The sequence below is a fragment of the Oncorhynchus nerka genome, linkage group LG28, assembly GCF_034236695.1.
Source record: "Oncorhynchus nerka isolate Pitt River linkage group LG28, Oner_Uvic_2.0, whole genome shotgun sequence".
Taxonomy (NCBI): Eukaryota; Metazoa; Chordata; class Actinopteri; order Salmoniformes; family Salmonidae; genus Oncorhynchus; species Oncorhynchus nerka.
Genome location: NC_088423.1, coordinates 39,929,445 through 40,217,802, shown reverse-complemented (window position 1 = coordinate 40,217,802; position 288,358 = coordinate 39,929,445). Strand labels below are relative to the sequence as shown.

At 40.9% G+C, this 288,358-nt stretch overlaps 2 protein-coding genes and 2 long non-coding RNA genes across 8 annotated transcripts; 3 read left to right on the top strand and 1 right to left on the bottom strand.

Moving 5' to 3' along the window:
- The first annotated feature begins 66,496 nt into the window (after positions 1 to 66,496).
- LOC115113224 (protocadherin-15-like) lies at positions 66,497 to 252,715 on the top strand. The gene is made up of 26 exons (XM_065012551.1): positions 66,497 to 66,611; positions 67,379 to 67,528; positions 68,802 to 68,995; positions 76,153 to 76,285; positions 81,022 to 81,101; positions 94,092 to 94,185; positions 129,518 to 129,646; positions 136,229 to 136,534; positions 136,939 to 137,169; positions 141,848 to 141,963; positions 149,866 to 149,875; positions 154,815 to 154,955; positions 158,811 to 158,923; positions 185,950 to 186,059; positions 214,142 to 214,282; positions 216,306 to 216,433; positions 222,295 to 222,510; positions 223,455 to 223,543; positions 225,484 to 225,660; positions 228,265 to 228,483; positions 229,973 to 230,089; positions 245,906 to 245,924; positions 248,451 to 248,489; positions 248,640 to 248,713; positions 250,348 to 250,456; positions 251,125 to 252,715. The coding sequence occupies exons 1-26, from the start codon at positions 66,552 to 66,554 to the stop codon at positions 251,581 to 251,583; spliced, it is 3,654 nt and encodes a 1,217-aa protein (XP_064868623.1). The 5' UTR covers positions 66,497 to 66,551; the 3' UTR covers positions 251,584 to 252,715.
- On the top strand, positions 70,784 to 74,668 carry LOC135565564 (uncharacterized). Of its 5 annotated transcripts, XR_010461686.1 has the most exons (5): positions 70,803 to 71,577; positions 72,267 to 72,402; positions 72,547 to 72,587; positions 72,739 to 72,921; positions 73,283 to 74,668. It is a non-coding gene; the product is annotated as an uncharacterized LOC135565564 (long non-coding RNA). The 5 variants fall into 5 exon arrangements; XR_010461685.1 differs by having other exon boundaries at positions 70,784 to 71,333; positions 71,465 to 71,577; positions 72,267 to 72,921; XR_010461684.1 differs by having other exon boundaries at positions 70,802 to 71,577; positions 72,547 to 72,921.
- LOC135565563 (piggyBac transposable element-derived protein 4-like) lies at positions 72,404 to 73,468 on the bottom strand. Its single transcript, XM_065012796.1, has 2 exons — positions 73,087 to 73,468; positions 72,404 to 72,938 (listed from the first exon to the last, which is right to left on the bottom strand). Exons 1-2 carry the CDS (start codon positions 73,466 to 73,468, stop codon positions 72,619 to 72,621), a joined length of 702 nt encoding a protein of 233 aa, XP_064868868.1. The 3' UTR covers positions 72,404 to 72,618.
- Positions 187,014 to 187,500, top strand: LOC135565526 (uncharacterized). The gene is made up of 2 exons (XR_010461640.1): positions 187,014 to 187,072; positions 187,106 to 187,500. It is a non-coding gene; the product is annotated as an uncharacterized LOC135565526 (long non-coding RNA).
- Positions 252,716 to 288,358: the final 35,643 nt, after the last annotated feature.

The window sequence follows — 288,358 nt, the reverse complement described above, 5'->3', positions numbered from 1 at the left end:
GACCAGGCATCCTCAACTGACGGGATGAGGTCAATGTCCTTCCAGGATACCCGGGCCAGGTCGATTAGAAAGGCCTGCTCACAGAAGTGTTTTAGGGAGCGTTTGACAGTGATGAGGGGTGGTCGTTTGACTGCGGCACCGTAGCGGATACAGGCAATGAGGCAGTGATCGCTGAGATCCTGGTTGAAGACAGCGGAGGTATATTTGGAGGGCCAGTTGGTCAGGATGACGTCTATGAGGGTGCCCTTGCTTACAGAGTTAGGGTTGTACCTGGTGGGTTCCTTGATGATTTGTGTGAGATTGAGGGCATCTAGCTTAGATTGTAGGACTGCCGGGGTGTTAAGCATATCCCAGTTTAGGTCACCTAACAGAACAAACTCTGAAGCTAGATGGGGGGGCGATCAATTCACAGATGGTGTCCAGGGCACAGCTGGGAGCTGAGGGGGGTCGGTAGCAGGCGGCAACAGTGAGAGACTTATTTCTGGAGAGAGTAATTTTCAGAATTAGTAGTTCGAACTGTTTGGGTATGGACCTGGAAAGTATGACATTACTTTGCAGGCTATCTCTGCAGTAGACTGCAACTCCTCCCCCTTTGGCAGTTCTATCTTGACGGAAGATGTTATAGTTGGGTATGGAAATCTCTGAATTTTTGGTGGCCTTCCTGAGCCAGGATTCAGACACGGCAAGGACATCAGGGTTAGCAGAGTGTGCTAAAGCAGTGAGTAAAACAAACTTAGGGAGGAGGCTTCTGATGTTGACATGCATGAAACCAAGGCTTTTTCGATCACAGAAGTCAACAAATGAGGGTGCCTGGGGACATGCAGGGCCTGGGTTTACCTCCACATCACCTGCGGAACAGAGAAGGAGTAGTATGAGGGTGCGGCTGAAGGCTATCAAAACTGGTCGCCTAGAGCGTTGGGGACAGAGAATAAGAGGAGCAGGTTTCTGGGCATGGTAGAATATATTCAGGGCATAGTGCGCAGACAGGGGTATGGTGGGGTGCGGGTACAGTGGAGGTAAGCCCAGGCACTGGGTGATGATGAGAGAGGTTGTATCTCTGGACATACTGGTTGTAATGGGTGAGGTCACCGCATATGTGGGAGGTGGGACAAAGGAGGTATCAGGGGTATGAGGAGTGGGACTAGGGGCTCCATAGTAAACTAAAACAATGATAACTAACCTGAGCAACAGTATACAAGGCATATTGACATTTGAGAGAGACATACAGCGAGGCATACAGTAATCACAGGTGTTGAATTGGGAAAGCTAGCTAAAACAGTTGGTGAGACAACAGCTAATCAGCTAGCACAACAACAGCAGGTAAAAATGGCGTTGACTAGGCAACGGGGCTGACAGATAAAACAAACAAGCAGAATGGAGTACCGTGATTAACCTCTTGCCTCTAGTTGGGACGCTTGCGTCCCAACTAGAGCTCTGGAAATGCAAATGTGCTACGCTAAATGCTAATAGTATTAGTTAAAACTCAAAAGTTCATTAAAATACACATGCAGGGTATCAAATTAAAGCTACACTCGTTGTGAATCCAGGCAACAAGTCCGATTTTTAAAATGCTTTTCGGCGACAGCATGAGAAGCTATTATCTGATAGCATGCACCAATACACTACAACAGAAAAGCACAGCAGGGGACGTAAACAAAATAATTAGCATTTCGGCATTACATAAACCGCACAATAAAATAGAAAACAGTCATTACCTTTCACCATCTTCTTTGTTGGCACTCCTAGATGTCCCATAAACACTATTGGGTCTTTATTTCGATTAAATCGGGCCATATAAAGCCAAGATATCGTTATATGTAGACTGTGTGATAAACGAAAAAAACAGCGATTTCACAACGTAACGTCATTTTTTAAAATTCAAAAAGTAGACGATAAACTTTCACAAAACACTTCGAAATACGTTTGTAATGCTACTTTAGGTATTAGTAAACGTTAATAAGCGATAAAAATCATCCGTAGGCGATGTAAATATCAGCTGTCGTCTTGGAAAAAATTTCAGGAGAGAGCTCTTCCGGAATGATCTGGGCGGAGACCGGAGGTAAGTCGTGCCCCTCTTTCGGTTCAACCAAGAATCAAAGAGGATTCAATTCACAAGACTCTAGACAACATGGGGATGCTGTGGGAGTTGAATGCTCGGTCTTATCTAATTCGGCTCACTGTTAACAATTGCTTGAAGTGGCGCAAGGATATTTATTTCCATTTTCTGTGATCAGGTTTTCCTGCGCTTTCCGATGTAACGTACGTTATGTAATAGCCACAGTCGTGATTTAACCAGTTTTAAAAACGTCCGAGGGTTTCCTATCCACACATTCTAACCATATGAACGTACTATATTCCCGGCATGAGTAGCAGGGCGCTGAAATGTTGCGCGATTTTTAACAAAATGTTCAAAAAAGTAGAGGGTAGGAGCAACAGGTTAATGGACAGTCCAGCGTGCATCAGCTTTGTAGCCAAGTGATCAGTGTCCAGGGGGCAGCGGTGGATGGGGCGGGGGAGCTGGACGAGTGTTATCAAGGTTAAAAACTAACAATGACTAAATAGCTTGTAGCTAGTTAGCTGGTTAGCTTCTGGAGGTTCTTGAGTGTGTTCTTAAAAATAAAAAATAATAGCGATTCCGTATCACATTGGGTGAGGCAGGTTTCCGGAAGGTATAAACAAATTTTAAAGAAAATCGGGAAGAGATAGAAAGTACATATGGGCCACTGAGTGTTTGGGACGCGGCGATGCAGACGGTTAGCAGGCCTGTTAGCCTGTGCTAACAAGCTAAGAGTTAGCAGGCCGGGGTAAACAAGGTAGTAGTTAGCGGACCTGGGCTAAACCAGCTAGCAGTTAGCAGGCCGAATTAGCAGGCAAGGAGATAGCGAGGGCTAGAGAGTTAGCCTTTGGGGGACGTCGCGATGGGGTGAGTCTGTTTATTCCTCTTCATGCGGTGACATCGATGGACCGGTCGTGGGTCCGGGTATTGTAGCCCAGGAGTATGCTACGGTGGCAGCACAAGGGCTCTGGCCGGGCTAGCTTCAAGCTACGTGGGTGGAAACGCTAGCCAGGAGTAATCAACCAGGGTTGCGGTTTAGCTCGATAGCTAGTTGTGAGGAACCAGCTCAAAATGTTTGTTTTTTTAAATAGGTCCGTTATGCTCTGGTTAGAGTCGCGTTGTTCGAACTGGTGAGAACTTTCCGAGCTAAAGGTTAGCTGATGACCGGTTAGCTGAAGACCGCTAGCAATGTTTTGCTGACTGAATAGCTGGTAGTTAGTTGGCTAGCTTCAGTTGAGGGGTTCCAGATCCGAAGTAAATATAAATACTTTAGGAAAAATAGCTACGTTGGGTGAGGCGGGTTGCAAGAGAGTGTTTAGAAGAAGTTGAGGTTTAGCAAAATGTTTTAAAAGATATGCGAAGAAAAAAACGAAAACAAACGATATATACGATATATATACAAGGGACACGACACGACAACACGTCCTACTGCTACGCCATCTTGGATACCTGTCAGGAGGAATGGGCTAAAATTCACCCAATTTATTATGAGAAGCTTGTGGAAGGCTACTCGAAACGTTAAACAATTTAAAGGCAATGCTACCAAATACTAATTGAGTGTATGTAAACTTCTGACCCAGTAGGAATCTGATAAAAGAAATAAAAGCTGAAATAAATCACTCTTTACTATTATTCTGACATTTCACATTCTTAAAATAAAGTGGTGATCCTAACTGACCTAAGACAGGGAATTTTTACTAGGATTAAATGTCAGGAATTGTGAAATGTAATGTTTAAATGTATTTGGCTAAGGTGTATGTAAACTTCGACTTCAACTGTATACATACAAGTGTATATATATATACACACACACACACACACACACACATATATAAAACACATACACCTCAAATATACATTAGTACACAGAAACAGCAAATCTTCCATATAGTGAATCTCATAGGACTAATAGTACTGTAGAGCTTGTTTTACTTACACACAATATAGCTGGCACCCCAACCCAAAACACCCCACTTTAGGATCTTAGTGAAACATTCATTATTGGAAAATGAACAAGACTTTACTAGAAAATGAAGTATTTAAGAAGGAAGTAGCAGGAATTATTGATAAATATTGGAATTGTGCCCGTGTTATGAATACGTTTGGAAGTTACTGGGTGCTAATTAAATTTGATATAAGGCCTTTGGTTATTTCAATGGAGAAAGAAATTGCTCGTGCCAAGAGAGAAACAATATGACATCATAAAGGGAATAATGGATTATACTAAAAAAACTGAACTAACTAATCAGGAATTACTGGAGCTATCATCATTGCAAATGCAGTTAGACTGTATCTACGAGGGAAAGGCCCGGGGAGTGTTTGTAAGATCAAGACGAAAATGGATGGAAGAGGGAGAGAAAAATACAAAATATTTATTTAATTTAGAAAAAAGGGCAGGCGAAAAGACTTCCATTTGTAAGTAATGATTAATAATATTCCCAATGAAAATCCAAAAGAAATCTCTCAGTATGTTGCCCAGTTTTATCTGAATCTGTATACATCAGCCCAGTTAACTTCCAATATGGATATTTTCTTAGACAATGTAGCAAACATTGCTAAGATAGATAATGACTTTAGGGATTTTTGTGATGATGAGTTATCTGAAATTGAGAAGACTATATTAATATTAAAATCTTTAATGACAATAGGTTCACTGGAAATGATGGTTTAATAAGCAAGTTTTATAAAGCATTCAATGATAAATTGATTCCTTTCATTGTTCCAAGAATCAATAGTAAAAGGGGAGTTACCGGCTTCCTTAAAGCAAGGTGTAATTACTTTGATTCCCAAACCTAATAAGGATAGTCTTTATATGGACAACTTGAGAACCATTAGCCTGTTGAATAATGATGGGAAACTATTTGCCCTTGTATTTGCTAAGAGGTTGTAACAAGGCTTGCATCATATAATTGATAAAGAACGACCTGGTTTTATGCAGGGTCACATTGCTAATAACATAAAGTTGATCTTAGATATGATTGACTATAATGACTTCATCCTTGATGATAGTTTTCTTATGTTTGTTGATTTGTATAATGCTTTTGACACTGTAGAACATGTTTATGTTCAAAGCAATACCTTTTTGGGGGTTTGGTGACTTTCCCAATTAGTCCATTTTTATTGGTTACTCAAATTATGCCTCTTCATATCAAAAAAGGGAATTTAAGGTGTTTCAGCACTTGGCAATGAATTTAAACTATGTCAACTGGCTGATACCACCATATTTTTGAGAGACGGTAATGAGGTTTCTAAAACAGTTTCTTGTATTGAAGACTTTTCCTTAGTTTTGGGATTGAAAATTAATATCAATAAATCAGTCTTATTTCCACTCAAGGATTGTGTTTCACAGGAAGTATATGCTATCCCAATTAAAGATAAGGTTACTCTTCTTGGAATTGTTATATGCAAGGATGAAAAACAAAGGAGTGAATTAAACTTTAACCCCATTATTGAGAAAACAAAGAAGATATTTAGTTATTCATTATACGGTCCAGTTTTATTGTCAAAAGCTGACGGGTTATCCAGATCGGTTTATGTCTCGTTATCACTTGGATTATCCCCTAAAATTGTAAAGGACTTAGTGAGGCTTGTATCCATCTATGGAAAGATATTCTCACTAATACCCAAGAACATGGAGGTCTTGAGGTTTCAGATTTCAATATTCTAAATAATACTATATAGCTAATATTACAGTTTCTCAATTGCTAAAACACCATTTCTGAAACCTTGCTCCATTTCCTGTAAACACAAAACCTCATCTTCAAGCACTATTTACATAACCTCTGACTCCTCTCGCAAAAGGAAACATTTGCCTGAAAACTGTTGTACCTGTGTTCAAAATCAAACACTGCTCTCAAATCATAAACAAAGTGATCAAAATGATATACACTCTCAAGCAGTCAGTAAACAATACACACCGAAAAATAGAAAACACATTGTTCAAAACATACAATTCTCAGGGAGAAGTACATTTTTAATCTAAAAAAATATTCATATTTTTCCGTCATTGTCTTTTGATGAACGAAAACATGTTCTATCATAGTAGCTCAAAATTGATCAGTTTTTTGTTTTTTGTTCTTCCTCCTCCTTTTACCCCTATGTTTACAGTACTGTACCCTGCATCTCACAAACTTGTCCTTTGTCTCTGTGATACTGTAATTCTTATTCTTTGTTGATGTGAACCTGCAACCAGTCAATCTATTGAGCAGTCAGTGCTGTTAATAAATGGAAAGCACAATGTTCAGGGCCATACAATTTGTCCATTGTACAGTATACAGCCTACAATGCATTGTACTACAGTAAAAGGGACAAAAATCAAAGGAGTAAACATGTGATCAATGTGCCTCTTCTTGTCTTTGGGCTGGGTCAGGCCAGAGTATTTCGTCGACATCACAAGCAATATTGTCCCTCCTGAGGCAACGGGGAAAGAAGCCTCTTGTATGCCGTATCCAGCCCTGACATGATTCATCACCTATATAACCACAGGCTAAATCCATGGCTTGCAGCAGATTTACTCTGGTGTAGGGTTGTCTATCATACACTTTCCATCTCCAAGAGGAGAAAAACTCCTCAATCAGATTCAGGAAAGGTGAGTATGGAGGGAGGTACAAGTTCATAAACTGCCCATTGATGTTAAACCATTCCCTTACCTGAGCAGCTCGGTGGAAACAGACATTGTCCCACACTATCACATAGGTGGGAATGGGATTCTCATTTAGCTCTTAAACCTGCTGCTCTTGAACCTGCTGCTCAAATAAAATATCTCTTAGATTGGCAATAATCTTAGAAGGTGCTGGGTGTTATATGGCCCAAGTGTAACATGGGGATGTATAACACCATGGTTGCTGATAGCAGCACAGATTGTGACATTTCCACCTCGTTGACCAGGGACTTCAACAATGGCCCGATGTCCAATCATGTTTCGGCCTCTCCTTCTCCTCTTTGTTAGATTGAAGCCTGCTTCATCGACAAAGATGAACTCATTGGGTATGTCCAAGGATTCCAAATATTGTCTGTGTAGAATTACAATATACTGTATGTAGGATTTTGTAAGTCGTACAGAGACAGTGCTATACTGTAGAGTACAATTAGGCTTCTGATTCACATACATTGTATGTACTGAAGAGTAATCTCATTCACATAGTATGTGTTAGTACTGTAGACAATCTGGATAACAGTAAATGTTTCTGAATGTACACTTGCACATACTGAGCTCGCAGTGCTTTCACCCTTGGTGAGTTGCGCTCAAAAGGTACTCTGTCTACTTGTTTCATTCGCATCCTGTTACGATGGAGGACATCGTCAATTGTGGAAATGCTCACACTGTCGATTCCCTGGAAGTGTGTGTTGTCTTGTATCACTCATTCCTGGATTTCTCTGAGTCATTTTGCATTATCTTGAAGGACCATGCCAACTAACGGCCTCTTGCTCCCGAGTGAATATAGCTGTCCTTCCACCTTCATGTGGTAGCCTTGCAATTCTACAAAAAGTAGTTGTTCAGTTACAAAACATATTCATGCAGTACAATACATACCGTGATTAACTTTACAAATGTCTATTGAAACACCTGCATATAGTGTAGTACAGTAAATGTGCAATTACAAAAATACAGTAGTATACTGTACCTGTTCTCTTCTCTGAATGTCCTGACTATGGTGGACACAGAAAATCAGCTCAAATTGGGTTGCACTCTTAAGTCCTGCTTCCCTCATTGTCAGTCCATGGACAAGAACATGGTCTATAACTGTTGCTCAAATTTTATCAGATATTTCCACTCTGTCTTCCTCTTTCTTGCCCTACTCCTCCTCGTCACTCACCTCACATACGCACTTCTCCTCTCACATTGTTTCTTCTATCCTTTCTCAGACTTTCTCCTTCCCACCTTCAACAACCTGTTTGCTCTCTGAACTGGCTTATATTGGTTGTGTCGCATCATTTCAAACAGGTTAAATCAATTTTGAGTGGTTGTGTTCAATCAATGACATGTGTTCTCTATTTGTATTTGATTGTTGCCACTTGTGTTTACCAGTATGGATGACATGTGCATTAGAGTGCAGCATGTGTTTTGAGAATGAGAATGTGTTTAGAGTTTTGCTGAACAATCTAAGTGAGATCTGAAAATGTTGTTTTACCATGTGAAATGGTTTAAGGTATTTACAACAGACTGCATAATTAGCTAAATAAGTCCAGGCAACTGAGAAATTTTTTCAGCTAATGGGTTTTAGTGTTTTAGCAATTGAGAAAAACCGTAAAATAAATTGGATTCTGAAGTATATTAAAAACCAGAACATTATTTTGAATGTCTTCCCTAAATATTTATTTGACTCTGTTGGTGGTTTAGAATTTTTTGCTTTGATGTAATTTTGATGTTGATAAAATCCCAGTAATTTTGGCCAAATTCCATAAGCAGGACATTTTAGCTTGGATGTTAGAGTACAAACACAATCTTTCCCCTCACAGACACTTTCTATGGAACAACAAAGATATACAATTTAAAAATAAGTCTATTTTTTTCATAACTGGTTTGAGAATGCAATTATTTTGCTTGGTCAGTTACTGAATGAGGATGGATATCTACTCATATGGGGAATGTATTGATATGTTTAAAATTCCAATAACCCCGAAAGAATATGCAATTGTTTTTGATGCAATTCCAAGGAGGGTTGTATCTCTTTTAAATTCCTCTGTGGTTGATGTAAGGAACATAGATTTACATTTAAATATATGAATTGGTAATAGTAACATCAAAGATAAATGTAGTAATAAACAGATTAGGAATATTGTTTTTGATTTTACAATTCCCTCAGCAAGATTCTTTTGGTCAAATATCTATGGTGATATACAATGGGGGAAAGCATGGAAAATTCATTGTTACATAGAATTTATCCTGTGAAACATGTTTTGGAAAGATTCAAGCTGAATATTGACTATAAATGTGATTTCTGTGGAATGGAGAATGAGACCATTTTGCGTTTTGCCAGTATTTATAGTAGAATTTTTTGGGATTGACATACAGAATTTTGTTACAAAAGAAATGGGACCGGTTGTACTATTTTATGGTTCTGACATAAATTAAATATACTACATCTTTATCTAACTGCTAATAATACTAGCTCCATTTCATATTCGCAAATGGTCTAATTCAAAATATAAATTTTTTCACTTTATAAATGAATTTAAACAATATGGCACGACTTTAACTAAAATGAAAAAGAAAAAGGCAATTAAAACTTGTGTTTATTAATGAATATGATTTGTTTGTTTAGGATTACGGGCACAGTTGAACAACCCCCCCCTTTCCCGGCACTCCAATCTCCAATCTTCTGGCATTTCTTCATTTTCTTCAGATAGCTTCACAGTTCAAAGTGGATGGCCCATGACAATGTCCCAATTTCAATGTCTCACCTGAACCCCACCACAACTCCTATGTCTTGTCCATTTGCCAACCAGTATATCAGCAAAGTGGATGGCCCATGACAATGTCAATGACAAGCAATATGAGAAAGGTTTTGGAACTGATCTCTCTCCATGCTCACTCCAAGTGGGCTTCTGTTGCACTCCTGAGGTAAAAGCATGAGAGAAGGCAGTTGATATCTTTAAGTGGATGCTGTACACCGGTTGCTGGCTCGGACTCAGGTCTCTCACCATAATAGAGGTGGTGCAGGACAGGGCCTTAGTGAACGTCATTTCTTCAGTCAGTTAGAGGATTTTTGAGGTCCACACCATTTGTTAAAATTATCCCTCTCATTCATTTAGAATGACCATCACCACCATAATCTTGTGAAAGAACAGATCAGAACAACAATTTCGTTGTATGTCTGATTCAGGAAAACCAGACAAGTGTTCACTATATGACAAATTATTACTTCAGACCAATATTCTTAATACAAATAAATATGATCCCCAATCAGAGACAACGATAAACAGCTGCCTCTGATTGGGAACCACCATAGAGATACAAATTCAACTAGATGACCAACCCAAGTCACTATCATGCCCCAACCAACACAGAGAATAAACAGCTTACTATGGACGCTTTTTTCGTAACGTTTAAAAAAAATCTGACACAGCAGTTGCATTAAGAACCAGTGTATCTTTAATTATATGTAAAACATGTATCTTTCGTCGAAGTTTATGATGAGTTTTTCTGTTATCTGCTCTCTGTAATTACTCTGGATATTTTGGAGGGATTTCTGAACATGACGCCAATGTAAACTGAGATTTGTGGATATAAATTTGCATATTATCGAACAAAACATAAATGTATTGTGTAACATGATGTCATATGAGTGTCATCTGATGAAGATTATCAACATTTAGTGATTCATTTCATCTCTAATTCTGCTTTTGTGACTATCTTTGGCTGGGAAAATGGCTGTGTGTTTTTTTGGATTTGGTGGTGATCTAACATATGTTGTGTTTTTGATGTAAAACATTTAAAAAATCGGACATGATGGGTAGATTAACAAGATGTTTATCTTTCATTTGCTGTATTGGACTTAATGTGTGAAAGTTAAAAAAATTGAATTTTCTCACCAAAACAAAACAACAAAGCACAAACGAACCGTGACGCTACTGGTGTGTACTCAGGCAACTAAATGTAGACGAGATCCCACGAATAACCATGTGGAAATGCCTACCTAAATAAACCCCAATCAGAGACAACGATAAACAGCTGCCTGTGATTGGGAACCAAATCAGGACACCATAGACATACATATTCACCTAGATGACCCACCCAAGTCACTATCACGCCCCAACCAACACAGAGAATAAACAGCTTACTATGGTCAGGGCGTGACAAATGTGGTGATGTTTGGCATGAGTTTTTAAAATATTTTTATGCCAATATCACATTCACTACATATTGTATCATCACAAAACCCCAAATTCTACACCCTTTAGTGATTGTTTAAATGCGGTATGATACAAAGATTGACTATTTATAAAATAATTTGTGCTCTCGCCCATATATACTGCCAATTTTAAAATGTTACCTAATATCCACTGTCCTTGATTCTTACAAGGATTATTCAACCCCAAAATCTGCTAAGGAGCAGGGTTGATGCAAGCTCTCTGACCTCACAAAATATAATACTTTTCTTGCCTCACACCCAAGCTAACTGGCTAAAGTTGGCTAGCTTGCTAGCTAACGCTACTCCAGACACGAACAAGAGAATACAACTTCACTCTCCATTCTACTCACCTAGCAGAGCTGGTTTGGCTTTTTACATGTTTTTTCAAAACGTTGGTGACTAAACTGTGCATCTGGCATTAATTTCAATTACATTATTTCCTTAATGATTACTGACACTGGCCATATTCAACTGGCGTTGAGCGTTCATAAATTCATCAGTTATTCTGCGCTCTGGTACATTCAAACCAGTGCTCTGAAATCTGAACAAAATAACTGAGCGAATTTACCATGTACCCCATTTAACAATGTCCAAACTCAAATTACTTCACAAATAGTACGGTTAGTGCGATTACGCTGATAGAACGCTAACATCAATTCACTGGTGTATTGAGCTAATGATGATTTTTTTCTGACATTGTGCCAAGTCACAATTGTATCCCTGAATTCTCTATTAGATTGGAATTTCCTGTCAGCAGGGACATGCTGCCGAATTTCATCCATGATTAGATTTTATTTCCCCACACAAATTGGTAGAATGCTCGTGCGCTTATATTAGTGTCTTTATGCCTTTGCTATTGTTTACATCTGTCAGGAGAATTCTATACTCCTGTTCATTTACCAATTAAATTATGTTACCCTCAGTCTGTTATATCAGGATTTGTAAGATACTGATCGAAACGAAAACCGACAGAGGCCCAGTCTACCAAAGTTAAATGTTTATTCACGGGAACGTTCTGACGTGTACAGTACAGGACCTTCAATTTATAGCGACACACATACTTCCACACCAACCATCAAATCCGCCCGCCAATAGAGCCTAGGGGAGTACGTGAGAATAGTGTCTTCCTACCCTCCCCTAAGATAGGGAGAGACCTGGGACTGGGAAGTTCTCAGTGTCCCAGCCAAGGTCTCTTCGGATCTGGCTCAGACAGATAGTCTGTTCTCAAAACACTAGACACATTGTTCCCAAAACGTTGATTCTGACTAAAACCACACACAGTATTATAATATAATCATCGAATGAGTCTAACACTTACACAAATGTATTATAATAATCTAATGATTCAAATACATTTCATACAATCACATGGTATGAGACTTATGGTTTCAGGACTGTAACATTCTAATAATTTATTAAAACACATTTCCTTATCAACCTCTTCTGTGTATTTATTTCCACTCCTCTCTCCTCGCAGTTTTAATATGTGCCAATCTTTTTCTGAGACTATCTCCGAGATCCTGTAAACAGCCATATAATGCTTTAACCTTATCTCTAACAAATGAGCCATAAAGAGACCACTCTGAACCTACATACTGTACGTCTACGTATGGGTTATTTAAGTTGCATCTCAACATATTTCCAGTGTTTCTTTGTCAAATCTCTAGTAATCGATTATACACACATGGTTATTTCTCATTCATGATTTTTTTCAAATCTTCACAGAATCAATAAATAACGTAGGGAACCTTAAGTACTCAAATTAATGAACCACTCCATATGCTTTTAACAACAACTCTTGATGCGTACACTCCCAGCGGAACACAAAAACGTTATTTTCCCGGACGCTGCCCCATGGGAATTATGTTCCACACGTATCCTCAACAATTCCTTAGACATCCAGAAATGATAGACTTGCCGCTATTGTTCTAAAATAACATTGCACTTTCAATACCACCTCTGATATTCTATGATGGGCAGTGATGGACGGAACCCAAAGATAACTCTACATATGGAAACTTATACCAATTTAAATCAGCTTATTATTCACATTTGTACATCTTATTATCCAAACTTCAGATAACCCTTATTTCCAAACTCACAAAACTCTCATTCACATTTACACAGTACTGTTCCCAAAACATACTTCATCAATTAGTTGTTTTCTACAATATTTTTTATAACCTGAAGGAATATTTTCTAACTTCTATCTTGGGGTTAGGTCCTGAGATTTACAATACTAACCCATGGTACTGGTTCTCATAACCTTAAAATGGCAGTAAATTCACAGGTGCACCTTCATATTTTATTATCTTATACTATTCATTCTAATGCATTCTCTAATATTTCTATAGCACTTTTGAGTCCACACAGATCTCTAACCGACACAGGGTTTTTAACCTCTTACCTCTACCTGGGACGCTTGCGTCCCAACTAGAGCTCTGGAAATGCAAATGCGCTACGCTAAATGCTAATAGTATTAGTTAAAACTCAAAAGTTCATTAAAATACACATGCAGGGTATCAAATTAAAGCTACACTCGTTGTGAATCCAGGCAACAAGTCAGATTTTTAAAATGCTTTTCGGCGACAGCATGAGAAGCTATTATCTGATAGCATGCACCAATACACTACAACAGAAAAGCACAGCAGGGGACGTAAACAAAATAATTAGCATTTCGGCGTTACACAAACCGCACAATAAAATAGAAAACAGTCATTACCTTTCACCATCTTCTTTGTTGGCACTCCTAGATGTCCCATAAACACTATTGGGTCTTTATTTCGATTAAATCGGGCCATATAAAGCCAAGATATCGTTATATGTAGACTGTGTGATAAACGAAAAAAACAGCGATTTCACAACGTAACGTCATTTTTTAAAATTCAAAAAGTAGACGATAAACTTTCACAAAACACTTCGAAATACGTTTGTAATGCTACTTTGGGTATTAGTAAACGTTAATAAGCGATAAAAATCATCCGTAGGCGATGTATATATCATTAGCTGTCGTCTTGGAAAAAATTTCGGGAGAGAGCTCTTCCGGAATGATCTGGGCGGAGACCGGAGGTAAGCGGTGCCCCTCTTTCGGTTCAACCAAGAATCAAAGATGATTAAATTCACAAGATACTCGACTACATGGGGATGCTGTGGGAGTTGAATGCTCGGTCTTATCTAATTCGGCTCACTGTTAACAATTGCTGGAAGTGGCGCAAGGATATTTATTTCCATTTTCTGTGATCAGGTTTTCCTGCGCTTTCCGATGTAACGCACGTTATGTAATAGCCACAGTCGTGATTTAACCAGTTTTAAAAACGTCCGAGGGTTTCCTATACACACATTCTAACCATATGAACGTACTATATTCCTGGCATGAGTAGCAGGGCGCTGAAATGTTGCGCGATTTTTAACAAAATGTTCAAAAAAGTAGAGGGTAGGAGCAACAGGTTAAACCACAGAGGGTTTTTGCTTTAACTTTTTATGGCTGCAGGGGCAGTATTGAGTAGCTTGGATGACTAATGTGCCCAGAGTAAATGCCCTGCTCCTCAGTCCCAGTTGCTAATATATGCATATAATTAGTACATTTGGATAGAAAACACTCTGAAGTTTCTAAATCTGTTTGAATGATGTCTGTGAAAATGGCAGGGAAAAACCTGAGAAAAAATTCAAACAGGAAGTGGGAAATCTGAGATTTGTAGTTTTTGAACTCATCCCTATCGAATACACAGTGGGATATGGTTCAAGTTGCAGTTCCTAGGGCTTCTAGATGTCACCCATCTTTAGAAACTTGAATGAGGCTTCTACTGTCATGTGGGGCGGGATGAGAGCTCTTTGAGTTAGTGGTCTGGCAGAGAGCCAGGTCCTGGTCATGCGCATTTCACATGAGAGCGACCTGCGTTCCATGGCTTTTCTACAGACAATGGAATTCTCCGGTTGGAACGTTATTGAAGATTTATGACAAAAACATCCGAAAGATTGATTCTATACTTAGTTTGAAATGTTTCTACGACCTGCAATATAACTTTTTGAACTTTTCGTCCAACGTTCGGCTGGACCTGTACGAGCGTTTGGATATGTGTACTAAATGCCCAAACAAAAGTAGCTACTTGGACATAAATAATGGACATTATCGAACAAATCAAACATTTATTGTGGAACTAGGATTCCTGGGAGTGCATTCTGATGAAGATTATCAAAGATAAGGGAATATTTATAATGTTATTTCTGATTTCTGTTGACTCAAACAGAAAAAAAGAATCTGAGTGCCGTTCTCAGATTATTGCATGATTAGCCTTTTCCGTAAAGATTTTAAAAAATCTGACACAGCAGTTTGCATTAAGGAGAGGTATAGCTATAATTTCATGTGTAACACTTGTATTTTCATCAACATTTATGATGAGTATTTCTGTAAAATTGATGTGGCTATGCAAAATCACTGGATGTTTTTGGAACTACTGAACGTAACATGCCAATGTAAACTCAGATTTTTTTATATAAATATGAACTTTATCAAACAAAACATACATGTATTGTGTAACATGAAGTCCTAAGAGTATCATCTGATGAAGATCACCAAAGTTTAGTGATGAATTTTATCTATATTTGTGCTTTGTGTGACTCCTCTCTTTGTTTGGAAAAATGTATGTCTAAGTGTTTTTCTGTATTTTTCTGTGGCTTGGTGGTGACCTAAAATAATCGTTTGTGTTGCTTTCGCTGTAAAGCCTACAGTGCCTTGCGAAAGTATTCGGCCCCCTTGAACTTTGCGACCTTTTGCCACATTTCAGGCTTCAAACATAAAGATATAAAACTGTATTTTTTTGTGAAGAATCAACAACAAGTGGGACACAATCATGAAGTGGAACGACATTTATTGGATATTTCAAACTTTTTTAACAAATCAAAAAGTGAAAATTTGGGCGTGCAAAATTATTCAGCCCCTTTACTTTCAGTGCAGCAAACTCTCTCCAGAAGTTCAGTGAGGATCTCTGAATGATCCAATGTTGACCTAAATGACTAATGATGATAAATACAATCCACCTGTGTGTAATCAAGTCTCCGTATAAATGCACCTGCACTGTGATAGTCTCAGAGTTCCGTTAAAAGCGCAGAGAGCATCATGAAGAACAAGGAACACACCAGGCAGGTCCGAGATACTGTTGTGAAGAAGTTTAAAGCGGGATTTGGATACAAAAAGATTTCCCAAGCTTTAAACATCCCAAGGAGCACTGTGCAAGCGATAATATTGAAATGGAAGGAGTATCAGACCACTGCAAATCTACCAAGACCTGGCCGTCCCTCTAAACTTTCAGCTCATACAAGGAGAAGACTGATCAGAGATGCAGCCAAGAGGCCCATGATCACTCTGGATGAACTGCAGAGATCTACAGCTGAGGTGGGAGACTCTGTCCATAGGACAACAATCAGTCGTATATTGCACAAATCTGGCCTTTATGGAAGAGTGGCAAGAAGAAAGCCATTTCTTAAAGATATCCATAAAAAGTGTTGTTTAAAGTTTGCCACAAGCCACCTGGGAGACACACCAAACATGTGGAAGAAGGTGCTCTGGTCAGATGAAACCAAAATTGAACTTTTTGGCAACAATGCAAAACGTTATGTTTGGTGTAAAAGCAACACAGCTCATCACCCTGAACCAACTATCCCCACTGTCAAACATGGTGGTGGCAGCATCATGGTTTGGGCCTGCTTTTCTTCAACAGGGACAGTGAATATGGTTAAAATTGATGGGAAGATGGATGGAGCCAAATACAGGACCATTCTGGAAGAACCTGATGGAGTCTGCAAAAGACCTGAGACTGGGACGGAGATTTGTCTTCCAACAAGACAATGATCCAAAACATAAAGCAAAATCTACAATGGAATGGTTCAAAAATAAACATATCCAGGTGTTAGAATGGCCAAGTCAAAGTCTAGACCTGAATCCAATCGAGAATCTGTGGAAAGAACTGAAAACTGCTGTTCACAAATGCTCTCCATCCAACCTCACTGAGCTCGAGCTCTTTTGCAAGGAGGAATGGGGAAAAAATGTCAGTCTCTCGATGTGCAAAACTGATAGAGACATACCCCAAGCGACTTACAGCTGTAATCGCAGCAAAAGATGGCGCTACAAAGTATTAACTTAAGGGGGCTGAATAATTTTGCACGCCCAATTTTTCAGTTTTTGATTTGTTAAAAAAGTTTGAAATATCCAATAAATGTCGTTCCACTTCATGATTGTATCCCACTTGTTGTTGATTCTTCACAAAAAAATACAGTTTTATATCTTTGTTTGAAGCCTGAAATGTGGCAAAAGGTCGCAAAGTTCAAGGGGGCCGAATACTTTCGCAAGGCACTGTATTTGAAATTGGACACTGTGGTGGGATTAACAACAATATTACATTTAAAACGGTATAAGATACATGTATGTTTGAGGTATTTTAATTATGAGATTTCTGTTGTTTTGAATTTGGCACCCTGAACTTTCACTGGATGTTGTCATATCAATCCCGTTAACGGGATTCCAGCCCTAAGAAGTTTTAAAGTCTTAACTAAGGTCCCATCTGGGTCACCAAATATTGTGGTGGAATATTCTATTCAAATGAGAGAGACTGTCATTTTTTCAAACAATCATATTTATTCAATGTCGATTAATTATAATCAATGTCGATTATTATTGCAATAATGAAACCGCCGACCCAACAGTTGACTTTTGGGTCAAGAGCCTACCCTTTACAGACCATGCTGTTCCTTATATACCTGATACCAAGATTGCTCAGTCATAGCTGGTTCAACCCCTCCCTATAGATTGGGGGCACCGTAAGCCACTTTGGGTTCATCCTGTGGTCAGCTGCCTCTGGTATTGTTTCCAAGATGCCAGGATAATTAGGAATACTGAGGCCTTTGTTCTGTTTCTCCAGGCTCTCCATCTCGGTGACACCCACCACATCTGATCTATGAAATGCCAGCTGTAGGTTTTTTATCACCAAGCCCTCACTTAATCAGTTGCCAGCCCATCTCCATAAAGACTCCTCTCAGTTAACTCAGAAAAGAGAGAGAGTCCTAAGAACCTTACTCTATTAAATAAAACAACCATTTGGTTCATAAATATAACATTATCTTGTAATCCTGCTACCACAGTAGGCTATAGCCTATGCATGGGTGAAGAAGCATGGGGCAGTTATCTTTCCAAGGAAATGTATTTTTAAATAGGCCTATGATTAGGCTATAGTTTACTACATTGCCTAGAAATAGGACTAAATATTGATCACTCATATTTCTCCGTCTAAATATATTCCCACTCCTAAACGGTAGGCTATAAAAAAGTGCAAGTCTCTCCACCTCTGCTCTCTTCAAACTACATCTAGCATATTGGCTGATATAGCTCAGTAATGCCATGTGAGAATCTCTGGTAATTTAACCTATTTCATAAGATATTTTTGCGTATTTTATTTTGCCTATAGGGCGTAAAATTGCTGGGATCATGGCTGGCAAGTGAGAGGCTGTTGGGTTTGGGTAGCGGGTGGGAGTCTGACAGAAAGCCAGCTGGTGTGGGCAGGAGCAGGATGAAGATATTGGTCCTGCGCAGACCTCTACTGTGCACCATGACAGTGAAGCCTGTAACATTAGAGCTGTTTAATACGGTGTCAGTGAGAACAGTAGAGAATCAGCTAGGGAAACTGACTGATCAATAGGGTTACATTGCCATACTGACTAATAAAACGCACATTGCACTGAAAAAACAATATTAAATTGTTTAGCCGAAGGTTTCATCGTTTGACTCAGGTCTAGTGTGATTGAGGCTCATATTAATATATGTAGACTTAGAAATAAGATAAATGAAATCAATAACTTTCTAAAAATCAGATAACATTTATATATTAGCCATTTCTGAGACTAACCTATATAATTAATGTGATGATACAGCAGTAACAATACAATGATGTAACATCTATAGAAGAGACAGGAATGCTTATGGGGGAGGTGTTGCTTTATCTACTGAGATCCATATCCCTGCAATGCTTAGAGAAGATCTTATATCAAGTGTCATTGAAGTGTTGTGGTTGCAGGTCCACCTGGCACATCTAAAGACTTTTCTTTTGGGGTGTTTCTATCGGCCACCAAGTGTTAACAGTCAGTGTCTAAATAATATGTGTGAAATACTATCGTGAATGTGATGTAAACAGAGAAGTCTACTTACTTGGTGACCTGAGAATTTACTGTTTTTCATCAAGCTGTCCACTCAAGAAGAAGCTTTTCTCTGTAACCAGTGCCTTTAATCTGGTCCAGGTTATTAATCAACCTACCAGGGTGTTTACAAACACTACAGGAACAAGAATTTTTACTAATACTGTAGAACTTTGTTCTGAAGCTGTATCCATACCCATTGGAGGCAGTGATCACGATTTAGCTGGGCCTAAAATAGTGATTAAGACCCGGGTGGCGCAGTGGTCTAAGGCACTGCATTGCAGTGCTAGCTGTGCCACCAGAGATTCTGGGTTTGAGTCTAGGCTCTGTCGCAGCCGGCTGCGACCGGGAGTCTCATGGGGCGGCTCACAATTGGCCCAGTGTCTTCCTGGTTAGAGAGGGTTTGGCTGGCAGGGATATTCTTGTATCATCGCTCACTAGCGACTCCTGTGGTGGGCCTGGCGCAGTGCATGCTGACCAGGTCGCCAGTTGTACGGTGTTTCCTCCGACACATTGGTGCGGCTGGCTTCCGGGTTGGATGGGCATTGTGTCTAGAAGTAGTGCGGCTTGGTTGGGTTGTGTTTCGGAGGACGCATGGCTCTCGACCCTCGCCTCTCCCGAGTCCGTACGGGAGTTGCAGCGATGAGACAAGACTGTAACTACTACCAATTGGATAATTTTGATAATACAAAGGATTTTGACGGTGCACTTGATGAATTCATGAAATTGCTGCTTACAATTATTGATAAACATGCACCTATTAAGAAACTGACTGTTAGAACTGTTGAGGCTCCATGGATTGGTGAATAATTGAACAACTGTATGGTTGAAAGAGATGTGGCGAAAGGAGTGGCTAATAAGTCTATCTGCACATCTGACTGGCTGATTTACTGAATATTTTGAAATGATGTGAGTACTCAACAAAAAGAAGAAACTGTATTATGAAGCCAAGCTCAATCATATAAAGAAAGATTGAACAAAAAAAACATCGGAGTACTTTAAGTGGAATTATGGGCAGAAATACTCAACTCCATATTTCACATCAGATGGCGTATTCATCACAAAACAAGTTGATGTTGTCAATTATTTGAATGATTACTTCATTGACAAAATGGGAAAACTTAGGCAGGAAATGCCAACAACGAACAGTGAGTCATCATAATCATGCATAAAAATACAAATATGAAAGAAAAACGTAAGTTTGAATTTTGTCAAGTTGGTGTGGGAGAGGTGGGACATTTTTTGCTATCGATCAGTAATGACAAACCTCCTGTCATTGACAATTTAGATGGAAAGCTACTGAGGATGGTATTTGACTCTATAGCCACTTCTATCTGTCATATCTTTAATCTGAGCCTAGAGGAAAGTCCTTGTCCTCTGTCCTGGAGAGAAGCCAAAGTCCTTCCATTATCCAAGAGTGGTAAAGCGGCCTTTACTGGTTTCTAACAGCATACTTATCAGCTTGCTGCCAGTGCTTAGCAAACTGTTTGGATATTTTGTTGTTGACCAAATACAATGCTCTTTCTCCGTAAACAAATGAACAACAGACTTTCAGCATCCTTATATAGAATGGCACTCAACATGACACAAATGACTGATGATTGGTTGAAAGAAATTGATAATAAGAAGATTGTGGAAGCTGTACTGTTAGATTTCATTGCAGCCTTTGGTATTGTTGTTGATTAGACATATGCCTTATTATGTCTTATGGCTTTTCAACCTCTGCCATATCATGGATTCAGAGTAATCTATATAATATAATTCAGACAGTATTCTTTAACGGAAGCTCCTCTAATGTCAAACATGTAAATTGTGGTGTACCACAGGGCAGCTCTCTAGGCCATTGACTCTTTTATATTTTTACCAATGACCTGCGACTGGCATAAACATTGGGATAGGCGTGCCGCTAGCGGGACACCTCAACAACATCCGGTGAAATTGCAGGGCGCCAAATTCAAATTAAATTGCTATAACTATTTAACTTTCATAAAATCACAAGTGCAATACATCAAAATAAAGCTTAACTTGTTGATAATCAAGCCACCGTATCAGATTTCAAAAAGGCTTTACAGCGAAAGCAAACCATGCAATTATCTGAGGACAGCGCCCTGCATACCAACACATAAAAAAAAACATATTTCAACCAGGCAGGTGTGACACGAAAGTCAGAAATAGTGATATACAAAATGCCTTACCTTTGATGATCTTCTTCTGTTGGCACTCCAAAGGTCCCAGTTACATCACAAATTATCCTTTTGTTTGATAATGTCCTTCTTTATATCCATAAAAACTCAGTTTATCTCACGCGCTTCAGTCAATAATCCACTCAGTTTCCCTCAAAATGCATACAAAATTAATCCCAAACGTTACTAATATTTTTTCCAAACAAGTCAAACAACGTTTATAATCAAACCTTAGGTATCCTAATACACAACTAAACAATACAATTTAAGACGGAGAATAGTATGTTCATTACCGGAGATAAATAAGAAAGAACGTGCTTTCCTCCATGCACTTGGAAACACTACAGCCAAAATGGGAGCCACCTAGAAAAACTACAATTTCTGGGTAATTTTTCCAAAAGACCGGCCTGAAACTCTTTCTAAAGACTGTTGACATCTAGTGGAAGCCCTAGGAACTGCAACCTGGGAGGACTCGGGCTATTATAATACTAGCCATTGAAAACAGTGGTAAGCTGAATTGTTTTTGTTTTTTAATGGTTTGTCCTCTGGGTTTCGCCTGCCATATCAGTTCTGTTATACTCACAGACGTAATGTTAACTGTTTCAGAAACTTTAGTGTCTTTAGTGTTTTCTATCTAAATCTACCAATTAAATGCATATCCTAGCTTCTGGGCCTGAGAAACAGGCAGTTTACTTTGGGCACGCTTTTCATCCAGATGTGAAAATACTGCCCCCTATCCCAATGAGGTTTTAATATTAGCCCTCTGATTACAATGAAGAGAAAGACATACGTCTCTGTTTTGACCATGACAGTTTACAATCTAAGGTAACACCAAGTAATTTAGTCTGCTCAAATTGTTCAACAGCCACACCATTCATTACCAGATTCAGCTGAGGTCTAGAATTTAGGGAATGATTTGTTCCAAATTAGTTTTAGAGATGTTCAGGACCAGTTTATTACTGGCCACCCATTCCAAAACAGACTGCAACTCTGTTAAGAGACTTCATGAGCTGTGGTTTTTGACGTGTATATGGCTGAATCATCAGCATACATGGACACAAACTCTTTCTTTAATAGTATGCATGTCAGTCTCTCTTGGCTAACAGTTGAGGAAAGACTGACTTCGTCACTTCTTGTTTTTATAAGAAACATTATTCCAAATTGTTTGCATCATTAACTTACACACAGCACTGACACACACACTTACCCTACCAGACATGCCACCAGGGGTCTTTTCGCAGTCCCCAGGTCCAGAACAAATTCAAGGAAACATACAGTATTATACAGAGCCATGAGTGCATGGAACTCCTTTCTATCTTATATAGCATAAGTGAACAGCAAACCTGGTTTAAAAAAAACTAATAAAGCAAAACCTCACGGCACAACTCCTCTCCCCCATGTGACCTACATGTTGTGTATGTACTGACATGTATGTGTAATTGATAGATGCACACATATACACACACACACTACATGTTCATAAATGTATAATTGTCTGTAATGTCTTTTTCGTTATGTGTCAGACCGCATTAAGACTAGCTGTCGCCATTGGCTTAATAGATCAAATTAAATTAAATTCAGAGCCAGTGCTCCCAGTGGCCGGTAATTTTAATGCAGGAAAACTGGAATCCGTCTTACCTACTTTCTACCAGCATGTCACATGTAAAACCACAGGAGAAAACTCCTTATAACATTTACCCCACACAGAAATTCAAACAAAGCTCTCCCTCGCTGTCCATTTGACAAATCTGACCATAACTCTATCCTCCTGATTCCTGCTTACCAGTAAAAACTCAAACGGAAGTGTCCTTATTTAGTGGATGCTAAACTACAGGATTGTTTGACTAACGCAGATTGGAATATGTTCCGGGATTCATCCGATGGCATTGAGGAGTTTCATTAAGTGCATCGACGATGTCATCCCCACAGTGACCGTACGTACATATTCCTACCAGACACCATGGATCGCAGGCAACATCCGCACTGAGCTAAAGGCTAGAGATGCCACTTTCAAGGAGTGGGACATTAATCCGCAAGTTAAAAATAATTCTCTCTACGCCCTTCGACGAACCATCTAACAGGCAAAGCATCAATGCAGGACTAAGATCAAATTGTACTTCACTGGCTCTGAGCAGGGACTGCAAACTATCATGGATTATAAAGAGAAATCGAACCTCGAGCTGTCCAGTGACGTGAGCCTACAAGATGAGCTAAATGTCTTCTAGGCTCGCTTTAAGGAAAACAACATTAAACCATGCATGAGAGCACCAGCTGTTCCTGATGACTGTGATCACATTCTCCGTAGCCGATGTGAGTAAGACCTTTAAAGAGGTTAATATTCACAAGGCAGCAGGGACAGACAAATTACCAGGACGCGTGCTCAACCTCTCCCTGAACCAGTCTGTAATACCTACATATTTCAAGCAGACCACCATAGTCCCTGTGCCCAAAAACGCCAAGGCAACCTATCTAAATGACTATGCTGTAGCACTCATATCTGTAGCCATTCATAGCTAAACATTTCTAGATATGACTCCCAGACTCTGGTGTTTGTGTTCACTCAATATATAAACCACAATGTCTGATGAGATTAGCGAAAGTATAGTCAGGTTAGCAGGTTAGTTTATACCAAACAATCAGTCTGTTTGTGTGGGGAGAAATGGAGGGAAATATCCTGATGTGGCAATAGCTCGTAGGCACATCGTCACAGCAAAGAATAGTGGCGAAGCTCATGGGCTAATAGTGAAGCATAACAGTGTGGATTTATAAAAAAATATATTGGTCTGTCAATATGCACTTATATCTCTTGAGCAATTGGGATCCAATGGCACTTCCTGTCTCTTGCTACAACTTTGTTAACTAAAACAAATTGCATCATCATGTGAAGAAAGCAAGGAAGGAAGAGTTTGTGCAGATGAAAATAATATAGTGGAGATGAGAAGTATAACTTCTTTGTCATGGGTTCAGATAGTGGTAATAAGCCCAAATAGAAGTGACAAGGTATGTTGCAAAGGAATTGTTAAGAAGCTCATTGCCATCCATGGAGCAGCTGTACCAAGGCAGAGGCTGAAACAAGTCCAGCTTCAGCAGCCTTGATCTCTCCAGTCAAGGCTTAGGTATAGAAAATAATCACAAAATCCTCCCTGTTACTCACAACGAAACGGAATGGAGAGCGAGAGAGAGAGAGAGAGAGAGAGAACGGAGTGGGAGCATGGAGAGAATGAGAGATGGTGAAAGTGATAGAGATGGAGGGAGAGAGAGAGCAAGAGAATGAGAGATAAAGAGAGAACAGAGAGAACTTGTTTTATCTACATTCTCCATGAGATTGTATGTGTCTGCAGCAACATTTAACAGGCTTGCAATGTTGAGAGCACGTCTTAAATCTCGTTGTCACAAGCTGTCAGGACTGAGAGTGTGAGTGGGCTTTACATACAACACAAAGCTAATCAGAAGGCTTTCATTCTCCATGCAGAATTAGCTTCCGGGATACTCACAAGTTCCTTGAATATAGAAACTGTAGTGCTCATAAATGACCACTTTCAGAGATGTGAACATGTTTCGTGGAAAGTCGCTAATTAGACGCTAGGGGTGAAAGGAGATGTGGTGCAGAGGGAGATGCAGCTAAACTGGACACTATAAAATAATCTCATTCAGAAAATGTATGTAACAAGGGGATTATGCTGTCTACTAGAAATATAGCTGGTCTTTGAATGAATCTTTTAATGCAATGAAGTTTAGTTTTTGTACTGACCCTTTCATCTTGGGCCTTGTGTTTACTGAAAGTTTGCCGAAACAATAGAAATGTCTGGTTCTGGTATGGTCTGTTGCTCAATTCACCTGCTTTGCATTGACCCATTTAATTTGGAGGATTTTCACTTGTTTCCTGCTCTACACACAGTAGGCTACTAAACAGCAGTTCCCTGATCTTTTCTTCTCATTTGGCTCTGTAGTTATAGTTTACTTTTGGTGTTAATGTATAAACAGACAGATGACATCCCATTCTCAGTTGGAGGCAGTTACTTCGCACTCATGTAGGGTGCAGTGGGCATTGCTAGGCGGGTCACTTAGCAGCTGGTGTGTGCATGCATTTGTTTGTGTGGAGGACAGAGGAGCCTCTTAAAGAAGTTGTTACAGGTCTGTGAGAGCCAGAAATCTTGCTTGTAGGTGACCAAATACTTATTTTCCACCATAATTTGCAAATAAATTCATAAAAAATCCTACAATGTGATTTCTGGATTTTTTCCCCCTCATTTTGTCTGTCATAGTTGGAGTGGGAGAACTTGCACAATTGGTGGCTGACTAAATACTTTTTTGCCCCACAGTACATAACAAATGCTTGAGGTTACGCATGTTTTTGATGTAACTTTTGAACGGCTTAATACCAATCTCTGTTATGTGTGAACTGTATGAGGGTTTTTGTGTTTGCGTGTTTAAATGTGCCTTTGTCTACAATACATAACCTATTCTATATCGGTGCAGCTTTGCTCACTCTCCCCATTTACACCTGGTTGATGGGTGCTAAAGGGAATTCACCAGACAGACAGAGGAGCCAAACCCAAGCCACATTTTATCGGACACAGAGTTTGATCCACCGTGTCTGTGATAGAGTAAAATCTTACTTCAGACAACGTCTTATACAAGACGACTGGTCTTAAAGTCAAAGTATTAGATTGTTTCTTACAGCATGGTCTTTTTTAAGTGGATTGAGGACACGCATTACTTTTCTATTCAGGTTATTGCTGCTTGTTGCATGTGTCACGAACCGGCTCAAAGCCCGTAACAAAGGGAGACAACGTGGAGATAAGGAGTAACAAAATATATATTTATTAACTAAAACAACTAAGGAAAATATACAATGGTGTGTGTAATCAGTAATCAGTAGTGTAAGTGAGTGTTTTGCATGCATGAATGTGAGAATGCAGGGTGTTGAAAGGTGCCAACGCAAACAAAAAGGCCACCAAGAACCACAACACAATCTACAAAGGTGTCTGCATGGAGAGAGTCTCCTCCATGAATGGGGAAGTGGTGTATTTATCCTGGGAGACACCGGGCCCAGGTGTTTCCCATGTAGCTGACGACCCTCCCAACTCCGCCCACCAGCATCCTAATAAGGAAATAACAGAGAGAATACGGCAGACAGAGTGGGAAGGTCGTCACATTCCCCCCCATAAAACCGGGGACCAACAAGGACCCCGGAACAAAATACCAGCCTTTAAATTCCAAATTGACACAGCTTCTGCGCCACAAATTGATGAGGGTTTACGTGTTCACACTTACAATTTGCCCCAGGCAACCTCCTCCCCAGACCTCAGCGACCTTCGCACAGGAAGCAATATTTAAGAGGAAAGAAGAAAACAAGACCAGGAGGGAGCAGACAGGACAGAGAGAACATGACAATACGAAACAATGGTCAGTCACGTAAACATTTAGGAACAGGGCGCACGAGAGAGCATATCAGCAATCACGTTTTCAGTCCCCCGGATGTGCCTCACATCGAGATGGAATGATTGTAAAAATAAACACCATCGCATTATCCTCTGGTTTGGACACATCATGGACCTCAAAAAAGTGAGGGGGTTATGGTCGGTGTAGACCACAATAGGTACTACCCCCGACCCGACATACACTTCGAAGTGTTGTAGCGCCCAAATGAGTGCCAGCGCTTCCTTTTCAATAACCGAATAGTTCAACTGATAATCGTTAAACTTTTTGGAAAAGAAACAGGCCTCTCAATCCCAGACACATTTGCTTGCAGCAAAACTGCACCTGCCCCCACATGACTAACATCCACCTGCAAGGTAAATGACAAATCAATGCGAGGAGCAGCCAGCACTGGAGTTGAGGTAAGCAACCTCTTTGCATCTTCAAAAGCGTGTTGACAACGAGTAGACCAAACGTAAACAGCCTTTGCTTTCAGGATATCTGTCAAGGGAGCGACCACAGTAGAGAAGTTATTACAAAAACTACGGTAATAACCAATCATGCCCAAGAAACGCATCAGTTCCTTTTTAGTAGTTGGTGGTGGAAAAGCATCAATAGCCACCACTTTAGCCCGAACAGGACGCACTTTACCCTGCCCAACCACTTTTCCAAGGTATGTAACGGTCGCCTGAGCAAACTCACATTTTGGGTTGAAAAGGAGAACCAACAATTGGCAGCAGAGCAAGAACCTGGTCACCTGGACTAAAGTGACGAGGCTCAGTTCGGCAATCAAATATGCCCTTCATCCTCTCCTGTGAAGATGATAACTTCTCTTTAGCCATTTCACCAGTGGCGTACAGCCGTTGCCGGAAATCACACACATACGATAACAGGGACTGAGGAGGCCCGGGAGACTTCCAGTCATCCTGGAGAACAGATAAAAGTCCACGCACCCTATGTCCAAACACAAGGTCATTTGGACTGAAACCTGTGCTCTCCTGTGAAACTTCCCTAGCGGCTAACAGTAACCAAGGCAACCCCTCCTCCCAATCCTTATCCATCTCAGTACAATAAGCTCTCAACAAAGACTTAAGTGTTTGATGGAAACGTTCCAGTGCTCCTTGACTTTGCGCGTGATAGGCGCTAGACAAATTGTGTTTAATATGGAGCTGTTGAAGAACCTGACCAAACAGATTAGAGGTAAAATTAGATCCTTGATCACTCTGAATGACCTTAGGGATTCCAAACAATGAGAGAAACTGAGTCAAAGCTTTTAACACATTTAGTCGTGATAGATCGGAGAGGATAGGCAGCAGGAAACCTAGTGGTCTGACACATCACAGTGAACAGGTAACTGCTACCCTTTTTAGAACGAGGCAGAGGACCCACACAGTCAATAATCAGATACTCAAAAGGTTGGCTGAGTACAGGAATAGGAAACAATGGTACTGGTTTAATAGCTTGATTAGGCTTACCAGTTAATTGACAGGTGTGACAAGTTTTGATAAAATCAGAAACATCCCTCTTTAATCTAGGCCAAAAGAAATGTCTTAATATGCGATTGTAGGTTTTCCTCACCCCCATATGTCCAGCAACGTCGCTGTGAGAAGTTTCCAACACCAACTCACGAAGCTTAACTGGTACAACAACCTGACTAATTGCCTCCCCCAGAAAAACACTATCATGAGACACCCACTTTCACATCAGGACATCCTCTTGGAGAAAATAGACCTGGGCGACATCTCCCAACTGTTCTATAGGCACAATTTGATCACGCAACTCTTCCAACGTGGGGCCATCCCGTTGCGCATTGATTAGATCTGAGCGGGTTACAGATAACGGGATAACAGGGAAAACAGTGACACTTTGTATTATTATCATTAGTCGGCACAGTGACCAGTTCGCCACGGCTCATAGAACGTGTCACTGCACACGCAGAGAACACCTCTGGGAAACTCTGTACACTCATCAGGAATCCCAACAAATGACGGCTTAGTGGAAACCACTAGAGATGGAAACACGACAGGCCATACACGCTCACCAGCCAAGTTATTCCCAAGGATAACATCGATACCCTCAATAGGCAACGAAGGACGCACACCCACTACAACTTCACCCTTCACCAGCCCACAATCCAAAATCAGTTTATGCAATGGAACTGACAGAGTGTTCAAACCTATTCCCCTAATTAGAACACTATTCCCCGAATCAGTCTCAGCAGAAAAGGGTAACACAGACTCCAACACAAATGATTGAGGCACCTGTGTCTCTCAGGATCTTCACTGGCACTAGGTCTTTACTTCCTAACATAGACACAAAACCTTCCGTAATGAAAGGTAAATAGTCTGGATCAATATGGACTTTCACATTCTCCTGGGCCTGAGGAAATGAGTCATGAATGAACTGATGTGGAACAGGTGCAGCTAACGCAGTAGGCTTATATTTAGCGTAAGCACCCTTTGACCTGAGAAGTGGATATTCGTTTTTCCAATGACCTGAACCTTGAAAGTAGTGACACTCCTGCCCAAAGTCAGCTTTACCATGGGAGTCAGGCTCAACCCTATTTGAATAGAACTCTGCCCGAGAACCAAAGTATCTCGGTGAGCGAAGCCCAAATCTATCCGAACGCCCCCACTCTTTCCGAATACGGGGCTCTGCAAAGACACTTTTGTGAGTCAACACATACTCGTCCGCCAAAACCGCAGCTTCAGCAACATTCTTTACTTTCTGTTCATTAATATACGTGGCAATACGATCAGGAATTGTGTCCTTAAATTGCTCTAACATAATCAGATCACACAGCCCTTGGAACGTCACAACTGCAGAGGAGGAACACCAGCGATTAAACTGTAAAGATAACTGTCGCGCAAACTCAACATGAGTCTGCTCATCATCCCTTTTTAAAGTTCTAAATCGTTGGCGGTAAGCCTCAGGGACCAATTCATAAATCTGTAACACAGCTGTTTTAACTTTATCATAACTGGCACTGTAGTGTACACTAAGAGCTGAATATGCTTCCTGCGCTTTACCAGTCAGCACACACTGCAACATTAAAGTGCGGTCAGAATCAGGCCAACTCCTAGCGTCAGCAACCCGCTCAAACAACGAAAAGAATGTCTCGGGGTCCCTTTCATTAAACCGAGGCAATAACCGTAAGTTCCCAACAATATCAAATGTCTCTGGGGCACGACCAAAAGCGGAACTACCCCTAGGTAAATCTGGGTCACCTTCCCAAAACAAACTCTCCCCTGAGATCTTTCCTTCCCTAACCAACTCTATACGTTCTTGTTGCAACTTGATTTTAGCACGCTCCATATCTTGTTTAAATGCCAATTCCTTTTCATATTTTACACGATCATGCTCTAGCTTCTCACGATCATGCTGCCGATCATGCTCTCTTCTCACGATCATGCTCCAGCTGTAACAAAAGCAGTTCTTTCTGCTGTTCAAAAAGAAGGCTACTAGGACTAACCGATGGAATGGCCATTGTAACGTTATGGGAAGACGACAAATCCTCAGCAGAGGCTGGCCCAGTGGTAACTTCAAGAATACCACTCTCCATCAGATTGGCCTTCAATATCAACCTAATAGAATTCTTTAGACGTTTATCACTAATCTCAACCTTGTAGTGTTCCGCGACCTTTAACAGCAGTTCTTTAGTACCTAAATCTAACAATTCCTCTGATGGAGAGCGAATGAACTTATCTACATAAGACGCCATAATCACAAAAAAAAAATTCTCGCTCTTCCCTTCTGCTGAGCACACCAGACCACAACCCGAGAATTGACAATCACCCTGAGCACCACAGAAGAGAGATGAGATACGGAGCTTCCCCAAAACCTACAATAACTCAACCCTAGTCTTCGTGCAGATTTGCGGTGGGAATTTACACACTGTAGCCCGCTGGCAAGGAAAAACTCCCCAGCATGCTGGCAAATTCCACCAAGCCACAGATGTGCCCCCGAGACAACTGCTCAGTCCACAGACACCACACAAAAATAACAAACATTAACCATGCCCAACATATTCCAAAAAATGAAACACGTCGCTAAACCTATCAGGGGAAAAAGGCTATAGCTCCGGGTAGCAAGTTCCACTACCCTACCCAAGTCTCCCACCGAGGTACCCAGCTGATTACTCACCTCAGACTGAAGTCCCAACAGAAAGTAGAACAAGAGTTCAGGCTAGGCAGGGCCTGGAAACTAACCATTATACTCTCTCCAACACAGCACACAAACCAAACAACAAAGGCAACCAATACTGGGCCTATCAAACTCAAACAAAACACGTACCTTCACGGTCTCCCAAACCAATATTTCAAAGATCCCGGATGAGCCCCCACTTGTCACGAACCGGCTCAAAGCCCGTAACAAAGGGAGACAACGTGGAGATAAGGAGTAACAAAATATATATTTATTAACTAAAACAACTAAGGAAAATATACAATGGTGTGTGTAATCAGTAATCAGTAATCAGTAATCAGTAGTGTAAGTGAGTGTTTTGCATGCATGAATGTGAGAATGCAGGGTGTTGAAAGGTGCCAACGCAAACAAAAAGGCCACCAAGAACCACAACACAATCTACAAAGGTGTCTGCATGGAGAGAGTCTCCTCCATGAATGGGGAAGTGGTGTATTTATCCTGGGAGACACCGGGCCCAGGTGTTTCCCATGTAGCTGACGACCCTCCCAACTCCGGCCCACCAGCATCCTAATAAGGAAATAACAGAGAGAATACGGCAGACAGAGTGGGAGGGTCGTCACACATGGAACATATCATGTTTATTGGATTATTTTAAAGATCAAACCAAATTAAACCTGGTCTCGGTTGGACTTCAGTACAGAACAAGTTAAGTGCTTATTGATTAGTACTTTTTTTGCTAATCTTTAGATTTTTTCCCCACTAACTTCAAAGCCTTTTGTAAACCTCAGCGTCTATACTATAATTATCCAGGGATTGATTATATTGGTTCAAAGTCTAAGATATCGTGAGTCCAGACAGTCAGTTATGAGTCATCAAGGCTCACACCTTATGAAAGGTATTATCTTTAATATATCTTCAATATCTACCAAACTCACACAAAGGCACTGACTGTCCTTTGCGCCTGGCCTATCAATTAGAGAAAATGGTCTATATTAACTTTGAATTGCATACCTATTGTTTGAAACATAACCATATAATCTCTAGTGAAGTACATTTCCACCTACATACCTTCCTATAGCTTCTGAAATATACATCTATCTGATTTTCAGTGTCAGCCCTGTCTGGCAGCATGATTCTGGGATGCTGTAAAGTGTCTTTTGATATTTGGAATAAAAGTGGGCTGGTCACACAAGTCTGGAATAGATGACATGCTCAGGAGGTGAAGTGGTCAGTGGAGAATGACCCTGTCTTTGAGTAGAACCATACAGGGTTCTTCGGTTTGTCCCCACAGGGGAACCCTTTTTGATGCTGGGTAGAACCCTTTGCAAATGGTTCTATCTACAACATTCTATGTAGGGTTCTTCAATGAACCCTCTGTATATGGTTCTACCTAGAACCCTCTATGAAGGGTTCTACTGAGAACGCTTTTATCTTTGCAGGGTTCTTCCGAGAACCCTTTATGAACGGTTCCACCGGCCTGATTAGCCTTTAACATGTAATTATTTAAGACAAGAGATTACATACACTGAGTATACCAAACATTAGGAACAACTTCCTTATATTGAGTAGCACCCTCCGTCGACGGAGCATGGACTCTACAAGGTGTCGAAAGTGTTCACTAGGATGCTGGCCCATGTTGACTCCAATGCTTCCCACAGTTGTGTCAAGTTGGCTGGATGTCCTTTGGCTGGGGAACCATTCTTGATACGCACGAGAAACTGTTGAGCATGAAAAACCCAGCGGCGTTGCAGCTCTTGACACAAACAGGTGTGTCTGGCATCTACTACCAGACCCCTGTTAAAAGGCACTTTTGTCTTGCACATTCACCCTCTGAATGGAACACATACACAATCCATGTCTCAATTGTCTCAAGACTTAAAAATCCTTCTTTAACCTTCCCTTTATCTACACTGATTGAAGTGGATTTAACAAGTGACATCAATAAGGGATCATAGCTTTCACCTGGATTTCCCTGGTCAGTCTATGTCATGGAATGAGCAGGTGTTTTTTAAGCAATAAGGCACCGGGGGGTGTGGTATATGGCTAATATACCATGGCTAAGGGCTGTTCGTTGCACAACGCAATGTGGAGTGCCTTTATACAGCACATAGCCGTGATATATTGGCCATATACCACAAACCCCCAAGGTGCCTTATTGCTATTATATACTGGCTACCAACGTAATTTGAGCAGTAAAAATCATTATTTTGTCATACCCGTGGTATACGGTCTGATATTACATGGCTGTCAGCCAATCAGCATTCAGGGCTAAAACCACCCAGTTTATAATACGATTTTGTATACTCTGTGTATATCATAAGGCCTTTCTTTGAGGGCCTAGTTATACCCTAACACAGTGGTGTTGGGGATCTCCTGGTTTACTGGCCACACCAGGCCTGCAAATCACAAAATGTTGGCTTGCAAGATGATGTGTAATTCCTATTGGAATCCAGCCAGAGTTAGGATATCCAACAATTGGATTTGTTAATCACCCACAACCTGCATTCAGAATGAGTGCCAAGGTAGGGAAGTATGATTACTGAGACTACCTCAGTCATCTTAACTGGAACAACCATCTCAGTAACAGCTACAATAAATGCAATTACTAAGAGATTGGGTTAGTTTCGAAAACGGTATGTTATTTACCTTTGTGTAGCATAACTTTAATCAACCAATCAATGTACATTCAAAAACACAGATATTACAGTAAAACAAACCATTCTGAAAATCTCCCTGCAATAGAGCTTGCTGAGAAATATTATATATGGTTCTATGTAGAACCCTTCTTGCCTTCCAAATAATCCTGATTGCCTTCCAAAGAATCATCAAAAAACCCTTTCTTCAAAAAATGGTTCTTAGGATGTTGAAGGTTCTAGGTAGAACCCTTTGCTTTATAAATAACCATTGTCTTCCAAAAAGGGTTATTCTGGTCAAACCAGTTCTTGGTATAACCCATCCTTCCGCAAATAACCCCTCTGGAACCCTTTTTTCTAAGAGTGTGGAGAGAAACCAATAGGTGGAACGTTTCTGTGGGATTTGTTTTATCAAGGCCTCTCACCCCTTGCAGAAGTTTACTTTATCTTGTGTGAAAGTATCAACAGTACCTCTTTCCTTTGAGTTTTGTAAGTATTAGATTGAGAGAGTAAGTGACTAAGTGCTTTATGTTTGGGCTGGTGTTAAGCATAATGGGCAGTCTGTGTCATGGCTGGATAGGCTGCGTTTCCGCTGTCAAAATATGTGCCATAACTTGTTGAGGATAGGGGGCAGTATTTTCACTTTGGATGAATTGCGTGCCCATAGTGAACTGCATCCTACTCTGTCCTAGATTGCGAATATATGCATATTATTATTACTATTGGATAGAAAACACTCTCAAGTTTCTAAAACTGTTTGAATTATGTATGTGAGTATAACAGAACTCATAGGGCAGGCAATCTTCCAAACAAGAAGTGAAATTCTGAATGTGTAAAGTATTTAGATTAATTCTAAACAACTGGTTCCTCGTCTGGTTCTATTCTCTGCTCCTGGGTCCTACCTCACCTCGTCACAACTTCCATAGTCTGCTTTGTTTTAATATTATATGCACATGGGAAGCAATTACTGTGTCTGCCTATTTAAAACAAGTTGTTGTTTAGTTTTGTTTAGAATTTGATTAGAATTAATCGCTCTCTTTTTAGTGAATTTAGTCTTGCTTATTGACAACATTTGGCTCGTCCATGCTTGGCCATAATGCCATTTGCAGTAGGCCTATCCTCTATATAAGTGAGAATGCTATGCATATATTTCAACATTGAAGCCAAGCAATTACTTACAACAATGTGGACTGCAAACATGTTCAAGTTAACATATTTAGCAAAGATTGGATAGGTCCACATTTTGATTCTGTGAGCTGTTTAACAACCTATAACAGACTAACATCGGAATTGGAGTCGATTCCAAGGCAATACATAAAAGACCGTAAGTACACAACTTGAAGCAACCATATATTTAGCCATGGCGCATGTTCTGATTGGCCACAACTTGTTTATTCATCAAAACCAAGCCAACTGCGCCGATAATTGTGCTTGTGAAAATACCAAAAATATTTCTGACATACCCCGAACCTATAACACTACTGCCCTGCGCTTAGATTGACCATTGCGTTAGGTTCGTTAAAATAGAGCCCTAGAAGTGCATAAATCTTCCATTGATAGAAATGGTAAGGGCCATTGCCTGTCTTAGTCTCTCTAGACAATTGAAGCGTAATTAACTTTAGAAAGCAACAAGGCTCCCTCTCCCTCCCCAGTAATATTATTTGTAATATTATCAGCAGTGTATTTTATGACCTAAATATTACAAAAAGATTTCCCTCTGAAGTTACTGAAGTTTAAATATGTATGAAAATGCCTTGTTTTGAGATTAAAGCACATCATTATAGCGTGCTACACTGTAATTAAAACATCCATAAAGATACACACCATTCTATTTCATTTTATAGCTAAATGATCTACTTGCATCTATGTGCTAGTGTAGTGAGGCAAGTGTTAAACTCAGTACATTACATATGTAGTTTGCCAGCATATGGCTTGGTTCAGGGTTCTGTAACTACGTTAATTTTAACCTCATGTGGATACTGCACATGCCTTGCTACAGACGGCGAGCAGAATTACTTCTGATCATATTTATTTTGTCTTGCAAAAATGTTAGAAAAGGTGACTGCACATCAACAAGGTCAGAATGTGTTGTGGTGTAGTACTGATACCCTAACAAGCATGCCAATCAACCAAGGCACAATTGGTTGGATTCCTCTAGCCAAGGCCAAAATTCCGATGCTGTGTTTCTGTCTAGTCCTCGAGTGCTGCAGTGTCAGATTCGAATCATTCTAATCGTGATTAAAAGGCAAGGATGCAATTCATCTGAAACTTAAGAGTGGCTCTTGAGGAAAATATTTTGGTAATGCCTGGTGCTAGCCAAATGAGCCTTTCTCTGCAAAGGGATTTACATGTTTTAGAGAGTAAACCCTGATCATTATGCTGCTGTGTAACATGACTGTTGTTTGAGGCGTGGTGCTTGTAACACAATGGTTGAAGGTTTGATTTTTGCATGGGCTACAGACTGAGCATAAATGTGTTAAATAAATGTAAGTTGCAAAGTATAAAACAAATGTAAAATTACAATATATCATAATGTTCCTTCTGTGCAGGCACAGTTATAGTGAAACATATGCAGATCAATGGGAGAGCAGAGGACCCAGGCAGGACCATCTCTCTGACCCTGCTGGACAATTACGCCTACTGGGTCATCCTGGACCCCCTCAGACAGAGACTGTTCCTCAACAGCACCGGACGCGTCCTGGACAGAGATGTGAGTATGGACCCGGCCCCAGGTTGGGTTGGGATAATGTCATTTGTAGAGGGTCTCGCTAAGAAATGTTGGCAAACACAAGCCTACTAGACATACAGTACTATGAAAAGCATTTTCCCCCTTTATAATTTTCTCTACTTTTGCATGTTTTTAATACTGAATATTATCAGATATTCAAACAAAACCTAATATTAGATAAAGGGAACCTGTGTGAGAAAATAACACAACAATGACATACACGGCTGGCAAGGAAGCCCGAGAGTCAGCCCCAAAAATGTATTGAGGGGTGGCTCACAGGAAGTGTGGTGAAGCCAGGTAGGAGACCTGCGCCAACTTCCTGTGCTTCCCAGGGGGCTGGAGAGACCGGGCAGGCACCGTGTTATGCTGTGAAGCGCACGGTGTCCCCAGTGCGGGTGCATAGCCCGGTGCGGTACATTCCAGCTCCGCGTATCGGCCGGGCTAGAGTGGGCATCGAGCCAAGTGCCATGAAGCCGGCTCTACGCATCTGGTCTCCAGTGCGTCTCCTTGGGCTTACATGGCACCAGCCTTGCACACGGTGTCCCCGGTTCGCAGCAGCGCCGGACAGGCGGGAGACTCCGGCAGCAGCGCCGGACAGGCGGGAGACTCCGGCAGCAGCGCCGGACAGGCGGGAGACTCCGGCAGCTGCGCCGGACAGGCGGGAGACTCCGGCAGCTGCGCCGGACAGGCGGGAGACTCCGGCAGCGCTGAAGAGGAGGAAGGATTTGGCAGCGCTGAAGAGGCGGGAGCCTCTGTAAGGATGAGCCGGAGAGACAGCCTGGTGCGGGGGGCTGCCACCGGAGGGCTGGTGAGTGGAGGTGGTGACGGATAGACCGGACCGTGCAGGCGCACTGGAGCTCTTGAGCACCGAGCCTGCCCAACCTTACCCGGTTGAATGGTCCCGGTCGCCCTGCCAGTGCGGCGAGGTGGAATAGCCCGCACTGGGCTATGCAGGCGAACCGGGGACACCGTGTGCAAGGCTGGTGCCATGTCGGCCCAAGGAGACGCATTGGAGACCAGATGCGTAGAGCCGGCTTCATGGCACTTGGCTCGATGCCCACTCTAGCCCGGCCGATACGCGGAGCTGGAATGTACCGCACCGGGCTATGCACCCGCACTGGGGACACTGTGCGCTTCACAGCATAACACGGTGCCTGCCCGGTCTCTCCAGCCCCCCGGGAAGCACAGGAAGTTGGCGCAGGTCTCCTACCTGGCTTCACCACACTTCCTCTGAGCCCCCCCCCATTACATTTTTGGGGCTGACTCTCGGGCTTCCTTGCCAGCCGTGTTCCCTCATATCGCTGGCTCCGCTCTCCAGCTGCCTCTGCTCTCCTAGCTGCCTCCACCTGTTCCCATGGAAGGCAATCCTTTCCCGCCAGGATCTCCTCCCATGTGTAGCAACCCTTGCCGTCCAATACATCGTCCCATGTCCATTCCTCTTTGCGCCGCTGTTGACTGTTACCATGCCACTTGGTCCTGTTGTGGTGGGTGATTCTGTAACGGTTCTCTTTAGGTGAAGTAGAGTCAGACCAAAATGCGGCGTGGCTATTGCGATCCATGTTTAATGAAACAAAGTAAACACGAATCAAATACAAAAACAATAAACGTAACACGAAAACCGAAACAGCCTAATACTGGTGCAAAGTAACACAGAGACAGTAACAAGGACAATCACCCACAAAACCCAACACCAAACTACCTAAATATGGTTCCCAATCAGAGACAATGACGAACACCTGCCTCTGATTGAGAACCATATCAGGCCAAACATAGAACTAGACAAACTAGACATGTAACATAGAATGCCCACTCAGCTCACACCCTAACCAACCAAAACATACAAACATACAAAGCAAACTATGGTCAGGGTGTGACACATACTTATTTCATTTATTTCATAAACAAAGTTATGCTACACCGAATGTCCCTGTGTAAAAAAGTAATTACTCTCAATAACTGGTTGGGACACCTTTAGCTGTAATGACACCATCCCAAACACTTCCTGCAGTTGTTGATCAGTCTCACATCACTGTGGAGGAATTTTCGTCCACTCTTCCATGCAGAACTGCTTTAACTAAGTGACATTTATTTTCAAGCATCAACTGCTCATTTCAAGTCCTGCCACAACATCTCAATTGGGATTAGGTCTGGACTTGACAAGGCCATTCCAAAACATGTAGACTTGTTTGTGGGTTTTGGAGCAGTGTGCCAATGTATTTTTCTACAGTGATTACATAATCCAGAGTTTATTGATTGATGAATTGGTTGATTTACAGTTCCTCCTTTTCTCCCTTTCTCTCTCTCTTTCTTTCTTGCATTTAGCCCCCCTCATACATCTCTACCGTCGTGGTGAAAGTCCAGTGCACCAATGAGCTGGTTGGGACAGTGATTCTCCACGAGGTCCGCATTGTAATCAGGGACAAAAACGACAACACGCCTCGCTTTCAACAGCAGCGCTACTATGTAGCCGTCAACGAGGTGAGCGAAAGAGCGAGTTACTACAACAATTATTGCTTTTTTCTTTAGTGAGCATTTCTTTATCCCCAGGGTAAGTCACAAGCTGATTCCTCAAATGAGGTTTGAAAGTCATCATGACCCTTCCAGCAGTCAACAAAGCCCAGATGCCTTACAGAAAGGGACTCCTACTGTAGTAGATGCACACTTCATTCTTTGAAATACAAAGAATGGTCCAGGTTTGGTGATCATTTAAATGAAGGACCTACCTGATTAAAGAGTCAAAGCTTTTTTGATGTTGGCACAGTGAAATAGAGTGTAGACTACTCTGTAGCAACAGGGGGATTCTGTATTTCTATTTTGTTGATACGCCTTCAGCACGGAGACAGAGTAATACATGACAACAGCTATTATACGCATGTTAAGCAGAAGGTTCCCAGGATCATAGAACAATAGCTGATCCTCAGATCTTCAGAATATCTGTTCATTCTCTAGTGCATGAAATTGCTCAGTGGCACACTAGTTTGCATGTTCCCAGTGAATCATGGGGATCCTGTCTGTGTGCTCTGCGTGCTATAGATGTCATATTCCCTGTGTGCACCCGCAAGCTCAACAATGATGCTTTTGACTAACAGCATCAGCTCAGTATAGTATGTGTGTGTGCACGTGTGCTTGTACATACGCATGCATGTAAATGCGTGCGTGTGTGTGTGTTTTTCTATTTGATTTAAGACAAAGTGATAGCTGTGTGAGTCAATACTTTTGATACCATTACAGACAGAGCACAGTGGAATATCACATTTTATTTTTTGTTAGGCATCACTGTGTTTAGAAATTTAAAATGTGTCTTATCAAAATCAGTCAGTGTTATCCACACCTATATCTACACCTATACAAATTGACTTTTGGTTGCATTTTGCAGTACTATTTTTAGCATAAATTATTAGGATTATTTTGACCAAAAAGGTCTGCAGAACTGAACAAACAAGCAAATGATGTGGATACTTGCATACTCCTTTGAAGACGTGTGCAGATACTGTATAACTCATTCTGAAATTACCATGGTTCTCCTCCGTCATAGACCCCAGCTGTCAAAGGGAAATAGAAGTAATTTTATATTGTGTGTCACTGACAAAATCTCTAGTTATTTCTGTTTGTCTCTTTTCCAAAATGCCATCCCTGTACAACTACATTACATTAATGACAATAGACATTTGAGATGTCTTATTATTTCAGCTATCAAAACCAGATTTTGACATGACACCTATCAAGAGGCTCAGAGTCAGACATTGTGTTGTCTAGAGTAGACAACCATGACTGATGTCTACTTTGTTGACACTTCCTGTGTTTTATGTATTTCACAACGAGTGTGTGTTATTCCAGGAAACACTACTCCCTGAACAGCTATGAGTCAGACTCCGCTGCTGTCAAACCGCTCCTGAACTAAGCTGAACTCCCCTCGAGGCCCCTTTCTCTTCAGCATCTCTCTGAGTGGTTGTTATGGCTGTCAGTTGGGTGCAGAGACCCCCAGAGAAACACACATTCATGGCTGCTGATGACAATGTTTTCATTTCAAATCAGTTAATTAATTCACTCTTTCTATAGCATAACGACAAAGGTCTCAACTTCTTACACTTCTGGCAGTATTTGGCCATCTTCTATTGAAGACACACTGTGTCCTTGTGACCTTGGGAGGGGTCAGTCATTTATGTGAGATAGAGTTGTTGCAATGTCCTGACAGAGTGACATGCCTGATGACGGTTTGCTCCCTCTATCTCTGCCTCCAGCTCACTCCTGCCGGGACCATCATATTCACAGGCTTTGGTGAAGACAATGGGGCCACAGACATCGATGATGGGCCTAACGGACAGATAGAATATGGCATCCAGTACAACCCTAACGACCCAGTACGTGGATGTAATGCTTTCTTACTGAAGACTGACTTATTTAAGCTATAGGACTATGGAATAGTGGAACAATGTATGTTGTTAATGAAAACTATGAGTGAACACTCTCTCTCTCTCTCTATCAGGTGTCTAACGAAACTGTGGTTGTAGGGAATACTCTCTCTGGGTACATTGTTCTGGCTGAGAGACTAAACTACGAAGAGAGAACACGCTACCTGGTCATTGTTCAAGCCAACGTGAGACACTTTGCTATTTCCTTTGTTTGTTTGTGTGTAGATGCCAGAAGTGTGTAGGCGCATGGCTGTGTGTTTGTGTATATTGCATATGAATGAATAAAATTGATCCTCTTGAAATTGTTTTTTTTTGTAGAGATTTTACTTGGTATTGACAGGGTTAAACTTGATTGAATAATATTCTGAAAGAGTTTACGTTTTTTGCCCGGGCTAAGGTAATGGATTGCTGTTTTGCAAAACACTCTGTCAGGCTTTTAATGTAACGCTGTTAAATTAAGAGTTGTAATAGAAGAATGCACAAAATGTGGTGGTGCATGGACAGTTTTTCTCTTATGTAATTAACCTGTCAGAAGTGTACAGTTGAACAACTAGCCCATGTTAGCTAGGTAGGTAAGTTATGCCAACCAGCTATCTGAATCTTGTAATTAACATGGCCAGATTATGTGCCCATGTGGCCCTCTATAAACATACATAAAACATGGTGTTGCGAGGTGGGGGTTTGCTAATACACCAATGAATGACAATATCCATCCGAACCTTTGCCACCTAGGAATTTTGAGTGACTGGACCTTCTCAAATAGTAGTTTGGTTTATGGACTTCTTTTTGTCCAAATCGTTTAGATTGGGTAAATTAGTAATAGTTACTTAGATTGGTGGATGCTTCTTTAAGTTTGCCATCACCGGACAAACCAAAACCTTACTAGTTAGCTATCTGTTATTACTCAAAGGAAAATGTACGTAATTGGAAGAAGATGATTTCTCGTTGGCAATTATAGTACATCTTTTGCAAACTGTTTATCCATAAATTAAATCATCATCCTCTAGAAGCTTTGATTATTTGACTGTTTTGAATGAATTGCTTGACAGACAAATATGTCTAGTTATGGAATAAAAGTGCCATAATTATACTTGCTTGTGAGTTATTAGACTATTGTGATGGTTGTACATTGCTGGCCTTAATCTAATGTTTTAAACATGTATGGTTCTACAGAGTAAACAAAGATACACAGCAATGAGTAAACAGAGCATTTAATTAAAGTAGACAGTTAAATAATGGCATAAGAATACATACATTATGGCTGTATTATAAATAGACTGTACTGTATGTAAGTCAGAGGTGTGGACTCAAGTCACATGACTTGGACTTGAGTCACAAATATGATGATTTTAGAATCAAAAACACTGTGCTTGCAGTGTTTTTCCCACACTCTCCAGCTGGTGGTGGGAGATGGCTTGAAAGAAACAAAAATGATAACTCCTTCTATTTCAAAGTTATCAAAAATCAGCTCACTGCTGCATACAAGCACAACATTCAAATAGGTGTTTGAGGCTCAATTTGGGGAAAGAGGCATCCCTGCCACTGTCAACACAAGATGGAACTCAACACTGAGACAAGTGAAGGCAGTTATCATCTAAAGCTATGTCATGTTCTAGAAAAGGCACAAGGAGTTGTTGTTCACAGTATGGGAGTGCAACAAGTTGTAGGCACCATCTTCCCCCAGAAAGTGACAGGGTCACAATCACCAGCCTGCTCCTTCAAACCCACATTTTCTTGCAGCTCAATCAACTCCATTTGCAGTTATGCAAAATCTACCAATCTGAAGATCTGTTTTGCTTCTTTTGACAACTTTGTCATGTTTATGACCAAGAAGAGGTTCTGGATGAGCAGCAGCAGTTCTCTTCCAACAGTGAAGTTATCAAAGCGAGCCTTGAAGTTATCCATCAGCTTCTGGGTGAAATCATCATGGTTGGAGACATCTTTGTCTCTGTCTCTCCCTGTTTTTACACCAGAAGATTGGAGAAGTGGACAAGTTCTCCCTGGAGATCATTCTTGAAAACCTCACATTTCTTCTGTAAAGCCCGGACTGCTGTTATATCACACACTGTGTTGTCCCGTCTCTGCAGCTTAACATTCAGTTGATTAAGGTGTGATGCAATGTATGTCAAAATTACAACTGTTTCCATCTTCTACTCATCGTCCAAAAACTCAGAAAACTGAGTTGCCTAGTCACTATTTTGCTCTATTTTGCTTTGATTTCCTCCTGTATGGCCCTAAAGCATTCCAAAACCCTGCCTTTGTTGAGCCATCTGTTGTGCAGTAGTATGCCTCAGAATGCCTCGTAACAGGCTGTGTTGCTCTCAAAAAGTTAATCAGTTTCATCATTGTTTTCATGACCTCAGAATACTATTTTCCAAGACACAGGAGAGATATGATTTCAGTTCAGGGTGGTCCTCTTTCAAATGTGCAGCCAGTCCCCTCCCTCTTCCTATCATGGCTGGAGCTCCATCTGTGGTGATGGAGACCACTGACTTCAGATCTAACCCCCTTTTAGTCAGCATCCCTTTGATGGGATACGTCTAATCTAATTTACTATGCCTGGTGTCATAATGTCACGTCAAGCCTTGAGAGATAGAGAAATCATGAGCAGATGGGCTCCCACATTTTTTCAGCAAGTTTTTAAAAAAAATACATTGATTTAGAGTTAGATGAATTTGATGTTTCCACAAGGACATATAAAGGATACTACCCTCCACAACATAACCTTCACTCCAAATCAAAACTTCAAACCTACACCTTGATTTTGGACAAAATAACATGGAAGGATTCCTACTACCAAAGATTCTTATTTCCAAGGTCTATACAGCAAATGCTCTGGCAAACCAATGACCAGCAAACACCATTCAACCTGGAACTGAGTGAGTAATATTTAATCTGAAGCTTATTTTAAAGCCAAGAAGAAAGATAAATTACAATTCAATTAATTCAATAAGTAAATCTTCTCCCAAGTGGGTGTGACACCTACTCCCGTTGCCTGCAGCTTTGCTGCTTGGATTCCACCTGGCGATCTGTTCACCGTCTGCCCTGGCCTGTCTCCCCCTGTCTGGTACAGGTAACCCCTCCACACACCCCCCTCTCTCCTAAGCTTTCGCTCGCCTCCAGCACACACTCACTGTTGGGGCGAGTGACTCTGAACTTGCAATGGCGAGCCCCAAATCGTCATTTTTTTCTTGTGCTTTATGCTATTTGCCTCATGACTCCTGTGGGATTTGTTGACTATGAACTTGCTTGTTTACCTGACCGTGGGACAGACTATGTTTGTTCCCACACTCGAGAGTCTGACTCTCTATTGGTTCCACGGACACGTGTCCTCCAATCTTCATCTAACCACCTTTCGCCGGCTTTTGTATTCTTTTAACCTGATGGAATTGCTGTACAATATAAATTAACACTGCAGAGTTCTCCCTGTCGTCTGCTGTTCCCTGATTGTATTACTGCTGATGATATCTGGAAATGTGCATGTACACCCTGGCCCATCTATGGTTGCTAGCCCAAATTCTGACGTGTGCTATGCTATATGCTTCACTGACTTCTGCTCTCATAAAAACCTGGGTTTTCTGCACATTAACCTTTGTAGCGCAGGCATTCCACTAGTGACCCACCTCGACAACATCTGGTGAAATTGCAGAGCTCGAAATTCAACTGACAGAAATAGAAATATTTAACATGCATGACAAAACGTGTTATATATCAAAATAAAGATGAACTTCTTGTTAATCCAGCCGCTGTGTCAGATTTCAAAAATACTTTAAGGCGAAAACACACCATGAGATTATCTGAGAACAGTGTCCGCATACAAAAGCATTACAAACATATTTCTACCAGGCAGGTGCGCCACGAAAGTCAGAAGTAGTGATATAATAAATGCCTTAGCTTTGAAGATCTTTTTCTGTTTGCACTCAAAGGTCCCAGCTACATCACAAATGGTCCTTTTGTTCGATAATGTCCTTCTTTATATCCCCCAAAACTCAGTTTAGCTGGCGCTCTTTATTCAATAATCCACCGGTTTCCCTCCTTCAAAATGCATACAAAATGAATCCCAAACGTTACCGATAAACTTATCCAAACAAATCAAAAAACATTTATTATCAAACCTAAAGTACCCTAATACGTAAATAAATGATCAAATTTAAGATGGGGAATCGTTATTGTCTTTACCGGAGATAAACAACAAAGAACGCGTTCTCATCCACGCACAGCCAAAATGGGAGCCACTTAGAAAAACTACAATTTCTTGCTAATCTTTCCAAAAACAAGCCTGAAACTCTTTCTAAAGACTGTTGACATCTGGTGGAAGCCCTAGGAACTGCAATCTGGGAGGTTTTGGCCTCCTAATAAACATGAAAGCCATTGGAAACAGTGGTAGGCTGATTTTTTTTTTTATGGTTTGTCCTCAGGGTTTTGCCTGCCATATCAGTGCTGTTATACTCACAGACATGAAGTTTTAGAAACTTTAGAGTGTTTTCTATCCAAATATACCAATTATATGCATATCCTAGCTTCTGGGCCTGAGTAACAGGCAGTTTACTTTGGGCACGCTTTTCATCCGGACGTCAAAATAACTCAAATGTATAAATTGAAAGTGTGGATTCATAGTTCCAATCCAGATGTGTTGGTCATTACTGAGACATGAAGAAGGAGTTTTTTGAACACTGATGTTAACCTTTCTGGTTATAACCTTTTTCAACAAAGCAGATCTTCCAAAGGTGGTGGAGTGGCAATCTTTACCAAGGAACACCTTTAGTGCTTGGTTGTCTCCACCAAGTCTGTCCCCAAACAATCTGATTAGCTGGTTTTAAGCATTCAACTTTCAAAAAAATGTTTGTTCACTGTTGCTGGGTGTTATCCATCAGCTGGGTGTTATCCACCACCATTGACTGTTGCTATGTGTCCACCATCAGCACTGACCTGTACCCTAATTTCCCTAAACTCTCTCCTGCCCCTTACACTAAGTCTGAATGTGTCCTGCTTAGGTGACCTAAAATGGGAGATGCTTAAACCACCTGACCAAGTCCTAAAGCTATGGGGCTTATTACCAGTCCCACAAGGTATGACTCCAAACAACCTCTAAAGGCTACTCCTTGATGTTATCCTCGCAAATAATCCTGATAGGTATCAGTCTGGTGCTTTCTGTAATGACCTTAGTGATCACTGTTTTATAGCCTGTGTTCGTAATGGCTGCTCAGTGAAACAACCTGTCCAGATTTGTCAAAGATGCTTACTAAAAATATGAATGAGCAAGCCTTCCTTCATGACCTGGCCTCTGTAAATTGGACCTTCTTTTTTATATTTTCAGTGGTAATCTTAACAAACAAGAATTAAAACAGGTTCAGCCCCTGGTTCGACCATGACTCCACCTCAATAATTCCATTTGGCAAAAGGCACATGCATATAGACAAATGAGAAATTAGTGCACGCAGGCTATCCTGAAGGCCAAAGTTATTTACTCTAACCTGTTTGGGGTAGGGGGCAGCATTTTCACTTTTGGATGAATAGCGTGCCCAAACTGAACTGCTTCCTAATCTGTCCCTAATATATGCATATTATTATTATTAGTAGTAATATTGGATAGAAAAAAATCTGAAGTTTCTAAATCATGACTGTGAGTTTAACTGTCACGCCCTGGCCTTAGTATTTTGTGTTTTCTTTATTATTGTGGTTAGGCCAGGGTGTGACATGGGTGATTATGTGTTTGTCTTGTCTAGGGGTTTTGTAGATTGATGGGGTTGTGTGTAGTATAGTATTATAGGTAAGTCTATGGTTGCCTGGAGTGGTTTATCAATGTCTCTGATTGGGAACCATATTTAGGCAGCCATATTCTTTGAGTATTTCGTGGGTGATTGTTCCTGTCTCTATGTTTTTTCATTAACCTCTTGCTTCTACTCGGGACGCTTGCGTCCCAACTAGAGCTCTGGAAATGCAAATGCACTACGCTAAATGCTAATAGTATTAGTTAAAACTCAAATGTTCATTAAAATACACATGCAGGGTATCGAATTAAAGCTACACTCGTTGTGAATCCAGGCAACAAGTCAGATTTTTAAAATGCTTTTCGGCGAAAGCATGAGAAGCTATTATCTGATAGCATGTAACACCCCAAAAGACCCGCAGGGGACGTAAACAAAATAATTAGCATTTCGGCGTTACACAAACCGCACAATAAAATAGAAAACATTCATTACCTTTCACCATCTTCTTTGTTGGCACTCCTAGATGTCCCATAAACACTATTTGGGTCTTTATTTCGATTAAATCGGTCCATATAAAGCCTAGATATCGTTATATGTAGACTGTGTGATAAACGAAAAAAACATCGTTTCAAAACGTAACGTCATTTTTTTAAATTCAAAAAGTCGATGATAAACTTTCACAAAACACTTCGAAATACGTTTGTAATGCAACTTTAGGTATTAGTAAACGTTAATAAGCGATAAAATTCATCAGGAGGCGATGTAAAGATCATTAGCTGTCCGTCTGGAAAAATGTCCGGCTAGAAACTCAACGAAAATATCCGGTCCTAGACCTGAGGAAATACGGTGCCCTGCATGTGTTTGACCAAGAAAAAACTCGAAGGGAAATGACAAGACTCTAGACACCGTGTGGAAGCTGTAGGTACTGCAACCTCAGTCAATTAATTGTGGTTCACCTTTATCAATGGGTTCAAGTAGCGCATGGATATATTTTCCCATTTTCAGTGATCAGTTTTTCCTGTGCTTTTCGATGTAAATGCCGTTCTGGTAAAGCCACAGCAGTGATTTAACCAGTTTTATAAACGTCTGAGTGTTTTCTATCCACACAGACTAAGCAAATGCATATACTATATTCCTGGCATGAGTAGCAGGGCGCTGAAATGTTGCGCGATTTTTAACAGAATGTTCAAAAAAGTAGAGGGTAGAAGGAAGAGGTTAAAGATGTATAAAGATAACCACGCTGCATTTTGGTCCTCCTCTCTTTCACCAGAAGAAAACCATAACAATAACAGAATTTATTTAGCAGGCGAAACCCAGATGACAAACCATTCAGATTTTTTCTTTTAAGTCACTGTCTTTTCAATATCATTTCATGGGGAATCCAGAATTCTAATCGACTTTCGTGCAGTTCCTACCACTTCGACTGGATGTCACCAGTTTGTAGAAATTGGTTGAGGTTTTTCCTTTTTGTAATGAAGAAGTACCATAGCTCAGAACGAACGTCACTTCATGTGTACCTTTTGATAGAGGCGCGTAACCAGAAAAGTAGCTTCAGTTTGTTCTGCTCCTGTATTGAACACATATCATCCCGTCTTCAATTTGATTGATTATATACGTTTAGAAATACCTAAAGTTGTATTACAAAAGTAGTTTGAAGGTACAGGTAAACTTTGAGATATTTTGTAGCGAAGTTGCGTAAGTTGGAAGCGGTGTTTTTCTGGATCAAACGCGCCAAATAAATTGACACTGGATATATATCGACGGAATTAATCGAACAAAAGGACCATCTGTGATGTTTATGGGACATAGGAGTGCCAACAAAAGAAGCTCGTCAAAGGTAAGGCATGATTTATATTTTATTTCTGCTTTTTGTGTCGCGCCTGCAGAGTTTAAATATGCTCCTCTTTCATTGTTTACTGTTGTGCTATCATCAGATAAAAGCATCTTATGCTTTCGCCGAAAAGCCTTTTTGAAATCTGACATGTTGGTTGGATTCACAATGAGTGTAGCTTTAATTTCCTATCTTGCATGTGTAATTTAATGAAAGTTAGATTTTTATAGAAATGTATTTGAATTTGGCGCTCTGCATTTTCCCTGGCTATTGGCCATGTGGGACGCAAGCGTCCTGCCTACCCCAGAGAGGTTAAGGAGCAGTTCTAACCCCAAGAAGTTCTGAAAAACGGTTAAAGACCTGGAGAATAAACCCTCCTCCTCCTCACAGCTGCCCCTGTGCTTTAAAGTTGTTGATGCTGTTGTTACTGACAAGGAGCACATGGCTGAGCTCTGTAATCACCACTTCATTAACCTCTCTGGGATATGTGGGACGCTAGCTAACATGAAAACAGCCTAACCAGCTCTGCTGGCAACAATTTCATTACACTTTTTTGATGACATTTACTGACACTGACCATATTCAACGAGTTTTGTACACTTTAGCTTAAGACATGTAGCTAGCTAGCTAGGTTAACAATGACCCTAGCTAGGTAAACAACTATGAGCTTAGTGCCAAATCATGTCGTTACTACCCTGCATGAATCTGCTGGGAGCTAACCAACCATGTTCGCTAGCTAACATTAGGCTCTAACTAGCAACGCAAACGGCTCTGGGATACGAATAATAATGTCATACACGTAACATTAGCTAGGGAGCCAGCCAACTAATGTTAGCTAGCAAGCTTCCTTCATGACCTGTACACAGTACACTTTAGCTTAAGACATGTAGCTAGTTAGCTAGGTAAACAACGTGTAAGATGACACACGTCATGTAATAGCTAGTGTTAGCTAGCTAACATTATGCTTTAAATAGCAAAGCATATGGTTTTGGGATACGAATAATAATGTCATACACGTAACGTTTGCTAAGGAGCCAGCCAGATAACGTTAGCTACCTAGCTAACAGTACACATTAGCTTGAAATGAAACATGTAATTTCTGAAATTGTAGCTACAGCAGATAGACTATCTTACAAATATACATCATGATGCGTATCCCTGTCACAGATGTCATGGCAAGGTTGTCCTTAGTTTGAAGATGTAATCTGGTGACAGGTGTTTTCTCCATGATTTTTATCTTACTTTTTTCAGGTATTTCTTAAAATTGCATTGTTGGTTAAGGGCTTGTAAGTAAGCATTTCACTGTAAGGTCTACACCCTTTGTATTCGGCGCATGTGACAAATAACATTTGATTTGATTTAGACAGTATGATTACACAGGAGAAGAAGAAGAAAATGAAGAGAGGAAAGGGGGATTGAGATAGGGAGAAGAGAGAATGTCACAGAGACAGACAGACTAAAGAGGAACAGAGGAAAGGGATTGATTTGCTTTGTTTCCCCAGTAAATATGGATGACAGGGGCCTAAGCTGCTCCCAGAGATTTCATCTTACCTTTACCAATGTCAGAAGAGTTTAGAGGGAGAAGGACATGGCATGTTTTTTTTCTTATTTTTCTAAGGGGTGGATCAGCTTAGTATTGCGGAAAGAATGTTGCTTCCGTCAATGTAATTGTTCTGCATCATTTCCAATCCCACATATATTTTTGGGGGGTAAATATATATCCCATACACGCATGCATACATATACACACATACATATACCTATATAGACGTACATATTGTTTTAAAAATATACCTTTATTATTATTCCCCGCAAACCCTTCCGCCGATCCCCCAATTGGAGTAAACTAAAAAACACCCTAACCCTAAATCTTATACACATTTTACAGACACAGTCTACTTTACAATAGTTATCTCGTTTGTTCTTAGTCCTTCCTCTATTTCTGATGTCCATCCAGTTTGATTTCTATATGTAACTGCTATTTCACAAAAGTTCTGAACCTATTTACATTTTACAGATCCCGTATGTTTTACATTGTTTACAGTATCTTGTTATTAGTCCCACCCTTCAGCTCCATTCAACCCCTCCCATCTATCTCTCAACATCATCCATTTCGGGTTTCTATTTGCCATATATTTTTCAACTGTGCTGTGATGCTTCACAAAATAATTGAACCTTTCTATTCTCATAGCTTCTAGAGATTGTAAATTAAAAATAAACATTTTTGCGAAAATAATTATTATATTATTGATTGATTGACTATGGCTTTTCAAATCACCCAGTATTGCGATCTGTAGCATTAGTTCTAGGCAAATGTTGCAATTCTTCAGCCATTCCTGGACCTGTGACCAAAAATTAGCTACATATGGACAATACCAAAATAAATGCCTCCTCACAGCAGAATCTGCAGAGCTGGGAAGATTGTATCCCCCATATATATAACATTCTATTAGTTGCAAGAATTTTGTATAGTAATTTAAATTGAAAAATTTGAAGTTTTGAATCCGGCGTTGTTTTGCGTATCAATTCATAAACCATGTGCCATGGATTGGGTACATCGAAAATCTCTTCCCAACTATTTTGCAATTTATATGGCACAGCTGTCAGTATATTGGTCCTTAAATTAAATTGTTATATGTTTTTATTTATCACACTTTTCTTTAACCATTTATGTTCTTTAATACAGGGCCGACATACAAGTTCCTTACCTTTTTCCCCTTCTACTTGCCTCTTCCATTTTTGTGGTAATACTGCAATTACTTGGTTGTAATTTTGGGTAGAGCAGACTTTTCCACATGTCTGTGTTAGCTGCATGGCAGGACATGGCATTAATTGGACCTCTGCTGCTTATGTCAGGGTTCAATTATTGTGACAATGTGAAGTGCTGCTCAGAGAGTATTGGGAGAAGGAAATTGCAAGAACATATACTGCAATTACTTTTATAATTTCTCGTGTGCATGTGCGTTTGTGTACTGCCTGTATATTGTTGTCCTTGAAAAAGGTAACTGTACACAATGCTTTCTAGAATCTGATGCCTTGAGTAAGGGTATATGTCGAATATCTCTGAGTGTCTTAAGATGTTAAAGACTCATTTTAAATTTAGGAAAATAGAGGGGTTGTTACAATTGATATTTGAAGTAGAGGTAGAGTGATGATGAAATGTATTTATCAACTAAATGTTCAGTAAGTTTATGAAGTTGATCATGGAATTGAAAAGAGAAATAGGTCTCATGATTGATTGATTAATTTATATTGATTATATTTTAAAGTGTTGTTCATTCATGGCTTTGGTAAGTAACGATGTTGACTTCCATCCGATAGGACCGTGCTCTGTATAATGCCAACAGGCGGACTACTACGACCACGCTGACCATAGACGTTCTGGATGGAGATGACCTGGGGCCTATGTTCCTGCCCTGTGTCTTGGTCAATAACACCCAAGACTGCAACCCCCTCACCTACCGCATCACCATACCAGAGTTCACCCAACCGGTATGAACCACACTGTGAGGGGTGTACTGTAGGCTTTGTGCATGTGCAGGGGAACGGGAAGTGATTGAGTGCAAGTGTGTGTTTGTGTGCAACAGCAACCTCTCATCTCCTGTGTTTTACCGTAGGCAAACCCAGCAACAGACAGAGAGGATGAGCCACTAAAGTTTTACTTGGGAACTTACAGTGCCTTCAGGAAGTATTCATACCCCTTGATTTTAGAAGCTTGAATTTAAAATTAATATTTTAATATTAATATTTTAAATTCATATTTTGTGTCACTGGAATGCATACAATACCACATAATTTCAAAGTGGAATTACGTTTTTAGAAATGTTTACTAATTAATTAAAAATGAAAAGCTGAAATGTCTTCAGTCAATAAGTATTCAACCCCTTTGTCATGGCGAACCTAAATGAGTTCAATATTTGCCCATTATTCTTTTAAAGATTATTCAAGCTCTGTCAAGTTGGGGCCAAACTCCCTGCCACCTAGGACCTACAGTTGAAGTCAAATGTTTACGTACACTTAGGTTGGAGTCATTAAAACTTGTTTTCAACCACTCCACACATTTCTTGTTAATAAACTATAGTTTTGGCAAGTCAGTTAGGACATCTACTTTGTGCATGACACCAAGTAATTTTTCCAACAATTGTTTACAGACAGATTATTTCACTTATAATTCACTGTATCACAATTCCAGTGGGTCATAAATTTACATACACTATATTGACAGTGTCTTTAAACAGCTTGGAAAATTCAAGCAAATGATGACATGGCGTCAGAAGAATCTGATAGGCTAATTGACATAATTTGAGTCAATTGGAGGTGTACTTGTGGTTGTATTTCAAGGCATACCTTCAAACTCCGTGCCTCTTTGCTTAACATCATGGGAAAATCAAAAGAAATCAGCCAAGACATCAGAAAAATAATTGTAGACCTCCAAAAATCTGGTTCATCCTTGGGAGCAATTTAAATGCCTGAAGGTACAACTTTCATCTGTACAAACAATAGTACGCAAGTATAAACACCATGGGACCATGCAGCCGTCATACCGCTTAGGAAGGAGACGCATTCTGTCTCCTAGAGATGAATATACTTTAGTGCGAAAAATGCAAATAAATCGCAGAACAACTGCAAAGAACCTTGTGAAGATGCTGGAGGAAACAGGCCCAAAAGTATCTATATCCACAGTAAAACGAGTCATATATCGACAGAACCTGAAAGGCCGCCCAGCAAGGAAGAAGCCACTGCTCCAAAACTGCCATAAAAAAAGCAAGACTACGGTTTGCAACTGCACATGAGGACAAAGATCGTACTTTTTGGAGAAATGTCCTCTGGTCTGATGAAACAAAAATAGAACTGTTTCGCCATAATGACCATTGTTATGTTTGGAGGAAAAAGGCTGAAGAACAACATCCCAACCGTGAAGCACTCATCATGTTGTGGGGGTGCTTTATTGCAGGAGGGACTGGTGCACTTCACAGAATAGATGGCATCAAAAGTTGTGGCAAAATAAAGAAAAGAAAATCAAGGTATTGGAGTGGCCATCACAAAGCCATGACCTCAATCCTACAGAAGATTTGTGGGCAGAACTGAAAAACGTGTGCAAGCAAAGAGGCCTACAAACCTGACTCAGTTACACCAGCTCTGTCAGGAGGAATGGGACAAAATTCACCCAACTTATTTTGGGAAGCTTGTGGAATGCTACCCGAAACATTTGACCCAAGTTAAACAATTTAAAGGCTATGCTCCCAAATACTAATTGAGTAAATGTACATTTCTGACCCACTGGGAATGTGATGACAGAAATAAAAGCTGAAATAAATCATTCTCTCTACTATTTTTCTGACATTTCACCTTCTTAAAATAAAGTGGTGATCCTAACTGACCTAAGACAGGGATTTTTGGGGGGAATAAATGTCAGGAATTGTGAAAAACTGAGTTTAAATATATTTGGCTAAGGTGTATGTAAACTTCTGACTTCAACTGTATATACCAGGCGGTGTCAGAGAAAGGCCCTATAATTGTCAAATACTCCAGCGACCCAAGTCATAGACTGTAAGCTTTGTTAGCAAATGTCAAGCAGTACTGGAGAGCTACCCCCAAGCCATAAGCTTCTACCCCCATGCCATAAGAATGCTAAATAGCTATCCAAATAGCTACCCGGACTATCTGCGTTGACTCTATTTGCACTATTTTTGTCTCTATGCACACACACTGGACTCTACCCTCACACTCACACATACCTACACTAACACTCCAATACATACACACACACACACTCACATTAAACACCCACACACAGGCACACTGTCACCACACACACACTTACACACCACCACGCTCATCACATGCACTGTTGGTACTGTTTATTATCCATCCGTTTGCCTTGTCACTTTACCCCTACCTACAGTGCATTTGGAAAGTATTCAAACCCCTTGACTTTTTCCACATTTTGTTACGTTACAGCATTATTCTAAAATGTGATAAATAAAAACGTACACATCAATCTAAACACAATACCCCATAATGACAAAGCGACATGTTTTTAGACATTTTGGCAAATTTCACAACAATGTAAAACAAAAAATCTTATTTACATAATTATTCAGACCCTTTACTATGATACTCAAAGTTGAGCTCAGGTGCATCCTGTTTCCATTGATCATCCTTGAGATGTTTCTACAACTTTGATTGGAGGGGGGGGGGGGGGGCGCGCCAACCCAGACAGGATGATCACATCAGTGACTCAACATTTTTAAATCCTGTTTTTGCTTTGTCAATATCAGTTATTGTGTATAGATGAATGAGTGGAAGAAACAATTTAATCAATTTAAGAATAAGACTGTAACGTAACAGAATGTGGAAAAAGTCAAGGGGTCTGAATTCTTTCCAAATGCACTGTAAGTCTTTGTATTCAGAACATAAATTGAATTTCTTTGCCACATTTTTGCAGTTTTACTTTTTTTCCTTATTGCAAACAGGATGCCTTATTGCAAAGACAACATTTTTAGTCTGTCCACGCTTCCTTCTTTTCGCTCTCATTTAGGTTAGTATTGTAGAGTAACTGCAATGTTGTTGATCCATCTTCAGTTTTCTCCTATCACAGCAATTAAACTATGTAACTGTATTAAAGCCATAATTTGCCTCATGGTGAAATCCCTGAGCTTTGTCCTTCCTCTCGGGCAACTGAGTTAGGAAGGACACTTGCATATTTGTAGTGACTGGGTGTATTGATGCACCATCCAATTAATAATTTCCCCATGCTCAAAGGGCTGTCCCTTCTTTTCGAGGAATTGGAAAACCTCCCTGGTCTTTGTGGTTGAATCTGTGTTTGAAATGCACCGCTCAACTAAGGGGCCTTACAGATAATTGTATGTGTTGGCTACAGAGATGAGGTAGTGTAAAGATCATGCTAAACACTAATATTGCACACAGAGTGAATCCATGCAACTTGTTACGTGATTTAAGGAAACTGTTATTCCTAAACTTATTTATGTTTGCCATAACATAGGGGCTGAATACTTATTGTACGCAAGACATTTCAGCTGTTCATTTTGTATTCATTTGTAAAAAAAAAAATATAAACATAATTCCACTTTGACATTATGGGGTATTGTGTGTAGGCCAGTGACACAAAATTCAGGCTGTAACACAACAAAATGTGAAAAAAAGCATGGGGTGTGAATACTTTCTGAAGGCACTGTACATTTAATAAATGTTCCCTTGGTTGCAAAAGGCTTAACATTGTAATGGGCGATACAAACCACCAACACAGTTCATTGGTTTCTGACTCCCCCCTTTTTCCTCCCTACCTCATTTTCAGAGAGAACTGAACCCGCTGGAGGTGACCCCACCTATCCGAGCTGTGGACATGGACAGGAACATCCAGCCCCCCTCTAAAAGGCCAGAGATCCATTACTACATACTGGTTGGTAGGTTCCTCACTGAGCTTAGTCACACACATGGATGTTTGCATGATCAATCCCACTATCTCACTTCAATCCTTTATTGTCCAATTAATAATGTATTATCACTGGTCAACATTCACACCCGAAAGCACCAAAAAAGCAATGTTCATTCTTTGTTTTACCTCAGGTCAGCCCTCAACGTACCCAGAGTACTTCTCCCTGAACAGGACGACTGCAGCGCTCCTGCTCCTGAAACCAGTCAGCAGAGACCTGTACACCAAATTTATCATCATCATCAAGGTAAGCAAATCCACCTTCAAACTGAAATCAAGGTAATCATGTACTAAACATCAACCAGAGATTTTGGTTTTGTTTTGAGGGCTGGTCTAGTGGTAGTGCTGCTACCCCCAAACCACGGTATCACGTACCTGGAGGCAATCCGAATTAGAACCAGAGATGTCCTGTTATGATGCACAAAGCATACTACCATCCACCCACCAGAACCTCTCTCCATTTAAAATGGTAGCCCCTGAGCACTGAGCAGGCTGTCACGTGCACAGAGGAGAGGAATGTGTGATGTTTCAAAGTGTTTTGTGTGAGCATGGAGCAGGAGAGGGAGGAGGAGAGGTGGAGGGGGAGGTGGTTGGAGGGAGATGAACTGGTGCTGGTGGTATCAGCAGGTGAGGAAAGAGAGAGTTAGAGGTTGGTATCTAGAGGAGACTGCTCTGGGTTAGCTGTCAGATACCGCTTTATAATTATGCTTACTGCCATTGAAATATATTGAGAGCTTCGTCATCGAGATACCTGGAAGAGTGAAAAGACAGTTTGTACGTAGTAGTTGTAATTATTGTGACTTGTTATAGAATGTTCAGCACCAAGGACAATGTTGTCATTGATCCTGATGTCACATTGTAAAAAGCCATTTTCTCTCAGAGGGTGGCAAGGACAGATATGAAAAATATAGATGAGTCAGATAGATGGATTGGGTTGGAGGGATGATAGGCAGATAAAGACAGAGGAAGAGAGAATAAGGGGAGAAAAAATAGAACAAGAGATGGAGAAGTAAGTTAGTCAGAAAGATAGAGAGATGGAGTTTGTGAGAGTGGGTGGAAAGAATGAAGAATGAGTGATAAACAGTGACTGTAGGTGCAGAGGGTTTTAAACATTTATGTCCATATAATTGTCTTATATCGTCTGAAAGCTTAAATTCCTGTTCATATAACTGCACTGTCTTATTTACAGTAGCTATTAAAGCGAAAACATGCCATGCAATTATTTGAGGATGGTACACAAACTCCACTATGGCCAAGACCAAAGAGCTGTCAAAGGACACCAGAAACAAAATGGTAGACCTGTACCAGGCTGGGAAGACTGAATCTGCAATAGGTAAGCAGCTTGGTTTGAAGAAATCAACTGTCGGAGCAATTATTAGAAAATGGAAGACATACAAAACCACTGATAATCTCCCTTGATCTGGGGCTCCACGCAAGATATCACCCCGTGGGGTCAGAATGATCACAAGAACGGTGAGCAAAAATCCCAGAACCACACGGAGGGACAAAGCCTACCATCAGTAACACACTACGCTGCCAGGGACTCAAATCCTGCAGTGCCAGACGTATTCCCCCTGCTTAAGCCAGTACATGTCCAGGCCCGTCTGAAGTTTGCTAGAGAGCATTTGGATGATCCAGAAGAAGATTGGGAGAATGTCATATGGTCAGATGAAACCAAAATATAACTTTTTGGTAAAAACTCAACTTGTCGTGTTTGGAGGACAAAGAATGCTGAGTTGCATCCAAAGAACACCATACCTACTGTAAAGCATGGGGGTGGAAACATCATGCTTTGGGGCTGTTTTTCTGCAAAGGGACCAGGACGACTGATCCGTGTAAAGGAAAGAATGAATGGGGCCATCTATTTTGAGATTTTGAGTGAAAACCTCCTTCCATCAGCAAGGGCATTGAAGATGAAACGTAGCTGGGTCTTTCAGCATGACAATGATCCCAAACCCACCGCCCAGGCAACGAAGGAGTGGCTTCGTAAGAAGCATTTCAAGGTCCTGGAGTGGCCTGCCTATGTAACTCCCTTCACCTGCATTAATCTTAGGACACAGGATAGGTTTAGTATTTCAATGAGATACTTCATTTCAACCAGTTGAGAATGTGAAACGCTTTATTGAAAGTTCATTATCCAGGTGTTATAAATAAATAATGCATGCATTATAAATATTATAATTGTAATAGTTTATTAAATACAAGTTTAATATGTACTTCAATGCATAGATGGTGTGCATTATAAAAAAAAGAGGAACAAAGAGGAGGTGGGGAGAGCAGTGTAGAAGACAAAGGCAAATAGATAAGAACTGAGGAGCAGGGAAGACAGAATAATGAATTACAGTGCTACCCCAATATTCTCTCAGTTCATCACAATTACATAGTGTCTCTTGTGGTGTCTCCTAACCAGCCTTGGGCTCTTAAGAGCGGGTGAGGTGGCGATGACGGGACTGGCTTCCTCTCTCACATCAAAACATACCTGAAGACGAGAGAGTATGATTAAGCCTTGTTTTTAAAAAATTCTAACCCGGTCAGTGTTAAATCAGGAGGTGAAATGCAAAACTGACCTTGGATCATTAACTCTGGGACTACTACATCTCTGTCTGTATTTCAACGTAAAGCATCTCTTAAATAATACTTCCTGTTGACCCGACCAAGTGACCTCTCACCTATGATCATGCTGTGCCTTCTGTGTCAGCCAGTTCAGCTGATATAACTGTGCGTGTGTAGTCTCACCTGTTGTCCACACAAAGTAGTTAGAGTACTTTATGCTGAAAAATAGAGACATGAGGATAATGTCATTGCTAGACTTTTACCAGATCACAAATGAATACATAAATACCACTTGAAGCATGATGATGACTAGATCATTTATATCCGTTGTGTAGTGCTAAGGCAACAGCTGGTGAGGTGTCAGGTTCACCACTGTACTTAAAGGGTGATTAATTCCTCTGTGAAATGCTGTAGATCTGCCCGCAGACCAGGTAGGAACACATATCCCACACACAAGAAGTGGATAGAATTTGACAGGTCAAGGTAGCCGTCTTCCTCCAAACTGTGCAGCAAGTTGTAGTACTGGCAGCACTCCAAATATCTCTCTATAAGCGTTCCACTCTAACAGAGAGAATTAAAAGGTTTTGTTGGGGGGGGGGAACCTAATCTCTGTGGTCCTGTGGTCTTCCTCCATGTATAGTGAACACAGAGGTGGGTCCGAGGCTATATAAATGCAAGTTGTGTGTGCCTCTGTGATTGGTTACTGTCTGTTGGTGACACAGACATCTACTTATCTGAGTGTACCTGAAATATTTAAATATAGAGGGCTATGTGTCTCACCACTTGGTTATTGAAAGGCTAAACACCAGGGAAATCATGACTTGGCAGCAACAGGGGCTTGACAGTCCATTGAAAATGGCTGTGTTGATGTGGTGTAAATCTGAAAAGTAGCAGCTGACATCTTACTTAAAAAAAATTAATGTAAGTGAGACAGGTTCCATGTACAACAATACAGGCAGAGAGGAAGAGAGAAAATAACAAAGAACATTTTAATTACCTCTGGTTATGGATACTTTTGCCAGCAATAAAGTTTCCACGGCCTGTTCCTTGGATAGAGAAAATACAGCTGAAAAAAATTTACATTTTCAACCCCTTGATCTGCTCGCACTCTGAAAGTAAAGAAAATAGCTTATTTTTTGTAGATATGAAAACAATAACTGAGATATGACCGTTCAATCTAAAGCAGCAGTCATTTTCAGGATATGTCAACACAGCACAGAAAGCTGAACACCAGACTGGTATTGTGGTTGTTCATTCGGTGATTGGAAATATGCAATATGCATACCAAATAATACACTTACCTTCCTTGAAAATCCATCTATACTTCCAAGAGGACAATGTTTTGTCTTGAAGAAAAGCATTGGAATTAAAAGTGTAATCCTGCAGCAAAGCATTTTGGGGGATTTTAGGTCAAGTCCAATATTGACTGTGCACCCAAGAGGGAAAGAGGTTGGGACATCCTAGAAATGTTTTAGTGAAGTATAATATAGCGACTTACAGTCAAGCGTGAATATATTTTTACGTATGGGTAGTCCCGGGAATCGAACCCTATATCCTGGCTTTGCAACGTTCTACCAAAATGCATGACGGGGTTATAAAAGCTTTGTGAAGCCGCAATTTAATGTGATTTATAAGACCTTTATTATGCAGTGGTTACTCCACCCTCTATAAAGCAAGGTTTATGTCACATTTGACATTGGTGGTTATTTCACGCAGTTATGCCACATTTATGAACAATGTCATATGTTTATCGATGGTTTGTAACACATTTATGTAGTGTTTATGAAGCCTTTATAAGCTGCACATCATTTAAAAAACATTTTTGAACAGACAAACTCTCTGCACTCCCTCGTCTTTCTCAGTAACTTTCCACACAGTTTGTGTTCCCCTTAATAAATACATTCTTAAACAGTGCCAGTAATACAGTAAGTATATTTTCTAGTTAGAACAATCATGTTTCTCTTTGTTTACTGATCTGCAGCATGTGTTACAGAAAATAGTCAGAGTAGTGTGTTGCCAATGAGCTATGAAAATAAAAGAGAGCCGCACACTCTTGGAGCTCAGATGCAAAAAATGTAATACCAACGTTTCGACAGCCAAGCTGTCTTCATCAGGGCATAATCAGGGTATAATGGATTATACCCTGATGAAGACAGCTTGGCTGTCGAAACGTTGGTATTACATTTTTTGCATCTGAGCTCCAAGAGTGTGCGGCTCTCTTTTATTTTCAAGTTTCTACTCCGCTAGCCAGCACCTCGTCTTAATAGCTGTGCGTTTATTTTTCTTCTAGATCGCCAATGAGCTATGACCTGTTATGATTGTATGTGACATGTACAGTGTATTCAGAAAGTATTCCATTTATTGAACTTGAAAAACAGAGATGGCTCACTTACTGTACATAAGTATTCACACCCCTGAGTCAATACTTTGTTGAAGTACCTTTGCACGTGATTACAGCTTTGAGTTGTCTTGGATATGGCTGTAACAGCTTTGCATATCTGTATTTGGGTATTTTCTCCCATTTTTCCTTGTAGATTTTCTCAAGCTCTGTTAAGTCAGATGGGGAGTGATGGTAAACAGCAAATATCAAGTATTTCCACAGATTTTCAATGGGATCCAAGTCTGACCACTCTCCCATAAAGCCCAGATTGGTGAAGTGCTGTAGAGACTGTCGTCTTTCTGGCAGGTGCTCCCATTTTATAATTATTTTTTATTTTACCTTTAATTAAGTCAGTTAAGAACAAATTCTTATTTACAATGTTGGCCTAGGAACAGTGGGTTAACTGCCTTGTTCAGGGGCAGAATGACATATGTGGAGCTTTGCTGCTCAGGGATTTGATCCACCAACCTTTTGGTTACTGGCCCAACGCTCTAACCACTAGGCTATATGCCGCCCCGCATCTCAGCCAAGGAACTCTGTAGTTCTGTCAGAGTGGTCAATGGGTTCTTGGTCACCTCCCTGACCAACATCCTTCTTGCCCAGTTGCTCAGTTTGGCTGGATGGCCAGCTCTAGGCAGAGACTGGTTAGTTCCATATGTTTTCAATTTCCCAATGATGGAGACCACTGTGCTCTTGGAAACTTTCAACACTCTAGAAATGGTTTTATACCCTTTCCCAGATATATGCTTCATCACAATTCTATCTCAGAGATCTACGGACGTCATGGCATAGTTTCTGCTCTGACATGCACTGTCAACAGTGGACCTTACATAGACATGTGTGTTTCTTTCTAAATCATGTCCAGAAAAAAATAAATAAAATAGAATTCAATCAATTTTGAATTCACATTGTACAAAATGTGGAATAAGTCAAAGGGTATGAATACTTTCTGAAGGCACTGTATGTTGTACGTTGCATGTCAGTACATGTTACAGTGAGGTTCATAATACATATAAACTTGTCTCCATCCTTTAGGCTGAGCAGGACAATGGCCACCCCCTCCCAGCGTACGCTGACTTGATCATTGATATCCTGGATGAGAACAACCAGGCTCCATACTTCCAGTTCCAGTCCTACCAGGGATACGTCAGTGAGTCCTCCCCAGTGGGAACCACCATCTCTGCTAGCTCCAACCTCACTGCCCCCCTGGGCATCATTGCCCTGGACAACGACATTGAGGAGGTATGGGAATGTGCGTGTGAACAGACACAGACACAGAAGTGAACACACACACAAACAATCTTGTACGACCAACCTTGTGGGGACACACAATCCAATCCAATTCAAAGTCCAATTTTCCCTAACCCCTAAACCTAACCCTAACCTTAACCCTAAAACTAACTTTAGCTCCCAACCCTAACTCTAATTCTAACCGTAACACTAATTCTAACCTTAACCCTAAACCCCCTAGAAATAGCATTTGACCTGTGGGGACTAACAAAATGCCCCTAGTTAGTCCATTTTTTGTTACAGGCTTATTCTAAAATGGATTAAATACATTGTTTTCCTCAGCAAACTGCACGCAATACTCCCTAATGACAAAGCGAAAACAGTTTTTTTTTAGCATTTTAGCAAATTTATTAAAAAATAAATAAAAATGAAATACCTTACTTACATAAGTATTCAGACCCTTTGCTATGAGACTCAAAATTGAGATCAGGTGCATCTTGTTTCCATTGATCATCCTTCAAATTTCAACTTGATTGGACTCCATCTGTGGTAAATTCAATTGATAGGACATGATTTGGAAAGGCACAGACCTGTCTATATAAGGTCCCACAGTTGACAGTGCATGTCAGAGAAAAAACCAAGCCATGAGGTTGAAGAAATTGTCTGTAGAGCTACGAGACAGGACTGTGTCGGCATGTTTTGGAATATTTTTTTATTTTGTGTGGGCTTCCTTCTTTTCACTATGTCAATTAGGTTAGTATTGTAGAGCAACTACAATTGTCACGATTTCTTCCGAAGTCGATCCCTCTCTTTGTTCGGGGGGCGTTCGGCGGTTGACGTCACCGGTTTACTTGTACCGCCGATCCACTTTTCATTTTCAATTTGTTTTCTCTTTGTTTCACACACCTGTTTTCAATCCCACAATCACCTGTTCAATATTTAAACCTCTGTTCCCCCCCATGGTTTTTGTGAGTGATTGTTTATTTGTATTTTCGGTCTGTCATGGTGTACATGTATTTTTTACTTTGTATATTTTACCTTTTGAGTAAAGTACGTTTGATTAATCATATCTGCTGTCCTGCGCCTGACTCTCTACACCAGCTACACCTAGGGCCCATTACAATAATGTTGTTGATCCATCCTCAGTTTTCTCCCATCACAGCTATTAAACTCTGTAACTGTTTTAAGTTACCATTGGCCTCATGGTGAAACCCCTCAGTGGTTTCCTTCCTCTCCAGCAACTGAATTAGGAAGGACACCTGTATCTTTTTAGTGACTGGATGTATTGGTACATCATCCAATGTGTAATTAATAACTTCCTCATGCTCGAAGGGATATTCAATGTCTGTTTTAAAAAATGTTTTATCCATCTACCAAAAGGTGTCCTTCTTTGCAAGTCATTGGAAAACCTCCATGGTCTTTGTGGTTGAAATTCACTGCTCAACTGAGGGATCTTACAATTGTCTGTATGTGTTGGGTACTGCCTGCAGCACACCACCCTACATCCCACTGTTGGCTTGCCTTTGAAGCTAAGCAGGGTTGGCCCTGGTTGGTCAATGGATGGGAGAACATATGCTGCTGGAAGTGGTGTTGATGGTCCAGTAGGAGGGACTCTTTCCTCTGACAAAAAAACATCATCCCAATGCCCCAGGACAGTGATTGGGAACATTGCCCTGTGTAAATGTACTGGGCTTTCGATTGAATGTTAAATGGGTGTCCTGATTCTCTGTGGCCATTAATGATCCCAAGACAATTATCATAATAGTAGGGGTGTTGGCTAAATTCCCAATCTGACCCTCATACCATCATGGCAAACTAATCATCCCCAGGTTCTAATTGGCTCCTCTCCCCTGTCACTATTCCCCAGGTTGTTACTGTAAATGAAATGTGTTCTTAGTCAGCATACTTGGTCAAATAAGGGTGTGAATACTTTCTGATCAATTGATATGGCTGACGGACCAGATATGAGGATGTGTTTCCCTCAACATATTTCCCTCAACATTTCTATGGATGGATTTTGGCTTGGCATGCCTCATAATATGAAGCAAAACGTCCACATTTCAAACAATGAAGGAAAAGGAAAATACAAATGCTGATAGGCCTAACCATATTCTGGTAGATGGAAAGGCTTTCCCCCAAAAATTAATTTAACCTCAATTTATGTAACTTGCTACAAATGATATCATGATTATTTGCATCAATCCAGTGGCCATTACTTTTCATATGTACTACAGAAACACTGATAACAAAACAACAGTGTTAGGTAACTGCACACTTGAATTAAAAGGTAACTACACAAACAAAACGTCTTAGATTCTTCCCATTCCTCAAAGTGGTCTCCTGATTTAAGTATTGTTGTGGGCATAGAACTTCCAATCCTGTGAATTTCTGACTTAGTAGACAACCTCTGTTATCTTTTTAAATTGTAGGCCTACTAATTTATTAGCCTACTTGCACAGTACAGCTTGGGTCGGCCTGACTGTGAAATACGAATATGAGATTTATCATTTTACTGTTGGTCATTCAGAGTACATGTCACTGTTTATCATCATTTTTTGGCAACATTTTAGTATACCCACTTCTCCAGGCACCACTACTGTATTATCACCGTTGCTGCTTTGTCTATTTGTTGTACCTGGTTCAAACAGGTCATGTATTTGTTGTACCTGGTTCAAACAGGTCATGTATTTGTTGTACCTGGTACAAACAGGTCATGTATTTGTTGTACCTGGTTCAAACAGGTCATGTATTTGTTGTACCTGGTACAAACAGGTCATGTATTTGTTGTACCTGGTTCAAACAGGTCATGTATTTGTTGTACCTGGTTCAAACAGGTCATGTATTTGTTGTACCTGGTTCAAACAGGTCATGTATTTGTTGTACCTGGTTCAAACAGGTCATGTATTTGTTGTACCTGGTTCAAACAGGTCATGTATTTGTTGTACCTGGTTCAAACAGGTCATGTATTTGTTGTACCTGGTTCAAACAGGTCATGTATTTGTTGTACCTGGCCACCTGTAGGCGATATAGTGTTTTTGGTGCTGTGATGACTAAAAGTTTGCCTTTAGGTTTTACTCTACTGCACGGTGTGTGTTCAAACCTCTTTCAATTCTTTCAGATGCGTGACTTTGTTTCCCTCCAATGGTCCCTTTCTTCATAGACAAGTCTAATGCGTTTGAATTTTGCCATGTGTGCTTGTTTTTCTAGTCAAGTAAAAAAAAAAATGTTTAGTGGGTAAATACACAGATCACATAATACATTGAGTACATTATGTGTGTGTGTGTGTGTTTCTTCAGTTTTACTATCCCTGTGGGGAGCAGAAGTACTCACAAGGATACTAAAACAAGGACATTTTGGACAAGTGGGAACATTTCACAAGTCCCCACAAGGAAAAAGGCTATTTTAGGCTTAGGGGTTAGGTTTAGGGTTAGAATTCGGATTAGGGATTATGTTTAAGGTCAAGAGTTAGGGGGAGGTTCAGAGTTAGGGGTTCAGGTTTGGGTTAGGTTAAGGGTTAGGTTAGCAGTTAGGGGAAAATAGGATTTTGAATTGGAATCAATCGTTTGGTCCCCCACAAGGACAGTAAAACAAACGTGTGTGTGTATGTTGAGGTGGTGATTCTGAAACGCTCACAATTTCAAACAGGCGCTGACAGGAACGGGTTTTCTAAGCAACTCAACAGCATTTAAATGGACGAAAACAAACATTGAGACACACCAGGATACACACACCAGGATACAATTTGCTCAACTCTGTTTGTGTTTTTGTCACCAGGACATTTATCTTTGTGTTGATGTTGAAAAGAATGTATTCATAATTTCCTCAGATGACACCTAACACAATAAGCTCCCCCACAACCTGCCTGCCCCTCGCTCTCTCTCTCTCTCTTTCTCTCAGCAGGGTGAGATTAATAAAACACTGCACTTTGCAGCTCTAAAAACAGATCAATGGGCAAAGAAGCGTGGATGTTTATTTGACAGGCAGGCCCTTATTGACTGACATGAATCACCCTAACAACCCAAGCCTACTTCAAACTCCCTTGTACCAACAGAAAATGAAGTTGATTTGTTTGGGAAGTTATAAAACAGTATTGAAGTGTTTTTATTATCTAGCTATGGGTCCTCACTTGTAGGCCACATTACTCCCAAGGCCCACTCCCTTTTATATTCATATTTACAGATCACATACAAGATTGATATTAAGGCACATGAGCGTTCACATAAACAATTCTACACAACGTTATACTTTCAAATGGCTCTACTATATAGTACAGTATGCTGAGAAACGCCTTGGTTTTTTGTAATCTTTCACATACTGTATACTGTAGCTTGTGGCCAGAGCCACAATGAAACACTTACAATTGTAGTGCAGGGTATTGAGTCATAGGATTTCTTCATAGAATTTCCTCAAAGCCTTCCCCTTTTCTCAGTACTGTGTTCTCAGTACTACAGTATGTTGTCTTTGTCAGCAGGCTGACTTGTTTTGTCTCTAATAGTTTTTCCTCAGTGGCATGGCTGCAGACTTGAGTAAAGTCATGTCACCGTGGTAACATTCTTCTCTCCGATGGCTTTACTTTTTGTAGAGCAAAGACCCCCTGGTGACAGTGACTCTGGACGACTTGAGCACCACCTTTGACATAACCCCGACCGGCATCACCCGCCACCTCAGACTGCTCAAACCCGTGGACAGAGAGAAGCAGATGACCTACACCTTCACGGTAGATCTCGATCCAACCTCATCCACACATATTACCAAGTAACCTTTGGAACCCTTTGGAGATGAAATTAGGACTTTTGGATCTCGCAACCAGAGGTCCCAGTGTACACCCGTACGTGATGGTGTGTGCGTGTGCATGTGCGTGTGTGTGTACATGGACTTGTTGCGGTGATAATACACTGTAGTAATGATATGCAGATATTGCCTTTGAAGGGTTTCATCAATAGCATGTTTATTATGCCTCTGTTGAGGCTTTGATCGTTGCCCTACTGTCATTAGAAAGATCTGTACTTTTGAAAGGCAGCATGTCATTGAAGTTAAAACTGCCCTCATGTGTCTGATGATGTGTTTCACTCCATTGCCCTCCCCAAGAATCAACGTCCCTCAAAGGAATCTCCCTCCAGTGTAGCCCTTGCAGTCAATGATCAGAAGCGTCCCGTTTGGCATCATGGGTGGAATATTATTAATATTTTTTTTATAATAATTACAAAATATATATGAACAATGAAAAAAAGGTGTTTCTCTGTCAAACAGCTCTGTTATTTTTCAGTCTTCTGTGATGTATATAAAGTGTAATATTAGGATGCAAACTCAAAATTGAATACATTTCAACTCTATATCTGACATGGTACAGATGTGTGAGGTGTATTTGTTTAAGACCACCAAGAATTACTCTGTGTGGCCCTGATTTAACCTCCCACTTTAGCCTCCCACTTGGTGTTTCCTTTATTTTGGCAGTTACCTGTACATCTGATGTCATTATCAGACCTGGGTTCAAATAGTATTTTCTTTAAAGTACTTAAGTTGCACTTGATTGAGTTTAACTACCAGAGTAAATAGTAGCAAATAAAAACGTTTTTTTTACTGCTCTCTTTTATCCTGTGTATAGATGATGGCATCAGATGGGATACAGGAGAGCACCCGGGTGACCATCAACATCCTGGTGATTGATGCCAACGACAACACGCCCACCTTTGGCGAAGTCTCTGACACCGTCGAGGTGTTCACTGACATGCAGCCAGGAAAAACAGTACTGCAGGTAATTAGCACATCTCTGTCTATCTTCCTGTCTCTCGTTCTCTTTGTCATTCTCTCCTTTCTTTCTTTCTGTCTCCCTTATTTTTCTCTCTCTTTTGGTGTCTCTCTCTCTCCCTTCCCTCTCTCTCTTCCTCTCTCTGTATCTCTCATTATCTCTCCCTCCTCTTTCTCTCTCGGGCCCAGTTTCCGGAGAGCTAACGTTAAACTAATATAGAGCTAACGTTAAACTAAAGCCTGGCTAAGGGTGCTGTGAGTTGTAAATGGTGGGGTGTCCAAATTAATTAGCTGGAAGGGAAGGGTGGCTGTTTAATTTTTGATCTAACACTGCATGGTTCTAAGGTCTATATCTAATCTGTGTACAGATTCCATTCGGAAAGTATTCTGACCCCTTCCACATTTTGTTACGTTACAGCCTTATTCTAAAATGGATATAAAACAAAAGTTCTCAGAAATCTACACACAACACCCCGTAATGAATGAGTGAAAAAAGGATTTTATACATTTTTGCAAATGTATAAAAAATAAAATTAAAATAAAATAAAAACTGAAATACCTTGAAATACCTAATTTCCAAAGGCACTGTATTTAAATACATTTACATTTGTATCAACAAGCCCACACGAGCAGACTGAGCATTTCATTGACAAAAGGAAGCTCAGGAAAATAAATTATAAAAAATATATTCATATTTATTTTCATGAAATAAACACAGTAAAATATTGAATGGGGGCTTTAATAGATTAATCATTCTCACTAATACATTCATAAAGGTCACGACATTTGCATCAATATTTTAGGAGGGAGAAGTTGTTTACTGTAGCAGTTACAAAAGGTCAGTTGTTTCTGTAAACATTACACACAGCTTACAAGAGCACCGTCTGGTAAATGTCTCTCAAATCATATGACTGCCCATTACACAAAACGCAGGTCATGATTTGAAAAGGTAATATAATTTTACTGAAATAGATGTCTGTGTTTCCTCCACCATTAAAAAGACAGGTGGGACCCTCTCACAAATCATTATTGTTCCCCTACCTAGAAGCATGTTCAACTCAGTTCAGTAAATTTGAATAGTTGGTGGCTTTGAATGTTTTAGGGCCTTCCACACCCTGCCGAAATGCACTGAAACACTGAATTCTTCCTCTTTCAAAGACTCAATCTCTCTCTCTCTCTCTCTCTCTCTCTCTCTCTCTCTCTCTCTCTCTCTCTCTCTCTCTCTCTCTCTCTCTCTCTCTCTCTCTCTCTCTCTCTCTCTCTCTCTCTCTCTCTCTCAGCTAAAAGCATTGGATGCTGATGATGGGTTAAATGGTCTGGTGACCTATGAGATACTTGCCGGAGCACAAGGGGATTTCATCATCAATAACCGCACTGGACAAATCACCATAGCACCCAGGACAGCTCTTAGCATGGGTCATTCTTATGCCCTCACAGTGAAGGCTGCCGACAATGCACCAGATATCCAGAGAAGGTACAGTAATTTAATCCATTCATCTTTTCATCTATTTGTTCATTCAGCCTTTAATTTTCTCAATCACACCTTTAATTTATGAATGTGTTTATTAAAAGGACTGTATCCCTTGGATATCCTCATTAATATCCATGCATGTTTTAGGTTATGTTGGAGGTAAAATCTTGATTATGACCTCAGTTTCTTACTCAGTTTTTCATTTTTCATACTTATTCAGTTAAAGTTGCAATATGTAGCTTTTTGGGGGATCCAAACAAATTCACATATAAATCTAATTTATAGATCTGTCATTCTCATTAACCTCTTGCCTCTACTTGGGACGCTTGCATCCCAACTAGAGCTCTGGAAATGCAAATGCGCTACGCTAAATGCTAATAGTATTAGTTCAAACTCAAAAGTTCATTAAAATACACATGCAGGGTATCAAATTAAAGCTACACTCGTTGTGAATCCAGGCAACAAGTCAGATTTTTAAAATGCTTTTCGGCGACAGCATGAGAAGCTATTATCTGATAGCATGCACCAATACACTACAACAGAAAAGCACAGCAGGGGACGTAAACAAAATAATTAGCATTTCGGCGTTACACAAACCGCACAATAAAATAGAAAACAGTCATTACCTTTCACCATCTTCTTTGTTGGCACTCCTAGATGTCCCATAAGCACTATTGGGTCTTTATTTCGATTAAATCGGGCCATATAAAGCCAAGATATCGTTATATGTAGACTGTGATAAACGAAAAAAACAGCGATTTCACAACGTAACGTCATTTTTTTAAATTCAAAAAGTAGACGATAAACTTTCACAAAACACTTCGAAATACGTTTGTAATGCTACTTTAGGTATTAGTAAACGTTAATAAGCGATAAAAATCATCCGTAGGCGATGTATATATCATTAGCTGTCGTCTTGGAAAAAATTTCAGGAGAGAGCTCTTCCGGAATGATCTGGGCGGAGACCGGAGGTAAGTGGTGCCCCTCTTTCGGTTCAACCAAGAATCAAAGATGATTCAATTCACAAGACTCTAGACAACATGGGGATGCTGTGGGAGTTGAATGCTCGGTCTTATCTAATTCGGCTCACTGTTAACATATGCTGGAAGTGGCGCAAGGATATTTATTTCCATTTTCTGTGATCAGGTTTTCCTGCGCTTTCCGATGTAACGCACGTTATGTAATAGCCACAGTCGTGATTTAACCAGTTTTAAAAACGTCCGAGGGTTTCCTATCCACACATTCTAACCATATGAACGTACTATATTCCTGGCATGAGTAGCAGGGCGCTGAAATGTTGCGCGATTTTTAACAAAATGTTCAAAAAAGTAGAGGGTAGGAGCAACAGGTTAAACAAGTTTTTTTTTCAATTTCACTTCACCAATTTAAACTATTTTGTGTATGTCCATCTAAATTAAAATCAATTTAAATGACAGGTTGTAATGCAACAAAATAGGAAAAACCTCAAGAGGGATGAATACTTTTGCAAAGCACAAAGCAACTATTGTTAATAATGGTGTGAGTGGTTTGATGTAGTTCCTCTAATAGTTGCTTCATATTCCTCTTGGCAAGAAGCAAGTGAGCAGCAAATTATAGTCTGTATTAGGGCATAACCATTTTTGTGAGGTGTATGCATAGCCATGTTTGTGAGGTGTATACTTAAGGCTACTAATAATTACTCTGTGTGCCGCTGATTTAGCCCACTGCAGTAAAAGGTTAAAGAACTTATGAAAAACATTGTTTTTTTCTCCACCTAATCATTGCAAGGGTTGTTAAATGACAGAAGTGTATTTGTTTGAAATCTATCACCTGATAGATATAGTTTTATTAACCCTTTCATGCGTGAGTTCCAAATATCTCTAACGGTCGCCCCAGCGTGAGTTTTTTTATGCACGTGATGTTAGAATGTTCTCTCCATTCCAGAATGTGATTGATACGTAACAGTACATTTTATCCGCGCTGCCCTCAAACTAAAGCACGCAGCCTGTTTATATTTATAAGTTGTTTTAACTTCAATTTAAAATGATTTTCAAACAAGTTTTTATTTTCTAAAAACAGTTTGAATTTAGGTGTGTTCCGCCTCCTCATTCATTCACATAAAAATAGTCATTTTTACTTTTGCGGATAATTACATTTTTGGGACATTTCTGACAGGGACAAAATTCCCCAAGCACTTCCCAATTGTTTGTGCAGTTCACGTCTGCAGACATTTGCTCATCTCCCGTCAGAACAGGATCTGCACACGTGTTCACATTTTCTATTCCACATTTCTATTGTAGCGTACTGTATGTATAGAGCATAATATATTTGTGTATATTCTTTATCACCGCGGAAACGTGAGGTAACGTTACTCATTTTATAACCTTTATGATGTTATAGTCAATCGTGCTTATGTAGCCACATTCTTCTATTAGCTCTGTAAAACAATGCTAAATGCGTCAGAGAAGTATTATCTTGTGTTGCATTTTGAAGCTACCATGGCCTTATGACTCTCAAGTGGTGCAGCGGTCAAAGGCACAGCACATCAGTACTAGAGGTGTCACTACAGACTCCCTGGTTCAAATCCAGGCTGCGTTTCCATCAAAGTAAGTGCCTTATTACGTTATAATAGTTATAATAATAGTTTCCGTATGCCGTTTCTGCTGTAGCTGTAGATCATAATATATTCTTTATAACTGCGGACACGTGAGGTAACGTTACACATTTTATAACCTTTATGGTGTTATTGTCAATCATGCTTACCTAGCTACATTATTCTATTAGCTCTGTAAAACAATGCTAGTTGCGTCAGAAAACTATTAGCTTGTGTTGTATTTTGAAGCTACCCTGGCCTTATGACTCCCAAGTGGCGCAGCGGTCTGGCACTACAGACACCCTGGTTCAAATCCAGGCTGTATCACACCTGGCTGTGATTGGGAGTCCCATAGTGCAGCGCACAATTGGCCCAGCGTTGTCCGAGTTTGGCCGGTGTAGGCCATCATTGTAAATAATAATTTGTTCTTACATTACTTGCCTAGTTAAATAAATAAAAAATATGACCATGGTTTGTTTATTTGGTCTATTCAGCATAGCTCTGTTCTGCCCTGCCTTGCCCCCTTGTGGAGCTCAAAAGTTAGTTTCTTACTGTTATAACTCAAATCTGTGATTTTGTCAATGCAATAAACTATTTTTTTTATAGCAGTGTTTATTATGTTACTTCTTTGTAGTATTGTTTTATTGCTATATCCTTATATTGTATTCTAATGAATAATTCCTCTTTATTCTGTACTTTCAGAAACATTATTTGCCAATATCATAACTGAAGCTGGACATCTTTGGAGCATAAGAATGAGGACAGCTTTTGTATGCTAACGTACACTCCTTAACAGTTGTACTGGATGAAAACACAGCAAGAAAACGCATGCCAATATGTAATATTCATCTATTTTATTGCAGTACTGGTAGTTATTTCAACAACTTGTTTTACTAGAGGACAAAAAACTGAATATGCGTAACCCATATTTAATATCCATGCAGTGACTGAACAACAACTGCATTTCCACCCCATCTCTAAGGCATAGTATCATGGCTGGTCACCTGTCAAGTCACATGTCAGGTCAGTCAGTCACCTATTGCTGCAGATGTGCTCAATAATGCTTGAGTATGTGATACTCCTCAAAGCATGGTGAAATACATAGAGGTGTATCACAAGCTAGACACATGTATTTTGTCATCTTCCTCTGCTTACTTCTCCTGGCGCCAGACAGGCAGACTTTGCAATGCCTCCGTGTGCGACTACCTTGAGAAGCAGTTTGAGGGACTTTGCAGGGAAAATGTCGTGCAGTGAGGCGTAGGGGATTGTCTACAGCAGGACGACCCCCAGTGGATGGGCGCCGAGGGGTGTGGTGCTCCTCCAGCAGCTCTCTCATGAGGTTCTCTCTGTATTTTTGGTAGGTAATTACTTTACCTATGAGGGAGTGGGGAGGATGAGGAAAGTTAGAGGATGATGAGGCAGTGGGGAGGTGGGTGAGATATTGTCACTATAATTGCATAATGGATTTGTATGTGAACTGTACATCCAATTACAAAAATACCTTGTTCAGTAATCATCTCACCTGTTAGTTGGCGGTGAACTATGCTGCCGTTGAGGACAGCAGTGTCGATCAGATGGAAAAATATCTTCTTATACCACTTGTTCGTTTTCCGTGTGCATTCCACAAAGCTGTTTATCATGTCTGCCTTATCCACGGCCCCCATTTTGAGGTTATAATCAAGCACACAATCTGGTTTGATCTTTCTCTCTCCGGTCAGGTGGTCCACCTTCCCTGTGGCCGACATGGTTGCTGTATGGACAGTGGAGAGGACATGGACGTCTCGCTTGTCATGCCACTTTACTGCCAGCTGTTGACCGTTCTCTTGGAACTCCACCTCCCTCTCTGCATCTTCCTGCATCCGAATGCCGGCATCCCCTTCCTGTTCGACCTGACTGTGCCACATGCCCCTGTGCTGTTGGAGAGCAGATGCTGGAAGAGTGTGGGACTGCTGTACCAATTGTCCACGTACAAAGTGTGTCCCTTGCCGAGATGAGGAGCCAGCATGGTCATCACCACGGACCCTGACACCCCAAGCCCATCATAATGTTTGATGTCAGTGGTGGACCCTGTGTAAACTATAATATCCTGGACAAATCCTGTCTTCACGTCGCACATGACAAAGAACTTGACTCCAAACCTGTGCCTTTTGGAGGGAATATATTGACGGAACGCCAGCCTACCTTTCCATAACATCAGGGACTCATCAATGCATAGGTCCTTGTATGGCACAAAGACCGACCAAATGCTGATGTCAGGCTGATAAGAACATTTCTTATTTTGTATAACGGGTCACTTAGGATGGCAGTAGCATTGTTGACAAAATGCAGGCATCGCAGAAGAACTAGGAAGCGATCTTGGGAAAAGAGGGAGGCAAAGAAGGGAGTTGCAAACATAGGATCTGTGCTCCAGTATTCTCTTAGGGAGTTCTTCTTTACTATTCCCATGAGAAGGACTGTCACCAGGAAGGTATACATTTCACTAATTGTGGTTGTCACCCATTTAGCGAGTTTCCCCCTCACTCCTGGCTCTCTCTTCTCCTGTAGCTCTAAGGCATAGCGATTGGTCTCCTCAACTATCTCTCCCACCAGCTCCTCTGTGAGAAACAACTTGAAGCACTCTGCCTCAGTTGGAAATGGCAAGGGGCGTTGCACTCCAGACTGGGACTCGTCAAAGCAGACAGCAGGGCCAGGTGGGGTGAAATGACTGGTGGCCTTCCAGCTACCACAGAACTCCTGTACTTCATCCACTGTCGGCCTGCCTCCATCACCACCAGCATCTTCAAAGGGACCTGGTACTTCCTCAGTTGACAAGGGAAATTTAGATTCAGGGTTCTCAATGGCTACAAGGTTGAGGGGCAGCTCCTCACTGTCACTGTCAGAATCTGATTCCTGACTTTCATACTCAGACTCATTGTCAGAATTTAAAAAATCTCCAGAATTTCCACATTTGTGAGTTGTCTCCTTTTGAAAGACATTGTTAAATGCTACAGTTTAGCTCACTAGCTACATACATAAACAACAACACTGAATGGCGCAGAGTGGGAGGTTACGTGGTTGACTGCCGGCACGCGCCACTTGTATCAATAAATCACTATCAGAAAATGTTTTGTGTGGTAATTATTTGTGTATTTACGATTTTATTCACGTGTTTTCAATTCTAGGTGACAACTCATGCATTCCGATTCTTGCACAGATTGTAATGGGCACATATTGTGTGTAAAATACTTTTTGAAGGTTGTACTGATTATGATGAGCTAAGCTAATTCCAGCTGTGTAGCCATGTTTGTTGACATACAATGCATTCTGGGATTCACGTCTGTTTGACCAAAGATGTTACAACAAAATGAGGTGAGTAAGAGTTCACAAATTTTTGAGGACTTCCGGATTGTTAATGGTGGGATGTGAACGACGGTAGATGACACACCCCTTCAACATGCATACTACAAACAGACCAAACTCATCTCGTCTTCTCTTATTATCTTCGGTTTCTGTGAGGAAAAAATGCATGGCTGCACGCTGAAACTAATCGTCGGATTACTTTCGATTTCTATGAAGTGTTTTACCTAGTTATTTCGATCAATGGTGAGCTCACCCGTGATGTGATTAATTATATATAGTAATTGCTATTAGCTCATTCATATTGTAGTTTACGTCAGCCGAGAGTTAGAAAATATGACTGCTTGTGTTGGGTCAATCTTTCGTCAGCGCTAGGACAAATGTAGCCTACATTTTTCCGGTTAGGATGATTGTTTTATGCTATATTTACTTCTGTGAATATCTGAACAATGCATCCAAAAATAAACTGCTGACATTCTGGACATAACTTTGTAAGGACTGTGTTTGTGTAAATAGTTTCTGAAAAAAGTGTGGCCAGCTCAAACGCTGATTGTTGCGTCATTCCGAAACTGCCGTTCTAAAGGAACATTCTAAACGAGTGTTCTAAACACACGGGTGTGATCGTACGCTTCAGGGACCACTGTAGAACGATCACACCCGTGTGATGGTACGTGTGAAAGGGTTAATCAGTGTATTAATATGAGATCTGTATGTAAAATATTTAGATTTTAGTCATTTAACAGGTGTTCTTACCCAGAGAGACTTACATTTAGTCCATTCATCTTAAGATCGCAAGTTGTGACAACCACATATCACAGTCAAATATACAGGACACAAACATTCCATTCCAGCTAAACAATCGATATATTGCGTTTTGCAACAAAACTCGTTTTTTAAACCACATCTAAAAACAGTAATAATTTACACACATATGAAGGTACCATAAGCAATAATTTCTGTTGAAAAAACACAAATGTGATACATTGGTGGATATAATGTTTTGGAACGAAACTCTTCACATGCAGACTGCCATTTGACTTATCCACCTATCTTCTTTGAGCCTCTTTAAGCATGTTGTCCTTGTGGGAAGCCAGGAGACTCATGACAACTTCCAACACCCTGATGAACCACCACTGTACTATTACTGTATGTGAATGCAACTGTGCAAAGAATGTTGTATTGTTTGCATATCTATTGTATATTGTAAATATAACCTTTCCTTCCCCTCTCATATTGTTCTCAAACCATACAGGAGTTCTATCACCACTGTGTACATCAAGGTGCTGCCCCCCAACAATCAGAGCCCCCCACGCTTCCCCCTCTTCACCTATGACCTAGAGGTCAGCGAGGCCATGAGGATAGGAGCTATCCTGCTCAACCTACAGGTGAGAGACACACAACTAGGGCTGTGGCGGTCACAAAATTGTGTCAGAATAGCATACTCCATCCAGACCTTGCCTCGTAACTAGTGACGCACCGAGAACGTATTTAATTTACATATCAGACTAGGTGACCACACGCTGCAGCCAAGGTTCGAGTTAGTCACAACCCCTACACGCAACACGAGGTTGAAGTAGACAAAGGAACCTTTTAACACTCTATGCTACAGATGAGTAGCTGTGTCTAAGAGGGTGATTTCAAGCAGGACCACCCGGTTACCACTCTCCAAGGACTTGTGTGTCTACATAGGTTTCATTCCTATGCTGGAGCCCTAAGCTACACGGCTGACCGTACTCAGAAGACCCCCTTTCAGAACAAGGGTGAGGAAACAGACTAACAAGACTAACAACACTAAGAGAAAGGACACTGACATTGTGTGGACCAGAGTTATACACCCGGTAACTAAAGAAACCAAAGAAGTGCCATCAGAGGAGAAGGCGAACCCAGTCCTCAAAGAGACACCCCATCATAGACCTTCGACAAGTAATTAAATCATTATATTCTGACCCATAAGAATGGCAGTCCGGGGCAAGGTGTTAAGGCTAAACTAATTATAGTTTACAAATGTATCCAAGTGTGCTTTTCTCTCGTGCACTATGTCTTTCTCTACTTTTTAAATCCTCATTTTGTGTAACACGTGTCATATTGTGTTGGCCCGCTAGGGACCTGTTTCATTGTACTAACTTCTAATCAATAGCTTAGACTGTGTATTTGTGTATGTGTATCTTATATTATCATTTTAGCTTGTTCGTAAATAAATAATCAACTCAAGTGGTGAGGTACGGACTCATTCAGTGGGACTCGGATTTGTGCAGATTCCCGGATTATGCGACATTCAGGATGAGACTGTAGAGGAAATGGATTAATTAGGAACTGTTGTAAAATAAATATTCTGATATTCTTTGAGGTAAATTGGGAAATGGAAACTCAATAAAAACACATTTTCCCATGGTGCACCAGGTTGCTGAGTTAATAATTACCTGATTAATTGAATCATGTAATTATAAACAGTTAATCATTTGATGAAAAGCAGTCGTCACATTAATCAATACAACGTCATGAGCTCTGCTTAGTCTTTTTGCGCAGGCTTGTATATACTCCAATAGTCTCTCATTCGCAATTTGACAAGCACTTGATAATGCCTCAAATTTCACAACGACATCCCCATTGTGGCCTTAATGCACCATGAAACAAATCCATACCTTTTGATTCCTGAAGTGCTGTGTTGTGCTCTTCTCCCTGAGTGTGCTGTACAATCCGAAGCGACTTTACCTCACATGGCTCTCCGTCAGGTGATCGATCGGGTCTTTCTGACAGGCTACAAGTGAAAACAGATACATCGGGGACGCAACTGCGTGTGTCCTTATCCAATTCCGAGGTGCATATTGAAGATATTGGAAGAACTGTCCACATTTACTTTTTGTCAGCTAACAAGATGAGTAGGCCTAACAAACAGCAAAAGCATTAGCCTATGTCAATCTACTATCCCCCATAATACAAAATTCAACCTATTCTATTCTGTGCGAGAAATAAATATTCCAAACATAGTCTGGGACAGTTGTGGGATGCAATAGATCCCAAATTAATACAACCACTAGCATAAAAAAAATAAAAAAATAATGCAATGTGGCTGACTCAACAGATCAGAACATATAACTTACATATTTGATAAACTATTAGGCTATTTATTCACAGTATAAGCGCAGCGATGCACACATGATAGTAGGCTATAACGGTGAATGTTCCATTAGCGGGAAAACACCATGATCAAAAGTGACGACAAATGCAGTTATGCATGTATTGCTTTCATTATAAAGGTGCATTTTCATGGTGGAAATTACCTTCCTCAAACTTGAAACTGTTCTTGATTTAAAACTTGTTATGGAGCATGCGAATTTTCGCAGTCTTTAAAAAAAAATCGCGCAACAGTACGTTCATTTGGTTAGTGTGTGTGGCTAGGAAACAGTCAGACCTTTCCAAAACTGTTTAAATCACGCCTGTGCAATTTACAGAACGTGCGTTTCCGTCGAATAGTGCATGAAAATCTGTTCACTGAAAATGTAAAAATATATTATTCCGCGCCTGCAGGCAATTGTTTACAGAGAACAGAATTAAATAGCGCCGAGTTCTCATTGGCTACAGCTTCCCCATGCTGTCTAGAGTTACGTCATTAGTTTCGCAATTGATTCTTGGTCTAACCCAAACAAGGGAACTACTTTCCTACTGGCACCGCCCAGATTTTGGGGAGACCATTTCCAAACATATTTTTCTCCACGGACAAGCTAACGATTTCACACCGCCTCCTGAGGTATTTTATCGCTTATTAACGTGTACTAATACCTAAAGTTGCATTACAAAAGTATTTCGAAGTGTTTTGTGAAAGTTTATCGTCGACTTTTGGCATTTTAAAAAATGACGTTACGTTATGAAATACTAATTTTTTCCTCCAATTCCAAGGTATTCCTAGCTCGATATCTAGGCTATATATGGACCGATTTAATCGAAAAAAGACCCTAAATGATGTTTATGGGACATCTAGGAGTGCCAAGAATGAAGCTCGTCAAAGGTAAGGAATGTTTTATATTTTATTTCAGCCTTTTCGTTTGCGAGCGCTAACGAAAAATCTGTCGTTTTTGTGACGTTGCAGTATGTGAGGCTGCATGGTACAGATAATAGCGTCTCATGCTTTCCCCGAAAAGCATTTTACAAATCTGACTTGGTGGATAGATTCACAACGAGTGTAGCTTTAATTTGGTATATTGGATGTCAATTTTTATGAAATTTAGATTTTTATCATAAACTATGCGTGGTGCACTTGAAATTTCAGAAAATTCGATTCCCACTGGGGAAGCGCTTCCATAACAAGTTTTAATAATGTCTTTACATATACTAAATTATATATGTGTGACATTTGTTTTGAGTTAGAATGGACGATTATCATGCACCTGTATCGAAAAAGGGTCAGCGGGAGAAAATACATGTCATCTATGCACTTAAATCGCGAATGGGGGACGCTTTTCCCAGTTGTTTATTTTCATGCCAGCCAGGTAGGCTATACTACTGTTGTAACTATAAGCAATGTGCTTACTAGTAGGAAAGTTGCGAAATAAATATAGTAGGACTAGCCTATAGAAAGCTGATGGGCTCGTCTTTTATTAGCGGTCATCACTCTGTTTTCTCCCACAATTGCATAGCCTATAGAAATGCTCATGGGCTCTCTTGAAGGGCTTGATTAGATTTTAGAATACATTTGCATTGATGTCAGAGTGATTATAGGGACAATAGAGTGCTAAGTACCAGGCAGTTAGCAAGTTTGGTAAGCTACTAATGACCAGCAGCAGCATCAGAACTTGGATAAACCTAATTACCATCACTTAAGCTCTTGAAGCTAGGGGGCACTATTTTTTATGTTTGGAAAAATAATGTTTCCAATGTAAACGGCCTATTTCTCAGGACCAGGTGATAGAATATGCATATCATTGACAGATTAGGATAGAAAACACTCTAAAGTTTCCAAAACTGTCAAAATATTGTCTGTGAGTATAACAGAACTGATATTGCAAGCGGAACCCTGATGGAAAATCCAATCAGGAAGTGCCTCTTATTTTGAAACCCTTCTGTTCTTATGCATGCCTATCCTCCATTTAAAGGGATATCAACCAGATTTTTCTATGGATTCCCTAACGTCTTTAGACATAGTTTCAGGCTTTTATTTAGAAAAATTAGCGTGAAATATCACATTGCGTAAGTGGATCGTTGGAGGATCTCAGAGTGAGTTTTGCGCTACAGAGTAAAGCGGCCATTGTTCCACCCGGTGTTATTGAAAAACCTACAGACGCGGTTGATATATTATCTAATATATATTTTAAAAACAACCTGAGGAATGATTATAAAAAACGTTTGACAGGTTTCTGTGGACATTATAGAGACTATTTGGAATTTCCGTCTGCGTTGTCGTGACCGCTCTTTCCTGTGGATTTCTGAACATAACGTGGCAAACAAACGGAGGTATTTTGGGTATAAAAATAATCTTTATGTAACAAAAGGAACATTTGTTGTGTAACTGGGAGTCTCGTGAGTGAAAACATCCGAAGATCATCAAAGGTAAACGGGTAATTTGATTGCTTTTCTGATTTTCGTGACCAAGCTTCCTGATATTAAGTGTACATAGTGCTATGCTAGGCTATCAATAAACTTACACAAATGCTTGGATTGCTTTCGCCGTAAAGCATAATTTCAAAATCTGAGACGACAGGTGGTTTAACAGAAGGCTAAACTGTGTTTTGCAATATTGCACTTGTGATTTCATGAATATGAATATATTTTTATAATATTATTTGTCTGTGGCGCTATGTTATTCAGCGGTTGCTGACTAAAATGATCCCGCGACAGGGATGGGTAGCGTCAAGAAGTTAACAGTCATGTGGAATTTGACTGGTTTCATGACTTGTGACGGTAATACGTTCACCACAACAGCCCTACACACAACAGGGGTCAAAGGTCACACAACTAGATCGCTGGAGGTCAGGAGAGGGCAGTGTGATTACTCAAGCAAAGATGATGGAAGTGTTTGGGTCATGAGTTTAGCAAACAACAATTACTAAACCAGCCTGTATGGATTATCAGATTTGATTTAATAGATTAATTGATTTCTATCCTTTGTTCTTGTTGTTTTTCATAGGCCACAGACAGAGAAAATGACTCAATCACGTACCAGATTTTGAGTGGGGATATTCAGCAAGTCTTCAACCTCTCTAAAACGTAAGATGGATGGATGATAATGAGAATTATGAAAGTGGTTAGTATGAGTAACGACTGTGCACATTTTGTTAACCTCTCTTGGGTAGGGGGCAGTATTTTGAAGTTTGGATGACAAACGTGCCCAAAGTAAATTGCCTGTTACTCAGGCCCAGAAATTAAGATATGCATATGCATGGAACTATTAGATAGAAAACACTCTGAAGTTTCTAAAACTGTTACAATAATGTCTGTGGTTATAACATAACTGATTTGGCAGGCGAAAACCCAAGGAAAATCTATCCAGGAAGTGAAAGCCTATTGATTATGTTGTGGGTTAGGGCCCAACATTCCGCTGAAAAGTCAGCGCGGGAAATTCAAAAATATTTTTTAAAGATATGATAACTTTCACACATTAACAAGTACAATACAGCTAATGAAAGATAAAATCTTGTTAACCTATCTAGGGTAGTGGGGAGCATTCGGAATTTTGGATGAAAAGCATGCCCAAATTAAACGGCCTGCTACTCGGGCCCAGAAGATATGAAATGCATATAACACATAACTGGTAGATTTGGATAGAAAACACTCTTGCGACTCTAGGGGCAGTATTTTCATTTTTGGATAAAAAACGTTCCCGTTTTAAACAAGATATTTTGTCTCGAAAAGATGCTCAACTATGCATATAATTGACAGCTTTGGATAGAAAAGACTCTGACATTTCCAAAACTGCAAAGATATTGTCTGTGAGTGCAACAGAACTGATGTTACAGGCGAAACCCAGATAAAAATCCAATCAGGAAGTGCTGCATTTTTTGAAACCGCCTCATGCCAATGACTCCTTATATGGCTGTGAATGAGCTACGGATGAGCTTACGTTTTCTACATATTCCCCAAGGTGTCTAGAGCATTGTGATTTGTCTTTTTACACATTTATGTTGAAGAATAGCCGTAAGGGACCACATTTAGCAAGTGGTCACATGATGGCTCCCGCAGAAAATATTGCGTAAAGTACACAAGTAGCGATTTTTCCAATCGCTTCTTATGAGAAACCAATTGTCCCGACGGATATATTATCAAATAGATATGTGAAAAACACCTTGAGGATTGATTCTAAACAACGTTTGCCATGTTTCTGTTGATATTATGGAGCTAATTTGGAAAAAAGTTTGGCGTTGTAGGGACGGCATTTCTCAGCCAAACGTGAAGAACAAACGGAGCTATTTCGCCTACAAAAATAATATTTTTGGAAAAAAGGAACATTTGCTATCTAACTTTGCCCGAGATGGCATAGCAGTTCAGACGTCTTTTGTCCTCATCTTGTCGTGTCGTGTATATATATATATATTTACAACTTTTTTCACATACATTTTATTTTTATTTTCCATCAACTCATCTTCAATACACTCTCCTGCAACCTGCCTCACCAATTGATATGTATAAATACGTATTATTTACCTCAAATCTGCAATCCTCCAAGAAGCTAGCCAGAAGCTAGCCAGAAACTCCAAGAAGCTAGCCAGAAGCTAGCCAGGAGCTAATCAGAAGCTAGTTAGCTTCTTTACTGGCAACTCGTTAGTATTCAGCTAACCACGGTTTGTGGTCATCAGCTATCCTTTAACTCGAAAATCTATCGCCAGTTTTGTACGGCGCAGCGCGGCTCGGAACGGAACATACCGGACCGATTTTTCTCTCCATGTCCCTGGATTTCAACTGCTCTCTGGACATTCACTCCCGGATCTCACAGCTAGCTGGCTGCTATCCGTGTGTCTATCTGCTTTCGTCGATTCCGGAGCAAACATCAATTACTCGGAGCTAGCCAGCTCCGTCAATCACTCCTGAGCTCCGTCAATCACTCCTGGGCTGCAGTCACCTATCCGGACCCGTTTTACTGCCTACGCGGAGCCCCACCGGGCCTTCACAACTGGACTGCCGACGTTATCTACCCGAAGGAGATCCGGCTGGCTCCTCCGTCGCGACGTTACCTGAATGCCCATCTGCGGCCTGCTAACCGTTAGCTGTCTTACCGGCTGCTCTCAGAATAGACAATCGGACAATTTATTTATTTTTATTATTATTATGTTTCTTCTTGGGCCTCTATAACTATATCTATTGTTTTTATTTTTTGTTGTTGTGTGATTTGGACTAATCCCCTCTACTACACGGAACTCCACTAATCTACTGACGGAACGCAAGAGGTGGCTAACAACAGACCTCCATCCTATGCTAGCTTGCTACCGATGTCCTGGCTAGCTGTCTAAATCGCCGTGACCCCCAAACCAACCTCTCCACTCCCTGGACCCTTTTGATCACTCGACTAAGGATGCCTCTCCTTAATGTCAATATGTCTTGTCCATTGCTGTTCTGGTTAGTGTTTATTGGCTTATTTCACTGTAGAGCCTCTAGTCCTGCTCACTATACCTTATCCAACTTATTAGTTCCACCACCCACACATGCAATGACATCTCCTGGTTTCAATGATGTTTCTAGAGACAATATATCTCTCTTCATCACTCAATACCTAGGTTTACCTCCACTGTATTCACATCCTACCATACCTTTGTCTGTACATTATACCTTGATGCTATTTTATCGCCCCCAGAAACCTCCTTTTACTCTCTGTTCCAGACGTTCTAGACGACCAATTCTTATTGCTTTTAGCCGTACCCTTATTATTCTCCTCCTATGTTCCTCTGGCGATGTAGAGGTGAATCCAGGCCCTGCAGTGCCTAGCTCCACTCCTATTCCCCAGGCGCTCTCTTTTGATGACTTCTGTAACCGTAATAGCCTTGGTTTCATGCATGTTAACATTAGAAGCCTCCTCCCTAAGTTTGTTCTTTTCACTGCTTTAGCACACTCTGCCAACCCGGATGTTCTAGCTGTGTCTGAATCCTGGCTTAGGAAGACCACCAAAAATTCAGAAATTTTAATTCCAAACTACAACATTTTCAGACAAGATAGAACTGCCAAAGGGGGCGGTGTTTCAATCTACTGCAAAGATAGCCTGCAGAGTTCTGTCCTACTATCCAGGTCTGTACCCAAACAATTTGAACTTCTACTTTTAAAAATCCACCTCTCTAAAAACAAGTCTCTCACCGTTGCCGCCTGCTATAGACCACCCTCTGCCCCCAGCTGTGCTCTGGACACCATATGTGAACTGATTGCCCCCATCTATCTTCAGAGCTCGTGCTGCTAGGCGACCTAAACTGGAACATGCTTAACACCCCAGCCATCCTACAATCTAAACTTGATGCCCTCAATCTCACACAAATTATCAATGAACCTACCAGGTACCCCCAAAGCCTTAAACACGGGCACCCTCATAGATATCATCCTAACCAACTTCCCCTCTAAATACACCTCTGCTGTCTTCAACCAAGATCTCAGCGATCACTGCCTCATTGCCTGCATCCGTAATGGGTCAGCGGTCAAACGACCTCCACTCATCACTGTAAAACGCTCCCTGAAACACTTCAGCGAGCAGGCCTTTCTAATCGACCTGGCCGGGGTGTCCTGGAAGGATATTGATCTCATCCCGTCAGTAGAGGATGCCTGGATATTTTTAAAAATGCCTTCCTAACAATCTTAAATAAACATGCCCCATTCAAGAAAATTAGAACCAGGAACAGATATAGCCCTTGGTTCTCCCCAGACCTGACTGCCCTTAACCAACACAAAAACATCCTATGGCGTTCTGCATTAGCATCGAACAGCCCCCGTGATATGCAGCTGTTCAGGGAAGCTAGAAACCGTTATACACAGGCAGTTAGAAAAGCCAAGGCTAGCTTTTTCAAGCAGAAATTTGCTTCCTGCAACACTAACTCAAAAAAGTTCTGGGACACTGTAAAGTCCATGGAGAATAAGAACACCTCCTCCCAGCTGCCCACTGCACTGAAGATAGGAAACACTGTCACCACTGATAAATCCACCATAATTGAGAATTTCAACAAGCATTTTTCTACGGCTGGCCATGCTTTCCACCTGGCAACTCCTACCCCGGTCAACAGCACTGCACCCCCAATAGCAACTCGCCCAAGCCTTCCCCATTTCTCCTTCTCCCAAATCCATTCAGCTGAAGTTCTGAAAGAGCTGAAAAATCTGGACCCCTACAAATCAGCCGGGCTAGACAATCTGGACCCTTTCTTTCTAAAATTATCTGCCGAAATTGTTGCCACCCCTATTACTAGCCTGTTCAACCTCTCTTTCGTGTCATCTGAGATTCCCAAAGATTGGAAAGCAGCTGCGGTCATCCCCCTCTTCAAAGGGGGACACTCTTGACCCAAACTGTTACAGACCTATATCTATCCTACCATGCCTTTCTAAGGTCTTGAAAGCCAAGTCAACAAACAGATTACCGACCATTTCGAATCTCACCATACCTTCTCTGCTATGCAATCTGGTTTCAGAGCTGGTCATGGGTGCACCTCAGCCACGCTCAAGGTCCTAAACGATATCTTAACCGCCATCGATAAGAAACATTACTGTGCAGCCGTATTCATTGATCTGGCCAAGGCTTTCGACTCTGTCAACCACCACATCCTCATCGGCAGACTCGACAGCCTTGGTTTCTCAAATGATTGCCTCGCCTGGTTCACCAACTACTTCTCTGATAGAGTTCAGTGTGTCAAATCGGAGGGTCTGCTGTCCGGACCTCTGGCAGTCTCTATGGGGGTGCCACAGGGTTCAATTCTTGGACCGACTCTCTTCTCTGTATACATCAATGAGGTCGCTCTTGCTGCTGGTGAGTCTCTGATCCACCTCTACGCAGACGACACCATTCTGTATACTTCCGGCCCTTCTTTGGACACTGTGTTAACAACCCTCCAGGCAAGCTTCAATGCCATACAACTCTCCTTCCGTGGCCTCCAATTGCTCTTAAATACCAGTCTGAACGAGTGGATCCTAACGTGACGCATGAGTTTTTTCAGGCGCATGTGCATTTCTTGTTTACCTTTTATATTGACAACGTTATTGTCTGGTTGAAATATTATAGATCATTTAGGCTAAAAAACAACCTGAGGATTGAATATAAACACATTTGACATGTTTCTATGAACTTTACGGATACAATTTGGAGTTTTTGTCTGATTGTTTTGACTGAGTTTGAGCCTGTGGATTACTGAAGAAAACACGCTAACAAAACGGAGGTTTTGTAATATAAAGAGACTTCATCGAACAAAAGGAACATGTATTGAGTAAATGAATGTCTTCTGATTGCCACCAAGGGATTAATTGTATCTCTATTTCTGAGTTTTGTAACGCTTCTGCTTAGCTGGTTACTGTTTGTAATAATTTGTCGGCTAGGTATGTTCTGGGCTAGGTATGCTTTTGCCTAAAAGCATTTTTATAAATATGACACTGTGGTTGGTTTAACAAGAAGTTCATCTTTAAACCTATGTAAAATATGTTTTGTTTTCTGAATTTTTATAATGAGCATTTCTGTAATTGGATTTGGCGCTCTGCAACCTCACTGGATGTTGGCCAGATGGGACGCTAGCGTCCCACATAACCTAGAGAGGTTAACCTCTTCAACCTATGGGGGCGCTATGTCATTATTGGATAAAAAGACGTGCCCGTTTTAAGCGCAATATTTTGTCACGAAAAGATGCTTGACTTTGCATGGAATTGACAGCCTTGGAAAGACAAAACTCTGACGTCTCCAAAACTGCAAAGATATTATCTGTGAGTGCCCCAGAACTAATGCTACAGGTGAAACCAAGATGAAGTTTCATACAGGAAATGCCCCAGATTCTGAAGGTGCTGTGTTCCAATGTCTCCTTATATGGCTGTGAATGCGCCAGGAATGAGCCTGCGCTTTCTGTCTATTCCCAAGGTGTCTGCAGCATTGTGACGTGTTTGTAGGCATATCATTGGAAGATTGACCATAAGAGACTACATTTACCTGGTGTCCCGCCCGGTGTCCTGTGTGCATAATCTGTAGGTCCATGAGCGTTCCATTTCTTCAGAATAGAAAGTAAACTGCCACGATGGATTTTATCGTCGATAGATATGTGAAAAACACCTTGAGGATTGATTCTAAACATCAGTTTGCCATGTTTCTGTCGATATTATATAGTTAATTTGGAAAAAAGTTCACGTTTTAATGACTTAATATATATAAAAAAAAAATCCTTACCCAAACGTGATGAACAAAACGGAGCGATTAGTCGACACAAATAATATTTTTTGTAAAAACGGAACATTTGCTATCTAACAGAGTCTCCTCATTGAAAACATCTGAAGTTCTTCAAAGGTAAATTATTTTATTTGAATTCTTTTCTGGTTTTTGTGGAAAATGTTGCATGGTGAAAGAGAGGCATAATACTATGCTAGGCTATCAATACTGTTACACAAATGCTTGTTTAGCTATGGTTCAAAAGCATATTTTGAAAATCTGAGATGACAGTGTTGTTAACAAAAGGCTAAGCTTGAGAGCAAATAGATTAATTTCATTTCATTTGCGATTTTCATGAATAGTTAACGTTGTGTTATGCTAATGAGCTTGCGGATAGATTTACACAATCCTGGATACAGGTTTTTTTTCGTAGCTAAACGTGACGCAGAAAACGGAGCGATTTGTCCTAAACAAATAATCTTTCAGGAAAAACTGAACATTTGCTATCTGAGTCTCCTCATTGAAAACATCCGAAGTTCTTCAAAGGTAAATGATTTTATTTGAATGCTTTTCTGGTTTTTGTGAAAATGTTGCCTGCTGAATACTAACGCTAAATGCTACGTTAGCTATCAATACTGTTACACAAATGTTTGTTTTGCAATGGGTGAGAAGCATATTTTGAAAATCTGAGATGACAGTGTTGTTAACAAAAGGCTAAGCTTGAGAGCAAATAGATTAATTTCATTCCATTTGCGATTTTCATGAATAGTTAACGTTGCGTTATGGTAATGAGCTTGAGGCTGTATTTACGATCCCGGATCCGGGATGGCACGACGCCCATCGTGTCCAATTAAAAAAAATGCTTTACAGCGAAAGCACCAGATATGATTATGTTAGGTCATAGCCAAGTCAAAAAAACTGAAATTTTTCCAGCCAAAGATAGGAGTCACAAAAAGCAGAAATATAGATCAAATTAATCCCTACCCTTTGATTATCTTCATCAGATGACACTCATAGGACATCATGTTACACAATACATGTATGTTTTGTTCGATAATGTGCATATTTATATCCAGAAATCTTAGTTTACATTGGCACCTTATGTGCAGTAATGTTTTGATTCCAAAACATCCGGTGATTTTGCAGAAATACTCATAATAAACATTGATAAAAGATCATCTGGATTCCCGATGAAAACTCATTTAACCTCTTAAGTCGACCCTCTACTTTTTCGAACATTCTGTTAAAAATCGCGCAACATTTCAGCGCCCTGCTACTCATGCCAGGAATATAGTATATGCATATGATTAGTATGTGTGGATAGAAAACACTCAGACGTTTATAAAACTGGTTAAATCACGGCTGTGACTATAACAGAACGTGCGTTTCATCGAAAAGTGCAGGAAAATCTGATCACTGAAAATGGAAAAATATATCCATGCGCCACTTCAACCCATTGATAAAGGTGAACCACATTTAATGGGGCCGAGGTTGCAATACCTACAGCTTCCACACGATGTCAACAGTCTTGTCATTTGCCTACGTTTTGTTTCTTGGTCAAACGGACGCAAGGCAGCGCCTTTCTTCCGGTCTCCGACCGGATATTTTGGTTGAGATTTACCCGGACATTATTTCCAGACGTACAGCTATAGAATATACATCGCCTCGTGATCAATTTGATCGCTTATTAACGTTTACTAATACCTAAAGTTGCATTACAAAAGTATTTCGAAGTGTTTTGTGAAAGTTTATCGTCGACTTTTTTAATTAAAAAAAATGACGTTACATTATAAAACGTTATTTTTTTCCTTGATCACACAGTCTTCATAGATCGATATCTAGGCTATATATGGACCGATTTAATCAAAAAAAAGACCCAATAATGATGTTTATGGGACATCTAGGAGTGCCAACAAAGAAGATGGTCAAAAGATGGTCACCAAGAAGTTAATGTAACCGCTGTGTCAGACTTTTTTTAAACGTTACGGAAAAAGCATAATCTGAGAACGCCGCTCAGAACCCAAAAGAGCCAGAGGAATATCTGCCATTTTGGAGTCAAAAAAGTTAGAAACAACACCATAAATATTCACTTACCTTTGATGATCTTCATCAGAAGGCACTCCCAAGAATCCCAGGTCGACGATAAATGACAGATTTGTTCCATAAAGTCCGTAATTTATGTCCAAATAGCCACTTGTTGTTAGCGTGTTCAGCCCAGTAATCCATCTTCATGAGGCGCATGCACTTCATCCAGACAAAAACTTGAACATTTCCGTTACAGTCTTTTAAAAACATGTCAAACGATGTATGGAATCAATCTTTAGGATGTTTTTAACATAAAACATCAATAATGTTCCAATTGGAGAATTCCTTTGTCTTCAGAAAAGCACTGGAATGAGAGGTAACTCTGTTGGGAGCGCGCGTCATGAGACCAAGGCACTCTGCCAGACCACTGGCTCAAAGAGGTCTCATGAGTCCCTCCTTTATAGTAGAATCCTTATTCAAGTTTCTAAAGACAGTTGACATCTAGTGGAAGCTGTAGAAAGTGCAACTTTATCCATATCTCAATGTGTATTCTGTAGGCCAAGCTTTGAAAAACTACAAACTTCAGATGTCCCACTTCCTGGTTGGATTTTTCTCAGGTTTTTCGCCTGCCATATGAGTTATATTATACTCACAGACATCATTCAAACAGTTTTAGAAACTTGTCTATCTTTTCTATGTTTTCTATCTAATACTAATAATGATATGCATATATTAGCATCTGGGACAGAGTAGGAGGCAGTTCACTCTGGGCACGCTATTCATCCAAAAGCGAAAATGCTGTCCCCTATCCCAAGGAAGGTTAACTGAGAAAATGTATTTTCAATTCAAGAGAATAAAACATTTAATTAGGCAACCAATTCAGGAGTGGGTTGTAATAAATGATCAGACTCACAACCAGTCCAATAATGTTCATGAACAGAAACACATACCAGTCCAATAATGTCAATGAACAGTAACACATACCAGTCCAATAATGTCAATGAACAGTAACACATACCAGTATTTAAAATAGAAAAAACAACAATTATTAGGAATTATTAATCATCAATTATCATGTCAATAGTTTCACAACCGTGAGAAGTTATTTTTAAAGGTGTACACTTTAACCAATTCAATAAAATGTAACATGAATGTCAGAATTAATGAACACTAATAATTAACATAGTGAACAATAACTCATTAACCTGTTTATTTATTGTGGGTGTGGTAGCATGATTCTGATTGCATGACAATCGAGTGCAGGATACTCTCCCATTACGCTGCTCCAGAACTTTGGCAGTGTCATTTCCAGTCATTTTTCATTACTCAGTCCACGATCAAATGACAGCTACACCAGCAGAACCTCTTTGTTGCTTGGCAACGTGACACTTCCCATCTCCACTTGAAAGGGGTCCCATATTCAGTCGTCTTGTCTCCTGTTCTCCTCCGGGAAGTAGTTGTAAAACTTTCCCTGCAGCTTGACAAGATGCTGTTTAAGGTTTTTCGTCAGTGTATCAATGTGCGCTTTGTTGATTAGATTCTGAATCTCGAAATCAGCATTGGGTAACATGTCAATCCTCCTGTTAGAAATAATAAGAGCGAGCCAGCCAGCTAATGTTTTTTGAATAAAAAAAGTTTACATTCAAATGTCTCTACTGTGAAGTAGTGACCCGAGACATACACCTAGTTTCCTGAAACGAGTCACATTTCTGCGCAGGAACGTGCACAATTTAGAGGGAACATTGGTCTTAAGTACACCAGCTGATCCACCTCATTGTCCTGAGCAGATTTGTTTTTACTATTGCTGTTAAATCCTGCTGTAATAAATTATGTCCAGTTCAGTTTACTGCTATCTCTCTCTCTCTCGCTGTCTCTCTCCTCTTCACAGCGCTGCCTGCAAACAGTAAACTGCAACAAAACTCTGTAAATGAAGGATTCTGCCTCCTTATGATAGAAATGAGTCACCAAGGACTCTTGTAATTTTAAAGAGGATTTATCTTTTATGTTCTTTTCTGTAAATCCAAAACAGGTTAGGTGTTGGTTTTGTACAGTATTGTATTTTTTACCTTTGACATTCCCTTGATAAGTCATATCCAGGTGTTATAGGGATTTGTGTGTGTTTCTCAGTGTAGAGTCTAGACCAGGGGTGTCAAACTCATTTCGCATCGTGGGCCACATACGGCCTAGGGAGATGTCAAGTGGGCCGGACCATTAAAATTATACCATACTCTGCTACACTGCTCCACGAAATTGAAAATTTATGGAGTTGTATGAACAGTAGAATTCCATCACACAACTTTTGTTTTGAAGCTGCTGACTAACATTAAAGTGCACATTTTTTAAATCACCACAGTAAGGATTCATCTTCACAGAGCTGTATTCTTTCAATGCAAACAGTATCTAAGGCAGCATTTTAAAGGTGTTAGTCTAGTCTGGACTTGTATTTGTTCCTGAAACTTGGCATCTTTTGGCCTGTACAAGTGCATCAACACCAGGTGTCATGTCCTGACTAGCTGTCACTTTCAGAATGTCATTTAAGTGCTTGTTTGTGAGCCTTGAACGCATTTTTGTTTTATTGATATTCATCACTGAGAAAATTTGTTCACAAAGGTAGGTTGTCCCAAACATGCACAAAATTTTAGCAGCCAGGGCTGTTAATTTGGGGTACCCTGGTAGTAGATACTGATAAAATCTGTCCAGACCTACAGAGGCAAATTTGCCCTTCAAATCTGCATCACACTGCAAATCAATTATCTCTAGCTGAATTTCGACCGGCAGATCAGAAGCTTTAACTGTGAAAGGTGAGCGAAAAACTGAAAATTCTGTCTCAAGTTCACCAAATACCTGAAAACGTTTCTCAAACTCCCGCAGTAGTCCTGCAATTTTGTCTTTGTACCGTTTCATGTCCGCATCAGGTCTGGTCACACACACATCTCTCAGACAGGGGAAATGAGCAGGGTTGCCATTTGCCAGTTGCATCTCCCACAAAGTCAGCTTCAACTTAAATGCATGTATGTTGTCAGAAAACTGTGTGACAACTTTTTGCGGCCTTGCAACATTTTGTTCAGATTGTTCAAGTGTTCAGTAATATCAACCAAGAATGCAAGGTCCCGTAGCCATTCCTGAGATTGTAATTCCAACACCGGTTTTCCTTTTTCTCCATGAACTGTCCGATTTCCTCTCGTAGATCAAAGAAATGCCTCAGCACAGCGCCTCGGCTTAACCATCTCACTTCAGTGTGGTATGGCAGGCTGTGGGTAATGTTGCTGTCGCTGAGAAGTTTGTCAAACTGACGATGGTTCAGACCTCTGGACCAGATGAAATTTACAGTGCGAACAACCACCTCCATGACGTGGTCCATTTTCAGCGACTTGCAACACAATGCCTCCTGGTGCAAAATACAGTGAAATGTCCAGAAACGATCTCCTCCATTAAGGGCTTGTACTTTGTCTTTGAACTTTGTCGCGACACCTGCTTTCTTTCCGACCATGGATGGCGCGCCGTCTGTAGCCAGGCTGACAGCGCGGGACCAGTCCACTCCAACTCTGTCCAATGCAGCAACGACAGAGCCGAAAATGTCCTCGGCTGTTGTGGTGTCCATCATTGGCACCAACTCAAGAAACTCTTCAGTAACAGTCAATGTCTCATCAACTCCTCGAATAAATATGGCCAGTTGGGCCACGTCTGTGATGTCAGTGCTCTCGTCAATTGCCACGGAAAATGCAATAAATGACTTGACTCTCTGTTTCAATTGACTGTCTAAATCTGCCGATAGTTCGAAATCCTCTCTGCTATAGTATTCCTCGTCAGGCTAATATTGGCAAAAGCTTGTCGCTTCTCGGGACATACAAGTTCAGCCGCCTTCATCATGCATCGTTTAACAAAGTCACCGTCGGAATACGGCTTCGATGCTAATGCTATTTCGCTAGCAATTAGGTAGCTGGCTTTACCGCTGCTTCACTGACTTCTCGGCTCTGGATGAAAGTTGACTGCTGTTTCCTCAGACCCGCCAGCAATTCGTTAATCTTATCTCTTCTCAGTTGTCCTTGCAAGCCGTCATATTTTTCGCTGTGATGAGTCTCGTAGTGGCGTCGAATATTATATTCCTTCAATACCGAAACTTGTTGCAAACACACCAAGCACGAAGGTTTTCCGTGCATCTCTGTAAATAAATAGGACGTGGTCCATTTTTCTTTGAAAATTCTACACTCCTTATCTACTTTTCTCCGTTTGGATAATGACATTTTGGCTAATGAGGGTGTAGCGGAGAGGTAGAGACCAAGGTATTAACAACGTCGTAACAAGCAGCAGATGGCGCATTGATACCGTCTGCTGTTTTCAGTCTGTCTCAGTGATGCGGCTTGTCTTCTACTCTGATGGAAAGAGTGCGCCCCTTAGCGGATAATCCATGAATTGCAGCGAATTAAAAATATTAATTCCATGTCTTTTATGCATTTTTTCCACTTTCAAATTATCCTGCGGGCCTGATCGAACCTCCTTGGGGGCCGGTTCCGGCCCGCGGGCCGGATGTTTGACACCCCTGGTCTAGACTGTAAAGATACAGTTTTAGATCCAACACCCACCCCTTTACACATGTTCACTCCCCTTCGCTGACGTGAAAGTATTAGATAAGTCCCTGCAATATGATGGAAAGCTTAGCTCACTAGAGGAACTTGTGGACTTATACTATCATGTAGCTTATCCAGTCATCGCAGAGTCACTGGGGAGGGAACTAACGAGGACAGTGACAGGAAAGTGAGTTATCCGACTAGAATCCCCAAATTCTGTCTGGATGAAGATTAAGTCCTGATGGATGCAGTATGAATTTAGCTGTTTACTAATGCTGCAGTGTGTTGTTGTCTCTCCCTCTACAGGATAGGCCTCCTGCTTCTGGGAAAGCCTCTGGACAGGGAGACCACTGACCAGTATCGTCTCATTGTCACTGCCTCTGATGGCAACCTAGGAGGGGTGAGAAACTTTATTCAGAATGGAAATGGATTGATTGATGGATGGATGGATGGTTTTACTGATTGATATCAATGTGCAGGTCTGACTTTCTATGATTCATACAAAGGTCACAGTCAGGATACAGGGGCCGCTTGCACCAGTTGGGCTCCAGTTGGGCTCCGCTGTAAAATGCACTCTAAGCAGGACCTAAAAATGTGACCTGTTGTGCCACATGGGCGTAAGCCCTTCTATGAGCTATAAATGCTACGCTTAATAGGGAGCAGGCATACACTCTTAGAAAAAAAAGGTGATGTCTAGAACCTAAATGGGTACTTTGGCTGTCCCCATAGCAATCTATATTTTCAAAATCATGTGAGTCTCAAGTTCATATTTCACAACCTCTGCAGGCTTTATAAATTGCATGTGTGTGAGTCAATAGCAATAGCAAATAATCATCTATAAGTATATGCTAGGTAAAGCTCCGCCTTATCTCAGCTCACTGGTCACAATAACTACACCCACCCGTAGTACACGCTCCATCAGGTATATCTCACTGGTCATCCCCAAAGCCAACACCCACTTTGGCCGCCTTTCCTTCCAGTTCTCTGCTGCCAGTGACTGGAATGAATTGCAAAAATGAAGCTGGAGACTTACATTTCCATCACTAACTTTAAACATCAGCTATTTGAGCAGCTAATCGATCGCTGCAGCTGTACATAGTCAATCTGTAAATGGCTCACCCAATCTACCTACCTCATCCCCATATTGTATTTATTTACTTTGCTGCTCTTTTGCACACCAGTATCACTAGTTACACACCATCATCTGCTCATCATCATCTGCTCATCTATCACTCCAGTGTTAATCTGCTAAATTGTAATTACTTTGCTACTATGGCCTATTTATTGCCTTACGACCTCATGCCATTTACACACACTGTACATAGACTTTTTTCCCCCTATTGTGTTATTGACTGTATGCTTGTTTATTCCATGTGTAACTCTGTGTTGTTGTTTCTGTCGCACTGCTTTGCTTTATCTTGGCCTGGTCGCAGTTGTAAATGAGAACTTGTTCTCAACTAGCCTACCTGGTTAAATAAAGTTTCATAAAATACAAATAAATTGTAAAAATAGACTAGGCCTCCACTTGATTTAGGATACATTAGCAAAATAAAATGTTCAGAGCAATGATAGATGAGTCAGCAAATACTGTAGATGAGCTATCACTTCCACTTATTTGCCCAGACAGAGATCAATTGACCAAATATACAGACGGAAATTCAGTTAAACAAAACCAGATTGATTGACTACGCTATCAGACAAGTCATTGGATTTTGGTTGGGAGTAGGCTATGCCTACTACACGAGTGAACAGAAAAAATATCCACTTGTTATCATAACATGCTAGAAAAAAATTCTGATCAGTGCTAGATGCGCAAACTAGACTAAATATGGTGATGAGCACACCTCAACATAGCTAACCATTTCCCAGTAATTGTAACCAAATATCTAAAGATTCGGTGAATATGAAAATCTGACATAGATTTATCAAAACGTGTCTCCATGCTTGCCTCAAAGCAGAAAACAAAGAAATCAACAGAAGCGACCTTTCTAACTCAGTTGCCGGCGAGGAAGGAAACTATTCAGGGATTTCACCATGAGGCCAATGATGATATTAAAACAGTTACTGAATGTAATGCCTGTGATAGGAGAAAACTGAGGATGGATCAACAACATTGTAGTTACTTTACAATACTAACTTAAATGACAGAGTGAAAAGAAAGAAGCCTGTATAGAATAAAAATATTCCAGAACATGCATCCTGTTTGCAATAAGGCACTAAAGTAGTACTGCAAAAAATGTGTCAAAGAAATGCATTTTTTCTCCTGAATTCAAAGTGTTGTGTTTGGGGCAAATCCAAGAGTACTACTCTTCATATTTTCAAGCATGGTGGTGGCTGCATCATGTTATGGGTATGCTTGTCATCGGCAAGGACTATGGAGTTTTTTTGGGGGGGAGTAAAAATAAACGTAATAGAGCTAAGCACAGGCTAATCGTGGATGAAAACAGGGCTCAGTCTGCTTTCCAACCTACACTGTAAGACAAAAAATTCACCTTTCAGCAGGACAATTACCTAAAATACAAGGCCAAATACACACTGGAGTTGCTGACCAAGAAGGCAGTGAATGTTCCTGAGTGGCCAATTTAAATCGATTTGAAAATCTATGGCAATAACTGAGGATTTTTTTAAAGAATAATGAAATGAATGAAGATTTTTGAAATGAATAATGGGCAAATACAGGTGTGGAAAGCTCTTAGAGACTTACCCAGAAAGACTCACAGCTGTAACCGCTGCCAAAGGGGCTTCTACAAAGTATTGACTCAGTGCTGTGAATACTTGCATACCAGTCAAAAGTTTGGACACAGCTACTCTTTTCAAGGGGTTTTCTTTATTTTAACTTTTTTTCTATATTGTAGAATAATAGTGAAGACATCAAAACTATGAAATAACAAAAGTGATAAACACATCAAAATATATTTGAGATTCTTCAAAGTAGCCACCCGTTGCCTTGATAACAACTTGCACACTCTTGGAATTCTCTCCACCAGCTTCATGAGGTAGTCACCTGGAATGCTTTTCAATTAACAGGTATACCTTGTTGAAAGTTAATGTGGAATTTATGCGTTTGACCCAATCAGTTGTGTTGTGACAAGGTAAGGAGGGTATACAGTAGATAGCCCTATTTGGAAGAAGACCAAGTCCATATTATGGCAAAAACAGCTCAAATAAGAAAAGAGAAACGATAGTCCATCTTGCTTTAAGACATGAAGGTCAGTCAATCCGTAAAATGTCAAGAACTTTGAAAGTGCAGTCAAAAGAACCATCAAGCGCTATGTTGAAACGGTCTCTCATGAGGACCGCCACAGGACAGGAAAACCCAGAGTTACCTCTGCTGCAGAGGATAAGTTACCAGCCTCAGAAAGTGCAGCCCAAATAGATACTTCACAGACTTCAAGTAACAGACACATCTCAACATCAACTGTTCAGTGGAGACGTGAATCAGACCTTTATGGTTGAATTGTTGCAAATAAACCACTACTAAAGGACAGCAACAATAATAAGAGACTTACTTGGGTCAAGAAATACGAATAATGGACATTAGACCGGTGGAAATCTGTCCTTTGGTCTGATGAGTCCAAATTTTAGATTTTTGGTTCTATTTGGGCCATGTCTTTGTGAGACGCAGAGTAGTTGAACAGATGATCTCTGCATGTGCGGTGCATGAAACTTGGAGGCGGAGGTGTGATGGTGTGGGGGTGCTTTGCTGGTGACACTGCCTGTGATTTATTTAGAATTCAAGGCACCCTTAACCAGCATGGCTACCACAGCATTCTGCAGCGATACGCCATCCCATCTGGTTTGCACTTACTGGGACTATCATTTTGTTTTTCAACAGAACAATGACTCAACACACCTCCAGGCTGTGTAAGGGCAATTTGACAAATAATGAGTCATGGAGTCCTGGATTAGATGACCTGACCTCCACAATCACCCGACCTCAACCCAATTGAGATTGTTTGTGATGAGTCGGACTGCAGAGTGAAGGAAAATCAGCCAACTAGTGCTCAGCATATGTGGGAACACCTTCAAGACTGCTGGACAAGCATTTCAGGTGAAGCTGGTTGAGAGAATGCCAAGAGTGTGCAAAGGTGTCATCAAGGCAAATGGGAGACAAAGGACTGTGAGACATAGGTTTTCTCCTAGACACATGAAAAGTGGGATGAATACGGAGGGTACGGGGCAACAGAAGATGAACTGTAGAGGGGATAATGTTCTTTGCGGTACTCCAACCGGAGGGGCAGGTTACAGTATCCTGGCTTCGCCCCTCTCAGCACTCGCCTCTCCCAAGGTTTCGGGGTCGCCAGCAGCTGACCAGGCGTTCTCTGACCTTTTAAATGTTGATTCACCTCAGCCCCCATCTTAGTCCATCTTGACCCCTTCCGTCAGTTTGTGGTGGAGGTCGACACCTCAGATGTTGAAGTGGGGGACGTCCTGTCCCAGCGTTCTTCCCAGGACCAAATGCTCCACTCCTGCACTATCCTCTCCCATCGTCTTACCCCTGCTGAGATGTGGGAAATCGAGAACTCCTCACCGTCAAGGTGGTGTTGGAGTAGTGGAGGCACTGGTTGGAAGGGGCAGAACACCCATTCTTAGTGTGGACTGGCCATAAGAACCTGGAATATCTCCGCACCGCCAAGCGCCTCAACTCTAGGCAGGCTCGTTGGGCCCTGTAGTTCACCCGGTTCAATATCACTCTCTCCTACCGCCCGGGGTCCAAGAACATGAAGCCGTACGCAATCTCATAGTTGTATTGCCCTGCTGCTACTCTGTCTGACCCGAGACCATCCTCCCTACCTCCTGTCTAGTGGCTGCAGTCATCTGGGGTATTGAGAGCATGGTCCGTAAGGCTAACCGGATGTTTGTCCCGGACCCTGCCCATTCCCCAGTCCTGGAATAGACACATTCCTCCAAACTGACCTGTCATCCAGGCTCCAGTCGGACCCTAATGAATAAAGGGTCTGAAGACTTATGTAAATGTGATATTTCTTTTTTTTTTTTCTTTTTTTTTTTACATTTGCAAACATTTCTAAAAACCTGTTTTTACTTTGTCATTATCCAGGCTGAAATGTAAGTCAAGGGGTCTGAATATGTTCTTAATGCACTGAAAATGATTTAGTATATCTAAAGACAAGAATGGGTGACAATATATGCCTATCACTTGTAAATGATATATTATCACTTGTGAATGATGCCCAGCGAATCATAGTCGCACACGTCATGTTGCCTAGCCCATAGACCTATATGTTTTAATAAGTGGCCAAATAACTTCTTAAAATGAGGCACATTAATCCGCTTTGCAAGGGGTGTAGAGCCTAACTAGTATACATAAGCTGTACGTGAGTTTCAAGTTTAGGGAAGATAATTTTAACCATAAAAATGCACCTTATATTAACCGGTATCACAAGCATTACAAGCATAATCGCATTTGCGGTCACTTTTGAAAATGGTGTTTTCCAGGTAATGGAACATTTGCACTTATAACCCACTGCCATGTGTGCATTGCTGCACTTATAATGTGAAGAAATAGTCTAATAGTTTATCAACATTTTAAGCTATACGTTCTGATCTGTTGCGTCAGCCACATTGCGTAAAAACATGTTTTTTTATGTTAGTGGTTGTATTAATTTGAGATCTATCGCATCCCACAACCATCCCAGACTATGTTTTGAATATTTATTTCTCACAGAATAGAATAGGTCAACTTTTGTACTATGGAGGACAGTAGATTGACATAGGCTAGTGTTTTTGCTGTTCTTTAGGCCTTCTCATCTTGTTGGCTGACGAAAAGTAAATGTGGACAGTTCTTCCAATATCTTCAATATGCACCTCGGATTGGATGAGGAAGTGTGCAGTAGTGTCCCCAATGTGTCTGTCTTCACTTGTGGCCAGTGATAAAGACCTGATCACGTGATGGAGAGTCATGTGAGTGAGAGGTGCTTCAGAGCGTGCAGCACTCAGGGAGAAGAGCACAACGCAGCGGTCTGTGCCAAGGGCACAACTGCCACTGGCCGCAAAATGCATGGATTATTTAAGGGAACATTACAGCCACACAAAGGGGATGCCACCGGGAAATTCGAGACATTATCAAGTGCTTGTCAAATTGTGAATGAGAGTCTGATGAAGTGTGTACAGCCTGCGCAAAACAACCAACCAGAGCTCAAGCCTTTCAATTTACTTTTTTCAAATCATCATTAGAGTCGCATCATGCAGCCTTACAATGTATTAAAAATCAAAACATATAGCCAAACGTTTGTAGAACATCTAAAGTTACATTAATAATTTAATCTATTAAGAATCTTGACCAGAACCAAAACATTTAATCATATATTGCTCCAATGCTAGCCTCTCTACACTGGTTCCCTGTTAGGCTAGGGCTGATTTCAAGATTTTACTGCTAACCTATATAAAGCATTACATGGATTTGCTCCTACCTATCCCTCCGATTTGGTCCTGCCGTACATACCTACACATACTCTACGTTCCCAAGACACAGGCCTCCTTAGTGTCCTGAGAATTTCTAAGCAAACAGTTGGATGCAGGGCTTTCTCCTATAGAGCTCCATTTTTATGGATTGGTTGGCCTATCCATGTGAGAGACACAAACTTGGTCTCGACCATCTTTACTGACGACTCATCTCTTCAATAGGTCCTATGATTGAGTGTAGTCTGGCCCAGGGGACCGAAGGTGAACGGTAAGGCACTGGAGTGATGAACTGCCCTGCTGTCTCTGCCTGGCCGGCTCCTCTCTCTCCACTGGGATTCTCTGCCTCTGACCCTATTACGGTGTCACTGGCTTACTAGTGCTCTTCCATGACGTCCCTAGGAGGGGTGCGTCACGTCATACCAGGCTTTTTTCGCTACACTCGACTTGTTGAGACTGGCTGAGTCACTGCTGTGATCTTCCTGTCCGGTTTTGCACCCCCCTGGGCTCGTGCGGTGGAGGAGATCTTGTATGCTATGCTCAGCCTTGTCTCAGTGTAGTTATTTGGTGGTATGTTGATATCCCTCTAGTGGTGTGGGGGTTGTGCTTTGGCAAAGTGGGTGGGGTTATATCCTGCCTGGTTGGCCCTGTCCGGTGGAATCGTCAGACCCCCGAATGTGGCCTTAAGTGTCTATGCTTTAACACGCCATGTGCCGGGGGGCTAGGTTCAGTCTGTCGTATGTGGTGAAATTCTCCTGCCTTACCTGGTGTCCTGTGTGAACTTAAGTATGCTCCCTCTAATTCTCTCATCTCTCTCTGTCTCTCTTTCCCCTCCCGGAGAACCTGAACCCTAGGACCATGCCTCAGGATGATTCCTGGCTGATGATTCCTGGCTGTCACCATCCCCAATCCACCTTGTTGTGCTGCTGCTCCAGTTTCAACTGTTCTGCCTGCGGCTATGGAACCCTGACCTGTTCACCGAAAGTGAAACCTTGTCCCAGACCTGCTGTTTTTGACCCTCTCTCTCCCTCTCCCTCTCCCTCTCTCTATCCCCCTCTCTACCGCACCTGCTGTCTCGACCTCTGAATGCTCGGCTATAAAAAGCCAACTGACATTTACTCCTGAGGTGCTGACCTGTTGCACCCTCTACAACCACTATGATTATTATTTACCCTGGTGGTCATCTATGAATGTTTGAACATCAAGAAGAACGCCTTAATGGCAATGTACAAAGAGGACTGGCCACCCTACAGAGCCTGGTTCTTCTCTCGGTTTATTCCTAGGTTCCTGCCTTTCTAGGGAGTTTTTCCCTAGCCACCATGCTTCGACATCTGCATTTCTCGCTGTTTGGGGTTTTAGGCAGGGTATCTGTATAAGCACTTTGTGACATCTGCTGATGTCAAAAGGGCTTTATAAATACGTTTGATTGATTGACTGATTGATTGATGTACTTTTGTGCCAACAAAAATAAGGGGTTAAATATGTGTGCAAAACAACACAAATATTTCCTGAGCTTTTTAAACCTCCTACATATAGAACAGACACTTCAAACGTTTTTTTTTTACTGTCTTCTTTTTGCCAATTATGAATATTTTATTCAATGCAATTCTATGGGCTATAGTAGTAAAGGCCAAATTCAATATTTGATCAAATTATTGTTTTATATTGTTTTAATACCTAAAGATGTTCTAAAATTCCAACTCATATAGCTAAATGATCCATTGCATGGCCATCTTAAAACCATTCAAATAAGTTACAGTGCCTTCAGAAAGTATTCACACCCCTTGACTTTTTCCAACTTTCTGTTGTTACAAAGTGGCATTAAAATGGATTCAATTTAAAAAAAATGTTACCGTTCTACACTAAATACTTGATAATGTCAAAGTGGAAGAAAAATTCTAACATTTGTAACAATAAATATGAAAAATTAAACACTAATATATCCTGATTACATAAGTATTCAACCCTTTGAGTCAATACATGTTAGAATCACCTTTGGCAGCAATTAGAGTTGTCTGGGTACATGTCTGGGTAAATCTATAAAAGCTTTCCACACCTGGATTGTGCAAAATTCGCACATTCTTTTCAAAATTCTTCAAGCTCTGTCAAATTGGTTGTTGGTCATTGCTAGACAACTATTTTCAGGTCTTGCCATATATTTCCACACTGATTTAAGTCAAAACTGTAACTCGGCCACTCAGGAACATTCACTGTCTTATTGGTAAGCAACTCCAGTGTAGATTTGACATTGGGATTTAGGTTATTATACTACTGAAAGGTGAATTCATCTTCCAGTGTCTGGTGGAAATCAGACTGTATCAGGTTTTCTTCTAGGATTTTGCCTGTGCTGAGCTCCATTCCATTTCTTTTTTATCCTGAAAAACATTTACAAGTATACCCATTACATGATGCAGCCACTACGATGCATGCAAGTCTGGAAAGTGGTACTAAATGCATTTGACATATTTTTTTGCAGTACTACTTTAGTGCCTTGTTGCAAACAGGATGCATGTTTGGGAATATTTTGTATTATTTACAGGCTTCCTTCTTTTCACTCTGTCAATTAGGTTAATATTGTGGATTAACTGCAATGTTGTTGATCCCCATGCTCAGTTATTTCCTATCACGGCCATTAAACTGTTTTTGTAACTGTTTTAAAGTTACCATTGGTCTCATGGTGATATCCCTGAGTGGTTTCCTCCCTCTCCAGTAACTGAGTTAGGAAGGACGCCTGTATATTTCTAGTGACCGGGTGTATTGATACACAATCCAACTTCACCATGCTCGAAGGGATATTAAATGTCTGCGTTTTATTTTTTACCCATCTACCAAGGCATTGGAAAACCTCCCTGGTCTTTGTGGTTGAATATGTGTTTGAAATTCACTGCTCAGCTGAGGGACGTTACAGATGTGTTGGGTTCAGAGATCAGGTAGTCATTCAAAAATCATGTTAAGAAGTAGCATAGAGTTCATCCATGCAACTTTTTAAAAATGTTTATATTTTTTACCAGCTTTTTCAATATTGTCTCATCTCTGCAACAGGCTCGGCAGGCAAAGGCTGAGTCCTCCAAAACATGACCCGCCTAACCGCGCTTCTTAACACCTGCCCGCTTAACCCGGAAGCCAGCTGGACCAATGTGAAAACACTGTTCAACTGATGGCCGAGGTCAGCCTGCATGTATGCAACAAGGCACTCAAGTAATACTGCAAAAAGAAACACGGCAAAGGAATATACTTTTTGGACTAAATCCAACACAACACATCACTGAATAACTGCATCGCTAGTTTCAAGCATGGTGGTGGCTGCATCATAGTATGGGTATGCTTGACATCGGCAAAGACTGGGGAGTTTCTCAGGATAAAAATAAATGGGATTTAGCTAAGCACAGGCAAAATCCTAGAGGAAAACCTGCTTTAGTCTGATACACTGAGCGAGGAATTCACCTTTCTGCAGTAAAATAACATAAAGCCAAATCCTGTGTAGCCAAGTTACAGTGTTGACTTAAATCTGCTTAAAAAATAGAGGTGAGGAGGAGGATTATTTAAAATACTGTTTGAAGAGGTAGGGTTCAGATGTTTTCGGGAGATGGGCAGGGACTCTGCTGTCCTAGCTTCAGGGGGAAGCTGGTTCCACCATTGGGGTGTCAGGACAGAGAAGAGCTTGGACTGGGCTGAGTGGGAGCTGCCCTCCCGTAGCGGTGGGAGGGCCAAGAGAACTGAGGAGGCAGAACGGAGTGCTGGGTTATGGTGAAGGGTTTGAGCATAGCCTGAAGGTAGTGAGGGGCAGTTCCTCTTGCTGTTCCGTAGATAAGTACCATGTTGTAGTGGATGCGAGCTTCGACTTGAAGACAGTGGAGTGTGCAGCGAAGCAGGTGGCTTTAGCATTCTGGATAAGTTGCAAGGGTTTGATGTAACAAGCGGGGAGCCAGCCAACAGCGAGTTACTGTACTCCAGACTGGAGAGGAAAAGCGCCTGGATTAGGATCTGCGCCACTTCCTGTGTGAGGTAGGGTCGTACTCTACGGATGTTGTAGAGCATAAATCTGCAGGAGCGGGTCACTGCTTTGATGTTTGCAAAGAACGACAGGGTGTTGTCCAGGGTCAGTTCTGTCTCATGGAGCTTGAAGTGGTGGGCCGACGTCCAAGTCGAGATATCTGCCAGGCACTCAGAGCCACCTGCGTGTCAGAAGGGGGGAAGGAGAAAGTAGTTGAGCGTCATTCGCATAGACATGATAGGAGAGATCATGCAGGGGTATTACGGAGCCGAGTGACTTAGTGTATAAAGAGAAGAGATGGCCTAGAACCGAGCCCTGGGGGACACCAGTAGTGAGAGTACATGGTACAGACACAGATCCTCTCCACGTCACCTGGTAGGAGCGGCCTGCCTGGTGGGATGCAATCCAAGAGTGTGCATAGCCTGAGACGCCCATCCTTGGGAGGGTGGAGAGGAGGATCTGATGGTTCAGGGTGTCAAAGGCAGCAGATAGATCAAGGAGGAAGAGAACAGAGGATAGAGAGTCAGCTTTGGCAGTGTGGAGAGACTCTGTGACACAGAGAATAGCAGTCTCGGTTGAGTGACCCTTCTTGAAGCCCGTTTTTGTGAGAAGACTGATTTTCAGGATGTCTCATGGTCTGACAAACACCGCTCTAGCTCTACCACCTTTCACCGCAGATATATATATACCAAAGTGTGGGAACACGACTTAAAATTAATAATGGATTTGGTTAATTCAGCCACACCATTGCTGACAGGTGTATAAAGTTGAGCATACAACCAGCCATGTAATCTCCATAGACAAACATTGGCAGTATAATGGCCTTACTGAAGAGCTCAGTGATTTCAATGTGGCACCGTCATAGGATTCCACCTTTCCAACAAGCCAGTTTGTCAAATTTCTTCCCTGCTAGAGCTGCCCTGGTCAACTGTTCTTGCTTTTATTGTGAAGTGGAAACATCTAGGAGCAACAACGGCTTAGCTTTTGAAGTGATAGGCCACACAAGGTCACAGAAGGGGACCTCCGAGTGTTCAAGTATGTAGTGTGTAAAAATCATCTGTTCTCTGTTGCAACACTCACGACCGAGGTCCAAACTGCCTCTGGAAGCAACGTCAGCACAAGAACTGTTCGTCAGGAGCTTAATGAAATGGGTTTCCATGGCCGAGTAGCCACACACATTCCTGAAATCTGGACTCTGAAGCAGTGGAAATGCGTTGTCTGGGGGGATGAATCACGCTTCACCATCTGGCAGTCCGACGGACAAATCTGAGTTTGGCGGATGGCATGAGAACGCCACCTGCCCCAATTCATAGTGCCAACTGTAAAGTTTGGAGGAGGAATAATGGTCTGGGGCTTTTTCGTGGTTTGGGCTAGGCCCCTTAGTTCCAGTAAAAGGAAAGCTTAACGCTACAGCACACAATTACATTCTAGATGATTAGGTGTTTCCAACGTTGTGGCAACAGTTTGGGGAAGCCCCTGTCCTGTTTCAGCATGACAATGCCCCCTTGGAAAAAGCCAGGTCCATACAGAAATGGTTTGTTGAGATCGGTGTGGAAGAACTTGACTGGCCTTTACAGAGCCCTGACCTCAACCCCATTGAATACTTTTGGGATGAATTTGAACGCTGACTACGAACCAGGCCTAATCGCCCTTCATCAGTGCCTGACCTCACTAATCCTCTTGTGACTACATGGAAGCAAGTCCCCGCAGCAATGTTCCAACATCTAGTGGATAGACTTCACATTGGAGTGGAGGCTGTTATAGCAGCAAAAGGGGGACCAACTCCATATTAATGTCCATGGTTTTGGAATGAGATGTTCGATGAGCAGGTGTCCAAATACTTTTGGTCATGTAGCTTTTCTCTAGCTTAAACTGACAGATTTTGATGGGGATTTTTGTTATCGATTGACGCACAGGTGTGTTAATCGACTCTTGGGATTTCAACTTAAAAAAAAACAGAGGTTGTCTTGATTAGCACTCGCACCATCATGAACAACATCAGCAGCTGCAGGCCTCAATATTGATGGTGTCAAGGTCCTCCCCTTCTTTGAGGTTCACAACCTGGGTGTGATACAGTAAGTGACAGTCAGCTCTCGTTTGAGGCACACTTCAAGAGTATGACCAAAGTAAATTTTTTCCATCTACGGAACATTGCCAAGTTACGACCTATGCCAACAAAACCTGTGGCTAAGTGACTCATCTACACCTTTATTTCACCTTGTCTGAAATATTGTATTGCCCGTTTTGTTTGCGCATCTGCCAAGTGCCTATAGTATGTCCAGAACTGCGCTGCACGTGTCCTCACACACACTTCCCCCCCATGAGCACATCACTCCAGTGCTGTTCAACCTCCACTGGCTCCCCATATGCTGACACATTGACTACAAAATTCTGGTTCACACCTACCAAGCTATCCACAACTCTGGACACAAGTACCTGTCTGACTTCATTCTACCCTCCTGCTCCTCCAGGTCCATCTCCTTTCAGCAGCCCTGCATCAGACTAAAACCTATGGGTGACAGGGCATTCAGTTGCATGACTCTGCAGCTGTGGAATGCACTTGCAGACACTGTAAGGGCTCCAGAGTCTCTGTCCCCCTTTAAGGCACAGCTCAAGAACGTTCTGCCCAATCATTGGTAAAATATCTGATTGGTCAGAAGACCAATTACTGGCAGAACTGGGCTCCCCGTGTCTACGCAGCCTTTGTCTTTCAAAAAATAAATACAGAAATCAAATGTATTTATGAAGCCCATTTGACATCAGTAGATGTCACAAAGTGCTATGCAGAAACCCATCCTAAAACCCCAAACGGCAAGCAATGCAGATAAAGAAGCACGGCGGGTAGGAAAAACTCTCTAGAAAGGCAGGAACCTAGGAAGAAACACTGAGGGGTGGCCAGTCCTCCTCTGACTGTGCAGGGTGGAGATTATAAGAGTACATGGCCATTAAGGCCAGATTGTTCTTCAAGATGTTCAAACATTCATAGATGACCAGCAGGGGCAAATAATAGTTTCAGTGGTTGTAGAGGGTGCAACACGCAACACGTCAGTCCCTCAGGAGTTAATGTCAGTTGGCATTTCATAGCCGAGCATTCAGAGGTTGAGAGAGAAAGTTGAAATCAGCAGGTCCGGGACAAGGTAGCACGTCCGGTGAACAGGTCAGGGTTCCATAGCCGCAGGCAGAACAGTTGAAACTGGAGAAGCAGCACAACCAGGTGGACTGGGGACAGCCAGGAGTTATCAGGCCAGGTAGTCCTGACCTTATGAAATCATGAGTCTTCAGTAAAGACTTAAAGGTCGAGACCAAGTCTGTGTCTCTCACATGGATAGGCAGACCATTGCATAAAAATTGAGCTCTATAGGAGAAAGCCCTGCCTCCAGCTATATGCTTCAGAATTTTGGGGACAATACGTTTTGTGACGTTTTGTGTAGGTATGTACGGCTGGACCGAATCGGAGAGATAGGTGCTTTGTAGGTTAAAACCTCTTGCTTCTACTTGGGACGCTTGCGTCCAAACTAGAGCTCTGGAAATGCAAATGCGCTACGCTAAATGCTAATAGTATTAGTTAAAACTCAAAAGTTCATTAAAATACACATGCAGGGTATCGAATTAAAGCTACACTCGTTGTGAATCCAGGCAACAAGTCAGATTTTTAAAATGCTTTTCGGCGACAGCATGAGAAGCTATTATCTGATAGCATGCACCAATACACTACAACACAAAAGCACAGCAGGGGACGTAAACAAAATAATTAGCATTTCGGCGTTACACAAACCGCACAATAAAATAGAAAACAGTCATTACCTTTCACCATCTTCTTTGTTGGCACTCCTAGATGTCCCATAAACACTATTGGGTCTTTATTTCGATTAAATCGGGCCATATAAAGCCAAGATATCGTTATATGTAGACTGTGTGATAAACGAAAAAAACAGCGATTTCACAACGTAACGTCATTTTTTAAAATTCAAAAAGTAGACGATAAACTTTCACAAAACACTTCGAAATACGTTTGTAATGCTACTTTAGGTATTAGTAAACGTTAATAAGCGATAAAAATCATCCGTAGGCGATGTAAAAATCATTAGCTGTCGTCTTGGAAAAAATTTCACGATAGAGCTCTTCCAGAATGATCTGGGCGGAGACTGGAGGTAAGTGGTGCCCCTGTTTCGGTTCAACCAAGAATCAAAGATGATTCAATTCACAAGACTCTAGACAACATGGGGATGCTGTGGGAGTTGAATGCTCGGTCTTATCTAATTCGGCTCACTGTTAACAATTGCTGGAAGTGGTGCAAGGATATTTATTTCCATTTTCTGTGATCAGGTTTTCCTGCGCTTTCCGATGTAACGCACGTTATGTTATAGCCACAGTCGTGATTTAACCAGTTTTAAAAACGTCCGAGGGTTTCCTATCCACACATTCTAACCATATGAACGTACTATATTCCTGGCATGAGTAGCAGGGCTCTGAAATGTTGCGCGATTTTTAACAAAATGTTCAAAAAAGTAGAGGGTAGGAGCAACTGGTTAACAGTAAAACCTTGAAATCTGCCCTACCCTTAACAGGAAGTGAAGCCATTGAAGAGAAGCTAGCACTGGAGTAATATGATCACATTTTTGGTTCTAGTCAAGATTCTAGCAGCCGTGTATAGCACTAACGGAAGTTTATTTAGTGCTTTATCCGGGTAGCCGGAGAGTAGAGCATTGCAGTAGTCTAATCTAAAGTGAAAAAAGCATTGATTCGTTTTTCTGCATAATTTTTGGGACAAAAAGTTTTAGATTTTTGCAATGTTACTAAGATGGAAAAACGCTGTCCTTCAAATAGTCTTGATATGTTCGTCAAAAGAGAGATCAGGGTCCAGAGTAACGCCGAGGTCCTTCACAGTTTTATTTGAGACGACTGTACAACCATCAAGATTAATTCTCAGATCCAACAGCAGATCTCTTTGTTTCATGTGACCTAGAACAAGAATGTCTGTTTTGTCCGGGTTTAAAAGTAAAAGATTTGCCGCCATCCACTTCCTTACGTCTGAAACACAGCCTTCCATGGTAGGCAATATTCTAAATTGGTAGGCACAGGAAGTAGCAACGATTATTGAAATTATTCAATTACACCAAGGATACAACATGTTTGTGAGCAACCCGGTTTTGAGACTGTCTAGCAACGTGTGTGTGTGTGTGTGTGTGTGTGTGTGTGTGTGTGTGTGTGTAGTAGACAATTGAAAAGGCCATTAGTATAGAAATAGTGGTTGCATGTAAAAGCCATCATTTGTGTGTTTTCTATGATGTATGATGGCAAAGGAATACAGAGTGAGAAGGTGAGGCTGTAAAATGGACAGAGAGAAGGTCAAAGTGGGAGTGGCAGACAAATAAAGAGAGAGATAGAGAGAGGGATGCCCTGACCTCTCAGAAAAAGGTCACCAGCACTGGCCCTCTGTGTCCGAATGTTGAATGAAGGATTCTAGGGACCCTGAACTCCAATCCTCACCCTCTCCAGGGGCCCATAACCGCACCGAGGTATGTGTGTGTGTGTGTGTGTGTGTGTGCGCGCGTGTGTGTGTGTGTGTGTATCAGTGGTGTAAAGTACTTAAGTAAAAATACTTTAAAGTACTACTATTTGGGAGTATCTGTACTTTACTTTACTATTTATATTTTTGCATTGCATTTTACATTCCGACAGAAAATAATGTACTCTATCTTTTTTAAATAAATTTTCCCTGACACCCAAAATTACTCGTTACATTTTGACAGGAAAATTGTCCAATTCACAAACTAATCAAGAGAACATCCCTGGTCATCCCTACTGCATCTGATCTGGCAGACTCACTAAACACATTTTTTTTGTTTGTAAATTATGTCTGCAAAAAAAGTGCTGGTCTGGTTTTGTCATGCCCTGGTCGAAGTATTTTGTGTTTATCTTCATTTATTTTCAAAGGGTGTGGCATGGGTTTTTGTAAAATTGGGATTGTAGCTGTGTTCTGGTCTTTGTCACGTTCCCAATCAGAGGCAGGTGTTTATCGTTGTCTTGATTGGGTATTTAGGCAGCCATATAGGTTTAAGTGGGTGATTGTCCTTAGTGTCTTGATGTCCTTATTCTGTGTTGTTTTGTAGTTTGTTTGTATTTAGAGTGTTTGTATTTAGATTCGTGTTACGTTTGTTCATTAAACATGGATCGCAATCTACACACTGCATTTTCGTCCGACTCCTTCACCACATGAGAACCGTTACAGGTTTTCTTAATATAAGGAATTTGAAGTTATTTTTACCTTTGATTTTGATACTTAAGTATTCTTAAAAACACATACTTTTAGACTTTTTCTCAAGTATTATTTTACTGGGTGACTTTTACTTTTACTCAAGTAATTTTCTATTAAGGTATCTTTACTTTTACTCAAGCATGACAATTTGGTACTTTTTCCACCACTGGTGTGTGTGCGGGTGTGCGTGTGCATGTATAGGTGTGGACTTGCAAACATGTGAGCTTGTGTGTGTTTATTATGATGGAGTCCCCATGGGAGGAGGACAATTACTATCTGCACCTGCAGCCCATCAGGTGTAATAAAGTGAAATACAGTTGAGGAGATTATGGTGTTCAATATACATAGAGTGGGAGAGATTGTGTGCAATTGACTAGTGAGATAGAGAGAGGGTAGACAAAGAGGGCGCATCAGGAAAGAATGACAGAGCGAGAGAGAGAGAGAATGAGATAGATAGAGATGTGATTCGAGGTGCCCAAGGGTTCTGTAATTATAACAGATCTTCTGTAACCATGGGAACGTGACAGGGAGAGAGCAGAACCGCCCTCGTGATTCCCCTACATACACTACACGAGAGAAACACAAGAAGAGGTCTAATGAAGTGATATGAAGTTTTTTATTATTTTATTTTTTATTTCACCTTTATTTAACCAGGTAGGCAAGTTGAGAACAAGTTCTCATTTACAATTGCGACCTGGCCAAGATAAAGCAAAGCAGTTCGACCCATACAACGACACAGAGTTACACATGGAGTAAAACAAACATACAGTCAATAATACAGTAGAAACAAGTCTATATACGATGTGAGCAAATGAGGTGAGATAAGGGAGGTAAAGGCAAAAAAGGCCATGGTCGCAAAGTAAATACAATATAGCAAGTAAACCACTGGAATGGTAGATTAGCAGTGGAAGAATGTGCAAAGTAGAAATAAAAATAATGGGGTGCAAAGGAGCAAAATAAATAAATAAAATAAAACAAATACAGTAGGGAAAGAGGTAGTTGTTTGGGCTAAATTATAGGTGGGATATGTACAGGTGCAGTAATCTGTGAGCTGCTCTGACAGCTGGTGCTTAAAGCTAGTGAGGGAGATAAGTGTTTCCAGTTTCAGAGATTTTTGTAGTTCGTTCCAGTCATTGGCAGCAGAGAACTGGAAGGAGAGGCGGCCAAAGAAAGAATTGGTTTTGGGGGTGATTAGAGAGATATACCTGCTGGAGCACGTGCTACAGGTGGGTGATGCTATGGTGACCAGCGAGCTGAAATAAGGGGGGACTTTACCTAGCAGGGTCTTGTAGATGACATGGAGCCAGTGGGTTTGGCGACGAGTATGAAGCGAGGGCCAGCCAACGAGAGCGTACAGGTTGTAATGGTGTATAGTATATGGGGCTTTGGTGACAAAACGGATGGCACTGTGATAGACTTCATCCAATTTGTTGAGTAGGGTATTGGAGGTTATTTTGTAAATTGAGGCGGTTGAGGCGGAGATGATGGGGTTAGATATGTAGAGTGGGAGAGAATGACAAATGAGATACAGAGAGGGTAGACACAGAGGGCGCATCAGGAAAGAATGACAGAAAAAAAGGGATGTGATGTGAGGTGCCCAGGGGTTCTGTAATTATAACAGAACTTGTGGAACAATGGGTACCTGACAGGGTGAGAGCAGGACCCCCCTCGTGATTCCCTTACATACACTACATGACAAAAATTATATGGACACCTGCTCGTCGAACATCTCATTCCAAAATCATGGGCATTAATATGGAGTTGGTCCCACCTTTTCTGCTATAACAGCCTCCACTTTTCTGGGAAGGTTTTCCACTAGATGTTGAAACATTGCTGCGGGGACTCCATTCAGCCACGGGCATTAGTGAGGTTGGTCACTGATGTTGGCCGATTAGGCCTGGCTCACAGTCGGCGTTCCAATTCATCCCAAATGTGTTCGATTGGGTTGAGGTTAGGCCAGTCAAGTTCTTCCACAACAATCTTGACAAACCATTTATGTATGCATCTTGCTTTGTGTGTGGGGCATTGTCATGGTGAAACAGGAAAGGACTTTCCCCAAACTGTTGCCACAAAGTTGGAAGCACAGAATCATCTAGAATATAATTGTATGCTGTAGCGTTAAGATTTCCCTTTACTGGAACTAAGGGGCCTAGCCCAAACCTTGAAAAACAGCCCCAGACCATTATTCCTCCTCCACCAAACTTTACAGTTGCCACTATGCATTGGGACAGGTAGCGTTCTCCTGACATCTGCCAAATCCAGATTCGTCCGTCGGACTGCCAGATGGTGAAGCGTGATTCATCACTCTAGAGAACGCATTTCCACTGCTCCAGATTACAATAATGGCAAGCTTTACACCATTCCAGCCGACGCTTGGCATTGGGCATAGTGAGTTTAGGCTTGTGTGCCTAATCCACTCATTTGAAGGGGTGTCCATATACTTTTGTATATATAGTGTATCAAGCAGATGGTAATTGAAATGCTGAAAAAACAATAAAGGAAAGTAATGGTAATTGTTCTTAAATTGAAAAGGTCCCCTGTTAAAATAAGGGTCAATGTCCAATTAATGAAAAACGTTTCATTCGTTTTCGGAAATCTAATGAACCTCAAATGAACACCCTGCAGGCCATTCTAATATTTTGTTGTTACGTTGGTTAAAGAGCTAACCCATCACCCATAGAGACTAACTACTGTTGTTAGATAACCCAACTATTGGATAGCGCCAACCGACATGGCAGCATCGCAACTAGCGCTTAGAAAATGTTGCTTTATTTAGTTTTTTATGAACTATTTTTTTTACAATATTAGCTCAGGAAATGCTTTATGTCAGTCATTACATACAGCCGGGAAGAACTATTGGATATTTGAGCGGTGGTAACTCACCAGAACTACCAGCATTACGAACAGGAATACAACTTCCCTGGAGCAGATCCTTTTTTACTCTCCCCAGAGCAATTGAACTTATTCCAGAGGCCGATCCAAAACATCGTCGGCGGAGGAGAGGCACTCGGGGCCTGCTGGTTCGACTTATGAGGCGCGCACACCAACAACCTCTTCTGAGTAAATTACTCACTAATGTTCAGTGTTTGGATAATCTTTGGGATAGGCGTGCTGCTAGCGCCCCACCTCGACAACATCCGGTGAAATTGCAGAGCGCGAAATTCAAAATACAAAATTTGTCATAGTAAACATTCATGAAAATACAAGTGTCTTACATTGTTTAAAAGCTTAACTTCTTGTTAACTTCTTTGGCACTGTGGGGCAGTATTGAGTAGCTTGGATGAATAAAGCGCCCAGTGTAAACGGCCTGCTACTCAAAATATGCATATAATTAGTAGATTTGGATAGAAAACACTTTCTAAAACTGTTTGAATGATGTCTGTGAGTATAACAGAGCTCATATGGCAGGGAAAAACCTGAGAAAAAAATCCAACCAGGAAGTGGGAAATCTGAGGTTTGTAGTTTTTCAAGTCATTGCCTATCCAATTTACAGTGTCTATGAGGTCATATTGCACATCCTAAGGGTTCCACTAGATGTCAACAGTCATTAGAACCGTGTTTCAGGCTTCTACTGTGAAGGGGGAGAGAATAAGAGCTGTTTGAGTCAGGTGTCTGACAGAATGCCTTGAGCTCAGTCAGGCGTGTGCCAGTGAGAGTTAGATGCGTTCCTTTTCATTTCTAAAGACATAGGAATTGTCCGTTTGAAACATTATTGAAGATGTATGATAAAAACATCCTAAAGATTGATTCTATACATCGTTTGACATGTTTCTACGAACTGTAATGGAACTGTCGTCTGAACTAAGTGCCTGCGCCGTGTGAATTTGGATTTTTGAACTAAATGCACAAACAAAAATGATGTATTTGGACATAAATTATGAACTTTATTCAACAAAATACACATTTATTGTGTAACTGAGATTCATGGGAGTGCATTCCGATGAAGATCATCAAAGTTAAGTGAATATTTATAACGCTATTTCTGAGTTTTGTGACACCTCTCCTTCTTTGGAAAATGGCTGTATGTTTTACTTTGATTTAGCGCTGACCTAACATAATCGCAAGGTGTGCTTTCGCCGTAAAGCCTTTTTGAAATCAGACACTGTGGCTGGATTAACGAGAAGTTTATCTTTAAAATGGTGTATAATACTTGTATGTTTGAGGAATTTTATTTATGAGATTTCTGTTGTTTTGAATTTGACGCTAGCGTCCCACATATCCCAGAGAAGTTCATCCAATCCTTTGTCAGATTTCAAAAAGGCTTTACGGCGAAAACACATCATGTGATTATCTGAGGACACCGCCCCGCATACAAATGCATTACAAACATTTTTCAAACAAGCAGAGGCAACACAAAAGTGAGAAATAGAGATAAAATAAATCACTTACATTTGAAGGTCTTCCTCTGTTTGTTTGCAATCACAAGGGTCGCAGCTACATAACAAATGATAATTTTGCTCCGAAAAAGTCCTTCTTTATATCCTAAAAAAGTCTGTTTAGTTGTCGCACTTGACTCAGTAATCCACTGGTTTCCCTCGTTCATAATGCATACAAATTCATCACAAAGGTTACCAATAAACTTTGTCCAAACGAGTCAAACAATGTTTCTAATCAATCCTCAGGTACCCTAATATGTGAATAAACAATACAATTTAAAAAGGAGAATAGTATGTTCATTACCGGAGATAAATAACGAAGTGCACGCCCTCACCGACGCGCGCCACAATACTACAGCCAAAATGGGAGCCACCTGGAGAAATTACAAATTTTAGCTCATTTTTCCAAAAACAACTGCAATCTGGGAGGTATTCCATTGATATTCCCATAGACACCCATAGACAAAACAAATTCTGGATGGATTCTCCTCGGGTTTTCTCCTGCCATATGAGTTCTGTTATACTCACAGACATTATTTTAACAGTTTTTGAAACTTTATATGCATATTCTAGCTTCTGAGCCTGAGTAACAGGCAGTTTACTTTGGGCACCTCAGTGATCCAAACTTCCGAATACTACCCCCTATCCCGAAGAAGATAACAAAGTTTATAAGCTTAGCGCAAGGATTTCTTTCCAGGGAGAAATCGGGGCCTGTAACATACCAGCAGGATTCTCAGTACATCGCACAGAACGGAATAAATATCTCTCCAGCAAGCAGTGTGATTATCGACTCATGGTGCAATTCTAGGAACATACAGGAACTTAAGTCATGTTGTTCACCCGACCTATAATACCTCACAATTAAATGCCGACCATATTATCTCCCAAGAGAATTCTCCTCCGTCATCGCCAAGGCCGTTTACATCCCACCTCAAGCCGAAACCTCAACGGCCCTCAAAGAACTCCACTGGACTTTATGCAAACTGGAAACCACATATCCTGAGGCTGCATTTTGTTGTGTCACCGAAGCTACCAAGGCCTGTGGGCTCTCCTTCTTCGATGTGAGTTAAACAATTAAACATGGTAACCCTTGCAGGGCCGCCGGTCCAGATGGCATGTCTAGCCGTGTCCTCAGAGCATGTTGGCTGGTGTGTTTACTGGCATATTCAATCTCTCCCTATCCCAGTATGCTGTCTCCACATGCTTCAAGATGGCCACCATTGTTCTGGTACCCAAGAAGGCAAAGGTAACTGAACATAATGACTATCTCCCCATAGCATTCACTTCTGTCATCATGAAGTGCTTTGAGAGACTAGTCAAGGATCATATCACCTCTACCTTACTTGCCACCCTGGAGCCACTTCAATTTGCTTACCGCCCCAATAGATCCACAGACGATCCAAACGCCATCACTCTGCACACTGCCCAATCCCATCTGGACAAGAGGAATACCTATGTAAGAATGCTGATTATTGGCTATAGCTCAGCGTTCAACAACATAGTACCCTCCAAACTCCTCATTAACTTCTCTAGGGTAGGGGGCAGCATTCAGAATTTTGGATGAAAAGCGTGCCCAGATTAAACTGCCTGCTACTCAGGCCCAGAAGATAGGATATGCATATAATTGGTTTGATTTGGATAGAAAACACTAACGTTTCCGGAAATGTTAAAATAGTGTCTGAGTATAACAGAACTGATTTGGCAGGCGAAAACCTGAGAAAAATCTATCCAGGAAGTAGGATTTTTTTGTTTGAAGTTTTCTATTCATTGCCATTACAGTATCCATTGATTTTGGACTCAAATAGCATTTCCTATGCCTTCCACTTGATGTCAACAGTCTTTAGAGATTGTTTCAGGCTTGTATTCTGAAAAATGAGGGAGTAAGAGCAGTCTGAATGAATGGACCCTGCAGTGTCACATAGCTTTTTCGTGTGCACGACCGAGAGAGTGCCATTCTTGCCAAGGTTGTTTACCTTTTATATTGACAACGTTATTTTCCGATTTAAATATTATCGATTATTTAGGCTAAAAACAACCTGACGATTGAATATGAACATCGTTTGATATGTTTCTATGAACTTTACGGATACAATTTGGATTTCTTGCCTGCCTGTTGTGACTGCGTTTGAGCCTGTGTATTACTGAAGAAAACACGCAAACAAAACAAAAGGTTTTTTGATAAAAAGAGACACTTTATCAAACAAAACAAATGTTTATTGAGTAAATGAATGTCTTCTGAGTGCAACCATATGAAGATCATCAAAGGTAAGTGATTAATTTTATCTCTATTTCTGACTTGTGTAACTCTTCTACTTGGCTGGTTACTGTTTGTAATGATTTGTCTGCTGGGTGATTTTCTCAAATAATCGTAAGGTATGCTTTCGCCGTAAAGCCTTTTTTGAAATCTGACACCGTGGTTGGATTCACAAGAAGTTAGTCTTTAGACCTATGTAAAATACTTGTATGATTTTTGAATTTTTATAATGAGTATTTCTGTATTTGAATTTGGCGCTGTGCAACTTCACTGGATGTTGGCCTGGTGGGACGCTAGCATCCAACATACCCTAGTGGGGTTAACTTGTTATTGCTGCAATCCCATTAACAGGATAATTGTCATCAACAACCGCTGAATTGCATAGCGCTATTACTAAAAATATTTATATTCATGAAATCACAAGTGCAATATAGGAATACACAGCTTAGCCTTTTGTTAATCCACCTGTCGTGTCAGATTTTGAAAATGTGCTTTACAGCGAAAGCAATCTAAGCTACATTCAATGAATATTACTAAAAATATTTATATTCATGAAATCACAAGTGCAATATAGGAATACACAGCTTAGCCTTTTGTTAATCCACCTGTCGTGTCAGATTTTGAAAATGTGCTTTACAGCGAAAGCAATCTAAGCATTTGTGTAAGTTTATTGATCGCTCGACAAGCATTCAAATAAAATCATTTACCTTTGAAGAACTTCGGATGTTTTCAATGAGACTCTCAGTTAGATAGCAAATGTTCAGTTTTTCCAAAAAGTTTATTTGTGTAGGAGAAATCGCTCCATTTGTTCATCACATTTGGCTGAGAAAAACCCCCAAAAATTCAGTCATTAAAACGCAAACTTTTTTCCAAATTAACTCCATAATATCGACAGAAACATGGCAAACGTTGTTTAGAATCAATCCTCAAGGTGTTTTTCACATATCTATTCGATGATAAGTCACTCGTGGCAGTTTAGTTTCTCCAGATGCACTATTGTAAAGTGGCTGTTCCACTGGATGTCATAAGGTGAACGCACCAATTTGTAAGTCGCTCTGGATAAGAGCGTCTGCTAAATGACTTAAATGTAATGTAAATGTCTTAAATGTCCTCTCTTCAAAATGGAAACATGCACGCTCCTGGAGATTACGCAATAGTTTCGACGGAGGACACCGAGCGGACACCTGGTAAATGTAGTCTCTTATGGTCAATCTTCCAATGATATGCCTACAAATACGTCACAATGCTGCAGACACCTTGCGGAAACGACAGAAAGTGTAGGCCCATTCCTTGCGCATTCACAGCCATATAAGGAGACATTGGAACAAAGCACCTCCAAAATCTGGGGCATTTCCTGTTTGAAATTTCATCTTGGTTTCGCCTGTAGCATCAGTTCTGTGGCACTAACAGATAATATCTTTGCTGATTTGGAAACGTCAGAGTGTTTTCTTTCCAAAGCTGTCAATTATATGCATAGTCAAGGATCTTTTCGCGACAAAATATCTTGTTTAAAACGGGAACGTTTTTCATCCCCAAATTTTTATAGCGCCTCCTAATGCATAACTACACTTAGCATCAAGTAGCTTGGTCACGAAAATCAGAAAAGGAATCAAATTAATAATTTACCTTTGATGATCTTCAGATGTTTTCACTCACGAGACTCTGTTACACAATAAATGTTCCTTTTGTTGCATAAAGATGATATTTATATCCAAAATACCTCTGTTTGTTTGGCGCGTTATGTTCAGAAATCCACAGGTAAGAGCTGTCACGACAACGCAGACAAATTCCAAATAGTTTCCGTAATGTCCACAGAAACATGTCAAACATTTTTTATAATCAGTCCTCAGGTTGTTTTTAAAATATATAATCGATAATATATCAACCGCAAATGTCTTTATCAGTAGGAGAGGGAAAAGCAATGGCTACCCAAACTTTGTTGAGCGAGCAAAACTCATGCGACCACTTGACGCGATGTTATCGTTCTGGCTAATTTTTCAAAATAAAAGCCTGAAACTATGTCTGAAGACTGTTGACACCTTGAGGAAGCGATATGAAAAGGAATCTGGTTGATATCCCTTTAAATGGAGCAAAGTGAGGCTACAGAACATGGGGTTTTCAAAATAGAAACCACTTCCTGTTGATTTTCCTCAGGGTTTCGCCTGCAATATCAGTTAGGTTATACTCACAGACAATATTTTGACAGTTTTGGAAACTTTAGAGTGTTTTCTATCCAATACTAATAATAATATGCATATATTAGCAACTGAGACTGAGGAGCTGGCCATTTACAATGGGCACCTTTTCATCCAAGCTACTCAATACTGCCCCTGCAGCCATACGAAGTTATGCTCGTGGCCCTTTGTCTGAACCCCACCCTGTACAACTGGGTCCTGGACTTCCTGACAGGCCGTCCCCAGGTGGTGAAGGTAGGAAACATCACCTTCCCTCCGCTGATCCCCAACACTGGGATCACACAAGGGTGTGTGCTCAGCCCCCTCCTGTACTCCCTGTTAACTCATAACTAAGTGGCCAAGCACGCCTCCAACTTATTCATCAAATTTGCAGATGACACAACAGTAGTAGGTTTGATTACCAATGATGACGAGACAGCCCACAGGGAGGAGGTGGGGGCTCTGGAAGTGTGGTGCCTGGAAAACAGCCTCTCATTCAACATCAACAAAACAAAGGAGATTATCGTGGACCTCAGGAAACAGCAGAGAGTACACCCACCTATCTACATCGCTGGGACTGCAGTGGAGAAGGTGGAAAGCTTCAGGTTCCTTGGCATACACATCACTAACAAACTGAAATGGACCACCCACACAGACAGAGCCTCTTCAACCTCAGGAGGTGAAAGAAATTTGGCTTGTCACCTAAAACCCTCCCAATTTTTTACAGATACCCAATTGAAAGCATCCTGTCGGGCTGTATCCCTGCCTGGTACGGCAACTGCACCGCCCGCAACCACAAGGCTCTCCAGAGGGTGGTGCAGTCTGCCTAACGCATTACCGGGGGCAAACTATCCACCCTCCAGGACACCTACAGTACCCGATGTCACAGGAAGGCCAAAAAGATTATCAAGGACATCAGCCACCCGAGTCATTGCCTGTTCACCCCACTATCATGCAGAATGCGAGGTCAGTACAGGTGCATCAAAGCTGGGACCGAGAGACTGGAAAACAGTTTCTATCTCAAGGCCATCAGACTGTTAAACAGCCAACACTAGCACATTAGAGGCTGCTGCCTATAGGCATAGACTAGGAATCAATGCCACTTTAAGGAATGGAACACTACTCACTTTAACCTCTTGCTTCTACTCGGGACGCTTGCGTCCCAACTAGAGCTCTGGAAATGCAAATGCGCTACGCTAAATGCTAATATTATTAGTTAAAACTCAAAAGTTCATTAAAATACACATGCAGGGTATCGAATTAAAGCTACACTCGTTGTGAATCCAGGCAACAAGTCAGATTTTTAAAATGCTTTTCGGCGACAGCATGAGAAGCTATTATCTGATAGCATGTAACACCCCAAAAGACCCGCAGGGGACGTAAACAAAATAATTAGCATTTCGGCGTTACACAAACCGCACAATAAAATAGAAAACATTCATTACCTTTCACCATCTTCTTTGTTGGCACTCCTAGATGTCCCATAAACACTATTTGGGTCTTTATTTCGATTAAATCGGTCCATATAAAGCCTAGATATCGTTATATGTAGACTGTGTGATAAACGAAAAAAACATTGTTTCAAAACGTAACGTCATTTTTTAAAATTCAAAAAGTCGACGATAAACTTTCACAAAACACTTCGAAATACGTTTGTAATGCAACTTTAGGTATTAGTAAACGTTAATAAGCGATAAAATTCATCAGGAGGCGATGTAAAGATCATTAGCTGTCCGTCTGGAAAAATGTCCGGCTAGAAACTCAACGAAAATATCCGGTCCTAGACCTGAGGAGATACGGTGCCCTGCATGTGTTTGACCAAGAAAAAACTCGAAGTGAAATGACAAGACTCTAGACACCGTGTGGAAGCTGTAGGTACTGCAACCTCAGTCAATTAATTGTGGTTCACCTTTATCAATGGGTTCAAGTAGCGCATGGATATATTTTCCCATTTTCAGTGATCAGTTTTTCCTGTACTTTTCGATGTAAATGCCGTTCTGGTAAAGCCACAGCAGTGATTTAACCAGTTTTATAAACGTCTGAGTGTTTTCTATCCACACAGACTAAGCAAATGCATATACTATATTCCTGGCATGAGTAGCAGGGCGCTGAAATGTTGCGCGATTTTGAACAGAATGTTCAAAAAAGTAGAGGGTCGACTTAAGAGGTTAATAATGTTTACATATCTGACATTAGTCATCTCATATGTATAAACTGTATTCTATACTATTCTATGGTATCTTAGTCACTTAATAATGCTTACATATCTTGCATTACTCAACTCAAATGTATATACTGTTTTACTATACAATTCTACTGTATCTTTGTCTGTTCCGCTTTGACATTGCTCGTCCATATGTATATAGTCTTAATTCATTCCTACTGAGATTTGTGTGTATAGGGTATATGTTGTGAAATTTGTTAGATATTACTTGTTAGATATTACTGCACTGTTGGAGATAGAAGCACAAGCATTTTGCTACACCCCCAATAACTTCTGCTAATCATGTGTATGTGAACAATACACTTTGATTTGATTTGTTCTTAACCCTCATATAAGGTGACTGCCAGCCTATGCAAATCATCAGACCTCACCACGGCCACAAATTATTGGGCTCCAACCGTGTTTTCACTTCAAAGGCTGTAGTGTTGGTACCCTGGCCATGTCTTAGGGACTTGGGTTACAGAGAGGGGAGATCACAGACAACTATTTCCTCTGATAAATAAATAATAGGAGCTCATTAATCAGCATCAAACTGATGGCCACATCCAGAAATACGATGCTGTAGCAGGGAGATTCTGGTCTTTAATAGCGCCCGTCAACGCAAGACCCACACCCCATTAGCCTTCAGGAGCTTGGGTATGTGAAGTCCATCATAGAAGGTTTAGTCTGCTCTGTCATGAAATGTGAAGGAAGAGAGGAGGCCTTACATTGGATGTAGCTATTATTTTATAATCTGTTCTGTTTTTTCTCAGAGCTCAAACTCTCAGAAAGAGAGATGATGTGAGGATGTTGTAAACCTTTGACCTCTCTAAATAGATTTTTATTTTCATTTCATGTAATGGACATACACAAAATAGTTCAAATTGGTGAAGTGAAATGAAATAAATAACTTGTTTCAAAAAATTCAAAAAAGTTTAAAACAGAAAAGTGGTGTGTGCATATGTATTCACCAGCTTTGCTATGAAGCCCCTGAATAATATCTGGTGCAACCAATTACCTTCAGAAGTCACATAATTAGTTAAATTAAGTCCACCTGTGTGCAATCTAAGTGTTACATGATCTCAGTATATATACAGCTGTTCTGAAAGGCCCCAGAGTCTGCAACACCCCTAAACAAGCGGCACCACCAAGCAAGCGGCACCATGAAGACCAAGGAGCTCTCCCAACAGGTCAGGGACAAAGTTGTAGAGAAGTACAGATCAGGGTTGGGTAATAATTTTTTAAATTTTTACTTTGAACATCCCACAGAGCACCATTGCATCCATTATTAATAAATGGAAAGAATATGGCACCACAACAAACCTGCCAAGGGAGGGCCGCCCATCAAAACTCACAGACCAGGCAAGGAGGGCATTAACCTCTGTGAACCACCCATCCTGGATCCAGTATAATTGTCATCAGCAACGCTGAATAGCGTAGCGCCACAGTCAAATAATATTACTAGAAAATATTCATATTCATGAAATCACAAGTGCAATATTGCAAAACACAGCTTAGCCTTTTGTTAATCCACCTGTCGTCTCATATTTTGAAATTATGCTTTACAGCGAAAGCAATACAAGCGTTTGTAAGTTTATTGATCGCTCGACAAAACAATATGTACAATTAGCATCAGGTAACTTGGTCACGAAAATCAGAAAAGCAATCAAATTAATCGTTTACCTTTGATGATCTTCGGATATTTTCACTCACAAGACTCCCCGTTAGACAACTGTTCCTTTTGTTCCATAAAGATATTTTTTATATCCAAATACCTCCATTAGTTTGGTGCGTTATGCCCAGGAATCCACCGGAAAGAGCGGTCACGACAACGCAGACAAAAATTCAAAATTATATCCATAATGTCCACAGAAAAATGTCAAACGTTTTTTATAATCAATCCTTAGGGTGTTTTTCAAATATCTATTCGATAATATATCGACCGGGACAGTTGGCTTTTCACTAGGACCGGGAGTAACAATGGCCGCCTTTCTCTTTTGCGCACAACTCACTCTGAGAGCCCCCACCTATCCACTTACGCAATGTGGTCGTTCACGCTCATTCTTCAAAATAAAAGCCTGAAATTATGTCTAAAGGCTATTGACACCTTAGGGAAGCCATAGAAAAAGGAATATGGTTGATATCCCTTTAAATGGGCAATAGGGATGCATAACAACGGAGAGGTTTCAAAAACAGGGGCACTTCCTGATTGGATTTTCCTCAGGTTTTAGCCTGCAATATCAGTTCTGTTTAACTCACAGGCAACATTTTGACAGTTTTGGCAACTGTAGAGTGTTTTCTATCCTAATCTGTCAATTAAATGCATATTCTAGCATCTGGTCCTGAGAAATAGACCGTTTACTTTGGGAACGTTATTTTTCCAAACATAAAAATAGTGCCCCCTAGCTTCAAGAGGTTAAAGATTGCTGTACACCAGTGGAACCCATCCAACTTGAAAAAGCTGGAGCAGTTTTGCCTTGAGGAATGGGCAAGAATCCCAGTGGCTAGATGTGCCAAATTTATAGAGATATACCCCAAGAAACTTGCAGCTGTAATTACTTTAAAAGGTGGCTCTACAAAGTACTGATTTGGGGTAGTGAATAGTTATGCACACTCACGTTCTGTTTTGTCTTATTTCTTGTTTGCTTCACAAAAAAAATATTTTGCATCTTCAAAGTGGTAGGCATGTTGTGTAAATCAACTGATACAAACCCCCCCAAAAAAACATTTTTAATTCCAGGTTGTAAGGGAAGAAAATAGGAAAAAATACTTTCACAAGCCACTTTACCTCCTGGGAATTATTTGTCTTACATTTATTTTTTTTCCTCCCTTTTTCGCCAAAGGAGGCCATTTTGCACCATTGTGTAAGCACGGCATTACCTCAATGCCCTGTGGGATTATAGATATTGTGCATATTCAGCTATATTTTCCATTGTTTTATACGAGTGCCTTGGAGGTTTGTGTACTGGTGTTATTGTTTGAAGGTTAAAACCTCTATAGGATAGGGGACTGTTGCGTCCCACTTGGGCAAAAAAAACAGGGAAAATTTAGCGCACCAAATAAATGAAAAATGATATAAAAATCTAACTTTCATTAAATCACGGTGTCCTGCGTGGAAATTGGTGCGTAAAACTCAGCTACTAGTATTTTTCCATGCGATTCTGAGAACAAGGCAAGCTTCCAGGAACGGCATTTCAATGAAGAGATATATGACAAAACACCTTGAGGATTGATTCAAACAACGTTTGCCATGTTTCAGTCGATATTATGGAGTTAATTCGGAAAAAAGTTTGACGTGTAGGTGACTGAATTTTCGGTTTGTTTCGGTAGCCAAATGCATAGTAACAAAACGGAACGATGTGTCCTACACAAAGAATCTTTCAGGAAAAACTGGACATCTGCTATGTAACTGAGAGTCTCCTCATTGAAACATCTGAAGTTCTTCAAAGGTAAATTATTTTATTTGATTCCTTTGCTGGTTTTTGTGAATATGTTGCGTGCTAAATGCTAACGCTAAATGCTAAGCTAGCTATCAACACTCTTACACAAATGATTGATTTTCTCTTGTTCAAAAGCATATTTTGAAAATCTGAGATGACAGGATTGTTAAGAAAAGGATAAGCTTGAGAGCAGGCATATTTATTTCATTTCATTTGCGATTTTTAGAAATCGCTAACGTTGCGTTATGGTAATGAGCTTGAGGCTGTAGTCAGGAACCCGCATGCGGGGGGGGGGTGTAGTATGAAGTTAAAGGTCCAGCCAATTCTTTCTAAATATCAAACAATATAACTTGTAAGAAAGTGTTACATTTTAACACTTTGGGAGTTAACCTCTTCAGTCGACCCTCTACTTTTTTGAACATTTTGTTAAAAATCGCGCAACATTTCAGCGCCCTGCTACTCATGCCAGGAATATAGTACGTTCATATGGTTAGAATGTGTGTATAGGAAACCCTCGGACGTTTTTAAAACTGGTTAAATCACGACTGTGGCTATTACATAACGTGCGTTACATCGGAAAGCGCAGGAAAACCTGATCACAGAAAATGGAAATAAATATCCTTGCGCCACTTCCAGCAATTGTTAACAGTGAGCCGAATTAGATAAGACCGAGCATTCAACTCCCACAGCATCCCCATGTTGTCGAGTATCTTGTGAATTTAATCATCTTTGATTCTTGGTTGAACCGAAAGAGGGGCACCGCTTACCTCCGGTCTCCGCCCAGATCATTCCGGAAGAGCTCTCTCCTGAAATTTTTTCCAAGACGACAGCTAATGATATCTACATCGCCTACGGATGATTTTTATCGCTTATTAACGTTTACTAATACCTAAAGTAGCATTACAAACGTATTTCGAAGTGTTTTGTGAAAGTTTATCGTCTACTTTTTGAATTTAAAAAATGACGTTACGTTGTGAAATCGCTGTTTTTTTCGTTTATCACACAGTCTACATATAACGATATCTTGGCTTTATATGGCCCGATTTAATCGAAATAAAGACCCAATAGTGTTTATGGGACATCTAGGAGTGCCAACAAAGAAGATGGTGAAAGGTAATGACTGTTTTCTATTTTATTGTGCGGTTTGTGTAACGCCGAAATGCTAATTATTTTGTTTACGTCCCCTGCTGTGCTTTTCTGTTGTAGTGTATTGGTGCATGCTATCAGATAATAGCTTCTCATGCTGTCGCCGAAAAGCATTTTAAAAATCTGACTTGTTGCCTGGATTCACAACGAGTGTAGCTTTAATTTGATACCCTGCATGTGTATTTTAATGAACTTTTGAGTTTTAACTAATACTATTAGCATTTAGCGTAGTGCATTTGCATTTCCAGAGCTCTAGTTGGGACGCAAGCGTCCCAGGTAGAGGTAAGAGGTTAAAATTCCAAACCCAAATTTGCTTTGTGTACTGTATATCCACAAAGATAATTAATAATTAATTTAATTTGTAAAGCGCTTTTCTCAAACCCAAGGCATAGAAGAAAAAAAATGTATATATTTTTATGAAAATAATAAAAACAATAAAAAACAGACCATTGTAATCAGACAACAATCAAAGCTGTACACCGGTGTTGTCAAATCCGGTGGACAGGAGAACAGAATTAGAATAGGTCCTTGAAAGCTTTTCTGAACAGCTCAGTCTTTAGCTGTGCCTTAACTTCTTGATACTACCCATCCCGCATGTGGGAGCGTAACGTAGCCTCAAACTAATTAGCATAACGCAGCGGACATAAATCTTCCTAGAAAATGTTCCTATTCATGAAAATCACAAATTAAATATATTGAGACACCGTTTAGCCTTTTGTTAATCACACTGTCATCTCAGATTTTTAAAATATGCTTTACAGCCAACGCTAGACAAGCATTTGTGTAAGTTTATCATGGCAGCCTCAAGCAACATTTTCACGGAAATAAGAAAAGCAATCAAATTAAATAATTTATCTTTGAAGAACTTCAGATGTTTTCACTCAGGAGACTCCCAGTTAGATAGCAAATGTTCCTTCTTTCCAAAAATATTATTTTTGTAGGCGAAATAGCTCCGTTTGGCTGAGAAATCGACCGGAAAATGCAGTCACTACAACGCCAAACTTTTTTCCAAATTAGCTCCATAATATCGACAGAAACATGGCAAACATTGTTTAGAATCAATCCTCAAGGTGTTTTCCACATCTATTCGATAATATATCCGTCGGGACAATTGTTTTCTCATAAGAAGCGATTGGAAAAATGGCTACTTGTGTACTTTACACAAGATTTTCTGCCGGAGCCATGTGGTCCCTTACGGCTATTCTTCAACATAAATGCGTAAAAAGACATCACAATGCTGTAGACACCTTGGGGAATACGTAGAAAACATACGCTCATTCGTAGCTCATTCACAGCCATATAAGGAGTCATTGGCATGAGGCGGTTTCAAAAAATGCGGCACTTCCTAATTGGATTTTTATCTGGGTTTCGCCTGTAACATCAGTTCTGTTGCACTCACAGACAATATCTTTGCAGTTTTGGAAACGTCAGTGTTTCCTATCCAAAGCTGTCTATATATATATAGTATATGCATAGTCGAGCATCTTGTCGTGACAAAATATCCCGTTTAAAACGGGAACGTTTTTTATCCAAAAATGAAAATACTGCCCCCTAGTTATAAAAGGTTAAACTAGGCTAGTGGCTCTGCAGCCTTGCCAGTGAATGGAAGTGCATTCCACAGAGGAGCCACACAACTGAAAGCATTATCACCCATAGTTTTTAGTGTGCTATGTGGCTGCTGAAGGGAGATGGACCTGGAGGAGCGAAGGGTGCATGTGGTAGGATGAAGTCAGACAGATACTTGGGTCCAGAGTTGTACTCTAGATGGACTTTAGATGTGCTAACAGCCTTGGTTGTTAGCCACCATATTGTGTTCTCTGCATAATTGAAGTCTGTTTGAATTAGCTGTTTGATTTAGTGTCTCTGTATTGACTTCATTACATAGTTTCTTCGGATAGCCTTATGTATTCATTAGTAGAGTATATTTGTCTTTGCCTAGTCATCACAGATGCTGTTATAGAAGTCTGCTTCGGAGACTGATTTCCAAAACTTTCTGAAAATATTTTAGATTCTTTGCAGCTTTTGCTTTTGTTTGGCAAATTATTATTATTATATTATTATTATTATTCAATTATTTACATTGTATCATCGTACAGAAGGTAAATTCATTTAGTTTTGATTTCCCTCATAGCGCTTCAATACTCTGCAAAAACACACACTCATACAGTACAGTGTGTGACCGACCGGCTTGATTCGGTCTTATATAGCAATGGTGTTTTTTACATTGGATAAAAGTAGAGTCTCAGAGCTAGAAACTAGTATATCATACACTACAGTTGAGGAACAATGGGAAAGGAATTCTGCTTTGAAAGTTGATAAACTTGTAACTTCATTTTTGAGAAAAAATTTTTTGTACCTAATGGAGAGCTCTTCTTTGTGTACACCCATTAAGCATCGTTCACACCCTCTTAAGCTTTAGCCCCACCCACCTCTAAGGATTCACATGTGAGGCTATGTACTAAATAACCAAAGATTTCAAGTCTAAAGGCTGGATTATAGCACGGATGTGTTCGTAAATTTAATCTGCAGTGCCAGAGTGTCTGGGCATTCGTAAACTAAGAGCGATGCCAGATTGTCCGTTCGTAAATTCAGAGCGTTCATAGCGCACCCTGGACTCTCTGGCCGAGTAGTAAGGTTGATCCGAGCGTTCTGACCCAACAACAGTAGTCAAGCACCCAAGCTAACTGGCTAACGTTGACAACCGTGCTAGATACTTCCAGCAATGAAAGATACTTCCAAATGAGAGAGCAGCTCACTTTGACCATTTTACTCACCCTAGCAGAGCTAGTTAGGCTGTTTATCCAGAGTGTTGGTGACTGCAACTGTGCTGCTGGCACCAATTTCATTATGCTTTTTTGCCTAAATTTACTGACACCTGCCATACTCAACAGGTGTTAAGCGTTCGTAAATTCATCAGTTATTCTGCGTTCTGGCACACTCAGATGAGAATGCTCTGAAATCAAAGAAGATAACTAGAGGGAATTTATCAGCTACTAGAGGGAATTTATCAGCTACGTGATATCTTTCAAAAAACCTGCGCTAGAAAGGATTACCTACACATACTGACCAGCTCATGTTATGAACAGAAGTGTGCTACTGTACATGGCAGATCAATCCGAACTCATCTCTCGGCATGTCCAGCACACTGATTACCTCAGACAGTCATGGCTTGCGGGAAGGTTTCTTGCTTTTTCCATGGCTAAACCAACTTGGCTCTTGATTAACAATTTTATTAGTATTTACAGATGGCATACAAGTTTGCTATTAAGGCACATGAAAGTTCACATTCCAGAAGACATTTCTGCCCAAAAACTTATTTTGATTTAAAAAAGGTTTACATTCAATTGGAATTCCCGTGAAGTGTCGCGCGACATATGTCTCGTTTTCTGAAACGAGTCACGTATGTTTGTTTGCTTATGCACACACACACACACAACTTGTTTTTTCTCTCTGTTTTTGTTTCCAGACCGCCACCACCACAGTGAACATAGTGGTGACTGATGTCAACGATAACAACCCTAAGTTTGATCTGACCCTACCCAGAAACCTCACTGTCCAGGAGGAGGAGGCAAACATGTTTGTTGGTCAAGTCACGGTAAGCACATCTGATGGAATAAGGATGCACACAATATGAAAGTATGTTTTTTGAAATTCACCTGAATACCTTGAATGTGAATATGAAGAATAACAACCTTACTTTCTCCTGACATTTCCTAGCATTTCCCTTCTTTCTACCTTTCTACCTGGCACAGCTTTACTAAGCAGGCCTTCTTTACCATTTATCTAACCCAGCTACTCCCAAAGTCCCACAGGTGTCCACAGCAACGCATGTGGCGATAACTCCGACAGGCTCTAATTGACTGGAATAGAATTTCTTTTCTATTTGGTTGGGATCATTATTTTGGTTTGAGCTGCACCCTGATAAATGAGGAAACATGAAGTGTTAAAGGGCAATTCCACCACTTTTCAACCTCATTTTAATTATCTCCAGCACAGTATCAGTGTCTACATACCGTTTTCTGAAAATGGCGCATTTCTACGTTTCTACTTTGTTTCACTTTTAACTTTGTTTGGAACATGGGGTAAGTGTATTTTTCAAAAAACAGCAACAACAAATGCTGAAAAAAAAACAAATATACAGTTTTCCTAGGCATGACCATGTTGCATCAAGACCATGTTTAAAAAAGAAGAAATACAAACTTCCATGACATTTGCATCAATTAATGATCTGTGGAATGATTACAGTTCTGCAGAGGGATATGATGAGTAGGTCAAACTACCACTAAATTGTATATTCACCTACACTGTGCCATAGCAGATCAGTGAATGACAATTCACAGAAAATAAATATTTCTTTTTAAAGTGCTAGAAGGGAGATAAGGTTCATTTCTATGGGAACGGGAGCTCTTTGTGTTGCATCATGCTGACACACATTCTAATCTGTCTTTACAAATGTCACAGAAATGGATAGGGGAAGTAATACATGTATCAATAGCATACGAAACAAATGCATCGGTGCATTTTATACAAAAATAAATCTGTTTCTTCTCCATGGGCTATTTAAGTCTGACCCTTGAGTTCCACAGTTCTGCTGGTTGTTATCCTTCTGCTGTAATCAGGGACTGACTCAGACCTGAGACACCAACTTTACTTGACACCCAGCATCATAACTGCAGGTTGGCAGGTAGCCTAATGGTTAGAGCGTTGGGCCAGTAACCGAAAGGTTGCTAGATCGAATCACGAGCTAATAAGGTACAAATCTGTCGTTCTGCTCCTGAACAGGGCAGTTAATTAACCTACTACATGATTCCATAACAGATATGGAATCATGTAGCAACCAAAAATGTGTTAAACAGATCAAAATATGTTTTCTATTTCAGATTCTTCAAAGTAGCCACCCTTGATAACAGCTTTGCACACTCTTGGCATTCTCACAAGCAGATTCATGAGGTAGTCACCTGCAATATATTTCAATTAACTTGTAATTTGTGGAATTTATTTCCTTCTTAATGCGTTTGAGCCAATCAGTTGTGTTTTGACAAGGTAGGGGTGGTATACAGAAGATAGGGTGGCTATTTGGTTAAAGACGAAGTCCATATTATGGAAAGAACAGATCAAATAAGCAAGAGAAATGACAGTCCATCATTACTTTAAGGAGTCAGGACGATTGGAAAATAGCCTAGGCTCTATATTAGGCAATATAAGGCTACTATGTGAGCAAACGAAACAATGAGCTACCTCTTCCACTTGTCCAGCCAGAGATCAATTAACCAAATATACAGACAGAGTCAGTGAAACAAAATTACATTGACTGATAAAAAATTATAATCAGACAAGTCACAGGCTTTTGGTCTGGACTATGACAGGCAACTATGCGAGTTAAGAGCTAAATCCACGTGAATAACACGATACAAAATGTTATCAGATAATATATGAGCAAACTAGTATAAAGATGATCATTAGCACTCACCTCAATGTAGCTCACATTTCTCCAGCCTTACAGTGCCTTTCGAAAGTATTCGGCCCCCTTGAACTTTGCGACCTTTTGCCACATTTCAGGCTTCAAACATAAAGATATAAAACTGTATTTTTTTGTGAAGAATCAACAACAAGTGGGACACAATCATGAAGTGGAACGACATTTATTGGATATTTCAAACTTTTTTAACAAATCCAAAACTGAAAAATTGGGCGTGCAAAATTATTCAGCCCCCTTAAGTACAATGTTGTCGAATTTCATCCCACGCTTTCGTAAAGCCCAGCTCTGTGGAGTGTACATCTTAAACTGCTCCTGTGGACAGATACTCCAATCTCTGCTGTGGAGCTTTGCAGCTCCTTCAGGGTTATCTTTGGTCTCTTTGTTGCCTCTCTGATGGTGGGTGGCCCTCTCTTGGCAGGTTTGTTGTGGTGCCATATTCTTTATTTTTTTTTACAATGGATGCAATGGTGCTCCGTGGCATGTTCAAAGTTTCGGATATTTTGTTATTACCCAACCCTGATGTGTACTTCTCCACAACTTTGTCCCTGACCTGTTTGGAGAGCTCCTTGGTCTTCATGGTGTCACTTACTTGGTGGTTCCCCTTGCTTAGTGGTGTTGCAGAATCTTGGGCCTAACAGAACAGAACAGTATGTATACTGAGATCATGTGACACTTAGATTGCACACAGGTGGACTTTATTTAACAAATTGTGACTGCTGAAGGTAATTCATTGCACTCGATTTTATTTAGGGGCTTCGTAGCAAAGGGTGTGAATACATATGCATTCACCACTTTTCCATTTAAAAATACAATTTCTTTTAAATTTCACTTCACCAATTTTGACAATTTTGTGTATGTCCATTACATTAAATCCAAACAAAAATCAATTTAAATGACAGGTTGTAATGCAACAAAATAGGAAAAACGCTAAGGGGGATGAATACTTTTGCAAGGCACTGTATGTGTGTGCTTTGAATTTAGGGCAACTTTGTGTGAAGTAAGTACACTAGGCTAAAGGCTTCTATGCCACAACCTGTTTGGATCATGTGCTATTTATTCTTGGGGTAATCTGCTGCTGTGAATTTTGTGGAATTGCATTTGTGCGACATTGGGGGTTATTTTTCATTTTTCTCAGGTCTTGTCATTTTATTTTGTGAGGAAATGTATAGAGTGGTCCCAGTACCGGTGTTAATCGCTAATATACAGTACCATTTTATATGACAGACCCTTTTTTATGGAGGCCTGTGAAGAGCACTCATGTCTCAATAGATGGGCATATACTGTAAATGCAGTACTTGACCCTTAATCTGCATGCAGATGTTACCAATGCATGGGGTTTGCACTGCATATATCATCCATGTATTTTAATGCTAATCCTAAAGGATAAGTAAGGGATAATCAATGAGGGTCTATGGGTCTATTTCTAGGGAAATAATGTACGTCACAGAAGGTGTGTGTGCAACGACATGCAGCGGAGATGTACTCACCTTCAGCAGAGTTGCATTATTTCCAGAGAACAAATAGGCTGCATTTACGCAGACAGCCCAATTCTGATATTTCTTCACTAATTTGTCTTTTGTCCAATGAGATCATATCTTTTAACCATAATTGTGAAAAAATATCTGAATTGGACTGCATGTGTAATTGCAGTCCTAACTTTTAATAGACATGAGAGACAATGAATGCTTGGCACCCTTAAAGAGCATACAAAATGGCTGCTGACCAACGTGGTAGTGCTAAAGTGTGCTTGTTTGTTTGTTTTTCAATTAATTTACTATGTATTACAGGAATTTGGCCCGTTGAAAAGCCTGTGAGCTGTGGGGTGCATAATGATGTCAAACTTTGGTTAATTTGCAGATGTGACTCACCACTTGGATTCGGTCTTATGTAGCAACATTTTAACTTCTGTTTTTTACATTGGATAAAAGTAGAGGCTCAGAGCTACAAAATTATGTATCATACACTGCATTTGAGGAAACAATAGGAAAGTAATTCCGCTTTGAAGGTTGATAAACTTATAAACTCACTTGTAAAACTGTCTATCAATGTTTTGATACTACTGTTGGAGATCCCTTCTTTGTCAACACCCATTCAGCATAGTTCACACCCTCCTTTTTTTATGTTTGAGTTTTATTTAACTAGGCAAGTCAGTTAACTAATTATTATTTACAATGACAGCCTAGGAACAGTGGGTTAGCTGCCCTGCTCAGGGGCAGAATGACATATTTTTACCTTGTCAGCTCAGGGATTCGATCTAGCAACATTTCAGTTATTGGCCCAATGCTTTAACCACTAGGCTACCTGCCGTACCTTACACCTTACCCCCTACCCCCACCCATCTCTTTAAGGGTTGATCCGTGCGTTCTGTACTATCTTGCCAGCTACTTCCAGGCATCTAAGAGCGAGAGAACGGCCCACTGAACATGATTTGCCCTAGCAGAGCTGGTTAGGTTGGTTTTGGTGATTGCAACTGTGCTATCAGATTGTACGTTTGTAAATTCAGAGTGTTTTGCATTCAGAGCGCACACTGGACACTCTGGCCAATAAGTAGGGTTGTTCCGAAAGCTGTGACCTCACATCGACAGTCAAACACCCAAGCTAACTCATTAGCTACTTCCAGACACATAATGAGAGAACACCCCACTCTGACTATTTGACCCCTAACAGAGCTAGTTAGGATGTTTTCATGTTATCCAGAGCTTTGGTGACTAACTGTGCTGCTGGCAACAATTGAATTACGCTTTGTTGCCAACGTTTACTGGCACGGACATATTCAATGGGTGTTGAGCATTCAAATATTAATCAGTTATTCTGCGCTCTGGCACACTAAATATGAGTCTTTTGTTAAGAAACGGAGCAAGATATATAGCTAAGTAAACAATTAATCCCAACGCATGACTTAACATTAGTTAGTGAGCCAGCCAGCTAACGTTAGCTAGGTAGCACACTAACAGCACACTAACTTGAAATGAAAATAATTTGACAAAATTAGAGTGGAGTCTTTTGTTAGGACATGTAGCTAGCTAGCTAGCTAAACAATGGACCATAATCACAACTCATGACGTTAATACCCTGTATTGATCTACAGGTAGCTAACCAACCAGGTTCTATGTCTATAACTAGTCAAACAAATGTGTCTGAGATATGAAGAATAAGATCATACACATAATGTTAGCTAGCGACCCAGCCAGCTAAGGTTAGCTAGCTAACAGGAAGCTTCAAATGAAAACACTTTCTGTCAAAATGAGAAATGTGTCATATCTGAAAATGTAGCTAGCTAGACTATCTTACCAGTATACATCATGGTTGGACGCGTCTCCTGTCTGATGCCATGCACAATGTAATCAAGACTGTTGTTTTCATCATCTCCTTAGCTATTATACTCTAATTCCACTGATTTCAAAACTAGGTCCACCATAAAGTGGAGAGCATACACAAACATTAGCTAGCGAGCTAACGTTAGCTAGCTAACAGTACACTTTAACTTGAAATTAGGGTTGCAGTTTTACTACACAATAAAAAAAAATAAAGCCGCGTTGGACACGATTACCTAGACATACTGACCAGTTCCAATAGACAGACGTGTGCTATATGACAGACCAATCCAAACTCATCTCTCGGCATGTCCAGCCTACTCATTATCTCGGCCAATCATGGCTAGCGGGAAGGTTGCTCACTTTTTCTGTGGCTTAACCAACTAGGCTCGTATTTTACCAATTTTATTAGTATGATGAAAGTGGCACATGAAAGTTCAGAAGTTCGAGAAGGCATTTCTGCCCAAAAATTATTTTTTACTTTGAAACAGCTCTATTGTGAAGTTGTAACTTGCAACATACGCCTAGTTTCCTCAATCGGGTCACATACTGGCATGTTGTTCTTTCTTCTGTTTTCGGAAAGTTTAACACCAGGGCTCAATCTTTAGCCGTGCCTTTGAGCATTTATCTGGCTTTCTGTGTAAAACAAAATGGGGGTAAATCACCCTTACCCCATCTAAGCCTGCTCTCTCTTTCATTTTCATTTGTTTCTTTGATTCTCTCTGTGCTACTCCTTCCATCCCTAGCCGGGGTTAATAACTCAGCAGTCAGGCTTGAATTGAACAGTGGCAGGAGAAGTGTGACCAGATTTCAAAGTTTTCCCCCCTTCTCTCTCTCCTGCCCTCTCCCTCTTTCCCTGTTACCATGATTACAACAGAGAGGAATTTGTGTCTACTATTCACACACAAAAACCACAATGGCACACACACTCACACACAAGCTTGCACACACTCACACACTGGAATAACAATGACCTGACATATTCATTAGGGATTTAGAATTTGTTAAGTAACTAACTTTCTGTCTACCCTGAAGGATCCTCAAAATGTACCTCATATTTTCCCTATTCAATGAATTCCCTTTATAGGAAGAGGTTTATGGCCCTTTAAACTTATTGATGATTAGTCATGTCTGTGACAAAGACACTTATCTTAATGTGAACAGAAAATTTGACTGAAATTAACACTGGGCTTTAATTTATGAGAACCATGTCAGCTTAGTAATTTTTAAGTGTACATTATTAAAGTGTGTGTGCATGAGTAAGATTTAACACATTTTAACTGTGGCTTTATTCATGATTTAGCACAACCCCTTGTACCTTACTGCTTATGTATTTCAATATTTACCTTTCCCTTCACTCCACATATTTACGCTTCCCCTGCAGGTCACAGATCCAGATGCAGGGGCTAACGGTCTGGTGCGCTACAGGATAGTCAACCACCCAGGTTTCTTCACCATCAACGAGAACGGCAGCATATTCACCGCAGTGCCTCTGGATCGGGAGCTCAGGAGTCAGTATGACCTGATAGTGGAGGCCTCTGATGTGGCGGTGGACCCCCGCAGGACCACCTTCACCCTCTCTGTCCTTGTGATAGACATCGATGACAACAGCCCAGAGTTCTCCCAGAAGACCTATGTTGTCAACGTCCCAGAGAACAGCCCTGTGGACACTGTGCTGCTGCGTTTCAGTGTACGTCTGTCTGTCTGTGTGTGCGTGTGCAAGTGCGCATGTGTGCGGGTATGTGCTGCAGCTTCACTGAGCAATGAGCATGGTGGTTCTGAGACTTAGTGTAAGTGTGGGTGTGGGGGAGGGGAGGGGATTCTGTAGCTTCTCTCTCTTTCAGGCTTTGTGCAGTGCAGTAAGGGCTTCAAACAGCTTAACTATTAAATTCACCCTTTAACATCCTTTAACTTCAAAGCGACTCCAGCTATCAGCCGATTTGGCCTCCATTTCAACTGCCATTCTCTTCCAGGCTGGTAGCAAACATCTATAAAAATGTGAATTTCATTGCAATGGTTCTGACTGCAGCACCTCCACCCACCCATCCCTCTCTCTATCTCTCTCTCATCCCTCCCTCTCTCCCTCCATCCCAGGCGGTGGATGCAGACCTGTTCTCTAACGTAACGTACCGTATCAAGTCTGCGGAGGACATGAAGCTGTTCTCAGTGAACCCGATCTCAGGCGAGCTGTCAGTCCTGCAGACCCTGGACTTTGAGGACATGGCTAGTATGGGTATGGGGGCCAACTATACCTTCCAGGTGGAGGCCGTCGACCAGGCTGGGACCATGCCCCCCGGTGAGGCCACCGTCACAATTCGGATCACGGTACGATCACGTCGCTCTGTATTCACTGTGTTTGTCATGAGTGATAGTAAAAAATACTGTTGCTTCACACTCATTGTTTCCACTCATGAAGAATATGCAAGTTATGGCCCTCATCAAGGTAAAAGCACTTCTTGCTTTACGTGTACAATGTTATGTACCATCATGGTCCCTAAGGACAAGTATCGGTGGTGAAGGATGCACACTAACAACACTGTAGAAGTAATAGTCATAGTCTGCTGTCACTCTTTATTCACTGTGCTCTACATATAATTTGGAAGCTTTCCTCCTCTGGTTAGGATGAATAAAAAATATGTTTCCAACTACTTTACCCTCATGGCCCCCCAGCAAAAGTAGTGCTGGTATAAATCAACAAAGCGATACTGTTTCACTGCCAGGAGCAGTATTAACAGTTATAGACAATACATTATATTGTGCATTTGATAGGAGAAGCAATAGTTATTATTGTGGAAGCTAGAAGTGCTGATAGCAGTGATAGAAACAATCTATTTTAGAGGCAGTACGTTTATCTCAATATTTGAATATTGAGAAAGCAACTTCATTAGCAGTATCACTATCAAGAGAGTAGTACTTTAGCTCTACATGAATAGCAGTCATGGTATTATGTCATATGTTGTGAATTTCATTTAATGATCACCTCATTCTACCTGGCTAGCTAAGAGACCCTTGCATTGGAGTCCTGATTGTGTCTTTGTTATGGCTGATCCAAGGCTAAATGCATATTCGGAGCCACTGTGCCTTTCTACCCTAAGCCTTCACATCACAAAGATGTGCTTTGATTTGATTTATTAGGATCCCCATTAAACGATGCCAATGGTGACAGCTAGTCTTACAGTGGTCCGACATATAACGAAAACGATAGCATGTCTTTTGGTGTCAGTGCTGTGTGTAGAAACAAAACATTTGTAGAGGTCCTAAAGAGCTGCCCTGCGCTACACCACACTTTACATGTTTGACATTAGAGAAGCTTCCAACATATTGATGTTTCTTATAAAAACTGTTTACAATCAAGCTTAACACCAAGTAATTTAGTCTCCTCAACTTGTTCAACAGCCACACCCTTTATTCTCAGATTCAGCTGAGGTCTAGAACTTAGGGAATGATTGAAAACAAATACAATGTTTATTACTGGCCACCCATTCCAAAACTGACTGCAACCCTTTCTTAAGGGTTTCAGTTACTTTGTTAGCTGTGGTTGCTGTGACACGTAAATGGTTGAATCATCAGCATACATGGACACAAACAATTTGTTTAATGCCAGTGGCAGGTCATTGGTAAAACTAGACTAGAGGTTCAAGAGAGCTGCCCTGCGGTACACCACACTTTACATGTTTGATGGTAGAGAAGCTTCCATTAAAGAAAACCCTCTGAGTTATATTAGATAGATAGCTCGGAATCCACAATATGGCAGAGATTGAAAAGCCATAAAACAAAAATGTTCTCAACCTTAGGTTATGGTCAATTATATCAAAGGCTGCACTGAAATTTAACAGTACAGCTCCCACAATATTCTTATTATGCATTTATTTAAACCAGTCATTAGTTATTGTTAGTGCAGTACCTGCTGAGTTCCCTTCTCTATAGGCATGCTGAAATTGTTTTTTTAATGATTTACAGAGAAATAGCTTTGTATTTGGTCAAACACGCCAATGGCAACAACTAGTCTTCCTGGGGTCCGACATATAACAACAAATACATTATAAACAAAATACTTTACAATTTACATACAGTACATTTAAAAACATCAACATGTAGTGTGTGTGTATGTGCAGCTATCAGTTACATGTCAGTACATACAGTACACACAACAAATACATCATAGGTGAGAGATGCGTTTTACTATGAGGTGTGCTTTACTTATTTTTTTAAACCAACTTTGCTGTTCATTTGTGCTATATGAGATAGAAGGGAGTTACATGCACTCGTGGCTCTGTATAATACTGTATGTTCTGGACCTGGGGACTGTGAAAAGACCCCTGGTGCCATGTCTGGTGGGGTAACTGTGTGTGACAGTGCTGTGTGTAAGTTGACTATGCAAACCATTTGTAGAGGTCCTGGAGCGCTGCCCTGCACTACATCACACTTTACATGTTTGACATTAGAGAAGATTCCACTAAAGAAAACCCTCTGAGTTCTGGAAGCAGAATGACTTTGGCTACCCTCCAGGCCTGAGGACAAAGACTTTCCTCGAGGCTCAGATATGACAGATATGAGTGGCTATAGAGTCAGCTACCATCCTCAGTAGCTTTACATCTAAGTTGTCAATGCCAGGATTATTGATGGATAGCAAAAAAAATCTACCTCACCCACACTAGCTAACACAATTCAAACTTACAATGCTGTTCTTTATTAGTAGCATGAATACGATGGCTCACTGTTTTTTGTTAGCATGTTCTGCCTAAGTTTGCTCACTTTGACAATGAAGTAATCATTCAAACAATTGCCAACATCAAATGGTTTTGTGATGAACAAGCCATCTGATTTGATCTTGGCTTCATAAAACAGTTCCTTCTTATTTTTCTTGGGTTTAGTCACGTAATTTCTCAATTTGCAGTAAGTCAGCCAGTCAGATATGCAGCCAGGCTTATTAGCTACTCCATTTGACCTATCTCTTTCAACCAAACATTTGTTAAATTAATCATCAATCCGTAGATCCTTAAAACATCTTGTGACACTCAAACCCGGATCCGGGAGCGTAATCATAGCCTCAAACTAATTAGCATAACGCAGTGGACATAAATCTTCCTATTCATGAAAATCACAAATGAAATATATTGAGACACAGCTTAGCCTTTTGTTGATCACACTGTCATCTCAGATTTTCTAAATATGCTTTACAGCCAACGCTAGACAAGCATTTGTGTAAGTTTATAATGGCGTAATGCTATGCTAGGCTCTGCTGTTAGCAGGCAACATTTTCACGAAAATAAGAAAAGCAATCAAATTAAATAATTTATCTTTGAAGAACTTCGGCTGTTTTCAGTTTTGGAAAGCGTCAGAGTGTTTTCTTTCAAAGCTGTCAATTATATCAGAGACTCCAGTTAGATAGCAAATGTTCCTTTTTTCCAAAAATGTTAGTTTTGTAGGCGAAATAGCTCCCGTTTGTTCGTCACGTTTGGCTGAGAAATCGAACGGAAAATGCGGTCACTACAACGCCAAACTTTTTTCCAAATTAGCTCCATAATATCGACAGAAACATGGCAAACGTTGTTATTGCCCATTTGATAATGGGCCATTCTAAATTGAAACTAATTTCAAAAATTAGTAAAGACAAGATTAAATTGAGAATAGCCTGATGGGTGAAAATATGATCACTTGATGAGAGAACAGCATGTGGGGCGGCAGGGTAGCCTAGTGGTTAGAGCATTGGACTAGTAAACAAAAGGTTGCAAGTTCAAATCCCTGAGCAGATGAGGTACAAATCTATCAGTATGCCCCTGAACAGGCTGTTAACCCACTGTTCCTAGACCGTCATTGAAAATAAGAATTTGTTCTTAACTGACTTGCCTAGTTAAATAAAAATGTGCAGCAAGAACAGAGCACAAGCTTTTGTTGGTGACTTTCTCAAATCACAACTCAAGTTGCCAAATAAATCAAAATCTAGTACATACTGTAGGACTTGTTTCAAGTGATCACTTTTACACTCAACATAGCCACTCTCGCTCCGGGAATGGGAAAAATATCCATTGTATTTTATTCAGCTAAGTTTAATTATATTATTCTTACTATAAAATCATATAATATAAAATAATGGCGTGGTACTTAGAAGCATATCTTGTCTGCCAAATGAATAAGCCTACAGCATATGGCATGGAGCATAGCCAGAAAACATATAGTAGGACAACTCCTATTCTGTTCATCTGAAATAAAGGTTCTTCATCTCATAATGTTTATTTAGACCTGCCTAAAATTCATAATGGATTCATTGTGATGGTGTATATTCAAAACCCCCAAAGAGCAATGCGATGATGAAGCAAAAAAAAACAAAGAAAAACTTCCTAGAAAGGCAGGAACCTATGAAGAAACCTAGAGAGGAACCAAGCTCTGAGCGCTGGCCAGTTTTCTTCTGGTTGTGCCGGGTGGAGATTATAAGAGTACATGGTGAATTAGGCCAGATTACTCTTCAAGATGTTCAAGTTGATGTTCACTACAGTGTACTAATGAGTTCACTATCAGATATGAATACACTGTCCTAGAGCAACGTCTGGGGCCAGACACATTTCCTCAACAATTACATTATTTGAAATAAAGTATTGTGAGACATTTATTAAAGTCACATAATCATGCTTCCACTGAACTTTGTCAGATAGACATGCAGATCACAGTTCCAATTGCAGAGGATAAAACACATCTCCAGCAGATTCAGTTTGACCCTGACAAAGCCATGCATAATCCATCATTGAGCTTCAGCATCCCCCTCAGTATTTTTAGTCAGATTCATCTTTGCAAGACAGTGATGTTTGCTATCACTTGCAGACTGATTGATACATTGTGAGTCTGACAATGGATACAATGAAACTGAATCATGTGATTATTCATGCTCTGAACCAGACTTTCTTTCCTTTACCTCCAAAGCATTGGGGATAGAAAAAGTGAATATTATACATTTATAATAGCCTACAGTACTTTATGCATCTATTCCTTTTCTTTTTATTGACAGGATATGAATGATTTCCCGCCAGTGTTTAGCCAAGCTCTGTACAAGGGCCTGGTGGCCCCCAATGCAGAAAAGGGAACAGTCATCACCACTGTGTTCGCTGAGGACCAAGACCTCCTGTGAGTATCACTGACTGCTCAGTGACCAAGGATTCAGATTAAGATTCATATGTATTGGTCTTAAAGAGGATAATGATTTTCACAGCTCATGGCATCATAGCTGATGACACAAATGATTGTTTATTACACAGCGCAGTGAAATACAGCACTACCAGCAAGAACCGATGTTCACTTTGTAAAAATAGCTACCTGATTGTGTTGCATCTGTTCTGTTCCCTCTGTCACAGTTATCATAATGTGATGATTACTTCTGTTAAGTACCGTTCCAGTCTCACCCTTCTGTCTATTTGTATCTGTCTTCATTGGCTTCGACATGGCTGAGCAGTTCCACACAGCCTTTTTTATTTTTTATTTTTTTATTTCACCTTTATTTAACCAGGTAGGCTAGTTGAGAACAAGTTCTCATTTGCAACTGCGACCTGGCCAAGATAAAGCATAGCAGTGTGAACAGACAACACAGAGTTACACATGGAGTAAACAATTAACAAGTCAATAACACAGTAGAAAAAAAAGGGCAGTCTATATACAATGTGTGCAAAAGGCATGAGGAGGTAGGCGAATAATACAATTTTGCAGATTAACACTAGGGTGATAAATGATCAGATGGTCATGTACAGGTAGAGATATTGGTGTGCAAAAGAGCAGAAAAGTAAATAAATAAATAAAAAAAACAGTATAAAAACAGTGTGGGAATGAGGTAGGTGAAAATGGGTGGGCTATTTACCAATAGACTATGTACAGCTGCAGCGATCGGTTAGCTGCTCGGATAGCTGATGTTTGAAGTTGGTGAGGGAGATAAAAGTCTCCAACTTCAGCGATTTTTGCAGTTCGTTCCAGTCACAGGCAGCAGAGTACTGGAACGAAAGGCGGCCAAATGAGGTGTTGGCTTTAGGGATGATCAGTGAGATACACCTGCTGGAGCGTGTGCTACGGATGGGTGTTGCCATCGTGACCAGTGAACTGAGATAAGGCGGAGCTTTACCTAGCATGGACTTATAGATGACCTGTAGCCAGTGGGTCTGGCGACGAATATGTAGCGAGGGCCAGCCGACTAGAGCATACAAGTCGCAGTGGTGGGTGGTATAAGGTGCTTTGGTGACAAAACGGATGGCACTGTGATAGACTGCATCCAGTTTGCTGAGTAGAGTGTTGGAAGCCATTTTGTAGATGACATCGCCGAAATCGAGGATCGGTAGGATAGTCAGTTTTACTAGGGTAAGCTTGGCGGCGTGAGTGAAGGAGGCTTTGTTGCGGAATAGAAAGCCGACTCTTGATTTGATTTTCGATTGGAGATGTTTGATGTGAGTCTGGAAGGAGAGTTTGCAGTCTAGCCAGACACCTAGGTACTTATAGATGTCCACATATTCAAGGTCGGAACCATCCAGGGTGGTGATGCTAGTCGGGCATGCGGGTGCAGGCAGCGATCGGTTGAAAAGCATGCATTTGGTTTTACTCGCGTTTAAGAGCAGTTGGAGGCCACGGAAGGAGTGCTGTATGGCATTGAAGCTCGTTTGGAGGTTAGATAGCACAGTGTCCAATGACGGGCCGAAAGTATATAGAATGGTGTCGTCTGCGTAGAGGTGGATCAGGGAATCGCCCGCAGCAAGAGCAACATCATTGATATATACAGAGAAAAGAGTCGGCCCGAGAATTGAACCCTGTGGCACCCCCATAGAGACTGCCAGAGGACCGGACAGCATGCCCTCCGATTTGACACACTGAACTCTGCAAGTAATTGGTGAACCAGGCAAGGCAGTCATCCGAGAAACCGAGGCTATTGAGTCTGCCGATAAGAATATGGTGATTGACAGAGTCGAAAGCCTTGGCGAGGTCGATGAAGACGGCTGCACAGTACTGTCTTTTATCGATGGCGGTTATGATATCGTTTAGTACCTTGAGCGTGGCTGAGGTGCACCCGTGACCGGCTCGGAAACCAGATTGCACAGCGGAGAAGGTACGGTGGGATTCGAGATGGTCAGTGACCTGTTTGTTGACTTGGCTTTCGATACCTTATACCTTGCTCGTATAACCAATTTATTTGTGAATTAAATTACACCATATGGCACCAGAATTTTGACACCCTGTTTGTGCTTAGAAATGATTTCCCCTATCACAGGCGAGGCTGCACAGAGGCAGGGGAAATCGGTATAGGTTTTTGTGATTCAGCACACCACAGATTTTTACTGCTTCCCGTTTGCTCTATCAATAGGACAACAAGGACAATACAAAAAATAAAATACATTCGGAATCAAATAAATGCTAAAGAAAAAGGTAATTTTGTCCCTGGAAAAATTTTGTTCAGCGTCATCAATTCGATGCCAAATTAAGGTTTGTTTATTGGTAGTGTAATCCCCTAAATATTTATTTAATAACCCCATAGGTGAGTCAGCATTCTACCTTAAATGCTCTCTCACACCCTCTCTCTGTTCTTTTGAGACTGGAGTTGTTTTGCATTATATCGAATGCATAGCATTGTTACATGAACCTAAAGGTCCTGAGGTTCTCAAAGTGTTTAGTCCATGTTAGCTTGAATGGTTACTGTACATGTTTTCTGTGTAGAGCTAGTTAGCTTTGAGCTGGGCAAAAGTTGCAGGGTGGAGGATAGAAGTTGTATTGAGCCAATTGGAAGCTGGGGTGACCAAGGTAGTCTGAGGGGCCATGTGGGGAATTTAGCCAGGTCACCGGGTTAACACCCCTAATCTTACATTAAGTATCATGGGCTCTTTAGTGCCTACAAATAACAATACCTTTTGCAGCAAGTCAGCAGTGGGATGCAGTGTGGCATTGCTAGCCAGAAAATGTATTAGTAATATGTAATAAAAACAGAGACATTTGGGGCTTCTGTGTGCACATCTCTTCCTCACTTTCTTGCAAGTGAGTGTCTCTCCTTTTTCTCACTTGTTTCTGCCCCTTTCCCCATCTCTTTCTCTCTCTCCCTGGCAGTCTCCTGGCAAGGATTTTTATATAATTGAGTGATCTTTCATTTTTTTATAGTCTGCATCATTATATTGGACTCTTCTGTGAATTGTGTCCATCAAAAACAATACAGCTTTCCCTAACAATCCTCATCTGACACTTCTCGAATCTGGCAGCTCGTTATACCCTCCCAGGGGGTCTTTTGAAAAGGACATTGGAATGAAAGGAGATTGGAATGAAAGGATCTCCAGCTGGTTGTGTTCCCACCAGGGTAGGGGGCCTATGTTCTCTCATTACTCAAAACCTTTGCACTTCATTTATCTGAATACAGTTGCTTAAAGTGATGTTGTAGTCATTACACAAACTGATAGAGTCACTGTGACCGTGTAGGGGTCCACATTTGAGTTTTAGCAACTTCAAATTTTGGAAGAACTGTGCCTCAGGAGCTTCATGAAATGGGTTTCCATGGCCGAGCAGCTGCACACAAACCTAAGATCACCATGCACAATGCCAAGCGTCGGAGGTGTAAAACTCACCGCCATTGGACTCTGGAGCAGTGGAAATGCATTCTCTGGAGTGATGAATCACACTTCACAACCGGGCAGTCCGCCGGACTGTAAAGTTTGGTGGAGAAGGAATAATGATCTGGGGCTGTTTTTCATGGTTCGGGCTGGGCCTCTTAGTTCCAGTGAAGGCAAAGCTTAACGCTACAGCATACAATGACATTCATGACGATTCTGTGCTTCCAACTTTGAGGCAACAGTTTGGGGAAGGCCCTTTCCTGTTTCGGCATCACAATGTCCCCGTGCACAAAGTGAGGTCCATACAGATATGGTTTGTCGAGATCGGTTTTAGAAGAACTTGAATGGCCTTCACAGAGCCCTGACCTCAACCCCATCGAATACCTTTGGGCTGACTTGGAACACAGACTGCGATGCCAGGCCTAATCGCTCAACATGAGTGCCCGACCTCACTAATGCTCTTGTGGCTGACTGGAAGCAAGTCCCAGCAATTTTCCAACTACTAGTGGAAAGCCTTCCCAGAAGAGTGGAGGCTGTTATAACAGGAAAGGGGGGGCCTAACCTTTTCACACGTGCCAACAAACGGCTGTGATCATTCTGTAGTGGTCCCTGTTGCGTACAATCAAACCAGTGTGATTAGAATGCTTGATTAGAATGCTTATTAAGAACGTCCATTTTCGATTCACACAACAATCAGCATTTGAGCTGGCCACTTTTTTTTCACAGATATATTTTGCAAGTTCAGTTCTTACAAAGTTCTGTCCAGAATGTGACCAGTTTATTTGTTGGATGCAATGTTCAGACATTCACAGAAGTAGATACAGCATAACACAATCATCCAAACTGGAAAATGTAGGCTACATTTGTCTTAGTGGAAAGATTGACTTAACACAAGCTGTCATATTTGTATAACTTTCGACTGACAGAAACGTACTATTTAAAATTAATCACATCACCATTGATCAAAATTATTGAGTAAAACACTTTCTAGAAATCAAAAGTAACCCGAGGATGGGTAATTTGTGCACGCCCGGAATTTTTCTTCTTCTTCGCAACAACCAAAGATAAGAGCAGACAAGATTAGTTTGGTCTGTTAATAGTATGCATGTTGAAGGGGGTGTGTCGTCTACGATCATCCACTTCCCTTCATTCGCTTCTGAAAGTTTACCTGAAAGATGAGGGAACTATTATTTCACCTCATTATAACATCTTTGATCTGACAGACGTTTACGTGACACCCACAATGCATTGTATGATGTCAACAAACATGGCGCCACACATAGCTGGCAAATAGCTTAGCTCATTATAATCAGTACAGCCTTCAAAAAAGTATTTTACACACATCATAGGTGTCCGTTACAAAATACGCAATAATCGGAATGCATTATGTCACCAGTACTTGAAAACATGTGAATAAAACTGTAAATACATTATGCTCCATACATACATGCATGCATGCATACATACATACATACATACATACATACATACATACATACATACATACATATACTGTATGCGCCTACAGTAGAATCGACAACACGATACACAGAAAATAAGAAAACTTATTCTATGTTTAGTTGAGCAACCACGGTACAGAAAATAAGGCACTTTCTTTGATAGGAACGCACACATGTCCAAAGTTATTATTTGTAAGGAAAACAACAAGAAAGACAAAGAGACCACCAGTAAGAAAATGTTCGAATTCTTGTAAGACTGCGCAAATATATGCATACTTGATCTACGCAAACATGAGTGAAGTGCGATTGGCTCTCCTCGAAGAAGGTTCAGTAAAGCCTCAAACATAAATTGTCCTCAACGCTGAAATGGGCTACTTCTATGTGAATTAATGAGGAGGCGGAACACACCTCAATTCAAACTGCTGTTAGAAAATACATCTTGTTAGAAAACAATTAGAAATTGACAAGTTGAAACATAGCCTATAGATAATTAGTAGGCAGCATGTGTTGAATGTCCTGTTGCATAATAATCACATTTTGGTACAGTGAGTGCATTCTGACATGACGTGCATGAAACAACTCACGATGGGGCGACCATAAGAGATATTTGGAACATTGTGAAATGGCTAATGCCCATGATTTTGGAATGAGATTTTCGATGAGCAGCTATCCACATACTTTTGGTCATACAGTGTATCTCTCCCTTTCTGTGCATGTGTATTGTCTGTCAGTCTGTCCGTCTGTTTGTCTGTTTTCTAGTCCCTTTCCCACTCCCACTCCCACACCTTTGTGTCACCTCTTTTTTACTGTAGAAAATATACTGTATGTATTGCTCAGTTACAAAGCTTAAGTAGATGGGTGCATTATGATAAACTCTAGTTCATGGTCACTGAAGCAAACTTCTGTGAGGTGGAGGAGGGCTTAGCCTAGAGTGCAGACACACACACACACACACGATATCCTCTTTACTACTCCTCTTAATTTTGGCCTTTGTGCTGCATTTTTGTTGAAGAGCACATCAAATCAAATGTTATTGGTCACATACACAAGGTTAGCAGATGTTAATGCGGGTGTAGCGAAATGCTTGTGCTTCTAGTTCAGACAGGGCAGTACTATCTAACAGTAATCTAACAGTTCCACAACAACTACCCAATACCCACAAATCTAAGTAAAGGGATGGAATATGAAAATATAAATATATGGATGAGTGATGACCGAGCGGCATAGGCAAGATGTAATAGATGGTATAAAATACAGTATATACATATGAGATGAGTAATGCAAGATATGTAAACATTATTAAAGTGGCATTATTTAAAGTGACTAGTGATACATTTATTACATCCAATTTTTAATTATTAAAGTGGCTAGAGATTTGAGTCAGGATGTTGGCAGCAGCCACTCAATGTTAGTGATGGTTGTTTAACAGTCTGATGGACTTGAGATAGAAGCTGTCTCTCGGTCCCAGCTTTGATGCACCTGTACTGACCTCACCTTCTGGATGATAGAGGGGTGACCAAGCCGTGGCTCGGGTGGTTGTTGTCCTTGATGATCTTTTTGGCCTTCCTGTGACATCGGGCGGTGTAGGTGTCTTGGAGGGCAGGTAGTTTTCCCCCAGTGATGCGTTGTGCCGACCTCACTACCCTCTGGAGAGCATTACGGTTGTGGGCAGAGCAGTTGCCGTACAGGCAGTGATACAACCCGATATCAAGCATGAATAAAATCTGATACATTTGCGTCAAAATATGAATATTCAAATGCTTGTAAATTAAAGTGTTTACAGTTTATGCTTATAATACCAGTGCTTAATACCAATGTTTATTTGCACAGGCAAACAAAAACCCCAAAACAATAATTATCCATTGTCCATTATCACTAGCTTTGACTTAATAGCATTCCTTTATTGGGCAACTCAAACCGCCTGGTAGAGCATATTTTTTCTAAAAAGAGTTCCTAAAATTAAAAGAATTAACAACATTAGTAATTTAATCTTCTTTAATTATGTTTTAGAGATCAACAACATTTTACAAATGTGTAATTTCCCACTTTATACACAATTAGTACAAAAACATGTGTGGTAAACGAGGCTTGGTTTTGCTCATATTCACTTCCTGGTTTTCAACCATCTTTGAATGCATGTTTAAAAAAATATGGGAGTCCGATAAAAAAACACATGATCATTTTATTAAATGGCATTGATTGAAATGAAAAAGTATACCAAACAAAATTAATTTTTTAAATTATATTTAAAATTGGTTGTCAAAATTAGCTCAACTGCTGGAGCTGCCTGATAAAGGGTTAACGACCGATTGTGTTTACCCCAGCAGAAGGCATAAACCATTTATAGTCTGTGAGCAAAAAGTCAGACAAGGGGAGCTGCTGTAAACCTGAAAACACTAGTAAAGAGAGTAAGATTTTACCATCAAGGCAAGCCCCATAGAATACTGATGTGTTGGAAGCAATATGAGACCTGCAAAATAAAGTTTATAGTGTGAGGGAAATGGGAAAGGACATACGTTTATTTAAAAAATATTATATTATGTAGGCACACCGTCTCTGACCCTAAGGGCATTTCAGCTCTCACTGCAGTAGCCACATGGCCTCGGGTTCTACTCCTTAGTGATAATTTAAAGTCAGAGCATGTCCTTACATGTTAGGGAACAATATATGACTGGTGGTGTAATCTGAAATGGTGTGCTTTTATGGGTTGTGCATGGGCAAGATACTTAGCCTATGCCCTATGTTCACCTGAAATGTTTAAGCAGAAAGTGTATGCTGTATAAATAAATAATTCAGACAGAATGCTTACACTTTTGTTACAATATTTGGTAGGTGCAGTGTGCAGTTGCTTAACAAAAATGTATTTGGTTTATTGCCTTATTATGTTCAGTTTGGATCTACAGTAACATAAACCCCTGATTCTACACACATAGCCTGGATGCTACACTCATGCCCCTCAGCGTATCAGTAAGCTCTCTCTAATCGTTTCTCACTATCTTTGGCAGATGTATCTGTGTGAGTAAACCACCCAAGGGATCTAACCCCGTATTTGCTCAATTCTGCTCAGTTTGACTCTACAGCACAGAAAACCTGTTAGGCTGTCTCAAGGCCAGCCTGCTCAGTTCTGCTGAAGGGCATTGAAGTATAACCTATATTAGAGAACAGCAAGAAAAAAAGGTGGAGTAAAAAATATAGCATTCTGAAGTGGTACATTAAAAAACATAGTTATGAGATAATCAGCCATTTGGAAGCATGATTAATCTTAATCAAAGGGTTATATTAAAGTCCCAGCTTTCACAAATTACTTTAAGTGTATTTGATTTGTGGATGGAGGGATGGGGGACATGGGTTGAGCGTTATATAACTCCAATAGATGTGTAGAGATAAGACTATGTTGTGTAGTCACAGTGTATCAGAGGTAGTTGGTCGAAGTTCACTTGCATGGAGAGTAACTGCCTGAGACCTCAAGACCAATGTTAGCACAAAGAGTTAACGGATAGAAAATAGCTCAGCAGGCAAACACGACCATGAGTCATGTTCAAGACCTACAGTGCCTTCAGAATGTAGCTACACCCCTTGACAAAAATATAGTGTGGATTAAAAATGGATTAAATTGAGATTTTTTTTGTCACCGGCCTACACACAATTTCCAATAATGTCAAATGGGAATTATGTTTTTCGATAAAAATAAAAAAAATGAAGCTGAAATGTCTTGAGTCAATAACTATTCTACCCCTTTGTTATGGCAAGCCTAAATAAATTCAGGAGTAAAAAATATCTTAAGTCACATAACAAGTTGCATTGACTTATTCTGTGTGAAATAATAGTGTTTAACATGATTTTTGAATGACTACCTCATCTCTGTACCACACACATGCATTATCTGTAAGGTCCCTCAGTTGAGCAGTGAATTTCGAACACAGATTCAGCTACAAAGACCAGAGAGATAATCCATGGCCTCACAAAGAAGGACACATATTGGTAGATGGGTAAGGAACAAAAAAACAGACATTGAACATATCCCTTTATACATGTTGAAGTTATTAATTTGACGTTGTATGGTGTAACAGTACACCCAGTTATTACAAAGATACAGCAGTCCTTCCTAACTCAGTTGCCGGAGAGGAAGGAAACTTCTCAGGGATTTCTCCATGAGGCCAATGGTGACTTAAAACAGTTACAGAGTTTAACTTCTTATGGGCAGGTGGGACTTTAGCCTCCCACCTGGCCAACATCTGGTGAAATTGTAGAGCGCGAAATTCAAAGTAGAGGATTATAAATATTTCACTTTCATAAAATCACAAGTGTAATACATCAAAATAAAGCTTAACTTCTTGTTAATCCAGCCGCTGTGTCAGATTTCAAAAAGGCTTTATGCCGAAAGCACACCATGCGATTAGCTAAGGACAACGCCCCGCATACAAAACAATGAAAAACATATTTCAACCAGGAGGGTGCGCAATAAAAGTCAGAAATAGCGATATAATAAATGCCTTACCTTTGATCTTCTTCTATTGGCACTCCAAAAAGTCCCAGATGCATCACAAATGGTCATTTTGTTCGATAATGTCCTTTATATCCATAACTCAGTTTAGCTGGCGCGCTTCAGTCAATAATCCACCCAGTTTCCCTCCATCAAAATGCATACAAAATGAATCCCAAACATTACTAATAAACTTTTCCAAACAAGTCAAACAACGTTTAGAATCAAACCTAATACGTAAATAAACAATACAATTTAAGATGGAAAATCGTTATTGTCTTTACCGGAGAAAAATACAAAAGAACGCGCTCTCTTCCACACGCTTGAAAACACTGGGAGCCACCTAGAAAAACTTTCTGGCAAATTTTTCCAAATACCAGCATGAAACTCTTTCTAAAGACTGATTACATCTAGTGGAAGCCCTAGAAACTGCAATCTGGGAGGATTTCACATTATAATAAAAGTGACAGCCATTGAAAACAGTGGTAGGCTGAACATTTTTTTTTAGGGGGGGGGGGGTTGTCCTCGGGGTTTCGCCTGCCATATCAGTTCTGTTACAGTGCCTTGCGAAAGTATTCGGCCCCCTTGAACTTTGCGACCTTTTGCCGCATTTCAGGCTTCAAACATAAAGATATAAAACTGTATTTTTTTGTGAAGAATCAACAAGTGGGACACAATCATGAAGTGGAACGACATTTATTGGAGATTTCAAACTTTTTTTACAAATCAAAAACTGAAAAATTGGGCGGGCAAAATTATTCAGCCCCCTTAAGTTAATACTTTGTAGCGCCACCTTTTGCTGCGATTACAGCTGTAAGTCGCTTGGGGTATGTCTCTATCAGTTTTGCACATCGAGAGACTGAATTTTTTTCCCCATTCCTCCTTGCAAAAGAGCTCGAGCTCAGTGAGGTTGGATGGAGAGCATTTGTGAACAGCAGTTTTCAGTTCTTTCCACAGATTCTCGATTGGATTCAGGTCTGGACATTGACTTGGCCATTCTAACACCTGGACATGTTTATTTTTGAACCATTCCATTGTAGATTTTGCTTTATGTTTTGGATCATTGTCTTGTTGGAAGACAAATCTCTTTCCCAGTCTCAGGTCTTTTGCAGACTCCATCAGGTTTTCTTCCAGAATGGTCCTGTATTTGGCTCCATCCATCTTCCCATCAATTTTAACCATCTTCCCTGTCCCTGCTGAAGAAAAGCAGGCCCAAACCATGATGCTGCCACCACCATGTTTGACAGTGGGGATGGTGTGTTCAGGGTGATGAGCTGTGTTGCTTTTACGCCAAACATAATGTTTTGCATTGTTGCCAAAAAGTTCAATTTTGGTTTCATCTGACCAGAGCACCTTCTTCCACATGTTTCGTGTGTCTCCCAGGTGGCTTGTGGCAAACTTTAAACAACACTTTTTATGGATATCTTTAAGAAATGGCTTTCTTCTTGCCACTCTTCCATAAAGGCCAGATTTGTGCAATATACGACTGATTGTTGTCCTATGGACAGAGTCTCCCACCTCAGCTGTAGATCTCTGCAGTTCATCCAGAGTGATCATGGGCCTCTTGGCTGCATCTCTGATCAGTCTTCTCCTTGTATGAGCTGAAAGTTTAGAGGGACGGCCAGGTCTTGGTAGATTTGCAGTGGTCTGATACTCCTTCCATTTCAATATTATCGCTTGCACAGTGCTCCTTGGGATGTTTAAAGCTTGGGAAATCTTTTTGTATCCAAATCCCGCTTTAAACTTCTTCACAACAGTATCTCGGACCTGCCTGGTGTGTTCCTTGTTCTTCATGATGCTCTCTGCGCTTTTAACGGAACTCTGAGACTATCACAGTGCAGGTGCATTTATACGGAGACTTGATTACACACAGGTGGATTGTATTTATCATCATTAGTCATTTAGGTCAACATTGGATCATTCAGAGATCCTCACTGAACTTCTGGAGAGAGTTTGCTGCACTGAAAGTAAAGGGGCTGAATAATTTTGCACGCCCAATTTTTCAGTTTTTGATTTGTTAAAAAAGTTTGAAATATCCAATAAATGTCGTTCCACTTCATGATTGTGTCCCACTTGTTGTTGATTCTTCACAAAAAAATACAGTTTTATATCTTTATGTTTGAAGCCTGAAATGTGGCAAAAGGTCGCAAAGTTCAAGGGGGCCGAATACTTTCGCAAGGCACTGTATACTCACAGACATAATAGTAAGTTTTAGAAACGTTAGAGTGTTTTCAATCCAAACCGACCAATTATTTGCATATCCTGGGCTTCTGGGCCTAATTAACAGGTAGTTTACTTTGGGCCCGCTTTTCATCCGGATGTGAAAATACTGCCCCCTACCCAAGACAGGTTAATGACTGTGATAGGAGAAAACTGAGGATGGATCAACATTGTAGTTACTCCACAATACTAACCTAATTGACAGAATGAAAAGAAGGAAGCCTCCTGTTTGCAATAAGGCACTACAGTAATACTGCAAAAATGTAGCAAAGTAATTAACTTTTGTCCTGAATACAAAGTGTTATCCCTTGGGCAATTCCAATACAACACATTATTGAGTACCATTCTCCATATTGTCAAGCATAGTGGTAGCTTCATCATGTTATCGGTATGCTTTTAATCATTAAAGACTGTGGAGTTTTTCAGGATAAAAAGAAACGGATTGGAGATAGACACAGGCAACATCCTGGAGGAAAACATGGTTCAGTCTGCATTCCATTAGTCACTGCAAGATAAATTCACCTTTCAGCAGGACAATAACCTAAAACACAAGGCCAAATCTACCCTGGAGGTGCTTACCAAGATGCAAGTGAATGTTCCTGAGTGGCCAAGTCACAGTTTTGACTTAAATCTGCTTGAAAAATCTTTGGCAAGACCTGAAAATGGTTGTCTAGCAATGATGAACAACCAATTTGACAGAACTTTGAAATGAATCATGGGCAAATATTGTACAATCTAGGTGTGCAAAGCTCTTAGAGACTGACCCAGAAACACCCACAGATGTAATTGTCTCAAAATGAGATTCTAACATGTATTGACTCAGGTGTGTGAATATTTATGTAAATGAGATATTTCTGTATTTAATTTTAAATAAATGTGCAAAAAAAAACATGTTTTCACTTTTTCATTATGGAGGATTGTGTGTAGATTTGTAGATTTGTATTTATTTTGTCCATAATGATTTCAAGTTGTAATACAACAAAATGTGGAATAAGTCAAGGGCTATGAATAGTTTATGAATGTGCTGTAGGTGCACGACCCGGTTAGGTGAATTGGGAATACGTTTGCTTTCCAAGCTGCTGTTGAAATGGTTGCCTCTTTGTGCCTACTCTGACCTACTCCTGCGTGTAATAAAAAATAATATATCAGTTGATCAATTATGTCCCCTATGGAAATATACAATATAAAAGGTTAAAATAGAGGAGTACACTCATCTAACATGCCTGTCTTGGTCCTGTGTTTCTGGCCCAGGGTACTCCGGCCAGTCTGGTGCGTTACAGAGTGGAAGATGACCAATCACCTTACAGCGGTAGCATCTTTGATGTCGAGGAGGAGTCTGGGAGGATAATCACCAAGGTCAACCTCAATGAACAACCCAGTGTCACCTTCAAGGTAGGTGGTGATGATGATGCGTCGACAGACACGGTTGCCCTGATTCTAGCTCCTAACCAACATATGATTTAGTTTATTTTGACGTTATTTCCTACATTATTTGCTCACACGTTTCTAGTACTATTATCTACAGCCAAAAATAACTTTGGGATATTAAATTGGAGGTCACCCACCAGAGATTCGACTCCCCATACCTAGGTCCTTTGTTTGGACTCCCCCAAGCTAGCCCCATTCATCCCAGGTGATTTTACAAAACGTCACCGCCGGAGAAGAGGGAGCAGGAGTGGGATCTTAGTTAGACTCAGGAGGCATGCATTCCACCTACCGCATCAGAGAATATTACTCACTAATGTTCAGTCCTTGGGCAATAAAATTGATAAACTCAGGACGAGGATCTCCTTCCAGAGATAAGGGACTGTAACATACTCTGTTTTACGTAATTCTGTCTCTCTCCGGATATATTGTCCCTGTCCATACAACCAGTGGGTTCTCCATTCATTGCGCAGAGAGGAACAAAGGCCTCTCCAGGAAACAAAGAGATGGAGGGGATGTCTCATGATTAATAAAACACGGTGTGATTGTGCTAATGTACAGGAAGTCCTTTTGTTGGAATATCTCACCATCAAAAGCCAATCGCACTACCTCCCGAGATCATTTTCTTTGGTTATAGTCCCTTGCTCGTGTTTCTTAGCCCAAGAAAGTCTATTCTTATTATTGGTGTACTTTCGTAGTGGTTTCTTTGCATCAATTCAGCCATGAAGACCTGATTCACGCGGTCTCCACTGAACAGTTGATGTTGAGATGTGTCTGTTACTTGAACTCTGTGAAGCATTTATTTGGGCTGCAATTTCTGAGGCTGTTAATAAAACTTCTCTGGGATATGTGGGATGCTAGCGTCTCACGTAACCAACAGCCAGTGAAATTGCAGGGCGCCAAATTCAAAACAACAGAAATCTCATGATTCAAATTCCTCAAACATACAAGTATTATACACCATTTTAAAGATAAAAACGGTGGCCCGTTCCTGTAGGTTCATGCTCTACAACATCCGCAGAGTACGACCCTGCCTCACACAGGAAGCGGCGCAGGTCCTAATCCAGGCACTTGTCATCTCCCGTCTGGATTACTGCAACTCGCTGTTGGCTGGGCTCCCTGCCTGTGCCATTAAACCCCTACAACTCATCCAGAACGCCGCAGCCCGTCTGGTGTTCAACCTTCCCAAGTTCTCTCACGTCACCCCGCTCCTCCGCTCTCTCCACTGGCTTCCAGTTGAAGCTCGCATCCGCTACAAGACCATGGTGCTTGCCTACGGAGCTGTGAGGGGAACCCTACACCCAAACAAGGGCACTGTGTTCATCCACCTCTGGCCTGCTCGCCTCCCTACCACTGAGGAAGTACAGTTCCCGCTCAGCCCAGTCAAAACTGTTCGCTGCTCTGGCCCCCCAATGGTGGAACAAACTCCCTCACGACGCCAGGACAGCGGAGTCAATCACCACCTTCCGGAGACACCTGAAACCCCACCTCTTTAAGGAATACCTAGGATAGAATAAAGTAATCCTTCTCCCCCCTCCCCCTAAAAGATTTAGATGCACTATTGTAAAGTGGCTGTTCCACTGGATGTCATAAGGTGAAAGCACCAATTTGTAAGTCGCTCTGGATAAGAGCGTCTGCTAAATGACTTAAATGTAAATGTAATAAACATCTCGTTAATCCAGGTACAGTGTATGATTTCAAAAAGGCTTTACGGCAAAAGCACACCTTGCGATTATGTTAGGTCAATGCCAAGTCACAGAAAAACATACAGCCATTTTCCAAAGAAAGAGAGGTGTCACAAAACTCAGAAATAGCATTATAAATATTAACTTACCTTTGATGATCTTCATTGGAATGCACTCCCAGGAAACCCAGTTCCACAATAAATGTTTGTTTTGTTCGATAAAGTCCATAATTGATGTCCAAATACCTCCTTTTTGTTTGCGCGTTTAGCCCAGTAATCCAAATGCACAGTGCGTGAGCAATTAGTTCAGATGAAAAATCTAAAAAGTTATATTACAGTTCGTAGAAACATGTCAAACGATGTATAGAATCAATCTTTATGATGTTTTTAACATAAATCTTCAATAATGTTTCAACCGGACAATTCCTTTGTCTTTAGAAATTAAAAGGAACACAGCTAACTCTCACGGCCGCACACCTGACATGGCATTCTGCTAGACCTCTGACTCAAACAGCTCTTATTCTCTCCCCCTTCACAGTAGAAGCCTGAAACAAGGTTCTAAATATTATTGACATCTAGTGGAATCATTAGAAAGTGCAATATGACCCCATAGACACTGTATATTGGTTAGGCAAAGACTTGAAAACCTACAAACCTCAGATTTCCCACTTCCTGGTTGGATTTGTTTCTCAGGTTTTTGCCTGCCATATGAGTTCTGTTATACTCAGACATCATTCAAACAGTTTTAAAAACTTCAGAGTGTTTTCTATCCACATCTACTAATTATATGCATATTCTAGCTTTTGAGCCTGAGTAGCAGGCAGTTTACTCAGTTTACTCATGAACTTATCCTTTGCAGCAAAGGTAACTCTGGGTCTTCCTTTCCTGTGGCGGTCCTCATGAGAGGCAATTTCATTATAGCACTTGATGGTTTTTGCGACTGCACTTGAAGAAAGTTCTTGACATTTTCCGTATTGACTGACCTTCATGTCTTAAAGTAATGATGGACTGTTGTTTCTCTTTGCTTATTTGAACTGTTCTTGCTATAACAGATTTTTTTTGTTATTCATATTTTTCATAATTTCATGATTAGAATAGAATAGACTCAAATATAATAGAATAAAACTTGATTGTCCATACAGGATGGACAGTTTTCTTTGGCATCACCTTACAATAAAGGGATCACATTCACATACATTCTCACATCATACACATTTAAACCAGTCAGTCCATCATATTGTATAAATTAAAAACATAGAGGACATTGATACATTCACTCACAACTGACCACTGTCCCAACTAAACTGGATAGATAAGTACATACTGATACAATTTACATTGCATTTAGTAGTCCAACAGCACAAAGAACGAATGAATGTTTGAACACATTCTTCTTGGCCATGGGCATTCTGAAGTGGATGGAAACCTCTCTCAGTAGTCGTTTCAGCAGTGTGTGTATTTGCATTGTATTGAATTCTGAACTAAAATCATTAAATAAAATCTGTGCATAGGATGTTGCATGTTGGAGGTGACTAGCCACCATTTTCACCAAGGTCAGGGTAGCATCCTCAGTCCCCCTCTGTGCCTTGTAGGCAAATTGTAACGGGTCCAGTTGATCTTCTATGGACAGGGTAAGGTGCTTACTGACAACCCTTTCCATGCATTTGGCCAGAAGGGGCATTAGGGCCACAGGTCGAAGGTCATTTGGTGATTCGCCCCCTAGCAAAGCCTTCATCATATTTTTATTCTTCAGGCTATTATACAGACTCCACTTGTGACTAAACCACGATGTACCTGTATATCAAGTTCCTGAAATGATACAATTCATACACACACTCCCACAGAAGGTCATCTGATTGTATGTGGAGGTAACCTTAGCTCAGCGTAACCTTGGCAGTAAGCACTAGGAGCAGGTGCTGAGTGATATTAGGTTCTAATAAGTCTCTCTCTCTCTCTCTCTCTCACTCTTGCAAGAATGTTGGATCGATAGATTCATACACGCTCTCTGGGTGGGTTGAAGCTTGGTTCCCAGACCTTTTAGTCCCCTTTCCAACCTCTCCTGTTATTCGTTTTCATGCCCTACATACGTGCAGAATAGATGGCGAATTAGTAATGCATGTGCTTATGTGTGTTCTCAGTTGGTGGTGATAGCCTTTGACGATGGAGAGCTAGTGAAGGAGAACCGGACCCTGGTGGAGATCACTGTTATCCAGCCCTCCAGGATCCCCATCTTCACTGAAGTGGAGTACAGGTAACACAAACAAATAAATACACACGCATGCATGCACGCACTCCCACACACACTAACACTAAACATTTTAGTGGTCCCCCTCTTGGTGGCGGAAAGAAAAAAGGTTTTAAAGTGAATTTCCTCCAATTCTACACATTGTGCCATGGGGCGGACAGAACATTTTGCCGTTTGGAAGCTCAACAGAAGCCAATAAACAAATTGATAGAAAACCTCCTATGTGGTGTCGTTATTAGTCCGGAAAATTCTATTGTCAAATTTCACAATAAAGTGTAAATATAATGATTTTGTCAGTCTCGTCCAAAATAGAGTTTTGTAAGTGAGTTCGTCATGACTTACTTGAGGGTTGGGTTTTGATTTCGACAATGCTGACTTGCCTACTAACACAGAATACAAAGCTGGGGTGAATGTGATTAATTCAATCCTACCACAGAACACACAAGACAGTGAGACAGACCTGCCCATCAACGCAGCGCATCTGACTGTTAACATACATTGTCTTTTGGGCTTCACCAACGTTTAGGGTGCCAGTGCTTTCAGTGGTTGACCGTCCAACTGCTCCAACTGGAGAAGATTATTGGCCCCCGAGGTAACCCTAGGAAGACAAAGGCAAAAATATCAGTGTTAGGGATACTACACCTATCCTCAGGTTATTTTGTGTGCAAAAGCAAATAGTTATCTGAGATTTTTTATATTCACCTTAACAGATGGTGACCCCAGCTAGGAGTGAAAGAGCAACAAGGTTTCCCAGGTTTAGCCTTCCTTTCGTCCTTCCAAACTGAGTAATTCACCCGGATGTTGTAGCACTTGGTCCCCTTCTTGATTCTGCTCCAATAGCTCTCCTTCTGTTTCTCCTGCGCCATGAACTTGTTCTCAACTTGCTTACCTGGTTAAATAAAGGTGAAATAAAAATAAATAAATAAAAAAAATGTCAATGTTCAGTCTCACCTTGATTGATAACGGGAATAAATGCAATTATATTTCATGTCACAAATACATTTCTTGCATATCCGTTGGAGGGCCGGAAAATTCATTTACAATCATTTTACCTGGTCAAAAACCTCCACATCCTTCTCAGTCTGTGAATGAAGGTGGTCCTCGAAGGCATCTGATCTGGCTCGACAACTTCCACCACATCAGGTGGGGTTTCAGTGATCTGAAAGTATGTTATACGAAAATGGCAATAGACAAACAACAACAAATCAAATGTATTTATATAGCCCTTCGTACATCAGCTAATATCTCAAAGTGCTGTACAGAAACCCAGCCTAAAACCCCAAACAGCAAGCAATGCAGGTGTAGAAACATGGTGGCTAGGAAAAACTCCCTAAAAAGGCCAAAACCTAGGAAGAAACCTAGAGAGGAACCAGGCTATATGGGGTGGCCAGTCCTCTTCTGGCTGTGCCGGCTGGAGATTATAACAGAACATGGCCAAATATGAAAAATGTTCAAATGTTCATAAATGACCAGCATGGTCAAATAATAATAATCACAGGCAGAACAGTTGAAACTGGAGCAGCAGCACGGCCAGGTGGACTGGGGACAGCAAAGAGTCATCATGCCAGGTAGTCCTGAGGCATTGTCCTAGGGCTCAGGTCCTCCGAGAGAGAGAAAGAAAGAGAGAAAGAGAGAATTAGAGATAGCATACTTAAATTCACACAGGACACCGGATAGGACAGGAGAAGTACTCCAGATATAACAAACTGACCCTAGCCCCCCGACACATAAACTACTGCAGCATAAATACTGGAGGCTGAGACAGGAGGGGTCAGGAGACACTGTGGCCCCATCCAATGACACCCCTGGACAGGGCCAAACAGGAAGGATATAACACAACCCACTTTTACAAAGCACAGCCCCCACACCACTAGAGGGATATCTTCAACCACCAACTTACCATCCTAAGACGAGGCCGAGTATAGCCCACAAAGATCTCCACCACGGCACAACCCAAGGGGAGCGCCAACCCAGACAGGAAGATCACATCAGTGACTCAACCCACTCAAGTGACGCACCCCTCCTAAGGACGGCATGAAAGAGCACCAGTAACCCAGTGACTCAGCCACTGTAATAGGTTTAGAGGCAGAGAATCCCAGTGGAAAGAGGGGAACGGCCAGGCAGAGACAGCAAGGGTTGCTCCAGAGACTTTCCGTTCACCTTCACACTCCTGGGCCAGACTACACTCAATCATATGACCCTCTGAAGAGATGAGTCTTCAGTAAAGACTTAAAGGTTGATACCGAGTTTGCGTCTCTCACATGGGTAGGCAGACCATTCCATAAAAATGGAGATCTATAGGAAAAAGCCCTGCCTCCAGCTGTTTGCTTAGAAATTCTAGGGTCAATTAGGAGGCGTGCGTCTTGTGACCGTAGCGTACGTGTAGGTATGTACGACAGGACCAAATCAGAGAGATAGTTAGGAGCAAGCCCATGTAAAGCTTTGTAGGTTAGCAGTTAAACCTTGATATCAGCCCTTGCCTTGACAGGAAGCCAGTGTAGAGAGGCTAGCACTGGAGTAATATGATCACATTTTTGGGTTCTAGTCAGGATTCTAGCAGCCGTATTTAGCACTAACTGAAGTTTATTTAGTGCTTTATCCGGGTAGCCGGAAAGTAGAGCATTGCAGTAGTCTAACCTAGAAGTAACAAAAGCATGGATTCATTTGCATCATTTTTGGCCAGAAGGTTTCTGATTTTTGCAATGTTACGTAGAAGGAAAAAAGCTGTCCTTGAAACCGTCTTGATATGTTCATCAAAAGAGAGATCAGCGTCCAGAGTAATGCCGAGGTCCTTCACAGTTTTATTTGAGATGACTGTACAACCATTAAGATTAATTGTCAGATTCAACAGAAGATCTCTTTGTTTCTTGGGACCCAGAACAAGCATCTCTGTTTTGTCCGAGTTTAAAAGTAGAAAGTTTGTAGCCATCCACTTCCTTATGTCTGAAACACATGCTTCTAGTGGCTTCACCATGTTTCATTGAAATGTACAGCTGTGTGTCATCCGCATAGCAGTGAAAGTTAACATTATGTTTTCGATTGACATCCCCAAGAGGTAAAATATATAGTGAAAACAATAGTGGTCCTAAAACGGAACCTTGAGGAACACCGAAATTTACAGTTGATTTGTCAGAGGACAAACCATTCACAGAGACAAACTGATATCTTTCCGACAGATAAGATCTAAACCAGGCCAGAACTTGTCCGTGTAGACCAATTTGGGTTTCCAATCTCTCCAAAAGAATGTGGTGATCGATGGTATCAAAAGCAGCACTAAGGTCTAGGAGCACAATGACAGATGCAGAGCCTCGGTCTGATGCCTAACAGGTTAAACCTGTTAGGGCTACTAGTTCCCCTTTGGGAACTCACCCCACCCCCCCTGAGCTGTAATGTGGCGCAGGGAACGCAAGAAATAATCCTAAAAATATTTAACCTCCACAGAATCGCTTGAAAAATGGCTCAAATGAAAGATAAAGAAGTTATTTATCTACCCAGCAAGTCAGATTTCTAAAATGTTTTACGGCGAAAACATAGCACATATTTATGTCCAACCACCACTGCATACATACTTCATTAGCTTAGCCAAGTAGGAAAAAATATGCAATCAACAAACGCAGGATTAAAATAAAAATAATTTCACTAACCTTTTGAAATCTTCATCAGATGACAGTAATATAACATGTTACACAGTACATTCATTTTTTTCAATAATATGCAATATATATCCATAAATATCTGTTTACAATTATGCATCGTTCAAAAATGCTACTCCAATGTCAGGAGAAATAAATAGCTCCGGCAGATAACGTCAGCAAACAAGGAATACACATCATAAACTTTGACTAAATATGCATGTTTTACATATGTATGGCAAGATAAACTTCTTCTAAATGCAATTGCTATGTTACAATTATTTTTAACGTTACATTTGGCGTTTACTAGGCTATAATAGAGAGTCGGCGCTCTCAGTTAGCATGCTGACTCCTCTATCATGGAGTCGGCAGAAACCCAAAATGAAGACGTAAATATTCCCTTACCATGGCTGTTCTTGCTTCAGAAGACGTGGAAGGGTTAATACTCACCAAGTTAGCGTTCAGTTTGCAAGTCTGTGTCTTTCCGTTCTCAAACTAGACACTTTTCGGTCGAAATGTATGCAAATTTCAAGTGGCTGCGCACCAAAACGTCGAAAGTATACATTATATTTCGAGTAAACTTATCAAACTATGTTTATAATTAAGCCTTAGCATGTTATAAAGGTCTACAGCAATCGTGAGGGCGAACAGATTAGCACACGTTGTTCAGTCTGTCCTGGGAGAAAGAGAGAGAAATCTTCAGTCTCCCATTGGTGAAACTTTTTTTGTGCGTCACCGGGACGTTTGGTCACGCTGAACGTCTCGTGAGCACGTGATTCTCGCAGTTACAGGCCTCATCGAAAGCAGGCTTCACGCTGAAGACATAGAACGTGTTTCCATGGTTATAGCTCTTTGGGAAGTGTGTAAACAATGACGTCAAAGTGAGGGCAACTTTTCCCATTACAAGAGAGACTTTGGGAGAATGCATGCCCTGAGAGTTCTGCTTTAGCTAGAGACAAAATTTAAACGGTTTTATAAGCTTTAGAGTGTTTCCTATTCGATAACAATTTTTAATTGCATATATTAGCAACTTTTGACAAAAATTTATCATGGTTTATATGGGTGCCGAATTCCTCCAGAAGGGGCAGTATTCAGGGCTAGCCCCAACAGGTTTTAAAAGGTAATTTTACCACCTTCACAAGTGCAGTCTCAGTGCTATGATGGGGTCTAAAACCAGACTGAAGCATTTTGAATACATTGTTTGTCTTCAGGAAGGCAGTGAGTTGCTGCGCAACAGCTTTTTCTGAAATTTCTGAAAACTAAGTAATCAAAAATTTGAAAGACTACAGTATATGCAATAATTTGAAATACAATTGCATTGTATACAGTTGAAGTCAGAAGTTTACATACACCTTAGCCAAATACATTTAAACTCAGTTTTTCACAAATCCTGACATTTTAATCCTGGTAAAAATTCCCTGCCTTAAGTCAGTTAGGATCACTACTTTATTTTAAGAATGTGAAATGTCAGAGTAATAGTAGAGAATTTTTTTATTTCAGTTTTTATTTCTTTCATCACATTCCCAGTGGGTTAGAAGTTTACATACACTCAATTAGTATTTGGTAGCATTGCTTTTAAATTGTTTAACTTGGGTCAAACGTTTTAGGTAGCCTTCCACAATAAGTTGGGTGAATTCTGTCCCATTCCTCCTGACAGAGCTGGTGTAACTAAGTCAGGTCTGAGTCAGCAAAGCACCCTCACAACATGATGCTGCCACCCCCGTGCTTCAAGGTTGGGATGGTGTTCTTCGGCTTGCAAGCCTCCCCCTTGTCCTCCAAACATAATAAGGGTCATCATTGTTATTATTTTTATTTTTTCCCCAATCTTTTCCCCCATGTGCAGTTGCAAACAGTAGTGTGGCTTTTTTTATGGAGGTTTTGGAGCAGTGGCTTATTCCTTGCTGAGCAGTTATTTTAATTTAATTTGATTTATTTCACCTTTATTTAACCAGGTAGGCAAGTTGAGAACAAGTTCTTATTTACAATTGCGTCCTGGCCAAGATAAAGCAAAGCAGTTCGACAAATACAACAACACAGTTACAGTTACACGTGGAGTAAAACAAACATAGTCAGTAATACAGTAGACAAATAAGTATATATACGATGTGAGCAAATGAGGTGAGATATGGGAGGTAAAGGCAAAATAAGGCCATGGTGGCAAAGTAAATACAATATAGCAAGTGAAACACTGGAATGGTAGATTTGCAGTGGAAGAATGTGTGAAGTAGAAATATAAATAGTGGGGTGCAAAGCTAAATAAATAAATAAATAAATACATACATACAGTAGGGGAAGAGGTAGTAGTTTGGGCTAAATTATAGATGGGCTATGTACGGGTGCAGGGTAGCCTAGTGGTTAGAGCGTTGGACTAGTAACCGGAAGGTTCAAATCCCCGAGCTGGTACAAATCTGTCGTTCTGCCCCTGAACAGGCAGTTAACCCACTGTTCCTAGGCCGTCATTGAAAATAAGAATTTGTTCTTAACTGACTTGCCTAGTTAAATGAAGGTAAAATTTAAAAAAATCTGTGATATGCTCTGACAGCTGGTGCTTAAAGCTAGTGAGGGAGATAAGTGTTTCCAGTTTCAGATATTTTTGTAGTTCGTTCCAGTCATTGGCAGCAGAGAACTGGAAGGAGAGGTGGCCAAGGGAAGAATTGGTTTTGGGGATGACCAGAGAGATATACCTGCTGGAGCGCGTGCTACAGGTGGGTGTTGCTATGGTGACCAGCAAGCTGAGATAAGGGGGGACTTTACCTAGCAGGGTCTTGTAGATGACCTGGAGCCAGTGGGTTTGGCGACGAGTATGAAGCGAGGGCCAGCCAACGAGAGCGTACAGGTCGCAGTGGTGGGTAGTATATGGGGCTTTGGTGACAAAATGGATGGCACTGTGATAGACTACATCCAATGTATTGAGTAGGGTGTTGGAGATCAACTGTAATATCAATACCATTGTAAAGCACAATTTCTCCCCTTTCCAACAAAATCAATGACGAGCCCATCATGATGCCCATCTCTGCATGATTCAAAAAGGCAATGAGCTCCGTCTGGGCTTTTTAAAAATGGCGGGTGGGAAGCTAAACCTATTGCTTGATAGTGAGAAGGAGAGCTGTCGTGTCGGGAAACTTGTTTTTTCACTCAATCTGTCCAACTTATCACCTTATCGCCTCTAAAATGTAAATAAAACACTATAAAGAGTTTATATAATGTGTCATTACATACCTATTTGAAGGTTTGTGTCGAATTTGAATTGGGTTTTTAGGGAGGATGCTAAAGTGATCTTCAGAAGTAAACAGCGGCTTTTGAGAGTCATGATAGCTTGGAGTGATGACGCAAAAAATGACTAGGTTTCCCCCCTTACCTGTCCCTGTCCCTGTCCCTTTCTTGTTTTTAAACGGTGAGAGAAGTGCTACACCTGGTGGAGAGAGGCTGTAACTCAGAATTAGTTGCTTTATGCATGCTGTACGTTATGCCATGACACGTCACGATGTAACGTACAGCGTCGGAGGGGTCAACTTTTTTCCCCCCAATACTATAAAGCCATTACCATGTCAATCAACGCTTGAATAGAAACGTAGTTCACACCCCAGATTTTGATGTCAACACAGTCGCTCCAGTCCCATTAGTTTTCTTTCCAGCCTCGTTTGAATGTCGTGGTTGCACACATTTGTACGGAATGGGGTTAGCATACGTTAGCTAGATGAAAATGGTTGTACATAGCTAAATCCATCCAGTTATCTAATAGAAGTTAACTGCTTAACGTTACCCTGAATTTCTCTGAATGTTGCACCTCTTGTCAAGATCAGTGGTTCCTTCATAGTACTTCGCAGGGTTGAAAAGATAAAATCTCCTTGAGGGATACCATTGAAGTGCAAGCTACATACAAACAGAAAGCTACAATAACAGTTACAGCTACGGTAGCTGGCTAGCTGAATAGGCAGGCTGAGGTATATAAGTACAGTAGCTAGCAACGTCAGTCCAAAAGAGCTTAAATTATTTCTTCATATTTAACCATATTTACTTATATAATGACAAATATATGGTAAAGAAAGTGCGTTGTCTTTCCAGTCTTTTCGGTCCTCTAAAGCAGCAGGTAGTCCTTGGAGAGCAATTCTGAGGTAATCATTTTGTGTGGACTGAGTGAGTACTTATGAGGTGAAATAGAGCTAGACCTGCCCGTGTCCTCCTTCCTTTTTACGAGGTAAAATAGAGCCAAGCAACCAGTATAGCAACAGACACTTTGTTTCCTTACGTAATCTGGGCAGAATTTTGCAAGTTCTAGCAACAGCCCTAGCAATAGAAGCTAGAGCTCATCGAATCCCACTGTGACGCAGTGGGGGACACTTTTTGGCAAGGGGACACTATTTGATTGATCAGGTTTAACTTATAGCTAGATATCTCAATATGACAGACATATAACTTTGACCGCTTATGTTGCTTATGGCCAGGGCTGGCACTGCACATACTTGACTATGGCCATATGCACCTTACAGTACACCTTACATTTACTCCAATAACTGGTGAGAGTGCCAAGCTGATGGATAGGTTTGTTGAGCAGAAACACAACAACACCTTAAGACTACGAATCAGGTTTGAAGAGTTAGCGAGTTAACGTTGGTCAACTCTGATAATCGGCTCCAGGGCATGCTAACTCAGGGATAACTGAGTTGTCCGAGCCGCGAGTTGAGTACTAATGAAAACAGATTCCCTCCCTTGCAAAAATTGCCATCGTCCCCTTAATTTGAAGAAGAAGATAGATTAAATCATTTAATCAAATGTATTGTTTTCTGTGTAAAAATATTGCAATGTTAAAATACCTATCACTTTACACATTTAATAAACTGAATAACAAAGCACACCAAAGAGGGCATTAACGATAAATAATCAAATAAACACGCCACTTCTATGAGCCTATTTCACACCATTTACCTAAAAATGTAAATGTGACACTGACTCACCCATGGATTGATGTTTCAGCATTGTCTCAATGAACAGTTATGCGTTCGATGAGCCACGTGCGAAATGCATGCTCAGTTATAAGCCTGTTAGAGTTAGCAGCAGACGGATGAGCAATATCCACCGTGTCACGCCCTGGTCTTAGTATTTAGTGTTTTCTTTATTATTTTGGTCAGGCCAGGATGTGACATGGGTTTATTATTTTGTGTGTTTTGTCTTGGGGTTTTAGTAGGTATTGGGATTGTGGCTCAGTAGGGTTATCTAGTAAAGTCTATGGTTGCCTGAAGTGGTTCTCAATCAGAGGCAGGTGATTATCGTTGTCTCTGATTGGGAACCATATTTAGGCAGCCATATTCTTTGAGTGTTTCGTGGGTGATTGTTCCTGTCTCTGTGTTACTGTGTTAGTTTGCACCAGTATAGGCTGTTTTCGTTTCTTGTTTTTGTATTGTTCGTGTTTATTCGTTATTAAACATGTATGAAAATCACCACGCTGCATTTTGGTCCGATCCTTGCTACACCTTGCTACGTCAGAGGAGGAGATAGAAGAAAACCGTGACACACCGTCTATTACGGATGAAGCATGAGCTGGAATGTGAAGCTAACTGAAGCTGGCTAGCTTTAGAAATCCCTGAGTAGATCTAGCTTGCATCGTAGTATACCCCTCAGGTCACATTCTCCCTCATCAGGCCATGATAAATATTTTAAAACATTGTATACTCATCATCAGTGAAGATGAATAATGTATCTGCAAGCTTCAATGACATTTTCTTTGGCCCAGAGTTGACGATCTATTAATTAAAGCAGTTATTATTGTGTAATTGTGTTTGCTGATGCTTGTGTCTCAGCTGGGATATTGTGCACACTGTGAGAAGATTTACCAAAATGTGTGAAGACAAGGGTTGTTGAGAGAAGTTTGTAAAATATAATGCATTGGAGCTCTGTTTTCCTCGCATGCAGACTGTATAATGAGGAGTATACAGTGCATTCAGAAAGTGTTCAGACCCCTTCCCCTTTTCCACATTTTGTTATGTTCCATCCTAATTCTAAAATGGAATAAATAAAAATGGTCCTCATCAATCTACACACAATACCCCATAATGGCATAGCGAAAACAGTTTGTTTTTATGTTTGCAAATCTATTACAAATAAAAAACAGAAATACCTTATTTACATAAGCATTCAGACCCTTGGCTATGAGACTCGATATTGAGCTCAGGTGCATCCTGTTTCTAATGATTGTCCTTGATGTTTCTACAACTTGATTGAAGTCCACCTGTGGTAAATTAAATTGATTGGACATGATTTGGAAAGGCAAACACCTGTCAATATAAGGTTCCACAGTTGACAGTCCATGTCAGAGCAAAAACCAAGCCATGAGGTCGAAGGAATTGTGCGTAGAGCTCTGAGACAGGATTGTGTTGAGACACATAACTGGGGAATGGTACCAAAACAGTTCTGCAGCTTTGAAGCTCCCCAAGAACACTGTGACCTCCATCATTTTTAAATGGAAGAAGTTTGGAACCACCAAGACTCTTCCTCGAGCTGTCCGCCCGGCCAAACTGAGCCATAGTTGGAGCAGGGCCTTGGTCAGGGAGGTGACCAAGAACCCGATGGTCACTCTGACAGAGCTTCAGAGTACCTCTGTGGATTATGGGAGAACCTTCCAGAAGGACAACCATCTCTGCAGCACTCCACCAATCAGGACTTAAGGTAGTGGCCAGGCGGAAGCCACTCCCCAATAAAAGGCACATGACAGCCCGCTGGGAATTTGTCAAAAGGCGCCTAAAGGACTTTTAGACCATGAGAAACAAGATTCTCTGGTCTGATGAAACCAAGATTGAATGAACACTTGGCCAGAATGCGAAGCATCACGTCTGGAGGAAACCAGGGACCGCTCATTACCTGGCCAATACTATCACTATGGTAAAGCATGGTGATGTAAGGCTTCTGTAATTAACGCTAGGTGCAGTATTACAAACAAACAATTTTGTGCTCAGAATTTCAATGACACAAGCTAAGGCACAATGTGCTGCAGTAGACCTGAGCTCAATTCCGAGTCTCATAGCAAAGTGTCTGAATATTTATGTAAATGGGGTATTTCAGTGAAGGGGTCTGAATATTTTATGAATGTGCTGTATATACCATTTAAATAAAAGTCAACCAACTAATAGGCTAATATAAACTAGGGCCTATTTCAAGAATAATTTTCAACCTGTTCGAAACGTAAATTTATCACAATGAATGGCTTTTTTTTAGATGGAACTCACAAACACATCACTGTGGGAAGTCTTTACCACTGGGTACCAGGGACTGCAATGAATATTTATTTTGTCTGACTGCAGGAGAGGAGGGGTAAGCTTTTTCTAAGCCCTGGCAATCCTGTGAATCCCTACTGTACAATACAGAGGGAGGCTACTTTACTTTCCTGGCCCGTTGTAACAGACCTTCAGCAGAAGCATATTTCCCTTAGGCCTGCTGCTTATCTGTGGGCTGGGAATGTATCCTTTAAAAACTTCTTATGGCTGCAATCCTGTTAACGGGATCAATATGACAACAGCCAGTGAAAGTGCAGGGCGCTAAATTCAAAACAACAGAAATCTCATAATTAAAATTCCTCAAACATACATGTATCTTATACCGTTTTAAAGGTAATCGTGTTGTTAATCCCACCACAGTGACCAATTTCAAATAGGCTTTACAGCGAAAGCACCACAAACGATTATGTTAGGTCACCACCAACTCACAGAAAAACACAGCCATGTTTCCAGGCAAAGAGAGGAGTCACAAAAAGCACAAATAGAGATAAAATGAGTCACTAACCTTTGATTATCTTCATCAGATGACACTCATAGGACTTCATGTTACAGAATACATGCATGTTTTGTTTGATAAAGTTCATATTTATATCTAAAAAAAATCTCAGTATACATTGGCGCGTTACGTTCACTAGTTCCAAAAACATCCGGTGATATTGCAGAGAGACACATCATTTTAGAGACATACTCATTATAAATGTCGATGAAAATACAATAGTTAGACATGAAAATATAGATATACCTCTCCTTAATGCAACCGCTGTGTCAGATTTAAAAAAAACTTTACGGAAAAAAGCAAACCATGCAATAATCTGAGAATGGCGCTCAGATTTTTTTATTTTATTATCCGCCATGTTGGAGTCAACAGAAATCAGAAATAACATTATAAATATTCCCTTACCTTTGATGATCTTCATCAGAATGCACTCCCAGGAATCCTAGTTCCACAATAAATGTTTGATTTGTTCGATAATGTCCATTATTTATGTCCAAGTAGCTACTTTTGTTAGGGCGTTTAGTACACAGATCCAAAAGCTTGTGCAGGTCCAGCCGAACGATAGACAAAAACTTTAAAAAGTTATATTACAGGTAGTAGATACATTTCAAACTAAGTATAGAATCAATCTCTAGGATGCTTTTATCATAAATCTTCAATAACATTCCAACCGGAGAATTCCATTGTCTGTAGAAAAGCCAAGGCACGCTCGCTATCATGTGAAATGTGCATGACCAGGACCTGGCTCTTTGCCAGACCACTGACTCAAAAGCTCTCATCCGGCCCCACATAACAGTAGAAACCTAATTCAAATTTCTAAAGACGGTTGACATCTAGTGGAAGCCTTAGGAAGTGCAACATAACCAACATCCCACTGTGTATTCAATAGGGTCTGGGTTGAAAACCGACCAACCTCAGATTTCCCACTTCCTGTTTGGATTTCTTCTCAGGTTTTTGCCTGACATATGAGTTCTGTTATACTCACAGACATCATTCAAACAGTTTTAGAAACTTCAGAGTGTTTTCTATGCAAATGTACTAATATGATGCATATATTACAAATTGGGACTGAGGAGCAGGCAGTTTACTCTGGGCACCTTTCATCCAAGCTACTCAAAAGTGCCCCTGCAGCCATAAGAAGTTAAATCACAGAACACCAAGTCTTGCCATTCCTCACATAGTCATTTGATGATCACAGCAATTACAGCTTCTCTATTAGCTGTTCTCGCTTTCTCTCTCTCAGGTGTGTTTCTCTCAGTTCACTCTTTCATCTGGTTTCCTCCACCTTCTTGGCTCTTCCTTTTCTCTCTCTCGTGCCTGACTCATTTTCTCCTATGTACCTTTCTACTTCCCTTTTCTCTCTCGCCTAAGCGGATGCAGTAGCAGTGTTATAGCTTGTTAAAAATGAATTAATCATGTATTACACCAAGCTGAAACCATTGTGAAACCTTGCTTAATTGCACACGTTTGTTTCCACACACAGTGCTTGAAGCAACTTGTTAACATGGTAATTTTGTTTTGACAGTATATTCCAGACACAATGTACTTTGAGCAAATTACAAAAACATTCATTGGATCACACTTGTTCTAAGCAAGAGGATAATGTTGTCTAAGTCTACGTGCTTATAATAGCCCCATTCCAAACGTGAGCCAAATGCATAAGCTCTTTGAGACCAACCCATGCCCATAGCCTATGATTTGTTTTTAGTTAGTTCAGTCCTTTGCTCAGTTTTAAGATAATTGTTACTAGATGGGCATGCTAGAATGAGTATTGTCTATTATCAGCAACCTCACATGAGCAAGACCATGGGTGGTTTGTTATTTTGTTCTATTTTGTCTACCAAGGGTTAAGGAAAAGGGTAAGAGATTCTTTGTTCCTTCTTTGATGCGGCTGTTCTAAGAGGGACCTTTAAGATTGCAGATCTGTCTTTCTCTTCGGTTGATGACACTGACTATCTCCTGTGATATTAGCATGCAGCCCAGCGGGCCACTGAACAACACCCCACCACAGCATATTATTGAGCAAGCCTCTTAGACATGCTGTTAGCATAGCAAACCAAGACAGCTAGTGATGTCTGTATCCAGTATTACTACAGGAAAACACATAGGCTTTGCTATTGAGAAATTTAGAGATAAAGTACAACTGATTTTTGTTTTAATACCCTTGAGAAAGTGTTTCCTTGATAGTACAGTATTCCTGCTCAAGAATCTTAAGTCTTACTGCAGTCAAACAAGGATTAAGAGAGTATTTTGGCGATATCTCAACCCAGTAACACAGAAAGTCTCGGTCCTGTTATGTTTATAGACCATACTGTAGCTGTTGTATATTTTCTGTGATTCAGTACTTTCCATGGTGCTGCTAATGGCCTTTGTTCTGAAATAAAGTACTGTCTAGGGGCCTGTACCACTAATCATCATCTAGACATTTAGCAACTCATTAACCAGAAGGGGGTTATGGTACCCATTTGGGAACGAACCCTCCCACGTTCAGTTGGAACGTGGCGCAATGGAACGCAAAAATATTCTTAGAAATATTTAACCTCCACACATTAACAAGTCCAATAGCTCAAATGAAAGATAAACACCTTGTTCATCTACCCAGCAAGTCAGATTTCTAAAATGTTTTACGGTGAAAACATAGCACATATTTATGTCAAACCACCACCAAAGACACAGCTAATTTGAATAGCCAAGTTGAACAAAATATGCAATCAACAAACGCAGGATTAAAAGAAAAATAATTCACTAACCTTTTGAAAATCTTCATCAGATGACAGTAATATAACATGTTACATAGTACATTTATGTTTTTTTTCAATAATATGCAATTTATATCCATAAATCTCTGTTTACAATGACGCCATGTTCAAAAAATGCTACTTAAATGTCCGGAGAAATGATGATAGCTCCGTCAGAGAACGTCAGATAACAAGCAATACACATCATAAACTTTAACTAAATATACATGTTCTACACATAGATAGAAAGATACACTTCTCTTAATACAACCGCTGTGTTACATTTATTTTTAACGTTACAGAATTCGTTCACTAGGCTATAATATGAGACGGTGCTCAGAAATTAGCATTACGTCTCCTCTATCTTGGAGTCTACAGAAACCCAAATTTACCACATAAATATTCCCTTACCTTTGATGTTCTTCCATCAGAAGACCTGGATGGAGTTATACTTACCAAAAACATTGTTTGGTTTTGAAGTCTGTGTCTTTAGGTTATCAAACGCGACAAATTCCGGTCGAAATGCAGCCAAAATTCTAGTGGATGCGCACCAAAACTTCAAAATGACATATTATATGTCGACTAAACTGGTCAAACTAAGTGCAGAATCAAGCTTTAGCATGTTATACACGTGGAAAACAATCCTTAGCACGAACAGAAACACCGACATCGTTTGGTCAATCCTGGAAGAAAGAGAGCTCTGGAGCATCCGCGCGCATGAAAGTACTTGTTTTTTCGCGTGACCCGAAGGTTTCAGCCTGCCAAAAGTCTCGTGGGCGCGCGATTCTCACAATGGCAAGCCCCATTGAAAGCAGACATCGCGCTGAAGACATAGACACTGTTCCCAGATCTGTAGCTGCTTGGGAAGGGTGGGGGCGATGACGTCAAAGTTGGGCCAACTTTTCTGATGACAAGAGAGAGTTTGGGAGAATGGCTGCCCTGAGAGTTCTGCTTTACATACAGACATAATTTGAACGGTTTTAGAAGCTTTAGAGTGTTTTCTATTCAATACTAATTATTATATGCATATATTAGCAATTTTGGACAGATTTTTTTTCTGTTTACTATGGGCACGCAATTCCTCCAAAGGGGGCAGTAGTCAGCCCTATCCTTAACAGGTTTTAAGGAGTTATAAATTACCTGTGAATATAAATGCTATCTTTTGGAAGGCCTTAATAACTGTTGCTCAAAATGCAAATGGAATTACCAAAGAAAAATGTTCAGTTGATTTGTTTAAACTGCTTAGAGAGATGATCTGCATCAGTATTGCATATCAGTTCAAGAACATACAGATAATGAGTTTGATCCCTGTGTGACATAAGACTGCTGTCTCTGGATTTGATATGCATACTGTAATGTGCTCGTCCACACACATAAACGCTTACTCAATCTCTGTCCTCTGTCTTACTCTCCAGCCTCCAAAACACTCTTTCTCTGCTCTTTCTCCCATTTTAGTTCTAAAACAGACAGTACACATGTGTGGGAATACACAGAAGGCTACACACACACATACACAGCAGGCTACACACACACACACACACACACACACACACACACACACACACACACACACACACACACACACACACACAGAGAGGGTTGTGGAAAAGGTACTCAATTGTCATAAAAGTATAGATACCTTAATAGAAAGTTACTCAAGTAAAAGTGAAAGTCAGCCAGTAAAATACTGCTTGAGTAAAAGTCTACAAGTTTTAAATATACTTAAGTACCAAAATTAAATCTAATTGGTAAAATATACTTAACTATCAAAAGTAAAAGTAAACGTATTGTTAGATTATGGTAAAAACTAGAATATATGAGGAGTGATAGAAACTGGTTTTTACATCAGAAGTTAATGGTTATTTGTAGGAGCCAGATGGCTTTGGAATGTACTGAGTAGAGGGGAAGGCAGTCACAGGATTGCTATAGGTGATAAGGGTGGAGAACTTTGGATTAGGCATCAAGGGGGTTGAGGTCAAATCAGATCACCTCAAGGGAGAAGGAACAGTTTATTACCTCATCACTTTGTCTTCCTGTCAAACCATAAAATATGTAAGGGCTGGAGAGAAGGAGAAGTGCATCTAAATTGGACTATATATGCTTGTGTGAAAATGTTTTTGTCTAATGCAGCTGTATTGATCCTCTGGGAAGAATTAAAGTTGGTTAAGCTTTCATAGTATCCGTTGCATTTTTTACTCTGAGAATTAGAACCTAACAGTATAAATCACTTAATTCCTTTTATTAAGCAAAGTAGACGGCAACATTTTCTTGTTTTTAAAATTTACGAATAGCAAGGTTCACACTCCAACACGCAGAGATTATTTACAAAAGATGCATTTGTATTTAATTAGTCAGCCAAGCCAGAGGCAGTAGGGATGACCATGTGTTCTCTTGATAAGTTCGAAAATTTGACTATTTTCCTCTTCTGCTAAGCATTCAAAATGTAATGAAAACTTTGGGTTTTCAGGGAAAATGTATTTGGTCAAAATTACAATATTTTCATTAGGAATGTAGTGAAGGAAAAGGAAAAGTTCTCAAAAATATAAATAGTAAAGAAAAGTACAGATACCCCAAAAAACTACTTAAGTAGTACTTTACATCACTGCAAACAAAAACACACATATAGGCTACACGAACATTCACAGTAAAGGATAATCCATGTCCATACATAATGTATGACTTTATTTGTACCTGGAGACTTGAAGGGCTGGCCTGAGCCTTGAACTCAGCATAGTTAGGTCTGACATTCACCTCTCCCTGCAAAGCAGACAGGCATCACATCAGTCATATACAGGTGCTAAGTAGCAGAGGTAACTCATATCATGCTGTCCACAGAAGTTCAATGTTACCATAGACAAACCTTTAGAAAAACCTTTGTATGTTTCTGTACTTAGCATTTAGACTCTGGCGCTAGCCAACTATATCTTTCAATATTATCCGTGTGTGTGTATAAATGCGTGCATGGTAGAGAATTATGTCATCAGCCATGGAGGACGGCACCTGTCTGTCTACAAGGCACCGCAGGCAGGTTAGGACAAAAAGCCTTGTCTGTCCCATAGCACAGCTAGTCAAAGTATCCATACATTTGACAGAGAGGCGCCTCCCCATATGTGTTCAATTATCCATTGAAATATCTGTGATGTGACGTGGTGTCGTGTTGTGTGGGACTACATACTTTAAGTAACTGCCCAGTGTTTTCAGATTTCTATGAGGTGTGACTTATAATTAATTACAATATAAGTTAAATAGTTTTCCTTCTAATTTAAAAAAAATGTAATAAGTACAGTATGTTTTAAAAATCAGCTTTGGTGTGAGCGTATACCGGTCATTAAAAATATTAATGCGAGCAGACTGCTGATTGTCCTGTTCATCCTCCTCAGAATGATGATGACATCCTCTATGAGGAAATAGCAATCATGTCTGTTTGAGATACAAGTTTAAAGTGGGATTTTCTCAAATGTCTGCTTTGGCCACAAATACAAGTATAGGACTCAACAACATGATTTGGGTATAGGAACTTTTAAAAGTGAGACTTCCACTGGACACTTACTTTGAGATGGGACAGTGTGGCATTCAGAGCCAAATGGGGTGACAGGTAACCTTGAGGTTAGTATGACGGGCCAGGAACTGAAAGGTTGCTAGTTCAAATCCCAGAGCTTCCAAATTCAAAATATGTTGTTCTACCCCTGATTAAGGCAGTTAACCCACTGTTCAGGTCCTGAGCTACAGGCAATTAGATTTGTGTATGTCATTTTAGGCTAAAACATGTTTTTAAAAGGGTCCGATACTTAAGAGGGTTAAGCACATGCCCAAATGAATTACCCCCTGGCGGGATAATATAGTTAATCTGAAACTGACTAAAAATATATGTCTTTGCAATTGATACAAACAAATGGTGCATAAAAAAGTAGTTTCAAATGAAAACCAAGATGACTGCATTGAAATATAAACAGTAGGCTATAAGCCTATTTGAATCATATTGAAATATATTTAATGTTCAATCACTTGAGTTACATTTTTCTACTTGTCTGTAATTTTATCCCAATATATGATGATCCCAATATATGATGTCTTATGTGTGCAATGATGTGCCAAAATCAGTGATTTAGTGATTTTTTTATTGGGTAAGCATTAGAATAATCCGCCTCAATATTTGTAGCCACAGGTGGTAATATCTCTATAATTGTACTGTTAAGGTAAGATTTGAATGGATAAAGCTGATCCTAGAGCAGCTCCTCCCTTGTCCACTGCGTGGATGATTTAAGGGCTTGTTTCTCTGAGCGGGTACATATATTCCTGATATAAGGGATAGAGGTCTCTAGCTTGGATATGTCTTTAACCTCTTCAGTCGACCCTCTACTTTTTTGAACATTCTGTTAAAAATCGCGCAACATTTCAGCACCCTGCTACTCATGCCAGGAATATAGTATATGCATTTGCTTAGTCTGTGTGGATAGAAAACACTCAGACGTTTAAAAAACTGGTTAAATCACTGCTGTGGCTTTACCAGAACGGCATTTACATCGAAAAGCACAGGAAAAACTGATCACTGAAAATGGGAAAATATATCCATGCGCTACTTGATCCCATTGATAAAGGTGAACCACAATTAATTGACTGAGGTTGCAGTACCTACAGCTTCCACACGGTGTCTAGAGTCTTGTCATTTCCCTTCGAGTTTTTTCTTGGTCAAACACATGCAGGACATCAGATCTAATCCGGTCTAGGACCGGATATTTTCGTTGAGTTTCTAGCCGGACATTTTTCCAGACGGACAGCTAATGATCTTTACATCGACTCCTGATGAATTTTATCGCTTATTAACGTTTACTAATACCTAAAGTTGCATTACAAACGTATTTGAAGTGTTTTGTGAAAGTTTATCGTCGACTTTTTGAATTTTAAAAATGACGTTACGTTTTGAAACAATGTTTTTTCGTTTATCACACAGTCTACATATAACGATATCTAGGCTTTATATGGACCGATTTAATCTAAATAAAGACCCAAATAGTGTTTATGGGACATCTAGGAGTGCCAACAAAGAAGATGGTGAAAGGTAATGAATGTTTTCTATTTTATTGTGCGGTTTGTGTAACGCCGAAATGCTAATTATTTTGTTTACGTCCCCTGTGGGTCTTTTGGGGTGTTGCATGCTATCAGATAATAGCTTCTCATGCTTTCGCCGAAAAGCATTTTAAAAATCTGACTTGTTGCCTGGATTCACAACGAGTGTAGGGATACCCTGCATGTGTATTTTAATGAACTTTTGAGTTTTAACTAATACTATTAGCATTTAGCGTAGCGCATTTGCATTTCCAGAGCTCTAGTTGGGACGCAAGCGTCCCGGGTAGAAGCAACAGGTTAAGCAACTGTCAAGGAACAGACAAATACGAGGCAGAGCATGCCCAGGATTTGTGGTTGAGTAGTATCAGAGCGCAATTGGAGTGGGATATTTTTAATCTGCTCAAATTACGCTCTGCTCCTCGCTCCACACTCGACCACATTCAGTGGGGCAAAAAAGTATTTAGTCAGCCACCAATTGTACAAGTTCTCCCACTTAAAAAATGAGAGAGGCCTGTAATTTTCATCATAGGTACACTTCAACTATGACAGACAAAATGAGAAAAACAATCCAGAAAATCACATTGTAGGATTTTTTATGAATTTATTTGCAAATTATGGTGGAAAATAAGTATTTGGTCAATAACAAAAGTTTATCTCAATACTTTGTTATATACCCTTTGTTGGCAAAATTGAAAACAACAGAAATCTCATATTTAAAATTCCTCAACCATACAAGTACTTTACACCATTTAAAAAGATACACTTCTCGTTAATCCAACCACAGTGTCCGATTCAAAAAGGCTTTTCGGCGAAAGCAGAACATATCATTCATTATGTTAGGTCAGCAACTAGTCACAGAAAGCATTCAGCCATTTTCCAACCAAAGAGAGGTGTCACAAAAAGCAGAAATATAGATCAAATTAATCACTAACCTTTGACGATCTTCATCAGATGACACTCCCAGGACTCAATGTTACACAATACATGCATGTTTTGTTCGATCAATTTCATATTTATATCCAGAAACCTCAGTTTACATTTGTGTCATGTTCAGAAATGCCTCCAAAACATCCAGAGAAATTGCAGAAAGCCACATCAAATAACAGAAATACTCATCATTAACTTTGATGAAATATACATGTTTTACATAGAATTAAAGATAAACTTGTTCTTAATGCAACCGCTGTGTCAGATTTAAAAAAGCTTTACGACAAAAGCACAATATTTAATAAACTGAGAACAGCGTTCAGCCACAAAAGCAAGCCATACAGTTACCTGCCAAATTGTGGAGTCAACAACATTCATAAATAGCATTATAAATGTTCACCTACCTTTGCTGATCTTCATCGGAATGCACTCCCAGGACTCCCACTTCCACAAGAAATGTTTGTTTTGTTCGATTACGTCCATTTTTGTGTCCAAATACCTCTGTTTTGTTCGCGCGTTTAGATCACTATTCCAAAGGCACAATGCGCGAGTGCAAAATCCAGACGAAAAGTCAAAAGAGTTCCATTACAGTTTGTAGAAACATGTCAAATGATGTTTACAATCAATCCTTCGGGTCTTTTTATAATAAATCTTCAATAATATTACAACCGGACAATAACGTATTCATTAGAGGTAAAAGAAGGAATGGCGCACCTGCGTGACTGCACAGTATACTGATTGGCCCCAACCTAGTCCACTTGTTGAAACAGCTGTTATTCGACACCCTTCCACAATAGAAGTCTCAAATAACATTTTAAAGACTGTTGACATCTGCTGGAAGCGTTGGGAAGTGCAATCTGGCCCCATGGACACAGCATATTGGATAGGCAATCACTTAAATGAAATTACAAACCTCAGATTTCCCACTTCCCAGGTTGGATTTGTCTCAGGTTTTCGCCTGCCATATGAGTTCTGTTATACTCAGACAGCAATCAAACAGTTTTAGAAACTTCAGAGTGTTTTCTATCTAATACTACTAATAATATGCATATATTAGCATCTGGGACAGAGTAGCAGGCAGTTTACTCTGGGCACCTTATTCATCCAAGCTACTCAATACTGCCCCCCTATCACCAAGAAGTTAACCAAATAGCGACCCAGACTATCTGCATGAACTATTTGATGGTCTTATGCCTTCCAGACTTGATGTATGGGTAATGCTTGCCGTGCTGTAGCAGAGACAATAGTCGGGTGGTTTGAATCTCTGACAATTGTTAGGGCCTTCCTCTGACACCTCTTGGTATAGAGGTCCTGGATTACAGGAGGCTTGGCTTTAGTGATGTACTGGGCCGTATGCTCTACCCACTGTAGTGCCTTGCGGTCGGATGACAAGCAGTTTCCATATCAAGTGGTGATGCAGCCAGTCAAGATGCTCTCAAGTGTGCAGCTGTATTGTATGTACTTTTTGAGGAAATGAGGGCACATGCTAAATCTTTTCAGCCTCCTGATGGGGAAGAGGCATTGTCATGCATTCTTCATGACTGTGTTGGTTTGGTAGACCATGGTGATTCCTTAGTGATGTGGAAACCGAGGAATTTGAAGCTCTCAATCCGCTCCACTACATCCCACTGCTCATGCCTCTGTTTCCTATAGTCCACAATCAAATCCTTTGTCTTGCTGACGTTGAGGGAGAGGTTGTTGTCCTGGCACCACACTGCCAGGTTGCTGACCTGCTCTCTATAGGCGGTCTCATAGTCGTTGGTGATCAGGCCCAGCACCGTTGTGTCATCAGAAAATGTAATGATGGTGTTGGTGTCGTGCGCTGCATGCAGTCATGGGTTAACAGGGAGTGTCCCCACCTGGAGGGCACTATGGTATTGAACGCTGAGCTGTAGTCAATAAGCAGCTTTCTCGCATAGGCATTTATCTTATCCCGGTGGGAGAAGGCTGTGTATAGTGCAATATAAATTGTGTCATACTGTATGTGGATCTGTTGGGGCACTATACGAACTGGTCCAGGGTCTCTGGGATGATAGTGTCAAAGCATTTCATGGCTACAGATGTGAGTGCTACAGTTTCATTTAGACAGGATACCTTGGTGTTCTTGGGTACAGGGACTACGGTGGTCTGCTTGAAAGATGTAGGTATTACAGACTGGGTCAGGAAGAGGTTGAAAATGTCAGTGTAGACACCCACCAGCTGGTCAGCGCATGCTCTGAGTACGCGTCCTGATAATCCATCTGAATATTAACCTGTTTAAATGTCTTACTCAAATTGTCTATGGAGAGTGTGATCACACAGTTGTTCGGTCTTCTGGTGCTCTAATGCATGGTTCAGTGTTTCTTGCCTCAAAACGAGCATAGAAGACATTTACCTCGTCTGGGAGGCTGGCAACTCATGGCTGAATTTCCCTTTGTAATCCCTGATAGTTTGCACGCCATGCCACATCCGACGAGCATCAGAGCTGGTGTAGTAGGATTCAATCTTAGTCCTGCATTGATGCTTTGCATGTTTGATGGCTCATTGGATGTTTTTTTTCCCACCTTCATTTAACCAAGTAGGCCAGTTGAGAACAAGTCCTCATTTACAACTGCGAACTGGCCAAGATGGAGCAAAGCAGTGCGACGCAAACAACACATGGGATAAACAGTCAATAACAATAGAAAAGTCTATATACAGTGTGTGCAAATGTAGTAAGATTAGGGAGGTAAGGCAATAAATTGGCCACAGCGGCGAAATATTTGCAATTTAGCAATTAAACACTGGAGTGATAGATGTGTAGAAAATGAATGTGCAAGTAGAGATACTGGGGTGCAAAGCAGAAGAAAAGAAAAAACATAGGGATGAGGTAGTTGGGTGGGCTATTTACAGATGGGCTATGGACAGGTGCAATGATCGGTAAGCTGCTCTGACAGCTGATGCTTAAAGTTCGTGAGGGACGTATAAGTCTCCAGCTTCAGCAATTTTTGCAATTTGTTCCAGTCACTGGCAGCAGAGAACTGGAAGGAAAGGCGTCCAAAGCAGGAGTTGGCTTTGGGGGTGACCAGTGAAATATACCTACTGGAGTGCGTGCTACGGGTGGGTGCTGCTATGGTGACCAGTTCATTGAGATAAGGTGGGGCTTTGGATGTCATCCGAGGTCAAAGCGGGATTACTTATAAATGTCTGGATTAGTGTCCCGCTCCTTGAAAGTGGCAGCTCATGGCTTTTGTTTGTGGTATGTACTCTGGAGACAACGTCGTCAATGCACTTATTAATGAAGCCGGTGACTGATTGGGTGAACTCAATGTTATCGGATGAAACCCGGAACATATTCCAGTCTGTGCTCGCGAAAAAGTCCTGTAGCTTAGAATCCGCTTCATCTGATCACTTCTGTATTGAGCGTGTCACTGGTACTTCTTATTAGAGTTTTTTCTTGTAAGCAGGGATCAGGGAGTTTTATGGTCAGAGAGTTTTATGGTCAGATTTGCCTTAGGGAGGCTGAGGGAGAACCTTGTATGTGTTTCTGTGTGTGGTGTAAAGTTGTATGGTGTAAAGGTGACCTAGGTGCATTTTGTTTCCTCTAGTTGCAAAGGTGACATGCTGGTAAAAATGAGGTCAAATTAATTTCAGTTTCCCTGCATTAATATTACCTTCCAATGGAAGCGCCGCGTCTGGATGTACATTTTCTTGTTTGCTTATGGCCCGACACACCTCGTTGAATGCTGTCTTAGTGCCAGCATTGGCTGCCCTCTGATCTTGAAGATGTATGGAATGTTATCCATATCCTGATTCAGCCACAACACTGAAAAACATAGGATACTAGTCCTTCAGGTCCCATTGATAAGATAGTCTTGAAGGGAGCTTGTCCAATTTGTTCTCTGGTGAATGTATATTCACCTACAAAACAGAGTTCAATGGCAGTCTAAATGCTGGCCGACGTGGTCTAATCAATGGGCCAGAGCGCCAGAGGTAGGCCTACACAGTAGCGTTGTATAGTATTAGCCTTAACTAGAGTTACAGACATGCTAACCTAGCCCAACCATAGTCTTGCTACTTTTCCAGGGGCACTTATATTTGTTTATATTCTAACAAGTCCCAGAGCCATTACCACACAGCAGCGCCTCATTAGCTTCCATAACATTTAACATTTTATGGCTGCAGGGGCAGTATTGGGTAGCTTGGATGAAAAGATGCCCATTGTAAACGGCCAGCTCCTCAGTCTCAGTTGCTAATATATGCATATTATTATTAGTATTGGATAGAAAACACTCTAAAGTTTCCAAAACTGCCCAAATATTGTCTGTGAGTATAACAGAACTGATATTGCAGGCGAAACCCTGAGGAAAATCAAAACAGGAAGTGGCTTCTATTTTGAAAACTCCATGTTCCATAGCCTCCCTTTGCTGGATTTAAATGGATATGAACCAGATTCCTTTTCCTATCGCTTCCTCAAGGTGTCACCAGTGTTCAGACATACTTTCAGGCTTTTATTTTGAAAAATTAGCCAGAACGATAACATCGCGTCAAGTGGTCACATGAGTTTTGCTTGCACAACAGAGTTTGGACAGCCATTATTTTCCCTCTCCTACTGTGAAAGACATTTGCGGTTGATATATGATCAATTATATATTTTAAAAACAACCAAAGGATTAATTACAAAAAACGTTTGACATGTTTCTGTGGACATTATGGAAACTATTTCTGAAAATAACGCAACAAACAAACGGAGGTATTTTGGATATAAAAATAATCTTTATGGAACAAACGGAACATTTGTTGTGTAACTGGGAGTCTCGTGAGTGAAAACATCCGAAGATCATCAAAGGTAAACGATTAATTTGATTGCTTTTCTGATTTTCGTGACCAAGCTTCCTGATGCTAAGTGTACTTAATGTTTTGTCGTGCGATCGATAAACTTACACAAACGCTTGGATTGCTTTCGGTGAAAAGCATCATTTCAAAATCTGACACGACAGGTGGATTAACAAAAGGCTAAACTGTGTTTTCCTATATTGCACTTGTGATTTCATGAATATAAATATTTGTAGTAATATTTATTGAATGTAGCGCTATGCTATTTAGCGGTTGTTGATGACACTTATCCCGATATTGGGATTGCAGCCATAACAAGTTAAATGGCTTGTCATTTAGTCTGTTGGTCTTTGCCAAGTCTGTCTCAGGTATCACTGTTAAACGATCTAAAAAGAGCACACTTAAATCGGATTGAATCATAAGTGAGCATAAAGTGGAGGGTCTGTAATTATAGCAAAAGGGTGTGAAAGACTTAGACAGCAAGAGCCCAGTTGTGAATTTGTACTGCAATTTATTCACCCTTGCTTGCTTACTGATGTGATACTGGAAGTTGCTCAATGTCAGAACCTAATGTTCACCATGTTATGTCCATGCTTTGCATGAGTACACAGGAAGTTACAGTATGTTGTCTCACTGGAAATGTTTTGATTTCTGTACATGCTGTATTAAAATGACCCTTGATATTCTGTCTCTAAAGATGTTATTGCCTCTTATATACACAGACACATCTATGGCACCTGATATTCACTTTTAGATTGCAGTGCATTTGGAAAGTATTCAGACTTTTTCCACGTTTTGTTACATTACAGCCTTATTCTATGTTTAGTTGAGCAACAACTGTACAGAAAAAAAGGCACTTACTTTGATAGGAACGCACACAAGTCAAAGTTATCATTTGAAAGGAAAACAACAATGAAGGCAATTCTTGGACCAGCCAGAAAATATGCAAGGGGGGAAAAGTTTGTGCAAGACTGCGCAAATGTCTGCATACTTGATCTGCGAAAACACTGGTGAATTGCTTTGGCTCTCATCAAAGAAAGGAAGTGTGTTCGGTTCAGTAAAGCCTCAATCATAAATTGTCCTCAGCAGTGAAATGGGCTACTTCTATATGAATGAATGAGGAGGGAGAAGACACCTCAATTCAAACTGTTGTTAGAAAATAAAATGTAGAAAATAATTTGAATTTGACAAGTTGAAACATAGCCTGTAGTAAATCGGTTTGAGGGCAGCGGGTGTTAACTATTGCATAGCAATCACATTTTGGAACAGTGAGTGTATTCTGACATCACACCGTTAGAGATATAAGGAACTCTCATATGAAAAGGTTCATCCATAGATTCTTTTTTTGTTTCTAATGAACCCATCCACCACCCTCCGTCTTCCGATGAAACATATATTTTATGCTACATACTGTATACATACATTTTCCATATACATATTTTATATACATGGTACTTTTATATACAGAAATCACATAACAATAATACATTGCCAAATATAAACTCTTTAATCCCACCCCTCAGCCACTCTCAGCCCAACCCATATACAGTATCACCATAGACCACCCTTGTTTGGTTTCGAGGGTGGTCTGAGATTGCAGAGATTCTTAGCTTTGCCTCTATTCAGCAGTTTCATCCAGAGCATCATGGCCTTTGTAGCTCTTTATGATAGCCACATTAGCAGCTAATTATAATTTCATTTTGGGAGGCAATACAGCAAATATATTGATAAAAGTCAACTTGTCCAAGAGAGATTTACATGGGTATCAAAACAACAGCCTACACGAAAACACAGGCCTTATTTTAAGTGTTTTTAAAAGATGTCAACATTTTTCCTTGAAGACACAGACTTAATGTGCGCTGGAACTTGTCAAGTTTAAATAAAGTGCTAATTGCTATTGTAGAAACTTGTAAAAGTGTGAATATGGTTTTGTTTAGTGCAAGTTGTGTATGTGCCATATTCAACAGTGTGTCTGCTGAATGTGGTGGGAAGGAGCATACTGTCAGATTTTTTTTCACAATTGTTTTTCTCAGTGGAAGTTCTCAGTGGTAAAGTGTCCAGGGATATTTAGTCATGTCCGCTCCATCTCTGTCTCTGTTTCTGTCTGCAGGTTTGCTGCTGTCAGTGAGCTGTCCCCAGTAGGCAGACCGGTGGGCAGCATCCTGGCAGCCGCCATCAACCAGACCATCTTCTACTCCATCGTGGGAGGAAACGAAGGTGGTAAGTGCAGACATTACCCCCTGGTGCCATAGATAGAAGAAACACTCACCAAAATAGGAAAACGTCATATTTCTGTTTATTAAATTATTGCAATAACATACAATCTATTGAATAATGTAAGAGAGTAATAGGATACGGCATGTGTCAAAATTGATTGATTGCTGACCTTATGACCTGATGACATGTACAGAATATGTGCCCCCGCCCCCCCCCCCTGTTCGTGTGGTCATGTGTTAGAGGGTGTTTGAACTTTTGGGGCCCATGCCCCCCTCCACCCCCAGTTTTATCTCCCTTATGGTTGTTATCTATGAAGCAGGAATGTCTGGGGCTATAGATAGCGCTGGAGCCTCAGCATTATAAATGTCCAGAACAAGCCATTTTTTAAGACCTGAATATTAAGCATCTAAAAATATGTCTACAAGGGAATTCTCGGAGTGCTCTGTAGCTCATGTCACGAACCCAACGCCAAAAGCTTGGAGGATATTTTGGTAGAGGCTCCCGAATGTTTTAACGGATTTCTGTGTACAAGCGAGGGCCATATTTCGTACATATTCAACCCGGAGGAATCTACGGTTAAGATATTCACAGACAGCGTGTCCCAACCCTTTTATCGTGCAGAACCCGAGCCTTTTTCTCTAGCGCTAAGGATGCGAGAATGGCTTAAAATAAGGCTAGCTTTGTGTCAAATGGAACGTGCCATGAGTGCTTCAAGGCTGCCAGGATATGCGTTGGAAGAACAAGTCTGTGGACGCCAGGATCTAATGGCCCTGAGAGTCACTTCCATGGGGTATACCCCGGACTCCAGAGTGACAATTTTAGCATGTGAACAATTTGACAGGTCAAATGCTACGAAAACGATCAGTCCATATGTATCCTCCAAAGCATGCAAGGATGTAAATTTTTTTCAAATAATGTTCAGTTTTAAATGGCGCGATTATCCACATTTTCCGAACCCTGATGAATAAGCTGGACAGTCTTTTCGAAAATCGTGAACAATTACGGCGATGGCCTAGGTTATCGTTGAGACATACCCCGGAACAACATAGGTTATCGTTGAGACATACCCCGGAACAACAACAAGTTCGAAGGCGGATCTTTCCCTGGCAGGAAAGTGGACAGAGCTTCGACGGAGCGCGGAAAAGACTTTGTGATGGGGAATTGGAAACGGATAATGTTCAGGGCTAACAGGACCCCATATATCTGTAAGAAATAGTTAAAATAAATGTTGAATTATAACGTGTGTTAAAATGTAGGTGTTAATTTTTGAAAATGTATACCCCCACCATTTAACTAAGGGGTAGCGCTCTTTTCTCTCAAGCTAGGGTCTGGCGCAGACAACTGTAAGATCTGAAAAAAAACATGTATTATTTTATAGTCTATTCCTACATTGGGTATGTTATGAACATTACGTTTTATTAAAGTTTGTAATAATGTACAAAGACCTGCATCCAAGGTTTTTTTAATTTTTACATAAAACACGTGTGCTGCATGTTTAAATATTATTCAAATGGGTTACTTAATTCAAACATGTCCCCCCCCGCATGCGGTAGCGTAAATACAGCCTCAAGCTCATTACCATAACGCAACGTTAGCGATTTCTAAAAATCGCAAATGAAATGAAATAAATATGCCTGTTCTCAAGCTTATCCTTTTCTTAACAATCCTGTCGTCTCAGATTTTCAAAATATGCTTTAGAACCAGAGAAAATCACTAATTTGTGTAAGAGTGGTGATAGTTAGCTTAGCATTAGCGTTAGCATTTAGCACGCAACATATTCACAAAAACCAGCCAAGGAATCAAATAAAATAATTTACCTTTGAAGAACTTCAGATGTTTCATTGAGGAGACTCTCAGTTACATAGCAGATGTCCAGTTTTTCCTGAAAGATTATTGTATAGGACACATCGTTCCGTTTTGTTACTATGCATTTGGCTACCGAAACTAACCGAAAATTCAGTCACCTACATGTCGAACTTTTTTCCGAATTAACTCCATAATATCGACTGAAACATGGAAAACGTTGTTTGAATCAATCCTGAAGGTGGTTTGTCATATTTCTCTCCATTGAAAGCACCGTCCTTGTAGCCTGGTTTGTTCTGAGATTTGAATGGAAAAATACCGGGACCTGACTTTTGCGCACCAATTGCCACACAGACACCAAGGGGACACTTGGCAATTGTAGTCTCTTATGGTCAATCTTCCAATGATATGCCTACAACTACGTCACAATGCTGCAAAGACCTTGGGAAACAAGAGAAAGAGTCCGTTCATTCCTGTCGCATTCACAGCCATATAAGGCGATCATGGAAAACGTAGCCTCAGAAATCCTGTGCATTTCCTGGTCGGTCATACATCTTGGTTTTGCCCGAAGCATTTGTTCTAAGGGACTCACAGTGAAAATCTTTGCATTTCTGGAAACGTAAGACTGTCTTCTTTCCAAAACTATCAATTCCAAGCATATTCGAGCATCTTTTCGTGACAAAATATTGCGCTTAAAACGGGCACGTCTTTTTATCCAAAAATGAAATACTGCCCCTAGAGTCTTAACAGGTTAAAGGTTGTACGAAATATTTTGGAATTCAATAAAAGGAATGTTTAAAAACGGTATCTCACCCTTTAACTATGGGAAAAACCTATTTAACAACGTCTTCCAGCTCTGTCGCGAAGTAAAATAGAATCAGAGTGTTTGTGTGTGTGTGGGGAGGGGTCTTGAGGCGGAGCAACAGGCATGTGTGTGTGTGTGTGTGTGTGTGTGTGTGTGTGTGTGTGTGTGTGTGTGTGTGTGTGTGTGTGTGTGGTTGGTTGTGTGTGTAACATAAATCCTAAGGTTGGGGGGTCCCAGAACTCTTATCTGTAGAGAACCGTTTGAAACCAAGGTGTGCACTATCATGCATAAGGCATGTCGAGATATCAGCCGAACAGCGGGGTTAAACATAGATATCTCTAATCTGCGGCCCCCACACACCCCGTTTGCAGACAGAATGTCACGACATCCCCTCCTGTTGTTTGAATTCACAGCCTGTGTTCTCTAAACCAGACATACATGGGTTGGGGTGTGGCATACATCTCTCAAAAAACTCATTCCGAACTTTTAGATAGTTAGGGACAGAACTATTTTTAACGTTGTCAGCATTGCTTTAGCGCAAACATAAAGGCCCGAATATTGAGCTGCACGGACAGATTAAAATAATAATAATAATATTCGGAATAAGGGAATCTCGCATAATGGATATTTCTGGAGGTGAGTAAAAAAACATATTTTAAGATTTGTTTGAATATTATTGGAATATTAAACCCTAGTTATTTGGGTATTTCAGGCCAAAAGCCCAATATAGGTAAAAAAAAAAAAAAAAAAAGTGTAGATATAGCGTATAACTGTTAACATTGTCTAATGGAATCTAGGATCCCCCGACATTTACGCAGCTTTACGCGATTTACCTGATCTGGAACATGATGGGGGTTCGCAGGAGCAAAAGTCTGGCAGACAATCACCAACGGCCTTTTTCGTTGTAAGTCCTTATAATTAAACACATACCCAAGAAATATTTATATATAAACATTTTAAAAATAGGTTGTACTATTTTTAAACTATTTTATGTATTTACAGCCGACATACAGCCCTTTATGATAAAGGATGCGTTATGGACAGCTGACACGCAGGACTTTGATGCAATTCTACCGTTCTGTACGAGCGCTTTTTCAAACTCACCGAGAATCCAGGGAACATCGACCCCCTCCCGACATATTCCAGACCCCAACAGGCAACGATCAACTGTGGCCCAAGTACACTGCTCAGAATCAAGCCCACCCGAATACTACTATTGGGCCGGGAACTTGCTGCTTCACGAGCCGGCGCTCCAGGGACAAGGTATGGGACCATTATACAGTTTTGTTATTAGTTATCAGCCTTTTTATTAGTTATAGATCTGTTGATAGCCTATGTTAAAACAAGGACAAATAATGTTTTTTCAGACTGCCCGGAGACAGACCCAGCAGAATCTGGAACGCTAGCGGGAAAAAGTCACACACCCCCGGTTTCGGCGATTCGTCACAACAAGCGCCAAAAAAGCCGAGGTATTTTAACTATGGACTGTTAATATATATTATTATAACGGAAAGGTATTTGACATTTGTATGTAGCTAACATATATATTTTTATATCTAATAACGTAATTATGTATGTATTATTTTCATTCAGACTCCGCACCGGCTAAAACGGCACAGACGACCACATAAATCTAGAGCTGGGGATTCCGGCGCCCGAGCATTCCGAATGAAACACCCAAGAGACCTGTTTTTAATGACATGTCAGATGTTGATGACCAGCTATTCTGTGATGCGGCCAACCTTATAGACCCAGTCAATTCTACGGCCTCAATACCTGCAGCCGAACAAGAAAGGTTTTTCACATTATTTTCCAGGGCTTTGAAATCGAGGAATGTTTTGCTATACAAACGACTGGGGGATTTAATTGAGAGACAGTACAGAGACGATATGTTATTCTGGCATAGAACAATTCCACGCATGTTAAACAGCAACCCCATTAAAAAACGCAAATACAGACGCTAAAATCATACATGTAACACCAACCATTACAGAAAGAAAAAAAAAACGAACACTCTTAATTATCCAAAAATGGCAGAACTAACGCAACGGGGAGACAGTTGAAAGCCTCTTATCCCAGATTCCAGACGAACTCCTAGAAGTTATAAGACGTATGAACGATTCAGGAACGTTAGATGAAAGCATATTAACACAGATCCATGAAGGATCCATGAAGGCGTGGCATTCTCAGACATTGTCAAATTTGAAAACCTTCTGAATATCAAGATTGTGGTTTTGTACCACAGTAGAGCTAATGCAGCTCTCTTGAAGTTCCAAAACACCCCCCAACCGCACCCCCAGATTCTGTACTTTTATGTGCAAAACGAACATTACTATGCCGTTACAAACGTCACGGCGTTCCTAGGGGCAACCTATGTGTGTAGATCCTGCCATACCGGCTACAGCCGAAAGGGGGGGCACTCGTGCCGTTATAACTGTTCTGTATGTCAGGATGCCGAGTGCCCTATGCAGACCTAAACTTGACACCATGTGAGGATTGCCATCGCACATGTCGTTCGACCTACTGTTACGATAAACACAAAAATTGAAACATGGCACCCTAAGGCCTGTAAATCTGTAAGCATTTGTGCCATTAACAAGAAATGCCCAAAATGTCATTGCAATTACAGCCTTAAAATAGATAGCCCTAAACCACATGTTTGTGGAATCCTACAGTGTCCAATCTGTAAAGGGGGTCTGAAAAGCAGAAATGCTGAAGTGGTTCAAGAAGTGCCACACAAGTGTTATATTCAGCCCTTGGCTGAAGATGAACCTTCAGAGAAATATGTGTTCTATGATTTTGAGACAAATCAACAATCGGGGATCATTTGCCTATTTTGTATCTACCATGACATTCACGGGGGAAAAGTGGTCTGCAGAAGGATCAATTGTGCACTACTCTTTCTAAAACATTTTAGAAAACCACAGTACCAAAACTTTACGTTCATAGCGCACAATGCTAGAGCCTCGACTCGTACCTTCTTCTGAACCCCTTGATACAGCAAGGCATAGCGCCGAGGGTCCTAGCGCAAGGGAGTAAAATCCTGTGTTTTGTAGATCCCGCCTTCAACCAGAGATACATTGACAGTTTAAGCTTCTTACCCATGAGATTGGCTCAAATGCCAGAGGCCTTGGGTTTTGAAAACTCTGTGAAAGGCTGGTTCCCCACTTCTTCACATCTGAGGAGAATCTACACTATATAGGATCATATCCCAGCCCAGAAATGTATGGGTGTGATCAAATGTCTCCCAAAGAGCGAGAGAGATTCATGACTTGGTATGAGACAGTAAGATATGGCACCTTTGATTTCCATAAAGAGATGGAATCATACTGTGACAATGATGTGGTTATACTTCGTGAAGGATGCCTCAGATTCAGAGAAGAGGTAATCAAAGATGCAGGTATTGACCCTTGGAGTTGTACAACGATTGCATCGGCATGCATGAAAACATACCGTACACACTATATGCCGACATCCTCTATAGCGATCCCCTCGCCTGACAACTACCGACGCCAGTTCAAGGCCTACTCTAGTGGGTCCATTCAATGGCTAGAGTATATGGCCCAGGATAAAGACATTTTTATTCAACATGCTTTGAATCGAGGGGAGAAGGCGTTTGGCTCTTACCATGTAGATGGCTACACCAAGATTGACGGGGTTGAGACCGTGTATGAGTACAACGGTTGTTTCTTCCATGGTTGCAAATCTTGCTTTGTGCCCCAGAACATATGTGTCCTAACCCAAAAGACTTTTGGGGAAATGTACCAAGAGTTTCAAGACAAAGTTGATTCGTTACAGGCTACTTACGGTCTAAAAGTGGTTGTTTTGTGGGAGCACGAATGGACAGTCCTCAAAAAGTCTGATCCTCATGTTCAAGCATTCCTTTCCAGCTTTGACATCCCAGAACCTCTGGAGCCAAGACAGGCCTTGTATGGCGGCCGTACCAATGCTTTGACATTGAGGTATGTAAGCGCAACCCGACGAGACAATAGGCTATGTGGATTTTACATCCCTTTATCCGCATGTAATGAGTTCCTCATGCTATCCTATAGGTCATCCTGAAATTATTCATCGTGATTTTGACTTACCTCAAAACTATTTTGGTCTGATCAAAGCAACAGTCTACCCTCCAAGGGGTTTGTTTATACCTGTGTTGCCTTACAGGGGCCCTCAAGGAAAACTTTTCTTTCCCCTTTGTCGCACCTGCAGTGAAAACATACAACAAACCCCATGTGATCACACCGATCAAGAAAGAGCACTGACAGGTGTATGGGTCACAGCTGAATTCTCTAAGGCTTTAGAGATGGGGTATCGTGTGGCCAAAATCTTTGAAGTATGGAACTTTCCAAAGAAATCAGACACTCTTTTTAAAGAGTACATCAAGACCTTCTTGAGATGTAAGCAAATGGCTTCAGGCTATCCTGCATCGGTCACAGATCAAGAAAGTAAAGACAGGTACATTCAAGACTATCATGACAGAGAAGGCATCCTTCTTGACCCTGACAGAATAGAGGTCAACAAAACCAAACGAAATGTGTCGAAATTGTACCTAAATTCGCTTTGGGGCAAATTAGCGCAGAGGTGTAATATGTTGACAACGTCGATTATTAAAGACCCTGAAGAATTTTTGGAATTCATTTTCGGACCAATACGAAATTTCACATTTTTCATTCTTGAGTCAAGACATTGCCTTGGTGCAATGGCGACGTAACAAGAAGTGGGTTCTACCCCGGGTAATGTAAATGTGTTTCTTGCAGCATTTACCACGGCCTATGGCCGACTTGAACTGTACAAGCTCATGGAGCAGCTTCAGAGGCGGGTACTTTACCACGACACAGACTCTGTGGTCTATGTAAGCAAACCAGGGATTGGAGCCCCCACTCAGCAACTATCTGGGTGGCTTAACGAGCGAACTCGCAGAGGGTGACCATATCACAGAATGGTCATCCTGTGGGCCCAAAAGCTATGCTTTTAGAACGCTAAAGAATCACGTGGTATTGAAAGCCAAAGGAGTGACTCAAAACTATGAAAATCCCCAGCGTGTAAACTTGGAATCAATCACACGCTTGGTTGAGGGGTTCCTAAATGACAGGAATAGTGACTTGGAGATTTTGAGCTCCTACAAAAAGATTGTTAGGGATAAAAAGGGCTTCCATCTGAGGAATGCCCCACTCATTAAAAGATTCAGGGTTGTCTATGACAAGAGAGTGCTTTTGCCTGACGGGACTACATTGCCCTATGGCTACTGACTTATGCTACAAGCTACAGGGGTCTTAAAGCTTAAGATATAATGACTGCTGTAGAAGGTTTTGACCCCCGGTTGCAACTACCATTTTCGGCCTTAACCTCTTAAGACTCTAGGGGCAGTATTTCATTGGAAGATTGACCATAAGAGACTACAATTGCCAAGTGTCCCGCTTGGTGTCTGCGTGGCAATTGGTGCGCAAAAGTCAGGTCCCGGTATTTTTCCATTCAAATCTCAGAACAAACCAGGCTACAAGGACGGTGCTTTCAATGGAGAGAAATATGACAAACCACCTTCAGGATTGATTCAAACAACGTTTTCCATGTTTCAGTCGATATTATGGAGTTAATTCGGAAAAAAGTTCGACATGTAGGTGACTGAATTTTCGGTTAGTTTCGGTAGCCAAATGCATAGTAACAAAAGGGAACGATGTGTCCTACACAAGAATCTTTCAGGAAAAACTGGACATCTGCTATGTAACTGAGAGTCTCCTCATTGAAACATCTGAAGTTCTTCAAAGGTAAATTATTTTATTTGATTCCTTGGCTGGTTTTTGTGAATATGTTGCGTGCTAAATGCTAACGCTAATGCTAAGCTAGCTATCACCACTCTTACACAAATTAGTGATTTTCTCTGGTTCTAAAGCATATTTTGAAAATCTGAGACGACAGGTCGGTCATACATCTTGGTTTTGCCCGAAGCATTTGTTCTAAGGGACTCACAGTGAAAATCTTTGCATTTCTGGAAACGTAAGACTGTCTTCTTTCCAAAGCTATCAAATCCAAGCATATTCGAGCATCTTTTCGTGACAAAATATTGCGCTTAAAACGGGCACGTCTTTTTATCCAAAAATGAAATACTGCCCCTATAGGACTAACAGGTTAAATCATCCTTATAAAGAGACATAACATCTTCAAAAGAAACTCCCCGGGCTCTTTGGCATAGGTAGAATACACAGTGTTGACCGCATGTCGTTGAAAGGGTATCTTGCACCTGTTTGATATTGTAGTATATCTTTGAGCCATTTTTGGTCAGAAATTCTTTAATAGATTTGGGGAAATGTGAAAAACCGGGTGGGAAACCATAGGAATCAAAAAAAGTTGCGATTTTTCTTCCTCCTTCCTCTTCTAAGGTCACAGCTAGCCAATGTTCACCCGGCATGTTTTTAGGATGGGTATTGACAATAAACATTGCAGGCCGCACCTTCCATTTCTCCATAGGTAATTCATCACAAGCCAACACTCCGCAAAATTGTTTTCCAATCAGTCGGCTCATCAGCCCTTCCAACTCTTGGGTATTCATGTCTTTTGCTCAACGATCCTTAATAATAATCTACTAAAACCTGTCTTCGGCTATTCACCTCCAAGATTGAATCAGAGCAGGCATAAACAATCATGCTAACCGTACAGGCTAAAGGTGTACGGAAACGCATTTCCAGCCTGAGGTTACCTTGGGACACCACAGAAAGATTTCCTGAGGTGTCATCATCTGGGATAAATTGAAAGCATACATTGTGTAACCCTCGGCAAAATCATTTCTGTCAATAGGTAAAGAGAGATCTTTTAGATGCCTCCCGGTAGCCAGGAATAGATTGTAAAATTCTCGCACAGATATGTTGTTATTAAATTGCGGTTGGAAAGCCTTAGCAGGGACCTGACGTCCGTCCTGACACAGAGCGACATACTCTGCATTGAAGTGTTGAAAATTAAAGGGTTTTTATTTAAGCTGCCCGTATTGGAGGCGTGATCAACCAAACCTATAACTACGTATCGCGGTAAAGGGCCTAGAAATAGGTTTTCTTGACTGCAGATTCTGCTGCCCACAGGTATGCTAAAGGTTTTCATGGTAATTCTTTGAGAGGGTAAAGGGCATTTCCTTTCAGCAAAGCCTGTGAGTGACCCAGACGAACTGCCGGAGATACCGATACTTTTTAATAAAAAGCGTGGCCCCCAACACTTTTAAGCTAAAGTCCCCATCCGTTGCAGACATTAGGCAAAACTCATCCTTGGCCCTGGTTAATTTTAGTCTTAAATCAATCGCATTTAAGAGTAAACGTTCTTGAAAGAAAATGTCAGAGTGTATAGGGCCTAGCAGATTAAACTCTCGAGATTCTGCACAGTAGCGAGCCCGGGCGGCCAGGCCTTTATTTGCACCTGTGGATGGGTCTGTCGATTCCATAGAGCCTCCTGCAGTATCCTTGCTAAAAAGCCCTGCGCTGAATTGGGTCTTGAGAGTGTCTTCAGAGTAGTTGAGTAAGCATTCCATGATGGCACGGTAGGGGTATGTGGCACTGCTTTGACTGATTAGCCGTTCCCCCAAAGTCACATCCACTTGGGAGAAGATGGTGGCCACTGGGTAATTAATGAGACTCACTTTGACATCGTTTGCAATATCAGTACCATCTCTTTTGGTTACTTTTAGACGCAAATGCACCAAGGTGTTGTTGAGGTCCAGATAGTTGTCACCGTGGCCTGGTATGAAAAACTCTATGGGGCCGTTGTCTGTAATGGCAGAGAGTGGGGCTATCTCCACATAACTGGACCTCTCTACTGAATGTTGGGTTAAGGGGGCCGTGAAAAGATCGAGCTCTGTTTTTATAGCTTCAGAGGACATGCGGTGTAAAGAGCCATGGTGCTTGTTCTTTTAGAAAATACTTCCGAGTATTCTTTTACCGTTTTTGGTCCAGACCTCCTCACTTTACCCGTCTTTGACTAACTGAGTTTCTTTTAACCGTTAACCTCCGTTTTTAGGCTCAAGTCTTCGCCTTATACCGGGCGGTCTCTTTTCGGTCTTCGAGACAACATCATCAACCCCGAGCCTTCTTGACTCTCGACATCTGGTGACGCCCTTCTGGTTATCGCATTGGCGACAACCTCACTTACTATATTTTTTGCTGCTGATTTTAAATGCGGTTTGGCTATGCTGAAGCCTCTCTTCATAAACGGTAAAACCATCCTAAAGAGATTACGAAATATCCCTCCGATCCCCCGAACCATACATGGTGGGCGATCCATAATATCCTGGTAACCCATTACCCACTTGATCCACATAGTATGTGACATACCGGTTAGGGTCGAGATGTCGGTGTTCCATAATTTTAATTTAGATGTATTATGTATATAAAATATATAATACTAATATTATATATGTAGAGAGGTTTTGGTTGGTCTAAAGTGGAGTTTTACAATCGTTTTACCATAAGTAAATTCAATGTTTTCGTTCTGATCCGTTTTAAGCTCAACAAGAATGTTTTCAATATATTTCTTGCTTACAGGTACGTAGTGTGGCTTGTCGTAGGTGACAGTGACGATGTCCCCATCCTTTCATCTATATGAACCGTTCTCAGGAGTGGCACACAGCTGTCTCCGACCCTTTGATATGATATGATGTCGGTATACACAAATATGTTGTAAAATGCTGCATGTATATCCGCGGGGAATGGGAATAATTTATCTCTCACATACGTCCATGTATTGGGCCCCATCCCTAACATGTAGGCTAAATTACCACTGGTCTTTATCCCCCCCGGAAGCATCTCCTGAGATTTGTACCCTTTTATGTATAGGGTTGTACATCAGGAATATTTCCATACTGTTCTGCGATAGCCGTTCATTCAACTCGGAGACGAGCCTTTCGACGGTTCTATAGAACCCTTTTTTAACCTTAATAAATTTAGCAGGTTCCGTTAACTTTTTGAAATAAAATTCCCGGTCCTTATCTTTGATATTATACCAGCTATGGGGGTATGTAATCTCGCTGAGCCCTACTTCCCAGGCCTCTGATAACTCTATAGGCTTTGGAAAATTGGTTGTATAATTAGAACTCTGATTATTACGATATATGTGTGCGGACGCATTACTGGGGAGAGTCAGGTAGAAGCCGCTGTGTTCCATTATGCCCTCCGGTGTACACCCGAATGAGGATGTATTTTATCATGCATGGGGGTTTAAATTAACCCCTGATGCCTCCACTACATCCTTCTCTAATACCCAGCTGTTGAATTTTAGCGGCCAGTTTTTCCAGCGGACCAGCACCCATTTTTGACCTTTCTCTCTCTTTTGATCTAGAATCTCATCTACGTGAAACACCTTGTCTTTACCAACCGTTACCTTCTGTAATTCCTGCTCATAAAAAGATCCCGTTATAAGTTCCCCGTCATAATCTTTTAATATTATGGGTTTGTCCCACCTCCCACACATGCGGTGACCTCACCCATTACAACCAGCATGTCCAGAGATACAACCTGTCTCATCATCACCCAGTGCCTGGGCTTACCTCCGCTGTACCCGCACCCCACCATACCCCTGTCTGTGCATTATGCCCTGAATATATTCTACCATGCCCAGAAACCTGCTCCTCTTATCCTCTGCCCCCAACGCTCTAGGCGACCAGTTTTGATAGCCTTTAGCCGCACCCTCATACTACTCCTTCTCTGTTCCGCGGGTGATGTGGAGGTAAACCCAGGCCCTGCATGTCCCCAGGTACCCTCATTTGTTGACTTCTGTGATCGAAAAAGCCTTGGTTTTATGCATGTCAACATCAGAAGCCTCCTCCCTAAGTTTGTTTTACTCACTGCTTTAGCACACTCTGCTAACCCTGATGTCCTTGCCGTGTCTGAATCCTGGCTCAGGAAGGCCACCAAAAATTCAGAGATTTCCATACCCAACTATAACATCTTCCGTCAAGATAGAACTACCAAAGGGGGCGGAGTTGCAGTCTACTGCAGAGATAGCCTGCAAAGTAACGTCATACTTTCCAGGTCCATACCCAAACAGTTCGAACTACTAATTTTGAAAATTACCCTCTCCAGAAATAAGTCTCTCACTGTTGCCGCCTGCTACCGGCCACCCTCAGCTCCCAGCTGTGCCCTGGACACCATTTGTGAATTGATCGCCCCCATCTAGCTTCAGAGTTTGTTCTGTTAGGTGACCTAAACTGGGATATGCTTAACACCCCGGCAGTCCTACAATGTAAGCTAGATGCCCTCAATCTCACTCAAATCATCAAGGAACCCACCAGGTACAACCTTAACTCTGTAAACAAGGGCACCCTCATAGACGTCATCCTGACCAACTGGCCTCCAAATACACCTCCGCTGTCTTCAACCAGGATCTCAGCGATCACTGCCTCATTGCCTGTATCCGCCACGGAGCCGCAGTCAAACGACCACCCCTCATCACTGTCAAACGCTCCCTAAAACACTTCTGTGAGCAGGCCTTTCTAATCGACCTGGCCCGGGTATCCTGGAAGGACATTGACCTCATCCCGTCAGTTGAGGATGCCTGGTCATTCTTTAAAAGTAACTTCCTCACCATTTTAGATAAGCATGCTCCGTTCAAAAATGCAGAACCAAGAACAGATACAGCCCTTGGTTCACTCCAGACCTGACTGCCCTCGACCAGCACAAAAACATCCTGTGGCGGACTGCAATAGCATCGAATAGCCCCGTGATATGCAACTGTTCAGGAAGTCAGGAACCAATACACGCAGTCAGTCAGGAAAGCTAAGGCCAGCTTCTTCAGGCAGAAGTTTGCATCCTGTAGCTCCAACTCCAAAAAGTTCTGGGACACTGTGAAGTCCATGGAGAACAAGAGTACCTCCTCCCAGCTGCCCACTGCACTGAGGCTAGGTAACACGGTCTCCACCGATAAATCCACGATTATCGAAAGCTTCAATAAGCACTTCTCAACGGCTGGCCATGCCTTCCGCCTGGCTACTCCAACCTCGGCCAACAGCTCCGCCCCCCGCAGCTCCTCGCCCAAGCCTCTCCAGGTTCTCCTTTACCCAAATCCAGATAGCAGATGTTCTGAAAGAGCTGCAAACCTAGACCCGTACAAATCAGCTGGGCTTGACAATCTGGACCCTCTATTTCTGAAACTATCTGCCGCCATTGTCGCAACCCCTATTACCAGCCTGTTCAACCTCTCTTTCATATCGTCTGAGATCCCCAAGGATTGGAAAGCTGCCGCAGTCATCCCCCTCTTCAAAGGGGGAGACACCCTGGACCCAAACTGCTATAGACCTATATCCATCCTGCCCTGCCTATCTAAGGTCTTCGAAAGCCAAGTCAACAAACAGGTCACTGACCATCTCGAATCCCACCGTACCTTCTCCGCTGTGCAATCTGGTTTCCGAGCCGGTCACGGGTGCACCTCAGCCACGCTCAAGGTACTAAACGATATCATAACCGCTATCGATAAAAGACAGTACTGTGCAGCCGTCTTCATCGACCTCGCCAAGGCTTTCGACTCTGTCAATCACCATATTCTTATCGGCAGACTCAATAGCCTCGGTTTCTCGGATGACTGCCTTGCCTGGTTCACCAATTACTTTGCAGACAGAGTTCAGTGTGTCAAATCGGAGGGCATGCTGTCCGGTCCTCTGGCAGTCTCTATGGGGTGCCACAGGGTTCAATTCTCGGGCCGACTCTTTTCTCTGTATATATCAATGATGTTGCTCTTGCTGCGGGCGATTCCCTGATCCACCTCTACGCAGACGACACCATTCTATATACTTTCGGCCCGTCATTGGACACTGTGCTATCTAACCTCCAAACGAGCTTCAATGCCATACAGCACTCCTTCCGTGGCCTCCAACTGCTCTTAAACGCGAGTAAAACCAAATGCATGCTTTTCAACCGATCGCTGCCTGCACCCGCATGCCCGACTAGCATCACCACCCTGGATGGTTCCGACCTTGAATATGTGGACATCTATAAGTACCTAGGTGTCTGGCTAGACTGCAAACTCTCCTTCCAGACTCACATCAAACATCTCCAATCGAAAATCAAATCAAGAGTCGGCTTTCTATTCCGCAACAAAGCCTCCTTCACTCACGCCGCCAAGCTTACCTAGTAAAACTGACTATCCTACCGATCCTCGATTTCGGCGATGTCATCTACAAAATGGCTTCCAACACTCTACTCAGCAAACTGGATGCAGTCTATCATAGTGCCATCCGTTTTGTCACCAAAGCACCTTATACCACCCACCACTGCGACTTGTATGCTCTAGTCGGCTGGCCTCGCTACATATTCGTCGCCAGACCCACTGGCTCCAGGTCATCTACAAGTCCATGCTAGGTAAAGCTCCGCCTTATCTCAGTTCACTGGTCACGATGGCAACACCCATCCGTAGCACACGCTCCAGCAGGTGTATCTCACTGATCATCCCTAAAGCCAACACCTCATTTGGCCGCCTTTCGTTCCAGTACTCTGCTGCCTGTGACTGGAATGAACTGCAAAAATCGCTGAAGTTGGAGACTTTTATCTCCCTCACCAACTTCAAACATCAGCTATCCGAGCAGCTAACCGATCGCTGCAGCTGTACATAGTCTATTGGTAAATAGCCCACCCATTTTCACCTACCTCATCCCCATACTGTTTTTATACTGTTTTTTTTTTATTTTATTTATTTATTTATTTACTTTTCTGCTCTTTTGCACACCAATATCTCTACCTGTACATGACCATCTGATCATTTATCACCCCAGTGTTAATCTGCAAAATTGTATTATTCGCCTACCTCCTCATGCCTTTTGCACACATTGTATATAGACTGCCCATTTTTTTTCTACTGTGTTATTGACTTGTTAATTGCTTACTCCATGTGTAACTCTGTGTTGTCTGTTCACACTGCTATGCTTTATCTTGGCCAGGTCGCAGTTGCAAATGAGAACTTGTTCTCAACTAGCCTACCTGGTTAAATAAAGGTGAAATAAAAAAAAAAATAAAAAAAATATGTAGACCGGGGGTATGCGCGGCAGACATTCTGTAACCGTGAAAAGCTCATCACTGTATCCTTGCACGTATTTTTTTATCGAAAACACCCCTCAACTTGGATATACGAACCAAGTCCCCCACAATAAATTTAAAATGTATTTTTTTCTTACGGCGAAGAGGGAGCAAACCATACAGATTTTTAAAGACTTGAAAAGAGTTTTCCGAAGAGACTTCGGAGGGTTTCATCCTTATACTTTTATGATAACTATTGTTATACGCAATTACTAAATCTTGAACTATATCGATATATCTATGCGTGTTGTGCGCTGTAAAATAGCGCCACATCCTCTCCTTCAGAGTCCTGTTAAAGCGTTCAACCACAGAAGCTTTCAAATCCGATCCTGTAGCAAAATGTACTATATTGTGCTTTTTCATTAGTTTCTGAAAGGTCTTATTAAAAAAAAAAATTCCGCCATCGGTCTGCACTTTCTTGGGGGCGCCTCCTTCCTTCAAGATAGAGGCAAATGCCCTGGTCACCTCAGCGCCGCTCTTATTCTTTAAGACCCTATTTTAGAGAAAATATCTATGACCGTTAGCATGTAGCAGTTTCCTTCATTTTTATCTGCAAGGGCCTGCATGTCACATAGATCCGCCTGAAATTGGAACAATGGGTGTGTAGAAAAAACTCTATTTCTAGGAAAATGTTTTCTCACGGGTTTATGTAGAGTGTGCGCGTCTTGTTCGGATAGCCACTCAGTGACTTTAGCATCGCTTAACCTGTGACCTGTTTCTTCGGCTAAAGCGCGCTGTAAATGCTCCTTACCACCATAAGACCCCGGGTTAGAGAGATTATAATGAATGTTTTTCAAAATCTGCTCTGCCATCCTTCTTGCCTCTCTGAGGTACAATAATGTTAATGAGCCACTTTCAAATAACAACAACATTTAATTTTCATTTTTGGGATTTTTATTTTCATGAAAACATTAGGTATTACGTATACAGACAATCCCTAATTCGTTGCAGGATACATGCCCCCCCTTTCTCTATGATCGAATCATGTAAAACCTTGTATATTTGGGTTAGATTAACAGGTTTGTTTCGCTGAATTTTTACAACAGACACATCCGCTATAAAAGTATATAAACAACAAATATGATACATGGTACAATTAAAGGGTGTTTCAAACAAATAAAGTAAAATCTTAGACAAGGTTGTTTCTAGTTCTTCAGAATCACCACCAAGCCGGGTTACCATTTGTGTCCATTGTAGAACCTCGCCAGCATGGCGTACATGAGTCATGATTTGGTCCATTTTCAAAACACGCTCTACATTAGCCCCGGAATTGGGGGTTTTGTAGAACGAGACATTGTTCACTTTATTTTCAATAATTTGATGCATAACACTTGTAAGTTCTCTCAAAAGAAAAAAATGTATTTATTCTATCTAACATCGTATACATATAGTTACCCATTGCTCTACATCTAAATAACAAAAATGTCACTCGGGCTCTTGGGGTTTATTGAGCCAGAAAGCCAACACATCCGACACCACAGCCTCCCTGTATTTGTTATCCTCCACCAGGGTGTGTCGGATTTCTTTGAGTTTCTGGTGTATGTGAATTGCCTCCTTTAGCTCGTGTAGGAATGCTTCGGTTACCCCGTAAACTCTGGGGATAGACGGCACAAGGCCCATAGCCTCCAGGGCTCTGACCAGCGATGGTATAAACCGGCGGGACCAAAGTCTTTTCACCAGCGCCTCAAAATTGTTGAAGAAGTAGTATCTTGGGGGATCGTATAGGCAGGGGTGCCTTCGCTGGCTGGGGTGATTAATCTCACAACCGATGCATTTTTCTCGTATATATTCTCCAATCACCACGTCTAAAAGTGCGGCTACTGAGGCCTTGATTGTGTCAACAAAAATAGTACTGACCACCCCATCAAACACGTCCTCAGGTTGTGTACAGGTAGGGGGTGTCGAGGCATACGATCCTTAGTGTCGGGAGCCCAGGCCGTTTCGGAGTTCGGGTATGCGTTAGGAATATCCATGGTCAATGCGTAGGTTAAGAACTGTAGGTTTTAAGAACCAGCCTTTTTATTCTTGAACCAACCCTCGGGGTATCTGGGGGGGTTAACAACACAGCTTACCTCGCTTTATTTGGGGGCTGCCTCTCCTGACGTTGTATCTTCTTGGGGTTGCTTTGAGTCGTAATCCTCAGGATTCGTATATATTATGCACTTCTTTATCCGTACAATGCTCTGGCGCTTTTGGCTCTGTACAAACAGAGCGTCCAACAGCTCCAACATTTGCAATTCCATTAAAGGCCAGCTTTTAAGGGGTATAAGCATTCGAAGCCGGAAATCCCCGTCCGAACCGCCAGCCCTGATGTTTTGGTTTCGGATTTCCGCGGTGCTGACGTAAAATTCCACGCACCCGCAAGGCCGTCCATTTATACGTTGTATAAATGGGGGGGGGCACATATTCTGTACATGTCATCAGGTCATAAGGTCAGCAATCAATCAATTTTGACACATGCCGTAGCCTATTACTCTCTAATGTACAATCCATTCTACAAAAATTGGATGCACTTTACTTGTGTTACAATTGCATCCAGGGAAATCAAGAGTGGAGACATGCAAATGGTTAGCTCCAGTCTAAATATCAAAGGAGGGAGGTACAGAGGAGAGATGAGCGGCCAGTGATTTACATTACATTTACATTTAAGTCATTTAGCAGACGCTCTTATCCAGAGCGACTTCTACTCTCCTGAAGTAGCAGCCATGAAGAGTGCTTCTCAGGGAAGGGAGAACAGGTGTCTGAGACCACAGTGGAAGTTTTATTTTATCACAGTCTATTTCCATGTCTGTGAAGTCAATGTGCGATAGTCTTTATTAATGTGTGATGCACAGTCTACTCCTGATTAATGCATTGACTTGGGAATGTCCCAAATGTGTGCTTTAAACTTGAGCATCTGGAACTAATTAAATGTAACTCTTAAACAGAGTGTGCAACTACAGTACAGCAGCTGGGTGCAAAAAGTTTTTAAAAAACAAGAGGTTATCCTTTTTGTGGTTGGCCTTTGGCACACCAACAGACAACATATTTTATTTTTTACCTCTCAGATGTTATGTCTCCTATAAGGGGAGCTTTGAGTGGTCCAACTGACATTTTGGTGTACAAAGCGCCCTGTGAACTTTGTAGAGACCTGTGCCTTATAGTGCCCGAAAACCCAATTGGTGCGCTCTCCATTGCCATTCTGTCAGTGGAGCTGACTTGAACTGTCAGATTTCAGACCCCACATTTGCAAATAGTGATGTGTCACATTTTCTGACCTACCCAGAAAAATTGTAAATTTGCTCTACCTCTGATTGATGGAGCCCAGCCTGGTAAACAGGCGTCAGTCTAGCAAATCCAACAGTTGTGGTGTCATCTCACTGTGATATTCTCAGCCGGATTGAAGTCTCTCAACATGAAAAAATACTACAGAATTTCATATAATTTAAACAAGACCACTTTATTTGTGTCACAGAATAATAAAATCACTTTGTGCTTCAAATCAAATCAAATGTTATTAGTCATATGCGCCAAATACAACAACTACTTTTACCCATCTACCAATAGGTGCCCTTCTTTGAGAGGCATTGGAAAACATCCCTGGTGTTTGTGGTTGAATCTGTGTTTGAAATTCACCGCTCGCCTGAGGGACCTTACAGCTAATTGTATGTGTGGGGTATAGAGATGAGGTAGTCATTCAAAAGTCATGTTAAACACTATTATTGGACACATAGTGAGTCCATGTATTGATCACATGTTTACTAATATTGTAGAACTTTGTTCTAAAGCTGTATCTGTACCCATTGGAAGCAGTGATCTAGGAAAGCCAAAGTTCCAAAACTGGTCCTAAAATATTGTATAAAAGATCATGCAAAATATTTTGCTGTGACTCTCATGTGGATGATGTTAAAATGTTTCTGGTCTCATGTGATTAATAATGAGCATGCAGACACTGCCCTTGATGAATTTACGAAATTGCATTTTCCAATTATTGATAAACATGCACCTGTTGAGGCTCCATGGATTGATGATAGACCTCTCCCATCTTTACAACCATTGAATCTATATGTTTTGACCATGACAGTTTACAATCTAAAGTACCACCAAGTTAGTCTCCTCAAATTGTTCAACAGCCACACCATTCATGACCAGATTCAGCTGAGGTCTAGAACTTAGGGAATGATTTGTACAATGCTCTTTATTTTAGAGATGTTCAGGACCAGTTTATTACTGGCCACCCATTCGAAAACAGACTGCAACCCTTTGTGTCTATGTATACGGAGCATGTCCACATCTATGTCAGACCATTTTATTGGTAAACTTCAGGGTAATGTAAAGGTAGATTTTTTTATTGATCCAATACATAATATAGTACACTTATCATAATTTGGTTTTAATCCGGAGAGGTTAGAAAAAGTATCCAGATCCTCTATGAGGCTGTGGAGGGATTCTAATTGTGGATTTAAAAGAAAACATGAATCATCAATGTACAATGTCACCTTTGTTTTTAAGCCAGGGATTTCTAATACATTAATATTATTGTTGGATCTAATTTTAACAGCTAACAGTTCGATATAATAAATAGATATGACGATAGTGGACAATCTTGTTTTACTCCTCTTGACAGTTTAAAACTTTCTGAGATGTAGCCATTATTTTTTAATTTTACACCTAGGGTTACTATACATAACTTAATTCCATTTTATAAGAGATTCTCCAAAATGGAAATATATATTTATATATAAACTCCAGTCGTAATTTATCAAAAGCCTTTTCAAAGTTAAAACATGCTAATAATGGTCCCCTGAGTAAATAAAACAAGTTTGGTATACTTCCACTGATATGCCATCCAGACCTGGAGTTTTACTGGACTTAAAGGCTTTAATTGCATCAAGAAGTTCCTCTTATGTAATTTGGCCTACACATGAGTCTTTCTGAACATATGAGAATTTTACATACTTAATAGGAAAAAAATCCATACAATTAGCTTCGGTTAGTGGAGATGGAGGAGACTGAAACAAAAACATATGCTTAAAACCTCTCTGGGATAGGCGGGACGCAAATGTCCCACTTGGCCAATTGCCAGGGAAAATGCAGTGGGACAAAATAAAATAAAATACTATAAATTGAAAATTTCATTAAATCACACATGTAAGATACCAAATTAAAGCTACACTCGTTGTGAATCCAGCCAATGTGTCAGATTTCAAAAATATAAATCATGCCTTACCTTTGACGAGCTTCTTTTGTTGGCACTCCAATATGTCCCATAAACATCACAAATGGTCCTTTTGTTCGATTCATTCCATCGATATATATCCAAAATGTCCATTTATTTGGTGTGTTTGATCCAGAAAAAAACAGCTTCCAATTTGCGCAACGTCACTACAAAATATCTCAAAAGTTACGTGTAAACATTGCCAAAACATTTCAAACTACCTTTGTAATACAACATTAGGTATTTCAAAATGTTAATAATCAATCGAATTGAAGACGGGTCTATCTGTTTTCAATACAGGAGGATCACAAAGTGCTACTTTTTTAGTCTTGCGCAATTCTCAAACAGTACACATAACGTTACCCTGATCCAAGATGGCCGTACTTCTTCATTACACAAAGGAATAACGTCAACCAATTTCCAAAGACTGGTGACATCCAGTGGAAGCGGTAGAAACTGCAAACAAGTGCCTTAAAAATCTAATTTCCCAATGAAATTTCATTGAATAGACAGTGACCTCAAAAAAAAAAATTCTGAATGGTTAGTCCTCTGGGTTTTACCTGCTACATAAGTTCTGTTATACTCATAGACATGATTCAAACTGTTTTAGAAACTTGAGAGTGTTTTCTATCCAAATCTACTAATAATATGCATATCTTGTATTCTTGGCATGAGTAGCAGGAAGTTGAAATTGGGCACGCTATTTATCCAAAAGTGAAAATGCTGCCCCCTATCCCAAAGAGGTTTTAACCTGTAGTGACGCCCATCCCATGAATGGGACCGTTATCATCACGCAACGGACATAAATCTTCCTAGAAAATATTCTTATTCATGAAAATCACAAGTGAAATATATTGGAACACAGCCTTAGCCTTTTGTCAAAATATGCTTTACAGCCAACGCTAGACAAGCATTTGTGTAAGTTTATCATAGCCTAGCATAGCATTATGCCTTGCTAGCAGCAGGCAAACTTGTCACGGAAATCAGAAAAGCAATTAAATTAAATCGTTTACCTTTGATGAACTTTGGATGTTTTCACTCACAAGACTCCCAGGTAGACAGCCAAAGTTAATTTTTTCCCAAAATATTATTTTTGTAGGGGAAATAGCTCCGTTTGTTCTTCACGTTTGGCTGAGAAATCGCCCGGAAATTGCGGTCACCACAACGGCGAAAAATATTCCAAATTAGTTCCATAATATCGAGACAAACATGGCAAACGTTGTTTAGATTCCATCCTCAAGGTGTTTTTCTAATATCTTTCCGATAATTTATTCGTCGGGACAATTTATTTTTCACTAGGACCGATTGGAATAATGGCTACCTCTGTATTTTACGCGAGAATCTCTCTCGGAGCCACCATGTGACCACTTACGCAATGTGGCCGCCTATGGCTATTCCTCAACAGAAATGCGCAAAACTACGTCACAATGCTGTAGACACCTTGGGGAATACGTAGAAAGCGTAAGCTCGTTGATGGTACATTCACAGCTGAATAGGGAGTCATTGGAACGCAGCGCTTTCAAAACCTGGGGCACTTCCGGATTGTATTTTTCTCAGGCTTTCGCCTGCAACATCAGTTCTGTTATACTCACAGTCAATATCTTTAAAATTTTGGAAACTTTAGAGTGTTTTCTATCCAAAGCTGTCAATTATATACATATTCTAGCATCTTTTCCTGACAAAATATCCCGTTTAAAACGGGAACGTTTTTTTTTTCCAAAAATGAAAATACTGCCCCCTAACACCAAGAGGTTATTAAAGTACGTCCTCGTTCAAAATATTGTTCAGTGAATCATGAGTGACTCCATCCTTTGTAAAAAGTTTCAGTAAAACTAATTCGGTAGCATTTCGATGTTGAAGATTGAAAAATAATATTATTTTTATGGTGTTTCTTTTGCAGTGGCTTCTTCCTTGCAGAGCGGCCTTTCAGGTTATGTCGATATAGAACTCGTTTTACTATGGGTATAGATACTTTTATACCTGTTTCCTCCAGCATCTTCACAAGGGCCTTTGCTGTTGTTCTGGGTTTTCACACCTAAGTACGTTCATCTCTAGGAGACAGAACGCGTCTCCTTCCTGAGCAGTATGACGGCTGCGTGGTCCCATGGTGTTTATACTTGCGTACTATTGTTTGTACAGATGAACATGGTACCTTCAGGCATTTTGAAACTACAATCTAAGTGTATGTAATCTTCCGACTTCAACTGTAGGTATTTAACCTCTCTGCGCACAGAACCCGTTAGCAGGATGAAATTCGACAACACGGTGATCGCTACATAAATAGTCATATTAAACATTCATGAAAATACAAGTGTCTCACATGTTTCGAAAGCCTAGAATCTTGCAGATTTAAAAAAGGATTTACTGCAAAAGAATACGATGCGATTATCTGAGGATAGAGCCCCATAAAAAAAAAATATTTCAACGGGACGTGTTTCGCGGGACGTATTGACTGAAAGAAACCGATTTGAAGACAACAAGTAATGACATCATTGTGCACCAATGATATGACCACTGTTTTGTTGATTGACTGTATTTGAACCCAATGACCATTGATCGTCTGGAAATCTAGCTGGGTAGATAGCCAATGAGCTGAGGTAAACGGCAATATGTAATGTTTATGTGTTGGAAGACCAACCCATGTGGTAAACTCCGGCGTAAAGAGGGTCATTCGCCATTGAAATTTCATACCGGAAGGAGCAACGGATGTTACACACAGCGTTGTTTTGGAAAAGCACGTCTTCAGCTGTTTATATATCAATCAGTATGGCGACTAAGTCATGGAAATCTAAATCTAAGTCTAGATATACAGATGTACACACAATTTTAGAAGAAATTGATCGGGAAAATGAAAGAGATTGTTGGAGGACGATTCATTTAGAGATTCCCAATTGGAGGAATACTTTTTGAACGGAGAGGACATCGTTTTGGGCTGGTAAGTTTTTCTCATGCCAATGCCGTTGTTTAAAATTAATAATATTAATTATTATTTGTGAAATGAAATAGCCTATTTGAGGCTGTTGAGGGGAGGGCAGGCCCACAACAATGGCCAAAGGGAAATTGAGACAGTAGATACAGCTGGTCTGTCATAATATAATAAAGACAGTAGATATAGCTGACATGTCATAATATAAATTGACAGTAGATCTAGCTGGTCTGTCATAATATAAATGAGACAGTAGATCTAGCAGGTCTATAATAATATATTCAACCTTATGTTCCCTGTACTCTATATATATCTGTTTATTATACCTTGATACAGGGCTCATATGTGAAACTATTCTAACTGAAAATTTTCTTTCACAGTGACACTGACTCAGAATGGGAGCCCCCAGTGCCAAGGTGTCCATCCCCCACTGAAGCTGGTTCATCCAGCTCCTGCCACAAGTGATGTTCATCTGCCCAAATTTATTTCTGCAGGCATGGATGTGCCTCAGGGCAAAAAGGGCACAGCATGGAGGCGTCGCTGTGTTCTTTGCTAAATTAAGTCCCCCATCACCTGCACCACATGCTTGGTGACCCTCTGCTTTACAGCAGAAAGAGACTGCTATGACACCTGGAATCAGCAGCACAATATTGTGTAGAGGACTGAGGGTCTTCCAAATATTGAAAGTGTTATTTTGTAAATGTATATATATTTTTTCATGTTTTTTCTCCATTCTTTGGGGGTGTGTGTTAGAATACCATTTTGGTATTTTGTATATAGTTATTCCATTCAAAATGTATAACTTCACCAATTTGGCCACTTGGGTACATTTGGGCTACTTGTGTGGGACACCTGGGTGACTTCATGATAAATGTCATGTAGCACAATCATTTTGGAAGTTATCATCCTGACACTTTGCACAAGTACTCTTACCCTCTTATGTTTTTCACTGAAATTGTCCCCATCATCCTATCTGAATGTTTGTTTTGTCTTTTAAAGATGATGATACAACAATAAAAATGAAAAAAACATATGTTTTTTTCATTGTATTATCTAAACCAGATCTATTGTGTTATACTGTATTTTCCTACATTCAATTCACATTTACACAAACTTCAGAGCGTTTTCTTTTAAAACCATATTATAATCTCACACAATAATACTAGAGTCTTATGTAGCTTGTAGAGTTGATAAATTCTCATATATTTTTTAAAAGATTCTTGGATCATCATTATTTGGAGAGTATAGGTTAATAAGCCATATCTGTTTATGGTCCAATAACATATTTAAAATCCTCCATCTACCTTGAGGATCTGTTTGGACAATTGGACATTTGGATCAAAATTACTGTTACTATTAATATAATCACCCCTTTTGAATTTCTTTGCCGATGGGAGAAATATATTTTGACAGCCCCAGTCCTTTTTCTACAAAACTTCATTTAAAATTGTTGACTGAGTTTCCTGTAAACAATAGATATTATATTCCTTCTCTTTTAGCCAGGTAAAAACTGATCGTCTTTTCTTATTATCTGCTAAGCCATTACAAATTTAACTGGCTATACTTATTTCACAAATTACCATAATGAGAAACAAGTTTCAATTCTATTTATCATTATATATGTTTGTAAACGTGCCATTAAAAAGTAACATAAGATTGAGTGTATAGCTGTACCATAATATTTGCATTGCTACTAATTAAACCTCCAATTTGTCCCCACTATTCCACCTGCTAAATCCCCTCCTCATGCCGAGTTGGGTTGTCATCCCAATGAATGGCAGACCCCACCCGAACCCCCGGATCCCATGGCCCCAGAGAGACCGGAATCCATCCTTCGAAAAGAGCACACAGTGCCACCCACAGAACAGCAGTAGATCAAACGCCAATAGCGTTTCCATTTCCCTCACCTCAATTTGTTTTAAATATAGCTATTAAAATATATATATATATATATATATATATATATATATATATATATATATATATATATATAAATCCTGTTTATCTTAATTTCCTATAATTAGCTATTCATATTTGTAGGAATGTTGACAGTTTATTGTTACTGCTTACCAGTATTGCCATTACAAACATTACATTTAGGCAAGCAATTATTATTTTAGCAAATAATAATTGTGATTCATCCAATGTTGTCCCTAACATATTTTACACACACACACACACACACACACACACACACACACAGACACACACATAAACACTCAACCCCTTTCCCCCACAAACCATAGACTCAGATGCTCAACAGTTGCACCATCCCAGAGCCCAACTCAAGAAAGTCCTTGTTCACGAATGCATATACAATTGCAGCTGTATGAGAAGGCCTGCAAAACTGAGCAAAAATGGGCAGAAATGGGGAGATTTGATTAACCATTGTCACGTCCGAGGTGATGGAGATCAGATTTACCTCCTTCCTCTGAAACACCAACACATGGTCCCCTGTTGTGACCATATTCCCAAGCATCTCCGTGCAGTCAGACCTTTGATGATTTTGTGCCACCAGTGCCCAGTGTCTCTGAATGTCAGTGTGACCCCCTCCTCATGGGTTATTGCTGCTAGTGTTGCCAGCACTGACACTGCTTTGGTGTAGGCATCCCCACCGGCTAGGTACAAGATCCCCACCAGCTAGGTACAAGATCATTTACAAGATCAAGATCATTAAGGTTCTCATTAGCAGCTTTGAGAATTTCCTTGTATATTATGCTCTCCCATCAGGGGGCTCTGGTTTTGCAGGACCAACACTGCCAGGCAGGCTCAGAATCTTGAGGGGGTGGTGCTGCTCTAGAAGGTCTCTGACCGCATTTTGGCTGCATACAGGCAGCTTACAGCAGGCCCATAAAACAGATAGGGACTTATCTTTGGTGTCTGCGTCATTCATGTGGGTGTCTAGGGTATAGGGTTGTGGACCGTTCCATCAAGATCGGACCATAAATAAGTAAATTAGATGCATTTTTTTAGGTACACTTCAACTATGACAGACAAAATAATAAAAAAATCCAGAAAATCACATTGTAAGATTTTTAATGATTTTATTTGCAAATGATGGTGGAAAATAAGTATTTGGTCAATAACAAAAGTTTATCTTAATACTTATGTTTATATACCCTTTGTTGGCAATGACAGAGGTCAAACGTTTTCTGTCTTCACAAGGTTTTCACACACTGTTGCTGGTATTTTGGCCCATTCCTCAATGCAGATCTCCTCTGGAGCAGTGATGTTTTGGGGTTGTTGCTGGGCAACACGGACTTTCAACTCCCTCCAAAGATGTTCTACGGGGTTGAGATCTGGAGACCGGCTAGGCCACTCCAGGACCTTGAAATGCTTCTTACGAAGCCACTCCTTCGTTGCCCGGGCGGTGTGTTTGGGATCATTGTCATGCTGAAAGACCCAGCAACATTCTCCCAATCTTCTTCTGGATCATCCAAATGCTCTATAGCAAACTTCAGACGGGCCTGGACATGTACTGGCTTAAGCAGGGGGACAAGTCTGGCACTGCAGGATTTGAGTCCTTGGCGGCAAAGTGTGTTACTTTGGTCCCAGCTCTCTGCAGGTCATTCACTAGGTCCCCCCGTGTAGTTCTGGGATTTTTGCTCACCGTTCTTGTGATAATTTTGACCCCACGGGGTGAGATCTTGCGTGGAGCCCCAGATCGAGGGACATTATCAGTGGTCTTGTATGTCTTCCATTTCCTAATAATTGCTCCCACAGTTGATTTCTTCAAACCAAGTTGCTTACCTATTGCAGATTCAGTCTTCCCAGCCTGGTGCACGTCTACAATTTTGTTTCTGGTGTCCTTTGACAGCTCTTTGGTCTTGGCCATAGTGGAGTTTGGAGTGTGACTGTTTGAGGTTGTGGACAGGTGTCTTTTATACTGATAACAAGTTCAAACAGGTGCCATTAATAAAGGTAACGGGTGGAATACAGAGGAGCCTCTTAAAGATGAAGTTACAGGTCTGTGTGAGCCATGTAACAAAACGTCTTAATTTAATACATTTTAAATGCAGACTGTAAAACAACTAAATAAGAGAAAAAGTCAAGGGGTGTGAATACTTTCTGAAGGTACTGTACTTGAGCTTGTGTCCTCAAAAGTGAGTACACCTCAGCAATTTATAACTATTTTTTACCAGAGAGGTGAGTTCCAGACCATTCTAAAACTATGCAAAATTACCAGTTATTGTTTATGGCCATCTCAAATGATGGTTATATCTATTTAGGTGTAAATCTCAATTGAATCCAATGTTGATCCTGTCAGAGAGTGCTTCCAATACCTCCTCATATTGTTTGTTTTCTTGTTGGTTGCAGGTGAATTCCAAGTGAATAACCGGACAGGTGTGATCTCCACGGCTAAGCTTCTGGATTATGAGACTGTTACCAGCTACGTGCTCAGGGTCCAGGCTGACTCCATGGCTGTGGTCAAGGCCCAACTGCGGGTTCCCTCCAAAAGTAAGACAGGGGTATTGAGCTAGTCATAGGGGGCTGGGATGCTACATCAGTTAATCACCTTTCCGGCTAGATACGGTGGTTGACATTTGTATCATGGTCCTAAGAGGAGGTGTCACATCAGAGAAACCCACTTCACCTCACTTATCTCTGCAATTATTGTAATACAGACCAGGGCACCTTGCCGTCTAATTTGTATTTTTATTAAAACCTTATTGAGTTCAAATGAACAAAACAGAACAGGGTGTAATTGTCAGAGTCCAATTAAAATCACTACACATGCAGACACAGACATGCACACATGCACACACACACACTTTTAATAAAGCAGAGTCAATTATTAGAATCAATTTAACCCATAAGAGTCTAAACCCTGTCTAAGCCTGGGGAGAGGGTCTACTAAGCTATACTGAATAGTTTTAAGAAGGTCATACTAAGGATCATGTTGCTATTTTATTTAGAATAATAAGATCCCTCGAAGTATACAAATATATATTTTTAAAATGTGTTGATGAAAAATGTTATTTGTCGTTAGTGCTATTGAATAACAGATTCACTACATGCAACAACAGATAGTCCCTCCCCCCCAAAAAATGAAGTTTGTTCTGAAGTGTCTGTCCAATATCTGAGAGATATAAGAAAGATCAGAAATCCTAAACTATATATATTTAACCCCTTTTTTTGGTCCATTTTTTCAACTGGTACCGGGGGACCTTCAGATGAGTCTTGTGAGGCCTGTGGGAGTCCTAGAGCAAAACAACTGACATATAACTGTTCGTGAGAGGGTTGGCTGTGCCGACTTCAGACGAATCCTAAGACCCTTGTGGGGGTTGTACTAGTGCTAGGTTTGTTCATACTGTATTTGTACTGTATATGAATAACTGTGACAAATAGATATGGAGCAGTGGAGGCTCCTCAGAGAAGGAAAGGGAGGACTATCCTCCTCAGTGAGTTTCATTAAAAAATATATAGTAAAACATTTAAAGTTACCCTTTTGAGGTAAAACTATACTAAATATATTAATTATCACCAAATAATTTATTAAAATATACTGTTTTGCAATGAAGGTCTACAGTAGCCTCAACAGCACTCTGTAGGGTAGTACCATGATTTCAATACAAAACCTAGGAGACTCATGGTTCTCACCCCATTCCATAGACTCACTAGACCCATTCCATAGACCCATTCCATAGGAAGGTTTTTTTGCTTGGTCACAAAGGGAAAAAGTGAGAGGAGGAGAGCGCATAGATGCGAAAAGGAATACAACATGGCTGCTATGAATGTGAACTGTGTTTACGCGTGACCAGGGGTGTATTCATTCCATCAATTATTTTGAAAAAACATTTCTTTAAAAAAATCAAATGGAAAGAAACGGGGATAAACATACCTCAATTTTACCAATAGAAACTCTCATTTGCAACTTTGGGACTAATGATTACACCCTCGATCAGCTAGATGCAGGCAAGAGTGTGCAAGGTTGTATTGAATGTCCATGTGTCACTGTCTCCTCAACATTTTCTCTTGACCTGTGTGTACCTACATTGTAATTCATAGGCTAGGTTGTAGCAATCTCATGAGCATCATGTCGTAGCCTAAACCTATCAATGTTACTTTGAACTGGGTAATGTAACGTGAATGACAGTCATCCAATATGCTGTAATAGAAATAAGGCCATGCTCATGAAAAAATAATTGTCCTCCCTCGTCTTAAACGGCACTGACTGCCACTAGTATGGAGTGTGTTCACCCTTACAACAAGCTCTTTTCCTTGAGGACAACCAGGCATATGAATGGAAATAGCAAAAGGAGCACATATTTTATTATTTATTAGAAACTGGAACCTGTGTGTTGGACTTTTATTTTGCAATAAAACTCCCCTTCCCAACCAACAATTATTCTTCTAAACTATGGTATGTACTGTAAAGGATTGAAAATAAAAGTTGTGTGCACTTGCTGCCCTGTTTGTCTGGATAAAACAACATGCTTAATGACAAAAATGTGACTGTGTCCCTCCTCTAACTCTGCAGCCAACTCAGCCAAGGTATATATCGAGGTGCATGATGAGAACGACCACCCGCCTGTCTTCACCAGAAAGTTCTACATCGGTGGTGTGGCTGAAGACACCAACACCTTCTCCTCTGTGCTGAAGATAAAAGTGAGAAAACCTTTGGCATTCTAGTTATCAATTTATTGAGGTAATCTGAGGAGATTTCACCCCATGCTTCCTGAAGCACCTCCTACAAGTTGGATTGGCTTGATGGGAAGCTCTTACATACCATACGGTCAAGCTGCTCCCACAACAGCTCAATAGGGTTGAGATCCGGTCACTGTGCTGGCCAATCCATTATAGACAGCTGTGCTTTCGGTCATTGTCCTGTTGTAGGAGGAAATTGGCTCCAATTAAGCAAAATTGGCTCCAATTAAGTGAAATTGGCTCCCTTTTACCCTGTACAAATCTCCCACTTTGCCACCACCAAAGCACACCCAGACCATCACATTGCCTCCACCATGCTTGACAGAGGGCATCAAGCACTCCTCCAGCATCTTTTCATTTTTTCTGTGTCTCATGTTCAAATCAAAAATCGCATTTATTGTCACACACACATGGTTAGTATATGTTAATGCGAGTGTAGCGAAATGCTTGTGCTTCTAGATCCGACAATGCAGTAATGACCAACGAGTAATCTAACCTAACAATTCCACAACTACTACCTTAAACACACAAGTGTAGAGGGATAAAGAATATGTACATAAAGATATATGAATGAGTGATGGTACAGAACGGCACCTCCTCCCAGTAGGCTGTCTCGTCGTTGTTGGTAATCAAGCCTACCACTGTAGTGTCATCCGCAAACTTGATGATTTAGTTGGAGGCGTGCATGGCCACGCAGTGGTGGGTGAACAGGGAGTACAGGAGGGGGCTCAGAACGCACCCTTGTGGGGCCCCAGTGTTGAGGATCAGCGGGGTGAAGATGTTGTTACCTACCCTCACCACCTGGGGCGGCCCGTCAGGAAGTCCAGTACCCAGTTGCATAGGGTGGGGTCGAGACCCGGGGTCTTGAGCTTGATGACGAGTTTGGAGGGTACTATAGTGTTAAATGCTGAGCTGTAGTCGATGAACAGCATTCTCACATAGGTATTCCTCTTGTCCAGATGGGTTAGGGCAGTGTGCAGTGTGGTTAGTCTGTGGACCTATTGGGGCGGTAAGCAAATTGGAGTGGGTCTAGGTGTCAGGTAGGGTGGATGTGATATGGTCCTTGAATGCGTGATGAGCTGTAGTCATTTAGCTCAGTTACCTTAGCTTTCTTGGGAACAGGAACAATGGTGGCCCTCTTGAAGAATGTGGGGACAGCAGACTGGGATAAGGATTGATTGAATATGTCCGTAAACACACCAGCCAGCTGGTCTGCGCATGCTCTGAGGACGCAGCTGGGGATGCCGTCTGGGCCTGCAGCCTTGCGAGGGTTAACACTTTTAAATATTTTACTCATGTCGGCTGCAGTGAAGGAGAGTCTGCAGGTTTTGGTAGCGGGCCGTGTCAGTGGCACTGTATTGTCCTCAAAGCGAGCAAAGAAGTTATTTAGTCTGTCTGGGAGCAGGACATCCTGGTCCGCGACGGGCTGGTTTTCTTGTGTCTGATCCGTTGAATTGCAACTCTAGTTTGTCTCTATACTGACGCTTAGCTTGTTTGATTGCCTTGCGGAGGCAATAGCTACACTGTTTGTATTCGGTAATGTTTCCGGTCACCTTGCCCTGGTTAAAAGCAGTGGTTTGCGCTTTCAGTTTCACGCCAATGCTGCCATCAATCCACGATTTCTGGTTTGGGAATGTTTTAATAGTTGCTGTGGGTACGACATCGCCGATGCACTTTCTAATGAACTCACTCACCGAATCAGCGTATTCGTCAATGTTGTTGTTGGACGCAATGCGGAACATATCCCGATCCACGTGATCAAAGCAGTCTTGAAGCGTGGAATCAGATTGGTCGGACCAGCTTTGAACAGACCTGAGCGACCTGTTTTAGTTTCTGTCTGTAGGCTGGAAGCATCAAAATGGAGTCGTGGTCAGCTTTTCCGAAAGGAGGGCGGGGGGGGTCCTTATATGCGTCGCGGAAGTTAGAATAACAATGATCCAGGGTATTACCAGCCCTGGTTTCACAATCGATATGCTGATAGAATTTAGTGATTCTTGTTATCGGATTAGCCTTGTTAAAATCCACAGCTACAATGAATGCAGCCTCAGGATATGTGGTTTCCAGTTTGCATAGAGTCAAATAAAGAATGTTCTCGTTTGTGATCCGAACACCTCAAACTTAGATTTGTCTGTCCACAACAGTTTTTTCTCCAATCTTTCTCTGTCCAGTGTCTGTGTTCTTTTTCCCATCTTAATCTTTTATTTTTATTGGCCAGTCTGAGATATGGCTTTTTCTTTGCAACTCTGCCTAGAAGGCCAGCATCCCGGAGTCGCCTCTTCACTGTTGACGTTGAGACTGGTGTTTTTGGCGGGTACTATTTAATGAAGCTGCCAGTTGGGGACTTGTGAGGAGTCTGTTTCTCAAACTAGACACTCTAATGTACTTGTCCTCTTGCTCAGTTGTGCACCAGGACCTCCCACTCCTCTTTCTATTCTGGTTAGAGCCAGTTTGCATTGTTCTGTAAAGGGAGAAGTACACAGCGTTGTACTAGATCTTCAGTTTCTTGGCAATGTCTCGCATGGAATTGCCTTCATTTCTCAGAACAAGAATAGACTGATGAAAGTCCATTGTTTCTGGCCATTTTGAGCCTGTCATCGAACCCACAAATGCTGAGGCTCCAGATGCTCAACTAGTCTAAAGAAGGCCAGTTTTATTGCTTCTTTAATCAGTACAACAGTTTTCAGCTGTGCTAATATAATTGCAAAGGGTTTTCTAATGATCAATTAGCCTTTTTAAAATGAGAAACTTGTATTAGCTAACGCAACGTGCCACTGGAACACAGGAGTGATGGTTGCTGATAATGGGCCTCTGTACACCTATGTAGATATTCAATGTCTACACTGTATTTCTGATCAAGTGACCCCAAACTTTTGAACGGAAGTGTGTATATATATATATATATATATATATATTATTTTTACAGTTTCATATCATCATCGTCTCCTTCCCTCTCTCCATTCCTTTATTCACTGGTGGAATCTAATATAATGATGAATTGACATATAATCCCAGTTCACCCATTAACCGGTGGCCAAAAATCATGCAGGTTGACGTTTATTGTCATGAATCTTACCCTGGACACAGAACTGAGCGATTTACGTTCTATGGGCCAGCTGCAAAGTCAAAATTGGCTATATTTATGAAAACAAAACAAAACAAAAATGTGCTTTTTGGTCTGAGTTTAAGGTTAAGGTTAGGTTTAAAATCTGATTGTATGACTTTGTTGCTATGCCAGCTAGTGCCGACTCTGCAGAGTTGCCTCCAGAACAAGATTAATGAGAAAAACGCTAACTTGCCATCAAGAAGGTTACCAAATTCATAATTTAGCTCCATCAACATGAATAAGTAAGGTATACTCTTCTACCACGTATAACATGTAATTTGGATATGTGTAAACATTTACTGTAGGCCTATTTTAATATTGAGGCAATATTAGGCCCAACATATATGTTGTAATATTACATTTACAGCAATACAATATGCCTCATGAAATCTGTGGCATTATGTTGTATGACAAAACTGCACATTTTAAAGTGGCCTTTTATTGTCCCCAGCACAAGGTGCACCTGTATAATGATCATGCTGTTTAGTCAGCTTCTTAAAATTCCACACCTTTCAAGTGGATGCATTATCTTGGAAAATGAGAAATGCTCACTAGCATGGATGTATACCAAATTGTTTACAACATTTGAGAGACATAAGCTTTTTTTTGATGGGGGGGGTCTTTTATTACCAACACTTTACATGTTGCGTTTATGTTTTTGTTCAGTGTAGAATTTGATATTAGTCCTGTTTTGATGCGTTGCTTGTTTGATGGTTTAACAGAGGGCATAGCGGGATTTCTTATAAGACCGCATGAGGGTCACGGTCCTTGAAAGCGGCAGTTCAAGCCTTTAACCTCTCTTGGGTAGGGGGCAGTATTTTACAAATACAAATTCATTGGTGAAACCATTGAGGACAGGGAAGAATGAACACCTGCTATCTACTCCCCAGCATAACAACTATGATTTGTTCTCTTTGAATAAATATATTTTTCACCCCCTTATTAGCTTTGGGGTCTGTGTTATTGAAGAAAAACATCAACTGCTAACAAGGGTTAGGGTAAGGATTACATTTAGGGTTAGGATAAGGGTTAAGATTAAGGTTAAAATCATGATAAATTAAGAGATGGAAATAGCATGTGGCATCCATTTTGGCTGCAGACAGATCTGCATATAATGACTATACGCTCATGTCTCCACCCTAACGATGGGGGTTGTTGTCCAAAATGTGGGAAGGCAGGCGAAACGCTTAGGTCCAAAATAAGTCCATAGAAATGGATTGTGACTATTTTGGACAGATGTTGGCGAGAGTGAAACCTCTTGCTTCACCTCTTTCTCTCTGCTGCAGAGGAGAATGTGAGAGGTGAAAGGTCTTCTGGCTCGAAGTAAGCATACGCCGATTAAAACACCTGGTTTTCTGAGCAATCTTTTGAATTATTAGGCCATTTAAACAACTTAATCGGCGTTCCAGCCATGTATCTGCTCATGTGCTAGCACCAGACGAGCAAGCATCCCTCTTTAGTGTGAGTGAACTAAATTCGGAACAATTGAATATATGTGTCATAGAAGTCATTTTCCCATACAAACTTTATTTATATGTCCAAACACAGAATCAAATACGCTTCCCAAAAATGACATGGTTGCTGTGGTAAAACATTTATTTTGATTGGTGATTTTCAGGTAGGGTGATTTCAGATGTGTTCATGTAAACAGGATTATAAGGGAAATCGTTATTCTTGCAAAGCGTGTAAATGTTTTAATCAAACTATCATATTAATCTGACTATCCACAATAATCGCTTTATTGTAAAACATGTAACCACACTCTAAGATTGGGCAGCCCTGTCATTAAAATGCTATCTTTCCATCCATCCTCCCTCGATTCTCCCTCATTCAATCCCTCCATCCTCCCATGCCCAGGAACAGTAGCTAATGGGGATCCATAATAAATACAAATACAACTGTAAAAAATAAATACAAATACAAATACAAAGGCATTGCACCTATTAATCAATGTCATTGCAAACAGGCACTCTGAGAATTGGTGCCAGTGGCAGGGAGTCCAGAGTCTATGGCCGTGTCCGAAATCTGTCTTGCCTACTACTTACTAAAACTACATACTGTGTACTAATCGTGAAAACGTATGCAGTAAGTAACAAATATGACCATACTAGGCTCATCCATACAGAGAAAGCGCCATCTTGAGCAATCACGCTTGTTCACCGCCATTCGTTCATTTTGGTAGAACATGTACCCTATTCTGATTATCAGCTGTTGTTAAACAAAAGTGAGTCTCGAAAGACAATTCTCCTACTGAAAAGTACGAGAATTCTTCTTGATGAATGAGTATGAGAGCGCAAGTTCCCCCTCTCCTGGCCAAATTAGATCAATGCACTCTCGTCCTTCAGGGAACAATGACAATAGTACATTTTGGTCAATGAGCAAAAGTTCTTATCCAGAGCGACATGCTTAGATGATGCTAATTTGATTTGTAAGTTGCCTCAATACTTTATTCTATGCCCTCCATTTGTGTGTATTCAATGTGCATATTTGTGGCGACAAGGAAAGCATTCTGTCCCAAAATTTGCAACCACAACTGAAGCACACTCATCATTACTGCCATTGTTAAAGTGATAGTCCACCCAAATTACAAAATTACATTCCAGTTGCCTTACCCTGTAAGCAGTGTACCGTGTGTGTGTGTTTGTGTGTATATGTTGTTGTGGTTGTGGGTTTTCTTGTGTGTGTTTGTGTGTGTGGTTGTGGGTTTTCTTTTACTTAGGCCACTGATGCAGATACAGGGAACTACAGTGCCAATGCGTACCGGCTGATCATCCCGCCCACGGCAGACGGTCGAGACAGCTTTGTGATCGAGCAGTACACGGGTATCATCAAGACGGCCATCATGTACCGCAACATGCGCAGGTCCTACTTCAAGTTTGAGGTCATTGCCACCGACAACTACGGCGAGGGTCTGAGCAGCAGCGCTGATGTGGTGGTGAGTGTCCACTGTCCTCAAACAACCCATATCCCTCCATGGTCCATGTCTCTCTCACACACACGCACACATATGTAAACATTCATTTCCTCAAGTGTTTCTCATTGCAAGTGAAATGAGACTGCAAAGTCTGGCTGTTTGTAGTTTGTCATCTGTTAACTGTGATCTTAACAGATGCCAAGCCCCACACCCCACACCCAAACAACCTGATGGGTTTATTAGTGTCAGACAGTTTTCCTCTGAGCTGATGTATTCATTAGGAAGCTACATGATGATGAAACATGATTTATTTTCTATCTAGACTGTGTATAGCTATCAATATATTACATTATGAAGAGCAGTAACAGCACACAAGATGCGTAATGTGTACGCCAGTGAACCCCTCTGCTTCCCGCTGATGATGCAGTTCAACTATGCATGGAAAGCGTTTTCTGCTCATTGTAATTGGTGTGTTGGTGTGTGCATGTGTGTGTGTGTCTTTTTACTTAGACAATATATTTCCATTTGCTTCCAGTTATTAGAGCCAGTGTTTCTCCTAATGTGTAGGGCAAACAAGTCTGTAATGACACAGAAGGACTGTTTGGGACGAGTGACAGCGACATGTGCTTAATTATTAACCATGTTGACCATTTTCAAGAGAAAATGTAATTTCATGGAGGCCGTGTGTGAGATTTGGCCTCAGAGCCAGTGCACTTACTGCACCGGCAAATATTAGGTGCCATTAGATTTGCCACATGGCACCAATACAAACAAGTGTCTTGTTTTGGCCACCAGCAGCATGTCAAGCATGAATGTACAACATTTACATATCCTCTCTCTCTCACAAACACTTTTTCTTTCTCTCACTGCTGCTCTCTCTTTCTCTTTCTTTCTCTTTCTCCCTCTTTCTCTTTCTCCCTCTTTCTCCCTCTCTCTCTCTCTCTTTCTCACTGTTTCTCTCTCAGGTGTCTGTGGTCAACCAACTGGATATGCAGGTGGTGGTGTCCAATGTCCCGCCCACCGTTGTGGAGGAGAATAAAGAGCAGCTTATTGCGTAATGCACCAGTCAATCACTTTCTTTCAGCGTTATTGTCACATTGAACATGCTTGGTTAAATTGAAATCATATTAGGGTCCTAAAGGCCCCTGAACACTCAACAGAAACAGGAGAGTGGAGTAAGAGGAATAGCATAGTGGGATTGCATACACCCCCCTGATGAATAAGGGGCCTTGGTTCAAGGTGTCACGATGCAACTTGCAAACTCTGCTAGTGAAATTGTTTGTGTTGGATGAGAGGGTAGAGTCTCCAACTGTGTTTCGAGACTTTATGGAACAGACAAAAATAATAATCCCTGTGTTGCACAATTTACAGTAGGTCATCAATATGCTTCACTGTATGTTTATTTTCTGTCTCCCTTAACCAATGATTGGGCAATTAAAACCACTGATTGTCCAGACAGACAGTCAAATACATTTTTTTTCAATCAGTTAATGACTGAAAAACAGTACAGTTTCTAGACAGAAAATAAAATAAGAAGTTATTCATTATTTTCAATCTCACTTTAAATGATACTACCTCTCTAAGATTGCTGCTCTATGCTTTGACACCTACATCTTGTGTTTAGTTAATCATTCTGATAACATCTGAGAGGCCCTCCCATTTTCCTTGGTCCTAGTTGGGGACCACAACAATTACCTGGGTACTCTACTCATCAGGCTTGGCAATCGGGTTGGAGAAAGCAAACATTTAGAGGCTGTAATTTAAAGTGCCAATTTCACTCAGCCTGGAATTGATTATGGGAGACGTGTTTTGCCAAAAGCAAAAAAATTTGAAATTGTGAAAAAAGTGAAATTCTTAAAACCATGGCCTCAAACAGATATGGTCACACACAAGTAAGTTGTTAAAAGATGTTTCAGCATTATAAAGTCAATGTCATAATTTGTGAGTGACAACACATGAAGGTGAAGTGAACCAAAGCAACCACTACTAACGTTTGATCAGCACATTGTAACACACAGCATGACAGAAGTTTATGAATGATTCAGAAAGCCTCCACGTCATGGTAAAGATGGATGCAGAAATATGAAGGTAGTTATATCTAATGTTTAAGCGATACCTGGTTAAACCTTTCCTGTTGCCAGCTTAATACAGTGATTTTGCTTTACAGCAGAGATACTGTAATACATTTTACAGTACTATTTTACTTACTGTAAAACATATTACAGTATCCCTACTGTAAATTAACAGCAGGGATGATGTATTTTTTTTTTCTACGTCGCACTGGAAGATATTTAGAACTGAAATGGCTTGTTTCATCTTGAGCAACAGTGCCATTCAAAAGTCAGTGATTTATTTAGAATTCAAGGCACACTTAAACAGCATGGCCACCGCATCATTCTGCAGTGATAAGCCATCCCATCTGGTTTGCGCTTTGTGGGACTATCATTTATTTTTTAACAGGACAATGACCCAACACACCTCCAGGCTGTGTAAGGGCTATTTGACCAAGAAGGAGAGTGATGGTGCTGCATCAGATGACATGGCCTCCACAATCACCTGACATCAACACAATTGAGATGGTTTGGGATGAGTTGGACAGTAGAGTTAGGGAAAAGCAGCCAGCAAGTACTCAGCATATGTGGGAACTCCTTCAAGACTGTTGGAAAAGCATTCCTCATGAAGCTGGTTGAGAGAATACCAAGAGTGTGGAAAGCTGTAATCAAGGCAAAGGGTGGCTACTTAAAATAATCCCAAATATAAAATATATTTAGATGTGTTTGACACTTTTTTTGGTTACTACATTATTCCATATGTGTTATTTCATAGTTTTGATGTCTTCATTACTATTCTACAATGTAGAAAGTCAAAAGAAAGAAAAGCCCTTGAATGAGTAGGTGTGCCCAAACTTTTGACATTTACAGAATGTCTTGGTGCTGTACTATACTATATTTTAAATATCAACAGACCACATTGGTTTTGTCTCCCAAACATCAGTATTATGGAGCGATACGTCCAAGACCAGATCCCAGGGGCCAAGGTGGTGGTGGAGTCCATCGGGCCGCAGCTGTTCGGAGACGGCTTTGACCAGAAGGACTACACCAAGTCAGACCTGATGGTGTATGCCATTGACCCACTGACCAACAGGGCCATATCACGCCAGGAGCTCTTTAAGTGAGGGAGCCAACACAATTAATGAAAAGCTGTTTACCTTTGTCTCTCTCTCCTCTTCTCTCTTTTTCTCTTGCTACATACATTCTTTGTCTTATCCTCCCTTCTACCCTATGAATTAGTCAGGCAAACGCATGTTGTCCCTTATTTGTTTCTCTCTATCACTCTCCACACATCCCCAGGCCCTTTCCTCCTATCCAAAGGACCCTGTCCCCCAGCAGGGTGTGTTAATTCAGTCACTCACCAGAATGGTGGGGAGGGTGGAGAGAGGACATTTTTATGTGAGAGAGAGAGAAAGGAAGAGAGAAAAGGGAGGTACTATTCCATCAATCCATCAGTGGCTGATACTAAGCCTCCCCGAGGCTCCAATATTCTGGAGAAATGCCATCTTAGCATTTGTCCCCCTGTATGAAGAGAGAGAGTGAGACAATCCTCAGCGCCCATGGTTGCCCTCTTACAAAGCAGGTGAAATGCTTTTTTACACTGTTGCAACACTTCTTCACAGCAGAACCATGTTTCTCCCATTTATCTCATACAGGGTTAGGCCCTACTTCCCCTACAAGATAAGAAGGAGAGCATGAGGAGTGGGGTGGCGAAAGAGAATTACATCCTTGCCTTATCTTTCATTGTGGCTGGCAACGTGACATTCTTGATCCACAATTCAAATGTATTGTACATGTCACAGTAGCCACTAGCCAGTAAGCACAAACTATTCAACAATGACAGAAATATTTTTTCTAAAACATATTACGCTATTAAATAATGCAACCAAATGATATTACAATATTGAATAATGCAACCAAACCATATTACACTTTTGAACAATGCAACAATTCACAAGCATGTACGTGCAAACAATTAAAGGCTTTATTTTCTCGTCTGAAGTTTACGGTCATTACATTTTAGCTTCAAGTTAAAAGCACAGAGTTGCTATAACAGCATGTCTTCATCAAGTAACGTTAGCCTATCAAAAAGAACGATTAACCCAAATATAGAAGTACAGTAGGCCTAGCATACAACAAATCAGGCTTCACTTCTATCAGTATCATGAAAATCATTACATGTGGTAAAAGCAAATTGTGACTGAAAACGTGGGTATAATTGAATTCACATAAAATGCCTCATGATTTGTAATTGTGGACAATTACTCTGTACTTCAATCTAATCAACTATAACCTACTGATAACAACCACGTCTGCAGGTATCCTAGAGAAGCCTATGCGCTCTGATCTGGGACTGGCCAGGGGAAACGCAATGTCATGTTTTTATAGCCTAAGCTGTGTATTTCTACCCTAAAATAAACCCATTTATTTGAGTTCTGTGAAAATTTGAATGTGATAATATTCACACTTCTGGTGTCTAGGCCTTTTTAATCCAAAATGATTGAATGTAATTAATCCATCAACACAATAGTGACGACATGATAAGTAATCTCAAATCAAATCCATTTTTTTGGGTCACATACACATATTTTGCAGATGTTATTGCGCGTGTAGCGAAATGCTTCTGTTCCTAGCTCCAACAGTGCAGTAGTGTCAAAAAAATATTCACAACAATACACACAAATCTTAAAGTAAAAGAATGGAATTAAGAAATATATAAATATTAGTTCGAGCAATGTCGGAGAGGCATTGACTAAAATACAGTAGAATAGAATACAGTATATACATATTCGATGAGTAAAGCAGTATGTAAACATTATTTAAACATTATTAAAGTGACTAGTGTTCCATTATTAAAGAGGCCAGTGATTCCATGTCTATGTATATAGGGCAGCAGCCTTTAAGGTGCAGGGTTGCGTAACCAGGTGGAAGCCGGCTAGTGATGGCTATTTAACAGTCTGATGACCTCTATGGGATCGGAATATGGGGCTTTGGTGACAAAACTGATGGCACTGTTATAGACTGCATCCAGTTTGCTGAGTAGAGTTTGGGAGGAATTTTTGTGAATGACATCGCCGAAGTCAAGGATCGGTAAGATAGTCAGTTTTACGAGGGTATGTTTGGCAGCGTGAAGCCAATTCTAGATTTAATTTTGGATTGGAGATGCTTAATGTGAGTCTGGAAGGAGAGTTTACAGTCTAGCTAGACATCTAGGTATTTGTAGTTGTCCACATATTCTAAGTCAGAGCCGTCCAGAGTAGTGATTCTAGTCGGGCGGGCGGGTGCGGGCAGCAATCGGTTGAAGAGCATGCATTTAGTTTTACTAGTGTTTAAGAGCAGTTGGAGGCCACGGAAGGAATGTTGTACAAAAAAACGCATGTTTTTTCTTTGTATTATCTTTTACCAGTTCTAATGTGTTATATTCTCCTACATTATTTTCACATTTCCACAAACTTCAAAGTGTTTCCTTTCAAATGGTATCAATAATGTGCATATGCTTGCTTAAGGTCCTGAGCTACACGCAGTTTGATTTGGGTATCATGTTGACTATCATGTTTAATCTTGCATTCTAAACGCCTGTGTTTAAGATGAAAACACTTACTGGAAAATCTAAATGCCTAATGTTTACGTTTTAAACACGGACATTTAGGTTATAAACGTGTCACAAGCAAGTTTCATGGTTTTACAGTGTTGTGTGACTGACTGACTGTGTTTCATCTGACAGGTCTCTGGACGAGAAGCTGGTGGACATCAACAAGGAGTTCCAGCCCTACCTGGGTCAGAGAGGACACATCTTGGAGATCCGCACTACCGACATCATGGCCAGAGTGAAAAAGCCTGCCCAGGCCGTGGGCTACACAGAGGGGGCACTGCTTGCCCTCGCCATCATCATCATCCTCTGCTGCATCCCTGCCATCGTAATCGTCATGGTTACCTACAAACAGTGAGTGAACAACCGCTGTTGCCGCACCATGTGTGTGTATGGTAATGGTTGCCTTTCAAAGATAGCACTGTAGTTTGGCGAAACGAAGGAAATGTGCATGGTGCCAGTTATTCAGCCGAGCACAGCTCTCCCTGTCTCTCTCTCTAACTAATTAGTGATGCTAAAAGCATACAACATCAATCTAATGTCTCGATCTAATGTTCCTATTCACACACTTTGAAAGCAGATTAATTTACAATAGTTTGTGGCAAATTTCCTCGGCCAATTGTGACCGTCACAGTGCGTCTTCACTCCTCCACTACCCCATCACAACCACCATCACACACATACAGATACACACACACAGATACACACACACAGCCACACCTCTATGTTGTTCTATGTGCTGTGTGAATCCACTGGGTGTGTTACATAAACACTTATGTCTGGGTAATGTTTACACTTAGCAGATGGGTCAGAGTGGTTACCCTGAGCTGAACAAACACATACACACACTCACATTGCAGAAATAGATATGATGTTCTAGTTTGTGCAACGTTATGTGTGGGAGAATATTCTGATGCAAACATTGTCATTTCACTCATCAGGGGTAATTGCATTTTGGTGTTAATAAATCATGCTGATAACAAAAGAAAAATGAAAAAGCTTCTTGAGTTCCTGCAGACATACTGTAGCTTGGAGAGCCTGATGCATTGCATAATATTGTGAGCTAAGAAATAGAGCAGAATTTGTTACCAAGGACTCTTATTATTATATGCATTTGTGAAATAAGCTGAGCTCTTTGATAGGGTTTTTTATGTCTATTATGTGAATAACTTTATAGGAATCTCATGAATAATGCACATTGTTTCACCTAAAGCGATGTGTTTCTCAAAAGGAACCTTAACAACCACCAAACATTAACATTTTATGGAGTTGCAGGAGCATTGAGGCGTCTCACAATTCCCAATTTAATTGATGTTTCTCATTGTGATGTATTAACAAAATAGGAATTAACTAATTGTATAATTGAGGGTCTGTTGTGTTTGCTTTTTCCCTCTGCTCCCCTTGTATCCTGCACTGTCTGGTAAACCACCGACCAGATTCAAAGAGTAAGTAACAGTCCATGTGCTATGAGTGATCTCTCTTTTATGCTGTTGAGCGTGCACGCTACATGGTCCTCATTACTAAATAGTCCTTTAAAGATTGACCAAGGAGTCAGAATAACAGTATTACAATTAAGAGAAAAGTGCAAACATTCAAGTTCAAGTCATCCCCTTCAAATGGGTTTAAATCCCCAGTAATTGGGAAAGACAATGACTTGCCTTTTTTTTATCAAGTTTTATAAATTTTTGGCTCAGTCAGTTAAAATTAGCCACATACTGTGCTAAACTTCAATCACTTCAGTCACCAAAGACATGTAGCCTTCATGGGGAACAAGTGATGAAATGTTATAGAAACAAAGGGCAGTGGATGGACTCAAACTGATTAAACTTTACTTAAACTTCAGGAGACAGGCGGAATGTGCCAAAACTGCCAGGATTCAGCAGGCTCTACCAGCGGGAAAGTCTGCTGCTCAACGTGCCTCGACAGCCAATTTCTATGAGGAACTGGGGGACAGCAGCATGTAAGTCACCTTTGAACACTTCCTCCTAACCCCCTCATTTCCGGTTTCAGGTACCATATACCGATGAGTAATGCCTATTTGTGCATACGATATAGTTTGCGTATCTTAGGACATTGCCTATTTTTCCACCAACATTGGACTAACAACAGTCATGTCTTTAGAGCATGTCATGTTGAGCTTTAGACATTTTAAGGACTGCCCCCAATGCTTTTGCCTAGTCCATATGTAGGATCAAATAGCAAAACAAGAGTGTTTGAGCTTAGACACAGCTCTGCTTTGAGATAGCGGCTCGTCTCCTACACCTGTTCTTGAATAATTTTACTTAATATTTTATTGTAGCTGTATCTGAGATATGTTATTAAAGTACTATACAGCGTTAGATAATTTGCATTGGAATATAGTGGCATAATGTCAGGGATGCTAGGTAATACTCTTTATAAAGGTAAGGCTTAATGACAACATGTTTGCCTCCACAAAAAGTGATCCTCCCTTCTTCTTTAGATGCTAATAGCTTTAAAATGGAAGTACCTCTGTGACTTTGATTTCTTCAACTCAATTATGATTAGATTTTAGATTTTTGTACTATTTATTTAATTACATTTTTATTTAACCTTTATTTAACTAGGCAAGTCAGTTAAGAACAAATTCTTATTTACAAAGACGGCCTACCAAAAGGCACAAGGCCTCATGCGGGGACGGGGGCTGGGATAAAAATAATATAAAAAACGTTTTAAATTAATAAAATAAAATAAAAATATAGGACAAAACACACATCACGGCAAGAGAGACAACACAACACTGCATAAAGAGAGACATAAGACAACTACATAGCATGGAAGCAACACAACATGACAACAACATGATAGCATCACAACAAGGTAGCAGCACAAAATATGGTACAAACATTATTGGGCACAGACAACAGCACAAAGGGCAAGAAGGTAGAGACAACAATACATCATGTAAAGCAGCCACAAATGTCAGAAAGAGTGTCCATGATTGATTATTTGAATGAAGAGATTAAGATAAAACTGTCCAGTTTGGGTGTTTGTTGCAGCTTGTTCCAGTCGCTAGCTGCAGCGAACTGAAAAGACGAGTGTGCTTCAGGGACCATTAACGGTACGTGACTGGCAGAAAGGGTGTTGTATGTGGAGGATGAGGGCTGCAGTAGATATCTCAGATAGGGCGGAGTGAGGCCTAAGACCGGTTTACAGAGGAGTATAGAGTGCAGTGATGTATCCTATAAGGAGCATTGGTGGCAAATCTGATTGCCGAATGGTAAAGAACATCTAGCCGCTCGAGAGCACCCTTACCTGCCGATCTACAAATTATGTCTCCGTAATCTAGCATGGGTAGGATGGTCATCTGAATCAGGGTTAGTTTGGCAGCTGGGGTGAAAGAGGAGTGATTACAATAGAGGAAACCAAGTCTAGATTTAACTTTAGGCTGCACCTTTGATATGTACTGAGAGAAGGACAGTGAACTATCTAGCCATACTCCCAAGTACTTGTATGAGCTGACTACCTCAAGCTCTAAACCCTCAGAAATAGTCATCACACCTGTGGGGAGAGGGGTATTCTTCTTACCAAACCAGATTACCTTTGTTTTAGAGGTGTTCCGAACAGGGTTAAGGGAAGAGAAAGCATGTTGGACACTAAGAAAGCTTTGTTGTAGAGCATTTATCACAAAATCCAGGGAGGGGGCAGCTGAGTATAAGACTGTATCATCTGCATATAAATGGATGAGAGAGCTTCCTACTGCCTGAGCTATGTTGTTGATGTAAATTGAGAAGAGCGTGGGGCCTAGGATCGAGCTTTGGAGTACTCCCTTGTTGACAGGCAGTGGCTGAGGCAGAAAGATTTTCTGACATTATACACTGTACTCTTTGAGAGAGGTAGGTAGCAAACCAGGCCAAAGACCCCTTAGAGACACCAATACTCCTTAGCTGATGTACTTGGGATGTTTTGAGTGGATACTTTATCTCCTGTCCAAATATTGTCAGCAGTTGAACAGCTGTTAAAAAACATGTAACTTATGTATTCAAATACATCAAATGACTCTGATACTGTATCCACCATAAATCAATTCACATTTATTTATATAGCCCTTCGTACATCAGCTGATATCTCAAAGTGCTGTACAGAAACCCAGCCTAAAACCCCAAACAGCAAGCAATGCAGGTGTAGAAGCACGGTGGCTAGGAAAAACTCCCTAGAAAGGCCAAAACCTAGGAAGAAACCTAGAGAGGAACCAGGCTATGTGGGGGTGGCCAGTCCTCTTCTGGCTGTGCCGGGTGGAGATTATAACAGAACATGGACAAGATGTTCAAATGTTCATAAATGACCAGCATGGTCCAATAATAATAAGGCAGAACAGTTGAAACTGGAGCAGCAGCACGGCCAGGTGGACTGGGGACAGCAAGGAGTCATCATGTCAGGTAGTCCTGAGGCATGGTCCTAGGGCTCAGGTCCTCCGAGAGAGAGAAAGAAAGAGAGAAAGAGAGAATTAGAGAGAGCACACTTAAATTCACACAGGACACCGAATAGGATAGGAGAAGTACTCCAGATATAACAAACTGACCCTAGCCCCCCGACACAAACTACTGCAGCATAAATACTGGAGGCTGAGACAGGAAGGGTCAGGAGACACTGTGGCATCCCATAAGAAAGGGAAAACATGCTCTACCCTGCTGCACTACCTTTGAGTCCAAATCACATATTTTATATTGTTTCTTACTATAATCATAATACCATTATGAAGAATTCTGGAATAACAGTCTGTAGCACCATCCTCACCCCTTCTCCTCTGCTTTTCACCCTTCATCCTTCCTTCACCTGTGTTTCAACTCTTTCTTTTCTCCAACCTCCATCTTCATTCCTAATAGGAGAGGGCTAAAAAGTATATGATTGAGGAAGCCAACCGCCAGAGCAGCTTTAGCAGCTTCACAACAGGTGACCCATAACAACGGGTCACTGCACAACAACCTGCCCAAGTCAAAGAGCAACGTCACGTTTCTGTCAGACCACCACCCCCTGACCACTACCAATCCACTCTCTACAATGAAAAAGATGGGAACATCAGCAGTCTCTATGGGACGGGGAGAGGCTCTTTCTCCCCCTCCCCCTCTGGAGGGTCTGGGAAGGCCTATATCATACCGACCCGTCTCTATGGAGGGTAAGAGGGGTACGAGTTGCTGAAGATACAGGCTCTGCTGGACCTGGTCCAGTGGGAGCTGCAGCTGCTCCAGGTTGGGATGAACGGCCAGGATGGCTTGGAGGGTTATGACGTCCAGAGAAGCCGCAACACAGAGAAGAACAAACTGTCAGTCAGGACATGCAGGAGAGACGCCCCAGGGGAGGGCGTGACTCCAGGGGCTCCTTGACTTTCCTTCCACTACTGCGGAAGCGGGACAGCATTGACATGCTGGAGCTGAGTGCGGAGACCCTGTTCTCCATCATGATCCGCCCCTACAGCCCCATGTCAATAGGGAAGGATGTGCCCACCATATCATCATCACCCAGGGGGAAAGCTCCCCGACACAGGCCCAGAAGCCCACCCAGCCTGTCCTCAGGAAGTTCAGCTGCAGCATCTCCAGCTACATAACTGCTGAACCCTGCGAGATAACGGTGGAGATCATCCCTGACCCGCCTGAGAATCTGTCACCTCCCCCTCCACCTCATTCCTCTTCTCAATCGCCTCATTCTGGTCCTCCCCCTCCTTATCCTCCTCCTCCTCCTTCTCCCTCATCTCCTTCTCCTCCTCCATCTCCTTCCTCATCTCCTCCCCCTGCACCCTCCAATCCTCATCATTCTGATCATTCTCACCCTCCCTCTTTCCCTCCCTCTCCTGCTGTCCGGAATCGTGCCCCTCCACCACTGCCCCCACCTCTTCCGTCCCCTTTTTCTCCCTCTTTTGGATGGCCACGCCACACTGTTCAGTTTGTCCCAACCTCGCTGCCACCCTTTTCCTCACTCTGCCCTGTCTCCTCCCGGGCCCCTCGGAACCAGAAGGAAACAGAAGGAACTTGGACACAAAGCAGATATGGGTCCTGTGAGGAACCAAACCAGCCAAACCTGACCAGCACAGAATCTGTGGTCCTACCAAACTCAACCAAAAACACTAACTCATCTGAGCTGGAAACAAGCAAACAAAGCACTAACAATGTGACCTCAGAGGTCCAGGAGCCGAGCCAATCAAACCAGTCCAACGCAGACTCTGTGATTGAGGAACTAAGCAATTGCTTTCCATCCCAATCCACCACTTTCTGATATTCTCTGTCTGATGTTTTTGTAAGTGTTATCATCAACAAAATAGTTTATTTTATAATAATCATGTCATCACAACTAACAGCAAGTGGGATCTAAGTAAGCGGAAAGATCCCATAGGTTTTCAGAAAAAGGGGCCAATCCTTAAGAGGTTTAAACTGAGGAAAATATTGAAATATTGTGTGATAAAACACTTTCATCTTCCCAAATGTATAACACCTTGTTTTTTTTCTGTCACCAACCATCCAACCATCCTCTACCTACCCCCTGTTCTGCTAGAAATATTCCATTACGTTCTCAAGGCTTCAGCAATATGTTGAAATGGACCTGCATAAAAATAACTCCTTTTATGTTGTACTCCCATACAATCTTTATTTTTAACGAGAGTGTTCTATTATGTTCTATGCATTTTTGACAGACAGATTAGAAATAGAGATAGGTGAAGAGGTTGGGCGAAGAGATGGGAGAAGGAAGGGAACTCACAGGGATTGAACCCAGGTCTATGTGAGTATGTGGATGGATAACTTTAGAGCCTTTATGACTCATTCATACAAACAAACTTCTTCTAAACCCACTCTCCCTTGATTGTATCCATTCAGAACCTTCACATTGTGAGCCTAATGGTTTTTAATTTCCCATGAGTACCCTGGTGAGTGGAGAGCTCTTATTCTTCACAGAGGACAGTGCATTCGATCAGAATAGCCACACCATCTATATAATACATCCTGAAGAAAAGAGTTTCATGAGAAAAATGCAGTCCAATTTACTTATTTCAAAATCATGCAAGGACATTTTATTTGTTTAAGAGTGCAGGAAAATTGAACATTTCCAGAACAACATTGAATTGTACAAACTTTCTAAAGTGCTCTGACGAGGGGATGGAATAGAGTGTGACACAAGAGTTCAGATATTTCTCTAGATGTTTGCCATTGGGAAGTGGTAGTTGAAGCTGTGGGTTTATCAGTAGGCTGATGATGATGTTGTGAATGGAGAAAGTTAACTCCTATGGGACATGTCTGTATACATCTGGCCCTTCTTTGGATACTGTGCTAACAAACCTCCAAACGAGATTCAACATCATACAACACTCCTTCCGTGGCCTCCAACTGCTTTTAAATGCTAGTAAAACTAATTGCATGCTCTTCAACCGATTGCTGCCAGGACCCTCCCGCCCGACTAGCATCACTACTCTGGACGATTCTGACTTAGAATATTTGGACAACTACAAATACCTAGGTGTCTGGTTAGACTGTAAACTCTCCTTCCAGACTCATATTAAGCAACTCCAATCCAAAATGAAATCTAGAATCGGCTTCCTATTTCGCAACAAAGCCTCCTTCACTCATGCTGCCAAACATACCCTCGCAAAACTGACTATCCTACCGATCCTTGACTTCGGTGATGTAATTTACAAAATAGCCTCCAACACTCTACTCAGCAAAATGGATGTAGTCTATCAGAGCGCCATCTGTTTTGTCACGAATGCCCCATACACTACCCACCTATGCGACCTGTATGCTCTCGGGGCTGTCCCTCACTACATATTCACCGCCAAACCCACTGGCTCCAGGTCATCTGTCTATTCTAGTCTATACTTTTTAATGCCCAGCCTTATCTCAGCTCACTGGTCAACATAGCAACACCCACCCATTGCACGCTCTCCAGCAGGTATATTTCACTGGTCATCCTCAAAGCCAACACTTCCTTTGGCCGCCTTTCCTTCCAGTTCTCTGCTACCAATGACTGGAACGAATTGCAAAAATCACTGAAGTTGGAGTCTTATATCTCCCTCTCTAACTTCAAGCATCAGCTGTCAGAGCAGCTTACCGATCACTGTACCTGTACACAGCCAATCTGTAAATAGCACACCTAACTACCTCATCCCCATATTCTTACTTATCCTTTTGCTCTTTTGCACCCCAGTATCTCTACCTGCACTTCATCATCTGCACATCTATCACTCCAGTGTTAATGCTAAATTGTATTTATTTTGCTTCTATGGCCTATTTATTGCCTTACCTCCCTACTCTTCTACATTTGCACACACTGTACACAGATTTTTCAATTGTGTTATTGACTGTACGTTTGTTTATGTGTAACTCTATGTTGTTGTTTTTGTCACACTGCTTTGCTTTAACTTGGTCAGGTAACAGTTGTAAATGAGAACTTGTTCTCAACTGGCCTACCTGGTGAAATAAAGGTGAAATAAAAATCAAATGTCTGTACAGATCCTCACAACATGCTAAACTAGTAGCTGCATTATGGCTCTCTGGAAGGGGCTTATTAGTCAACCAATTAAAACTCAACCACTGGCACTGCTGTCCTCAGAGCTGTCAGCCTCTACTCTTATCTCCCTCACCCACACAAAGCTCTCTTTATTCTTTCTTACTCTTTCTTTCTTGTCCTCTAGATCTCTGTTCTCTCTTTCACTTTATTTTACTTCTCCCTTTCTTGCTCTTTCTCTCTTTATTTCTCTACCTGACCCCTTTTTGTTATTCCTTTCATCTATCCCTCTGACACACTACCATCGGCATCAATCTTCTTTTCAAGGCTCCTGTAGCTCTTTTCTCCCTCTATCTGCTCTCCCTCTCCCTCACTCCATCTGTTTGTTTCACCTCTAACCCTCCCTCATCCCTTCTCAATAACAGTTATATTTGATTCATCAGCCTTTCCCCTGCTGTTCCAGAACAGACCAAAGTCTGGCGAATTGTGTATTCTGTGTTCACCACATGGGGTAATCTCTTCTATCAAAAAGGCCCACAGCTCACATACTATTTTCTGGTTCAGGTGTGCTTTTTTTCATCAGCCCATACAGCTGTAATTTCTAACAGATGTGATTATATTTTTTTGTTTCTTTGATGGCAATTATTGTGTCATCATAAACCATTACCTCCCAGTGAATTGATAGCATCTAAGATAGGAAGAGACTCCCTTCTCTTGGTTTCATCCGGGATGCATTAGTATTCAAGTGTTCATTAGTTATATGGAGTTGACAACTCTTCTGATTGTGCGTCCCGCTCTTCCCCCTACTGCTCACTGCCTTCAGTATCTATACAAAGGGCCACTTGTCTTGGTGCTTACTAGAGACTGCACCAGCCCAGCAGGCCATTCATCAACCCTACTCCCACCTAGCCAGTCCCATACTGGGAGGTGTGGTCGTACAGGCTATGATCTGTCCCTGGTCCCTGCCCCATAATAACAGATGACTGATTTCCAGAGGAAGTTCACTGGGAGAGCGATGATGATAGACCTCCCAGTGAGAGTCCTCATTACTCAGACCCAAAGACACACTACAGTAAGTAGTATACCACTGGACCGTGAGGTCCCGGGGTGCTCCATTAAACCATGTTTTCATTGACTTTATTTGCACTATGTCTGGGGGAAAAAAAGTTAGTTTTTTTTTCTGGGGAAAATCTGTTTTGCTTTATTTACTATTGGATAGTGTGAGGCGCAATTGAGTAAAGCATGAAGAATGCCTTTGAAAAAAGGGTGCAATACTGCTTTCCAAACCAGAAACAAAAATTCTTGAAAATAAGGCCAGGATTCAAGTAACCTCTGATAGCCGACAAACGCATAGTTTTCCATTACTTTTGGTTAGGCAGTGTCAAATGTGTAACTGTGTTAGAGCTGTCAAATTGGTGAACGGCTGCTCTTGTAGTCATTGTCACAAAACCACACCCGTCCTTATATCCCACCCACTTTAGAAGTTCAGAACAAGAAAGTGTAGGCTATATAGAAATAATGTCACATATGCAAAATCATTCAACAAAATAATTGGTATTTATATCAGCCTAATTGATGTGATATACTGTATGAAATGAGACTCGGAGCATCCAATGGCAATGTCCGATATAGGTAACACCAGGGGCCGCTTGTGGATTTGACAGCTCTAGCGCAGTTAGCCCAAACAAAATTATAACAATCTATACGTTTGTCGGCTAATACAAGTTACCTCTGATCTGATTGAATCCTGGCCTAAATGATTCTGATTTAAGTTATATGGTGTGACACCCACAAAGCTAACCATAGTCAAAGGATGTTTGAACTTAATGAAATAACAATTACATTTTTTCACATATATTTACATTGTACTAACAAATGCATTCAAGAGACAATTGTGTGCCATAAAAATATTTATCCAATTGCTATTGGGAAGGAAATTGCTTAGATATGTCGACTTAAGTTTACGGTTTCCTGGCGAAAAAGTAGTAGCAGGTTATTGTTAAGTGTAGAGTATTTTGTTATTTCCTGTTTCTTTCTCCCCCACCTAATTATGTATTCAACTTTTCATTTGATCTGCCAAGCTGTCATTTCTATAATGGAAGAAAGAACATAAATAGATAACAACAATGTTTCTGTGTGCATAATTTTTTAAATAAAAAATTTTTGCAAAATTGCAAAGTAAGTAATTCAACATGGTGGACATAAAAACACAGCAGACAGAGGCACATTGTCTGTGATGGAAGGTGTGGTGTGTGGGAAAGTGTGACGTTAAGTGAGTGAGAAAGGAAATGGTTGCATGTCCCAGAACCAATGTACAGTATGTCTGTGAGCAGCGGTTGTGAGAGAGCTTTCAGTTTTGTGCAGATGTGGGACATACATTTTATAATGAATTATACTCATCTAATTTATTTATTTATTGTCCTATCATGGTGGAACTGCATTTTAAAATGTATTATACATCTAATTTATGTATTTATTGTCCTATCATTGTGGAACAATAAACAAAAATATATATATATACATCAAACGTATTTTTATATGGTCCTATCTTGACAGAACGGTCAAAAACCCTATACCCTAGACGCCCACCTAATGACCCAGATACTAAAGAGAAGTCCCTATCTGTTTTATGGGCCTGCTGTCAGCTGCCTGAATGCAGCAAAAATGCGGTCAAAGACTTACTAGAGCAGCACCGCCCCCTCCAGATTCTGAGCCTGCCTGGCAGGGTTGGTCCTACAAAGCCAGAGCCCCCTGATGGGAGAGCGTAATATACAAAGAAATTGACGACCTTGTACCTAGCCAGTGGGGATTCTGGCGGGGTGCCCCCACCCAGGAAGGGGCAGTGCTGGCCACACTAGCTGCAGTAACCCATGGAGAGGGGGTCACACTCGGACGTTCAGAGAGGGGGCATGTGGCCCTAGTGGCACAAAATCATCAAAGGTCTGACAGCAAAGAAATGTTTGGGAATACGGGGGACCACGTGTAGGTGTTTTAGGGGAAGGGGGTATAGCTGATCTCCATCACCTAGGATATGACAATGGTTAATATATTCTCTAAAAATGTTCAAATGTTTGCTCGGTTTTGCAGGCCTTCTCATATAGCTGCAACTGTATATTCATTTATAAATCAAGGCCTTTCTTGAGAGTGTGTGTGTGTGTGTGTGTGTGTGTGTGTGTGTGTGTGTGTGTGTGTGTGTGTGTGTGTGTGTGTGTGTGTGTGTGTGTGTGTGTGTGTGTGTGTGTCCCAAAACTGTTGCGAGGATGTTTAGGACAATATAGGATGAATCACAATAATTGTTCACTAAAATAATAATTGCTTGCCAAAATAGAATTTTTGTAATGGCAATACTGATAAGATGTAACAATCCTTTGCATAAACTTCCTATATTACTTCAAATATTAATATTGAATTATGTACATTTAGCTAAACAGGACTTTTTAAATATATATTTTTTTGTAATATCTTTTTATAATACAAATTGAGGTGAGGGTGATGGAAATGCTTTTGGTGGTTGATCTACCTCTGTTCTGTGGGTGGCAGTGTATAAGCTCTTTTCAAAGGATGGGTCTCTCCGGGGCCATGGGATCTGGGGGTTCGGGGGGGGGACTGCCATTCATTGGGATGATAACCCAACTCGGCACGAGGAGGGGTTTTAGCGGGTGGAATAGTGGGGACCAATTGGAGGTTTACTTAGTAGCAATGCAAATTTCATGGTACAGCAAAATAGACATTCAATCATCATGCTACTTTTTAATGGTACGTTTTCAAACATGCATTATGATAAATCGAATTGAAACTTGTGTCTCATTATGGTAAGTGATGAAATAAGTATAGGCAGTTATAATTGTAATGGCTTAGCAGATAATAACAAAAGATTTACCTGGCAAAAGAGAAGGAATATAATATCTATTGTTTACAGGAAACTCGTTCAACAGTTTCAGATGAAGTTTTGTGGAAAAAGGACTGGGAGGAGGGGCAAAATATATTTCTCCCATCGGCAAAGAAATTCAAAAGGGGTGATGATATTAATTAACAGTAATTTTGATCCAAATGTGTAAATTGTTCAAACAGATCCTCAAGGTAGATGGATGATTTTAAATATGTTATTGGACCATAAACATATATGGTTTATTATTAACCTATACTGTCCAAATAATGATGATCCACACTTCTTTGAAAATATATATACAAATTTATCAAACCTACAAACAACATAAGACTCTATTATTATGGTGGGAGATTATTAATACTGTTTTAAATACCTTTATGGACCATAAAGGAAATCACACTACAAACTATCACCCTCCGGCACTTAAGGAAATCATGAATGTCATGGATATATTGGAATTAGTGGATATATGGAGGCTTAAATACCCTGAGCTAGTGAGATATACATGGTGGAGGATTAATCAAGCAAGTCATCTTGATTACTTTCTTATGTCATTCTTTCTGGCACCACATGTTTAAAAAGTGTTGATAAGGGACAGAATGCAATCGGACTATCAAGTAGTTGGCATATATGTATTATTCTTTCAGAACTTCCACGTGGGGTAGGATATTGGAAATTTAATCAAAGCCGACTGGATGATATCTTGTTTTTAAGTTTGAAGAGAATAATTTATAACTGACTTTTTCCAAAATAGCATACGTACAGCAGATCCCCTTATTGCGTGGGACACTTTTAAATGTTCCTTTAGAGGCCATACAATTCAGTACTCATCTAAGAAATCTAATTTAGGTCCAAAATGTCCATATTAACAGAAGAAATTGAAGTACGAACAGTACAGATAGATAGCAAAACTGTACCATTGAGGCTCAGAATAAGTTAGAGGAAAAACAAAAAGAAATGGAGGAACATATTCATGAAGGATCCAGTGTAATATATTATAAAAGTAAAGTGTACTGGATGGAATATGGAGAAAAATGCACCAAGTTATTTTTCAATCTTCAACATAGAAATGCTACCAAATTTGTTTTACTGAAACTTGTTACAAATATTGGGGTCACTCATCATTCACCAAACAATATTTTTAATGAGAAAGTAAAGTATTTGAAGAATATGTTTTCGTTTCAGTCTCCTCCATCTAAGCAAATTGTATGTTTTTTTTCCTATTAATAATGTAAAATTAACATCTGTACAGAAAGACTAATATGAACGCCAAATTACAGAGGAGGCACTTCTTGATGCAATTAAATTCTTTAAGTTCTGGAAAACTCCAGGGCTGGATGACATACCAGTGGAGGTATACAATATTTATTTTTATATACTCAGAGGACCAATATTAGCATGTTTTAACCACACCTATATAAATGGTAGAATATCGGACACTCAACAAGAAGATCTGATTTTATTATTACTGAAACGGATCCAAGTGGGCTATGTATAATGATCCAGTCCATTTAACTTCTTGATGCACCCATCCCGTTAGCGGGATCATTTTTGTCAACATCCGCTGAATTAATGTGATCTTTCTCGCTAATTATTCAAAATAAAAGCCTGAAACTATGCTTAAAGACTGTTCACACCATGGGGAAGCCATAGGAAAAGGAATCTGGTTGATATCCCTTTAAATGGAGCGAAGGTATCCCTCCACAGTCTCATAGAAGATCTAGATACTTTTTCTAACCTCTGGATTAAAACCAAATTATGATAAGTGTACTATATTACATATTAGATCACTTTTACATCACAGTGTAATTTACAAATAAAAATGGTCCGACGGGGATGTGGACATACTCGGTATACTTTTAGCCGTACACTCCACAGAGCTGGGCTTTAGGGAAGAGTGGCCAGAAAAAAAGCCATTGCTTAAAGAAAAAATTGGCAAACACATTTGATGTTCAAGAAAAGGCTTGTGAGAGACTCCCCAAACATGGAAGAAGGTACTCTGGTCAGATGAGACTAAAATTGAGCTATTTGGCCATCAAAGAAAATGCTATGTCTGGCAAACCAACACCTCTCATCAACCTGGGAATACCATCCCCACAGTGAAGCATGGTGATGGCAGCATCATGCTGTAGGGATGTTTTTCATCGTCAGGGACTGGGAAACTGGTCAGAATTGAAGGAATGATGAATACAGGGAAAATCTTGAGGGAAACCGGTTTCAGTCTTCCAGAGATTTGAGACTGGGACGGAGTTTCACCTTCTAGCAGGACAATGACCCTAAGCATACTGCTAAAGCAACACTCAAGTGGATTAAATTGAACATTTAAATGTCTTGGAATGGCCTAGTCAAAGCCCAGACTTCAATCCGATTGAGAATCTGTGGTATGACTTAAAGATTGCTGTACACCAGCGGAACCCATCCAACTTGAAGGAGCTGGAGCAATTTATCCTTGAAGAATGGGCAAAAATCCCAGTGCCTACATGGGCCAAGCTTATAGAGACATTCCCCCAGAGACTTGCAGCTGTAATTGCTGAAAAAGGTGGCTCTACAAAGAATTGACTTTTGGGGGGTGAATAGTTACGCACACTCAAGTTTTCCGTTTTTTTCGTCCTCTTTCTTGTTTGTTTCACGATAAAAATATTTAGTATTTTCAAAGTGGTAGGCATGTTCTTGAAATCAAATGATACAAACCCCACAAAAGTCAATTTTAAGTCGATAGTGCACGGTGAGTTATGTGGCTCTAGAAGGTTTAGAAGTCCCAGAATTACAAGACTAGGTGCATTTAACCCGCCTCGGCCCATAGAGATGGACCCTAAAGTTTCCGTCCGATAGCTCATTCAGTGACCCGGTAGAAATACCTGGAAAAATTGCATTTCAGCACTAATTAACGTCGCTGCTTGGGCTCCAAATGACCTATCGAGCCGAAACTCGAGATTCGGGGTTGCCTCAGCTAGGCCTACACATAATTTCAGAACTGTACCCGCAGCTAGAACGTAACTACGTGTTTTAAGTTTTTATTATGGTTCAAACAGAAAGTCTGTGAATTTTGGACCTGCTCTGAAATATGTGATAGTTGGCTACTAAACGAGTTTGGCTTCTAAACGAGTTGGTGTCACATATGTATCAGTTTGGTGTCAGAGTTATATCTTATTGAATGATGGATGCTGACTTGATGGCTGACTTTTGTCATTTGCAATAAGTTTAAACAGTGATGGACCATCGCCAAATGGACAAGCTGTTCCAACGAGCGATGGAGAGGAACCATTATCACAGGCCAATCAATTGGGCATTTCTGCAGTATATTAGAGCATGTCAAATTCATGATTATAAGACATTGCAAACGGACAACCGTGTCGCCTGGTAATTTGAATGGGTTGCCAGTAGCACATTTTTAAAGTGATATTTAATGCATCCCTTTCCCCAAACTACGTTCTGCCAATAAGACGGCCCACCTTATGGTGCAGCATGTCTTCCTGGATCCATGGATTCCCGGTAGACATGGTCTCCGATCGGGTTCCTCATTTCTCGTCTCAGTTTTGGAAGGTGTTCTGCACCCTCATTGGGTCGTCGGCCAGACTGTCATCCGGATTCCATCCCCAAGCCAATGGTCAGTCGGAGCGAGCCAACCAAGACCTGGAAACCATCCTGAGATGCCTGGTCTCAACCAATCCCACTACCTGGAGCCGACAACTGGTCTGGGTGGAGTATGCCCAGAACACCCTTCCCTGTTTGGCCACGGAACTCTCTCCATTTGAGTGTTCTTTGGGGTATCAACCTCCACTCTTCCCGGAACAAGGGGAAGAGGTCAGCGTACCCTCAGCCCAGATGTTTGAACCTGGAGAAGAGTTCAGGCGGTACTTCTCAAGACCAACTCCAGGTATCGTCGACAAGAGGACTATCGCCAGATTCCAGCTCTCCGCAACCGCATTGGGCAGAGGGCATGGCTTTCCACTCGGGACCTGCCCCTGCGGCTAGAGTCCTGCAAACTGTCTCCCCGTTTCATTTGTCCTTTTCCCATCTCTAGAGTCCTTAGTTCCACTGCTGACCGTCTTGCGTTACCCCGTACACTCCGTATTCACCCTACTTTCCCTAATTTCAGAATCAAGTCTGTGTCTCACTGTCCTTTGTCTTCTGTTTCCATGCCCATCCCTTCCCCCGCGGGTAATCGATGGCCAGCCAGCGTATATGGTGAGACGCCTTCTGAGGGTTCGACCACGGTTCAGAGGTTTCCAGTACCTGGTTGACTGGGAGGGTTATGGCCCAGAGGAGAGGTGCTGGGTTCCTGCTCAAGACATCTTGGACCCGGCCCTCATCGCCGATTTCCACTGCAGGCACCCCGGTCAGCCAGGTATGCGCCCAGTCTTCCCATGAAGTGCACCAGTCCCTCCTGCAGCAAAGCACCCCCACAAGATGATGCTTCCACCCCTGTGCTTCACAGTTGGGATGGTGTTCTTTGGCTTGCAAGTCTCCTCCTTTTCCCTCCAAACATAACGATGGTCATTATGGCCAAACAGTTCTATTTTTGTTTCATCAGACCAGAGGACATTTCTCCAAAAAGTATGATCTTTGTCCCAATGTGCAGTTGCAAACCGTTGTCTGCCTTTTTTATGGCGGTTTTGGAGTAGTGGCTTCTTCCTTGCTGAGCAGCCTTTCAGGTTATGCCGATATAGGACTCGTTTTACTGTGGATATAGATACATTTGTAACTGTTTTTCCCCAGCATCTTCACAAGGTCCTTTGCTGTTGTTCTGGCAGTGATTTGCACTATTCACACCAAAGTACGTTCATCTCTAGGAGACAGAACACTTCTCCTTCCTGAGCGGTATGATGGCTACATGGTCCCATGGTGTTTATACTTGCGTACTATTGTTTGTACAGATGAATGTGGTACCTTCAGGCAGTTGGAAATTGCTCCCAAGGATGAACCAGACTTATGGAGGTCTACATTTTTTTTCTGAGGTCTTGGCTGATTTCTTTTGATTTTCCCATGATGTCAAGCAAAGATGCACTGAGTTTGAAGGTAGGCCTTGACATACATCCGCAGGTACACCTCCAATTGACTCAAATTATGTAAATTAGCCATCCAGAAGCCTCTAAAGCCATGACATCCTTTTCTGGAATTTTCCAAGTTGTTTAAAGGCACAGTCAAGTTAGTGTATGTAAAAGTCTGACCCGCTGGATTTGTGATACAGTGAATTTTAAGCGAAATCATCTGTCTGTAAACAATTGTTGGAAAAATTACTTGTGTCATGCAGACAGTAGAGTGGTTGAAAAACGGGTTTTAATGACCCTAACCTAAGTGTATGTAAACTTCTGACTATATATATACAGTATAGATTCAAAAAAAGTTACTAAAAAAGTAAGTAATGTTGAAATCCCTTAACATTTCAGCAGAATATGTTTTATATGAATTCTTTCCTCTTTTTTTCATGGCCTACAGGCGAGGATACGGCATACAGGTAGGCATTTTTTATTGTGATGTATTTTTATGTTTTGTATTGTGTACCAAGCCCATTTCTTTTCATGCTCAAGGGAACTTGAGGCAGCTTTATTCTTCATTATTATTATCTACCTCTCACTTGATGGAAAACACTGAATGAGATTTAGACGGGATGAGAGATAGTTGGCAGATTATTTTAACATTAGCATCACAGTTTTCATTTGGTTTGAAAACTGTTGGTGCCATTACATCTCTTTCCCTCCTGGGTGAGCATCAAAGAGAGGCCCCTTTCTCCCACCAGAGAGTAAGGGGGGCAGTCTCATGACTTTAACGACCAGTCTTAAATGCTCTCTCTGGACCTGCATTATTGAACAAAGAAATCTGATGTGTGTAGAGAGAGAATATGCCTCCAAAACTCCACCATCCAAAAGCGGATAATGAAACAATATTCCTAACATAAAGAATGTGGGAAATGGGTGGAGGGGATGGAAACAATAAGCATTTAGCATTTTGTGATGACATTACGGATGGTATAACAAGATAATTGTATCTTGAAGAGCTTTCACAATATAGATATCAGATTTACTTCTCAATGTTGTAAAATGTATATAATTAAATATGAAAGCATGGAGTGATGATAATAACTACAAGACCAGAAAGTGTGGCGAAGTAGCTACATGTTGAAATGGTTTAAAACTACAAGACCAAAAACCTTGGCGCAGTGGCTACACATTGAATTGGTTTAAAACTACCAGACCAGAAAATAGTAAGACTCAAACGCTCGAGTTAAGAAGATTGACTACATCGGTACATTCAGTCTGCAGCTGTACTTTAGTCTAATAAACTCAACCAAGACCACCGCGTGTACACCTCTGAGTGTTTGTTAGGCTGGATACATCAGAGAAAAAAAGCCTACTACAACTGAGGACATTGTGACCTTTGGTGGACAACCAGAGACTTACATCAAACTACTCGCCATAGACGGATGAGTGGTTTCAACAGAGAGATGACAAAGGCATGCAAACGTAATTATATATGTCTGGTATTTCTTTTCAAATGAGTGGTCGTTCATGTGGAAAGTATTCATTTTTCATGAGCATGGCTTCCACATGTATGTACCAGTCCACTCTCTTTGTCTCTCCCACTCTCTTTATCTTACCCATCCCCTTCCATTGTGTAAAAAGCCGTCATGTCGGGTTGGTCCACTAGGGACTTTCATTGCATTATGTTAGTAATCAATTCAACGTATACCGTGTGTTTGTGTTTATGTATTTCTGTGTGATTATTTAGTTAGTTAGTGAATAAATAATTAAGCCAATTTGTGTATTGCTGAATCATTTAGACTAGGGTTCGTGTAGATATCCAACACACGTTCAGAATGAGAGTGATATGAGGTAATAATAATGAATAGATGACTGGTATGGTAATGATATATTATGACAAATTCTTGAGTTAATTAAGGAAACAGTAACTCATTAAACAAACTTTTTCCATGGTGCCCCAAGTTACTAATGAGTTAATTGTTACATTATTAATTTAATCACGTAATAATTAAACATAGTTAATTGATAAAATAGCCGTCATCACATTAATGATAGTCACATCACGACATCTCTGTACTGTTAGGTGTCAGATTAGCATTGTTTTCTCTACTGGTGCAGGGAAGCATTACTAGGAGCTTTACCAAAGATCAACTGACTCAATGTCAACTGACTTTGGTACCCTGAGTCATCAAAATCCTACCCTGTAAATAACCCATGAACTTTAGCATCAGAAGTGTCATGCATACTCTTTTACTTTTCTATATTTGATATCAGCTCTAAAGTTGTGTGTGCTTTATCAGTCATCTATCTCTCATTCTCTTCTGGCTTCTTCTAATATACACAGTATCCATTATCTCACCATTTCTATCATCTTTTTTTCAACAACACCTTTTGTCTATTTTCATTTTGACTGTCTACTCTGTTCATCGCCTCAATCTTTCCTTTTCTTTGTATTCTCCTTCATTACCTCATCTCCACCTCATTCTGTGTTTATCCTTTGTTTGTTATCTCCTCCAAATCCACTTTCCTCTCTCTATGGCTACAGCCTTTTTCTGTAGTCAAATTACCTAGTGGCCTCATGGGTGGAATCTTGTTAATATGTTTCATAATATCATACAAAAATAAATATATATATACGTATTTTTTATCCCGTTTTTTTTCATCATGTATGTCAAACGGTTTTGTTGTATTTCAGTCTTCTGTGATATACAGTATATAGAGTGTAATATTGGGATGCAAACATTTCAACTCTATAACTGAGGAAAATGTGTATTCTTTATTTAAGCTTATAACTGTGTGTGTGAGGTTTATACTTTTGTTTCAAAGTGTGTTTGTTTAAGACTACTGAGAAACACTGTGTGACCCTGATTTAGCCTTCTGTAGTAAAATATTAAACACCTTTCATCCTTTCTCCTGCTGTATCTATATCAAAAATGTATATGAACTTATAATTAAACATTCTGCTTCTCCTTATCCTTCCCTCTCTAACTAATCTATGGCAGCAACAGCAACTGCCAAGGACATCCCTGCAGAGACCTGAGGTAGAAACCTTACTGCTTCTCTCAATGCATAAGGATAATTATTCAATGCTCACACTGTGCTGTTCTGCAATGTGCTGTGCTGGGTTTCTATGGTTTCGCTTTTGTTTCTCTCTACTAATTTGATCTCTATGTACTTCTTCTGAAATTCAGGAGCTGTCCATGGAGTCAGGCATCGACCCAGGCCAAGACTACTACAGGGATGACTACTATAATTACGACAAAGGGTGAGTCCAAACTCCGCTGATTTTCCCATCTCTCATCAGTCTTGCTCTGATCCAGGGAATTTAATTAATGTCCACTGGTTCATTTAAAGTTGAAAGTTTTGCCATTAAGACAAAATCACATTTCACAAGCCCCCGACACACACACACACGCACTGAGTGATCCTTTGGGTTGGAGAGTAGGGGGTGTGGGGAAATTCAAAATTATAGGTTAAGTGTAATATATTGTAATATATTTATGAAGATCATGCCTGTCTTTACCCTTTCCACTCCCACCAAATGTAATCTATTTCTCAGGCTTGAGCGGAGCATGGCCCATGAGAGCCTGGTAATGGTCTCCTCCAGTAGGGAAGAGAGGGAAGGGTACTTTGGCTTGCGTGGTACACTGCAAATCACCTAAAGGGTCTAGACTCTAGAGGAAAATTACGTAATCTACAGCGATACAAACAGATGTTAACCAAATGTTGTGCATTGAACTCTCGTGGTCAGACACTCAGGGGAGTTAAGATAGTTGGAGGTGAAGCTAATCCCCTACCTGAATCAAACCGTAATGAATTGTGTGAAGTTGTTCATCAATTACTAAACATATTTTAATTGCATGATCACGTAGGCCTCATCGAGTTTGTGACTTACCCTCTTATCATCCATACAAATTCTAGTTTCCGCACAGGATGCTTAGTGTGTTTGTATTACGAAGCCCTTCTGTTGAGGCTGACAGTAATTGTGTTGTGAAGACTGGTTGACTATGTGGGACAGCAGGTCCTTATTAAAGCTGCTGCTGCTGAGGTTGCTATCCCAATAATCCCAGACTGCCTTTGATATGTTTCTATTTAAAGAGCATGGAGCAATTTAATAGCTGCCTTAAACTCTAAATCCAGCGATCATTAGCTGTATGCGGTGACCCAGCGAACTCATCTGTTCAGAAGGTCTTGCTAATGCAGATTTCCAATTGACCTTCTTCCTTCAGTTTCCACACAGTCACTGGTTTAATGCAGCTGGCTTTTGGCACCCATGACAAGTGGGTTACAGATAGGACCACAATTCTGTTTTGGCTTGCTATTTCAGGTCTTACGCAGATGTTGGTATGATGCTGATTGATGTCGGCCCCACATTGCACCTCATTCACCGATTCAATGTGGGGCTAATGGAGATTATGATATGGGCCTTTTAATTGTGGATCGCTCGCAGCAGTATTGTGGGCAGAGTTTAGCATTTACTCCCACATACATCACAGATTCAATAGTATATTGCAGCAATGTATATCACTTCACTCTATCGTGTATTTGTACAGATTCAATTATGTAGCAGATCCGTGTTGACCCCTTCTCTCATGCATGTCATCTCACAATTTAGAGGGATGTGGGGTGTAGAGCAGAAGTCAGACCAAAATAACCATGACAACTTGTTGACTATGCCAATTTAAGCATGTTTTATGCACATCTACATATGTAACACAGTACATATGCAATTGTTTTATTGTTAGAGCTAGTGCTTCAAATGTCTCGCATCCCTAGCGGTGTGAGCAGAAATTGTTAGTTACTGTCTCCTCTCAAAAAATATTTTGCAATGTTGGAAAGGAATTATGGTAGAAACAGCCCTTAAGCTGTTTCCCGTTTGCCGTTTGTTTTTCCTCTCAGGTATGACCTTCCTCCGTATGGCAATCACAGGAAGCTTATCTCTCCCATGTACTATGAGCATGGAGAGCTGTTTATGGAGGATGACTACTACAGCCCCCATGGGTCTGAGGTACTTATTTTACTATATATATCAACAATTTGATATGATCAACAATTTGATTTTGATTATCAATACTATATATCAATGTCTAGGTTTCCATCCAATTGGCGACAGATTTTGATGTGAATATAAAACAAATCTGAGCGTCCCGACCCAGACGCTGACTCCCCTTAACTGCCCATCTCATCACTGCCTGGACCTCTGGCGCTTAGTGATGATTTTATGGTAGAACCAGGCTGGGAAGCAACACTACAGAACCTGTGCTGCAACCACTGCCACTAAAACTACCAGTGCCAGGAACATTACAACCGTCCCTAGCACCTCCTATGGCAAAAATGCTACCACTGCCACTGCCACTGTCACTAGCACTTCCACTGCTCCCGAGCTGGCTAAGTGAAAAGTCAGTCGATGTGCCCTTGAGCAAGGCACTTATCCCTAATTGCTCCTTTAAGTCGCTCTGGAAAATAACGTTTGCTAAATGACTCAAATGTAAAATAATGTTTACAGAGTTGTGTGTTTCATATCCTGTTTACCGTCATAGTTTTATGATAACTTGTACATTGATTGCCAGACTTTTATCTATGACCTGTTTGTATGCATGATATATTTCAATATACGTAAATAATGTTTTATCTGTGCAGTAACCTCATCTTTGGCTCTCCATCTTTTGTTCTCAGCCTGGGGTGAGGATGAAGCGGCTCAAGCTGGTGGTGGAAAGCTCCACGGGAGAGGACAGCGCTCCTGAACCCCAGAGGAACTGCCTGTCTAATGTCAATCGCCACGCTAACATCAATGGGAACGTCTACCTCTCTCAGAATGGGACCATTGTGCGGACCAGGAGGCCCGTGCACCCCAACAATCTCACGGTGGGCTCCCCTGGCCACCTGGTCAAACAGTTTAAAAATCTGGAAATGCTGACTGAGACTCAGGATAAGCTTCATCTAAACAGCATGCGGGAGCCGGTAACAGGAAATTGTATTGGTACACTTACGGGCATTACCTCCACCGTTGACATTAAACTCAGTCCTCCAGCGGGTCCCTGGGGTTCAGCATCATGCGCCTTGACAGAATTGGGTCCAAATCCAACATTGCCAAGGCACTACATGACAGAATCAGCAGAAGCAACTGTTGTGTAGATGAGCAGGAGTCGTGTTTCGAAAGAAACGTTGACGTCCCACAGCAACCACACATTATCAGAGGAGGAGGAGCTGTGCATGGGGCCTTGGAACAGCCTGCACATACCGATGACTAAATGATGACATATGGACTGCTGAGTGTTTATCTTTCTGTTGACAAAGTTGACCATGTTTTTAATGTGTTGAGAGAAGAAAATATTATGTCTTTGCTGTTTAAGCAGCAATCACTGTCCAAGACTAGCAGTATGATTGCACTAACGGTATTATTGCACTATTGTTATGAAATTGATATTAATGAGTTTTGATATGCTGATGTTTCATGTGTCTAATACATATCCCTGATATGACTATTATACAGATCAGTGAAATTGCTGTGAAGCAATGCTTGCCTTGAAACATTTATGACAAGTAACAAATGTTGATTGGTATTATCCCTAAAAATGACCTTGTAGGCCTTTGTCACGCTGGATGTTGCATAATATGTTTTATAAGTATTTTCTTGACTTGGATGTGAATGATGTCTGGAGCCGAGATACTTGATAATATAGATACATATAATTATAATAATTAAGAAATTATATGTATTTTACTAAGATGGTATTTTATTTGCAAATAATTCAATATTATTGTTGATGATTTTATGTTTTAATTATATTTAAAAATTATCTTACCAGAGTTAATTCAATTATTTTTGTCATTTTATATCGATCAGAGTAAGGAGAGAGATTTTACTGCCTGTAACCTATGACATAGAAGTAATGCATACATGTTTGTCAATACCTCAACAAAAAAAAATCATTATTTAAACTATGTTGTTTTTGTCACGTTCTGACCTTAGTTATTTTATTATGTCTTTGTTTTAGTATGGTCAGGGAGTGAGTTGGGTGGGTTGTCTATGTTCCGTTTTCTATGTTGTGTTTGCGTTTGACCTGGTATGGTTCTCAATCAGAGGCAGGTGTCGTTAGTTGTCTCTGATTGAGAATCATACTTAGGTAGCCTTTTCCCACTTGTGTTTCGTGGGTGTTTATTTTCTCTTCTGTGTTTTATTTCACCGTTCAGGACTGTTCATTTATCGTTTTATTGTTTTTGTTTCAGTGTTCACTATTTGTATTAAAAATCAAGATGAACACTTACCACGCTGCGCTTTGGTCCTCTCCTTCATACGACGACCGTTACAGTTTTAAACAGACGTGTATCTACAGAATGTGATATTTTCAATCCTTTAAAACTTGATGTAAAATCTTTCTGTTTGAGATATTTTCTTAATACTTCAGGACCATGCAGATGGAAAAACACTACCAAATAATGTATTAATGTCAACAGTAAAGTTTTAATGAGCAATACTTTGGAGCACTGGCATGAATGATAAACAGTTGCAGGTTGAAGTAACACAACATCTGCATGTAAGTCATGTCAAGGCACAGGTATTGTGTAGAACGCTGTTTACAAAGGCCCAATATTGAACTCTGACAAATAGTTGTTTTTATTCTCGCATTAGCTGGTGATGTGAAAATAAGTTATTCAAACTTGGCAGTTTTTCAGAAACTTCCTGACCTATAGTATTTTCCTAAAGCCCCCTCCTTTGACTGACTTTGGGATAGGTAATTGTACTGTACAGTTGAAGACAGAAGTTTACATACACTTAGGTTGGAGACATTAAAAATTGTTTTTTAACCACTCCACAAATTTCTTGTTAATTAACAAACTATAGTTTTGGCAAGTTGGTTAGGACATCTACTTTGTGCATGACACAAGTCATTTTTCCCAATATTGTTTACAGATAGATTATTTCACTTATAATTCACTGTATCACTATTCCAGTGGGTCAGAAGTTTACATACACTAAGTTGACTGAGCCTTTAAACAGCTAGGACAATTCCAGTAAATTATATCATGGCTTTAGAAGCTTCTGATGGGCTGATTGACATCATTTGAGTATATTGGAGGTGTACCTGTGTATGTATTTCAAGGCCTACCTTCAAACTCAGTGCCTCTTTACTTGACATCATGAGAAAATCAAAAGAAATCAGCTAAGACCTCAGAAAAATATTGTAGACCTCCACAAGTGTGGTTCGTCCTTCGGAGCAATTTACAAACGCCTGAATGTACCACGTTCATCTGTACAAACACTAGTACGCAAGTATAAACACCATGGGACCACGCAGCCATCATACCACTCAGGAAGGAGATGCGTTCTGTCTCCTAGAGATTAATGTACTTTGGTGCGAAAAGTGCAAATCAATCCCAGAACAACAGCAAAGGACCTTGTGAAGATGCTGGATGAAACATGTACAACAGTATCTATATCCACAGTAAAATGAGTCGACATAACCTGAAAGGCCGCTCAGCAAGGAAGAAGCCACTGCTCCAAAACCACCATAAAAAGCAAGACTACTGTTTGCAACTGCACATGGGGACAAAGATTTTGGAGAACTATCCTCTGGTCTCACCATCATTATGTTTGGAGGAAAAATGGGGAGCTTGCAAGCCGAAGAATACCATCCCAACCGTGAAGCACAGGGGTGGAAGCATCATGTTGTGGGGGTGCTTTGCTGCAGGAGGGACTGGTGGACTTCACAAAATAGATGGCATCATGAGGTAGGAAAATTATGTGGATATATTGAAGCAACATCTCAAGACATCAGTCAGGAAGTTAAAGCTTGGTCGCAAATGGATGTTCCAAATGGACAATGACGCCAAGCATACTTCCAAAGTTGTGACAAAATGGCTTCAGGACAACAAAGTCAAGTTATTGGAGTGGCCATGCCTATATAAAATGTGTGGGCAGAACTGAAAAAGTGTGTGCGAGCAAAGGAGGCCTACAAACGTGACTCAGTTACACCAGCTCTGTCAGGAGGAATGGGCCAAAATTCACTTATTGTGGGAAACTTGTGGAAGGCTACCCTACAATTTTGACCCAAGTTAATCAATTTAAAGGCAATGCTACCAAATGCTAATTGAGTGTATGTAAACTTCTGACTTCAAATGTATAATGGCTGGGTCTAATCCTGGATGCTGATTGGTTAAAACCGCATTCCAGACGGTGTCTATTCCACGAGTTACCACCGGCTAAAGCTATGACGTTGAAATGCCTATTTACTTTGTTCCATCTCACTGTGCAATCCACTGTCTTATCAGCCCATTCAGGCAATTTATAAATTGGATCTTCACTATAAAATGCATTGAGACATTATCTCCTATTTCTTTACACTGGCATTTGATTTTCAACACCAGAGATTTGTCTAAACATTGCTTTCTCTCCGATATTTGCATCATTGGTTCAAATTTTGAAAGTCGATCTCCAGCTGTCCCATAGTATTGAACATGTCTGGAGTCATGATGAGACAGAATGGCAGGCTGATTTTCTCAGCCAGTTATCATGAATCAGCTGGCATTATTTTATGGATTGTGGAAGGACCACCAGAGGGCAGGCTGGGCTCACGGATAGTAGCCCAACAAGGCATGGGAGACAAGGTAACCAGAGGCAATTAAGCACCACTGACGGTACTAATTACATATTCTCCTTCCCCTATAAGAGAGAGTATGGAACCAGCAGAGAGGTCTCTGGAAGATGTCCACAGAGACAGAGGAGCTATCCATGAAGAACCACTAAGACGGTGACAATCCCTTGACTTTTGTTGTAGTTTAAAGATAATCGTATTGTGTTCCTGTTTGATCTGGAGAAGAAGATGTATGTTTTTTCCATGGGAGATTTTCATTGATTATGTTGGAGTGTTTGTGTTGACCAAATGCCCTCAATAGAGAACTGTGTTCAATCAAGAAAACCTACTCCTGACTCGTTTATTCCACCTTTCCGCTTTAGAGTGACGTCCAATTACTTGGTCCGCTCACAGGATAGACACTAAGAAATTTCAATAGAAACCGGTCTTTCCTGCTTCAGTTTGAAGTGATTAACTGTTTTTGGCTAGCTCCTCTGAACAACATTGTCCTGACGAGAGAGCACATTTTCTATGCCAGGTAAAATCACATATCATTAGCTCATTGTTATGGATGTATCCAAATAAATGTCACTAGAAAACAGCTTAAACAAAGGCAAATGCAGTTATTTTGCTGTTATTCTGGCTGCACTGTTTGACGTGATTGTAAATTAGCCATATTTGGCTAGCTAGCAAGCAAGGGATAAGAACGTTGCGAGCCAGTATGGCTATGGAACATTTAGAACGAATGACTGGGTCGCGTCCATAGATCCAGAACAAAATAGTGAATGATTGGGTCGCGTCTGGCAAACGAACTGATAGAATGAACGACCAGCCTGCTTGGGAAGCAACCCTAGATTTGTCTTGGGACTATATCTTGTGTAAGGATGAAATAGTATTAATACATTCATCAAAATGTCTTTAATGAAAATTTGTCAATCATTTTTTAAATATTTTGGTAACCCGATGTATAAAAGTGATAATGCCGGTGTTTGGAGGATACAGTGTATTGGCACGGTTTGCTGATATATGCTCCAAATAATGGCTTCTCGGACATTATCACTTAAATGTGTTTGTGCTGAATGTGAGTGAAAGCTCGGGAAATACGGGGGAGTGTGGCGCAGGTACCTGTACCAGACAGGGGGAGTCAGGCCAGTCTTACAAAAATGTACCTTGGTAGTACAATGAAAAAACAAACATGTTTTTTTTATCAATTCAATGGAAAGAAAATACCTTGGTAGTGACCAAAGAAACATGATTGTACCTTGGTCGTTTTTTCATTGTACTAGCAGGACAAAACCTTTTTGCACCAGTAACATTGTCACGCCCTGATCTTTTTCACCTGTCTGTGATTGTCTCCACCCCCCCTCCAGGTGTCGCCCATCTTCCCCATTATCCCCTGTGTATTTATACTTGTTCTCTGTTTGTCTTTTGCCAGTTTGTCTTGTTTGTCAAGTCAACCAGCCTTTTTCTCAGCTCCTGCTATTCCCCAGTCTCTTTTTCTCGCCCTCCCGGTTTTGACTCTTGCATGTCCGGACTCTGAGCCCGCCTGCCTGACCTGAGCCTGCCTGCCGTCTGTTCCATTGCCCAAACTCTGGATTACCGACTTCTGCTTGACCTGACCCTGAGCCTGCCTTCCGTCCTGTACCTTTGCCCCACCATTATGGATTATCAACCCCGTGCCTGCCTTAACCTGTTCATTTGCCTGCCCTGGTTGCTGTAATAAACATTGTTACTTCAACACAGTCTGCACTCTGGTCTCACCTGAAACGTTATAGTACAAACTGGCCATGACTGACCCAGCAGACTTGGACCAGCTCCACACCGCCATCTCCTCCTAAGAAGCCACCATTAGTAGGTACGAGGAGTTGCTTCGCGGTCTGATGGAAGGGTTCCAGGCCGTTTCCAAATGTCACAACCTAGCTTATGGACGCATTGCAGGAGCAATTACACGGGTTGCCTACCACGACGGTAACTTCCCAGCCCCTCAGTAACCCGGCAGGTAGCAGCGCCATCACCCCAATTTCCCGGGAACCCCGCTTACCTTCCCCTGAGCGCTACGATAGAGATTCCAGAACCTGCTGGGCCTTTCTCTCCCAGTGCCCTCCTGTTTTCAAGCTGCAGCCTTCATCATTACCCTCAGACTGCTCGAGGATAGCGTACATCATTACGCTGATGTCCGGGAGGGCACCCGCCTGGGCCATGGCAGTGTGGGAGCAACAATCCACTGTCTGCCTCAGTCTGATGGTGTTTGTGGCAGAGGTGAGAAACGTTTGAGGCTCAGGTGTCCGGGAGACGCTACCCGGAGGTTACTCCATCTTCGTTGGGACTCCGTGAAGGAATTCCACACACTAGCAGCGGAGGGTGCCTGGAACCCGGAAGCGCTGTTCGACACATTCCTGCACAGAGTATCAGAGGAAGTAAAGGATGAGCTTGCAGCCCAGGAACTACCGACGGATCTCAACTCACTCATCACTTTGACCATCCAGATCAATGGACGGCATACGGGAACGTAGGAGGTTGAAGAGATCTGATTGCGGTCCCAATCGCTCACTCAAGGATCCCACCTTGCATCTGATCTTCCGTCTACGTTCCTGAGAGGATCCGAGCTTTCCCAAGTTCATCCAAGAGCCTCCGAAGACTGCTGATTTACCTCTACCTGAGCCGATGCAGCTCGGCAGGGCTAGCCTGTCTCCAGCCGAACTCGTAAGCAGACTCAACATCAATAGTTGTTTGTATTGCGGTACTGCCGGTCATTACGTGTCAACCTGTCCCTTCAAGAGACATAAGTCATTGGCAGGAATGAGTACTCTGGTGGGTCCTAAGGACAATTTATCTTCTCCCACTACTCACCCCCCTCTGCATGCCACCCTGCTGTGGGGCGACTAGTCCAAGTCTCTCCAGATACTCATCAACTCGGGGGACGATATGAGTCATATGGACATTACCCTGGTGTCCGAGCTGGGCATTCCCACTCAACCCCTCTCCTCTCCCATGAATGTTAAAGCACTGGATGGGCATTCCATAGGCTGGGTTACCCACCATACCACCCCATCAACCTACTAGTGTCGGGGAACCACAGCGAGATGATCCAATTCCTGGTAATTGAGTCTCTGCAGGTTCCTGTGGTATTGGGATTATCTTGGCACCAGTGACACTATCCCTCGATTGACTGGTCTACTGGTGCCATTGTGGGCTGGAGCTCGTTCTGCCACACTCATTGCCTGAAATCAGCTCTGCCATTCCCGCAGAGTTCCGGGACCTCTGGGAGGGGTTCAGTAAGGCCCGGGCCACTTCGCTTCAGCAACACCGACCGGTACCCAAGGATATTAAACTGGATTCACTGGCATGCCGCTATAGCCCCGTGGCTACACCCCTGGTAGCCGTGACCTTTCCCCCATGCTCCAAAATCATTAGCCACTCTGCTGTTTGTCCTCTGTTGCCCCATACGCTCCATATTCTTCCTAATTGTTATGTGTCTAGATGTTAACCCATGTCTCATAGCCCTTTGTCTCCTGTTTCCAGGCCCACCGCCCTCCCCCGTCTCATCGACGCCCACCGATGTACAGGGTGAGATGTCTCCTGCAGGTTCAACCTCAGGGCAGGGGTTTCCAGTACCTGGTTGACTGGGAGTGTTATGGCCCGGAGGAGAGGTGCTGGGTCTCCGCTCGGGACATCCTGGACCCAGGCCTGATCTCTGAATTCCAACGCCGGCACCCCGCTCAACCAGGTATGCGCCCAGGTAGGATGCCAGGTGGTGTACAGGGTGGGGGGTACTGTCATGCCCTGATCTGTTTCACCTGTCCTTGTGATTGTCTCCACACCCCTTGAGGTGTCGCCCATTTCCCTGTTCTCTGTTTGTCTGTTGCCAGTTCGTCTTGTTTAAGTCAACCTGCCTTTTTCTCATCTCCTGCTTTTCCTCAGTCTCTCTTTTTCTCGCCCTCCTGGTTTTGACCCTTGCCTGTCCGGACTCTAAGCCCGCCGGTCTGACCACTCTGCCTGTACCATTGACCCTACTCTGGAATACCGACCTCTGCTTGACCTGAGCATGCCTGCCGTCCTGTACCGTTGCCCCACCACTCTGGATTATTGACCCCCGCCTCCCTTGACCTGTCGTTTGCCTGCCCCTTTTGCTGTAATGAACATTGTTACTTCAACACAGACTGCACTTGGGTCTTATCTGAACAGTTATAAAAATTGTATTTTCCTGCCAAGTGAACCATGGTAGTACAATGAAAAAAGAAATACCATGGTTTTGTTCTAGCAGGATGCAGTGAAACATGAAGCATGGTAGTTATGATGGTCTGTGTTCCACAGTTTTTTGGGTAAAGTTGCCAAAAACATAGTAATTTATAGTACTCACATAATGCAACATTGACTACTCACACTGCAATGGCAAAGTGTAGGCCTAGTACCCTCTTAAAAACCTTTGGCTCATAGTGGAAATCCACAACAGACATGGTCTAGTAGTGTACCCTCTTAAAGCTTGGAACCTGGATAGAGAATCTGGAAGCTTGAAGATTTAAAATAGTTAATTTATCTGGTGCATCTCTGTTCAATACAGTTTTCGGTTGGCTCTCTCTCATCCAACTGACTTGGCTACTCTTATACAATTCTAAGGGTGTGTCAGTCAATTCAATCTGGAGTGCCAGTGCGCACTGGGTGTTCTAAATTCAGAGTGTTGCCAGATTGTCTGCTCATAAATTCAGAGCAGTCAAACACTCAAGCTAACTGGCTAACGTTGGCTAGCTTGCTAGCTACTTCCAGACACAAATTACAATTTTACTCGCACTAGCAGAGCTGGTTAGGCTGTTGCATCTTATCCAGACCGTTGGTGACTGTCACTGTGCTGCTGGCAACAAATTAATTTACACTTTTTTGCCGATGTTTACTGACACCAGCCATATTCAATGTTCATAAATTCATAATTTATTCTGTGCTCTGGCACACTCAGACGAGAGTGCTCTGAAATCGGAGTAGATAGCCAGAGCGAATTTACAAACACATCCTAAACAGCGAATGTACGAAAACAAATAGTTTGTAAAAGGTAGATCATCTTATCTCATAGATACATTTTCATCATGTATTTCTCAACACATCCCTAAAAACAGCAAATTGAAATGTTTCCCTTTGTTTACACACTACAACAGGTTAGCTTGACTGGAGCTAAATTTAGCTGACATTAGCTTCTATGCTAATGGACTTTTATTGACTTAATTAAACTTAATCAAAACATCATCAAAAAATAACATTTATATAATTACACACCACTTTACTTGGTGTTTCATATCCTATGCTTTATAACTCGCTCACCGTGATGATAACGTTTAAAATATTTTGTTTATCTGGTGCTTCTCTCTTCAGTTTTCAGTTGGCTTGGCTTTCTCATTCAACTGACTTACTAACTAGGCAGGCTAGCATGAGTGTCACTGTAGAGTAGGGTTGAGAGAGCGTAGATCAACCACTACAGCGAGCTGCTCCCTCTGCGGGTGGAAACAAGCGCAACACCCCTTGACTATAAATACTGTAAATTATTACAAAATGCCAAAGATTAGGCTACATTTTGTCTCATATTGTCCCACAATTCAGGTTGCCAACACAGGGAACCCAAACATGATTAAAAAAAACGGTACTATCAATAGAGAGAGTATTACCCATTTTTCATAGCAACTATTTCTCCTTTCTTTGATGTTACAGACAAACTAGGACCAACAATAGTAGCCTGCCTCTGACTTTATCAGAAACTTGTCCATACTGGTATATAAATTTATCAATACGATACCAACCAACTTCTTTTGACCTAGGGGTGTTTATTTATGTAATGCATTATACCTCCATTGTACTATGATAATGCACAATTAATAAAGATGGTAACATATGTAAATTTTTTGGTATCCTTTATCATAATTGTGCAGTGCCATTGTAGAATGTATAGTGCAGGTTAAAACCATAGAATTTCCATGACCCACATCAATGGTAAAAAAGAGGCAATACCATGGTATTATTTATGTGAATGGCAGTACCATCATACTTTGAAGCTAAAACCATGGTAAATTTCCATGATTCAGATCTATACCAGGGTATAAATGATGCCATACCATGGTAATATTTAGGTGCAATGGAAGTACCATGGTAGTACCATCATACTTCAGGGCTAAAACCATGGTACATTTCCATGACAGACTATAACATGGTATAAGTAAAAGTACCATAGTAGTACCATGGTATGAATGAAAATGTTTGTAAGGGCAGACGAGGAGCATAATGAATGTCATATTTGCTCATCAAGATTTTTTTTCTTTTTAAAAACATCCTGTTACGGCAGATGATCACATCTAGTTCCAGTCACCCAAACAATTTGTATTACAGTGAGTGTCATTCTCACGCCTCCATTGGGCAAAGGGCTGTTGTCAAGAGCATTATAAGTACCATTATGGTTCTGTTTGTCTTATTTTTTTAAATATTAATCACAAATGATTCATTAAACATGACGTGTTAGCCTGCTGGATAAATGTTGTGTATTGTGCCTTACATGTTAGGGCATACCTGAGAACTCCACAGAACATGCTCACAAGAAGCCACAAGATGTCGCCTCAAGCTTTATAATGAGAGAGACTGCTGTTGGCCCAACGAACCATGAAATTACACTATGTACCAAGATAAATGACCATGTCTACAAAAAAATAAAACTTTTTATAATATGTTACTATTTACCTATTTAGCACTTCATATTTAACACTTCATAATCAATATATTGATTCACTTTAGTAAATGCTGCCAATGTAGTTAGTAGGTGGGCATGGTAATTATTTCACCACTATTTATTTATTGCCGACCTCCCTTATCTTACCTCGTTTGTACACACTGTATATAGACTTCATCTCTATTGTTTTATTGACTGTATGTTTGTTTGTTCCATGTGTAACTCTGTGTTGTTGTTTGTTTCACACTGCTTTGCTTTATCTTGGCTAGGTCGCAGTTGTAAATGAGAACTTGTTCTCAACTAGCCAATCTGCTTAAATAAAGGTGAAATAATAAACATTTAAAATGTAACATTTTTGGAGAGTCTAGGGTTGCCTCTTCTGAATAACTGGATGCAATGTCGAGCAATACCAATACACTGTATAGTGTCTGTACTGTTGATGTGAAGGGCTACTTTTCATTACCAAGCGGAGACATGAGTTACAGTGATGATCAAGCTTTTAAGTATCAAAATACTTCTGTCAACAATTCAAAGGAACTGAAATGGATGAGCAATGTAATTGACAAAATGGTGGATGCATCAAAGTATATTTTGCCCAGGTGGGTTGGAGGGTAGGTCACAGTATTTCACTTAGGTTAGTGTGCTGTAATATTCCTCATTTAGTTAATATTCTTCATGTAGTTCTGGTCTTTGAACATGTGATGTCTTCTGGATGTGGCTCAGTATTGGGGAACATCAAGTTCCAGGGAATGTTCACGATGTGAGCTGGTTTTGTTCCATGTTTGTAAAAAAAAAAAAAAAAAAAAGTTGTTTACTTGTTTTGTAGGAAAATATGATTTAAAAAATGACACACCATCATCTCAGCTTGCCTTGCACCAGAAAATAACTCTAGAATACAGAAATACAGAAAATGGAAGAAACTCTGGGGAGACTCATTATATAGTAACTGGAATGATTTGGATATTGCTGTAATGTGTTTAAGAGGTACTTATTTCATATCTAGGTCCTTTTATCAGTAGCATATGATACCCTTGTTAGACAGTTATGACTGCTGTGCAGACCCCTCGATAAATATCAGCTACTGCTGTTCTTTCACTACATGTAGATCATCTGAGCAGTATAATTAGCTGAAATGCTGTAATTAGTAAGGTGTTCAGTATATCAAAGTGCTAGGGTTCCTCTCCTGCTTAAAGAACGCTGTCATAGGCCCATGAGTCAGATGTTTTTGCATAGTAGACATCAGTGGAGGCTGCTGAGGGGAGGATGGTTCCTAGTAATAGCTGGAATAGAGCAAATGGAACTGCATGTTTGATGTATTTGATGCCATTCCACCAATTCCGCTCCAGCCATTACCATGAGCCTGTCCTCCCAAATTAAGCAGTCACCAACCTCCTGTGGTAGACATATTCAGTTTTTTGTGGCAAAAGACAGACAGCTTAAAGAGCGACTGCCTTTTAAAATGCAACAAATCCCCTTGAAAATGACCTATGTGGCATCAAAACGAGTCAGAAACATTTATTCTAGTGTCAAAATTGACTACAAAGTGTAAATAGGATAATATTGGTCATAAATGGAGTTTGGAACATCCGTGCGCCACAACAGGTAAATGAAGGTTGGGGTTTGATTTTGACTATGTCCATATTTCCACTATAATGTGACAAACAGCAGTGGTAATTGCTCTCTCGATTTCTTGAGTTATCTTAGATTCATTCTGGGGATTTTGAGAGAGTGAAATAGGTATCTGCGTCTTCAGAGTCTCATGGGGGACAAACTTTATCAACTAAATCAGGAATTGGTCAGGAAACACACCTCGAAGACTGAAATCTTGTTTTTCTAATGAGAAACAGAAAAACACACGTGCCAATAGGCATGTTCAGTGGCTCTTTAATCATAGATGGTTGAAGACTGTGGTTGATAATGTATTTATTTTCTCACTATAGGGGAACAGAAGTATCTAAGAGGAAAACGGATGCTGTTTAGTACAAGTGCACCGTTGGCTTGTGAAAAACAGTTGGTTCAACTTGAATGAAACATACTGTAATGTTTAGTTTGTCTAGTTTGTCCATGGAAAACAAATTTTCCATTAGTATTGAAATTGTTGTAGTTATTATCTGGTTCTCAACCTACTGTGAGATTGGGTTCCTCAGAAGGGGAGCAAAGAGGGACAGGAAGAATATTTGTTATGTGGTGACTGGTTTCTTCCTTGTCCCTGCATATGATTCACACAATTCTGATTGGTCAGACAGTCAACAAACTGGCCTCAAGATATCTAAAGGCTGAATCAGTCTCTTATTAGAAGGTAAAGATATGAACCAGTAGAAACTTCAAACTTCCGCCCTCTAGAATCAGTGCTGAGTACTATTTGGTTTTATAATGCCAGGGCCTTGTCCACTATAATCAGTCAAATAAAAGTTTTGGCTGTGAAATTTGCCTTAATTGAGTAATGTCAGCAGCTTTCCCGGTTGTGTCATTTGAGTGTTTATAACTGCCCTATTGTGGTGGTTGCTTTAACTGCCTAGAATGTGGAGTTTATTCAATGTTTGTTTACTTAAGGACACTGTTGTTTCTCTTCCTTTTAATGGTTGAGATTAAAATGTTCACAATGTTCTTTTTCCTCTGCGATGTGCTACAGTAGTTGTTGGATTACTTTGTCCTGTTTCAAGTAGGATTCTGATTCTCTTCTTCTCACATTCAACTTATCTGAGCTATTTAGTGAGATTCAGGTGCTTAGGCTGAGTAGATGCAAGTCCATCATCATCTCCTAATTTCCACTTGCTATTTAGGACTATGTCCTTCCAAAATAAGTATATCCTTTACCGCGGTATGAGGGATCTAGGGACTTTGTGAGTCATTTGTGAGTAATTTCAGGATATTAGGATGTCACAAATACTTTTGTTTTTACGTCTCACCAGCTCCATCGTCAGCTGTGTGTATTTCAAATCAAATCAAAGTTTATTTGTCATGTGAAATACTTACTTAAAGGCACTAACCAACAGTGCAAAAAAAAGGTATTGGGTGAACAATAGGTAAGTAAAGAAGTAAAAAACAACAGTAAAACAGACAGTGAAAAATAACAGCTTATGTACACCATTTCATGTAATGCCATTTTCAAGGCAATTTAAAAACTTGTTTTGGTTTCGGTAACTATATATTGTATATGTTGAGTACTTTTTAATTTCTATGCTTCACATTGTTATTTTGGAAATGTACTCAAACCCAAATTATGGTTTAACTCCATTGGTGCCAGGGCTCCCATTGTAAAAAAATTGAAACTCCCTACTTTCAATCATATTTTGCCTTACATTGAAGTGTTTAACCTTTTCCTTTTCAGCACAACCAGTACTACAAGTAGAACACACAATTTGAGATATAAAGTTGCATTCATGAGTTTTATTGACAAATGTCAATAAACAAATAAGGTCCGCCAAGCAAAGACCTGATAAAAGTTCATTTAAGAATGCTGTAAGTACAGACATGGTTTGCTCAGTGGGAAATAAATATCCAGCCAGTCAGTGACAACTGTGAGTTTGGAGTTTGTGACAGCAACTATATGAGCTTATTACAATATTATAGACAATGTGTGCTAGAAGAACCTCTTACCTTCTAACAACTCTTGTGTGTCTTGTGAGCATCATAGAGCAAAACATGTGCATGTTTGTGGGAGACTCAGCTTTTCATAGATGGGTCCAGTGGCAACCTGTCATTCAGGGCAGGTGGGGCAGAGACCCCCACACTTTTGGGTGAAAAAAAAATAAAACAGTCACATTTTTTGGGGGACTTTTTGTTTTGCTTGTTATATTGGCATTAATACGTGACACATGTCAGTTTGCAAACAATATATATAAAAAAGTGTAACTGAGTTAATAAAGCCACATACAAACATGGTCTCTTTTTTGCTTTCTTGGGTATGGCAGCTCCAAAATGCAGGTGTTTCAGCCTAGCTGAGTGATTTCTGTGGTGGGGCTAGCCAGCAGAATATACAGAGCGTTGCACCTGATTGGCTCAGTTTTCTGTCATGATTGGCTCTGTCAATCATGGGACAGTACGTCATCCACAATTCTAAGGTTAGCTTGAAAATGTTAGCCCCTTGGGATCTGCCATAGAGTTATATTAGCAGTGCACATCGAAGATGGCTCAAGGTCATTGGCCACAGATAGAATGACATCAAATCACGTTATATCCACAGTAGCTTTGATTGGACTGATCATGTCAACATCTTACTTTCAAAGTCTTAGCTAGCAGTCATCATCAGTTGTCATCAAGTCAAAAATCTACTGGCAAATCCTTTTAAAGCCATTCTGTATTCATGTATTCACACCATCTATCATTCATGGCATTTTATCTGTCAATTGCAACAGTTCTACAGGCGAAAAAGGTATGTGCAACAGTCTATCAACAATTTTATCCAACCCGTCAGCATCTGATTGTGCACACTTATCCCCAGTTTTAAACTGGTTAGCTGGTTTGGTGTGGGACAGAGTGTTGTGTCCTGTGCTAAAAAAAAACTATTGGGAGGAGTGGAATGACAACCCTGAGGTATCATTCTCCTCTCCCTGTGTTTGAACTTCTATTATTCTACTATGATTATCCGTCTCCCTTTTCAACCTTCTATCAGTTTCTTTTGCTGTGGCTTCTTAGGCCCATTTTTCGTCTTCCTCCCTCAGTTCCCGCTGTTCTTGGAGAATTTTCAATTGATGCTGCTGCTTTTGAATACGTTCTCAACGTTCCTCAATGCATTGTTATGGGAACAAACAGTGGCACCCAAACATGCAAAATCATCATCCTCCTCTCCATGAGCTGGAGGAGGAGGTGGAGGAAAATTGGGGGGGATATTGCAATTTTAGGTGTTCCAGTGGAGAATACAAAACCACTGGTGGTGGGGGTTGAGGCTGCGTAGGGGGAGCTGAGGCAGGGGTCGGTTTATCTGTGCCTTGCAGCTTCACGAAAGGCTCTGATTAACGTGGCAATGATATTTGTCCCCGTAAGCGGTTTTAAAAGTACAGAAGATACGCCAATCTTAGTTTGAGACTTTATATCCCTTACCCAATAGACACTCATACAATGCTTTGACCTTATCTTTATCAAATGATCCATAAAGGGACCACTCTGAACACTTCTCAGAATCCTTTTCATACCACTTACTGTACATCTACGTGTGGGTGCTCAAGTTCTCTTTTCCCCGCTGGATCAGCACCTTCAGTGGTGCACTTAGAGGGGTTTGGCACTAATGCTTTCTAATTGTCTTCTTAAACCGTATACGTACACCAAAGCTCTAATAACCTCTTATACACACATTCAATTCAATCTTTCTTTATCTCACTGAGTCTCTCAACCAACACAAGTCTACCAGACCACTGGTCTATCAGACCACTGGTCTATCACTTTCTCTCATGTATATATATGATAAATATTATTGAATGTAAGTCAGTTACCTTAGATTTACCCCTTGGATCAATTTCCTTAGATCCCCTGAACCAGTTTCATTGGGTTCTCTAAACCAGATTCCTTAGGTTTTACTCCGGTTGATCAATGTTAACCTTGGATCAATTTCCTTAGATCCCCTGAACCAGTTTCATTAGGTCTCTAAACCAGATTCCTTAGGTTTTACTCCGGTTGATCAATGTTAACCTTGGATCAATTTCCTTAGATCCCTGAATCCATTTTTAAACATATGTAATACGAGCAGCTGCAGGGCAAATCTATATCTGATTTTACAGGGAAGATCTCAAAGAGTAAATGGTTACATGTCCCTTATATAGTGTTAGGTGATAATACAATCACATTGTTATTTTATACAAGCAACAGTTGTGGCTTTGTGTTAGGCTGCAGAGATACTGCACCAGGAGTCCATGAAAGGCATAACATCACAGTCCAACATAGAACATACACTACCTTTCAAAAGTATGTTCAAAAGTTTGGGGTCACTTAGAAATGTCCTTGTTTTTGAAAGAAAAGCACATTTTTTTGTCCAGTAAAATAACATCAAATTGATCAGATATACAATATAGACATTGGTAATGTTGTAAATGACTATTGTAGCTGGAAAAGGCAGATTTTTTATGTAATATCTACATAGGCGTACAGATGCCCATTATCAGCAACCATCACTCCTGTGTTCCAATGGCACGTTGTGTTAGCTAATCCAAGTTTATCATTTTAAAATCTAATTGATGATTAGAAAACCCTTTTGCAATTATGTTAACACAGCTGAAAACTGTTGTGCTGATTTAAAGAGGCAATAAAACTGGCCTTCTTTAGACTAGTTGAGTAACTGGAGCATCAGCATTTGTGGGTTAGATTACAGGCTCCAAATGCAAGTTACAACAGCTCACCCCAAATTCTGCCACCACAACACACACACACACACTTCACTAGAAATGTAGAGTAATTGAGGGGTTTGAGTAGTTTTTGGTTCATTAACAGTAGATGCTGTTTTATGGCTGGGACTGAGACACACCTGATTAGCTGTCTGTGACTCTGGCAAAGCCATACATGTTTGCTGACAGAGGACATTGCAACCAATGCTGTGTGGTCATTTTTTAATCCTGTTCCACAGAAAGACACTATATTGGTTATATTGTCATGTTTCCATTGGATTTGCGTGGCATAAAGAAATGTTTTGGTGTTAAGTTTAAAATGACTTCAATCAAACACTGATGGACTCTGTGTAAACAACCAGAAGCCTTTGCATGGTTGGCCAAATATTACATCACCACAGCCAGTGGAGAATCCTCAGAAAAAAACCATGACGTGTGTTATGGGTCCCGTTTCCATAGCAACAGGTCCAAACCCCTAATATGTGATAATTCGCTATTATGAGTAACTCAAAATAATTCTGCTGAAGTCTTATATATAAATATATATTAAATATAGTAGATATATATTTACTCCTTCAGTCTGACACAGTAAACTACTTTCAGATCCAGTGTTTCCTGTCGATCTGATACAAAACTGAAAGGTAAAGTGATGAGAGTTGTTTCAGCTGTTAACAGATTATTACCACACACTGCTCTGTGTGAATGTGCTCATCACAGCCAGACGGCTTAGTTGTGGTTTGGAGCATCTGTGTGGTGCGTTGCAAAGAAGACAGGAAAGAGGGAGGGAAGGAGGGGCAGACCCGAGCACCACTCTAAGCCCTCAGTTTTTCCATCACCAATGTCGCCGCTACGGTGCTTATAGTGCTTTAAAGCAGAGCCAGGGGACAGAGGGACCAAGAGACAGACAGATACATACAGACAGACAGACAGACAGATACATAGACAGACAGACAGACAGACAGACAGACAGACAGACAGACAGACAGACAGACAGACAGACAGACAGACAGACAGACAGACAGACAGACAGACAGACAGACAGACAGACAGACAGACAGACAGACAGACAGACAGACAGACACAGAAAGGGGAGCCACCAGTCTTGAGGCTAGTGGATGACTTATGAGGCTGATGATTTGGTCTGGCTCGGCTTTAATGGGGCTGGGCCGGTGACGGACGGATGGGGGGCACTTGAGGAGGATTGGTGGGACTTTGAAAATAGCCTGGTTCAAACCTGAGGTCTATTCCGAGTCCCCCTTCCCCGCCCCACATACAAGTGTGGTGTTCATTTACAAGCGTTTTTACTGTGTAGCGGTCCACGTGGTGGACTGACACTAGACGAAAGCAGCGTAATATCCTGCCCTTTAAACCCAGCTCTAATGGTTGCTTTAGTGCGAGCAGCAGGCACTGGGAGAGGCGCCTACGCGTCTTTTCATAGGGTCCCTCTGAGTAACATATCAGCTCACACATCTATGGGCCACCGTCCAAGGCTTTATTAGTACCTGCTTATGTGGCTGTGGCGCCACTGTTTTTAGGCATGGCTCTGTGACAGTAGGAACATGTAGGAGTATGTTAGTGACCTATTAGACTGATGTAACTATGATTTTTGGATGTGAATGTCTTATTAATATCAGTGACTGTGGCGCCTGTGACATTTGAATCGTAACTAGAAGACTGGGGATTTAGAGTGAGGCATTTTAGACCATTTTAGGCCTTGACTCAATCGGATAGAGATGCTTGACTCAATCGGATAGAGATGTTCGTCTTAATGTTAAGATCATTTCCAGTCTCATCCTTGCAATTCAGAACAGAACTGTTTAATGCAGAATCTCTCCCTGTTATACCTCTGTGGTAAGATAATAGCACTTGTGAATGTTGTTGGGCAAATTTACAGTATATGCAATATGAGAACAAACATACACTAAGCACAACGACACTTGGGTAAACAGGACATTTATGACTGTATACCTTTCTGTGTGGGCCCGCAAGCCCACGCAATTAAACTCCCACGCAAGATTGTCACTCAAACTTCTCACATTGCTCAACCCAGGCTACCAAAGAGAAAATTATTTACTTTTGGATCAACACTGTCAAGGATGCATTGAAAATGACCTAAAATGCCTAATTCCAAACAAACGTTTACTATTGTCTTTCAATATTTTGGGGTTGGAAAATGAAAATTTGGTGGCATTGGATTAAAATAAGCATAATGGTGGAAAAAACATTAAACCTACCAGAGAGGGCTAGGTGGGACAGAGTGAAAAGAGAGAGCAAGTTATCAGATTAGAATCTATCCACCCTTGGAGAACAGTCTCCTATGGTCTTCTTCACATGCTGGTTCTTGGATTGCTTCCACAAGAGGTTGGTGGCACCTTAATTGGGGAGGACGGGCTCATAGTAATTGCTGAAACAAAATTCATGGAATGGTATCAATCTTGTTTTCCTGTTTGCTAGTGAGCACCGGCTGAAAAGTGGTTGAAATTTGGTCAGTCCGCCAAGGCCTTAATTTCAACGTCCACAGAAGTAGATTTTGGTCCAGTCCGGACCAGCCTTGATTTATTGCCCAAAAATAGGCGTCTTTCATTGGTTCCGATTTGGTCCGGTCTGGCCCTGATTTGGTCCAGACTTGATTCAGTTTTGGTGCGGACCTGCCTTGATTCAGCCCAAACACGGATCAGATTTTGTTTGGTCCTGGCCGGCCTTCATTTGACCCAAACTTGTTTCAGATTTGTTCTGGTTCGGACCGCCCATGATTTGGCCCAAACTTTGGTTCAGATTTGGTCTTGTCCAGACCGGTCTTGATTTGACCTGACTGATTCAGATTTGATCCGGTTTGACTGAATTTGGTCTTGTTTGGAGGCTGAGGTCATTAGAATAACACCTAGAGTGCTTTGCAAGTTTAATTTTCACATTTACATTTTGGTAATTTAGCAGACACTTCATCCAGAGCAAATTACAGTCAGTGTATTCAACTAAGGTAGAGAAAAAACTACATATTATCGTCATAGCAAGTAAAACAATTATGTAACCGTTACTAAGAATGTTCTCGTAGTTAAAGTTTTCTGTTGGTTGTATCAGGAACCTCACTCCCAGTTCTGCATTTTAAATGGCTCACATACGTACAGTGCATGTGGCATATGGGATCAGTAATAGATATTTCAAACTGCCGTCTCCAATTTGCTATTGTGAGTGAAAACAAAATCTTTGAACATTACATAATGCTATCTTCATTGACATGAGTTTTAGAACACCGACTCAGTCAAGGGTTTTTCTTTATTTTTTACAATTTTCTACATTGTTGAATAAGACATCAACACTATGAAATAACACATATGGAATCATTTAGTAACCAAAAAAGTGTTAAACAAATCAAAATAGATATTTTATATTTGAGATTCTTCAAATAGCCACCCTTTGCCTCGATGACAGCTTTGCACACTCTTGGCATTCTCTCAAACAGCTTCATGAGGCAGTCACCTGGAATGCATTTCAATTAACAGGTGTGCCTTCTTAAAAGTTAATTTGTGGAATTTCTTTCCTTCTTAATGCGTTTGAGCCAATCAGTTGTGTTGTGACAAGGTAGGGGGGGTGTACAGAAGATAGTCCTTTTTGGTAAAATACCAAGTCCAGATTATGGCAAGAATAGCTCCAATAAGCAAAGAGAAACGACAGTCCATCATTACTTTAAGACATTTAGGTCAGTCAATAGAGACATTTCAAGAACTTTTAAAGTTTATTCAAGTGCAGTCGCAAAAACCATCAATCGCTATGATGAAAATGTCTCTCAAGAGGACCACCACAGCAATGAAAAACCCAGAGTTACCTCTGCTGCAGAGGATAAGTTCATTAGAGTTACCAGTGTCAGAAATTGCACACCAAATAAATGCTTCACAGAGTTCAAGTTCCAGACACATCTCAACATCAACTGTTCCGAGGAGACTGTGTGAATCACACCTTCATTGTCAAATTGCTGCAAAGTAATCAAAAGGACACCAATAAGATGAAGAGACTTCCTTGGGCCGAGAAACATGAGCAATGGACATTGAACCAGTGGACATTTGTAATTTGGTCTGGAGTCCAAATTGGAGGTTTTTGGTTCCAACCACTCTGTCTTTGTGAGACGTGGTATGAGTGAACGGATGATCTCTGCATGTGTATTTCCCACCGTAAAGCATGGAGGAGGAGGTGTTATGGTGTGGGGGTGCTTTGCTAGTGACACTCTGTGATTTACGGTGGCAAGAAAAAGTATGTGAACCCCTTGGAATTACCTGGATTTCTGCATAAATTGGTCATAAAATGTTATCTGATCTTCATCTAAATCACAACAATAGACAAACACAGTCTGCTTAATCTAATAACAGAGAAACAATTATATGTGTTCATGTCTTTTTGAACACACCATGTAAACGTTCATAGTGTATGGTGAAAAAGGTATGTGAACCCTTGCATTTAATAACTGGTTGACATTCCTTTGTCAGCAATAACCTCAACCAAATGTGTTCTGTAGTTGCGGATCAGACTTGCACCACGGCCAGGAGCAATTTTGGACCAATCCTCCTTACAAAACTGTTTCAGATCAGCAATATTCTTAGGACGTCTGGTGTAAACCGTTCTCGAGGTAAGCGATCAGCCGGAGACCATCTAGCCCTGCCCAGGTGCCTGCACTCTGAAGGAGTCGAGTTGGCAGCCCTCGGTGATTCCCGAGAGAACTCAGTTGATGTCGGGTTCACTCGGACATGTTGACTTCGATGTGGGAATCGAAGGCGAACAAGGGCGACAGGGCACAGATTCCCTCTCCCTTCTACGTTCTTGAAGCCGCCCATCGATCCGGATGGTCAAGGCTATGAGAAAGTCAAGGTCCATGGGCAGCTCCCGGGCTGCAAGCTCATCTTTGACCACCTACGATAATCCATGAAGGAACATGTCGAACAATGCTTCCGGGTTCCAGGAACTCTAAGCCGCCAGTGTGCGAAAATCCACTACGTAGTCTGCCATACTACAGGAGTCTTGACATAGCTGGAGAAGCTTACCAGCATCCTCTCTCCCGGTCAATGGGGAATCAAACACTCTCCGAACTTCCATCACAAATTCCTCTAGACTGAGGAAGACGGCGGACTGTTGCTCCCACACCGCCGTAGCCCAGGCGAGTGCCCTCCCGGTCATCAGCGTTATGATGTATGCTGTCCTCGAGCGGTCTGAGGGGAACGAAGAAGGCTGCAACTCAAAAATTAGGGAGTACTGGGAGAGAAAAGCCTGGCAGATTCTGGAATCACCAGCGTAGTGCTCCAGAGGAGGAAAGCGGGGTTCTCGGGGCACTGGGGTAGGCTAGGAGATTACTGGTGTGACCTGCTACCAGCAAACTTAAAACTACCTGCTGCAATACTATTGAAAGCTCTCTTGGTCTTGTATACTTGAAGACAGTATAGCCAACTCAAGTGTGAGGCTGTTTTTCTTCCTCTTGTGTGTGGGTTTACAGGCTCTTTAGGATATTATTGGTTTAAAAGCTGGACTGGCAATTGCAAGCAACATGATCTTCTCTATTACCAGTATTGAATTTATACTTCTTATACTGTTCGGTAATATAAATTCCTGTTTATATAGACCCAGATTGTTAAGTGTGGGTCTTATAAATTCTATTTCCATGGTGCGCGTCCAGCATGTCATCATTGTCAGACAAACTTGAAGGGGTATATAGTTATATTATGCAGTTTGGGTAGGATACTCGAAGATACAGTTGGAAGGGTGTCATTAGGTAGGCTATTAATTATTATCTTAGAGAGTAATATAAATATCCTGTGAGTAATATTAGCCAAAACACTTATGCTTCAGAGAGCTTCCCATTTGGACCGTCAGGCTTCCAGTTGATCCTGGGGATTCTGAAGAAAGTCTCCAACACACCAAGATTGATGAGTGACAAGAAATTGTAGTGTTTAGTTACACACGGCATCTTTTGCTGCATCATCAGTCTGATTTTCTACCTCCTCCATTATCGGAATTAGCTGGTCCCATTCTCGACAGCCGAGACATTCACTGTCTGTTAGTAGAGGTAGGCATCTCCCGCAACTGCACTACTAGCAGTGGGGATTTTAGCATGTATATGTTGGTGGGGCAAACAGATTTACATTTTTGGGGATGCATGCCAGCAAAGCCACTACTCAACACAACACTAAACAATACATGAAATGCACTATAACAGTGAAAAACAGTGCCCAAAACTGTTGGAGCCTACATAGTGTTGTGTTGAGTAGTGGCTTTCTTTTCAGTACCATGGAGTGAATCCTTACCACCACTTCACCTAGCTATCAGTGGAGCCTTGTCTGGCAGCAAAACAGTTAATTCAGACTCATAGGGCTGACTTGCTTAAACAAATGTGGTTTCTAATGACAATTGAGATGTACAAACTATGGCATAAGGGAACGATGAGCTGATAAGGCAATCCGTAATTTTCGTTAATGAGCAAGCTAAGACAGACGTTGTAATAGTGCCCGTATGTAGCTGGTGTAGAGGAGTCAGGCGCAGGACAGCAGATATGAGTAATAAACGTAATTTACTCAAATATTCACAAATACAACACAATAAATCGTACCCACAATAACGGGCCGTATTACAAACAAACAATCACTCACAATCAACCATGGGGGAACAGAGGGTTAAATAATGAACAAGTAATTGGGTAAGACAAGGACTAAACAAATGGAAAATGAAAGGTGGATCGGTGATGGCTAGAAGGCCGGTGACGTCAACCTCCAAACACCACCCGAACAAGGAGAGGGACCGACTTCGGCGGAAGTCGTGGCAGACGTAGTCAATATAACTAGTTGTACAGCACTTTTGAAATGTACAGTGACAGAATTCAGAACATGGAACATTCTAACAGTATTCTCCCTGTACACCAAGTCAGAACCAAGTCATAGGATAAATCAAGGGGGCATATAAGCAGACAATGAAAGCTCTTAAAATATTAGATGATGACATTTCTCTAAAACAGGCTATAGACTACATTTGCACCCACAAGTCAGAAGAGTAGGCTAAATTATAAGGGGGAAAGGGACCAAATTATTAGGGTGAAGCACATGGGCTACTAACAGCTTACTACACAACATACAGTTAGTTTTACTCTCTTAGCTAGAGTATACATATCTCCCTGGCATATTACATATTACATTTTTGGACCATTGTGCTGTGCTCACTTGAACAGGAAGGTGGTGCGGCGGTCCTTCTTGTGGGCAAATTTTGTCGTAAAACATTATCATCAGAGTCCGGTCTTCTCTGGATTTATGGCAACTGGGAACAAGGTCAAATCGTGGCGTCAGTGATCTTCAGGTCGGAGCTCTAGGGAGAGGCCCGAGTAACCAATTTGGAATTCCGAGTTGGATGACTCGGTTCCCAGTTTTCTTAAACTCACTGAAGTCTGAGATTTCCTAGTTCCCAGTTGTTTTGAACGCAGCAGAAGTCATGCTGGATTAACATCATGTTCAATGTATTCAACCTTTTCTGGCCCATGGTGTTTCGTGTGAATGTTTATCCTTTTGAGTTTGGAAAAGATACCCTCCAACTCAGACTTGGACTATACACCCTTTCCACTGAATAGCAGGCAGGTGAAGCAAAATAGTGATTGCTTTGCAATGCTTGCAGTTAGTCACTGATTCCTTCCAAATCAGTCATTGTTGAATATGCGATGTCCAACTTGTGTAATGTTTATGTCCAAGTGCTTGTGAGCACTGATATGTTTTCTCTATAATTTATCTTCTTATGACAAGGATTGAAACAGATTTTCTAGTAGATTGTCAAAGTAATTCATGATGATGACTGCTTGTCTAGGTTGCTAGCTAAGATTTTGAAAGGATGATGTTGACATGATCAGTCCAATCAAAGCTACAGTAGATATAACGTGATTTTACATCATTGTAACTGTGACCAATGACCTTGAGCCTTCTTGGATGGGGGGCTTGAACTTTCTTGCTCTCCCTGAGTATTTTATGGTGACGTAGTGTCCCCATGAGTGACAAAACACTGAACCAATCACGGCGCAACTAGAGAAGATTACCAACCCCAATGCTCTGTATTTTTCACTGGCTGCCCCTCCACTTCAGAAAGCACTGGGCTAGGCTGAAACACCTGCATTATAAAGCTGCCTTACACAAGTGCTGCCTTACACAAGAAATCAAAAAAGAGACCATGTTTGTATGCAGCTTTATTAATGCAATACATTTTCTCTACATTGTTTGCAAGCTGATATGTGACACGTATTAATGAGGAAGTGAAACTGAAAATAATTGTTTACAACCTTCAACCACGCCCACCTTAGAAGTTCCGAACTTAATCTACTGGATTTCAATACGAAAATAACAAAATATATTGGTAAAAATGTGTCTACTGAAATTAAAATAAAATTAGTAATAGAAAGTAATTACAAGGACTATTACAGTCATAGGAGGACAGGGTGATGTGTTTGGGAGGTACAGTGCATTTGGAAAGTATTCAGACCCCTTCACCTTTTCCACAATTTGTTAACTGCTATCTCACCTCAGGCTCTGTTGCAGCCGGCTGTGACCGGGAGACCCATGGGGCGGCGCACAAATGACAGAGCGTAGGTTTTTGTATCTGGTATGTTTGGTATTTTATTAGGATCCCCATTAGCTGTTGAAAAAGCAGCAGCTACTCTTCCTGGGGTCTACACAAAACATGAAACATTACATAATACAGAACATTAATTGACAAGAACAGCTCAAGGACAGAACTACATAAAAAAGGCACACATAGCCTACATATGAATACATACACACAAACTATCTAGGTCAAATAGGAGAGAGGCGTTGTGCCGTGGGGTGTTGCTTTATCTGTTTTTTGAAACCAAGTTTGCTGTTCATTTGAGCAGTATGAGATGTAACGGAGTTCCATGCAATCATGGCTCTATATAATACTGTATGCTATCTTAAATTTGTTATGGATTTGGGGACTGTGAAAAGCCCCTGGTGGCATGTCTGGTGGGGTAAGTGTGTGCGTCAGAGCTTAGTTTTAGAGATTTATTACTGGCCATCCATTCCAAAACAGACTGAAACTCTTTGTTAATGGTTTCAGTGACTTAATTAGCTGTAGTTGCTGATGTGTATATGGTTCAATCATCAGCATACATGGACACATGCTTTATTTAATGCCAGTGGCAGGTCTTTGGTAAAAAAAATAGATAAGAGTAGAGGGCCTAGAGAGCTGCCCTGTGGTACACCACACTTTACATGGTTGACATCAGAGAAGCTTACATTAAAGAAAACCCTTCGAGTTCTATTATATTTGGAAAGTATTCAGACCCCTTCACCTTTTCCACAATTTGTTAACTGCTATCTCACCTCAGGCTCTGTTGCAGCCGGCTGTGACCAGGAGACCCATGGGGCGGCGCACAAATGACAGAGCGTCGTCCGAGTTAGGGAAGGGTTGGGATGTCCTTGTCCCATCGTGCTCTAGCGACTCCTATGGCGGGCCGGGCACATGTACGCTGACATTCTGAGGCTGGCTTCCGGGTTAAGCGGGCATTGTGTCAAAAAGCAATGCGGCTTGGCTGGGTAGTGTTTCGAAGGACGCATGGCTCTCAGAATCCCTGATAGGGCAGATGTTGAAAAGACATAACATATATATTTTTTTAAACAACAGTTTATGGTCAATAATAAAGTCTGCACTGAAATCTAACAGTAACAACTTCCACCATCTTCTTATTATCAATTTCTTTAAACCAATCATCAGTCCTTTGTGTCTGTGCAGTACATGCTGAGTGCCCTACTCTCAAAGCATGCTGAAAGTCTGTTGTTAATTTGTTTACAGAGAAATAGCATTGTATTTGTCAAATACAATTTTTTGCTAAAGCTTGCTAAGAGCTGGCAGCAAGTTGAAAGGTCTGCTTTACCACTCTTGGGTAGCGGAATTACTTTAGCTTCTCTCCAGACCTGAGGACAAAGACTTTCCTCTAGGCTCAGATTAAAGATGACAGATATGAGTGACTATAGAGTCAACTACCATCCTCAGTAGCTTTCAATCTAAGTTGTCAATGCCAGGAAGTTAACAATAATTCTTCCACCTCTTCCACACTAATTTAACAAAATTCAAACTTGCAATACTTTTCTTTCATTATTAGTTTTTTTATGCATGAATACGATGGCTCCCTGTTCGTTTTTGGCATTTCCTGCCTAAATTAGCTCACTTTGCCAAAGAAGTAATCATCTAAACAATTGGCAACATCAAATGGTTTTGTGATGAAGCCATCTGGTTCGATGAAAGATGGAATTGAATTTGTCTTTCTTTATATCATTGATCTTGGCTTAATTTTACAGTTTCTTCTTTTTTTGTTGAGTTTAGTCACATAATTTCTCAATTTGCAGTAAATAAATCAGTCAAATGTGCAGCCAGACTTATTAGCCACACCTTTTGCACCATCTCTTTCAAGCATACAGTTTTTAAATTCCTCATCAACCATATATCCTTAGCAGTTCTAATAGTCAGTTTCTTAACGTGCATGTTTATCATTGGAAGAAGCAATTTCATAAATTCATCAAGTACAGCGTCTGGAAACTCCTTAATAATCACATCAGACGAAAAATTATCCACATAAGCATCATAGCGAAATCCTTTGTTTTACACACTATTTTAGGCCCAGCTTTTTAAACTTTGGCTTTCCTGGATATAGCCACTATATTGTGGGTATGGATATTGCTTTAGAACAAAGTTATACAGTATTAGTAAAAATGTGATCGATACATGTGGAGGAACTTGTTCCTGTAGTGTTTGTAAACACACGGATAGGTTAATTAATAACCTGAACCAGATTACAGGCACTGGTTACAGTGAGAAGCTTCCTTTTGAGCTTACAGCTTGATGAAAACCAGTCAATATTCAGGTCCCCAAGAAAGTAGACCTCTCTGTTTACATCACATACACTATCAAGCATTTCACACATATTATTTAAATACTGACTGTTAGCACTTCGTGTCATAGAAAAGGCTTTAGATGTGCCAAGTGAACCTGCAACCACAACACTTTAATACCACTTGACGTAAGATCTTCTGTAAGTATTACAGGGATATGGCTCTCAATATCTGCAGCAACACCTCCCCCATAAGCATATCTGTCGATTCTATAGATGTTATATACTTGTATTGATAATGCTGTATCATCAATTGAATTATCTAAGTGAGTCTCAGAAATGGCTAATATATGAATATTATCTGATTTGAGCAAGTTAATGATTTCATGAACCCTATTTCTCTCAACGTGATCAAGACAAAAGAGATAATTGTGGACCACAGGAAAAGGAGGACCGAGCACGCCCCCATTCTCATCGACGGGGCTGTAGTGGAGCACGTTGAGAGCTTCAAGTTCCTTGGGGTCCACCGTCACCAACAAACTAACATGGTCCAAGCACACCAAGATAGTTGTGAAGAGGGCATGACAAAACCTCTTCCCCCTCAGGAAACTGAAAAGATTTTGCATGGGTCCTCAGATCCTCAATTTCTTTTTACAGCTCCACCATCGAGTGCATCTTGATGGGTTGCATCACTGCCTGGTATGGCAACTGCTCGACCTCCGACCACAAGGCACTACAGAGGGTAGTGCGTACGGCCCAGTACATCACCGGGGCCAAGCTTCCTGCCACCCAGGAACCTCTATACCAGGTGGTGTTAGAGGAAGGCCCTAAAAACCATCAAAGACTCCAGCCACGCTAGTCATAGACTGTTCTCTCTGCTACTGCACGGCAAGCAGTACCGGAGCGGCCAAGTCGAGGTTCAAGAGGGTTCTAAACAGCTTCGACCCCCAAGCCATAAGACTCCTTCAAAGCTCATCAAATGGCTACCCCGACTACTTGCATTGCCTCCCTCTTCTACGCTGCTGCTACTCTCTGTTGTTGTCTATGCATAGTCACTCTAATAACTCTACCTATATTTACATATTACCTCAATTACATCGACACCGGTTCCCCCTTACATTGACCCCCTGTATATAGCCCCGCTATTGTTATTTACTGTTGCTCTTTAATTATTTTTTATTCTTATCTCTTACTTAAAAAATGTATATATTTTAAGGGCTTGTAAGTAAGCATTTCACTGTAAGGTCTACACCTGTTGTATTCGGCGCATGTGACAAATACAATTTGATTTGATTAGGGTTAGGGTTAGGGCTAAATATATTCATATGTACTATTTTCATTCCTTTCTTGGGTAGCTTATCAGAGATGGACTTAATATGTAAAACAGCAAACAAAGCAAGATAAAAAATATATACATTTAGCAGTCCATTAATCAATTGGTGTGTGTTTGTGTGTGTCTGTGTGCTGTGGGGTTGAGGCTATGAACCCATAGGCTGGCTCTATCATCCCTTCCAGGCTTCTGGGAGGGAGGGTGGAAAATGTAGCAATGTCCCCTCGCCCCCTGGCAGCTTTCATGGCTGGGATTAATTATTTCCTCTTCTGGTGCACAGCTTCAGGGTAGTCCTCTTTCCTCTCAAGTTCTTGGCTCTTTCCAGAACAGCTACCATGTCCTTGAACCTCGGGAACTTGACCACTATCGGCCTGGGCCTGTCACCTGGACCAATGGTGGGTTTTCCAGTCCTGTGGGTACGCTCAACCTCAATCATCCTGTGGTCCATCTTCAATTTCTCAAAGATAATTTCCCTCACTTTTTCCTCAGACTCCATCCAGGTCTCATGTGGAGATTCTGCAATTCCATCCACAACATGTTGTTCCACCTTGACTGTCCCTCATTTCTCCATAATTGTTATCATGGATTCACAGACAGAATTTGTGTCCTCTCTCAATGACTTACAGATTGCTGTCAGCATTTCCTGTTTCAACACATAGAATTGACCCTGGGAGAAATGCAAACTGTACTTCAGGTCCTGGACCTCTCTGGTTAGGTTGTCCATTATTTTATTAGTTCAATCCAAAAGTATTTGGACAAAACACTTGAAGTTATTTTCTTGGTGTAACAAATGCTTGTAGAACTATTTTTGTTTGTTTAAAAGATCCCTCACCTCTGATAGAGAAACAACACTGTCCTCAACGGTACTCCTGACAGCTTTGGTCTTTGTCACGGCAGCTAGCAACGTAGGTTACACTGTTACTCCTCGCAGTTCCAGACAGATCACAGGGAAGATTGAAAAAAACAACAAAAAGCAGGGATCTAGACAGCCACAAGCCCGGGACAATCCGCAGTCCCAGCCACAATGGCTAACCACGTCACTGGCTGCGTTCAAGCCCTCAAGAAAACCATGCTAGATTAGCTAGGCTAGCTGCTACACAAAATAGCTTCTCAGATACGGCCTTGATCGGCATGATCACTGGACAGAGGGTAGCAGTCCCAGCAACTGATGCCAACAACAAGCTTTCTAAAACAACAAACTGAGCTCTTGCTCATTCCGCATTTAACAGGAAGTGACGATGAATGGATGGGGAGATGGAATTTGGTTCCAAATTATTGACCGTAAAACTTTTTTTTTTTCAAAATCCTTACCTTTTTGGAACAACACACTCATCACAAAGTGTAATCAAGCTAGTTACAGTACCTTCTAAAGACATGACTGACATCTGGAAAAGAGGGTGGGCTGTCAGCTGATCACTGATGTTGATGTAAATCTGCTAGTTAGCTAGCTTGGTTTTGTTTTACTGATTGTGATTTATCTTCAATGCTCTTAAATTCTTAAATAATAACTACATAATATAATATTCATAATCTTTTAACTCATGATATATGGCTGGCTGGCTTGTGGTATATGTGGATATTTTAGTGTATGGTGGTTAGCTCGACTACCTGTCTAGACTACCTGTGGTGCTGCTGCCCTGTGATGTGCAACTTCCGACAGAATAAGGGATGGAGTGGAGTCGGGGGGTCGTTGATGAAGCCGCTCCTCTCTATCTCTTTCTTCCTTCCTTTCTATGCTGCATGTATCAGTCAACCAGACTGAATATTGATGATGTAAATCAAGTGTTATCAAGTCTTAATAAAATGTTATGCTGCTGTGGTAGTACTGTTGACATTTTAAACTAGGGAGCTAGCTACACACACTCGACTGGTGACCTCATCTCAAGCCATGCAATGTTTGGATAACGGGTGTGCTCAATCTCTGTACAGGGCAGACTGGGAAACAGGTTCAGACTGGGAAACAGGTGCAACATGGGTGTGTGCGAGCTCCTTTACAGGCCAGACCAACAGGCACAACCAATGGGTAGGGTTGGCGCTGTGGCAAACTTGACAACGTCATGACGACTTGTGGGAAGTGGGTTCAGAACAACAATGACAAAAACTGTTTACAAAAAAAATGAATTATAACACCACCCAAAAGGACACTTGGCCGGTGGGATGGCCAGTGCTTGGCACAGATAGACTCCTATCTGTACACATTCCCGCCTTCCCTAAAAAACAGTTATGATGACTCAACATGCTGCATGCTGTGTGCCACACTAGGGAGAAAGGGAAGGAGGGAGAGGGGTGGAGGGAGAAATGACTAGGTCTGCTCAGGACAAGGGAGGTGACATGAGCGCGGGCCGGGGGAGTCGTCTCCACGTGGCTCCTCTTTGGCGTCTGTGATCCCTGGACCCTTCACGCAATCTCATTTATTATAAGGATTCCCCTCTCCACGCGGGCACCACTACAAAATGGAGCAATTACATCTAATTAGACTGCAGGGAACAGTGAGCTCGCTTAGCCTGCTCCAGCCATCACACAACAAAGCAGACTTCGGGTAATATGACGGTCAGGATGGAAGCACACCAAAGCAGTTACAAAATGACATTACTAGAGCCACTACAGAACCATTCTCTGTTAAGCCAGGGAATAATTTGACCTGAAGCAGTGAGAGAGAAAAGAGTGTGATTCAAAGGGTTAAAACAGAAAAGTGGAGGAGCAGAGACAAAAACACAGTAGCAGCCACAGATTGTGGTGGAGACTCTTTACCGCTTTGTTTGTGCGACAAAAGAGACTTGAGACATTATTTAATAACACCCATGGCTTCTACAGTATTTGTGCTGTTCATGTCTATTCTAGTTGAATTCTGAATTATATTGGTTACTGTTCACAAATACCTTGGCTCGTTGTATCACACTGGATATTCAGGGAAGATAATTGTATCAACAATACATTTATAATGTGTCATTCAGTAGATATCTCTTTTTATGGCCTACCCCTCGTTACTCCAACCCTTTCAACATGGAAGGACTTGCATTTTGCATATCTTGTGGTATGCAGTTGTATGACATACTTTGTTCCAAAACAAACAAACAGAGATGAGACTCCCTAACAGAAAGAGCTGAGGAAAAGCCTCGTCTCATCCCCACTGGCCTAGTAAAATGATATGTGTGGTTTATCTGATGGGTTTGTATTCAGACTCAAAGGAGGCATGATCACTCTAACACGTTATTGATACTGACTCACTAGCTTAGCTTCCAACCAGAGTGGAAACTTTTGAGTCAGTGTGTCCCTGTGCAATCTGGTCCTCAAATGAAAGCAGAGTTACATAAATGTCCGAAATAAAGGTGAACTTTTGAAACCACTTAGAGATATTTTTTACTATCAAAGTACAAGCAACAGTATAAAGTAAAAAGGAGAACAGTGTGGCACCATCAGGCCTTGCAAGATGAAGGGATGCATCCCAATACTCTCAAGTGGCTTTACCCATGGATCCACATATTTTTTTCTGAAGTTGACTTTTCAATATTGCTATTTCTCTTTCTTATACAGTATTTTTACAGTTTCAAAACGAGACAAAACTTAATAGCACTTAAATAGCCTGCTTTATTAAATGCCCGTTCCTCCCCGGTCTCTCTCTAGCTGCCACTGTGACTCTCTCCCACACACGTGTTAATGGGTCGGGTTTAGTCAACGACGATTCAATAAACCCAGGGCCAGTTTATTTTCACCCACCACAAATTTGCCTCACACGGAGTCATGATTTACTGTCTTTGTTACTGTAACCACAGCCAGACTGGTATGCAGTGCACTGCAGACTGCTGGAAACGGCGACAGTCATAGAGTCCCTCATGTCCCTGGTGTGACCATATTTAATGAGATCTAAGACGTATTATTAGTTCAGTGGTTAGCCTTATGGTAACTATAGCAATTTAGCCAGACATGGATTTAATTCAGGTACAATCAACGTTAGTTAATATTCTACATGAGCTCTACGTATTAATGAGAATGAAGATGTATTCTAGTGGTTGACCTTATAAAAAAACGTTGGGAACTTCTCCAGCTAACTGATATTTTTCTATTTTGGATATTGGCATTACATTGTCACTGACTTTCACTTTAAATGTGTTTGATGAACAGTACACATCAACTCTGTTACTTGCTCTTGTCTTGGTAAAATGGCTGAATTCACATTTTGAATATAGACAATATCTGAAAGCAAAAGTTCAAGCATTATGGTCTACACTAGTTAATGCATTAGCAACCATAGAAGCTTCAAAACTTAATTATTATAACATTAATATTAGTGATGCGGTTGTTCTGCCGTCTACATGTGCACTTCTATGCCTTTCTGTGATAAATGAAACAGCTGCCATATTGATTTAGTGAGAATTTCACACTTCAGAGCCATTGTCCGGGGGGCTTGTATTTTCCTAGCGTGGCGAGCATGCATCGCTGTGGTCTGATCATGTCAGCAAAATGAATATGACAAAAACCCATTCCAACATTCATCAGCTGTATGAACCGACGCTTTCTCCACTTCAGAAAGCACGTGTCTGCTGGGGAGCCTCTATATAAATTAACAACGTGTCTTTGGCTTAGACAAGGAAAGAGAGAGAGAGGTGAAGTGCGAAGAAAACAGAGAGATAAAGTGAAAAAAAGTGGGAGACAGCAACTCGGGGGAACAGTCATCTCATCTTCAATATGAATGTGGACATGGAATGCAGCAGATATATGATGCCATGTGGTACCCAGCTGTGGCTTGTTTCCAATGAGTCAAATCTAAGAGCACAGGCACACCATAGACTGGCTGTGGTCCACCAATAATAAGATACTTGCTTGGGCCAAGAAACACAAGCAATGGACATTAGACCGGTGGAAATCTGTTCTTTGGTCTGATGAGTCCAAATTTGAGATTTTTGGTTCCAACCGCCATGTCTTTGTGAGACGCAGAGTAGGTGGTCTCGGATGATCTCTGGATGTGTAGTTTCCGCCGTGAAGCATGGAGGAGGTGTGATAGTGTGGAGGTGCTTTGCTGGTGACAGTGTGCCTAGAATTCAAGGCACACTTAACCAGCATGGCATTCTGCAGTGATACGCCATCCCATCTGGTTTGCGCTTAGTGGGACATTCATTTGTTTTTCAGCAGGACAATGGCCCAACTTACCTCCAGGCTGTGTAAGGGCTATTTGACCAAGAAGGAGAGTGATATGGAGTGCTGCATCAGATGACCTGGCCTCCACAATCACCCGACCTCAACCCAATTGAGATGGTTAGGAATGAGTTGGACCACAGAGTGAAGGAACAGCAGCCAACAAGTGCTCAGCATATGTGGGAACTCTTTTTTTGGAAAAGCATTCCAGGTGAAGCTGGTTGAAGTAATGCCAAGAGTGTGCAAAGTTGTCATCAAGGCAAAGAGTGGTATCTTGGAAGAATCTCAAATATAAAATACATTTTGATTTGTTTAACACTTGTTTGGTTACTACATGATTCCATATGTGTTATTTCATAGTGTTGATGTCTTCACTATTAATCAACAATGTAGAAAATAGTCTAAATAAAGAAAACACAGGAATGAGTAGGCGTGTCCAAACTTTTCACTGTTACTGTAGGTTGTGTAGTTTTATCAAAAAATGATAACTTTTAAAATGTTTCACTTTTTTAAAAATGTAATTTTATGAGGAGGATGGTCGTCCCCTTCCTCCTCTGAGGAGGCTCGACTGTAGTTACGGAATTGTTGTGCACATTGTCAAACTTAAAAAATAATGCTCCATCAATCACAAAACTCCTTAGCTAAATGGAAAAGATGTAACTAAGACTTGAAAAAAAAAGTGTTTTTAGTTAAGATCAATTCTGTCTGTTTTGAAAGGGGGTTGAAGTCACCAGGAAAAGTACCGTCTTTTTGCAACATTTATTTTAACCTGTTTTGCTTTGTCATTATGGGGTATTTTGTGTCGATTGATGAGTGGAAAAAAAAAACAATTTAATACATTTTAGAATAAGGCTGTATCGTAACAAAATGTGGAAAAAGTGAAGGGCCTGAATACTTTCCGAATGCACTGTATGTTGGTGGTTCCTTTTATTTTGTCAGTTACCTGTATATTGTTCAAAGAGGATGTTCTCTCTACGCCATGTACATTACTGGGTCCAAGCTTCCTGACATCCAGTACCTATATACTAGCCGGTGTCAGAGGAAGGGCCAACAAATTTCAAAGACTCCAGTCACCCAAGTCATAGACCGGATATTTAACAGATTCTACCCTTAAGCCATAAGACTGCTGAACAACTAATCAAATGCCCAACCGGACTATCTACATAGTCTATATAGCATCAAAGTTGTATGGCAGTGCAAATATCCAAACCATGTCTAGCATTCCCCCTATATGTTACATGTCAGCAGACTACAAACCATCCTTACAGCTGAGTGAGTGGTGCCAGCTGGTGAAACAGTATATACAAACTTGCCATTGCCCGCATGTGCATGGCATTAACAAATATGCAAACAAGGCAGAGGTGGACCACAATCCTGCCATTAGCCTGTTTTATGAAGACGTCAGAACACATTCCACAAATAGAATGATCCTCTTTTTCTGAAGCCAAAATGGATGGGCATTTTTATTTGGGCTGTTGGGAAGAGGTATAGGATGGCATATGGTTTTAGGATATGCAGGCTACGCTAGGGTACGAACTGTGATGAATAAAGTATAAAGTGATCACTTAGCCTACAGGTCTTTTGACAATTGTGAGTATATCTACAACTTTATGCAGTACATTGCACCAGTGCTAGTGGTTAGGGTTGAGCTGGGGTGTGGACACAAAGTGAGGGTTATGGCAATAACAGACTTGGTATGGTAGAGTTCTCCAAATTATTGTCTTGGACCCCCAGACAATTTCCTAGGACATCGGTGGGGGTCTCCCAGGTAACTTCCTTGGATCCCCCAATGCCGACATGGAACAAACCCAAATAACCCCTCTCCACCTCTTCTACAAATACTCCAAAATACTCCAAATGCTGCACCATTGAGCACTTCTTGATCTGTTTCATCATGGCCTGGTACGTGAATTTCTCTGTCTATGACTGCAAGGCCCTGGTAAAGATGGCCCAGTACCTCACTGCGAACGTGATCCCATCCAGGCCATCTCCTCGAAACCGTGCCTGAGGGAGCCACGAGTTGTTCAGTCCTTTCCATCGGGGCAGACGGTATGAAGTCTGATACCAACAGGCTCAGAGACAATTTATATCTACAAGCCATGCTGTGACGACCCTCCCACTCTGCCAAATTGTTTCTCTTTGCTTGTTTTCCTTAGTAGGATGTCGGTGGGTGGAGCCGGGAGGGACGTCAGTGAATGGGACACACCTGGGCTCTAGTGTGTCCTGGGGATAAATACACCTTTCCCCCATTAATTGAGGAGACTCTCTCCATGCAGACACACTGTTGGATTTTGGTTGTGGCATTTTTGTGGCTGTTTTGTTTGTTTACTTTGACACCTTTCAACACCCCTCATTATCACATATATGCACGCAACCACTTACTTACTCTATTGACTACTCAAACCACTGTTACTTGTTTATAGTTTACTTTAGTTACTAAATATATTTTTGTTATTCCGTAATCTCCATGTTGTCTCCGACTTTGTTGCGGGCTACGAGCCGGCTTCTGACAACGCTGAACAATTGACCTGGACTGACCACCTGCTCTGATTCTACGCACCTTAGCACACATGCACTCACTTACGCACACACACACACACACACACACACACACACACACATACACACACACATACACACACACCGTATACAGTACCTTGCAAAAGTATTGATCCTTGGCGTTTTTCCTATTTCGTTGCATTACAACCTGTAGTTTAAATTGATTTGTATTTGTATTTCATGTTATGGACATACACAAAATAGTCCAAATTGGTGAAGTGAAATGAAAAAAAGAACTTGTTTAAAAATAAAGCAATTTAAAAACGAACAAGTGATGCGTGCATATGTATTCACCCCCTTTGCTATGAAGACCCTAAATAAGACCTGGTGCAACCAATTACCTTCACAAGTCACATAATTTGTTAAATAAAGTCCACCTGTGTGCAATCTAAGTGTCACATGATCTGTCACATGATCTCAGTAAATATACACCTGTCTGAAAGT

What these genes read in the sequence shown, in the direction of transcription:
- LOC115113224 (XM_065012551.1), top strand. Translation starts at nt 66,552, where the DNA reads ATGAAATTAGGACTTTTGGATCTCGCAACCAGAGGTCCCAGTGTACAC. An exon ending in GTCTTCAACCTCTCTAAAAC is followed by an intron (nt 81,102 to 94,091) that starts GTAAGATGGATG and finishes CTCCCTCTACAG; the next exon opens with GATAGGCCTCCTGCTTCTGG. An exon ending in AACCCAGTGTCACCTTCAAG is followed by an intron (nt 154,956 to 158,810) that starts GTAGGTGGTGAT and finishes GTGTGTTCTCAG; the next exon opens with TTGGTGGTGATAGCCTTTGA.
- LOC135565563 (XM_065012796.1), bottom strand. Translation starts at nt 73,468, where the DNA reads ATGTGGCACAGTCAGGTCGAACAGGAAGGGGATGCCGGCATTCGGATG. An exon ending in AGTTCACCGCCAACTAACAG is followed by an intron (nt 72,939 to 73,086) that starts GTGAGATGATTA and finishes ACTCCCTCATAG; the next exon opens with GTAAAGTAATTACCTACCAA.